Source organism: Silurus meridionalis, chromosome 1 (genome assembly GCF_014805685.1).
Source record: "Silurus meridionalis isolate SWU-2019-XX chromosome 1, ASM1480568v1, whole genome shotgun sequence".
Taxonomy (NCBI): domain Eukaryota; kingdom Metazoa; phylum Chordata; class Actinopteri; order Siluriformes; family Siluridae; genus Silurus; species Silurus meridionalis.
Window position 1 is genome coordinate 5,360,968 of NC_060884.1, and position 288,358 is coordinate 5,649,325.

Here is a 288,358-nt window from a genome sequence, read left to right on the forward strand (position 1 = left end):
TAAGAAATTATTTTCAAACTATTTTTTTACGTATTTATATCAACTGATGCATTCAAGGTTATTATAAGATATGTGGTAAAAGAGACATGTGATTGTTTTTAGTAAGAGTTTAATATAGGTGTGTGTTTTCAAAGAGAGGAACTTCTGGTCAAACAAATGTAAAATAAAATAAAAAATTAAATTATCTAATATAAGTTTTTCATGATCTTTATTTGGATGAATTTTACATGATAGAAAGCCATCAGAGGCCAGAGGTCTCCTGCAGAGACACACAGGCTTTGAAAGTTGGCGGTCTCTCCCTCGGGGAGTGTGAATGACCTGATTCTTGTTCATTGTAATTCCATATAGTCAGGCCCCGGTACTGCCGATTGCGCTGATGTTTGATTCATTGGCCTTTATTATTGTCGTGATTGCGTTCTCTGTGTGTCACTAGGCCCATTGTGAATGAGCGTGATTGGAAACGGGTGAAACCTAAAGAAGAATCGCATGACTGCAAATGTCACTAGGCCTATTGTGAATAGGTGTGATTGGAAAAGTGCAAAACCTAAAGAAGACCCACATGACTTTTTTTTCTGTGGGTTGGAATTTGTGAAATGCCTCTGAAGAAAAAAAAAACACATAAGTATTCCCCTTTTGTAGTTTTCTCAAAAAGTCATGATTTTGTGTAATTGACCTGTGCCATGTATGACATTATAAGCAGCACCTGATTTTTAGAGATGTTTGCATTTTATACATTGATTTGTCTAACTTATATCTGAGATTCCATGCACAAATGTATATAAGCGACGTCTCGCCTTTCTCAACAATGCATGACCTCTTTTTATCACCACGATGATAAATGACAATTATAACAATCATCTTGTCTATGCTTCTCTCCAGTACTTAATCTGCTTTCAGACCCCTGGACGTTTCGTTTCTTTGAGATGGACATGCCAGTTTCAATTAAAATGTCAATCAATTCAAATTTCCCAAGGAAAATTTGTGTTACTTGCACACGCCCAACTTCTTTCACATGCTTGTCAATCTCAGTAATACTAGAGGTGTGAATTGTGAGCTTTAACTGAGCAAATCTTTTTGGCATCCACACTTTTTCAGAAGGGTACATTAAATTGCAAGCAAGCGCATGCTCAAGCAAGCATATTCTGATGTAAATTGAATGGGTCTATGAATTGTATATGGCTAATATTTAATATGCATTTTGCATGAGATTGAATTGAAAAAATAAATGCCAGGGCCGCCTTACGTAAAAATATACTAGCCAGGCTTTTGTACCTATTCCATGAGAAGTTCTATCAGACTGTACGACTGTCAGACTGTTAAAATGAGATCATGAAAATATTTACCTGCTTTGACATCATCAGAAAGCATTTTCATCATCAGACAGCATGGAGGGGTAAATACAGACATATAAACTTGTGAATACCTGCCAAAAAATTGGCAGATGATTTTTCCAAAAGGAGCTACAGAAATCTGCATCATGCACATGAGCTTAAAAGTATAAGCTATTCCTTTTATGCTTGTCTTAACAAAATATGAAGCACCAAGTATTTCTACTTGAACATGCAAAGCATAGGGTGGTGCCTATGAAAACTATCCAGAACCTGATTTATTCCATCATATCATTACATAGAAATGGTAATTGTGTGTTATAAAATGACCAAAAGGCAAGTATTACCTTTTCAGAAGCCCATTACTAGCATATATTGAAAATGATATGGATTATGCAGGCACAGAGTAACCAAGGGTTTACTGGTTTTATATAGAAAGAATTATATGAGTTATAAGAAATGATGAAAGAAAGAAAACAGAATTATTTGAAAGAAAAATGCCCCATGAAACAGAAAAAGTCTGATTCCAATGGGCTGCATTTATTTTCCGATAGAAATTCATAACATAGGATGCATACATCAAAAATGTTCACAATGGCAAATACATATTGGTTGGTGCATAACTACAATATATCTGAAAACTTTCAGTTTAAGCATGCACCTAATTAAATGAATGAAAAAAAGAAGTCTACACTTTTGATTTTCTCTACTTTACTATATTAAACTAATGAGAAAAGACATCTAAAAGAGTCTTCAGTAAGTAATACATGGATTATATATTAATTTCAGTCTGCAGAGGTCATCACACAGCTCTCAGAAAGGATCAGACCAGTTCAGTCTATTTTTCAGAGGAGGAGGAGGGAGATAAATAGAAGTGACAGCAGTAAACTAATCGTGAGAAATATCGACAAGCTTCATGCATGCTACCAGATAATAAACTGCACCAAGCCTGGTTAAATGTTGAGTTTAATTTGATAGATTTTATCAAGAAAATCAGCAAATAGCTTCATACATACAGGAGTGTAGAAAAAATATATAGTTCATTGCTATTATGTTTTCTATCGCTCACTATCTAATAGTATAACGCATGCATAGATGAGAATATCACTGTAAATATATGAGTTCATTTCGAATGATATTTCATTTTAAGGCACGGATTTCAAATCCAAAGGAGTTAAGAACGTTCCAAAGTACCTATGTGTGAAGAATACTAAAAATAGTGACCTTCTGAACTGGAAGCATTTAAGATTAGCATTAAATGTGATTGGAAGACTTGCTGGGCAGGTGAGGCTGGATTGGCACTGCAGCTATAGAGAACTAGCCATTCTTTTTAATACTCCAAACTCCAGAAGAGAGAGAAAAAAGATAGCATTTGTGTTCACACCTGCCAGAACTGAAAGCACTCCAAAATTTCTGGCCAGACATTCAGAGGCCATGGCGAACTGCATATTAGCATTCTGTTCAGTGCCCAAAGCAGAGACACAGATCTAGTGTGTCTCAAAACAAGGCTAGCATAGAGGACTTGTACAAACATGTCCACAAATCTGCAGCTTGCTATATCGAGGTGGAAAAAAAATAGAAATAGAATGCACAATCACTTTATAGATAAGGTCAGTTCAGTTAATGTTATGTTCAGCATTAAGAATCTTATTGCTTTTAAAATAAAAAAAAAAGGTCTATGAGATGAAATGTTCCTGACAGCTTTAAAGCTACAGACGGTTTGTGTATGTACAGAAAAAACACAACACATATGAAAAGCATAAATCTATTCCATCAAGTCAATTGCTTGGCAGTAATATATAGATTTAGACCATGATGGTACAGTTTTTCCTTCGTTTTACAAAATTTCCTTAGGTAGAATCGCTGCACGTCAAGGATTTTTACCAACCACAGCTCACAAATTGCGTCCAACTCTTACTGACCTGTTGGGACGACCAGGTAACAATTTCAGCAAAGTCTGGGGTAAATAAATATGTGAAATGATTTAGCATTCCAAAATGTAATAAGAACTTTGACATGCTAATGCATTTTGGGTTGATTGGAGCAATGTTTATATTCCGAATTTGATTTGAAGCAATGTTGCCAGAGTAAAAAAAGGCATTAAACAGAGTATATCATTTTGTGACAGACAAGAATGAAACCAACATGCTATTACTATGCTAAAGAAGTTGTTTAATCTATAAATGTTTTTAAATACATATGCCTGTCTATAGTTAAATTAAATCTATAAATTTTTGTCTCCTACAGTGAACACAAACTGGAAAATTGCTTAGCAGCTCGTAGCCAATCAAATGCGATTAAACTAAAGGACATGTTCCTTTGACATTAAATACAATCATTGTAGCATGTTTACATGTTACATTTCATCTTACATCCATTCTATTATAATAACCATTCATTATTAAGCATCATACAATGGAACTGTCCTAAAATAATTCAGGGAGGTTTAAATCCCAAAGCCCATTGAACACAATATCAAAAAGAATACACCAGTATTATGAAAATCCAAATTAGCTGTGTTTCTATGAGCCCCATGATTCCATGCAGCGGTGGCAAAACAATGCAGATTTCTCATAGCCTGGCTTTATCCAATGTGCTCTGGTTCTGCATCCATGCAGGTCTCCCATGGGTTCTTAGGCATTTGGGGCATGGAGAGGACAAGGAGAACGATCCCACTGAGAAAGAGGAAGACGAAGGCCGTGCAGGCGCAGGCAAAAGACCAGGAGTAGTGGTACTCAATCCAGATGGTGTCCTCACTCTCAATCATCCTCTTTACGGACTGCCTCATCACTTCCACCGAAATGATAGCACATACGCCTGTGTGCAAAAGAGGGGGATAGTGATAAAGGAGAAAGAGGTAGGAAGTGAAATAATGGGCAATCTCTGACTGAACTTATGCAATAAATAAAAAATAAAAATGGTGCATTTCTTTTTTTCAAAATTAGAAACTGTGTTGAGTGTTGAAATGGACTTGGTACCATCAGGTAATATTATAATACTCAAGGCATTTTGTGTACATTGTGTAAATGTTGTAGTTGCCCAAAAAGACGTTTATTATATAATTTAAAAGTTAATAAAATTAATAATTCAATTGTCTCCCCTATTTGGGAAAAGCCTTGTGAGTAAAGTTCTCCCATGAAGCTAAGTGCCAAATCTGCACAAAACTTACACCATATGTGTTAATAATTTCAATATTATTTAAACATTTTAAGAAAATTCATTATGAAAAGATGTCCAGACACTTGTTGTCTTACCAGCAAATGCAAAGAACATTCCAGCAGGTTTGTGGAGATAGTCCTTGCCTTTCCTCAGAGATGCCAGAATGCACAGAGATCCCAGAATAATGAAGGCCAGACTGAAAACAGCAATCGCTGCTGCTGAGATGTTGTACTCTAAAATCAAGTAATTAAATTAAAATATGTTAAATGATTTATAATATAATTCATATACAGGTAATTGATTGCTATGAAGATACACCATATGCCATTATAATGAATAGAAATCTTCATATCCTGGTCAGTAGATCCTGAATTCTTGGATCCCGAAAACATTGAAAACAATGCAAGATTACACCCAACTTGGAATGGCAGGCAATATCAGAGCATCATAAACATCTATTCACACACTCATTCACACGTATAGGGTTAATCCACCTCCTGCTTATTTTCGTGTGGTGGTAGGAAACTAGAGAAACCTGCTTTGAAATGTGGAGAACGTGCTAAAGTCCACACAGACTGTAAACTGAGCTCAGGATCTGTGGGGCTGCAACACAACTCACTGTGAATCTGAGACCAAATATGACGGGAATTAAATTGTGCTAAAGTTACTGAAATAATTTTTAAATATAAAAAATTCATCATTGCAGAATTGATATCAGTTTTTGACTGTAATAAACAATGCACGAGTGCGACGTGTCTGGAACGCCACATGGAACGTCTGAACTCCTTTGTTTTCTTGTATCTTTTATGTTACCTTTATTTAAAAACACACAAAACACAAAAACAACTTTTATAAAGGGCATATATACAGTGTTACTAATGACTGCTAATAAATGAATTATAATATGAGTCTGTTTAAAAAGCAGTTATGAATCTTATAGTCAGGTGTCCACAAACCTTTTGCCATATAGTATAATTCAGTACACATTAGCCAAACAGGAACCTTAATACATGATCAGATAAAGCAATATTTATTCGAATATTGCAGATTAAGTCAAATCATACAGTAGGATGACTTTGTGGCTCATGTGCACTAAAAATGCTGGAAGCACAAACTCTGTCAGATGCTTATGGATCTGTAAAATCAAGAATTCAGATTGAGCATGACAGACACATCGCTTGCTTTAGAGCAATTTTTCCTCTTCAGACCACTGAGGCAGATCTTCAGCAGATTGTATGCGCTTAAGGCACGATCTACGGAATTATTACAGAATGGGGTTTTTTTTGTGCTAATTATTACAGCAGCATCTGCCACTTATGGATACTTAGACAAATCATTTCTCCAGACGACAAGCTTTGCTGTTGCTAATGAAATACCGACTGAAGTTCACACACTTTACTGAGATTGCTTTTAGTTCACCAAAATAATAACGTGCTGTCTTTATAGTGTAAGTGTTCATTTTTCAGCAGTGAAGGTCCTCTGAGCAGTGCAGTGCAGTGTAGGTTTTAGGGTGTATTTCCGGCTATATTACATGCACAGACGGAATATAACATGCACAGGCGCTGAGAGAATAATAAAATAATCAAGAAGACAGAATGCTATGCTAACTACCAGGCTCAGCCCCATCACCCAGAAAACCCACTGACGCCATTCGCTGAGGCATGAGAATTGTTCATTACACCCCCTGCCACGATCCCCTTAGGGACAGTGTTCGAGATTACAAATTACATCCTGCATTGCAATGTTCACGTGTCTTTTACATGAACAAAACTTTCTCTGCATGAATCTATACATTTAGAGTTGTATAATTTAATAACAGAGTTGAATTGAATGCATAAAGTAAGGATTTAAATACAGAAATGTTCAGAGGTTTTCTGACCTCAGACTTCATTCCAGACTTTAAGCAGTATTCAGATGCTATGTAAGAAATCCAGCGCTCTGTCAGAGTCATGTGATTCCAGTAATGAAGTAAATGTAATTCGTTACTGTACTTAAGTAGCTTTTTCCACGTATCTGTAATTTAATGAAGTATTTCCATTTGGGAAGACTTTTAGTTTAACTTCACTACATTAGTCATAAGTCAAAAATCTCACTTTTTTACTCAACGACATTTTTATTTACAGTATGAGTGGATTAAAACTGGTCAAACACACAGCAAGTCACCAATCAAAATAGAGCATGTGTTGTGTTTTGAACTTGATTTGATTGGCACTTGGTGGTTTCTAATTAGCACGAACATAACGTTCAGCATCAGTTTAACAGCAAGCAGAATATTTTGAGAAGAATAAATGATGGAAGAAACTCCCGACTCGAACTTGCCACAACACCTGTGGCCCCATTTGCACGATTTTATTAAAGTAGTTAAAAAAAAAAGGTTTTGGGCTAATGACCATTTTAATACATATCAATCAGTGTTTGGCTTATTAATAGCATTTTATTAATAGATTGGTGTGCTAAGAGTAACATTTGAGTCTTTTTTTTACATAAATTAGGTTGATTAAGCAAAGAGTCTTGTGACAAAAATGATAATAGATTTTAACCACTGTATCTCTACTTGAACTCAAGTACATGGTTAGTATTGCAGTTATTTAGTGCACATAATAATTTAATGTCTTGTAATAAAAAATAAAATAAAATACTAAAATACAAAATGATAGGACATGCTGGATCACGTGCTATATTGTAAGCTCCTAAATAATGTGTGGAAGATTTTATTAATTTCAACCAAAAAGTTGATTACAACTAGGAGTATTCATGCAGCATTACAGTTATTCCAATGCTTGCCATATATTCAATCAAATATTATAGTATTTGTCTATTTTTCTTACATTTAGTCTACTTTTTTAAACATAATAGGCTACATTTTATGTTTTCCTTTTCTTTTTTATTTATGTTTAAGAGTGGTCTAGATGCTTGTCAGATAATTAAAAAAATAGGAGCCCATATAATTGACTTAAACATGTGCAAAATCTCTCCCTGAATACTACAGCCTTCCCTGCTTTAATACCGATGTGAGATTTTTACATAGGTTGACACCTCTGAATGTGGTCCAAGCTGAAATGCTTCGAAAACCAAGTGCAATAAGAATGATCCTTGCTGGACCCGAGGATCTGAGATTTCCGCCAGTGAGAAAGGAGCAGTCTGAAAAACCGGCATGTCAAAGAACTGAGTTATCACTCCGAAGTGAGCCACTTGTTTCAAGAGTCTACTTGAGTCTGTTGTCAGTCGCAATTTAACACTAGCAACTGAATCTACACTTCAGGTATGAGGATGATTGCTTTGTTTGGAAATGTTTGACTTTATAGAATCATATTCTTTGGATCTTATCTTATCTGTATTGTTTTGACCAGAGGTGACAAAAGTACACACATCCTTTACTTAAGTAGAAGTACAGATCCTCATGTTTTTAAATACTCGGGTAAAAGTTGAAGTACTGATTATACTTTTTTACTCAAGTGAAAGTAAAGAAGTCTTGGCTCCGACATGTACTTAAGTAAAAAGTAGTTATTACTTCTACCTGTTTTATCTGTTAACTGGACCTCACATCATATAAGATAGATAGCTAGATAGATCTGATAGCCTAGTGGGTTAATGTCAGGGTCCCCACGAGGATGAGTTTGAGAGTTTGATTCCTGGTCGAGCTGGTTGCTGTGTTTGTAAATAAAATTTCTAGACCTTGTCCACTCTGAAAACATTTCAATTCTGTCCTTTCTGTGTTGGATTAATTTCTTGATTTCCTGGTCTTTAATGAAAGATAACTCCACAAAAAAAAAAAAAAAAAAAAAAAAAAAAGCACGCACTTCTGTGGTAGGTCAGTGGGTTAAGGCTTGTGCCTGAACATGGTCCTTAATATAGTCCACGCTGGTGATAAGGTTTCAAAGCCAGTCCTACATGCTTTCTTTCTTACTGCGCTGGCATGAAACAAAGAATGAACCCTCCAAAAAAGCACACATGCTTTTCAGCAGTGGTCGCTCAGTGGTTTAAGGCTTGTGCCTCATCTAAACATGCTTCCCAGTCTGATCTCTTCCATGGTTCAGTGGGTTAAGGCTGGTGCCTCGCTGAAGTCCTAGACTTCAGCGAGGCACACACTCATTACATTTCAGTCCTCGACACACACTCATTACTCATCTCAGCCCATTCCACCATAATTTATTTATTATTATTTATACTCTACCGTACTACTGTGTTTACATGCTGTTTTTTGCACCTTTGGCTCTATTATACTGTTTACATGCTGTCTTTTGCACCTCTTGACTGCTGCTGTTTTTTGCACTACATTGTGTCTGTTTATATTCAGTCCCGGGTATAGTTTTTACAGTTCTCCTCATACAGTACTGTATATTCAGAGTATACAGTAGGTTTACTAGTTGGTGCTATCTCAGGTTTTGTGTCTTGTCTTGTGTTCTCTTGTGTTTTCTGTCTGCACTGTCTGTCTGTAATGTTTTTTGTCTGCACTGTTTGCACTAGGTTGCACTCGATGCACTTTATGTAGCTTGTTGTTGTTTAGTGTAGCTCCAGGGTTCCGGAGGAACCTTGTCTCGTTTTTACTGTGTACTGTGTACCACTGTGTACAGTAGAAATGACAATAAAAGCCTCTTGACTTGACTTGACTTGATATTGAGGATCAGGGTTTGAAGCCTGCTTTCTGCCTGCTAGTTGCGATGTAGGTTATGTTCCTGTTTCCTAAATCTTTCTTTAGCTTTATATTCTTGTGTTGATGGTTTAAAGGTAGATAGACCTGATCTAAACAAATTTCCTGGCCTGTCTTCCCTGATGGTTCAGTGGGTTAAATCAGGTGTCTTGCTTTTGGTGGGGTTCAGGGTTCGAATCCTGGTTTCTGCCTGCCAGTCACGATCAGGATTCACTTCCTACATCTTTCTTTAGCGATATATTTTTGTTTTTAATGGGTTGAAAAGAAAGATAGACCTGCTCTAAACAAGCTTCCTAGCCTCCCCTCACCGATGGTTCAATGGGTCAACGTTGGTATCTTGCTGGTGGTGGGAATCATGGTTCAAATCCTGCTTTCTTCCCGCTAGTTACAATGTAGGTTCAACTTGTGCTACTCACATCTGTTTTCGCTTCCTACATCTTTCTTTAGCGTTAAGTTCTTGTGTTGATGGTTTGAAAAGAATGATAGACCTGCTCTAATCAAGCTTCCCATCCTGTTTTTTTCTGATGGCTTAGTGGGTTAAGGCTGGTACTTTGCTAATGTTTGTGGTCAGGGTTCAAACCTGGCTTTCTGTCTGCTAGTCATGAGGTAGGTTAAATTCCTGATTCCTACATCTTCATATTCTTGTTTTGATGGGTCAAAATGAAAGATAGACCTGCTCTAAACAAGCTTTCTAACTTGTCCTTCCTGATGGTTCAGTGGGTTAATGCTGGTGTCTCGCTAATGGTGTGAAGCAGGGTTCGAATCCAGCTTTGTCCCTGCTAGTCATGATACGGGTTTGCTTCCTATGTCTGTCTTTAGCATTATATTCTTGTGTTGATGGTTTGAAAGAAAAGATAGACCTGCTCTAAACAATGATCGCAGCCTGTCCTTCCCGATGGTTCAGTGGGTTAAGACTGGTTTTTCGCTGATGGTGGGGTTCAGGGTTCGAATCCTGCTTTCTGTGTTTCTGTCTGGTCTGAATTTCTTGCTTTGAAGCATGAAACGAAGGATAAACCCCCCAAAAAAAAGAAGGTTTGTTGTGGGACTTGATGGCTTTGTGATAAAAGCCTTGCCTCTGAGCTCAGAGGTTGCTGGTTCAAATCTGGCTTGTCCCCACACTGGGTAAGCTGTGTGGAAAGTAGTGTGTGGTGAGCAATGGAGTGGTTGACTGTGAGCAAAGGTTGTGAAGACCTGCTGCTTCACAGCCTCAGAAAAAGTAAGGGTGATAGGTTTTTGGCAGAATTTTTCCCTATATATGCAAAACTAAGTCGATACTTTTTTCGACGTTTTTTCTTCATAACCCCCTGTTTTCAGCTTCTCAGACACTGGGGGGGGCAGATGCCCGGATATTGCCCCCCTGCTTTAGGATACACCCTCCGAAACCACATCCAACCTTCCACGCAGCCATTTCTGACACCTTCCTCACTACAGTCACCGAAACCTTCCACACTGTTAACTTTGAGCCCTGGCCGGGGTTTGAACCGGCAACCTCTCAACACAGAGGTAAAGCTCTTCCAATTGAGCCACAGGATCTCCTGCAAGAACCTGATTTTTAGGACCTTTTTTGGTTCTTTTTTAAAAACTTTTTAAACAATTTAAAGGACAGCTAAGGGGTAGGAATTGAACCGGGTGAGTCAGATAGCAGAGGCCTCATTACTAACCACTACACTACCAGTAGAATGACAAACAAGGCTTTGCTTATTGGACTCTTGGTTTTTCTATAGTTAAGAGACCACTGTTTTCTCTTAGATCATGATGGTAGAGGGTCAAAACTTTTCCTTCCTGTTTATTCTCTCAGTTACTCGAAGTCTATGAGAAGTGACTCAGGTACAGGAACCACATCTCCAACACCTCACCACTGATATACCATGATTTACCAGCAACCAATTTTAATGACCTTTTATTGTTCTGCTTTTAAAAACTTCTTATAATGTTAAATATGAAACTAGAGGTAAGAATCGAACCAGGGAAGTCTTTAATCATAGATCGCTAATGGCATTACTTCAAAACTCAAAACTTAGTTAGACATGTAAATAAGCAGGAAAAGACAAAGACAAAGAGACACAGACACAGCTTTACAAAGAGTGAGAAACAAATGGAGAGACAGCAAGAGAGAGACATATACAGTGAGACAGAGACATTTACTAAAAGAGACACAGAGACAATTAGATAGAGAAAATAGAGAGACAAAGATAGCGAGATATAGCCACTTCCTGTTGGAAGTGTTTATCCTGAGCGAATGATCTCATTTACTAAATGAGCAGTAGTGAGTTAAGTGCTTGCTCAGGTGCCCAAAACTGGCAGCTTGGAGGTGTTAAACATGTATCATATTTACAGCATGTGATATATATGTAAGCATATGTACAGTGATTAAATATAAAGGCTATATCAGTGCAAAGATGTGTGGACATCATTTAGAGCCTTTGCTATGTTTCCACACGGACAGTTAATGAGGTGATACCGGAGAGACTGCACCTCTTCAAGTCAAGTCAGGAAGCTTATATATAGAAAATTATAGACATTTTACAGATTTGAATGATGTATTGTTTTTATCTGTACGATCAATAAAGACAGTAATTTAAGTTTGTGTCGCCATTATGAGGGAAAAACCCACAAAACGCCACCCAGAGGGTTAATGGTGTAAAACATGGCGGATTTGGTTTTTGATTTGAGACTTGGCGCAGAAATAAAACAAAAGTTTACTGATAAAAAATATTTTTATCTGGAGTTTATTTATTTATTTTATATCTAAGAAAGGACGTCGTGGATAAACGTATTTTTTGCTGAAGGTTTTAATTGCGCCTCTTTTTTATTTATTTATTTATGTATTTACATTTTCTATAAAAATGGTGAAACAGAAATGTGCGCTGAATTGATAGTGTTAATAAAATTTTGTGCCGTTTACAATAATTTTAATTTTGACAGCTAAATATACATATATATATATATATATATATATATATATATATATATATATATATATATATATATATATATATATATATATATTTATATATATATATATATATATATATATATATATATATATATATATATATATATACATACATACATACATACATACATACATACATACATATATATATATATATATATATATATATATATGTATGTATGTCTCTGGTTTTGACATAACAAAATATGTTAGCTAGACAATTAGCTATAATGACTCATAGATGGGCCACTGTAGATTGAGAACACACTCCCAAACCTTATATTATATAGTAAGCCTTCCAGTTCAATGGACATTCGAGTGGATTCGAATCTCCTCTCTCATACAGATATTCTTACCTCTTTGTGTTTTAACCTCGAATATCTCTGAGTCTTGTCCAGGAGTGAAGTGTCTGAAGTAGGAACAGTTGACCTCTGTGAGAAAAAAAATACAAAAGGACAGAAGTACGCTGTTACTGGAGAATTATTACGAAATGAAAATGCATAGACATACTGTATGATAGATATGATGTAATATGATGTAATAATTACATTTAAATTTTATATATATATATATATATATATATATATATATATATATATATATATATATATATATATATATATATATAAAATGTTGTTAAAAGTATGTATAGTAAAGTGCACCCAGAACTTTCTCTGCCACCTGACCCATATCACAATATCACTAAGACAACCATTTCAGTTTGCCATGTTTGCTTTCAGTCTAAGCGTTATGAATTGTCTAAATTAAATAAGCAACAAAACATCCAATAACACCATTTCCTGAAGCGTTTCATTCCTATTGCATTACACTGTGCGCTTACACAATTTGTATTTGTTAAAAAAAGAACATAACATCCATTTAAAGTTACATTTAATATTGGGAAACATCCACAAAACAAGTACCTATTATCAATTACACTATTATAGCTATAAAACACATTTAGAGCTTTACCTCCCTTAACTGAAGACTCCTTCTAAAAATGTGATAATGCCTCAACATGAAAAATGCATACTCATATCAACAATGGCACAGTACTCACACTGAATGCACTGCTGTCTGAGCACCTGTTCTAGAATATTAATCAACATCTACTGACTAATCAAATTCAGGAAATAATTATGCTGTGGTAGAAATAATATCAACTAATGATGTTTGATGCTATTTATATTTGAATGGATAGGATCACACCGATCAAACCAACACCTATGACTAAGTCTTCTATTTCATAGCTCTATTTTAGGACTCCGCACTCCTCTCAGCTGTAAAATCATGAACATTTTATCTCTTAACTCTTCAAGAAAGGAAATATGATCCAGTGCAAGACACTGAGGCTCTATGAACACCACCAGCACCATGACGCTTGGGGAACATTGAACACATAGCAATTTGTACTTGTCAATGCCTTTTAGAGCCCTACCCATACAGACAGTACTCAAGGCTGCTGACAAGTGTTAAACCCACTGCGGCTAAATATTTACCATCTGAAAATGTGATTACAATAGATGTGAGTGGCAAAGTAAGCCTGGCAATATTAGCAGAAAATATTAGCAAAGTAGGTCCTTTAGTGGAAGTAGGTGAGAGCTGCGCCAAGTACACAACAACTGATAAGTAATAATTATTAAAATTATAAAATAAATAAATGCAAAAGTCATATTATTGATTTTTAAAACAAATTCTAGACTACTCATCTTATTTTAATAGATTTTAACTTTAAGTTTATTTTTAATAGCAAATAATTCTGCCTAATTCTATGCATTTAGACAAAAACAAGACACTTTAAAGGTTGTTTAAAAAACATAAAAACAGGTTTACAGTATGCTTCTTTATCTACTTTTAGCATGTATTTAATAATCTCAGAATGAGAAATATTAGATTTGGTGTGTTATATTAGCCTCCGCTGTTCTGAGAAGATGTTCCACTAGACTTAGTGTGGATGTGAAGATTTGTACTCATTTAGCCAAAGTGTGTTAGTAAAGTCAGGTATTGATGTAGGGTGAGGAGGCCTGGAGTGCACTCAGCATTCAAGTTTATGCCAAATGTGTTCAATAAGGTTGATGTCAGAGCTCTATAGCAGGCTATTCAAGAACTTCCTCTCCCATGTAAACCAGATCTTCATGATGCTGGCTTTGTGCACAGGGACATTGTCATGCTGGAACATTTTACAGTCTCTTAGTTTAAGGTAGGAGAAAATATTTATTGCCACCGTGTCCAAAAACATCCTTTACAATTGTGTGCCTCCAATTTTGTGGTTAAGGATATTGCAGGAAAATCTGGGTGTCCCAATACTTTTGTCCCTAATGTGTATATTAAGCCAATTTTTAGTATGTGGTGCAAACCAACATTTCCAACTCTGCTAACCTTGTGTCAGTTAACACAAGTATGAAGCTAAATACACAACTCAAATACATTAGTGTACTTCTGTTGAATATCAAGTCATTTTTTTTTTCAAACCCAAACTGATTTAAGAGCTGAAGGATTGTACCAGGTAATTATTTTATTCCAGACAAATTAATCCATAGCAATAATCATTACTGACTTAATTACATTTTGAATTTTTTTTTACAAACCTGCAGTCAAATTGTCTGTGAACTGCGTTCTTTCATGGATGGTTAAACCAGTTGCAGTTTGCTGTGTAATCGATCTGAGTCCCACAGATTTTCAATGCAGCATGCTGGGTGTGGCAGCAGCTGCCAATGCTATTTTGAACCAAACATTGTAAATCCTGTGTTGTGATTTAATTAATGTTCTTCCCATGTTGTCTAGCACACAAATTACATTCATATTTCAAGCTTGTATTTCTATTTAAAGGAACATCTGGGTTTTCATGTCCCTCTTTTTATGGCTCAAGCCATTCTTGCAAATAAATTTTTATGTTGTGAGAAAATCCTATTCCATACAGTCTTTTGGATTTTCCACTGTTTTGTAGTATTTATCATAAAACATTCTGTTTTTACTTGTTTACCATTCCTGCAATAGATTGTTTTCCTTCCTCAAACACAGTACTGTTACCATCTGGGGAATAGACCTACAGGCAACAAACCGATAAACCCAACAAGGTCAAACTAAGTGCAGAAGTGAATAAGCTGCATGACAGAAAGTCTTGTTTTCCTTCCACACAGAGCACTAAGGTAATAAAATGGACAAAACAAATAATGCCCTGTTTATTGTACCAGGCAAGACAGAACTCTTTTGTAATTATGTAGTCAAATTAATTGACCAAAGTGTCACTGCAGCATGTATTTTAGCAGGTTATTTATTAGCCACCGGGTACTGCTGGTTATTTGTAGCACATGTGGGTGGTAAAATTTTAGGAGCACGTCTGGCTATACAAAGAAATGGCTAAATAAACCATAGCCCAGTTAATGCGTTAATGTTTTATGTGGTGTTGGTTTTAGTGGCCATCTTCAAGGCAGCAAACAATTTTTTTATACACTCACCAAGGCTAAAAATAAATAATAGAGTCTGACCCAAAGTTGGGTCTATATTCTGAGGTTTCAGTGGGCTTATTTTGATCTCAGATCAGGCTAAATCTTAAGCCAAGATATGCTAAAAGCGTTTGCACCAACACTGATATCACATTGGTTTTATACTGACTACACATTGGATCAACACTAAGCCTCCTTTGAGCCAGCACTGATCCTTTACTGGCTCAATACCGAATGGTTGAAAAAAGGAGAAAGCTCTAAGTTCCTAATTTGTGTTCCTTTAAAACTAGGTAAATGAGGCACTGACGAGTGCAATGAACCTTTCTGCAGTTCAGTTGAAGCAATAAACCTAGGTCCTTAACCGTCTTAACACCAGAAAGTATATATGAGAAGAACTTTAACTCCCAGACTGAAGTCCAGTAAGCCTTGTCATTTCTCAACATCGCCATTGAATTCTGTATTTTTATAATTTTTTTTTGTTTTTCACATCATCTGCTTATTTTGCAGTGTATTTTCATTTATTACTAAAGAGAGAGAAGAGATCCACCTGAGTTTCATGCCAAGGCCTAGGGTCTCTTGCTATCTTGCTACTTGAGGCCTGAACCAAGGATTCTTCTGTTTTGCTAGTTCCACCTTAACAAGGAAACAAGAAAGCCCATGTATGCCAAAAGAAAACAGGTACCACCCACCTGCGGGAGAGGAGTTTCTTATGTTGTCTGATTTCGGTGCATCAAACTAGGTTTTTCTTCCCATCTGAACTAGGTATAAAGGTGTTTTCTGATCCTTGCACATGACTTCATTTAACCACTGGTATGTTGGTTCTCTGATCCTCTTAACACTTTCATCGCCATTTTCATCGATCCAATGTTATACAGGTTTCTGTTTCTCTACATCTATGCATTTCTAAATGCCTTTGCTGACTAGTTTTTCCAAACTTCCAGGTACTTTTGCTGACTCACTGTAATTTCCTTGGTCAGCTACCCAGTATCATGGAACCGGTGTCTGTGGTGCCTGGTCAGTGTTCCGCTTATTTTTTTTGTTTGGTCATTGGTATCTTTCCTGCTACCTCTTCTGTGTTACTTACTCTATCTGATATTTAATTATCTGACAATTATTGTCTGATCGTACATTTTGTTCTGTTAAATTTTACTTTATCTTACCATGTTATATTCTACATTAAAACTGTCTAATTTGAAATTACCCCTGTAGTAAACTAGAATAGAATGATTTTTGGTTTGCCCTTTATAAAACTCTAAGCACCCACACTTCAGGCGTTTATACGTTACTGCTGGTATGTTCAGTTGTGGATGTCAGTCAGCATATGTCATATAAAACTAAAGCTCAAACTTCTGCTGCACCTCTTGCTAGACCTTTACATTAATTTTTATGACTTTGGCAGACACCCTTATCCAGTGTGTCTTGTAGAAATGCTTTGAAGTCTCCATCAATAAGTACATACTGACACTATTTCACTAGGTCTTATGCTAAGAATACCAGTCTGTTGGGGAGATACTGTGATATAGAAAGTAAAGCAACAAACTACACTTTTTTGTTTCATTTAAAGTGCTAATTGAAGTATTTTAAAATCAGGTAGGTATTTAGTCATTGTTTGAAGACCTCCAATGCTTCAGCTGTTCAGACATTTAGAGGAAGTTTATTTCATCACCCAGGTGCCAAAACAGAGAAGAGTCTTGATGCATGCATTCCTTGTACCCCTGCAGACAGCTGACTATTTACACAGTCTAAATTTGGGCTTTGGAATTGTACTGCTCTCATACCCTTGCTGTATGCATTCAAAAATTGCTTAGCACAACCTACCAGGAAGGTTAGAATCAGAACATATCCTGTCACACTTCAGATAGGTAATCATTTATTTGAAACACTTTTGCAATCCAAGTTATTCTGACTGATTGCAGGCCAATAATTTTTGTCATGTTCCATTAAAAGGTCATTAATTTATCAATTTGTTCATCAGCTTGTTTAAGTGTTGGGGTTCACTGCTTTGTTGACGTATTTTACCACATCATACACTACATCATATAACAAGTCAATTAAACAGTGTCTCACAATTCTACTGGTTTAAGAAACAAGAATCTTGAAAAGATTATTAGCTATCATTGGTTTGGAAACTTGTTGGAAATATTTGTTTAAAAAAAGCTAATTTTCCAATTCACTGTCTATGCTTAAGTACTTTATCGCCATTCTCACAACTAAACACCCTGGGGGGCACCAAGGGCCTTGCTCAAGGGCCCAAGATTGGCAACCTGGTGTGGCCAGGAATTGAACCACAAACCCAGGATCTAACGTCCAAAGCCTTTTTTAAACAATGAATGAATTTTGAACAAGCCATGTATGTATGGCATATTTTAGTAACAAAGTAAATAAGTTTTATGAATTTTTATGATTTATTCTATTAATCTAATTTATGAATTTATAAATTGTATGATTTAATCTCATTCCTATAATTCCTTAACAATATTCTAGCAAAAATGTAGTTCCAGGAAACAGTACTTTCTTATATGGCACTGCATGGAATGAATCCAGAAATGTTTACAAAAAAACACTAAGCCACACCCTCTAGACTTTTGGCATATACGTCACGCATACAGTTATGATTAAATTTTGTTCACTAGAGATGATATAAACAATATCATAATATTTTTTATTATTATTCATTTTGTCTATATTGAAAATGCTGATGTGGCTTTCAGATGGCACTATCATCTTTTCTTTATCTGTTCTGATCACCCAGATGAAAGTGTGATTAAGGTGTGCTGTGGGTCTAACCTGGCTGATTTAGTTTTTTAATATGAGGGACAAAACTTCATTCAGGGTCAAGGTGGAGCTTTAAGGGTGGAAGCTTTTTTAGGAAAATAAAGTGTCACTTTGGATGTGTATACAGGACACTGTAGATACACAAAGTTAAAACACTCATACACACAATTATTTACACTTAGAGGCATTTAGGTGTAGACAATCCAGTCTCATTGATGATTTTGGGAGAAAACCACAAGCCTAGAAAACCTATAGTACAGAAACACAAGAAGAACATACAGTGTGAACTGAGCCCATCAAGTCAGGACCTTTAAGGTGCCAACAATCCCTTCAAAGCACCAACATACACATATTGTATTGTAGGATGGAGGGGGGTTTAACTTAATTTACAGGCTTAATGAAAGACACATTTGTGTCCTGATTGGCTGGATGTTCTCATAAATGGGAGATTTCTGGGTGCTATTTCTTTTTCTTTCTGAGAATCTGAATATATTGACAGGTTGCACAATGTGACGAAAACTTCAGACAATTAGGATCCATTAACAGTTCCAGATTCTCATCACTAAAATAACATACGTTTGTTTCATGAAACAAATTTTGACACGTATTACATGAGAAGTGCTGCAGGGGTGTTCGAAATATTGGGATGATTTCCAAGACATGTTTCACATGGTTTATGATTATCACATTATTACAGCAATACATGTGTGACAGTGGCATGTTAGGGCACAAGGGATTGTTCTAGCCAGTGAACATATGGTGTTTAAGCCCTATAAGCCCATCTACAGGGCCACCCATGTTCCAATTATGTGTAATGATGCACCCACTGTGAAACAAACCCTAGAGTATTTTAAGTTGAATTGCTGAGATGACCGGGTGGCTAAACTTTCCAAACAAGTCTTGACATCGTCTTTTTTAAGTAGAAAAGTGTGCATGTTGGTAAAGGAATTTACATGCCTAGTCATAAGGGACACTGGGTTGAAAAGTTAGATTTGGATAATTTGGATAATTTAAACAGAATACTCAGCTGAACTCTGGTATTATGTAAAAATGGATACAAATTTACTGTATATATAGAGAAATTTTAATCTGTATATGGTTTTCTTTCATTTGCTTATATCTTTAAAGTAATGTTTGTTGTAAAGAATACTTTTTTGCTTTTAAGGTCGAAACTGAAAAGAGAGATTGAGTTACTTACAACAGGTGCCTTGGTAGACCTGTTGTCACCTCTAACAAACCCAGTTCAAGCCAGAAGAAACAGAAATAAAACTTTAATGAAATCTTAGCAAAAAAAAACAACAACTTTGTAATCTATAGCTAATAGTAAGATGCTAAGTAAGTTGACAGTAGTGTTTAGACCTGTTGTGATATAAAATAAACTTTAATAACTTCAAACTCTATAAAAGACACAAATTCAAAATGGTGTTATTTTTTTTTATCATTGTTAGCATGACTGAACACCCAGTTCCACTTCTTACTATACCAAAATTACTCTTGACAGTTTTTTTCAGACATGGTATCTTTTTTCTTGGCTCACCTTTCCTCTCTTTTACATCCTGTCTGTCTCTATTGTCTTCTAGCTTATCTTTTTTTTCCCTCTATTTGCTCTTTATGTGGCTGTTTCACTTGCATGTCTGGATTTGTGCCTGAGGTAATACAGGGTGAGAATGCAAACAGGCAAGGGAGCGTCTACATCATTTAACTTCTATGCCAGAAGCCACCATGAACCCTTGATGTTTTCTCAGTTAAAGAACATTTGTTGGTGAACCTGTAACCTATAAGACACAATGTAAAACAGTATTTTCACACAGTTGAAACTGTGTTCTTGCTTGTGTTTTCTTCTTTCTTATTAATGAAGATTCATTGTTTACATGCAATTTACATCCACCAGATCCAATTGATTAAAACCTGAAAAACATCCAAGATACTCCCAGACGTCTATAATTAATTGCTATTTATTGCTACTAGCAGGTTCTCAATAGAGACTCATTAAACCCTGTAAATTGACACCTGCTTTAAAACCTCTCATTTTGTATAGTGCTATTACAGATATAATCTCTTTCAACAAATGGAGCAATCTTGATTGATCACATCACATAAACTTTTATCTAATCCACAAAGCTGGATAATTGTAAAGCTCTGGTTATATGTATGATAAGAGAGTGTGCTGCCTGTCAGAAGCCTTTTAGCTCTTCATTCAGAGGGTTAAAAATAATAGTAAGGTATTTCTGCTAATGGAGGTCATTCAAGAAAGGGATAAATGTAAGGGTAAGGTCACCTGGCTTTGCTAGTGCATTAGTGGATATGCTACGGTTTGGAAACTCAAGCCACTTGCTAATTACTGTTTTACTTCGCACAAGCGAACGACTTAGCTCGAGCGGAATGTGGCTAAATGCTGAGAGTATTTGTCAAGCTAATGTGTCGTGTGCCAGTATCATGTATAGCTTGACAATGTCACATATGACATGCTAGTCTGTGACTGCATGGATTTTAGACCACCCAAAAAGGCTTATTTGGCTCTTTAGCACACATGAAAGGTTATGCCACAGCATTGCCAACATGTCTGCCGCTTCATCACGGATTAGATATCTCCGACCTGAATAACGCTAATAATGAATCACTGAATCAACAACATGCAGACTCGTAAGGGAGCAATAGGTTTAAACATGCTAGCAAATAACTATAAAACACGTGCCCAAAACATGTAGACAGGTCAAAACATGGAAACAGTACTGCTATAATGAGCAGCCTTGTCACTTTAGCACGAGCACGAAATACTTTTATGATTGCAAGCCACATTGCTGATGCATGTGCATATTAGCAAATCGCTTACTATAAATTTACAATTTACCCTGCTGTTTCGCTTTGTCTAGATTCATTTGAGTAATGGATTGTAGACTCTATTCCTCTATGTTACTAAAATCATTATTAAAGAAATAGTTATAAGAAAAGGCATTAATACAGTCCTTCACTTCATACTTTCTCTATATCAGGTCGTTCATTAATCTCACACATGTACTGTATACTTCACAATATGTGCTACATCTGGGTACAATTCTTTGTAGACACGTAGCTTTCTCTGCCAAACTAGCTTCACATTAAACTAACGTAGCTAGGACTAATGGAAGTCCATCACATCGAAAAATCCTTAGAGTAAATATTTGTCAGATGGGACCTAGCATTCTCTGTGATATTACATAGGCATGCTAATATACAGGAGATACGTTAATTGGTGCAAAGTTAGCCAAGCAAACAATAAACTCTTAACATGTCTTAGCTGATCCAGGGGGTCTAATAAATGCATTATATTTAACAAATCATTTAGCAAATTGCCAAACGATAGCAATGTTAATATTGATTTAGGTACAGGTAGTCCTGGAGATGGAGATGTGTTCTGATGACTCCATCGTAACTTAAAAACAACAAGTTGAGAGTCTTAAAGAATGGTTATCAGTATGCAGTAGTATAATTAAACTTTTTAATAAGTTAACAGATTATAGTACATAATTTAGCTAAACAGGGCAATGTACAGTGGCATACTGTATAAACTATACAGTATATATGTATGTGGTAGCGGGTGACAAGAGCCGGATCGTGAGTGGAGAGCGGTTCATACGCTGTTACAGTTGCTTGCCGCGCAAACTTGAATATTTGTACAATTTTGTCATCGCTATCGTCATTGTAAGATCTCGAAATCTTAAGTGGAACCATAATAAATGGTGAATGTAAAAAAATAGCAGACATATAACATGATTAACTCACACCAGCAAGACTTACCTCCTGGCAGACTGAGTGGTCCACATCCTTGATTAACAGTCTCTGGATCGTCGATGTAAATGACCTTCTTGCAGAGCCTCCACAATCCGAAGTGGGCTGCCTCACAGGTACTGTTGACCTTGTCTACCTGGTGGCTTAACACAGCCCAGTGATCGGTCACCACTGCTGTAAACATGCACACTATGCCTGTCAGGATGACCACATATGTGATCTTCACCTTTGTGCTCTTTTGCATGGCGCCTCAGGTTTTTCCTTGTTCTTCTGGCGAAAGAAGCACAACTGGGCGACCCAGAATCGGCCTTGTGTATGCTCTGGGGATGAGCGAGTGGATATAGTCAGCTCGGCCCTAGTGGTCTTTAGTTCGACAGACTTGATGCAGCACTGTGCGTGAGGACTGATTACGAGAGCCAAATGGCAGTGGCATTGATTTACACAGGGCCTGTGAAGCGGCCTGCAGCTGTTGAGATACATCAGGAAAGTTGATGACCGTGCCGGCTGTCTCATACGTGCAAGCTTTAGGGAGGGGGACAGGGAATGAACCAAGCTTCTATAAATGTGTGGTGAAACATGGAGTCAGCCAGTTGGCTTCTCACATTTCATAAGCGTGGGCAGGGGTGTGGTTGCCCATGCGAAATGAACAAACACACAAATACAAGTGGAAAATCCACCATACGCTATTACGCTATTTAGCTTTATTAATATATTTGTATCTAGATTTAATATCCATATAATCATCATCTTCACTGCATGATGTCTCATGAGTCAGAACAATTCCAGTACAATTCCTGTACAAGTTGGGGATTCCCTGCTTAAACCTGAATCATCTTATATGTTACCAGGGTTTAGTGTGTAATATTTCTTTCATGACTACCCATGGATGTGTTATTTATGTTGTCAAATACATGTGTGAATGTGTAAAATGTGTGAAAATTAGTCTTCAATCATCTCTAGATCGTTACCCTTATAAAAAATGCAATGAGTTATTAATAAACATGGCTTTAGACTGTATCTTGGCAAAGAATGTCTTGGGTAAATTACTAAGTTTCTAGAAATGGGAAAATTGGATTGAATTTGGCTCGAGACATATTAAAACCAGCAATGGTGTTTCTTTTGAAGCTTGTTGAAGCGTATATGCTCATTTCCTTATCAAATACCGATACCAGTGGCGTCACCATTTGATCCTGTCTCCACATGGATTGCTTCATAACTTTAAATTCAGGAATTTTAAATATAAATACTAAAATATCATGTTGGAATCCTGTAGTTTGTTTCTAGGTGACTAATTCTGTTTACATATGCATTACACTGACAAGTTTTTCATTAGTTTTCTTGCCATGTCTGACTATGGTATAGCAGACATATGGCCCAAAGTTTATGGTAAGTTGTAGCTGCATATGCAGATCGACAAGTGTAAGTAATTTTAATAATATGAAAATCGTTTTATAAAAAATAAAAGTGCTCCCTTTAAACTTTCACTTTAAAGTATTTGCCTCCAAATTTACTTAAGTATCCAAAGTGTTATGATTTATTATGGCTATAATGTTCCTATTATTGTTTTTGTCACAAAAGTCTTGCTTAATCAACTCTAGTTGAAAAAAACTAGTGATATAAATTAAAAATGTCATAGGCTGAAAGCCTTCTTTTAAACTACTAAAAAAAATCATGCAATAAGGCAATTGGTGTTGTGAGTCAGGAGATTCTTCCATCATTTATTACTCTCAAGATGCTATGCTTGTTGTTAAACAGATGCTGAATTGTAGTTAGATACCATGAAGCAGCAATCAAAATAGGTTCAAAACAGAGCGTGCGCTCCACCCTGATTGGTGGCTGGCAAATTTATAACCTTTGCTTTACAAAGCAGTTCGTTCTCACCAAGAAAACAAGTCACCCGTTCCAAAGGACACCCACCGCCCTGGTGGTCTTCCATATAACTCTAATGACTAATGTAATTATTTCAAAACTGTAATGTTGCACCATATAATTTTCTAAATCTCCAACATGCAGGGTTTCTAAACATCCTACTGTACCAATCCTGCCTGCAATACTGAGGCCAGAAAACAATCCTGCTAAAGGGCAAGATGACTGAAAACGTGCCCAGAAAGTTAATTTGAAATGTCACAAGGAGTTCTGTAAAGGAGTGTGCTGACTGTTCAGAATAAATGGGTATTAAACGGCCTTAGACTGTGTCTTGGAAAACATGACTTGGGTGATTGACTAAACTAATAGAGGAAACGGGTTAAAAAAATTGGAGAAAATGTGGGTCTAGACATATCAAAACCATCAACGCTGATCTCTCTAAAGTAGCTTTGGTACAAAAGTAAACTCAGTTGCAGCTTTACAATAATCCAGATTGCCAGGGTGGTTTCCTAGTTTCAAGCATATATGCTCATTTCCTTATCAAATACCAATACCAACGTTCTCCCAATTTGAACCTGTTTCCACATGTCACTCAGAATTCAGGAAGATGATTCACAAATACAAAAATATCTTCGAATTCTTTAGTTCCTTGCTAGATGCCTAATTCTGTTCACAACAACATTACACTGATGTAAACATGTAGCTCAAAGTTTATGGTGAGTAATAGCTGCATATTCAGATCGACACAGCGTAAAAAGTAATTTACTGAATTTATGAATGAAGGAATGAATTTAGTAATTCCATAAATAAAATGATGGAATAAAATCAGGTACTGATGTAGATGAGGTGAGGAGGCCTGGGGTGCAATCAGCGTTCTTATTTATCCCAAAGGTGTTAAGTAAGGTTGAGGTCAGGGCTCTATAGCAGGCCACCCAAGATCTTCAATTGCAATTATATTTTCATAGACCTGGCATTGAGTACAGGCTCACTGTCATGCTACAGTATCAGAGGTTTGGGTCTCCAAGTTCAAGTGAAGGGAATATTTAATGCTGCAGCATCCAGATACATCCTATACAATTGTGTGCCTCCAAATTTGTGGTAAGAGTTTGGTGAAGAACCAGGTATAGCTGGAAAAGTCAGTTGCCCAGGTGATTTTGTCCATTGCTGTATCTACATTTTTATTCCATGGGGCTAATGTGATTTCCGGCTGGCACCAGTTCAGACAGTTAACAGGTAAAATCTGTCAATATTTTTCCGTCCCTCAAATGTGACTAAAGGTGTATGCATTTTTTTTTACTGTGAGTAAAAACATCTTACATCTACCAGTTTAATATTTTACTTAATTGATCATGATTCATGTGTCATTATTCAAATTGATCTTAAACAGGCTTCATTCAAGCATCAGACTCAGATAAGTAGTTCGGATGAGGTACTGCATGCTGTGTAACAGGTGATAATACAGATTCAATTGAAACATTCATTATTTTCAGGCAAATCTATCTCATTCTGCTGGGAACCTGGTGATGAATCGATGGTCAGAGAGATTATAACATTAATATCTTTGTTTTTTTCTCCTTTTTTATTTACGTTGACTACAGTCAGGAAAAGCAGACAAAATTACACCATAATGCACATATCAAATCTTCCACAAAAAAATATTATGCACTGTAAATGTGTTATCAATTAACAGAAAGGAGCTGCACTAAATTACAACCATGACCGTGTCTTCTTTCTTTCTTTTTCTTAGTTTTTTTTTGTTTTTGCTGTTACACAGTTGTTAAAAAAGGTAGTTTAGTAGTTCCAGGAAGAGCTAACAAACTAGAAGGGTGTTGTCATTTGCTGGGTCTCTAGCGAAATGTAGGCTACTTTGGAATCATCTGAGAGGTGCTGTAGTGTTTATTAACTGTTGCCATGACAATAACTGGTGGGAATAGAAAGATATTTCCTCCGGTAATGCCATTACGATATGAGACAATTTCCCAGCATCCACAGAGAAAACAACAACTGTCCATGTTTTGATTGATCACAGCAATAACATTATAACAGATCGACTTCTTGGCAGTTATAACATCACGGCAGCGTCCTCGGTCTAAAAAGTTATCATCAGTAAGTTTTTTTCAGGGCAGACATCTTTGAGAAATGCTGCACTCGACTCAGCGTCGTGTTTTTCAGCACTGAAGTACATTAATTTGCCACCCTGTGGATGCTCTAATGCATTATGGGGTGCTGCTGAATGGACTCTGTGTTGTAAGGCAATCAGGCTTGCTTCATTAGTCAAATGCACCTTTTTTCTAGCATGGAGTGTCAAGACATATAAGCGACCAACGACACAGCAGGAGCAAATTAGCCACGTGTTCGACCATATGTCCCAACACAAAACGGCAGTTTAGAGACTACGACTCGTAGATTCATCAACAGTGCTTCGAGATCGGTCCAAGGAAAAGGATTACAGGTTATTTTTATAGGTTACAGCCAATTACTTTTAACTTCCCTGAGCAAAAACTCCACATAATTTACTTTGTGACTTTATTTTTAAGGTTGTTTTCAAATCGAACGGAATGTATAAGACAAAATCCCTTCACATCAGCAGAAGTGTCAAAAAATGTAAACATCAGAAGTAAACAAAATGGCAGTGGTTCAAAGTACAAAATGGCTTCTTTGACTGGCTAAAAAAATCTCCTAAACAAGGGCAAGGACCTGAATAAGCACCTTTCAAGCTTCCCTTTTTTATGCTGTCTCACCCAAAATTCACAAAAGATGTATTGTGTAAGAGTCAGGGCAAATGATGGCCATGTCTGGACAATCATTGCTGGACACGTCTGAGCTGTGTATGAGAAGGTGCAACAGGACAATTTGATGTTGATATGCATTTTCTTGCATATTGTTTGTTTGTTTGTTTGATTGTTTGAAAAAGTTAAGCTTGATCTGTTTAATGTATAATTGCTAAAGGAATAAGCCTTCATTGAGAGTACTCAATGTATACTGTATATATATATATATATATATATATATATATATATATATATATATATATATATATATATATATATATATATAAAACCCCACAATAGTAGGTGCATAGGTACTTTTGCTAAACTTTTAGTGTGATGGTCTGGATGTAACGTCCAAAAGTCAAAAGAAGAACAGCTAATATAAAGTTTTGCTTGCTCTTGACTACTCATTTTTTACCCATAGTGATCTGCCAGCTGTCATTTCCATAACTGTTTAATAAAACAGTGAAAAACGAATGTTTGTATTTCTTTTGTTTTCACATGTTGACATGAAAAGTAGTATCATAGCATATAAACACTTAGGAACCAAGGGTTAGATGATCATGACATCTTTGTATATTGTGAGAACAAGTGGCTGCATTAAGGACGCTTCACTGACACACACTCTAATCTCTAATGTCGCTGGGGTGGGTTGAAAATCTTTCACTGAGGTGTCCAGTGTGAATTGGCCTTGAGTGTCAAACATAACGACACAAGGATCACATAAAAATACAATAATTTCAATATTTCAATATTCATATAAAGTGCATTGAAATATTGCTACTTGGACTCCAGACTGTGCCTATGAATATACAGTATGAAACCCTGAGCCAAAATCTGACTCAGAAAATGCTACAAAGTTCTATTAGTTATCTCTAAATCACGTGTTAAAGAAACATTGCTCCCTCAAATCAATGCTTCAAACTCAGCCCATGTGATACTTCCCAATGCCACCATGATTATCAGCCATCTTTAACCAGAACTCATGTGCTGTTCAAACAGGCGTGGTCCTGCGGTTAACGCCGTCTTTTGCAGCTTTGGCGAAGCAGTTGTGAACTTGCAGAAAGTTAGGTGGATCTGGGTATGGCCCGGGTGCGCCTCCCGACCTCAGTGGATGCTCTCGACCTAGAGTGTACATGGAGATGTCACCTAGAGGAAGTGCTGATGCCACCATCTTCCGTCCGACTGGCGAGTTGTCGCGAGACGGCTCGGTGGAATGCGAGCTAGAGCGAGAGCGCCGCCTGCGCTGCCGGTAGCTTGGGATTCGCATGTATGGTGACGAAGACGAGGGGCCGCTTCTCAGAAAGTTGCGCCGTTTGACGTGGACCTCCTTGTTTCTCTCAATGTAGATGTTCACAGCGAGGACCCCGATGGCTTCGGAAACGATGAACGACAATGCGCCGGAGTAAAAGGACCAACCGTAGCAGTACTGATACTTCTTGTCTTCACCTTTCTTGTCGCTGGGGTCACCGGCGTTGCTCGAGATATACACGATGATTCCTATGATGTTGCTCAGACCTGGTTAAAAAAAAACACTACATATTTAATATATGGAATACTTTCAAAACTAAAAGTAATTGTACAAGTTAAAAAGCTGACTTTAGTGACGCTCAGGCTGTTGGTTGTACTTTTATGAACGCACCACAGAGTTCCTTAAAAGTTTTACCTGCAGCCACAAATAAGATGCCAGCGCTAAGGAGGATGTTGTTCCAGCCACTGTAAACCCGTCCTACAGCCACACACACTCCTCCCAGCAGCAACAGGATAGTGCTCAGGATGGGGAAAAGACTGGATGCTCGCACGATCCCTACCCATACAAATAATCACATCAGATTCTTCACAGCTGAGCTGATCCATTTCAACCCACTACCATATGTTTCAACAACATCTCATCCAAGATAATTTGATTTCCGATACACCGACCAGGCATAACTTTGACATTATAACATTATGACCAGTGAAGTGAATAACAATGAATATCTCTGCTTTATGGCAACTGTTAGTGAGTGGGATATATTAGACAGCAAGTGAACGTTTTGTCCTCAAAGTTGTTGTGTTAGAAACAGGAAAAATGGGCAAGGGTAAAGATTTGAGTGAGTCTGACGAGGGCCAAATTATGATGTCTAGACGACTGGGTCAGAGCATCTCCAAAACTGCAGCTCTTGTAGGCTGTTTATGGTCTGGAGTGGTCAGAATCAAAAGTGGTCCAAGGAAGGAACAGTGGTGACATAGGCACATTAATGCACTTGGGGAGCGAAGGCCGGTCCGTGTGGTCCAACAGACGAGGTCCTGTAGATCAAATTGCTTAAGAATTCAATTCTGTTAATGCTTTAAGGGTCAGAACTGTTTTGGTAGCAAAAGGGAACCAACACAATATTAGGCAGGCGGTCATTATGTTATGCCTGATGAATGGTCATAAGGTTATGCCTAAGCAGTGTATTTTATGGTGTAAGGGGCATGAACCTTCTAATTCATTACATTTAGTACCAACCATGGACAAGTGACATCAGGAGAAAAAAACATCTTTTTTTTTCTTGTTTGAAATTGCTCATTACTACAATGAGATTACAAATAAAATTGGATTGCTGTACATTCAAGAAAACAGTTTGGGTCAATAGGACAGTATTGTAAAGTAGAAACCAGTTCAGATATACACACAGGTCTATACTATGCAGAAATATGGGACATTTTGATTGTCCTTAAAACAACATTTGACGGAATAATGATCTATTTACAAATGTTCTCATTTACATGGATGTGCTGGAACATGCAAGGCTCACCTCCATGGTAAAACTGCCCAGAAGTTGGATGTACATAGTGTGTATAGAATCTCATAACTTGATTATTAAGAATCCTTTTAAGAATCCAAGCTTAACTGTGCCAATCAGGCAACACATTTATTATTAATATAACTGGGTAAGGTAATCACCCACTGTATTGACTATGTTAGTGGGAATTAATGCATTAGTTTATTTGTAATATTTAATTGGATTTGAATATAATTTTTTTTTTAAGTGGCTATTCAATGTTTTCAGACTTTTTTCAGAAACACAAATAATATCTGAAAACCCATTTACTATGTACTTACTTTATTCATAAATTCACAGCTGTTACAACTAATTCCTATACACACACACATTTTGCAGACTTTTGCATTTTTTTTTGTTTGTATTTAGATTTGAAATTTTTTGTCCTTTTTTTTTTACATTTTTTATTCTAAATCTTTAAATATGATGTACATACTATAAAAATATCCTACATTTATACTTAAATTCCTCTGCCAGGTTCCAACTTTTATACTTTGTACAGTATTGACTACAGTATTAAAATTACTTTCTAAAAGGTCACTGACAACTGAAAAATTGTGAGGTTCATTAACCTTCTCACTCTATACAATTATATGGCCCATTGGTTTTCATACAGTGTCACAAAATCTATATTGTGTCCAGTACTTCCCAAAAAAATGAATGACCAAAAATAACTCTGATGTGTCTTGAATTCAAAAATAGAAAAACACTGATTTTTATAAATTCCCTTAATCATGACCTGGTCAATCAAATTTTCTGTTTTTTTCATTCATGTCTGTTATGAAAAGAGGTTCATTCACTCCTTCATTGATGTGACTGTAAAAGGAAAATATACAATGGAGGGGAAGAAGGGCAGACTTACGCAGGATGTACTCAGAGCTGTCTGTGTCATAGTCATTATCCTCAGGGAAGTGATTGATCCGGTAACAGCTTCCTTTGTTGATTCCTGTGAGTCACATACAGCGGCAATCAGACGCAGTAACCGTGATTTGGCGATAATGTACGATAGTCACACTATCTGCCCTGTCACGCTTACCTTTTTCTGTACATTCATGGTTGCAATTAACTGGAATGTTCCAGCATGTATCACCTTGTAATGTGAAGCGTTTTATATGGGCGAGGGGGTAATTGTGCTGATTCTAGTAAGCATCCATTGAGTAGCAAGTCCTATTTGATGTGAGAAGTTAGTGTAGAATGGCCAGACAGATTTGAGCTGACATAAAGGCTACTGTACCTCAAATAATCACTCTTATAAACAGTGGTGAGTAGAAATATCTCAAAAAGCACAACATTCCAAAACCATGGATAGTCTAACACAGCAGAAGACCACGGCATTCTGGAAGGCTTTTCTGCTCAGCACGGTTGTAAAGTGTGGTTATATTCACTCTTTTTCTGTTCTAAGCAGTCAGAAGTGAACCTTTTTGGCTAAAAGTGACCTGTATATAAGGAAATGGAGAACAGATACATTTGCATTTATATAAATCTGATTCCTAACATAAATTTTTTCAAAAATTTGATATTTTGACCAATCACATTAAAGAAGCCACATTTCCTTACTGCATACTGCATTCAACTAACACTGCTTCCTTCCTGTAAAATTATAATAATGCCTAGCTAGCTGTGTTACACTAGGAACACTGGTTTTCTGGGAAGTCCTTAATGCAGCTGTCATGTTCTACTGATCTAAACCTGCTTAATATTTTAAAATCTTGCTTTAGCCTTTTTAGCCCTGATGTGTGCACTGTATAATGCATGTGAGTACATTTAAATTTTCAATTCACCTAGCTTTCTATTCGGTGCTTGCTGTTTCTATATGGTAGTGTACGCCATAAACGAAAGGCAGTACTCGGGTGAAAAGTGTTTTATTAAGGTTTCTGAGCCACAACAAACCTTCACAACAGTTCCAGAGTACCTTAGGTACCTTTGGTCTCTGTGGGTGGAGCCATGTTTATTTAATTCTTTTATGGTAAAAAAGGGAATAAAAAAACAAACAAATATAAGGCACTGCTGAGCTCTGAAATCGTTGTTGGATGCGTGACTGTAATTGGTCAGCACGGTGCTGACTACAAAGCATTCTTACTGTTTAATGTGCTAAATGAAATGAATATGAATATATTAATTTATAAATAATAAATATACCGCTCTCCGTGCAGCATGTAAATTCTCGCGAAAAATAAAAAGCAAGTGGCATCAGTGAGAAGCCTCTAGAGGCCATTGTTGTTGTAATGACAGTGGACAAGAAGCCGGTATGGATTTTTGCTAACAGCTAATAGTTTCAGCAATCAACCCAAAAGAGATTAATTTGTGGACCTACATTGTTCTGCTAATTAGGCTTTACGTTTAATCAAGTGTAGCCTGCTAAAGCAGGTGAGATGAAATACACAAAACCAAAATAAGTGCTGCCTATTTCTTTAGTTATTCGACAGAGATTGTTGTAGAAACGACTCAAAGTCATGGGTTTTGCTTCCAGAAGGTAATGGCTTTAATTATCAATCAACAAAAACCTGAGCTGGATCAAGTCAGGCTTTGCTGAAGATCAGGCATTCATGAGGTTGAATGAGATCCCTTACCACTCAGATTTTTCAGAGAGTTTCAGTATGACGATTATGGTCCTGGACTACATTTCTTATCAGCAAGTACACCCTCATACGCCATGTCACATGATCTCTGCACCTAAATCACGGTTTTCTTGCAAATAGCACATGTAAATACATGATATGGTTTGTGTTTGTAGCCACATGACCATTATATTTTTCAAGCATCCCATACTACATTTAGTCTCCATTCACTGTTATAATAACCTCCACTCTTCTGGGAAGATGTTCCACTAGATTTTGGAGTGTGCTTGTGGAGATTTGTGCTCATTCAGCCACAAGGGTTTTCATGTTAATCCCATTGGTGTTCAGTAGGGTTGAGGTCAGAGCTCTATAGCAGGACACTTAAGATCTTCCACTCCAATCCATGTAAACTACATCTTCATGGAGCTTGCTTTGTGCACAGGGGCACTGTCATGCTGTAACAGGTTTGAATCTTCTAGTTCAAGCGAAGGGAAAAATAATGCTACCACATCCAAAAACATCTTGTACAGTTGTGTGCTTTCAACTGCAGAACCACATGGCTGGAAAAGTCAGTCGTCCCAATACTTGTGTCCATATAGTGTAATTCTCATCATTGACAAAGTTTTCTCTTTTTTGTGAAGCTATAAGCAGTTAAAACATGAAAGCTCCTATACCTTTGCCCAATTCTGTCTCTCTCATATCATCAAGCGTTATTAAATCCTACTTTCAACCTGAAATCTCAGGTAAAGATTGGATCGGTTTCCCCGATAATATCCTGGACTGACGCATGGGTCCAAATCTCCACTGTTATTAAATAGAACACACGCACTCTCTTTTCCCATCTTTTAAAAACAGATAGCAACAATAATAATGAGTGTTTAAGGAATTCTGATGGCGCACTATATTAATATTAAGGGGATAAACTGGCCATGCGGATGCACCATTTACTCACATATCACAAAGCTGTGCTATTGCTAAAGCGCTGACAAACAAATTACAATTGTCAATGAACAAACCTCATTGTCTACGGTCATTTAATAATCTAATAAATGAAATAAAAGTGATTAGTGTGAGGTAGAAGAGTATTACACAAGTGTTCTGTGTGTGCAGAAGTAGAAAAAAAAAACTAACAATATTGTATGTTTATTTAATTCTTGAATTTTATTTACTGATTCATTATTAAGTAAGATTTTGGAAATGTTGAATTTAATGTTTCTTCATCTATCCAAATTGCACATGGCTACTTTTCTCCTCATAAAAAAGCTAGATTTCATATTGGCTCACAAAACAGCTCACTGCCTGCACGAGCTTGTTGTCAGTTTGTGTATCCGGCTCTTTCAGCAAGAATGCAATACAATATTTGAATAGGAAATGTGTGATTACATGGCATGCTGTTATAGGAAAACAATCAAGAAGGCGTTGTGATACCTTTTCCATGCAAAAATGATTATTGTATTATTATATTAATAGAAATAACAGTATGCCTTGAATGTCCTGATTGGTTTATCAGGCCAATCTAATGTATGATTTACCGTACACTCATTTAATTCTCCATTAACAGATGCATCATATATTTTTCTATCCACTTACACTTTTATTTACATTTTCAAAATTTGATCACTTAGCACGGAAGCCTTAAGAGGCTATAAGTTTTTGGACACATTTACATTTACATTTGCGGCATTTAGCAGACGTTCTTGTCCAGTGCGACTCAAATGTTATTTGAGTCTCTAGCAATGAATAAATCTAAACTGGAACGCTAGATTACAAACTTAATAAAAATCAGACTATAACTCTTGATTTTTACAAAGTAAATTTGGAAAGTGCTAATTTAAGTGTTTCAGGGAGAGAAAGGTCTTCAACCCTTGCTTAACAGAGAAGAGGCAATCTAATGGACACCTGAAGATTCAAGGGCGCTTTTTAAACATCATTTTACACATTTAGTCTCCTAAAGAGAGTTCCACTAGATCGAGTGTGTTTGTAGAGACGATGCTTGTTGTTATTGTGTTTATCAATAAATTTGGTCAATTAAATATTGTTTTTTTTAATAGAACAACTTTTGACCCAATGATGTCAATTATTTAGTACATATATACATATGTACACATACACTACAATATGATACAGTATAGTACAGTACAATATAGTCTGGTAAATTAAAGAATTGTATTTCACACTATAGTATATTAAAGTATAGTACAATATAGTATGGTGCACTACAGTATAGTATAGCGAGTGTGGAGTGACTTTCCCTCTAGGTCTGTCAGTGAACAAAGAAATGTGGAATGCAGTTTAATTTTTTATGAACAGAAACAAGCTGAATACATTGTTCCACTGTTACCATTATTTTGGAAACTGAAAGCACACACGTTAAGCATACAATGTATAATAAAAGTACAGTTGTCAAAAATGTCGTAGTTTAGTTCATTTTTGTTTACACCTTTTCTGTTTAATGTTTATTGTATCATATATTGTAATAAAAAAGGGGAGGGGATTAGAGAATGTAAATTCAGCTGTTTGCTGTTATTTTAGTGACTATTTTAATGAGCATTAGTATGTTTTTTCCTTGTGCACTGTAGACAAACATAATTGAGCATCAATATCAAAGTATCTGTAAAACTGTATTGTGACCATGCTTATTGTTTAAATATAAATAAAATGTAATTGAATTAAAACTAATTGTGTATGTGTGTAGTAACAGTAGTATTGTAAGGAAAAGTAGTACTGTAAAATAGTTTAATAAAATGAATTTATTTTATAAGTGCAGGCTTGGATCAATTGAAATTCATCTAGATAAATTATTAATTAAAACTCATGCATGTGTGAAACCGGGTTCATCTTTCCACTGGTTTACCATGGTGAACCACACGACTGCCAGATGCTAATAATTCATGCATGGAGTCTGAAGGAGAGATGCTAAAGTTTCTTTATCAGCGTTACGCACGTTTGAAAATACAAGCAATGAAGCAGCACGACCGGATGCCGCTAGGAAGTAGTGAGTCATTAGAGGGTCGTTAGCGTGAGCGCACCGTAATACTGTTGTGTCAATTACAACATACAACAATCAATTTTATAGCAACCACTGTCTGCACTCTAGGGGAGTTTCCATAGCAATTGGAAACCTGTGGTTGCTGGGCAACAGCATCAACTAGTAGAAAGCAGAAAGCCAAGGGGTGAGTGGGGGACTGTAGAATGTTTTGTGGATCCTTGAGGATCTCTTTTGATGTCTGAAAAAAAAATCAGTAATAATTAATACACTGCCCAAATAATAACAATAATTTATATATATAAAAAAAAGAAATGTAAAGAAATCAATTAAAAAACAAATCAAAGAAAGCAAAGGAACATTACAACAATAACATTTTAGAAGTTTGTATAGTATATTAGTGTGGACATTTTATTAGGTATACTGACCTTGGCCCTTATTATTATTATTAATAATATTAGCCCCTTTATGAATTACATCATCCATACAAGTGCACAGTTTAAACAATATTTAACATTTATTTTATAGACTGTAGTCCACTGAATTGTTGTTTTGTGCATGTTGTTCATCCCTCTACATAAGCAATTGAAAAGAACAGTTTTCAAAAAATACCAGGTATCTAAAAACCTCCAAATAATAATACTAATGTATACTGTAGACAATTATTTTAACAATCTATAACTCTACAGTTATATCTTTAATTTAAACATATTTCTCTATAAGCAACTAAAACGAAACGATTAACTAGCAACTACAATTTAATTCCAATCCAACTGAGAACATTTTGACAGCCTGTTTGACTTTAAAGTAAATTGATCAGGTTTATATATTTATTGTACTATTGCATGTGTATATCAAATAATCTGATCAAAGCTTGTCATTGAGGAACTCACACTTAGCTAGCAAGGTTTTAACCATGTTTATTTTACGTTTATCCTTATCCAACACAACCACTGCAGGATTATAGTAGGCAAGATTAAAAAGTTAATAACATTTTATTCACCTCTATTTAAATAGCACTTTGAACAATGGACATTTTGGAAAGCAGTTTTACAGAAGTAATAGATTGAGAAAACAATTTTTCAATTTATCCCTATAGGTTTATATCCAAGCAAGCAAGAGGTGACAAAAAAACTCCAGAGGAGGGAAACTTTGCGGGAAACATAATAAGTCTGGATAATTTGCGGATGATTCTAAATAAGTCCATTCTATAACTGTAATATATGGCCAAAATTCTGCAACACAATTTTTTTAGGTGAAATAAATGTACGGTTTCCTGAACATTGGCATTATAATAAGAATATTATACACAGAAATAACTATATAAATTATTTTCATTTGAAAAATGTGTACATACTGCATCTCCTGATGGGATTTTCCAGACCAACACACACACATCTGGTCAGTGGTGGTCCTATAGTAGTTCATTGGAGTTAAGAATGTTATCAAAATGTCCAGAGCACAGAGATGAACTGGAGTTATCGAAATGTATATTTACAAGAGACTTGGCCAATGACTAGAGAAGACAAAGCCATGTTTAAAAACAAACACAAGACATTAATATTTTGTTTCTGTCTGACATTTGGTCAACTACAAAAAAAAAAACTGTTATCACATGGCAGATGTGATATTTAAAGAAAAGTCACAGATAAAAATTGACTTTAGAAAAATGTTCTTCAGGATCTATTTAATAAAATTGTATTTGTAGTGCATTTTTAACAATGAACTTTACATAATGAAGCTTTACATAAATAGATTTCGCATTACGCCATAAATTAGCCACGTTGTGTTCATCCCTACTGAGCGAAGCAGTGGCATCAGTGACTCTCTGAGATGGTACACAGAACAAATCGTGAGAGGAACCAGACTCAAATGTAAACTTATCCTCATCTGGGTGACATCAAATGTCCATTATTATAGTTGTAACCTCAACATCATTGTTAAGGTTATCATCAGTTCACTGATAAGTGCTTGAAGGCAAAATTAACTCTGACTCTGGATAATCAATATCTAATTTCTTCTAATGAATTATTTTAGTTAGATACATGGCATGTGCTTAATAAGTGAACTTTTTAAGACTTAATAAGCTTAAGAGTTAAACTTAAGAGTTTGAGAGGTGCGTGTGCTTGGTCAGAAAGGTGTGCAGTATGTTCAAATGTATATTATTATTGCTAAGAAGAAATTAGCATATGAATAGATACATTAAAAGTACAATTGTTGATTCTTTTGCTAACCAGTAAAATGAAAAAAGCTGGAAAAATATGTACAACATGAATTTAAACAATGGTTTAAAATGTGACTGCAGGACCGAATTTTCCTGTTTGGAAAAAGCAGGTTTGTTTTTACTTGACCCTCCGGTTAGTCAGTTTATAGACCACTCCCTACAGACTTTCACTCCACCCACTGCCAACATGCTCATACTGCAATCTAGTGCTCATAAAAAAATAAAATAAATAAATAAAAATTAAAAAACAGTATCTACCATTAGTATAATTATGAGCTGGACTTTGTGTGTTTGTGTTGTGTATGGTGTGCACAGAAAACCAGAAACGTTCATTTTTTTCGTTCCTCGTCAATGAACAGTTTTTCCGGGTCACAGTGAAGCCACAGTCACCTGAGGAACACTTAATGTGACAGTGTAAGTGTAATGCCAGTCCATTACACAGCATCACACACTTATTTTATTGTAGGTTCATAGATACATATTAAATGTTCTTTTGGAAAATGCACAGAAATTTACTATCACATGACAGTCGGCAACAATTTTAGCTAGCATTTTTTTTTTTATGTTAACATCCAGAAGCATAACTTTTAATTTGCAATAAATCTACATACAAATGCAGTTCACCATTTTGAGAAGCTAAATATCAGCCATATCTATAATGATTGCCAGCTTTCTGACAGTTTAGGCACAACAAACCTTCAAAAACATGTGCTTATGCCTTGAAAGTGAATATCCTTGCTAAGTCCTAGCTAATTTTTTTTCTTGTTTCTGTTCTTCTGGTCTTGTTCTTCATTATGGATCAATGTACTGTAAGCTTATAAACCTGTTGTTTTATGCTGTCCAATATCACAAAAATAAATATGAAAATATATCAAATTGAATTGAATTCTCCGTGAACTATGTCGAATTGAGGAATCTGAGGCAGGTTAAAAATCTTCCCTGGATCTTATCAGCTTCCACCTGACAAATTTCACGAAATCTATATTTTTAGAATCTTTAAGCTAAAATAAACTTTTCGTTTTAAAAAATCACTTACAACTTCCTATTTTACTAACATGGAGAAGTACACAAAATACTTCAAAGTTATTGGTTATTTATTAAGATTTTGATTTGTTTAATAAAAAAAGGTGGGGGGATGCAGCGCTGATGGCTTACAGCTCCAGGATGCCATGTTTTGTACTTGAATTATAGTCTCTGAGGTCCCCTCTGAGGTCCCCACAAATATGCAGGAAAAAAGATAGTGTGTGTGCGTGCGTGCGTGCGTGTGTGTGTGTGTGTGTGCGTGTGTGTGTGAGTGACAGAGAAAGACAATGATGCCATGTGATAGTGACTGGTGTCCCATTCAGGTTGTATTCCCACCTTACACTCATCTACTCACCAGAAAGAAAGTGTTTGCTATATACTTTTGCAGGAGGTGTTTGGTGTGTTTGTATGTTTTTGAGATGGAGCAAATGGAAATTTCAGTCAGTTTTTCTATGTGGTATAGGGAAAAAAAGCTCTTTACCCATAGACACTATTAAATTCAAAGGGGAAATTTTTGGAATTTTGGAGTTTTCAACCAATCAGTGAATCAATCAGTCAACGACGAATTGCAAAATCCAAAATTACCTTCAATGCAGCAGATCCTCCAGAGTCCAGAGTGGGTCAGGTCTCCTTTGGTCTTTTTGGACTGCAGCAGGTTGTCCGCTTCGTCCGCGCTGCCGTTGGTGGCGTTGCACACGTAGGCGCGCGAGTAGAGCCAGTAGTCCGTGCTGATGGCCACCGTCATGAGGCTGAAGGCGGCGAACGCGCCCAGAGCCGTGAGAAGTGTCTGAACGCCGCGGTCACAGCGAGCCATGTCAGCGGACTCATGCTCATCCGGCACGCGCTGGCATCAGCAAGTCCTGGCGCGCGCGTCTGATTCCGCTCCTCCTTGAACGCCGCGGACGCAGAGCGCACGCACGTGCCGAGATCTCAGTCCTCAACCTGCTGCCAAGCTCTCGAAGCGCGCGCGACGGCTCTCGGCGCACGTGCACGGTCCTGTCCGTTCCGTGAAAGTACGGAAGCAAAACTTCTCACCACGGCAAACGACGCTCTCCTCTGCGCGCTCGCGCTCCCGTTTCCGAACACCCTTTTTGCTTTCGCGATCTGCGCGCGCGCTCGAGTGCCGACAAATCGCTTTGCTGATTCGATCCTTTCAGAGTGAGTCCTGCAACTTGACTTCAGGCAGGACGAGCAAGAGTTTTATTATCTGCTGCTCAGTCTCAAACCTTACTGTATGTCCACGAAAAGACTGGTCCTCCCACTGTCCATTTTACTGGGAACACCGGGGACACCTGGAAAGTCATGCACTTAGCAATGTGATCTTGAAACAAGACGATGCATACACTTATAAATGCATACAAGAAGTAATCTCAAGGATCCCCAGGGATTTCCCAATTCAACACTGAATTTATGAATGAATTAAAAAACAAGTAGACATCATGTGAGCATCAGTAACCCCTCTTTCATTAAAGAGGACAAAAGAGAACAGACAGGAATCTTAACCCGAAAATCATTTGTTACAATGATGATGAGCAGAAAAGAACTGAATGATAACACATTTTTTTAAACAATAATATATGCAATATAATATATGAATATATACATATATATCATACATTTAATATTTGGGATATGAGTCCCATGGGTTTATGCTTTACAATGTATACTATATTATACTATATTATAATACATTACTATACACTCCTGGACCAAAAACCTGTATAGGCTCAAAATGTCAAAAATGTACAGCTTTAATGGTCTTAAAATTAAATCAATGATTGTGAAATCAGACTAAACAAACTGATAAAGTAACTTATTATGGGATACGTTTTTCTATTTGATTTTCCCCCTATTCAGTGTTGATGTTTGGAGTTTGGGAGCGAACCCAGACATTTTACATCAAACATTTGAATCATAGTCATGTTAAAAAATTTTTGCCCAAGAAGACTGTATAAGTACATTTCCTTTCTTTTAGCTTTTAATCAAACAACTTGCTGTGGCAAAAGAAAACAACCCAATGGTGGCACAATTTGAGCTTCCAATCTTTTACCCAAGACTGCAGTCCATAAAACATTTATTTAATGCTAAAAAAACACAATTATTTTTAATTAGTCAGTCGTGGGACTGAACCACTTGACTATCTTGAATGTGTCCTGAGCATTTAGAATTTTAGATTATGTCTATAATCAAATATATCACTGAAGGTTCATGTGGAATTATAGATAATTGCATGAGTAGATTAATTGCATACCGATCAATTATGAGAGAAATGTCTCTCCGGCAAGATTAAAGATCTCAAAAAGTATATATTTTTTTACTTTTCTGAATTAGTTTTAGAGTCTACATCACTGTCTTCTGTGTTTTAACCAGTAAATCAAAATTCGAAATATTATTAATTTTCACTTAGGATTTAATGGATTTGAATATAAAAGTTTATTTCTGTATCCTAGAGCAGTACATTCGAGGAACTATACTTGCAAACATTATCTGACAATGTGAATTCAATAAATAAATTACAAACTTAAAAAAAACACAGAAAAAGAGTCAGATTGGCCAAAACATTTAACAACCCCCTTCTCTGCTACCACAGCAAGCTGCTCCAGCCCCACCTCTCTGCACTGCTATCAGCTCACAGCCTACCCACAACACACCTAACCTTTCCCCCATACCGTTTACCCCCAGCCCCCACTCCAACCACTACATACAGCCCCCTACAGAAGCCCAGGTGATAATGGTCTGAGCCTGAAGCTGGGGAAAGTGCCACAGCTGTGGAAGACATCCTGCAAGATACCTGTAGCAAAGACGTCGTGCCCAAATGACTTTGGGGACTACAGACCAGTAGCACTGACCCCACATCTGATAAAGATGTTGGAGAGTTTGGTGCTTGCTCATCTCCGACCTCTTAGTTTGCCACCAGCCTGGGATTGGAGTGGAAGACGCTGTCTCATGCTTTCACACCTGGAAAAGCCTGGGAGCACAGTGAGAGTCATGTTTTTTGACTTTTCTAGTACTCTTATCACCATCCAACCTGCGCTCCTGAGGGATAAGCTGGTGTACATGTGAGTGGACCATCATCTGTCTAGCTGGATACTGGATTACCTCACAGACCGACTACAGAGAACGGTTCTGGCCTCGTTCCTCTTCACCATCTACACTGCAGAATTCATGTTCAGCTCAGCAACCTGTCACCTGCAGAAGTTCTCTGATGACTTTGTCACTGTCGGCCAGATCATGGATGATGATGACAGGAAGTACAGAAGACTGATCCAGAACTTTGTGGACTGGTGCCAACAGAGATGCCTCCAGATAAATGTGGAGGTAAACAAAAGAACAGGTGGTGGATTTCCATTGGCACAAACGAACTTCACTCTCACCAGGGAAAGAACATTGTGAGAGTGGACTATTACAAATATCTGGGTGTTCATCTGAACAGCAAACTGGACTGGACAGATAATACTGAGGCAATTTACAAAAAAGGAAAGAGCAGATTCTGTCTAAGGAGACTACTTTTTTGGAGTGCAGAGCGAGCTACTGAAGACCTTTTTTGACTCTGTGGTGGTCTCTTCTACAGTATGTGCCATCTTCTATGGGGTGGTCTGCTGGTGCAGCAGCATCTCTACTGCAGACAGGAAGAGACCGGACAGGCTGATCAGGAAGGCCAGCTCAGTCCTGGGGATTCCCCTGGACACTGTACAGGAGGTGGGAGAAAGGAGGATGGTAGCTAAACTATCATCATTGTTGGGAAACGACTCACCCACTGTATAAATCTGTATAAATCTCTCTCTCTCTCTCTCTCTCTCTCTCTCTCTCTCTCTCTCTCTATCTATCTATCTATCTATCTATCTGAGCTGCTCCCAGGTAACAGGTCACCAAAATACACAACTGGGCAATAACAATAACAAAGTTTTTGTTCAATAACACTAATTTATATATATTTTTTGCAATATGTTTGAAAGCGTAACTACTTTTCTTTTTCTTTTGTATTTATACACTGTGATGTATAAACTTGTATTATGTCTCTACTTTTATATATTTGCACATTTCCCTCATGTAAGTCTTTTCACCTTATTGACTCTTTGGTGAGTCTCATATAAAGTGTCAAGAAACACACATTCTACTACTTGAGCCAAAGCCATGGGATGCTATCACACTTAAAAAGGCACAGAAATACAGATACCTTTAGAACAATTACTAGTTTTGCTATGGTTTAAGCTAATTTAGTGATTTATGATCGATTTCAACCCAAAGACATCCGTGGACCTCTTTTATGAAGCCAGCACAATGCCAGTACTTGATTTTTCTTACACCTTTGAGGCTGAATGACCACAAACCTCCACAAGCACACTCCAAAATCTAGTGAAACATATTCTTTAGTGTATTATAACTGCAAATGGTGATAACATGTGGAATAGGATGTCCAAAAAGCACATACCAATGTCATGCACAGGTGTCCCGAATTTTATTAATATAATCTATGTCATGAATCTAGACAGTCCCAAAATCATCTACCAGGGATATGCATGTGTATATATACAGTGTATATATAGGACCTAAGGTCAAGATGAAATAATGTGTATTCCTCACATAAGTTTTGAGTCAAAAGTAACTGTTTACATCGTCTCACCTTCACCTCGATGCTTAAACCGAAAACAGGAATTTCTGTGGCATTACTATTGCAATCTGAACCATAGCCTCTTCTCCTTTCCAGAGTTAAACGAGGATGAGGCGCTTAGTGTCTTCAGAATTCTAATGATCGTCTCCCTCCTGCTTCTTTGCCTAGCATTGCACCAGAGAGCAAGCTAGTTTGTAAAATACACAGAGGGATAAAAACCTACAAATTAGACCAGACTTAAATATTGTTGGTGTGTATAAGTGCAAATGTGTGAGGTTTTCTTTGAGCCTCATTGTTTACACAACCCCTAACAGGTCCCTTTTCTCGACTGGGAGAAAGTAATCAGAGCAGACAGAAAGAGACAGTGACTGCTGTGTCTGCTAACATTCTGAATCGTGTTCCTCGCACAGAGGCCCCCCAGTTCCTGCCACTCTAGATTTCTTCCATGTCCCCGAGGGAAAAAAGCGCCCACACCGCCAAATCAGCCGGGCTCACACAGCTGAGACGCGACGCTTCCTTTAGAAACTTCCACGCCGGTGACGTGCATCAGCCTCGTCTGCGATAATATCTGAGAAAATAATGGAAGCTTCAGGCCACGTGTGCTTCACCTCAATATGTACACTTATCTTTTATGGAACGGTGACTCAAATGATTACTGTCAACGCTCCACAGAGAGTCACATCGCATTAGACGGAAATGCTTGGCATGTCTCAGGTCTCCGCAGAAGACACGATGAGAGGAAGGAGGAGAAGATGGAAATGGAAAGCTATGAATATGAGGGTGTGTTGTTGCTTATTCATTGTTTGATTTCAGAAGTAATTAACATTGGATTGAAACATTTCATATCAGCTTGGATATGAACGGATTTATTGTTGATTTGCCACAACTTTTTGCTCCGCCCTGCTACATACTTATACTTTATACAGTATGGTAGTGTACGTTGCTCTGTTTTGCTAAATGATGTACTGTAATTTGTTCAATTATTAACAAATTACAGTATTATTACTTATGGTATTTTCAAGTTTAAATGGGGTCATCAGAACGCATCTCCATCGTAAGGTGGGCACAACCTTTTAATCTTTTATAAGCATTTGTTTCGAATACACCTTACATTTTTGCAGATTTTAAGTTCAAAACTCAACAAAACTGATGATTTGTTCAGCATTAAAACAAAAACATGCTCCTGAGGTACCAGTGACCACTGTTCCTGCTCCTCTCCTCTGCTCGGATCTGCAAGCTTTGTCTGCCTCTGGATGATGTTTTCTTCAATTGGAGGCCGCTGGCGATGGTTCCACACCAACGGCCTGGGGATTCATGAAATTACGAAGTAACACAGGAGCTTTAAGGATGGATTTGCCACACTGACTCAGGACTACAGTTTGCATTTGATCACCATCACTGCACACCTCAACATCGTTTAGCTGTAATAAATGGACATTCTGTGTCACCCAGATGAGGAAGGGTTCCCTCTTGAGTCTGGTTCCTCTGAAGGTTTCTTTTGCCACCGGGTTGGCTCGTTACAGAAAAGCTTAGACTTATAAAAAACAATTTAATTAATTCTTTCTTACCACATAATCTGTGTAAAGCTGCTTTGAGACAATGTCCATTGTTAAACGGACATTTCAGGTGTCCATTGTTGTGGACACCTGAACTTAAGACTTAAGAAACTCCACTCTTCTGGTAAGATTTTCCACTAGATTTTGGAGTGTGTTTGTGGAGATTTGTGCCCATTCAGCCAAAAGGGTGTCAATAAAGTCAGGCACTGAAGTAGGGTGAGGAGGTCTGGAGTGCAGTCTAAGTTTCAGCATTGCCTCTAACCTTGTGGTAACAGTTTGGAAAAGAACGTAGGAAGAGTAAAGTGTCCTAATACTTTTTTCCATATGGTGTATTTAATGTTAACTTGGTTATGCGCTTTAAGTGATTACAAATGCACTGCCAGATTACCTTCTATTGTTATAATTTCCAAGATCAATCATTATTGACTTGAAATTTGACGTTACAAAGCTCTGACAGCTCTGGAGAGTCCTTCTACACATTTTTAATAAGCATAAAAAAATATCAATAATGATATTTTATGACAATTTATATTTTTAAGTACAAATGATATCATAGTTTTATGATGACCTGCTGTTAAAGATCCATCTGACCAATCAGAATTGAGAATTTCGCATAGGCGTTGTATACACTTTATAAAATAAATATATAAACAGTTATAAATATATAAACACGTCTGTTTTCCTGTTTCAGCTAATTATCACGTGGAAATGTGAGGTGTGGAAACAGGAAGAACACAAAACCTGTGCAATTCATGTCAGTTCAAGTTTAGAAAAAAGTCAATGTCTCTTCATGCTTCTTTCTTCTACAATACAAAATGAAATATAACCTGCAGTAGTTCATGTACCAGAACACTAGAGGGACGCAGAGGATCATTTAAAGGCTCTACTTGTCTATATTAAGGGAAAAAAATTGGAGGACTCACCGAACTGCAAATTTGAAAGTTTCTCAACTCCAATACACTTGATCCTGCTCATTTGGGGAATTGTAATCAATTTTCTATTCATTTTTAATAAAACTAAACTATGGTTGTGTCGAGCCAGTAGTGACTTGTTGAGTTTGGTTGAGGTCAGAGCTCTAAAACATGCCAGCCATGATCTTCCAATACAACCCATTTAAACCATATTCTCATGTAGCTGGCTTTGTGCACAGTTATGTCATGCTGGTTCAATTGGAAGGACATTTTTTGATGCTACTACAATTAATGCTACTGCAACTTTATAGTAATAGTTTGGGAAAGAACCTCATTTGGCTTGAAAAGTCAGTCACAATACTTTTGGTAATAGAGTATAGTATAGTATCTTCTTTTTCTTTCAGCTTCTCCCATTAGGGGTCACCACAGCGGATCATCTGTCTCCATACCCCCCTGTCCTCTACATCTGCCTCTTTTACACAACTACCTGCATGTCATCCATCACCATATCCATAAACCTCCTCCTTGGTCTTCCTCTTTTTCTCCTTCCTAGTGGCTCCATCCCCAGCATTCTCCTACTGATATAACCCATGTCCTTCCTCTGCACATGTCCAAACCATCTCAATCTCGCCTCCCTCACCTTGTCTCCAAAATGTCCTACATGCGCTGTCCCTCTAATAAACTCATTTCTAAAGAGTATTGTATAGTATAATATAATAGAGTATAGTACAGTGTAATACAGTAAACTATAGTATAGTATAGTATAGTATAGCATTGTACAGTATAGTGTAATAGAGTATAATATAGAATAGTATAGTATAGTATAGTATAGTACAGTATAATAGAGTATATTATATTACCTGGTCCCGTAACAAAACTTCTAAAAAAATTGCAAGTAAGCCATTAAGCCCTTGCTTCCCAATGCGCCTCATGTTGCTGAAGGAATAAAAAAATATATATATATAGTACAGGGTTAGCCAAAAAGAATGAACTGATATCATGACACATTGCTTCAGTTCTCAAGCATAGTCATGGAATGAGTCAGTGACCATTTGAAAGAGGAGTTATCTAAGTTGATTGTGAGTATAATACTTGTTACTTGGCTAGAGTTTTGTATTTCTTTTCCTTAATAAAATGTTGCGTAATAAAATCGGTTCATTCTTTTTGATTAACCCTGTATAATATAGTATATTATGTTATAGTATAGTATTGTTTAGTATGGATAGTGATTTGTTAGAAAGTATTAGCTCCCTGTTACTTGGTAAACATGCCTGAAGTAATAACTACTCATATTTTGACAGAATAGTAGTTTTATTTCAGCTCTACTGTACAATAACACACAGAATGGAAACGTGTACAAACACACTACGCTGTACAGCAGGATCGTGTTCACTGCACTCCAGTGTCCAAGGCTAAAACGTGTAAAGCTCACATTTTCTACAGTACATGGCAAATGTATACAGTATCACATGTACAAACGTCTGTTTTTTTGCTATACACTGACTCAGTAGCTACAGATCTGAACATCCAAAAACAAATTGTTCCATATAAAATGCTCCATTTTATTTACACATTGAACTGAATTCATACAAAATAAATCTACTGGAAAAAAACCCAAATACAATATGACTAATGTGAGAATAAAACAATTAAATGGTGCATCATGTCCTTACTAACACATGCCACATGGATCATTCACAGCTTAAATATGACCACGTTTGGAGAAAAGGCCATGAATGTTTATGTGTGTATAGTCACCTAAAGTGTTTGTTAAGCTGGTAGTCAGGAGTCTGAACATCTAAATAAGTGTAGTATTTTTTTATCAATAGGCAGAATCTACTCCCTGGACCGATTTGAGTTTTTAAAGGCCCTACAGTTTCTTGCAGATGTTTCTGCTATGCAAAATGTAACACAAAGCTTAATAAAAGAAATTAATTAAGAAAAAAGAAAAAAAAGAAAAAGAAGAACACAATCTTACACATACCCCAAATTTTGCAACCACGAAATAAACACTTGCTTTTCAATGACTTAAAATCTATTTTTATACATAATGGTAATAACTATATTACCATCCATATCAGTTCCAGCTTCACAGTTCTGTCTTTAGATTTTAAAAAGCAGGGCTTAAGCGGATTCAAGGGAGATTCAAGTTTATCAATTCTTACGATTCAATGATTTGTTAGCATCATAATCCTTGTAGCTCCAGTAAGGGAATAATAACCTTTATCAAACATTTAGGAAGGGGACCATACTTTAAAACTATTCTTGTGTAACTCGTTAGCTACCAATCCTCACAAGTCAACCTATGAATTCCTGAAAATAAAAAGCATGAAGATTTTTGGTTGGACCACATTAACAGTCAGGTATCTGCAAAAAAGTACATGCTTAAATCAAAAAATAGTTAATATTCAAAATGTGTATAAACACATAAATCTGCAAATATAAACAACTTATAAAATCAACTGATTTGCACAGACGTGACAATTTCTAAAAAATAAAAAAAAAATGTCGAAAAATAGCAAAATAAGCAGGCAAGTTTTGAATCATTTACAGTGCACCCAGAAAGTATTCACAGCGCTTCACTTTTCCCACATTTTGGTATGTTACAGTATTATTTCAAAATGGTTTCAATTAATGATTTTTCCTCAAAATTCTCCAAACAATACCTCAAAATGATAGAGTGAAAGAGGTTTGTTTGAAATCTTTGCAAATTTATTAAAAAAAACAAAAAAAAATGAAAGAAATCACGTCTATAATTATGTACAGCTTTTGCTCAATACTTTGTTGAAGCTCCTTTGGCACCAATTACAGCTGTAAGTCTTATTGGGTTTGATGCTACAAGCTATACACCTATTTTTGGGCAGTTTCTCCTATTCTCCTTTGCAGAACCTCTCAAGCTCCATCAGTTAGGTTGGGGAGCATCAGTGTAGAGCCATTTTCAGATCTCTCCAGAGATGTTCAATCGGGTTCAAGTCTCTGGCTGGGCCACTCAAGGACATTCACAGAGTCGTCCTGTAGTCACTCCTTTGTTATCTTGGCTGTGTGCTCAGGGTCGTTGTCCTGTTGGAAGATGAACCATTTCCCAAGTCTGAGGTCCAGAGCACTCTGGAGCAGGTTTTCACCAAGGATGTGTCTGTATATTGCTGCATTCATCTCTCCTCAATCCTGACAAGTCATCCTTGTAGTTCACTCTAGGGATGGCATTGGCCAGGTAATGAGCAGTGCCTGGTTTCCTCCAAACATGATGCTTGGCATTCAGGCCAAAGAGTTCAATCTTTGTTTCAAGAGAATTTCTTTTTTTTTGACTCCAGGTGGGCCGTCATGTGCCTTTTACTGAGGAGTGGTTCCAGACTAGACACTGTACCATACAGACCTGATTGGTGGAGTGCTGCAGAGATGGTTGTTCTTCTAGAAGGTTCTCCTCTCTCTACAGAGAAGCGCTGGAGCTCTTTCAGAGTGACCATCGGGTTCTTAGTCACCTACCTGTCTAAGGCCCTTCTCCCCTGAGTTTTGTCCGGGGGGGCCCACACTAGGAAGAGTCCCAGTGTTTCCAAACCTTTCCCATTTACAGATGATGGAGGTCACTGTGCTCATTGGAACAGAATTCCCCAGATCTATGCCTCAATACACCTTTGGACTTGATGGCTTGGTTTGTGCTTTGACATGCACTGTTAACTGTGGGACCCGATATAGACAGGTGTGTGCCTTTCCATTAAATTTACCAAAGGGTGGACTCCAATCCAGTTGTAGAAACATCTCAAGGATAATCAGTAGAAACAGGATGCACCTAAGCTTAATTTTGAGTGTCATGGGAAAGGTTGTGAATACTAATCAAGTCAAGGTTATTTCTATAGCGCGTTGTCATTATGGGGTATTGTTTGTAGAATTTTGAGGAAAATAATGAATTTAATCCTTTTTTAAAATAAGGCTGTAACATGATGAAGTGCTGTGAATACTTTCCAAGTGCACTGTACGAAAACCGGTTGAATTCGCACTTTAGTAGAAACTATAGATTTCTTTATTTCTTTATTTACTTTTATATTTTCTGTCTCTCTACAATATATCCAATATATTCAAAATCTTATTCTGTGAATTAAATAAACATATTACGCACTTAATTCAAATAATCCCATAGAAACTGCAATAATCTGTACATTCGTCCTATAAATATCTGCAGATAAAGAATCTGCTCAGTCACTTTAACAATCCATCAGACAGGTAAAGTGCAAAAAAAAACAAAAAAACGTTTTAGCTTCAGGGAGTATGTGACAAATCATTACTGTGACTAATTCAGAAAAGTTTTACAATAAGACCTACAAAGCAAGAGGTAACCGAGTCAAGGCCATGCTGTAGATTTGTAGCTAATACATCACAATCCCTACTTTCTCTGTTCGAGTGATAGTAAAATTGTGATCCATTCAGATAACAAAGAGCTGAAGACTCTGTTTCCCGAAACAGACCCGCTCTCATCTGGTCCGAATACATGTTTAAATGTTCAGACATCAATGTTCTGATCTAACTGCACTCTTAAACCCACGCTGGACAACTCAGAAGCTTAGATAACTCATAACAGATGTTGTGTCTGGGATGTTTAGTATTTATTCACAGTTGCCCAGGTATCGTTTAAAAAGAAAATACATTTAATTCATTTATTTGGTATGTAGCTCTGTTGAAGCTTAATGCAGTATTTCTAAGACCTTTGAGTCAGAACATAAAAGAGAAGAAAAACTCTAGCCAGGCTCCAACAAGTCTTGAACAAATCAAAAGGTGATAATCATAAACTCTTTGTGTGTATCAATGCATTTAATTAGTGAACTAGAAGACCACACATTAAGTTATTTTATGTTATATGTAGCAACCATTTTTTTTCCAAGCAACCAAAACATGTGGTCTGGAAGGACAAATTATTTTGACTAGAATGGCACCAATAACGTTCTTACAGCAAGTCACGTTCTAGAGGTCTAGGGTCCCCCTAATTAATGACTCTTTAGGGCAGACTTACATGTCCTAGTTTGAGAAACACTCTCACAAAAGTAAGTACACCCCTCACATTTCAGCAACAATTTTAGTATACCTTTTCAAGGAACAGTAATATATGTCATTAATTGATTAGTGGAAGAGGAACCCAGCAACAACGTGTGCAGCTCTGTTGAATTCCATACCTAAGAGGAATAAGGAAGTGCTGAATAACAGTGGTGCTCACACAAAATGTTGACAGTTTAGACACAGTTTTGACATGTTCGCTTAGGGTGTACTCACTTTTGTTGCAATTACTGTATTTAGACAATAATGGCTGTATGTTGAGATATTTTTAGAGGACAGTAAATCTGTACTGCTAGACAAGCTGCACATTGACTACTCTAACCATGTTTCCTTTCTATAGTATTGTGGCCTGAGAAGATTTACTAAAATGGTTGCTAAAATGTAAGGGGTGTACTCATGTTTGTGAGACACTGTATATCCTAGCATTTCTCGCCATTCAGAATATAAGAACACTCGTTATTCCCTTTTCCATAATTCAAACAAACAGTATAGGTACCAGTTTGATATCAATTGTAGTAAGAAATTTTAAAACATAAGGCCCTCCAAAAAACTAAATGTCTCAGAAAAACGCAAAGGCTCTGTGAACAAATCTGCTAAAAGCTAGCATGACTAACAGCTATTCTGTAGGACTGAAACAAGAGGCTCACTGGAATAGATAATACCTCTTCTTCTTCTTAAAAAAAATTGAATACTCATTTCAACTGACTGTGTGAAGTCAACCTTTACTGTGTTTGTGTGTGTGTGTGTGTGTGTGTGTGTGTGTGTGTGTGTGTGTGTGTGTGAGAGAGAGCTTTCTTAGCAGGGGGAGGAGGAAATATGCTCAGGACACTTGAGCAAAGCGGGGTAGTTGGAGCTCATCTGAAGCGAGGCTTCGCTGGAGATGTCTGACGGACTGCGTCCTCGTGTCCAGGCGTCCGGGTGAAGGAACTGAGCAGAGTAATCAGAGCAATTACTGAGACGCGGCCCGTAGAAATTGGAGTGGGGCCGGTACATCTCTTCCGCCGTGTATCGTTTCATGAACAGGTAGACTGACATCACGCCCGCCGCCTGCAGGAACGTCATAGAAATATCAGAGGAAAGCCAGGTTTACCAAACACGAGGAGAATTGTATTGAAATGGAGAGCTGAGCTGGGTTACCTCAGTGAGCAGGAAGGAAATGGCAGCGAAGGCGAAAGACCATCCGTATTTGTAGCTGAAGTAGGCTTCGTTTGTCTTAGTTCGGTTTAGCATCTCATCGTTGATGTTGGAGATATATAACACCAGACCAACTACTAGAGAAAGACCTGGATCAAAGAAACACCACAATGATGGTTTGCTCTGTGACACTAGCCTTTTTCCACCAATCACAGCACAGCAAGTCATTACTTGTTAAACAGTTAACATCCTGTGGCGGAATTTTATTTTATTTTACTGAATGTTGTCCAGGAGAACCTAGTTACTTACCTAGTTACCTAGAAACTAGCATTATCTGATACACTGTATATTATTTTATAGGACAGTGGCTATTTGACAAATTGATAGCCGATTTGTTGATCCCACATCATGAAGTATGTAAACTTACCAATTTAAACTTTGGGATGATTAAATCACTAAAAACTAATCGAAAGATGTTGAATTGTGGGATGAAAAAAAAGGCACTGCTGAAAAAGTACAAAGAAAGGTTATATACACCAATCAGGCATAACATTATGACTGCCTGACTAATATTGTGTTGGTCCCCCTTTTGCTGCCCAAACAGTTCTGACCCATCGAACATTCACAGCATTAACTTCCTCAGCAATTTGAAATACAGGAGCTCGTCTGTTGGACCGGAAAACACGGGCCAGCTTTTCCTAACCACGCCTCGGCCTGCTTCTAACACATCAACTTCGAGGACAAAATGTCCACCTGCTGCCTAATAAATCCCACCCACTAACAGGTGACATGATAGAGATAATCAGTGTTATTCACTTCATAGTTATGTTATAATGTCATAATGTTATGCCTGATCGGTGTATGTATGAATACAGGTTTTGTTTCGGCTGTTCTGCTACCTGAGAGAATGAAGAAGATTCCGGAGACGAACGCTAGGATGGTGCGGTGGGGTCGGATATGACCGATGTTGCTCAGGACAAAGCCGATGAACATGAAAAACAGACTGACCAGTGGGAACGGCGTGGCCGAGCGGATCATCTCTGGACACACGCAGACACACAGAGGAGAAAACCTACATTACTATTAATGTTTGTCACACTGACTGGCTTGAAAAGGATTCAAAGGGTGACTGAGAAAGAATAATTGGTTAGTGTAATCTTGACAGGGAAAAACAGAGTCTTCTTGTGATTGGCACACATAAATGGGAAGAATGGGAGAGCATTAACATAGTTTAAATTCATTACATTTAAAGTGGAAATATATATTTTTTTTATACTTTCAGTGCATATACTTACTTGGGTAAATTTAAGTTATAAGAGGCAGTATAGTGTGTAGTTTTGTGCACTGGCAGAAAACATCTAAGCCTTCAGTGGTGTCCTGCCTGAGGCAATCCACCTCTCAATTCCATCATTATCATGCCACAGCTATAGAAACCATCAATATTATACAGAAATGCAGTATAACAGAGCGCTGCATCACAGACAGGTATCTCATGAATGAATGCTAAAGCATGAAACCCAATGCACAATTCAACAAGTCTCCTTTCACCACCTAAATACATAATCTCTAGCAGAAGCATTAATATTAACGACTAAAAAACCTCCATGCATTTCATGTATTTTTGCTGTGTATTATGTTTTTCCTGCGGTTTTGAAACGAGGGCAAATTGTGTGTTTTTGTGCTATTTTTACAGGAAAGGATACGCAAACGCACAGTATAAATGGTTCAAAAACGTTTAACAATTGATTTTCTTGTCTATCTTGAAAATGTTCTTTTAAGCATGTGTTAATTTCTTTGCCGTTGTTAGCCGTTGTGGAATGAAAACAGGGCTATTAAATCCACATAAATGTATTTAAGCTTACGCAGTTTGCTACAGATATGGCTTGTGAGCTTTGACTTGTGCGTTCTCTGAACAGCCAATCGAAGGGTAAATGCCGTTGTTATTTTACACCTGCTAGATAGCTTCAGTGCCATCAAATCTGATTGGTAAAAGCAACAGTCTTTAAGCTGCATGTACTGATTGTGAAGGCTGGCGGCAGATGCCTTTGATACTGGCAACATGTGATGTAATGGCTGAAATCTGATTGGACAGAAACTCCAACGTAAACAGACATTCCTTGTACAGCGCACCTGAGGAAAATGCTATGCAATAAAATGTGTCAGTGATTCTGATTCAGAGAAGGTCATGTTGGCCTTTGATATATGCAAATCATTTTCAAAACAACGAAGTGGAGTTGAAATTCAGGGACCATCGGGAACGCATGAAGCACTAGAGCTTTAAATCCTAACTGCTCAACTCAGGCACTATGGATAAAAGCATGATCGATGTAATTAATAAGCAAAAAGATATATTTAATGTAGATAAACCTGAGCCTGTATAAATAAGACATATGCACTTCTTCATTTATAAATGCACTGTTCAATCTGGCTATTCATGGGTGTCATGATGTACAGTGCAGTACATTGAAATCCCAGTGGAAAATGGTTCTTCATGGATAATGTAGATTACAATTCCTATCTGTGCATGCGAGGAAGTGCACGTAGGCTTAGTGTGTTAACATTTATTATTCTTCAGCATCAGCGCACGGGTATAAATAGCATTTCCCCTGTGGGCCATGTTACAAAGCTATACATATGTACAGCATGTAAACGGCATCCACACTTATAGCACTGCCTGCAGCTTGCTTGAAATAACTTCAGGTCCAACCTGGAGGCATAATTATCATTTGCTGTTATGCTGGATTTAATTATAGTAGGCTTTATTGTGTGGCGTTATCAGGGAAAGAAGAAAGGGCAGGACAACAACTCTGGGAGCAAAGCTATTTACTAGTTAATTGTCAGATTCGCTGACTTACGTTTTATATACATTATCCCACAAAAGTGAGTACACCCTTCAAATTTCAGCAACCATTTTATTCTATGTTCCCAATGGACAATACTATAGAAATGAAACTTGGATATATTTTATAGTAATCAATGTGCAGTTTGTATAGCAGTACAGATTTACTGTCCTCTAGAAAAAATTCAACATACAGCCATTATTTTCGAAATAACGTACAACAAAAGTAAGTACACCCTAATTGAACATGTCAAAACTGTGTCCAAAGTGTCAATACTGTTATTCAGCACTGCCGTAACCCGCCTGGGTATGGAATTCACCAGAGCTGCACAGGTTGTTGCTGGGATCCTCTTCCACTCCTCTATAATGACATTACGGAGCTGCTGAATTGTAGATCCCGGGTGTTTCTCCACCTTCCGCTTGAGGAAGCCCCACAGGTGCTCAATAGGGTTCAGGTCTGGATACATACTTGGTCACTCACACACTAATTACGATGTATGAGGGTGGTGCAGATGTGGCTGCAGTGAAAGGAGACTTGTTGAATCGTGTTCATTAGGTTTCTGCCTTTAGTTATGGCATTCATTCACGCTGCATGAGATACCCGTCTGTGATGCTCTGTTATACTGCATTTCTGTATAATATTAATGGTTTCTATTGTCGTGACATTTGTAGAACAGCATGTCTCGGACAAAAAGGCTAATATTAAGGATGATTTGAAAAATTAGCTAAAGGATTATATAGCCCAATATTTCTTATTCAGATAATTAACAGTTATTTACTGAGTACAGTAAATGTTTAGCATGTTGATTGATATGTTTGTGTGTTATGTTCATCCTGACTCACTGGGAACACTAAACAACCTCAGCAGGATAAAGCCAGTAGTGGCACTTACTCAGAACACTGACTGTGGACTCGGATGTCATCTGGACATTCATAGGCATGACATACTCGATGGTGAAGCAACGACCCTTCTCTTTTCCTAAAACACAGCATCAAAACAAGTTGCAACACATCAACAATATCTAAACCGGATTGCACTGTAAATCACAATGACTTCTATTATTTGGACATTTCATGTCCCTAGTAAACACTTAGGTTAGGACAATCTCTGAAAATGGAAGTATTAGAAGGCAGAAACGATGCTTCAGTATTATAGCTCATAGCTGCCGAAGATTAAAAAAAAGAAATAAATAGAAAGATAAAAAAAATGTAGGGGGCCTGGTGGAGAAATGAAATACAGCAATGATTTATAAATGGATTCCATGAACTAAAAAATAGATTCATAATGCTTTTGATTGCACCGCACCAGCAGGTGATCAGTTCTTAATCTAAATGATGTGTTGCTTGTTTTACACAGCCAGATGTTCTAAAGGTTAAGGTGGGTTGAGTGCATGTGCGTGTGTGACAAAGTGCAGTCATTACTACAGGTCTAAATGATTTCCTATTACAACAAACTAGACCACTGTGCACACAGGGTTTTCAATCGAAAAAAGCAGTAGACAAACTGCGTGACACTCATAAATATTTCTTCACCAGTCTTTGATTAAAAACACTTCACGCAGTTTAACTGACTTTAAAAATAAAAGGTGGTGCGAATAAAATGCAAAAGTTTGAGTAACAGTGATAATTAAGCTTCATTCAAATTGAGCATTTTTTCACCTTATCAGAGTCTTTTAAAGTATAACAGTTCACTCTCAAATGAACCATTATTTTGTATTCAGATTCACTTTTAACAGTTATTAATGGGAGACCATGAGGTACAATTCGTTTTTTTTATATTGCACACAAAGACATAATAAAGATGATATAATTAGGGAAAAATGAAGCACTAAATCTGTTTCATTAAAACATACTATTATCCTTGTGGTTTTATCACATTCCTTTGGGCACAAGCACAGAACAAGACAGGTGCTTGAGAGTTCTCTGTGTAGGGCTGTGTGGTATTTTAACTGAGAAGAAACTTCACTTGCTGGCCAGATACACAGCACGCCAAGATTAGGAATCACAGCTTTACTAAGTTGTCTTTAAATGTAGTGTTTAAAACCTGGAAACCTTTTAATATTGTACCAACAGACACTTGAGGGACTGAATGAACTGTAGAGGAACATACTGTTTCACAGCAGAGTTACAGAGATTGAAAATAAAGCAAAAGGAGAAGATTCAGAAGGATGTCACTGTTTTTTTTTGAAGATAAATTGTACAGTGTGCAGTTTAAACAGAAATGAAATGTGAAGGTGTTGTTATAGTCTGCGCATCATGTGATGTTTTGTCTTGCCATTATGATTTGTTATCTGATAACATTTAGGAGGTGACTGCCTATAGGCTGCATTGTTCACAAAATAAAAATCCTTCCAAAAAAAAAGCCAGCGAAGTGCACTGTGTGAGTTTCATTGAAACGATATATTGTAGATGGAAATGGTGCCAGACCCCGAACAAAGATTAGGTACAAAAACAATCTCACCTGCAAGAAAACAGACCCTCCAGAGGCCTGAGTGGAGAGACATGCGCATCTCAGTGCTCTGGTTGAGGGGCATAATGATTCCCTCCTCCAGGTAAAGCCAGTAGTCCGTGCTGACAGCGATTCCCAACAGGCCCAGACTGCACACAGCAAACACGCTGCTCAGCAGCATCAGAGCCTTCCTCCCACACACACTCATCACCTCGGCTCCAGCAGGGGGGCAGCACGTACAGGACCAGGGACCTGCGGCGGAGCATACATACAGAACATGTGAGTCATACTTTTAAAAGGCATCAAGTCAGGTTAAGTCAATCATCAAATACGTCTATATCACGATCATTGCTTTCATGAACAACAATATGTAAGACTTTTAATTCACGATTGAAAGGGTACAGTGTGGATGGAGAGGTTTTTTGCCTCATCCACAAAATGTTGCTCGAATTTGATTCAGAGAAACAAATTTAAAAGAGTGAAAAGTGTACATTGTGCACACGCATTAAGATTTCGAGACCTCTATTTAGTGCTACATTACCCAGTAAATTGAATCACCTGTGTAGCATATATATTCATTCCTGGGCACTTTACCAGCATTTACTTCTAAATATTGCCTTTATGTTTGTATAAAGGGTTAGGGGGTTCCCACACATCTGTGCTCATAAAACTCTGATGTGTTTGGCTTTAATGGTTTTCCATTCAGTTCAGTTAATCGAGGGTATCCTCTGCTGTCTCTGCGTGGGAATATAAACATTGTTTATGCAAAGTGAACCATGTGGACTTGCTGCTGATGGGTGATGCTTCGTTGCCGGTGCGGTTCAATGGCTTGCCTTGTCTGAGGGAGCTGTGCCGCAATAACCCCCTGACACAGAAAGCTTTTGTTTTTCGAGTCCATTTATAGACTGATAAATCCTGTAATGCGCACGTAAAAATAGGTATAAGATAGTAGTGGTGTAAAAGAGGTCACCATAAAAGGTTACAAAGAGCATTGTCAAACAGGTCACATCACATTATGTAATATTTTGTTTCTCTGAATTAAATTCTGGCCCTAACACCCCCTTTGGCGTGGGTCACAGAGAAACAACAAACACTTCTCTGGGGACTAAAACAACCAGAGCTTGTCTTGTTTTGTGTCCAAGGGTTGAGTCATGTAGTGATAACAGGAATCAAACCTGACATGACCCAATTCGAGCAATGGAACCAAGCATGTCACGCATTTTCGGTAGGCCTTCATGGGCATTTGAGCTCATTAACTGGGAAAAGAGAAAATATTGGCTATGTCCAATATTATTTTTTTAAATCATGCAAAAGCAGCACATATGTTTGGATATATACACCAATCAGGCATACATTTATGGTCACCGATCATGCATAAGATTATGAGCACCTGCCTAATATTGTGTTGGTCCCACTTTTGGTGCCAAAACAGTACTGATCTATAAGACATTAACAGCATTAACTTCTTCAGCAATTTGAGCTACAGGAGCTCGTCTGTTGGATCGGATCACATAGGCCATCCTCCTGATGTGCATCACCTTGGCTGCCCATGACCCTGTCGCCGGTTCACCATTGTTCCTTCCTTGGACCACTTTTGAGACCACTGCAGACCGGGAACACCCTGCAAGAGCTTCAGTTTTGGGGATGCTCTCAGTTCTAGACCCAGTCGTGTAGCCATTACAAATTGTCAAACTTGCTCAAATTCTTACGCTTGCCCATTTTTCCAGCATTCTATAAGACTTTTACTAGGCTTTGATCTGTGCCCATAATACATGGCCCTCTCTAAATATTTAGTTTTTTGGTCCATCTCAATTTGTACAGCATAAAACTCAATCAGACAAAACAGAAAAATATCGAACATGCTTATTTGGCTTCACCAAACAGTGCAGTAATTAAGAGAGCGGCTGTTGTACATGAACATGTCCATGTTAGATGATAAATGTAAGATACTATTTAAAATAATGACTGATAATCATCCATAGAAATACAAAAATGTCCACACACCCCTACCAAACTGGACTATTTAAAGACTTTCTACTGCAGGTGTCAGTCACCATTAAAAAAAAAGAACCCTTGGCAGAACAGGACATAATGAACAGCTCTAAGACTTTCAACACAATCTTTTCACAGAAGTTACATTTTGAAGAAATCTGTTAGTTAGATTTCACTGCTGTGACAGCTGACAAGAAGTCACACATAGGTCAAGTGTGCAAACTTCACTTTTGGACTCTGCAGCAGCGGAAAAACTTATTCTCTGGAGTACAGAATCACACTTCTTTGTCTGCCAGTCCAACAGATCATTCTGTATTTGGCAAATTACTAGAGTGCAACCTGCCTCAGTGTTTGATGGCAAAGTGTTGGAAAAGAGTGTTGGAAGAACAATGATCTGCGGCTGTTTTTATATAATTCATGTGAGGCTTGTGAATGCCGGTGATGATAAAACCTAACGATGCAGCATGCCTAGATGATACTTAGTGGTTGCAGTTACAACGTGCCAGTTTTTGCGTGCACAAGCCAAGTTCCTTAAAAAAATAATATAAGCTACATAACTTGGGCAGCACGAGGCTGCATGCACAGTCACACGAAGCACCGACTTTAATAAGTCAGTGTGCTGAAAGGCATAGTCCAGTGTGCATCGGGAGCTGTGCTAATCTGACCACGTGCATCACCATGTCTGCGATTTCATCATGGACAGCAAGTTAAACAGCAAAACTGAATGCTCTTTGGCATTCGGCACCTACGCTACTCGCCAGATTTGGCTCCTGCGGATTTTTCCCTTTCCCCGAAAATAAAGATTCGTCTCAAAGGTCTCCGTTTTAAACCATTGCTGAAAGTAATGTCTTAATTAAGACTTGCTCATTAGCTCCAAGGTAGGCAACAGAAGGTTGTGAGCTTTAGAGATTGTGAGTCATCTATTCCCTATACTCTTTATCGCAGGCTATGCTAATCAAATCAAAGCCTCATAACAGAGCATCTTTATAGTGAAACCATGGTGACCATTTGGGGCTGCATAAATCACTGACCAGGTGGGTGTTAGACCACTGAGAGGAAACGGGTTTTTATAGAGCACTGCTCCTTAGTTTACCTGCCAAATGTTGGAAGGTGTTTTTCTGTCTATAAAAAGGCTATAAACTAAATCGAAGTGACTTTTTAGTCAGTGCTCTCTATCTGTGGATATGGGATCTGGCTAGCCGATTGACTTCCTACTTCTCTGTGTGTTTATGTGCGAGTTTTCAGAGTTGGAAGAATGCCACAGCAGATGCAACCACTCATTGCCAAAGAATTTCATTTTAATAAATCGTGCCTATCCTGAATGAACTACACCAAAACCAATGTACTGCATTAAAGATAATGTGTCAAGTAAATATCTTCCCTATTGGTGTCTGCTGTAATCCAATGTTGACTAACAAAGTTTAGTTTTCTCATGCTCCTGCTACAGTAGCTGTCCACTGAGTTTTGCGTCATTTCGTGGGAGTTAAGTTTCTTCTGTTCATTGCAGTAGTTCATCTTGCTGCCATCTAAAGTGGGTGAAGCTTTCTATTTAAGGCAGTCTGTTTATCTCAAGCATTAAATAATGGCAACAAAACACCCAATTAATCTTAAGATAAAAAGAACTGAACGGACATGCGCATTTCCGAACTTTCTGCATGCTTTGAATGTGTATCTGCACAGCCGAAATCACAAAACATAGCATGGTTCTGAATAGCAAATCAGAGGCATTAGTACTGGCCAGTTCAATGCCCCTTAGGAGGCTGTATTTATATTCAGCATGCTGCTCTTTGTGTTTATGGTCTCATACTGTGGATCACAGTCTCAGTTTGATCTCCCATTCTCTCAGTTCCGGCTCTGTATCTCAGTGCATTAATGTTGCAAAGGCCTTTTTTGTGGAGGCTTTAGAATCCTATGCTATTCTCTCGCTGAATATCAATGCTAGCGGCTTATTATTGACAAATGAGATCCTCACTAAGTGGTTCCAGATGGTTTGTATTTATGTCCTTTAAATCCTACATAGAGGAAGTGGAATATCTGTTTCACTTGTGTTTTACTGTCTGGTTAAAATTTATTTAAAATAATGGTTTACGAAAGCTTTGCACTCCAGAAGCTGTGAAATATTTCATTTGCCTGCAGGTGATGTTTCTTCTATGAAATAGTATGTCTGGTCTCAGTAGACTACAGAGGCAGGTCTGATTCCTGCATGGTATTTAATTACAGAAATGTGGGCAAGAACTGGCCATATTATGATGAGGAGGCTTTTCTGCCTTGCTTGTCTCCTCTATGAGCTACACACAAGAAGTCATTTGATGCATGCAGTAAATTATAATCAGGGTGGATGATATGTTTCTATATGACAGGACATTAATGGTTTTGAAATGTTTTAAACAATTGACAGATATTTCAATTACTTATATGATGAAGAATAACAAAAATTTCAACTGAAGTTTAACAATCCATTGTATGACTTTTTAAGGGAGGTGGTAACTCAGTGGTTAAGGCTCTGTGTTACTGAGCAGAAAGTCTGGGTTCAAACCCTGGTCTTGGCAAACTGTTAATCTTGGAGCCCCTAAGAGGCCTTTAACCTCAGTGCTCTAGGAGTGCTGCATCATGGCAGACCATTGCTGGGATGTACAAAGAAAGAATTTCACTGTGCTGTAAAGTACATGTGAAAAGTATAAAACACCATTTTTAGAGCAGTGATGGTTTACTGGTTAAGGCTCTGGCTTACTAAACATAAGGTCAGGGGTTCAATCCACAGCACTGCAAAGCTGCCACTTGTTGGTCCCTTGAGCAAAGCACTTAAACCTCTCTACTTCAAAAACAATGTATGTCCTTGCATCTGACCTTGCACTGTGATATGTGAAATTGGGGAGGTGGTAGCTCAGTGGTTCAGGCTCTGGGTTACTGATTGGACAGTTGGTGGTTCAAGTCTCTGTGTTGCCAAGCTTCCACACTTGGGCACTGTACCATGGCTGATTTGTGCTTCCTTGAAGAATTTCACTGTGCTGTAATTTATATGCTCATGTTTGTAGACTGGTATGGGTTGATGAATATAGGTGTATCTGTAGCTCCAGAGGTTATATGTCAAAGAACCCTCATCATTCTAATATGAAAGGAATTTGCTCGACTGCTTAAAACCAAAAGAACAAAGAAAACTTGTAGCAAAAGAAAAACAAAAATATTTTGCTCATTGTTATATGTGTGACATCACAACTATCACTTTGTGGGGTTTGTAATTCAATGTGTTTCTGATGAAGAGAGAGAGAGAGAGAGAGAGAGAGAGAGAGAGAGAGAGAGAGAGAGAGAGAGAGAGAGAGCAGCTCATTTCCACACAGGGTGTGGGTTTTCCTCTCTGGCTCTGGGCCTGCGAAATGGGTCAGGACACTTTCAGGTCAATAAGACACACACACACACACACACACACACACACACACACACACACACACACACACACACACACACAGCTACACCAGCTTTAATTAAAAGCACCAAAACTTTAGCAGCTCTGCCCAATCCTCTTTAACCATGTAGATGATGGAAAGAATTCCAAATCTAGAGGAGATGGGAAAATGTTAAGGAAAAAGCCCCATGGATGCTAAACCTGGAGGTTTATAATGCAAAAACAGGATAAAGCTTACTGGACAAACAGCTCGGTCTGTTCATAACGTTGTAAATATGTGCCTGGTTATTTTTAGTTAACACCATGAAGCGCAAAACAGTTTAAGGCTTTGATAATAAGCTTGTTTTGCTCATTTCCTAGAGACAAACAGAGATGAGCTTTTGACCTATTTCCTGGGCCTTTAAATGTAAAGGCAAGCTCCATGCCAACAGCACTATTATTAGTTCTTCAATATGACCAGCGATGTGCGTTTGCATGGTATGTAATTGTATCTGAGGAGACAGAAATGTATTGATACTGGTTATAGAAATGGTTATTTAGACCTCGGCAGGTAATAGGTATCGATCCAATGCTGACTTCAGTTTACAGCAAACAATAACATTTCTAACTAAAAAAATAAGCTCAATATCACCCAGAGAGCTGCTGGACCCATAGAGATATTGAACCAGCAGGTTGATGATTGTCACCTTTGTGTGATAACACCGAGTTTACTTGTGTGTTTTGTTGGTCCTATTAGGGGAAAAAACATGAATCAGAGAGGATGAGAAACAGAGCTGACACTTAAAAAGGTTGTACACATGGTAGCATAATCTTGGAAACTGTTTATATACTTGGGCTAAAGAAAAGCTCGGAAATATCAAGACAGTTCTTGTTTTATTCTTATTAATGTATTTCCTTTGAGTGTTAGCAAAATTCTAAAAAAGGTCCACCAAGTGGTAGCCCAGTGGTTAAAGTGTTGGACTACTGATCAAAAGGTCGTAAAAAAAATTGGCAACCTTTGAGCTGAATTTTTATTTTTGGTAAGAGGGCAAAGTCCGCAGGAGCCAAATCTGGCAAGTCGGGTGGGTGTGGAAGAGAGATAATACTGTTTCTGGTGAGAAACTCTGTGTTCGGGGGGTTTGGTGACAGGGTGTTCTAACTTGCTGTCCATGATGAAATCGCAGATGTGGTAATGCACGTGGTCAGAATAGCACCAATCGCACAGCTCCCGATGTACATACGTTGATGTTTTTTGGCACACTGTCTTATGAAGGTTGGTGTTCCCTGTGGCTGTGCGTGCAGCTTTGTGCTGCCATCTGCTGGCATGTTACAAAACTAGTCTCAAACCTTTTTGATACCACCTCGAAGATATTTCCATGAATGCATTCAAAATAATCAGGTTAAGTTTATTTCTATTGCAGCTTTTTAAATCTTTAGAAATAAAGGGAATTATGTGTATTTATTCCTGGTGAGCAGCCTGGGTGACTGTGGCAAGGGAAAAACCTTAGATGTTATGAGGAAGAAACCTTGAGAGGAACCAGACTCAAAAGGCGAACATCCTCATTTGGATGATCTCAAGAGTGTGATTATAAGTCATAAAAAACAATACAAAACGCAGGTAAGTGAGAACTACAAAGAGCACCAGAGTGTGTGATTATGAGTAATGTCCTTACATAACTCCTGTCCTACAGCCTTATACAGTCAGTTGACATCCAATTTATAAAATAGCTCTACAACTGAGATCATCAGTCATTTATGGTAGTAAATAAAAAAGGCATATTTCAGACATAAAAACTCTGGTCAGATGAGACAAAAGTATTTTTTTTTAGGTTTAAACCCCAAGCAAAATGTCAGAAAAACATAAGGTAGTAATAGTTGGCTGTATAAGTCCATCTCTTATGATGAATCATCGAGGACCTTGTAGAAATCTTGCTTTTTTTTTTGAATGCACATAAACTTACACAAAGGTTCACTTTTTAGCACGACAACGACCCAAAGAATACAACCAAGATAATGCTGGCTTGGCTTTGTGACAATGTCCTTGAGTGGCTTGGCCAAAGCCCAGACTTAAAAGTCATAGAAAATTGGCAGGGAGAGTAAAAATTGGCAGTTCATGAACACTTCCCATTCAATCTGACAGAAGCAACAAGAGAAACTGCCCAAATCCAGGTGCACAAAGCTTGGCAAGACTTTGGCAAGCCTAATGAACACTTAGAACCGAAATTGCTTTAAAAGCGACTTTCATAAAGTAGTAATTAATTAATATGGAAATGTACTTTACAGCAAAGTAAACAAGTAATCTATAAGACAATAGTTTGCATGAACTGACCTACACAATCACATATGGGTACTGTACATATGTTTATGTGTGAACTTCTACAGTCACCCTCCTTTCTGTTGCATCTGCCAGTTCCACTGTTAACGTGCATCAGTGTGACTCCTCTGACTTACACACACTCGAACAAATATACAGAGTACATACCAAAATGGCAGGCTGCTTCAAACCATGACATGACTGTCATGAAGATTTATGCATGAACATCAGTCTAGCTCTTCACTTCACAAACATGCATCAGTCTTTTACCCACTATGAATATGAAAATATGTCCATGAAACATTTACTTGAAATAGAGCTACATCAGACTGAGTGTTATAAATAAATCGATATAACTTTGAAACCAATAGACACAGTTCAATAAAGCAATGAGGAAGACTCATACATTTCAGGTATAAGTTTCAACAGTAACCCTGATCACACTGTACAATGTCTTTAAACATTTATGAAACAATAAGTATACTTAATCTTTCTTTCTCTCTCTCTCTCTTTCCCTCTCTCTTTCTCTGTTGGGTTAAACCTGCTCCTGTGGTACAAGTGACCAGTTTTCCTGTTCCCTTCTAATTTTCGGACCTGCTGGATTCATCCCGGCGCCCTACCTCTGGACAGAATTCTCATCAATTGGAGTCCAGTCTGCAGCTGGGGATGGTTCCACATCAACAGCCTAAAGATCCATGAAGTTGTCAAGAACTTTGAGGACAGATTTGAAATGTAATTAATATTAAGTTCTGCATTACCTGCATTATTCTGCATTCTCTGCATTTACCTATCACTAAACAGCACACCTTAGCAATGATGGAACTGTAATGAATGGATATTCGGTCCCACTCAGATGAGGGTCGGGGTCCCTTTTGAGTCTGGTTCTTCTCAAGGTTTCTGCCTCATGTCGTCTTAAGGTATTTTGCCACTGGTTTGCTTATTAGAGATTAATTCAAATTATTAGGAACAAACCTATAGGCACTAAACTTACACTCTAACAGAATCGTATAACCTTTTTTATCTGAGTGAAGCTGCTTTTAAACAATGCCTATTGTTAAAAGCGCAATACAAATAAAAGTAAATTGAAATGAATAAGATCAGCGCCTGGAAAGCTCTAGAAAGTTGGAGAGCTCTGGCATCTGTATTTCTCTACCATTTTTGTAAATGATGATGATGATGAAAACTAGAATCTAGAAGAGCTTTAGTAAAGAATGGAACAAAAAATCCTTTGATAAGCAAGCAGGGGTGGTGGCAAATACCCAAAGTTCCATTAATTTTAATATTAGTAATTTCTCATAAACACCAATGCATGTTTTCACCGAGCTGAGCAGAGACTCCAAGTGCCATTGATGCTACTGTTTTTGATCAATACGACCAAATAATACATGGACACCCAAGTGATGATCATACAGTATATATGCTTTGATCTCTCGGTGGAAAAAGGCCACCATAGGACCCTGGGAGGGTTATTATTCTGACCACTGGAGTTCCTACAACATAATTGTGGCACAGCACATACTGATGTAATTACCCAGACCAGTTTACTTCATACAATAGGGTTGTTTCTTTCAGATTCTCTAATACTGACTTCTGTTCCAGACCTTGTTACAAATCACCACATTGCTAATAGCTCATGGGTGCTACGCTTTTTCTACTCGGTCTATGACATTTGAATCTCCAAAGCTGACAGACAGTGTAGCAAAAAGAAGAAACACTTCTTCACAAGAAAGCACTTTACAGGCACAGTATACATGTAAATGTACACAACCCTATCTTTCTGAAAGCAGATTTAAACATCGTCCTATACCCTATTTTTTCCCTACTCTTTTTCCATACCACGTACCATGCACTGTACAAACCGACTTTAACTTTGAGTATTTAAAAAATATGAATATAAGAAGGCTGGGAACAACGCAGTTTTAATTAACAAAGATTTGTAAATAGAATTAAGTCAGCATCCTTATTTGTCCATTCTTGTATTAGCCCTGCATTTAGTCTCTCATCCTGCATTCAGCTAATTGCACATATATGCCTGAGATGGGATAAACCTAAACAGTTTTGTTTGGCAACTGAAGGTTGCTGAATTTTATTTGTTTATCATCTCATTCAGTATATTTATAATTTCTGCTTAACTTTGCTGGACCAATGCCATGTCTGCACCAAGTCTAGGTCACTGTCCACGGTGCTGAAATGTAATCATAGGCATACCTTTGGCACTAAAGCCCTTTTGCAAAACATAATCAATAATAGTTTTTATGCTGCATTAGCATGCGTGTAGATAATGGCAGCCTGAGGGGCTTACATCTCCAATATAATCCTCCAAAAGATTGCTCAAAAGGTTTTTTTGGGACTGCTTAATCTTCACAAATGGAATATATATTTACACTGATCACATTTTATGTTTTATGTTCAAGTTCAACTTTTCCTTAATTGAAAACCTTGAATGAAGTAATATTTTATGACGTGTACATTTTCATATCATCTGTTAATTAGCACAAATACGTATAAGTCTGAATAAGGCTTTTCTTGGGATATTTAGACCTTTTTTATGCATTTATATTTTGCAACTTATTTCCAATATAATCTGCCTCACCATGATGCCATGGCAACAAGACCTTCATATCAATGTAAGCACAATGGCCAAACACACACACACACACACACACACACATATATATATATATATATATATATATATATATATATATATAAACAAATAATATATATAAAAGAAATAAACAGCAACTGGCTGCAACTAGATAAACAAGTGGAATAGCAGCCAGAATAAACAAAAGCTTATTTCTACCTGCCTGAACTAATCTTCATGAATGGACTAATATATTCTCTGTGAAATATTTTATTTTATTTAATTTGTCAATTAGCATAAATGCACAGAAGTCTGAATATGGATATATGCATTTCTGCAACATATTTCCTATTTAAACTGCCTCATAATGCCATAGCAAACAAGATCTTAATATCAATGTAAGCACAATGACAATCTCAGTTTCTATACTCTCTCTCTCTCTAGATAGATAGATAGATCTTTGTTCAAAAATACTTAAATTGAGTTTTATTGTGCAAAAAAGTGCAACTAGTTCAAGCTACTTAATATGTATAATTGCATGTGTAATTAAATCATAAATAGTGTTTATAGTAGATGCAAACGAAGTGAAAATCCTTTAGAGGCGAATTATCGCGTCAGCAAACCTGCCAATTAGGTATTAATGCGATACTTTTGCGTGCAGATGAGTATAAACATACAGAATCGCATACCTTCAGTACTGACAGTCGGAGCGTTTGAAATGCGCGTGTCGTCCCCTCCGCGTGCGCCTCTCACTTCGGTGTTCGCGTGCTGAAATCTAAATAGAAAACGGGAGCGCGCGGCGTCTTCTCCGAGGCGTGTGGACGGAAACTATGGCGAATTTGCGCAATTCGGGTTTTGTTCATATCATCATTGCTAATATTTGTCGAAGTTCTCAACGCGAAAAACCGTCGAAGTGAAACTGCGTGAAGTTCTACACACTGTGGCACGCACGAGGCAGGGAGCGGAGTGCACGCGCATCGCCTACACGGCTTTCCTGCCACTTTTTTTTCTTGCTCTCTCAGTGTCACGTGGTTTTAACACTTCTGCCAGTCAGGATAGTTCACATATGAAGGTGTGAGTAAATAAACTGATTGGAAAAGAAATTAGTTGTTAGATGGAAATTGGAATAATAATAATAATAATAATAATAATAATAATAATAATAATAATAATAATAATCAGTGGTAGTGCATTTCACATCTAGTCCTTCAATGGTGTCCTGCCTGAATCAATCCACCTTTTAATACCATCATTATTACAGAGTCTGTCATATTGATGGTCTGATCATAATGCGTTTCTGTTTCTGTCATAATGACACCACTGCGATAAACCAGTACAAAAGTGCAGTATAACAGAGCACTGCATCACATACATCACATGCAGTGAGAATGAATGAATTATTAAAGCAAGAAACCCAATGAACACAATTCAACAAATCTGCTTTCACTGCAGTCACATCTACACCACCAGCATACATCATCTCTAGCAGAAGCATCATATTAACCTTATAAAATGACATGAAATACAGTCCAACTTGAGGGATCTAAGACCATAGCAACCCCAGAAATTATGTTTTTTTCTGATTTGAAAATACCTGATTAGTGTTTTTTGTGTGTTCTGTCTTATTAGTGTATGGCTATAAATACATGATATTTATGAGAGTTAATAAAACATGACATTTTCATGCCGCTCTTTTTTTGTTGTTTAATAATAATAAAACTTTCCTATCCTGTAACACTTTTTTGCATTGTGCCTGTCAAAAACTGCCCAACCACAACACATAATACGTTTTCCACATTTGGGGTGGAACTGTTTTCCCTCACACCTGTCCAAACGTTTTAGTGGATGAAGCAGTTTCAAAGTGAGGTTCTGAGACCTTCAGGGTTTTGTGGAGCATTGCCAAACCACAATAACTTCACTACATCAACATGATGTCAGGTAGCATGGGGGAAAATTGTATGATTACAAAACTGAAATTTGAGAAAACATATTTCGATTTACATGTGGAGCCTAATATAGTTTAATCAGGTTCAGATTGATGTATGAAATGATCTATTAAACCCATAACACTTTTGGTTCGATTTTCTACGGCACACGTATTTCATTTGGTTTGAAATTTGAAAGTGTGATTGCGTTCACACCTGCCCAAACAAATCAGACTAAGACCAGATTGATACAAACAGACTACCGACAAGATATGTGTGTGTGTGTGTGTGTGTGTGTGTATATATATATATATATATATATATATATATATATATATATATATATATATATATATATACACACACACACACACACACACACACACACACACACACACACACATGGTATTGGTGATGATAGTATTAATAATGTTATGGGTGGGAAGTAAACAATAGAAAACACTATATCTGATAACAATTGAATAAACAAACAAACTAGTAGCATATTTTATGCCCCAGAGTGGCATCATGTATCCTGTCTAGTTGGTCCATTATTACCAGTTTATCATCAAAGAAAGTGTCCAATCATGACAATGGTTTGTCTGCAACATAAAATTTAACATGCAAAAAAAAAATCTTTCAACTTGATCTACAGCTGCTTCAGAAAAAATGGTAGTTTACAATATTATAAATAGATAAGTACTGAATAACTTCCTACTTGACCAATCTAGCAATATTAGACTTATTTGACAAATTTGACTGCAGACCTAAACAGTAATGGAAGTTGGTAATTGTTTTATGAAACAATCAAATGCTAATTGTTTTTATTCTCATTTGCATATTTAAATAAATGCCATATGCTGTATACCTTCATGGGACAGTAGATTACTGACACTTACCAAAGGCCTACTGGAAACTAAAAACAACAATATCTAAACAAACGGTTAAGGATTCCTTTAATGAGTGCCCTACAATAAATAATGTACTAAAGCAGCTCACCCAAAACAGTGAGGGGGCCATTATAGTCACACTTTTACTGTACAATTCCTCCTGGTACATAATAGCCTTTTGTTTTAATTAAATATTATTTGCTTTAAATTACAGATTAGACGTGAATGTTTATGTTTCACATTATTTCTATTAAATTTTTTGTGCTGACCTTTTTATACTTGACATGAAAGTTTGTATCACAAACAATAATTTCAATCACGGTTTACATAATTCACATGAAATGTAATTTCCAACACATTTCATGAATGATGTTTTGGATTGTCTGCAGTCCACTGGTCCACCTGAAGAGGTAGTAGCTTACTGTTGAAGGCATTGGATTTTGGGCGTGAAGGTTGTGAGTTCAAGCTGGAGTTCAGTGATGTTCCATAAATGGCCGATTAAAAGTACCTTTACTGATTTATATTACATTTAAAATATATTTACCCCAAAAAATCTTAAATGATTGTAAAACCTTTAAGCATACTCTCTGACGCTTGTCTTTTTGGATTCACACCTACTATCTATTTTAGTCATACAAACAGCGTACCAAACTGATGATGCAGCGTATTCACAAACAGCTAAACATGAATAAATGTATAAATCGTAGGCGGCAGGATATTTGTGTCCCCTGGCAATGCAGATTTCAATTTGGGCCATTAGAAAGCATCAGAATTATAGCCTTTCTGTCAGAAGATGAGGCCAGTGCTGTAGTGGATATCTATATTTAGAAGTCACTGCTGAGGCAGTAACATATTACCCATGATTTAATACCATATGCTGTGCTAGCAGTTTTTTTGCACATAAATAAATAAATATTAATAACAAAAAAAAGGTTTTCTCTTATATTTGCTCTTATAACACAAACTATGCTGTAGTAAAAGGAGGGGGTTTAAATATGATTGATCTACTTTAATATTTTTGGGTTTGTCTCCTCATACTCAGTATTTTTTCTAAAAAATTTGGAATTATTGACTTTTCAGGGTTGGCATTCCGACAAGAACTTTTCAGCAGTTTCTACATTATTTTGTAATCATTTTTTTCCAACACAACGACAGAAGTGAGTCTGACTGGCAACAATATTAATTCTCTGGGGTTTTTTTTTTCATCCCAGGAGAGGTGGTTGGTTGTGGCCACTTGCTCCTTGAGTTGACTAACCACCCAATTGAGCTTTAATTTTGTTAGTTACTCACGTCAAATTCGCTTCTTTCTTCAGATTGCAGGACTCCGTGAACTGTCTCAGTTGGAGCTTGGCGTCTTTTCTGTACCCTGAAATGACTGAAAATTTGACACTTTAAAACCTATAAGATTTAAAATTCAATATCAAAAATACACATTCTCACACAAATACAGTAATAAAGCTTATAAAAACCTGCAATTCTCAGAGATTGACTCTTTTTGTTCTCCCTTTCACAGGCACACCAAGGTGTATATAAAACTTTTAAGAGTTGTGAAATGAGTCGCTAAATATTTTATCAGTCTGCTGGAATTGTTTGAGAGTTGGCATTGAACATTTTGATCAAAAATCTGGCACAATGTCCAAAAGAATATACATAGCGTATGTGGTAGTTATTTTGTAATAAGTAATAAGCTGAAAGGTGGGTAATATACAGTTGTATGATCTACTCTATATTGTCCATTAATGCTGCGTCTGTACTTTTTTTTTTTTTACAAGACTTTCGGGCATTAGACAAAGACAGCATTTCCTTGCTGAAAGGGTATCTTCTAGATCTGACCTGCTTGCTAGTAAAAAAAGCTTTTAAAATAGAAATGCTGCTTATGTAGCTACCATGATGGATTAGATTCAATTTTTTCCCCAACATTAGCTTCACCTTAACCTATAAAATCGATTTTCAAAAGTTTTTTAAGGATAAGAACAATTTAAACCTGATAAGTCTTGAGAAAGTTGTGGTGTTACATGGTAGCACAACAGAATCCTTAAGTGGTCAATGTTAACATCATTAAATAAAAATTCTTTGAGTTAAATTAAAGTCATAGACTCTTAAAATTCCTTTAAATGGTTTAGAATTATAGTTACTCAAATGTCAAAAGCTCTTTGGACATCCACACCTATTCAATTTATCAGTATTTACTGCTTCTAAATTGGATTTACACTAGGATTAACACTGTTCATAATCTTCAGGATCTTGTTCAATATGGTTTGTCAAACCATTGATTTATGGGCAGTCAGACAACCTACAGATAATGATATACAAAATTAAATAAATAAATAATGATAGTACTGTGTGTACAGAAAAAATAAATTAGAATATGTTTTTACAGCAGCAGATGTACAGGTGAGGTGATTTATTTAAGGTTTAATTTATTTTATCTGTCACATCAGACAGACTACATTTTGCCAAAATATACATACATAATGGGTTGGGTGAAATGCCAATTATGATTTGACAATTAATACAATATACAGTATATAGATTTTCTCAGCAAACTGCCAGGAAAAACTATAGTGTTGGAAAAACTAGAAATTTTTCTTTAAATATTTTGTACAAAAATATCAATCAGAGATAGTAAGTTTTACCAAAGTACTGATCTCAGAAAAGTGGCCTAAAATTGTTTTTTGCTGTATCATAGCATTTTAATTTTGGGAATCATCAAGCTAGCAAAAATGTAGCTTCAAATTTTGGTTAGTAACATATATTTTATATATATATATATATATATATATATATATATATATATATATATATATATATATATATATATATATATATTATTATTATTATTATATAAAATATGCAAATGTGCTGGAGTACACTGCACTACAGCAGCAATAATAATAATTAAAAAAAAACAGACAATAGAAAAACAGAATAAATCAATGCACAAATCAATCATATTTAACCTGCTACAATACAGCAATTAAAGAAGGAGTGGTTTAGGGACTTGCTCAAAGGCCCAACAGTGCCAGTTTGGGTCTTGAACCCCCTACTTTCTGATCAGGAACCCAGAGCCTCATCCATCAAGCCACCAATTTCCAATTGATGTTACAGTAAATAATTTAGAGGCCCTTCACTGTTTAATAAATGAAGTAAAAGAATCCCACCTCATGCGGACATAGACAGAATGAATAGAAAGCAGATTCAAAATGGTGTTTTATTTCTCATACTTTATTTGCAGTATCATACATTAGGTACAAATATCAATGGTTATATCTGAAGGTATGGACTCGGGGAAAGAAAAGGAGGCAAACCAACAGACACCATTACAAATTTTTAATAAAGTGGATCAGGCATCAGTATATACAATCACAGAGAGGTGAGAGTGTTACGTGGCATTTGAACATGCCTTCATCAGAAAGTCAGAGATTAAACCTTAGGCCTTATATTCATCCTGATCATGGACGTGTTCATGCTGCTTTCTAAAAATATATAAACAGATGAAGACAAAAAAAAAAGAATAAAAAGGAGAATCTGGTGTGAGAGGATTTTAAACATAAGTTAAAAAAAAAAATCAGAATTAGTGTTTAACTGGGTTCTTCTCTTGAGCTGAAATCCTTTCAGAAGAAATAGTTTTCCATTCCCTGCTTTTGGATAGCTTTTATTTTAAAATCTATTTTTGTAGCAAAAGTTTTTTTTATCTCAATATTCCAAGAAAGTTAATATAAATTGTACTCTATTTAAATATTTTCTCTTATTTATAATATATTCTAAAGTATAAAGTTACTTTTTTATTAAGTAATACATTATAAGTGAGATATATAACACCATATTTCATGAGTTGCTCTTTTTTGCATTTTTTGGTGGATGGCAGAATTAGTTTTAAAATCAATTTTTTCATTAAAAGAAATGTTTAGTTGTAAACGAAAATTTTTTTCATAACTTACATATTTTTAAATTTGTCCTTTTGAGCATTGCTATTTTACATTCTTATTTTTGAAAAAAAATTATTGGGACACTTACTTTTAACATTTGACCATTTGAGCAAAATAGATTAAAACACCACTTCTCGCACTTCCTCCAGTTACATCGTCACAAAAAAATGAAAGAAAAAGAGCAGGTTGTCTGACTCATCCTGAAGTGCACTCGAGTTTGCCAGTTAAAAAGTGTTTCGAGAAGCTGTATCAGATTTAGAACAGAAGCTGAATTTCTTTTTGTATAATGTATGGCGGAGACGTAGTGCAGGGAGAACAGTGCATGCGGGAACAGGAGAATTAGTATTCAGTATAGGAAACCAAAAAGAAGACAAACATTTTTCCCCACACATGCATATACATACACACATGCAGGCATACACACACGTACACAATCAGAGGATGGGGGATGATCTGATCGCTAGGTAAGGCAAGATGGGATTTTTCATCACTTTAAAATAGCAGAACAAGCAAAGCAACAACATTGAAGAAATCAGAAAGCTCACGCCCACGCAGCCTGCACACTCCGCAATGCTATCGGCACTGTGGTGGAATAATTATCCCCTCTGACTCCAGAGGCTTGTTCACACAGAGGAATATGGCTGAATGTGTCTACCACACACAGTTTGTACATAAACACTTACACATGTGGTGGTGGAGACTACAAATCTTAGTGCAACATTGCTATCATCGGGCTCAGTTATCGGCTTGGCACTGCTGAGGGACGACGGCTGACGACCGATGGAGAAAACGAAATTCATATGGTGTACATGTGTAACACGTAGGGTGATAATAAGATATACGCATATTAATGGCAGGCATGTGCCAATATTTTAAATCATGATAAATGTTTAACAATGTATTACTGTCATCTGCAAGCACAATTTTTTTTTTTAACATTTCCTTTTTTCAAGCTAAAATCGAGAAATATGTTTCCTAAAAAGACGTTAAGCCAGACTTTGCTTCTTTCCCAACATGACAGTGAAACACACCTTTAAAGAAAAGTGCTATTTACCCTCTTCCACATACTTGAGCTCATACATGAACATGACTGGCAAGAGACTGACACGGAAAAAAGTATACCATCCCTCCCAAGATAATGCTGCTTTTTGAACCGTCAGAATTTGTTCTTCCAAAGATATGGCGAATTATTTTCTGCTGTGCCACCTGGACAATAAGACCAGCATGGTTTGTATTATGTTTAGGCAACGTGCAAGCGATTCCATAATTCTACTTTTCCAGGACTATATACTGGGGCAAGAGGCTTAAAGAGACATCATTAGCTGGAAAATTAGATTTATATAACTTTGAGGTAATTTTTTATTATCAAAATGTAAAGGCAATTAGAACAGTACAATTTGTGGCATTAGCCTAATACAGATAAAACCAAGCAAAACTAAGTTCATACATGAGCTTGGTGGCAGAGCACATCTTGTTTTTAATTGACAAAAAAAAACTTGTTAAGATTTTGGACAGAGACTACATTTCCTAGCAGCCACACCACTTCCATATCTCGATCACCTGATCATACACCCCTGAATTCAATTAACTGCTGATTTGCTATTTTATATTGTTTACATCATAGTATCCATAGTCCCCCATGGTTGTTGAGAGAGTCTTGTTCCATGATTCAGGTTGTTCTTTTTTATTTTGTCTCTGTGTTTTGTCTTTCTTGCATTTTCATTGAGATTTTATACTTAAAAAAATGATTCAAAATTATTTGCTTTTGCGCCTAAATTCCTCGTTATTACATAAACGGATGATAATAGATGCAGCACTTCCAGCCCACCCAGCTGAGGATGCTGAAGGTGAAGTAGTCGCTGCCTAGCTAAATTCCTTCTTTGTTAAAATCCAATTAATCGAAAAGCATTTTTAAAAAATCCCCAGCACTTTAAATGATAAAGCAAAACAATGTTAGTGTGAAAGTATAAAAACCCATCATAGTCATACCAATTTACAAGCTACACGAGGAAAATCATTCTTTTCGCAATCTTTCTTATTCTCTAATCATTGTGTGTAGCATCATATCATAATTACTGACAAACAAGTGCCAGGTAATGATTCTAAATAATATTTTTACTGTCATATGAAGCAGCTGTATTTCCAAACTTTTATCAAGTTGACATATTTCCCCAAAGATTGTGCTGAAATCAAGCCTATATTTGATTATTTATCAGATGATGAGAACAAAAAAATGTATGGGTGAAATGGGATTTCATTAGCAAACTGTCAGGGGATCTAAATTACGGAGGCAAAACGGTTAGAAATGTTACAAATTCCCTACGGCCTGGCAGTTTGAAGAATCCACACAATACAAATTAGGTATAAGACCAAAAGAAATTTAACATTTTCTTTTAAGACTTAACAGAAGATAAAAAACATCCTATTACATAAGCTATCATTTTTTATCCCGCCACATTAAGTCCATGCTGTGTGATCTGGAATGCTTTAATCATCATGCACCTTGTATATATACTGTATATATATACTGTATATATATATATATATATATATATATATATATATATATATATATATATATATATATATATATATATATTTATTTCCATGCAGGCTGGAAAAGTCACAGTAACCGCAGGACCACAGCAGCCAATCAGCTCACACTCTACAACCACATATACCACTCACAAACCATATAGCATTTTCCAGACATGTTTGGAAACATACGCAGGGTTTGTTTATTAAGCGTCTGTCATGCTACCTTTTGTTTTTTTTTAAGAAGTTGTGATGTAAACCTTAGTACATTAAAACTTCAATTACACAAATATGTAACTGTGTTTTTTTTTGTTTTCTTACATTATACATACACTACTGTTCAAAAGTCTGAAATCAAGTCTCCAAAACAGATCGTAATAAAATTTTTAATCTATAAAATAATCCTAAATCTTTTTTTAGAAAACTGAACAACATTATCTGTCTGAAATAACCAACAATAAACTAACTAACTAACTAATTTTTTTTGGAACGATTATTGTGAAATGTTTGTTAGTTTTTCCAGATACATAATGTTTTAAAGAGGTATTTCTATGTATATTTTAATGTATGTAATTTTGGACAGTGGCAATTGTCCCCGGTGTTTTGGGACTTCTGCTCTAAACAAACAATTCCATTTTATTAAATATATATTTAATTATACATAATATATTCAATAAATATGCCCCCTCAAAATTCTGTAATCAATATTAAACGAAGACATACTCAATAAAAACCTCTGGAAATAAATTTCTGGTGTCTGGTAAATGTAATATCTGTTAACTAAATTGTGTATAAAATAATAAGAATAAAGATATATATATATATATATATATATATATATATATATATATATATATATATATATATAAAGAATATAGAGAATAATGAACTCTTGGAAAAAACAAAAAAAGAACTTTTTTCTTATTATTTTGATGGCATCTCATACACATGTCCTTTGTAGCTTTTGTGTTAAAAAGTACATGCTACATAATTGGATCATAAGGACCACTTTTAAACAGTAAATAGCTTGTGGAAAAACAGCAATACACACAGCTTTCCATATAATTACAAAATATGCATGTTTAATGCTACCAATGTATCAATAGAAAAATGATATTTGAATTAAGTTTACTATCGATTTTTTTCTGATGTGTGTGATATTAAAATATCATGTCATGTAATTACAAACGTTTGAACAGTAGTGCAGTAGAGTAGTTTCTATACAGGTATATAAAAAGCTTTAATTAGCAAGTAAACATTTATAAGGGACATGAAAATCAGGACTAAAAAGGTTCCTAAAGCATTTAGTTTGTTTCCCTAAAGTTAACATCGGCTGATTGAAACTCGTGCAAGGACAGAAACTCGATTGTTCTAGGGAACGTCATAAAAACACATTCAGTTGTTGGTATAAAAATTTTCAAGTCGCTCATCACTCTCTCGTTTTGTCTCTCGAACTCTCGCATTTATTTCCATTTTTTAAAATAACCTAAAAGTATTTACAAAATTATTAATACACTTCTGTAAGATTTGATTAAATGATTGCTAGTAGGCCAAAAATGAAAAATGAAAAGAATTGAAAATCAAAGTAGAAAGATGATTTCAGCAAGAATATATATATATATATATATATATATATATATATATATATATATATATATATATATATATATATATATATTGCAAAAACATAATACTCTGTTGTTATTAAAATTTAGAAGCATGCAACACAGCACTTGTGAAGAAGGATATGCAAACACTTTAAACCGTCTTCATTTATCGGAAATTTCATTAAAAAAAAGCATGGTACGATCCACAAAACCCATAAGAATGACATATTTGGCAGTTTGTGTTATTGACAATAAGTTCTCTTTTTTTGAAAGAGAAAAAAAAAAGGAGGAATTTGTAAGGACGTCTTTGCATCTCCTTACAAATTCCTGATAATAATATGAATATCTCGATCTGGTTTCACAATTTGTGCACGATTTGTGAAGACTACAAAGATATTAAGCAGCGTCATGTTAGAAATACTAAAACAGAATAACGCTTTTGCTCATTTGAAACCAAAATTCGAAAAAAAATAAACTGATTTATAGATATGGTGATACTGAAAACAAACGATAAAATGTATCTATTAAACTGTCCACAGGAATACTAAAATACCATTCAGCCTGCCTGCCTGTCATTCAGTTCATAAGCTAATTCTCCATCTTGTCTGTGAGGTTTTCTCAGGTGCAGTACTACCTGGTTTAGCTTCTGTGTCAACAATTGGCTTTCATTTATTGGTACCATAAGTATAGGCTTAAATAATTGAAAACAAACCTATTGTATGTTTTCTATTAATGATCAGATATAATGTTCTAATTTTGGATGGTCGCACCACTTCCAAAATAAAGATCGATTAAGCGTCAATCAGAGTTCTTGGGTCAATCACACTTCGGAGCATATGCTAGTCAGCAAGACCAGTAAATAATATTTGTGCCAGTGGTGATAAGTATTAGGTCTGATAAAACCTGATCCAAAATTGGATAATTCCATAATCTAGCTCTAGAAACGAGGGTCAATCAGAACTCTTGAAGAAAAAAACAAATAGCGCAAGTGCTAGTCAACAAAACTGGTAACTGACATGTCAGTGGTGAAAAGAATTAGTCTAATAGAACCCTACAATATGCTTTGTATTTGGGGAAACCTGGTTTGGAGAACACTATAACCACTAGAAAGCACAAGTGTTACAGGGGTTCATTTCAAGTAATAAAAAAGCGTGAACCAACACAGCCTCATATCTCATTCCTTCATGATATTAAAGTGATAAGTTTATAGTAAAAACATCCGTACTCGACAGCAACAAGCCAAGTGCTTTTAGTAGGAACTCTTGGACTGGCCTACAACTAAAATGATGGACAGAATAATTAAAAAATCCTAGAAAAGAGAAAGTAATAGAGAATTGTTGGATTTGAAGTAACAATATTTTGGGAAAAAGACTAAGCATAAGTCATTTGGGCATTGTGTAGATGGAGTTACTCTTAAAGGGAGCCTCGATCCACATTCATACGCTGTTGGTGAGGGACGGGTGGATAAACTGCGGGTTGATGAAGGAGAAGCCGTCAAACTCGGACTGGTCAATGTTTGCGATGACGAGCTCATCTGGAGGAGTGAGCTGAGGCTGTGTGCGCGTGAAGAACTTGTCGAAGTTTTCAGCACCTTTCCCACACTGCGGAGAAAGAGCGAGAGAGAGAGAGAGAGAGAGAGAGAGAGAGAGAGATCACAGCTCTGTAAAAGTACATGCTCAAGATACATTTAATTCTACCATGCGATTCTACCACTGTTCTTAATCAATCATATTTAATTAAATTTAGATTATTATTATTTAATTGACATTTTGCATTTTATTATTATTATGCATTTTTCACTCCATCATGTCTGACACCATCCACGACTTCCACATTATCATACAATTTGCATTTCTGTGTACTTTATATACCGCATTTTTTAATGGAAACATTCATGCCAGTAAAGTAGTTTAAAACTGAAAATTAAGAGAGGAAGAGAAAGAATTAGTGAAATATAGTGAGAGAGAGAGAGAATGTGAGAGACGGGGGGCAGAAAGAGAAAGTATGAAATCTAATGAGAGAGACAGAGTGCAAAAGTAAGGGGAAAAGAAATACAGAGAAAGAGAGAGAAATCTATTGTCAGAGAGTGAACAAGAGTGAGGGGGAGAGAGAGAAAGAGAATGTATAGGGGAAAAAGAGATTGAGAAATAAATAATTCTATCAAGCAAGAGAGAGAAAGAGTGTAGAAAAGTGAGTTGGAAAGAAAGAGAGCTGGTAAGAGATAGCAAGATAAGAAGAGAAAAGAAAGCTAGCAAAAGAGAAAGAGGGAGAGAGAGAGAGAGAGAGAGAGAGAGAGAGAGAGAGAGAGAGTGTAGAAAAGTGAGTTGGAAGAGAGAGCTGGTATGAGATAGCAAGAGAAGGGGAGAAAAGAAAGCTAGCAAAAGAGAAAGAGGGAGAGAGAGAGAGAGAGAGAGAGAGCGAGAGAGAGAGAGCAAGAGAGAGAGCGAGAGAGAGAGAGAAATGAGGAGCAGGTGTGAGTTAAATAGACTAATATGTACTTTTAGACACAAATTAAAAAAGTTGAAAAAGAAATTGGAAAAATAATATGCACACACGTATATAAATTGATTAAAGATGTAGAATATTATCTAATAATTTTCTCAATTATTTGTCTCTTTCTCTCTCTTGTTTTAACAAACACTTGAGCGAGGAAGTACAGTAGCCATCTTGGCGTCATGGTAACCATCATTCACACAAAAGTACAACTAGTAGAAAACAATTAAGGTCAGACCAGATGCCATTCTGAACCTCCTCATATAATATAAAAATAAACATATAACGTTTTCAGCTTAAAGCTCTTCATCTTTAGCATCTCTCGTTTCTAAATTTAGATCAATAAGCGACAGAGCTACAAACACTGCCCCGTTCCCCTGATGGCTACAGTTTGCAAATGACATATTACATGCTTCATCTCTTTTCACCTGGAGTCTAATACATTAGCGTGAGCTACACGTCTGCCAGCAGAGGCTCAGGTGCGGTGAGCAACGTGCCAATCATTTGTGAAGCTCATGTCTGACACCATTCCACCGGACTCAACATATTCATGCAATTCGCGTTATTGCATACTGTACAGTTTATACTGTGGATTTGGGACCGCTCACAATTGCACGTACCTCATTAAAGATCGTGGCACAAATCAAGTTAGACTAACATGAAAGTGCATGGATCTTTTTTCTAGACGCCTTTTGCCTCAATTTTGCTCTTTCAGTTTGAGTGACACAGTGGGCGTTTTTGATAATTTTGATCTCTCCATAGACCTGTGTGTCCAAATTATCTATGTTTGAAAGACAACTAATAAATATACAGTAGGTCACAGGTTAAAAGTGACAGCTTTACCCAACCCATATTGAAGAACCCTTTTCTTCAGTAACAGACTCTTTCAGGTTAATCATACATTGAGGCCATGGAGGTAGAGTGTATTGACTATAGTTTTCATGCTTTTTAGCATGATCAATTCTTTTCTCCTGAGTCATTCCACTTTTTATATGAAATGCAATATTATGATTTCTTTTCCTGTGTAGATTTCTTTAGTTATACGAATGTCTGGTCACCATTTCATGTGAATCGCTGCATTGGAACTGTATTTTATATTATACAATAAATTGGTTATGTCTAATTAAATCCCCCAATGTAAATCCGCAAAGGCTTTTAATTGTTAATAACAATATTATAATAATTTGGGAGAAAAATATTTTCTGTAACCCATGGCCATATACATCGTAATACTATATTAGAAATAACATATTTCTTCTATTGTCTGAATAAAAATAAGTAGTTTTACAGAAGAAAAACACAAGCAAACAACACAAAATCACAACACAGCAGAGAATCCCAGGTGAAAATCTCTCTCTCTCTCTCTCTCTCTCTCCTGTCCTCTAAAGGAAAAGTTAGAATGGGAGTTGGTTAGGAAGGGTGAAAAGAAGAACAGACTGAATGCAAGACGCAAAAAAGACGACAATAACCGAGATGCCGTTTTCTTTGTCAAGCTGCCAGACTCTATAAGATGTAAAACTGGAGACGAGACAGAAATAGCCAACGCTTTCCTTTTCCTTCCTTCCTCCCTTTCTGCATCCATGACAACAGATGGGAATGGAAGTGCTTGGCAAAAAAAAAAAAAAAAGCCTTAGAGCTGAAGTTGTTTCTAAGAACTGGATGTGAAAATTATTCCAAATAATAAGGTTTGAACAACCTTATTAAGATGTGGAAGCTAAAGAAACTGACTTGAATCGGTCGCCTTGTGTTAGGCTCTTCAGAAATAAAAGTGAAAAATGAAAGAAGGACTAAGGTGTTAAAAGAATGGAAAGGCTAGGTTTTAATCTATATGTGAAAATTATTTTTTCAATCGTAAAATAAAAAAAAAAAAATGCAATCTTTATATATTCAACCTACAAAAGAAAACCAACACCAAAATTCCCATTTGAATATGTTTAGTTAATATCAGAGCTGAACAAACTAGGGCCTGTCATGCCATATACAAGACTCATCTCCATAGAATACTGACTTTATCAGAAGGTTGGCTGTAGCCCAAATCTGAAAAACCTTTACAAAATAAGGAGCAGCTTAATGGATTACATTAGAGGTTACTGCTATTACAGACACGTGACTGCATTGCTTACTGCCTGAGTAGTTGTATTGGGCATTGAAATCTGTTGTAGTATCTTCTTTCAGCTGCTCCCATTAGGGGTCGCCACAGCAGATCATCCGTCTACATACCACCCTGTCCTCTACATCTGCCTCTTTCACACCAACTACCTGCATGTCCTCCCTCACCACATCCATGAACCTCTTCTTGGCCTTCCTCTTTTCCTTCTACCTGGTGGCTCCATCCTCAGCATTCTCCTACCAATATAACTCATGTCCCTCCGGCCTCACCTTGTCACCAAAATGTCCTACATGCGCTGTCCCTCTAATAAACTCATTTCTAATCCTGTCCATCCTCGTCACTCCCAACGAAAACCTCAAAATCTTTAGCTCTGTTACCTCCAGCGCCATCTCCTGTCTTTTACTCAATGCCACTGTCTCTAAACCATACAACATCGCAGGTCTCACCACAGTCCTATAAACTTTCCCTTTCACTCTCGCAGATACTCTTCTATCACAAATCACTCTAATCACTCTTCTCCACCCACTCCACCCTGCCTGCACTCTTTTCTTCACAGGTTGTGCAACTGTATTAAACTAATATCTTATCATTCTCTACACACTGGGAACATATTATCCCCCACCTCAATAAACAAAACAACAAAAAAAAACCCCAAAAAACATTATTATTTCTGGAAAATTATAAAGAAGCAAAACCACCAAACAACACTAAATATGATGAAATGGTTTGGAGTGGAAGATCTTGAGTGGCTTGCTATAGAGCTCTAACCTCTGCCCTACTGAACACCTCTGGGATGAATTGGAATGTTGACTGCACTCTAGACCTCCTTATAATACATCAGCACTTGACCTTACTGATACTCTTGAGGGTGAACGAGCACAATTCTCCATAATCACACTTATTTAGTGGAACATATCTACAGAAGAGTGGAGGTTATTTTAACTGCAAATGTGGAATAAATGTGGAATGGGATGTTCAAAAAGCAAATATGACTCTTAAGGTCAGATGTCCACCATTTCTTTGTCTATATATTGTATGTAGCCTGATGACTAGCATAAAGCAAAGCTTTGACCTAATTTCAACCCAGCTTCCTCATTCTCATCCACATCTACAGGCATCCAGCTAACCACGTCAAGGACACTCGAAACTGATTTGTATGATAAATGACTTCATCTCCATTAAATAGTTATTCTTTGTAAGAGATTTCTTTGATAGTCTGGGAAAGCAAACAAAAAAATAAGAAATACATAACTGCTTTCCCCAAAAGTGAAGAAAAAAGAATCAGATTTATTAGGACATTAAAAACCAACCACTTTAGCTTCACAGAGAAGCGTCCATTAACGTGTACTGAAAGATGTCAATGGAAAATGACTCATCAGAAAGCCAATATAAGACGAAGACATACTGTTACCATGACCATGAACAGCTGAACAGAACTGAACTTTTACATGGGGACAATGACCAGATAAATATACAATATCATCAAAAATATGTGGACACCTGATCATAAGATTTATACAGTATGTGATTTTTGAACATCAGATTCCAAATTTATTGTTCACTCTTTCAGCTAAAAGTTTGGAGAAACAAACTGTCCAGATGCCAGGCGTGTGTAAAGCTGTTGCTCATGCTAAGGCAGGACTTTCAAATGAAAATCTAATAAAAGTTTGGACATTTGTATATTTGGTTAATCAAATAATCAAAAGGTACATGCATGTGCTTCCAAATGTACATATCATCAAAAAACACTAATTATCTCTTCATCATGGCATCTGTTAGTGGGTGGGATATATCAGGCAGCAAGTGAACATTTTGTTCTCAAAGTTGATGTGTTAAAAGCAGGAAAAATGGGCAAGCATTAGGATTTGAGCGAATTTGACAAATTGTTATGTCTAGACGTCTGGGTCAGAGCATCTTTCTAAACTGCAGCTCTTGTGGGCTGTTCCCAGTCTGCAGTGGTCAGTATCTATTAAAAATGCTCAAAGGGAGGAACAATGTTGTTATGTTGCAGCCTGATACTACATTGTTTAAAGGTGATTATTTTTCTCATTAATCTACACTCAGTACTCCATAATGACAAAGTGAAAACAGAATTCTAGGAAGGTCTGTATTTTTTTTTTTATAAAAAAACTGAAATTTCACATGCATATAAGTATTCAGACTTATGCATACTTATTTACTTAGTATGTACTTATTAATACTTAGTACTTAGTTAAAGCTCCTTCGGCAGCAAAATAAAACAAAAATTACTGAAGTTGGTGTGAATACTTTCTGAATGCACTGTATATGTGTGTGTGTGTTTGTGTGTGTGTTGTTTTCCTCACATCTTTCGACAACTTAATAATCAACCAATTTATATTTATTATAAAACCCAATAATATACATAAATTATTAATGCACTCTACCACCACTCCATCTGAGAGTCAAAAATAAAATGAGGTCGTATTGAGTTGAAATAGATTTGGGTTCTGGTCCAGCTCTCATTTCTTCAAGAAACACACACACGCACACAAACACACACACATGACTGAACCACAAAACTTTCCTGTGAGGAAGAAATCTGTTACCCAGCATTCACACTAAAAAGTGACAAGAGATCATTTCGATTCTATGCCAGTTTGCTTGGTTGAGCAGCAAATCAAACTGAAGTCTTTTTGTTTTTATGCAAACAATAAAGGATTCAAAATAATTACCGTCATAAATTTATTAGGAAAATTGTAACCATATTGTATCTTCTTTCAATTCAATAAATTCATTGTTACTTTATTATAAATTCTTAGGAATTTTATTCCTCTATTCCAAAAATTCACAAATAAAATAATAGTGTTTATATAATATGAACACTAATAAATATCATTTGTAATTTGATAATTTATATAACATATTTTGTTTCATTTTTAAGCTGAAAAAAAAAATATATTAGGCATTGAACTCTGTTATTACAATAAATGGGATTGTTTTTATATTTATATTGTACTATTTATATATATTTTATATTTATACTACCGTATTTTCCGGACTATAAGCCGCTACTTTTTTCCCCACGCTTTGAAACTTGCGGCTTAAACAACGAAGCGGGTTTTTCCTGGTTTCACAAACTTCAAGCCGAAAAACTGAACCCCATAATATTAGACCAATGAAATTGCAGAACGGGTTCAGGTGAACCAATGAAACTCTTTATATTAAATCAGATGCTCTCCCACTGAATCGGGCCGCACCACATCATAAATAAGGATGAGGTTCCTCTGACGTTTGACCTGCCGCTCACTCGGACTGTCTACAGGAAATGCTAATCATTCGTCACACTGAAAACAACCGGGCATGAAAAACCGCACTTCACCTGTGTTCTGAGCTGCACGGCATCAGGAGAAAAGATTCACTGATGGTGATTTTTAAACGCACGACGATGCCAAAAGAAAAACTCCCGAGAGAAATAGTTGTGAAAGGAAGGAGGAAGACAGTGAACAATGACTTTCTTGGTAGTCTACTGTTTAGATACAAGCCGTGTAACAGACACTGTCTTTCATTAAAGCCTGTGTAAAGTTCATTAGTTTCAATGTAGCCTGCGGCTTATAGACAGGTGCGGCTTATGTTCAAAATAAAAATCTTTGTCAAATTCAGTGGGTGGGGCTTATATTTGGGTGCGCCTAATAGTCCAGAAATTACGGTAATTGTAAGTTATATAGGTTACTGTTTTCAAGCAGAGTCATGTTTTCTATTTATTTATTTTAATCTTATAAAGTAATTCATAAGGATAACCATGACAATAATTTATAATATATGATCATTCATATATACATTATACAGTATATACTGTTATACTCCAGATTGCACTATATTTGTTGCACATACTGTAAATAATAGCCTCTTTATTTTGCATTCTCAATATAATTTTGCACATATGTGTATAACCTTTGAATAAACTCTGTATACAATATCTCTAGTTTGGTTTTTAATCCTTCATAGAAAACAGATTGGCAACTCTGCTTTGTATTTGTAATTTATTAAATATGTATTTCCCTTCATTTTTATCTGTTTTTCCTAATTCCTTTTGTATGTCAGACTATTCAATGAAAACAATTCTCCGCTTTTTGTATGGTGTGTTGTTATGTATGTAAATTTGTCACTGTATATTGCATGTAAAGCAGAGGTTCAGGTTGGTCATCGCCAAGCCTTTCTATAATACAGCAGACGTCTGAAAACAATGACGATAATATCTGTGTCATCACTCAGTGAGGAAAAAAAAAATGTGTGGTGAACTCCAGGCGATAGTTTTGCTGATGGTTCTGACTAAAGCGAGCTCTGTACTGTGTCTTTATGGGAAATCAGGTCACTAAGACCCATAATTTACACCTGACCCCATTTTGGCATGGCTGGCTTTTTTTCTTTGATTGCTGCATTTGTCACTAAGACAGATGCTTATGGGCCAACAATCTCTGACCACAGACCCATACAGACTGCTTCTAGGAGCACATACACATACACACACTTGACAAATTTCACGATGTTACCTTTATTAAATCATTTTGTCTTTGCAGAATTCAAAAAGAAGTGTGTGTTACAATGATATTTAAGCTGTAATTACTGTAATGTACAATAATGTGTGGGTTTGTTCTACTTACCACTTTGGGCTTGAATGGAGGCTGAACCTCTCTGTTCTCCAGTCGCTCCCAGTCGATGCGGCGGAAGAACGCATGCTCACGCACGTCCCGATCCCCCTCTGATCCACAGCCTAGACGCTTGGAAGGGTGCTTTGTCATTAGCTGAAATAAGGTACAGTTTATCAGAGACATGTTTTTTCTCATACACACACATAAATAGACAAATGTTTGTGGACACCTGACCAATATATTAGTACAGTATGTGCTTTTGAGCATTTCTTTCCACATCTGCTGTTATAATAACCTCCAGTCTTCTGCCAAGTTGTCCCACAAGATCTTAGAGTGTGCTTGTGGAAATTTGTGATCATTCAGCCACAAAGGTGTTGGTAAAGTCAAGTACTACTGTAGGGTGAGAAGGCCTGGGGGCAGTCAGCGTTCCAAGTTTAATAGGGTTAAATTAGAGCTCTATAGCAGGCCACTCAAGATATTCCACTCCAGCCCATGTAAACCATATCTTCACGAAGCTGGTTTTGTGCATTGTCATGCTGGAACAGGTTTGGTTCTCCTTTTTATGCTCCCACATTGAAAGACATCCCATACAAATTGGGGAAGAGCCACATATGGCTGGAAAAGTCAGGTGTCCCAATATGTTTGTCCATATATGTATACAGTAGGTACCTTATATGATCAAAGCAAATGGAAATGACTGGAGTAAAGATGGCACACATATCGCCAGAAATTCACCCTTTTCAGAGAAAGATGTTTACGGCTTATGATTTAACGGCTTTTTTTTCTTTATTTGTGTGGCTGTGACAGAGTAGCGTAATACAATGTGCCAGACTGATCAGCTTCTATTGCATGCACGCGCGCCGACTTTTCAGTGTGTAATTTCAGTACAGAATTCCCAGGAAAAAACAAAACAAACAGAAACAGAGCTCGTACCGCGATATGAAGCCATAAAACTACCGCCTAAAAATAAATTACTGTGCTTTTGCCTCTCAGAATATTGCAGTAAGGTTTCTAAGGGACGAAAGCTCTTAGAGGGGAGTGATTGCATCATCTGAGTAAACAAACAAGCACATACAGGGAGCGAGGACGTGTAACGTCCGATTTTTCATCATAAAGCAGCAGCACTTGCATTAGCGGAGTACAATTTCTACACAAAACCTCAGTGATTCAAGACACAGAAACGTATGTGAGGTTATACTGAGTAACCCTTACAAGTCACCTATAATTTGGTGTTAATACAATGGTCTGTCTGATTCTGATTGGCTGAAAGATGTGTTCAACCCATCGCTTGCACAGGTAGCTCAGGTCAGTTAAAGCAATATTCTAAATTCATGTGCTGCTGTAACCATAGTAACCTACAATTAGAGTTACATACAGCTATTGTAAAGGTTTCCTAACTACTGTACTGAGATATTTTACCTACACTATATGGACAAAAGTACTGGGACAACTGGTCTTTCCTGCCATATGTTGTTTTTCTATAAACTGACTACCAGGTAAAGGCAATGCCCCTGTGCACTAAATAAGTGCATGGTCTGGAGAGGGAGATCTTGAGTGGTCTGCTATAGAGCTCTATTCCAAACAATATTGAACACCTTTGGGATGAATTGGAACGCTGACTGCATGCCAGAACTCTTACATCAGTACCTGACTTTAACACTTGCATCCATCCATGGTTCTTTGCATCCATCATGTATGGAATTCATGTATTGCAAACCTAGCTGTGGAAAAATCTTTAGACATATAAGTGTTGTTAAGTTCTATAATTCGGATTTGTCTGATAAAGTAGTTACAGGTTTCCATTAATGCAACTGTTTAAATATTACAGTTTTTATAATAGCAATGAACATAGGGGTGTGTAAGGCAGATCTTGAACATAAACATTTAAAGAAAGTAAATAATGAATAATTGTTTTTATTTATAATAGATTATAGTTGTATTCGATTATCATAATTATATATATATATATATATATATATATATATATATATATATATATATATATATATATATATATCATAATGGCCTACTATTAAACAAACTGCCAACCAGCTGTAAGAGCAGTGTAACAGGCAAAAACATCTACCGCTCTCTATCTTCTGCAGTCTTTTCTTTTCTTCCTCCGTGTTCCTGACACTGCTGTTAAACCCAGCCTGATAGCTGAGATAATTCACAGTTATTTTCTCAGTCTGCATGGAGTCTCGTGTTTAAAAGCAGAGCTGAAAATGGAGTTCTCCAGCTGAGCGCACACAGACATACACAATGCCTTAATCAGGCATCATTCAGAGCACTGCATGCAGTAGAAGTCAATGTATATAAAGCCCCGCGGAGTCAAAGGGAGAACAGATAATAATAAAATGAGCACATGCATGATAATATATGATATATATGGCAAAAGTCACGTTTGGTGTCCTGATGATTTACGCAAAACAACCTAATTACTTAAAAACGTTTACACGAATATTGTGTCCTTATGCTCTATGTTAATGATAATTAAACACACATTTGCATCCATATTTGTTTGTGCCCATGATGATTAAAACATTAAAAAGTATTAATTTAAGGTACATTTAGAACAGATAAAAAGGTGCGATTAAGTTGCGATTAATCACGAGTTAACTCATGGCTATCATGGATTTATCACGATTTATAATATTTAATATAAACCTAAATTAACAATAAAAAGTGTTACTTTTTTTTTACTCTTTACTCTAGAATTTTTACTCTTTTCATTTTTCTTTTTAAAATTCGGTCACATGCCTCGTTTCATACTCCAGCCAGCACTTCCTTATTATACAAAAGCTACTAACTGAGGAGGGTGAAACAAAACAAATGAGGCAAAACAAATGAGGCAAACCTAAAACATTTTTATTTTTTTCAAACTACTGCTCATTTTGTATTATGATCTTGTGTAATACCAAAAAGAAAGAAGTGATCTACTCTCAGGCAGACCAGACAGAGTCCATTGGCTAGTGTCTGTGTTTTTAGTAAAAATTTTCCGAACATACTGTAGAATTTGTATTAATTGGAATAAGACGACATGAGTTTTTAAAAAATTGAGAAAAACATTCAAATGGATGATCGACATATAAAAACAACCTCATTTCAAAATGCAACATATTCTCCATCAGACCAACCATTAAATAAAAACTAGAATAATTAAATGTTTACCACTTAATTTTAGGGAGTATATTACTGAAAACACTGCTAATAAATGAAACGGATGACATTATAGAGTTATGGCTCGGCACTTAAAGATGACTACAAAGTTCAAATTCCAAGGACTGCGACTGTTGAGTTCTTTTAAAGCACTTAAACTGTGCTCTGATATGTGCTTGGACTGGATTCGGCCTCATTTGTAAGTCGATTTGAATAAAAGTGCCTGCCAAATTAATTGATAAAATGTCTCGCTTGCTCTTAAAACCCCTCCAAGCAAAAATAATGGAAGTGACTACCAGGCATGAGCTCAAGGTAATAATTTAACTGGACAAATTCAAATGTGCTGTTAGATCTGCATGTTAAATTCATAGTATGGCTCTGAAACAAATTCATATTAAATAAGTGCTATAAATGGGCAATTTATTTTTATTAGAGATGGGTGCTGGAACAGAACCCAAGGTTTAATTCTCAAATAAAAGGAACTCTGAGGATCAGTCAGCATGCTAATTTATCAAAGATGTTCAATAGGCTTGAGGTCAGAGCTTAATAGAAAGCCAAAGAATGGAACAAGATGATTTTTAAGTGAAAGAAAAATGTAATGCTAGCACATACAAAGACATCCTATACAATATGATTTTGTCCATGTAGTCTAGCTTTAGACATCCAAAGAATTTTCGAATGTTCCCTTCAAAGTATTTGGAGGACCTACATTATTTAACATAGAACTGAATTGAAAATGTATGTATAAATACAATGGTCTGGAAAAAAAATGCCTATTAGCAGAATCCTAGTGTTCATATGTGTTCCAAACCCATCCATCCGAGTCTCTGACAGACCCACATCCCTGTGAAACGCCTGCATGAACTGTGTTTTTGTGCTGAAGGGACACAGCAAGAACTCCATGTAAAAACACATCTGTTTTTTTTTGTAGTTGTTTTGAAAAATGCTCTTTGCAGAACAAAGACCAGCATGTACCATTTTGATACACACGACTCAACATCAGTATTAATCCATATCTGAGGCAAAATCGATGAGTTGAGTTCCCCCTGCACTTTCTCCAACGGCTTGCACGAGGCCGTGTTTTTTTTGGGTCAGGCTTCTGACAGCCAATATGTATCCATTATTGCAGCTGGACTCAGAAGAACCGTGCAGCATGAGCACACGCTCGGCATTAATGGCTCCAAATGAGCGAATACAGATGAACTTTATGACATCTTGGTAAGTAGGTAGTGACAGAATGCACAAGTTAAGAGAAAAACAAGAAGAGAGAGGAGGAATATCAAAAAAAGAGAAATCTGACTGTAGATTTACTAAACATTAAAAGGTAGTGTGATGTGGGCTGACATTAAGGTGAAGTTACTGTTACCACCCGATAGAGTATTATTTTCTAATAATGGCACGTCCTGACGCGATACATTTTTACCAAATACAGTACAGTGGAACCTCGGGTTACGAACGCCCCGGCATACGTATAATTCAGGTTACGAATCGCAGTTCATCAAAATTTTTGCCCCTGGTTACGAACAATATATCGGGATACGAACGTCGCTCACCAAAAAATCGCAGGCAAGTTGGTTGTTTTTGCTCTATCCACGCAGCTCGTCACATCAGTTAGCGTCCTGTGTCCCTAGCGAGAGCATCGTGTTACTTATCCGCTTGAACTTTTCCGGCGGCAGCGTAACAACTCGTTAGTTGATGCTCGTGGAATGATGAGATGGACAACATTAGCCGATGCATAACCACTTTACTTGTTTTATGAAGATAGATTAGCAGGGTTACAGTCTTTTCAGTACAATTCCCATAATGAATTTCACTCTGGACTTCAATACCAACTGATAGTAGCCTTAAAGAAACAGCTCTCATTTTCCTCTAATGCAACAATTGTCTCAGCGTTCGTGTTAATAACACTGTCTTTAATATTCTATAATATAATATATAATAATATATAATAATATAATATAATATAATATAATAAGATTCTCCTTCAAACAATAACTCTCCCTCCTCCCCTTCTCTGACGTCGTCTCCTGCAGCGAGTCTTCTCAAAGGAAAGTACCGGTAAAGATCTTTTCCTCTTTTGTATGTTTTTATGTGGTATGATTTTAATATAACATGTTAAAAGTAAATAATATTAGTGAATATTGGCTTTATTTTTATTTAAGTAATATTTTTGGTTGTCCAGAACGAATTACCGAAGTTTCTGTTCATTATTATGGGGAAATTTGTATCGGGATACGAACTTTTCAGGTTACGAATAAAGTACCGGAACGAATTAAAGTCGTAACCCGAGGTTCCACTGTATATTACATTTTTTCCTTCATTACATATGTGTACATATGTTTTACCCTTTATTTAGGTTAACAAATGTTTTTTTATTACATAAACTATCGCAGATATAAACAGTTATTCCCTCACTAATGTTTTCACACTTAAATTTGATAATAAAAAAATAATTATGAATTATAATTATGAATGATTATAATTAAGAATTAGGAACTGCAACGCAAAAGGCACTCTGTCCTAAAGACTTAACTGTGGTCGAAAACCTACAGCTTCACCTCTAACTTTGTAGAACAAAGTGCTGATACTGGAGGCAGCATTCCAAGGATGACCATGTCCTTATAGAAAGTCATATCAACTTACAGTACATACAACTTACATACATTGTTCCTTGTGACAACCAGCATGTTAATGTAAATGTATGATATTCCTTGCAGATGGAACTACTTCCAGAACTACAATCTATTCGACAACTTCTGAACAATCAGATTTGAGAATTCAACAATAATTTCATTTACTATTTATTTAATTTATTTTTAGAGTTCTTCTAAAGGAGAAAATCGATTGGTTGCGATGAAGGACGTAGAGAATTAAGGTGTTTCAAACACTCTAACCCCTAAACTAGAAGTCTTTCAGCTTGTCATACTAAAACAGCCACATCCTGAATGTTTACCTGACAAGTCAGGACTGACGCTCTCAGCACTAACTGCCGAGGTGCCAACATTTTTTTGAAGAAAAATCCTAGCAAGTATAGCGGGCATAGCGGGCATAGCAGGCCACGTGTCAGCACATGTAAGGATTTCATAGTAAAAAAAACCTTATTATTGACTGCAATCTATCAAAATGATTGGAATTATAAGCAACCAAATACAGAATTCACATAAAAATTATTTGTAGTGAAAGATACACTATATAAACAAAATGTTGTGGACACCTAGCCATAAGATTCATATTAGATTTTTTATACATCTCATTTCACATTTAGTGAAGTGTTCATTCAGCCACAAGAACATTAGTAAAGTCAGGTACTGATGTTGGGTGAGGAGGCCTGGGGTCCAGTCAGCGTTCCAATTCATCCCATAGAGTTGAGGTAAGAGCATTTATAGCATGCCACTTAAGAGCTTACATTCCAACCCATGTAAACCATATCTTCACACTTTGTGCCCAGGGACTTTGTCTTGATGGAAAAGGTTTAGTTTTCCTGGTTCATGTGAAAGTAAAATTGAATGCTACTGCATCCAAAGACATTGTATACAATTGTGTGCCTCCAACTTAGTGGTTACAGTTTGGGAAATAATCATACAGTATATGTCAAGCCTGCTGTCCCAATACATTTATCCGTATAGTCTATTTATTGTTGGTAAATCAAATAATAATTAGATTTATGCAAAGTAAAAAAAGGGCACATTTATAATTTTTCTACACATTCCACCCATTTAAATTTTCTCCACTCAGACCCAACCAGATTTATTTTTGTAAGACAGAGTTATCAAGGGATACCACTGAGTTGCACAGTATGATAATTAGGGATGGTGTGATTCTGAGAAGAGGCCAAGCTCAAACTGGCTAAAAAAAGCTTTTAATGATCTCCACAATAAATCATTTGTAAGAAAATGAGCAAGTGTAAAACAAACACACTCCAGAGACTCTCCTGTGCGACCATTTGCTTATTTACTTTTGCTACAGTGAGGCAAAAGCTACGGCAGGGAAATTTCTTTAAATAGTCACATTGTATGCAAAAGTAAAATCATGAGACGAATCTCTTCAAAGGACCTGAAGGATCTTACTCATTACTTGACTTTACTCCAAGCTTGACTCCATGCTCATAAAGGGAACCAGGATTGACAGAGTAGAAGAATTTCTTCCCAATGATTCTTTGGTAAAACCAGGAGCATATGTATTACATTAATCAGAAAATATCAAAAGTATAACTCGCCTTCTAGTTTTTTTTACTAATTTTACAGTCTGTGGCTCAGGAAATTTTCTCCAACTGTTCCATCACGCCCAAGTTCTAATAATTCATCGCTATATTTGGGTAATAAAGATCTACGTATATTGTATGTGTTTAGTTTTTGCTGGCTAGACAAAAAAAAAAAAGATCAATGCAGAAAATCTGATATATGCTGAGCTACCAGTTTTTTATATACACTATACAGTACATACAATCCATGGCTATTTTTTATCAAAATTGATTTCCGTGTACCGTGCATCAACGTGTAGGTACAGTATACACCGTAACTGCTAAATGCAGACCAATTGTAAGTAGTTCTCAACGTTTTCACAAAAAAAATTGAATAAAATGTAGTTTTCTAGTCTAAATTCCATATGAACATGTTTAAACACGTACTGAGGAATGAATAAAACAAAGTGCATGTGTGTTGTTGCACTCACCCCTTTGCAGATGGACACGGCTTCTTTGGACAAGGATTTAGGGTAGGACACGTTGTGCTCCATGATGGACTGGAAGAGCTCGTCCTCGTCTTCACCGTCGAAAGGTGGCTAAAAAAGGACAAAATGAAAAACTATTTACAAAAGGCAAATCAATGCAAAGCAATTTGCAGAATAGCTCAAATTTGTTTTGAGATAAAATGAAATAAAAGTACAAATTGCCGTTGCAAGAAAGGAACAAAACCCTCGTACAGTAAATGCATGAAAACTATGAACTTCAGGGATGTACTATTATATGCATTACATCACCCTATTTGTATCTATTTTCTGTAAAATAGCACCCCTATTCATGTTTTATTACCTTAAAAACAATAGATTTTAAATCATAACTCATATCACCTTATAAATATCCCATCAAAAGATTACCTACATGCAGCCTAGAAAACATTCCCCTGTCCTTTTCATGATACTATAATAAAATTCTTTGTGGTTGAAAAGAGCCATTAGCCGTGTGTGTAAAAGAAAAAAACAGAGCGAGAGAGAGCATTGATGTTTTAACAATGAAAGGTGATGTAGAGGTTATTAGGTAGAGCAGCATTCATTCTAAAAATATCCCAACTCACAGTCCATGTCACATATAGCTCTGTGTGTATGAAAGTAATCAATAAAAAGTATTGATTAAGTATACAGCATTGTATGGGCACCAAAAATAGTCAAATGGAAGTGAAAGACACACTAGATTGTGTTACCTATTTCTAAATATAGGGAATACGGTTCTCTTTGTTTCAGGTCAGCATTTAGGTTTGGGAACATGAACATCCAGGGTTAATTTAATATAACAATTTTTGCAGACATAACATCTTGATGCTGACTTTGATTTGCCTCAGTCAATTAGATTTTTTTTTTTTGAAAAGCCAGTCTTAGTAGTATCAATAAAAAAGAGAAGACAAAACAATATGGTAAAAACAGACACATACAAAAACAAACTGCTGAAGACGATCTCTACTCAATCTACAGATTTTGTAAAAAGTGAGGTAAACTAATTGCTGTGACTAAATGTATACTGCTAAAATGGCATAGATTCATGGTGTAAATGTATATCGCCTCCACCCAAAATACAAATATCCCTGTTTAACCTCACCTACACCCAAAATATCCCTGTTTAGCATCACCTACACCCAAAATATCCTGCCTTAACATCACTTTTACCCTAAATATCCATGTCCAACATCACCTATATTTAAAAGAGTTCTACCCAATATCATTTACACCCAAAATATCCCTGTCCAAAACCACCTACACCTTCAAATAACCATAGCCAAGATTACCTTCATCTACACCCGAAATAGCCCTTCTCAATGTCAATTACAATATATACGACCAATTTTTCATAAAAAAGAACGATAATGAAACCAAATAAAGCTGTGTATTCATCATAGATATCATAGATAATACCAGTGTTAATTATGAAAATCCTATGACAGTTAATTTACACTGACCAAGCATAACATTATGGCCACCTGCGTAATATTGTGTTGGTCCACCAAAACAGTTCGAGCATTAACAGCATTAACGTCCTCAGCAGTTTGAGCTACAGGAGCTCGTCTGTTGGATCGGACCATGGCCTCAGCTGCCCGTGACCCTGTATACCACTGTTCTTTCTTGGACTACTTTTGAAAGATACTGACCACTGCAGTCCCGGTACAGGCCACAAGAGCTGCAGTCTTTGGGATGCTCTGAACCAGTCTTCTAGGCAAAGTCTAGCCTGGTCTGCTCAAGTCCTTACATTTGCCCCTTTTTCCTGTTTCTCACACATAACTTTAAGGACAAAATGTTCACTTGCTGCCTAATATATCCCACTCACTAACAGGTGCCATTATAAAGAGATAATCAGTGTTTACGATTCATAATTTTTTAATGTCATACTGTTATACCTGATCTGTGCATAATTATTTATTCCTGAGGAAATGGTTCAGGTGTTATTCGGATACGTGAGGTACTTTGAAGCAATCACACATTAGGGTTGCATGTTTGATTTGAAAAATACAGTACAAGAATGTTCATGGTCAAAGATTTTATATAACTTTCAATTCATAAATGAATAAATGGCTGTTATAAAAATAAAACGTTCACCGAACACTCCTTCCAAATGATGAACATGTGGTGAGTGGTACTTTTGGAAGTTTTGTCTTACCTGTCCAGCCAGCATCTCGTATAGCAGTACACCGTATGCCCACCAATCCACAGAGCGCCCGTATGGCTGGTACGCAATGATCTGCACACACAAAATATACAGAAGTGTCAGAATCTCTATGTACTTATGGTTAAACATTTTTTTAACAAAATTAACTTCACCATCTGCTCAAGTAATGTATTTGGAGCATTACTTAAGCAGGCTCCAAATGAACTTGCACACTTACAATTATAAGTAAATGCATTCTGTAAAGGAAAGATCCCTTTAAAAGTGATTAAAGAATTCATAAACATATCAAACATGAAAGTACTGGATCAAAATAGACTACAGAGAGTGAACCGGAAAAACTACATCATCAGAAATGAAAACTCTCCTGGATATGCTTTTGTACAGAATAATGAGGACAATACTCTAGATAACAAGCTTTTTGAAGTATCTTGAAGGACCTGATACAGTGCTTCTGGAGAGAATGGCAGTTACATTTGATTTCGGATGTACAGGTTAAAAAAAAAACATTTTCCATTCTGATGAATAATTATTATTTTTTTCCTGGAATATGGATGTTTGGATGGACCACAATTATACTTATTTTGCACAATTATGTCGACTATATGGTAACATAAATGTAGTGTACCTTTAAAATATTTTAGGATATTTAACATGACCACATTAACTACAGATAAAAAATTATTTACCTATGCAGCAACCTATGTGATAAATCCACATCCACAATCACCTAAAATAGCCCTGCCCAACATCACCTACACCCCCCATCATAACCCATACCCAAAATAGCCCTGCCCATCAACACCTGCACTCCAAATAACCCTGCCCATCATCACCTACACCCAAAATAGCCCTGCCCAAACATCATCTACACCAAAGATGGCCCTGTCCACTATCATATACACTCAAAATACCCCTGCTCAACATCATCTACAATCAAAATAGCCCTGCCCACTATCATCTACACTTAATATACTCCTGTTCATCATCACCTTCACCCAAAACAACCCTGCCCATCATCACCTACACCCAAAATAGCCCTGCCCAACATCACCTACAGCTAAAATAGCCCTGCACACTATCATCTACACCAAAGATGACCCTGTCCACTATCATATACACGCAAAATAGCCCTGCCCAACATCATCTACAGCTAAAATAGCCTTGCCCACTATCATCTACACCAGAAACACCCCGTCCCAACATCACCTGCACTCAAAATAGCCCCACCCATCATCACCTATACCTTAAATATCAATATCCTTCATGACCTACAACCAAAACAGCTATCAACATATGCCTTTTGTATGGCTATGTGATCACTTATAAGATCAATTTTACATTCATTTTCTGACTACCACTTGCTTTACAAGGCAGACCTCAACATGTGGCACTAAAGGGCATTGGACTTAAATGTCACTACACAACTCCGGTAGATTAACATGAACTGGTTATCTAATATAGTCCAGAACAAAAACAAAACATGTTTAGATTGCCTGCCTATACTACCCACAGCTGGAATCAACTCACTAAAGATCAGATATGTTCCTAGACTTTGTTCCCAGAAAAGGAAAAAAATCTCTCTCTTTTTTGAAACCCTTGATCAAAACCGCAGGCTCTGCGCTACAATCCTGTATCTGTTGTGCTTTTTCTTTCTAATCATCGTGACCTCTTTTTATCACTATCTTTTATATATATTTACATTTTATTTTTATTTTTTGTCATCTCCCATATGTTTTATGTAAAAACACACCACAAACTCGCTTTATCATTAACGTCCGCTTTTGCTGCTTGCCATTTAAATGTTCTGGGCTTTCAGCCAGGGCACAACGAGTAGCTTTGTAAGCCTCTGAAAGAACAGAAAAAGTGAACTTTTTTTTTTTTAAAGCCAACGATGGCAATTATCCAAGCGGCCTTGGAAGACGCTCTTCTGTCACACCGGTTTAGACACTTTTTAGGCATGTCATGTTTTCGTGATAAACTGCTTCCTTTCTCCGAACCAAAACACCTGCATTTAAAACATCCTCGTGGTTTAACAAGATTAACACTGGAAATGAATGAGTTTGAGCAGAAAAACGGTGACGAAACTGCTAAAATGTACAAAATAAACACAATTTTTCTGAAATTCACAAAATATATTTCTAATTTTGCCAAGACATTTATTATCTTTTGTATAGTAAATAAGGAAGCTAGTACTCTCCTTAAAGTCTGTTTAGCTACTCTGTATTTTTAGACATAAAAGTAGCAGGTGACGATCTTTACTTGCTTCACATTGTTCTGGAAGAAAGTTGCATTTTTCAGTCAGATGTGAAAAAACGCTGGTGATGCAGTAAAATTCAAAAGAGATAATAATGGCACCCTGGCGACTTCCAGACAGTGGAACTCGAATAGGCTTGATTTTTCACGATTACCGTAATTTCCGGACTATAAAGCGCACCCATATATAATATAATATTTTACAAATATTTTTATTTTTAACATAAATAAGCCGCACCTGTCTATAAGCCTACACTAATGTACTTTACACAGGCTTTAACAAAAGACACGTTACACACGGTGTAACGGGTGAAATATGTTGCGTTTTCTTTAGGAGCATAGCGGTATTTTGGGAATAGCATGCCACTGCATTTTTTCCGGTATTACTGCGTGTGTGCAAGACCGAGGAATATGTCCTTATTATTTTCTGATGCTCATTTCAAGTTTCTTTGACTAACCCGTAACGCTGTTGCCAAGAAAAATTAAATTTTCCCGATGCCGTGCAGCTCAGAACACAGGTGAGGTTCGTTTTTTCATTTCCATTCGGAAATTTTATTGGTCTAATGTTATGGGGTTCAGTTTTTTGTCTTGAAGTTTGTGAAACCGGGAAAAACCGAGGAAAAATTCATAAATTTGCGGCTTCGTTGTTTAAGCTGCGGGGTAGGAAAAAAGTAGTGGCTTATAGTCCGAAAAATACGGTATTTTTGGGTTCCAGTGTCAAATTAAATTTATTTCTTTATTACTGGTGTATGCAACCATACAATAAAATCACAAATGAAGCTCTATGCAACATTGTGCTACAATTGACATCTTACTGTCCATGTATGGAATTAAACCTTTCTGATTAGAACATTAACTGTTTTTTTTTTCCTGGACTTACAGCTGTGTTATATGTTGTCTGCAATTAAATGTAATGGTGTGTGTGTGAAACAAAGCATTGAAGTACTGAATAGTCATAGGGGTGTATATTTCATAAAATGTCATATTCCTCTATTACTCCACCATACAATGTTCTAACAAAAGGTTTGGCTTATATATTCATCTTTAAATAATTTATTACAATAATGAATTAACTAATGATTTATTTTGTAAGTTCAGACATTGCTAATGCTCTATTAACCATTCATATAGCTTCTAAAGCACTATTCCTCTAACATCTGTCATTTCAGGGCTATTTTTCTAGTTTTGAGTTGTCTTTGAAAAAGAAAAGCCACAGTGCTCTGGACAAGATGGGTGAAAAAGCAAATAGACACTAATAGAGTGTATCTCAAGGACTCAAAAAAAGAAGATCGATGCTCTGCTCAGCCTCAGGTCTTGTCCATCTGTCAGCAACATGACAGCTCAAGGAATAAACATGCCGTGGAGATCCACATAGGACCCCATCTGTCAATATGTTGAATAAAAAACTTCTTATGAAGACGCTTTACACTTTGAACCCACATCAGCGTTTTGGTTTTTGTTTCAGAAGACAAGATATCGATCAGTAATGAATCATAACACGGCTGAAGGAGTCATGATCATGCAGCATGTACACGAATGGTACGTAGATTACCGAGCGTGTTAAATTGGTGCCCTAGTCGCTTGATCAGACATGATTCTATGTGACACGCAAAGACCTTCCTGTCAAGTCGCTGCTGGACATGTGTGCGTAGGTGATGCCGAACAGAAGAGAAAGAAAAACAGATGAAGAGTGGGTTTTAAACAAGAGATCCGAGTTGGCTTCAGAAAGAGCTGCATGAAGAAGACATGAATCTACATCTGTGGGAAAATTTCAAGAAAATATGTGTGTAGAAGCCGGCAAACAGAACAGAAAGGGAAACAGATAAAGGATGGGTTTTAATTGAGAGATCTGAGGTGAAATAGTTCATAAAGAAGACAGATCTACGTGGGTAAATTTGAAGAAAATGTTCTTGGAGTGTTTCGAGAAAAATAACATTGGTGTGAACCATGCTGTAGATTTGGTCCTGCTTGGTTTGACAAACCTAAACTTTCAATGTCTTATAATAAAACTGCTAAACTGATTTCTTCTAGCCTGGATTGTAGATTTACATCATGTAGAATTATAGTGACATTTTATGAATAGTTGAAACAAGTGTTTAAACTTCATTTGATTTCATGTCGACTGAAACTTTCGTCTTTGCTGACGAAAAAATGACATCATCAGCAGTGATTGAAAAGGCACACATGAAATACAATAACGCTGTCACATTGATAACGTTTCCCATCAACCACTGCACCTCCTCGTTTCATGTCACATGACTGCATCTGTTTCTTATTTATAACTAATTAGCACTTGTATATGAACTCACTTTGCACCACACTCTTTATATCACCTTTGTCAATCCATGCTTGTTGTCTTGAGCTCTTCTGCTTGCTTCATGCTCTATGTTCCAGGTTTTGGATATTGTTTCTTTGTCTCATTGTTTCGCATTGTTTGGTTATTTTTGTCATTTTGCATCGCAAAGAAACAAATCCTCATTTGCCCTTTCACATAATTACCTAACAAAAATGCAAGTTAAGCCTATGTACAAATGCTAATTAGCTGAGAATGTAAAATGGGAGGTGCAGTGGCTAATAAGCAATTTATAAGTTTTAAACTTAAGTCTTAAATTTGAAAAAAATTGTTATGAGTGAACGAAGTGGATAAATTTCATTATAACTGATTTTTTTAATACATCTTAAGAAATTGGAGCAGCTAAAAATATGTAAAATTATAATATAATAAATATATAGTATATTATTATAAAGTATATTTTATAATTATAAATTACATGTATGAACAAAAATAGCACTGAATATTTACAGACATAGCTTCAATCCAGATTCACTATATGGACAATAAGATTTAAATATGCTTTTTGAACATGCCGTTCGACATTTAGTCCCTATCTGATGTTATAATAATCTCCACTCTTCTGGGAAGATGTTCCACTCGATTTTGGAGTGTGATCATAAAGATTTGTCGCAAGGATGTTAGTAAAGTCAGGTTCCTCTATCACTCTATAGCAGGCCACTCAAGATCTTCCAGTCTAACCCATGTAAACTATAACTTCATGGGGCTTTCTTTATGTATAGGGGCATTGCCATGCTGGAGCAGGTTTAGGTCTTGCTGTAATGTAAAATGTAATGCTACAGCATTCAAGAATATACAATTGTGTGCCTCTAACTTTGTGTAACAGTTTGACAAAGAAGCGCACATGGCTGGAAAAGTCAGGTGTCCCAATACATTTGTGCATAGAGTGTATACTCAGTTTGGAAAAAATTACATTCTATACATTTAGAGAATGACCAGGAACCTAACGTAATCATGTATTATTATTATTTTTTTTTTTTATATATAAGAACCAATAAAGTACAGTTCAACTCACAATTTGTATACTCTCTTAATGAAATACATTTTCTACTTCAGGGGTGCTGGATAAACATGGAACATATGATTTACTCTGTATACAGGACACAAAACCAACCAGGAAAGGAATAAAGCTGTGTCTTCTGGAAAACAGGACTGAAAGTTGCTGAAACTGCATCTTCTCAAATCAATATCAAACCATGTGAGGAATAAACTTTTGACTTAAACATGCATCCTCAGGGAAATTTTAAATGCGGTTAGAGACGTGTGAGACGTGGACCTGAACATGCATGGAAGGTGTGTGTGTGTGTGTGTGTGTGTGTGTGTGTGTGTGTGTGTGTGTGTGTGTGTCTGTAAGAGAGAGAGAGAGAGACAGAGAGATAGTGTAGGTATAGAGGTACATAAAAAATACTTCATGTTTCCTTCTCCTTCCCTCACCCAGAATTCCATATGGCTCACATGGCTAGAAGGCAACACAAAGTGGCAAATTAAGTGTCTTTGTGGCCTGTTACACTACATCATGTGACAGTTCTGGATCATACAGCTCAGAATACAGTAGAATGGGGAGGCGTTAATGTAGGATTCTGTACATCATTGTGATGAAACACAACCACACCACATAGCAGGGTACAATGAAGCAACCCCCCACGCCCCCCTATTTAACAACGCAGGCCGGCTTATGTGCAGAATAAATAAACCTCTATCGAACTAAGACTGACAGTGAAAAAATACATGTAGCAAATCCAATAATCTTTGGTTCACTTGATGATGATTAACCTGAAACAATGCCAGATGCTTTGGTTTTCTGTTTGTATGTGTGTGTTCAGCTCAGACAATAGGTGGTGAGACAAAGTTTGAGAACGTTGGTGTCTTTATCTTGTGCGTCTGTCGGTGTAGATAAAGCTCATTCACTTCCTTCTTCACTCATTTACTCACTGGCTTCCTCACTTGTACATTCACATAATCACTCACCTGGGTGTATCCTTCACTTACTCAGTCCTCACTCATTTATTCACTTTTTCTGATCAGTGACTTACTTGAACACTCATTCATTCAATTGCAGTACCCTAAGATTCATTTACTCATTTTCACTGCAATGCTCTTATTCACTGACTCACTCATATTAGTGATTTACATCACCCACTCACTTATATCACTCATTCACATGCACTCACTCACCCACTCTTTTATTTTACTCATTCACTCACCCATACATTCACTTACAACTATCACCCATACATTCATTCCCTCGTCTACTCACTCAAACTCACTCGTTCACTGACATGACTCATTCATACACTCGCAGTGTATGCACATAATCACTCACTCACTCACTCACTCACTCACTCACTCACTCACCCAATCAGTCGTCTACCCACTTATCTGCTCACATACTTACTAATGCACTCTCTCATTCATTCACTCACACGTGCAGTGTATATCTTGTAATACACCATAGGCCAGTACAAAGTAGGAGGGGCATTGAAGGCTACATACCATCTTTCCATGTCTAAATTACATTTAATATTTGAAAATGTTGACAATAAATAGAAAACCTGGCGTATACTAAATCACAAATCAATCCTCTGCATTAGGATGTCGTTTCGATTATCCTGGAAAACATCTCTATTTACAACCATGTAAAATATGTCAATGCAATGATTTGAGACCCACAGTACTGAAGAATGTTCCTAGGTCCCTTACCTCTGGTGCGATGTAGTCGGGTGTTCCACAGAATGTGCGTGTTGATACCCCATCATATATGCTCTCCTTACACATGCCAAAGTCTGCAATCTTGATGTGTCCCTCAGCGTCCAGCATCACATTGTCCAGTTTCAGGTCTCTGAAAGAACAATCACATACAGAGTCATTTACACAGAGCAGTATCACAACTAGCTTATTTATGTTACAAGATGTAATGCAATGCAGCTTATCCGTAGTTTAAAAATTTTACTATTTGCTATGTTTATGTTGGTGAAAATGAATAAACGTGATTTGAAGTAAGTAATTAGCCATCATTATATGTTAAAAAAATCTATGAATATGACAAATGTTTCTCAGTAAACGTAATTCTGTCTCGAAATTACAAAGCAGAATTCAACCATGAAAATGCACTAATGTGACTGAACATCCTCTCAAAAACTATGTATGACTGTTTTATGTTAACTAACTGAAATATATGTAACTCAGTGTAACTCAATAGCAGAGATATGAAATATATGAGAAAAATTCCTCTAAAAAAAATCCACTGAGACTTTTTTTTTTAGCATGACTAACTATATCGCATTATCGCAGTGATTATTATGAAAATGTATGAACACTTCACAGAATTCCCAATAAGTCTTGTGAAACTGTCTCATTATGGTAAACATGCGAGCGTTAGAAATTATGAGTAGAAAAATTTTCAGAAACTCGCAAAATCTTCTCAGAAATTCTGACTTTATCTTGATAGTGAAATAGCTAGCATGAGAAAAAGTGAGTATGAATATTAATAAATAATTAATTTGAAAAAATCCTGTCAGAATGTAGTAATAATAAGAAAAATCCTGTCAGAATGGACCATAACAAAGAATTAGACACAATGAGCAGTGACAATTCTGGATATTTCTTAATAGATTTTGGTCAGAAATCTATTTAAATGGGGTCAAAAATCTCTTTATATAACTAGCAAACAATAACAGTCAAGAGTATGAAAATGTACAGTATAACTGTGTCAAATTCCTCACAGAAATCTGGTCAAACTGTTTCATGATAGCTAACTAGCAAAAAGATTTTTTCTATTAATCCGGTCATCCTGTCTCATAATAATCAACTAGCTAACAACAACAGTTGCCAATAAACATATATTTACTATAAAACATGTATTTTAATCTTAAATTCCTCTCAGAAATCTGGTCAGATTGTCTCTTTAATGCTAGCATGAACAAAAATTATTATTGACATGTATTAATATAAAGGCTTTGACTGAGTCTCTCAGTGCATCTGCTAGAAAATAAAACAAGAAGTAAAGAAATCATGCAGTAAAATAAGAAAAAGGTTTTTGAATGAGTGTATAGAGGACATCCAATGTGAATCTGCTAAAAGGCTTAATAAATCTCTCTCTTTTTATGGCTATTTAAAGACAGACGTGCATATTTTTGCTGAGGTACAGTATGTGTGTAACAGGGTGTGTATGTGTGCTCTATTTCTCTTGGTCTACTGAGCATATGGGAATTAAAAAAGAGCTGAAATGAGCAGAACAGCTGTAACAGGAGACACAGATCGCACACATAACACACATACATACAGAGTGTTCAGAATGATGGAGAATCACAGCTGGGAAAAAAGGCATTAAAGCTAAAGAGGCTTTACTGCCACAAGTATGGCACATGACATTTAAATTAGACAGAGAGTAAATGCGGGGACTGGTGGTTGCAGGTATTAAAATCATGTATATACAGGGAGCGCTGTGTGTTTTTACTGCCCAAAATCTGATACAGATAAGTTTTTTTCGCTCAGCTACAATAATGCAAGTGGGTGGAAATTCAAACATAAAAACACACAGTAGCAACACACGACTATGTGCATGCTTTGTCACCTGTATATTATTCCCTTCTTGTGCAAGAAGAACAGCCCGACAGCGATCTCTGCTGCGTAAAACCTGTAATCACACACACACACACACACACACACACACACACACACACACACACACAGCAATCAGCTTTTCTGCAAAGCATGACCTGAGGTAATCACGGCCAATCAGCAGGCTTCATGAGTTATGAATATGACATAAATACGTTATATAACGTATATATATATATATATATATATATATATATATATATATATATATATATATATATATATATACACACATTATTTCTCATTTGCTCTTATAAAGACCTCGACTCCTCTGGGAAGATGTTGCACTAGATTTTAGAGTGTGCTGGTGAAGATTTGTGCTCATTTCGTTAGTAAGGTCATGTAGAGTGACAACACCTGGAGTGTGTTTATCAGAAACTTGTTCAGTAGGGTTGAGTTTAGAGCTCTGTAGCAGGTCACTCAAGATCTTTTTCTCAAACCCATGTAGCCCATAACTTCTTGGGGCTTACTTTGGCCACAGGTGCATTGTCACGCTTGAACAGGTTTGGGTCTCCTAGTTCAAGTGAATCTCATGCTACCGGCCCCAAAGACAATATACAGTTGTGTGCTTCCAACTTTGAAAATCAATGAAATATTCCTGGAAAATTCAGATGTCCCAATAATTTTGTCCATATAGTGTTATTCAAAACGGGGATCAAGAAAATATTGGTGGTCAAGCGATTCGCATATTACATTGCAGTCCATGTTTAAAACAGGATCAAGAAGTCAAAAATGCACACAGCTTACACTGCCTGAGGCTCCTTAAATTTGCCCACTTGCTGAATGTGATACATGAGATCTCCACCATTGACGTACTCCATCACAAAATACAGACGGTCCTAAAATAGAAAAAAAGAAGAGGAAGTCATCTTGGCAGGCGTAGCAGGGACCAGCTGTTAATGGAAGAAGTACTAGCGTAGAAAGAGTGTGTTATGGAATGAATGTGTGCACCTGTGTGTGGTTACTAATTAAGTATAGTTAAAAGCCGCTTTAGCTGTTTTAATACTGCCATAACCCTACAATAAGAATAATCTTAACTGCCAAATTCAGAAACTTTAACTCTTCCCTTCTCCATCATGCTCAACACACCCATGTGATTATGGTGATCAGTATGAAATGAAATTCTAGACCATTATAGACCATTCTGGAGGAACGTATTTAATGTTGAATGAAGGCAAACCCAAATCATGCCTACACTGCGAGCTTATTTCATTTGCCGGCGATAATCAGGACGATTAAATGTGCTTTTCGAAAACAATTTGGCAGAGAAGAGGTTTGTTTTGGAGAGACCAGACATCATCATCCTTATCATCATGCTTTAATTTGAAGCAAAGCTGAAGGCTGCAGTGAGTGACAGATGGAGAGGCACAACACAAACGCCTACATCTAGACGTCCACAGATTCTCACTCTTCAGTAAAAAGATTAAATATTTAAAATGTCTTTGTCCAGATAGGAAATATGTGTAAAAACTAAAAATTGTGATTGTGTTAATAAACACTATTTACACCAATCAGGCATAACATTATGACCACCTGCCTAATATTGTGTAGGTCCCCCTTTTGCTGCCAAAACACTTCTGAGCCGTAGATTTAACAACATTAACTTCAGCAATTTGATCTACAGGAGCTCGTCTGTTGGATCGGACCACAGCCTTCTCTCTGCGTGAATCAATGAACCTCGGCCGCCCGTGACCCTGTCGCCGGTTCACCACTGTTTCTTTTTGGAGCGCTTTTGATAAATACTGAGCACTGCAGACTGGAAACATGCCCCAAGAGCTGCAGTTTTGAAGATGTTCTGACCCAGTCGTCTAGCCATCAGAATTTGGCACTTCAAAGTTTGCTCAAATGCTTACGCCGCCTATTTCTCCTGCTTCTAACACATTAACTTTGAGGAGAAAATGTTCACTTGCTGCCTAATATATCTCCCTCTCACTAACAGGTGCCATGATGAAGAGATAATCAGTGTTATACACTCACCAGTCATAATGTTATGCCTGGTGTATGGTGCAGTGGGCTCTGGGTCTGGCGTGACAGTTCTTATCCATGATTTCTTTTCAAAACTACACTTAGACCTTCACCACTGATGACTTGTCAGGTCTTACTAATAGATCCCAGGCAGGACTTTTACCCCTCAGATCTCGAACAGAATGCCTATTCAAGCTTTTACCCAAATATCCTGTGCATTCCTTACCTGCAATACACCAGATAATCAGATCTTTGGCCACAGATTACCGGCTCTCTGTTAAAACCTTACCACAGTCTGGAAGCAGGAGTGAAGCTGGGTAAGAAACGGGGGTTTGTCCTGTTGTGCCAACACCCTTTTCTCCACCATGGTGCACTCCACATCATCGTCCTGGATCACGACATCTTTCTTTAGAATCTTTATCGCATACAGTTCTTCTGTGTTCTTCATTTCTGCTAGCATCACCTGAAGCAAAAAAAACGCAATGTGGTGCTCAGAGTACATAGGGACTGTCACATTTGAAGACCAAAAGCAAAGACAAGACAAAAGTAATGAAATCTGGTTTATCTGATATCCACAGATCATAGAAAAACTCGAGCTTGTATTTAATGATTGCATCAAATTCTGGTGCTAATTACTTCAAAACTCTTTTTCCCAGAGGAACCTAAGATTTCTGCTGGCTGCGGAGAAGCAAATCTGTATATAGCTAGTTCATGCCCTTACTATGCTGACTAATTCTTTTCTGTTATAAACAAAATCTCTCCCCATACACTTGTTTATATTTAAAAAATAACTGTTTTTTTTGTAAAATTATACTGTAAATCAGCTCTTTTTTTGAGCATGCTTAAACTTTTGTTGTTTGTACCAACCTTCCCGAAGCTCCCCTTCCCCAACACGGCCAGAAAGTTAAAGTCGGTGAGCCTAACATGGTCCAAATTAGTGGAGGGCAAACTGGTCCTGTTGTCATCAATAGGGGTGGCAGCCTTCTTACCAGGACCAAACTTGGCTTTCTGCATGCAAAAATACAAAGAAAAATAAAGGTAGAGGAATGAGCTGAATCTACAAATCATCTTGATGCAAAATAGTCACCTCGAGTCATGCTTGATCTAGAAAAAGACTGGATTAGACAACTTGCAAATTCTGGCACACAGACTTAACCTGTGTTTGCAACATGCCCTTGCAGACATCCATAGACAGCTGGGATATTTGTAAAGGTACGGCAGATGATCAATAGTGGACGAAGAACACAAACCGTGTATTTGTGTTGAAATAAATGATGATAAAAAAATGATGTATTATGATACAAAATGAACTGAATGATATCAATGAGTCAAACACTAATTGATGTCTATTAAAATGATGATGTGCCCATAAAAAGTTATGCAAATGAGGCCACGGGTTTTTTGGCGAGTTCGAGTCAGGAGTTTCTTCCATCGTTTATTCCTCTCAAAATGTCCTGCTTGCTGTTGAACTGATGCTGAACTGTATGTTCTTGCTAAATACACACCACCAAGCGGCAATCGAAAGAAAACTCTTGACCCTGATTGGTGGCTTGCTGCGGTTACTTTTTTATCCACTTAATAAAAAGCTACAAATTATTTCGCAAAATGTAGTTGAGTAAAATGTACTTAAGTGCAGCGACGAATGACATTTACTTTGTTACTGTCCACCACCGCAGAAAATAAAAGAAGATTCATTAAATGGGAAGTGATGATGGAGCAGTTGAAGGACGAAAGACAAGCTGAATTAAAATGATTTTTAATCCCAATTCTTTCCATTCTAGATGAGTCTACCAAATTTAGCATGGTACAGTCTGCCATTTAATTCCTTTAAGATGTTTAAAGCTATCTATCTAGTTTTCATAATGTCATGTCAAGAGCAATTGAACATACTTGAAAGAAAGTCTTATGCAGATCTCTCTCTGACCAAGCAAACTCCAGAAGTCAAAATTGTAGTGTTCAGGTTGAAGTGGGACCTCAGAGTTAAAACGTTGAGCTTCTCATTGAAAGATTGTAAGTTCAAAACCCTGTGGCACTACTGAATCTATTTAACTGCACATTTGTATAAATATGATGATTGTTAAGGTGCTCTGAATAAGGGCATCTGCCAAATGCCCTAAACTTCATGTAAATCCAAGCACTTTTATTGGTCGTGTTTACATTTACATTAAAACCATAGGATGTTGGCTTAGGCTTTAACAAATGGAAAAGCCCACAACGAGCATGTTTGAAACACTTCAACTTAAGGGTTAATCTGAGCAAACACAAAGTTTTGGATGCAAAAACACTACTTGTTGAGGTGTACTTTAACACTGCTTGACAGGCAAAACACTTGCTTTCTGGGTTCACCCTTCATCCAGGAGGTTTTAAAGTGAAAGCTTGGACCACAAACATCTCCGCATCACCACCCAGCCTTACCATGAGACTCTCCTAGGATGGGACACACATGGGTCACTGATGGACTCCAGACCTTTGGAAAAGTTCAGGTGGATACATCTGTGGCCTGCTTAAGAATTCTACACAGCAACCTCCTATTCAACTGAATGTTATTTTACTGTCATTTCTATGACTTCACCTTTAGGTTATTGCAGATCTTTTAAGATAATTCATTGCCTAAATCTGAACTTTCCTCTGATTTCAAATGAGGGCAGGTTCGGAAAACCTTCCTCAATCCTTTCCTAAAGTCAGACTGTACACCCTACACCTCTGCTTGACGTATTGACTTTTTTATATTCCTAATACTGTCTCCTAACACACATTCACCAATAATTGTGTAATGCTGTATATTTCTACATGTCGTCACTGGAACACCTTAACGCCGCACCATAAGTCAGTCACCAGTGGATTCAGCGCTGTGAATGGTAGCAGGCAAAGAAACGAACCTGTCAGTTGAAAGCCGTTTACACACAATGCCATTAAATAGCGTATCGGTAAACACGGTCATCAAAGTGCCGTTGTGCTTCGAAGCCGCCTGTGTTTTAGCGCTGAGGAAAACATTGCCCGAGCAATCGCTGCTCTTTAACGTCGACATGCAGAACGATTTTATGGATTCGATGGCTGTGAAATATCTTTTTCAGAGCAATGCAAAGCTCCAGAGACCATGCAGAACTGCAAACAGCCACAAACAAAACACTATGACACGACAGCATGAAACCGTCGATCAGCTTGGAAATCGTCACACCGTTTTTGGACTTGTCTTAGCTTTAGCTCATTCCCAGTCACATATACGAAGCTTGAAAGCTTTTTGTTTAGTAAAGCATTTAAAGCAGAGCTTGTACTCTAAATGCTGTCATGATGCAGGTCAGGCTGACTTCCAACCCACGACCAAGCTCTCTCTCTCTCTCTTTTTCTCTCTCACCTTTTTGAGATCTCCTTTTGTTTTATCCTGCAATCACAGGACAGTGATAAGCAGATAAACCCACACACACATGCACAAATATATAAACTCACAATTTGTACTATTTGTACAAATAAAATGCATGAACTCCCAAGAAGCTTAAAAAATTTTGCTATTTGAATTTAATGTGTTGTACATTTGTGTAATATGTTGAAAATTTAGACCCAAAAGCTTTAGAAGGAAATAAGGACTAAAGCATAACATTTATTATAGAATGCTGTGCTTTTTAATCACTGTATAGTAACATTCAAAGTTCCTGCATTTATGGACCTTATGTTTTCGCACCATCTGCTCACAAATGCACTTTTAGATGTTACCATGCAACCGGATGATTGTACGGTCCTCTTTTATAGTGGAGAACATTAACAATGGAGACTCTCATACATTTTGATGAGACCTCCTGCTTATTGTTTAACGTAACTTATGTGCAAATCCCTGTGAAGAAGTTGTTAATATAAAAACTGACCAATTGCAATCAAGACATGAAGCCAAGTTTACAATTGAGCCTTTCCACATTGTTTAGCATCAAACAATGCAAATGCTGACATCTAGTGGACAATTGAATAATCTCTCACCATGGTAGCAAAATCTTTTCATCCACAAACTCTGTGTAGATCTCAAACTCTTTCTCATCATTTTACTTCAAAAAAGGCAGTTCACGATGGGATGGATGTAAAGCATGTGCTTTCCCACACATTATTTCTTTTTTATATTAGTTCTAGATTTCTAAAAGAGGTTCTACTTGAGTAAAGTAACCACCAGGGTGCGGAACAAAGGCTGTTCCTAGTGTCTGAGAAATGCTCATATCTTTTATTCAGTTAGAAATTTCAGTCCATAACTGAGCGAGGAAAACTGAAAGGAAGCGTTGAACGAGTTGTCCTTGGTAATTTGCATATTGCTTTGAAACTGAAACTGGCTCAATATTTCTCATTTACTAGATCCAGACAGTCAATTCAGATAATTAAGCAAGTTTCTGTTTTTTTTTTTTTTTGCACAGAAATCATTTTCTGCACTTCTCCCCCCCTGACCGTACTGAAATTGAACCAAGCCGTGACTTAAAAACGTACCGAACCGTGAATTTTGTGTACCGTTATACCACAAAATTCTCAATTTTATCTATCTATCAAAAGAAGGTAATGTACAAATGTGTGCTTGAAAAGAAAGTACAGGGACTGCTGTGTTGCCATGGAAACAGGCAGGCAAGAAAACACACACCCTTAAGGCCCATTCAGCCAACACTAAAACCTTGAAACATGTCGAAGTTAAAGACAGACTGGCTGCTCTTTCTGGGCTCCGATGCGGCAAAGCGATTAGCCAGTAGTCATTTTCCCAGTGTTGTGGTCAGATCCTGTACATTTAAGAGGCTCTTCGGGTGGTAGAATCTTTTTATGTAACACGTGAACCAAACGTTAAGTTCCTACAATCTTTTTTTAGTTGTAAGGGCATGTTGTTTTAAAAACCTCACAAATATTACTGAAAACCCAAGGCAATTCTTTGAGAAGCAGCATACTGCAATGTGTAATGAAGCATCATTGATATGTGTGTGTGTGTGTGCACCTAGAGAGCCATAGTGATGACATCCCCCCCCACAATCAGACCTGGCCATTAGAGTGCATAGTGGTGAAGCCCTTTATTGCGAGTTCTCCCATGTGGATAAACATTATGATGCTCAGTGCAGATGGGGTCTACTAATCTGCAGAAAGATGCTCCACACAGTACCTTAGCTTCGTTTCGGAGCCTGTTTGCATGCGCGCAATTAAACCCGACAAAAACGCAACACATTATTCCAAACACAAAAAACTGACATTATTTCCCACGGCACTTGCTGCTCTTCAGTAATCCTATAATAAGGTGCGTTTGTATGTGTGTATGCACCTAAAGGGGTATTGACTTAAATGTTTTATTCTTCTACCATTTAAGTGGCATTTTCCACCTCCAGAGCCTTCATCACATCTTCTCCACTGTGAAGGCACTCAAGAGAGCCGCTCAAACATGTAAGTGCCATAGAGGCATGCTGGAGATTTTTTCCCACCTTACTGACTCTAATTGTGTTGTGATAGAAGAGTATCTGCGAGAGTGAAAGGAAAGGTTTAAGGAGTGTGGTGAGACCTGCGATGTTGTCTGGTTTAGAGACAGTGGCATTGACTTAAAGACAGGAGGTGGAGCTGGAGGTAGCAGAGCTGAAGATGTTGAAATTTGACGACAATGGAAAGGATTAGAAATAAGTTTATTAGAGGGACAGCGCAGGTAGGACGTTTAAGAGACAGGGTAAAGGAGATGTGATTGAGATGGTTTGGACATGTGCAGAGGAGGGACATGGGGTATATTTCGGTAGGACAATGTTGAGGATGGAGCCGCCAGGAAGGAGGAAAAGAAGAAGACCAAGGAGGAGGTTTATGGATGTGGTGAGGGAGGACATGCAGGTAGTTGGTTTGAAAGAGGCAGATGTAGAGGACAGGGGGATATGAAGACGGATGATCCGTTGAAAAAAAAAAAAAAGAAAAAAAAAAAAAAAATGGAAATCCCTGAGAACAAACCTGGGGAAACGGTGAATTAAATATTCAGACGTATCAGGTCTTATTTGGACATTGCATGATTAGTATAAATCCAAAGTTTGTAAACTCCTGACTTTAACATTCGTACAGTATGTGCTTTACGCACTTCGCATTCCACATTTAGTTCTCATTTGCTGTTATAAAGACCTCCACTCTTCTGGGAAGATGTTCCACTAGATTTTAGTAGAGTGTTAGTAAAGTCATCTGACATATACGCTATAAGATTCATATGTGCTTTCTGAACATACAATTTCTCTTTCAGTCCCTAATTTCTAATAAAGACCTTCACTCTTATGGGAAGATGTTCCACTAGATTTTGGAGTGGGCTTGAAGAGATTTGTGTAAGTCAGGTAACGTGTATACTGTAAATGTAGGGTGAGGAGGCCTGGGGTGACGTCAGCATACCAATTCATTCCAAAGGTGTTCAATAGGGTTAAGGTCATAGCTCTGTAGCAGGCCACTCAAGATCTTGCTGGAACAGGTTCGAGTCTCCTAGTTTTTCCAAGTAAAAAATTGAATTCTTCCACATCCAAACACATCCGTGGGCATTCAAGTTTGTGCTAACAATTTGGGGAAGAAACTCATAACTGATAAAGTCAGGTGTCTCCATCATACCAACATAGTGTATCAATACGTGCTATAACAGACCTGGAGTTTACTTCATGTATTCTGAATAAAAGTATTCGGAGTATTGACTCATTTATAGCTCACGCTGTAAGACGAGAAAGCTATTATACCTAGAAATGGAATGACGCACATTGTGTTTGACACGGCGCTCGTCTAACTCTCAGCCCTCGCCGTTTCTAGATAATACCTGCATTTATCTTCATGTTTAATACGCCAACTTCTTCGCCAATGTTTACACCACGTTGATGAAATATTAAACGCATTGTCATCGTTCAACATCGCCGGGGAAATAAAACCACGCTTTTTCAATGACGACGTGTTACGCCGAGCTCGCGCGACTGATGGGCTTATTTAGCGTCGCCTTTACAGACCGTGAAAGATGATCATGGCTGCCGTCAAACGTCCTCAAGGAACTCAGACGGATAAATGACTCCTTTTTCCCCCTTCAAGTTCAGTGAGGAGTGACAAAAAAAAAGAGAAGAGCAGTTATATACAAATGGATGGAAAGTGAGGGAAGAATGCTCTGGATGCTCTATTATTATAACAGTATTTTGACACCTGACTTTCCCAGCCGTATGTTGTCCTTCCACATATGTGATAGAAGATTCCTTTTAACTAGAAAACCAAACCTGTTTCAGTGCAACAATGATACTGCACAAAAAGCCAGATCTATGAAAATACTTTACATGGGTTAGAATGGAAGATCTTGAGTAGCCTGCTATAGAGCTTGAACCCAAATGAACACCTTTGGGATAAATTGGAAGGCTGACTGCACTCCAGGTCTCCTCACCTCACCTACATCAGTACCTACATTTATTAATTTTATATATTCAAGCTAGTGCAATCAGATCTCACCTCAAACTTCTCCCTGAGCTCCACGTTCCCGTCATCTTCTTCTGAGATGGGCACGTTGTAATACTCGCCCTCTTCCTCATTCAACATTTTAAACCTAGTACACACACACACACACACACACACACACACACACACACACACACATAGCGACATCATAAATATTCTATATTACAACTGTTTCAGACTCTCAGCCACCTACACACTTAATCATAACTAATGAGGCTGAGATGCAAAATTATTAGGCTTGATTATAGGAAGGATCAGGGAGTGAAACACACACACACACACACACACACACACACACACACACACACACACACACACACACACACACAAAATCCTCACCAGCCACATGCTGGACACTTTATAAGCTCAGATACGCCAAAGGACATAGAACCCATGAAGTCATTCCTGGTGGTTCTGTCCCAATCCCAAACCTCCACTGAAAGCCTGCGGTCCTTATCTGTGGGTTTCAGTTTACTACAAACACACACACACACAAAAACAAATACACACACACCATTCACGTGTGTTACGTTAAATAATATGCACACAAAACATTTTTGATTGAGTCTTTAATACAGTAGAATAGATGCAAAGTCCATGTCTGCGGTCTTTGGGACATTACTAGTGTCATGAATATATTCATGCCCGATGTGACACGTTTTTACTACATTTATGTCTCGTTGGTGTGTTTTGTTTTTCACTTACAAGTTGAAGGACTCGTTCCAGGTGGGGTTGAGCGAGGAGCGGATAGTCCTGGTCTTCTGCTTGGTCTCGTTTTTCGGGTCGGGGATGAGCTTGAGCTTCACGTACGGGTCGGACAAGCCATTGGGGTCCATCGGGATAAGGTTCCTAGCCTCGCCCACTGCAAAAGGTCAACATGTGACAAAGTCTATGTCGCACCAGGAGACAAAGAACTAAACCGAACCCTACTTTAGTTTATCTATTCAACTCAAATCGAAGCCTTTCAAAGATGTTTTTTTTACATAGAATAAGTTGAGTAAAAGACAGGAGTTGGAGCTGGAGGTAGCAGAGCTGAAGATGTTGAGGTTTTCGTTGGGAGTGACGAGGATGGACAGGATTAGAAATGAGTTTATTAGAGGGACAGAGCATGTAGGACGTTTTCAAGACAAGGTGAGGGAGGCGAGATTGAGATGGTTTGGACATGTGCAGAAGAGGAACATAGGATATATCGGTAGTAGAATGCCGAGGATGGAGCCTTAGAGGACGGGGGTACGGAGACAGATAATCCGCTGTGGCGACCCCTAATGGTAGCAGCCGTAAGAAGAAGACTCGGACAAATATACTGAGATTAATTTCTGTAAAACATGCAGTATATGACTACGGATACATTCGAATCGATTCACATTGCCGGCTTTACCGTTTTGAAAGGATTGGATTCTAAAACTAATTTTAATGAATGAAAAGACTAAAATGAATAAAAAATGCAAAACAACATGCATCATTATTCCTGGACTTTGTGGCTTACTCATGTCCAGTTCCTCCAGCTCTAGTGTTTGCTTAGTTCAAGCCCTTAAAACTCTAGTTCTAGGTTTTCTCCAGCACTTGCAGCTTTTGTTATTAGTTATAAAAAGGCTTAGAACTGTGGTTCTTTGTTATACCTAATCCTTTCAGCCCAGCCTTTACTACACTGGTTCTTGGTTGTGTCCTGAATTTATATCTTTAGCTCTTGTTTAAACCAAAGCATTACAGCTCTAGTTCTTAGCAACACATAAGTTATGACTCTAGTTCTTAGATCAGTCTTTACAGCTTTACTCTTGGTGATAAATACTCTTCAGAGCAGAGGTTCTTAGCAGCAACCAGCATCTACAGCTCTTATATTTGAAACTGGCCAGCCTGTACAGCTCTATTTCTTGGTCACCTACTGTTAAACGCTTGATAAATTGGTTATGCCAATATTGTGCAATATTAAATCCAAATGACGTGAGCCAAAGCAGGTCAAACTAAGCCATTTACTATAAACTAGCACAAATGCATCAACTCTCAAAAAGTAGTCTCTCAACGAAAAACAACCTCCAAGATGTCAGAAGCTAATTTCTCCTTCTGCTTTAATTTCTGATTGTGAAGAACTGTAGGTTAGAAAACGCTGATACATTGCAGTCAGGAAAGCAAACTGTTCAAATATAATGGATAAACAGCTAATTAAATAAAATACAATTTCCTGGGCAGCTGTTCTAAATGTACATTTTGTTTGGTTAGTGCACACAAACTATTGCTAGCAGGATCACATGCTTGGTATACAAATACAAATAATGCACACAAGGCGGTTGCACACACGCCTACATTTTAGATGCAGAATGCTTAATGTCAGGTAACATCGTATTCTATAACACAGAACGCAAGAGGAAACACAGGCCTCATTTACAAGAACAAACCTGACTGGAAACACTACAAGTGCAAGAAGAGCATTAGGACCTGCTTACCAAACCAATGTACACCTCATGGCACCACGTTTTTTGTTACACAATTTGAAATTACAAAATGTCCATGTAGAATGTCCTAAAAGCTAAAAGACTGCCTTAGGAAATGTAACGCACTTTGCACAGTCGTCCGCCTGAACCCACACAAAGGTTACGTTTTGAATATTTAAAACTTCACACTGAAAATGGCTAAATGCAAAGCAGTGGTGCCCTGTTAGCCTTTGTTATGCCTGCGAAGCACAAACCAGGACATGTGGAATGCGAAATGCACACACATACTGTAAGTGGGAATAATGAGTGTGATGAGCGCAGTGATGACCCTGTGGTTAAGGCTTTGAGTTCAAATCCCACCACCACCGAGCTGCCATTAGGAGGTTTATGAGCGAGGCACTTAACATTGGAAAAGCTTCAGTCATATGAATGTGAATGTACAGGGCAAACAAGTACTACTACGCTGTAGCAGGGCTTGCGAACATGACCCGATCATCACGTGTCACTGCCTTAAATCACAACATTAGAACCAGAATTCATCAGAATTAGAACCAGAACACTTTATCGATCCACTAAAGAAATTGGTGGGTTTCTCACAGTAATATTAATGTAAATATATATATATATATATATATATATATATATATATATATATATATATATATATATATATATATATATATAGGTGAAATAAAATGTGTAGCAGCAGTAAAACATGGCGGAGAAGTCAGACTACTGTACAATGATACAGTAGGTAATGCATGACATTGTAGACGGATGTAGTGTAGCTTTGTTTCAGTTCTAGATTATGTACAGTCTTTCCAGTTCTTGAACATGTCCAGTCTTTTTTGTGCTTTTTGTTCTAACTTTTGTTTCTTTAAGTTGTAATCTTTAGAACTCTGAATCCTGGTTATTCTTTGTCTACAGATATTAGAATCCAGGTTAGTCTTAGTCTATAGGGCTCTAATTCTAAATTAGTCTCAGTCTGTAACTATCTAATTCCTGGTCAGTCTCTGTCTTTAATACTATATTTCCTGGTTGTTGTCTTTACGGCTCTCATTCCTGGATATTATCAGTATGTTTGGCTCTACTTTAGGGTTAGTCTCAGTCTATAGGCCTGGTTAGGCATTAGTTTTCTTAGGCTTTTGGTTAGTTTTAGTACTTAAGGCCCTACTTTTTGTTGCATCCCAGTCTGTAAGGATTTATCTCTTGGTTAAGTTCCTAAGTCTTTGTTATAGCCAGTATTTATGTTCTACCTCTTAGTCTCAGTTGTCATGACTCCTGCTATTACTATAATGTATAATGTTTAATACTCTAATTCCTTGATTATACCTTTAACCCCTTTACAGTAGGCATACTGTAATTGTTGGCTTAACGCATTAATTCATGGTGATTCTTAGTACTTACTGTGTGATGAACAATGGGTTACATAATCTTGAAACATTCTCGTAGTCCACCTTTAGATCCTTTCGAAAAATGCAACAAATAAACTAACAAGCAAAAATCACAAAACGACAGTATTATAAAATTGATTGTGTATTAAATGCACCGCTTGCAAAGATCAGCTCGTGTTGGCGGTTGTTAAATAGCACCTTTTTTCCTTTTACATCCATACATTGGATATGCACTATACACTGAGGTAAAATAAAGATGCACCATTATCTGGAAATTGAGCTGAAAGAAATCATTATGTACACTTGTACTGCAGAATTAACACACTGGATATGTGGAGCAATAGCAATTTAATGTAGCAGTTTATTGCAGTACTCAGAAGATGAAAAATTCTCCAACACTACAAAATAGTTTTACTCCTCATAGTAAACTAGTAACATGGGAATGAAGTGTGACATGACACCTGTCTTTACAAACCTATAAATGCAAACGCACAGTCACATCGACCAACCCATACTGTATTTAAATCACCATGCAAACGAAATGGTTTTGTCTCACGCTTTTGGCATTATTTGACCAACAGGAGGAGCTCCATCCCTCCATTTCGTTGCAAGAGCTTCATTCAGGACAAACACCACTCTCTTCCCAGCAGGTTTTTTTTTTTTTTGCATTCCCTCTATCTGAGCCAGTCCAGGCAGATCATAAATTCAAATTTGTGGACAAATGCAGCTATCAGATGATTCCTAGCAAGCATGATATTGGCTTTTTGACAAATGCACAAGTTATTCTTTCTTTTTTTTTTAAAACTGTGCAAATTACAATACTCCATCATGAGTGTTTATGTGTATACTAAAAAGTCAGGCTTAATTTTTTTTACATGGGCTGCTTTCTATCTACATCACCCTCTAACACACCCTCAAACTGTACACCAAACTTTAGCCTAAAATGTATTGTATAATAAAGTCAACCCTTAAACAGGGAAGAATATGCATTTCAAGTCCAACAAACAAACAGCTCAAAATGTAAAGAGAAAAGCCTATTGAATCTCCAGAGACCCATTTCTGAAATGTTTGTCATCCTACTCGTCTAAAAATGTCTTAGAAACTTGTCACTAAGCCAACTTTCTGAAAGTCATGTACCCATGCCATGGCCTGTGACCAAAAAGATCTCGATGTCTTGCCCGGAGGCTTAAAAGGGAACTCATAAACGTGCATTAAAATGTAAAAATGTTTAGTTTAAACAGAATCCGAGTGCTCATACGGTGCAGCGAAATGCAAATTTGAACAAACATACTTATAGATAAGCACTGTTCCTGGTAATGTGTGATGTGTGTCTACTTAACTAACAGCACGAAATACATCAGCATTATGAGGTGAGAAGAGCTGTACTCAGGGACTCGGAGCTGCACTCAGAAACTTCAAAGCATGACGACTCGATGACTTTTAAACCTCTCTGAATGCACCATAGATCAATTAACTTTGTTAAAAAAAAAAAAAAATGATATTAATAATAGGTTTTTTTAATAAAAATCTAATGCTCAGTGGTTTTGGGAAAACATTAATGAGTTTGAAGCAAAATAAAAATGTATATCTTGAAGATTATACACTAGAAACCAATATAATCTGAACAGTGGACAATAGGGGTATGAAGTCCATAGACACTATGTGCAACAGGATACATGAATTGCATTAATTCACGTTAATTTTATTATTATTATTATTTATAATTAAATTACAAATTTCTGACTATATACAAATCTTATAAGTGGGTGGAGGTGGGAGCTTCATCGTTAAAGCATTGGACTTTGAATCCAAAGGTTGTTCAAATCCCAGCCTCCCCAAGGTGCTACTCTTGGGCCCCTAAAGTTTTTTGAATAAGATAACTGTAAGTCGCTCTGAATAAGGATGTCTGTCAAAAGCCTTAAATGTAAATGTCATAAGTGGTATAACCAGGTGATTGGGCTCCATTCCATTGTTAGTTACAGCTGTAAGGGGACTAACTTTTGATTATCACTGAAAGGAAAAGATCCTATTTGGAAGATTAACAGATAGTGGTAGACGTGGGGTCTTTTTTGTCCTTACAGTAAATAAGGACATTTATTAATTGTTTAATTAAAAATGGACTACTAACACTATCCCAAAAGATGCTAGCAAACTTGACAAAATTATTAAAACACCATTTTTTTCCAGCCATATTTGGTTTGTTACCATAATTGAATAAAATGGTTTTGGATTAAATCTTCCCTTCACTTGAACCAGCAGATCCAAACCTGTTCCAGCATTAAAATGTCCCTGTGCACAAAATCGGCTCCATAAAGAAATGGCTTCTATGGGTTGGAGTGGAACATCTTGATTGACCTGATATATAAAGCTCGGACCTCAAACCTATCGAACACTTTTTGGATGAACTGGAACGTTGACTGCATCCCAGCCCTGCTCACCTCACCTACATCACTACCTGACTTTACTGACACCCTTGTGGCTGAATGACACAAATCTCAACAAGCACACTCGAAAAATCTAGTGGAACATCTTCCCAGAAGAGTGGAGGTTATTATAACAGCAAATGGGGACTAAATGTGGAATGGGATGCTCAAAAAGAATATATGAATCTTACAATCAGGTGACAAACTTTTGTGCATGTAGTGCGTATCATGACACTAAATATTTGTAAAGGAAAGATACAAATCCAGAAAGATACATACAGACAGACAGACAGACATACAGACAGATAGATAGATAAAATCAGCGAGAGAGTTGCTGAAGTACTACAAGCTGCAAAAATGCTGCCAACTCATGTAGTGTCAAAGCTGTTGAAAACGCTGCACACAAGAACGAACAACTGGAGCATTCAACAAGAAACCGAGACACGGCAGGAGTATCAGCACAAACTACAGCCTCTTGAATGAGCCTTTATTCTAATGTTTACTGTAAAACAAGGCACGCTTGTTGGCTGTCCGTAGGTGTGCTGTTTTGGTGTGTGTGTGTGTGTGTGTGTGTGTGTGTGTGTGTGTGTGTGTGTGTGTGTGTTTGCAAACGTGTGCAGCAGAACATGACCCCATGCCGCACTTTCACTCCTCTCTATAAACTCCTCACTAATACGCTCAAACCCTGTTAAGATTCTTGTTTTTTTTTCGTTCTTGCACTTTGGAGTGCGGTCATGTGGCCCACATTTGTGTAGCATGTTTTATGTTGTATCTCATATTAAACTCATTGTTTTGTAGCGAAGGACAATTTGTCATTCGTGGAGAGCGTTAAGTCATCGGGAGATGGGCGACAGATGCAAGCGAGGAAGCAAGAAAGAACATAAGTACCCATGAATGTGTGAAAAGCATGTATATGTGTGTTACTGCTTTAGCAGCTGGATAGATTCATGAAAGAAGTCTGGCACTTCAACATTTCACTTGAGAGGACAGAGTTCGGCAAATCTCCGCGAGATGCTTCGACCTCACTTGATCCCGCGGAGGAATGTCGAAAGCCATGTTCTTCAAAGGAAATGAAATTGGTGTAAAGAGCAGCCATTGGAAAGCTTGTGTGTGTGTTTGTGTGTGTGTGTGTGTGGTCTAAGAGACAGAGAGCGCAGGAGTTTCCCGAAAGCACCATCAACCAGCGGTGCAAGCTTCACTTTAGATACTCCAGGGTTATTGCTCTCTTAAGCTTTCGGGAAATATTTTGATCACATAACAGCATGAATCTGCTGCTCACTTTGAGCCTTCGAATGATATTGCTTGTGTATTGTACCTTTGCAAGTGACCAGAGCAAGAAAGGGAAGCAGATTCAGGCCAGTTGTGTGTGTGTGGTTCTCAAATTGTGGTTCTAAATGTAACAGGTTCACATACACTAGTAGAGTTATTGCAATTTTGTATATATGTGTGTGTGTGTGTGTGTGTGTGTGTGTGTGTGTGTGTGTGTGTATATACTTTAGATATTAAGAGTTTACTTACACTAGTACAGTACTTGTATTTTGTGTGTGTGTGTGTGTGTGTGTGTGTGTGTGTGTGTGTGTGTGTGCCTGTCTTTCTCTTAAATCGTAGCTCTAAATATTAATAGATTACTTAAACTAGAACAGTACTTGTATTGTGTGTGTGTGTGTGTGTGTGTGTGTGTGTGTGTGTGTTTCTTAAATCGTGGCTCTAAATATTAAATACAATAGTACAGTAATTGTAAGTTTGTGTGTGTATACAGTATGTGCTTTGAATATTAAGAGTTCACTTACACTAGTACAGTAATTGTAGTGTGTGTGTGTGTGTGTGTGTGTGTGTGTGTGTGTGTGTGTGTCTCTTAAATCTTAGCTCTAAATATTAAGAGATTACTTACACTAGAACGGTATTTGCATTGTGTGTGTGTGTGTGTGTGTGTGTGTGTGTGTGTGTGTGTGTGTGTGAGTGAGTGAGAGTGTATATACAGTATGTGCTTTAAAAGAGTTTACTTACACTAATACAGTACTTGTATTCTGTTAAAATACACCATATGGACCATCAGATGTAAAGCATATCTTCATGGAGCTGGCTTTGTGTACAGGGGTTTAGGTCTCCTAGTTCAAATGAAGAAAAAATTCAATAATACTGCATCCAAAGACTCCTTATACAATTGTGTGGCTCCAATTTTGTGCTAACAGTTTGGGGAGGGACAAAGTCAGGAGCCCCAATACTTTTCCCCATATACAGTCGTGTGACTGAGATCACATATTTTTCTTCATATGTTTGATTTGAGCATTTAATGAAAATCTTGACCCCTATCTGCAGGATGTTATTCATTGTCCTGCTGCAACGTGATTGGCTGCTTCTATAATTGCATGAATGTTCCTAATAAATTGGCCAGTAAAGTGTCTGACATTTTGCTAGTAAAAGAAATAGTGTATAGGCAATATACCCTGAGATCCCAGCAATAGTAAAAAAAAAACATGCTTTGTCAACAAGTACACTGATGACAGTATACACACACACACACACACACACACACACACACACACACACACACACAAAACCCTTTTCCAATAACTGCACACACATATCACCAGCTAGAACCACTTCAGCTACACACAACCTCACAGCCATCCTCTCTTATTTTATGCACGCACACACACACACACACACACACACACACACACACACACACACACACACAAACAAACAAACAAACACACACAGTTTGACTGGTCTATTCTTACATTCATCAGTTTGACATGTTGCTAATGGCATTTTGTCCCCCAGTCTGCAAATGTCAGTCACACTAAATCACACCACACAGCGGTTTGTGTGTGTGTGTGTGTGTGTGTGTGTGTGTGTGTCTCTGTGTCTGTCTCTTTGTGTGCGCTTGTATTGTGAAATAAACATTAAAAGGGTTTTGAAACAGCTATGATTTGCTATAGTGCAACATAGTAAACAAAACACATTCCTGAAATAACAGTGCACTGTGTTTTTGTGTGTGTGTGGTGTGTGGTATGTCCGTGTGTGTGTGCATGCGTGTGTGTTTTTGTCCCTCAAATATTGCAATAAGTCCAGATACACTGTGTGAATTGTGTGTAGTGCGCACACACACACACACACACACACACACACACACACACACACATATACAGTATGCATCACCAGAGGGAAAGACACTGATGGCCTTACACTGTTTACTCAACTCCAGTCCAATACTGTGTGTTTGTGTGTGTGTATATGTGTGTGTTTGTGTGTGTATATGTGTGTGTTTGTGTCTAATTCTGGCTTAAAATCTTACAATGAGCCCTGTTACACTGTGTGTGTATTATGTGTGTACACTCTTTGTATGTGTGTGTGTGTGTGTGTGTTAGCCCCAATGCCGGATGCCTATTGACATAATTTTATACATAAAATTGTTCTCCTTAGGGCACTACATGAAAACACACACACACACAAAAGTGGAGTAAACTGTGTAAGGTCAGCAGTGCCTTCTATGACCTTATAATTTCCCCTCTGGTGATATGTGAGTTTGTGTGTTTGTGTGTGTGTGTGTGTGTGTGTGTGTGTGTGTGTGTGTGTGTGTGTGTGTGTGTGTGTGTGTAATAGGGGAATGAGCAACAGTAGCTGCCAAAAGAACAAGACTGGTTTAGTAAAAATGTATAGAAAGAAAAAGTACAGAGCTGGATTCAATGCTGTTGATTCACGGTGACCTTGTAATACAGAATGTGAAGACAACACTCATCAAGATGTAAGCTGTACTCTACTGTATACTTGAGTCAGAATGTTGATCTTCAAACGTAAACGAGTTTCTGCAGACAAATTGCACGCAAACGTTTTCTTCTCCAGAGACTAGGCCGGTACTACGGCAGCATTGTATTTGCATGTAAAAAAATTACAAACAATTCAAGATTACTTGATAAAAGTCGCAGCAATATGAGAATAAAGTCGTAATATATTATAAATATAATATTTTTTGAAAAGAAAGTCGCTTGCTGTTGTTCAACTCCTTCAAAGTTTGATTTATTTGATCATCATCCTATTAGTCTCTTAAGAAACAGCATATCCACTTGGAATAGCATGCAGTTGTAACCACTGATATCCTCAGCGTCAACCACTGGTCACCATTTCCGACTGCACACAAGAGACATTTTCCTCAAAGTGTGTCTGAATATTTCTTCTGAATAAATTCTTAAATTAAGACAAAGAATTTGCTCATTGCTAAAACACCAAAATCGGATTTAACCAAAAGCTCCACAACTTGATTCTTGGAATATTTCGACTTTATTCTCATAATTTCAACTTTATCCTCAAAATAATTCCCGTGCTGCTACGAGATCTCGTAATCTTAGACTTTTGTTCTTTTTTTTTTTTACATGACACTTAAACGGTGTGGTACGAGCCACGGAAGATAAACCCGAAACAAAAAAAGCCTTCGTGACCGAGTTATTTCGTTCATCCATGAATGACACCTCGTGCTTTTTTACCTCTGTCTATTTATACTGAATGTTTGCGTGACGAGTGACTTCCTGTAATCGCTTACATTACGAACGGCTGCTCAATCATACATAAATTAAAAAATACATAAATAAAAAATTGTGTTTGTATAGGAAAATGTTAATACCTGCAACTCCTTCCAGAAAAAATATAAAGAAAAAGAAGAATTTTGTATAAAATAATGTCATAATTTTTGAGAATATTTCAGGAATTATTACCATTTCAAAATTCATTATATGGACAAAAGATTAACAACCAACCATAAGATTTGTGTCCCAATTTGCTGTTATAATAACCTCCGCTATTCTGGGGAGATGTTACACTAGATTTTGGAGTTTGTGTGGAGATTTTTGTGACATTTTATTCAGAAAAAGGGTTTTAGTAAAGTCAGGTACTGAGGTAAATGAGGTGAGGAGGCCTGGGGTGCAGTCAGAGCTCATGTTCATCCAATAGATGTTTAATAGGGTCAAGGTCAGTGCAGGACAATCAAGATCTTCCAATGCAAACCCTGTTAACCAAATAGTCATGGAGTAAGGCCTTTAACCCCATAACTACTCAGTTGTGATAATAAGATCAAATTATATAAATGTAAATGGTAACAGTTTGGGCAAAAAACACATATGGCTGAAAATGTCAGGTGTCCCAATAATTATGGCCAAATAGTGTATATTGTAAATTTTTTAGGGATGTCATAAAATATTGAAATATCGATTATTGGGCTTCCTTGAGACTTCCCAGGTATAAGAATACACTGCAGCAGTTAGTATTATATTTGGGAAGTAAGAATACAAATGAATAATCATCACCACAAAAAACAATTCACGATACCTGAAAAAAGCTTCGATCCTCTGGCTAGTAAATTTCATTTGTAACATTTTCAGGTATGTAACGTGAATGTGAGTGAAAATATTTTACAGACACTGTTTTCTGTGTTTAAAACAATTCTGCCCATATTTGAACGTATATTGTGTGTAATATGTGTCTAATTAGGAGGATCTACAGGTCATAGAGTCCTACCGATCGATTCAGCTTTAAACACAAACACACACACACACACACACACACACACACACACACACACACACACACACACACACACACATTACTCTGGAGGGTTTTTATCCCCGGATTTTCCTAAAGGCTTTAAGTTGGATCTCATTAGTATTTTATTTCTATTTGGGTTTTTTTTCTTCTGTTTTTGTTTTTTTCAGTGGTTTGTTGTGTCTGTGTGTATCTGAGAGACAACAACCATTGTACAAGGAGAAACTTTTTGTAGTTAAAAAACCCCAAATAATTCATTACTATTTAAGAACAATTTGTTATAATACTTTAAGTGAAAATCTTAAAATTATTTTTTCTATTACTGTTGCACAAATTACAACATTCTATCTCATGTTGCCTTACGATTGTCATAAGTTACCATGTGATTAATCGCAACCTAATCAAATATGGACGCTTTATACAAATGTATGTTTCTTATTAGTAAAACCAAACTCAACATAGAGCATGAAGACAAAATCATGTAAATGTTTTAAAGTAATTATGGTGTTTTGAATTACGTAAATCATCATTGCAGCAAACGGAACTTTTGCTATGTTTCCACACGGACGGTTTTAATTGACGGGTGTGTGCATCATGGGAGGATTTTGCTTGAATTGAGACTTAGCGAATCATCGGTGGAGTTTTATTTTATATATATATATATACATATATCTGAGTAAAGAATGGACAAAGTGAATATTTCCCTGCACAATGCCAATAAAGTTGAACCTTAATCTATAATCTAAATCTTCTATCTATTAATTACATGACACATTGTTGTGAACCAAGTTAGTTTCTTTCATCACTTATGTTATAGCAGCTGTAAACAGATGTGTGAGCTGCAGGTATAGGAGATGCGTTCTTTTTAATAGAAGTAATAAATGCTGTTATAGATAATTATGTTATAGATACGTTTTTTCTCAGCTCTGACCTGTAACATGTAGTTCTTCTCCTCTCACTTCAATCTTCAGGAAGATTCGCCCCCGCCGTTCCGTGTGGTCTGTCCCGCACAGGCTTGGCACATTGAGGACACACTGCTTATGGACGTTCATGTCGCATGCTGCACACACACACACACACACACACACACACACACACACACACACACACACACACACACACACACACACACAGTTAGGACTGCCTTAGTTTAGGTTTTCAATTGGAGTTCAGTTTCAAAAGGGAATAAACAGATATTGTACTCACTATCGCATTTCATGCCCTGGTGGATGAGGCCATACAGTAGCGAGCCGCAGTGATCACAAAACGTCGGGCTGCCATACGTGTGGATCTTAAATTTGTGCTTGCTTCTCGGATCCTGCAAAGACAAGGAGTTTGTTTGTATTTCTTTTCCGATAACAGTACAAACTGAAAAAGTGCTTTACTGCTTTTATACCAATAACAAACACTAGCAATTTTCGATCTATTTCAAGTTGCATTTAATGTCAAGGACGTCCAGAAAACAAGTTCTTGTTCTCACTTGATTCTCTTTAATGGTGTTTAAGACCAAAAATAATAAGTTGCAAAGAAACTAAAAAGTCCTCTATCTTTAAGATGTTTCCATATCCAAAAAACATTCTGACTGTTTCAAAGCACTGATACTGGAGACTCCTTCCAAAAGAAAAATCTGACTGCATTAACAATACCTACACAGGTACATCTTGCTCTGCTGTTATAGAATGGAAACATCAACATCTCTGGGTGGCAGAAATTGCAAGCAAAAGGTCACAAAGCCAATCAACAAGCATTTGTAAGGTTGTTTATGTGGAAGCGGGTTATGCTGTCCTCCGACACAGCTGGTATGTGTAAAACTGAAAAATGTCAAATGAAATAATGTCCAATAAAATGTTTGCTGTAACACTGAGTACAAAACGCTGAAACCCGTGACACCTTCCAAGGAAAGTAAAACTACAAAAAAAATAAAATTCTTTAAAATATATATATTTTTTTTATTAATGAAAAGAAGAAATTGTATATTTTAGGAATTAATACTATTGCAAAAAGTTTGTGGACATCCGACCTTTAGATTCATGTGTGTTTTTTGATGATCTCATTCCATTTTTGATCTCCATTTGCTGTTCGGAGAAGATGTTCAACAAGTCTGCTTGTAGAGATTTGGGCTTATTCAGGCCAGTAAGTAAAGTCAGATACTGATGTATTTGAGGTAAGAAGGCCTGGGGTACATCAATACAATCAATAAGCATCTCTGAGGGTGTGTATGTGGAAGAATGTTCTTTTTCCAGAGTGTGTTATACAGCAGCTCTGAAAATATGCCGCTGGCCTGGCATTTGTTTTTTTCAGAAAAAGTGGTGTTAGCCTTAATTCTCGACAAGAGTTAGCTAGAATTATTATAAAATACTAAATTACTGTTTTGTCTTTTAAATACGCAGCCAACAATAATTTTAATATCGAACCCTAAGGGTGTCCAATCTTAATCCAAAGGTGCAGGTGTGTGTGCATTTTTTCATTCCAACAAAGTCTTTTGAAATCCAAGACCAACTATATAAACTTATAAATATTACAATCAATCAAAATGATTCTAGGTGAAATTATACATTAAACATGATTATAATACATAAGGTAGACATAACTGGAATAAAATCCTGCACCCACAATTGCATCTTTGTAGTTGTCAGGTTAATGCCAAAGAACTACACTTCCCAGCAGCCAGTGCACAGAGTCACATGTTGGCTGTGGCACTTGAGTCACAATAATTAGTACTTGCACATAGTCTCACTGTTCACTGCACCATTTTTCTTTGTTGTTAAAGTTTGTCCTATGTTGATTTTTTTTTATTCAAATTCTTTTTTCAAGGTTATGATCTTTCTTTTTATAATTTGAACATTGGCACATAATTGAAAACAGATTATCTGCGCTATTCCCATTCATCTATTACTTGATAGTGGGTAAAACTGGACATGCCTGGAATTATACACTCGTGGCATAATAGGAAAGAAACACCTCTAAATAACAGAACAATGTCAAGAGCAATATGTCCTTCAATATGACTACATGGTATGTCAAAATTTAAATCAAATTGTCTCCAATGGTGCTTAAGGCAGCAAGTGCATCTGTGGGTAAGACACGGAGTCAGATAAATAATATTCATACATTCAAAGCAGAACGATTATAAAGGATTATTCCCGTTGTCTACACTCTCAAATCCATTTTTTTTGCCTTCAAGGGAATAAACATGGGTGAGGGAAAATGACAATCAGTTCTCTCAACTGTTGTTTGAACGCTGAGTCAGGAATGTGAGTAGGTGTGGCTATGTAATACACACACCGATCAGGCATAACATTATGACCACCTGTCTAATATTGTGTTGGTCCACCTTTTGCTGTCGAAACAGTCGTGACCCATCAAGTATTAACAGCGTTAACTTCCACAGCAGTTTGAGCTACAGGGGCTCGTCTGTTGGATCGGACCACACGGACCAGCCTTCGTTTCCCACGTGCATCAATGAGCCTCAGCCACCTGTGACCTGTCGCCGGTTCACCACTGGTCCTTCCTTGGACCACTTATTTGGATTCTGGACACTAGAGACCGGGAACATCCCACAAGAGCTGCAGTTTTGGAGATGCTCTGACCCAGTCGTCTAAACATCACAATTCATCAAACTTGAATCCTTGCACAATTTTCCTGCTTCTAACACATGAACTTTGGGGACAAAATGTTTGCTTGCTGCCTAAAATATACCGTTCACTTTTAAAATAGCCATAATGGAAAATATCACCCAGATCATCTCCCCCAAAGAAGGCACACTTGTCTTGATTGTGGGATGACGGCAATCCAAAGCCACTGAGGTCCTTCAACCGGCCTCTTAAACTGATTCAAACATCACTTTAGATAAAAAGTGTGCCAAAAAACAAAGACACCACACCACCATACCAGATTCTGACCAAGATGGTTGAACTCAGGAGTTTCTATTCTCTGATCGAGGGCATTTCAGATAGTTTACATAATGCCTCACACACATACAAGACCAATTTTACACAAATCAGCGTACAATGTATGGTGGCTTTCATGTTTGATTTTGATTTGTGTCCTTATTTCAGTTTCACATCACATCCTTGTTTCATCCCAAGATTTTGTTGTTTTCTGGCTGTTTTCTGTTTATATTCGAATTCGTCTGCCTTGGATATTAATAAAACATTCTTCTACTGCGATTGAATCCCGCTGTCATAGTGTTACCTTACATGCTGTATATACTCTACTATACTGTATGTCTGTGTGATTGAGTTTTCTACTATCATAAGCTGTAAAAAAGAATCTTGTTTTGTAAATCATTTGCCATTTTAAAAGTGTTTTATAGCCGCTTTATCACAGAAATTCATTCAATAGATAGAATGCCTAAAGAAAACAGGTTATTAGTGCAAAGCAGTTCGAATGTAATCCTGGTGCCATAGCAATTAACCTTTAACTTTGTATACGATCCATAATTAATGTTGCTGTACAAGTGTGTGTGAGTGTTTATGTGTGTGTGTGTGTGTGTGTGTGTGTGTGTGTGCATGTGTGTCTTCTGACCTGTTGTGAAATAAATGTCTGTTTCGATCTATTTTTGGTTACTTAAAAAATGTAAATAAAATAGTAAATGGTATTTATTTATTTACTTATTTGTTTGTTCATTCATATATTCGTTTGTTAATTTATTTTGTTAATCACCAGATATGGGCAAAAATCTGCTAATAGGATGTGACATGCTTATATTTTGAATTTAGTACTATATTCTACATGACTATAGCACTGAATGACCTGCTGATTTATTTTCAAAAGGGTCAGAACACACACACACACACACACACACACACACACACACACACACACACACACACACACAGTACACCCAGGCTGCTTGTATGACTTAGAACTAGGAACCAGAAAATGATCTATAGCTTGTTTTTATGATTTTAATGAACAACCACTATAAAGATGAAATACACTGACTGCAGAACAGCCTAAAGGAAAACAGCTTTTTGCACTGTAATCACAGAGACATTCGTGAAGCTGTTTATGCAAAAAGGACGTGTTGCTTCACCTTAGTGTCATATCGCATCCCGATAACTAATTGCTTTACACCATGTTGAACAATATCATTTTTCTAAATCGTGTCATATCAGGGCAGGGAATTCAGCGCCTGTGCCAGACGCGGCACCTCACCCCGGCGTGCTAGAGCCCTCCCTCAGGCTTCCTTCCCTAATAAGTACATCAATTATGTACGAATGTGATTTATATTTCATAGGCTCTTCTGAGGGGCTGCCAGTGACTTCTATAGCACGCAGGTGAAAGCAACCAGATTTTCTGCTCATGGTTATCATGACATGCTTTTTGCTGTGTGTGTTTATGTGTGGGGTTGTGTAAGGTTTTAAGTGTGAAACCCCCCCCAACACACACACACAGTGGTATCAGTCCGCGAGGAAAACACAACGTTGAGGGGGGAAACGTTGCTCCGTTGCGAGACAGTGAGTCATCACTTTCCTGAAGGAAGACAGGCCCTAATTAGCACTTTGCCATTTTTATCGCCGTCAAGACACAGAGACAGATTTTGCTTTCAGTACACGAAAACACACACACACACACACACACACATAGGGTCAGGAGGCATAACTGTAACTCACAAAGCGACATACAGTAAAGCTCTGCTGTGTGTGTGTGTGTGTGTGTGTGTGTGTGTGTGTGTGTGTGTGTGTGTTTGTGTGTGTTGAGACATTAAAAACAGTGAAAGATTCAGTGAAGGACATCAGTCAATTATGTAACATGCTGCTTATATTAATTTCCACATAAGGTGCATTAAATGCAACTCCCTTTTCCTGCCCATGTTCACAAAACAGTTACTACAGAGTTGTAGACACACAATTATATAGTATAGGATGTCACTGGATGCAGTGGTATTGAATCGTCCCTCCACATATCATCAACAATGATATGCTTTACATGGGTTGGATTGGAAGATCTTCATTGGCCTGCTATAGAGCTCCTATGATGAACTGGAACGCTGACTGCACCTACATCAATATCTGACTTTATTAATGCTCTTGTGTCAGAATGACCACAAATCTCCTCAAACACACTCCAAATTCTAGTTATTATCTAAGGTTATTATAACAGCAAATTGGGACTTAATTTAGTATGGAATGTGTAAAAAGCACACAAATTTTATGGTAAGGTGTCCACAAACTTTTGCTTATATAGTGTATTATGCAATAGTATTTATTTCTGTAATATATGTTTTTTTTTCCTTTTAATTATTCTCCAAAAAAAACCTAATTTTTTCAAAAATTCTTTGTTTTTGTGTCATTTTACTTTTCCTGATAGGTGTTGCAGGTTTCAGCATGCAATTATCACAGTGCTTTGTAAATTCTTAAAAAGTTGCACATTTCTAATTTTACCAAATCAGCTCCTAACGAATATCAGACTCATATTAGATGTTTATTTCAATTGTTGCGTTGTGGTCTTCCGTCTGCATTTTCTTTCCCATTGGTGTTTCTATCCCATGACTGCTTAAGTTTAAGTTTAACTGCTTTGGCAACCTTATAGGTGTGAACCAAACCAAACAAATATGTAACTACACTTCCTAATCGAAACAAGCCACTGATGATTTCACCTTTTGTTTTTTGTTTTTGTCTCTAAAATTTCAGGTACTTTCCTGGTATGAATATTGCTGTAACATTGAAATTGAAGTCATCAACTGAACTCATACAAGACTATAAATCTGTGCTGAAGCCAAACTCACGGTGCAACTTGTGTAACTTCCAGTTTACAAAGCAAAGGTTTCAACATTTAACTGTTTATTTGGTGGATACGTGTCAGATTATGTGTCGGACTTTGGTGTGTTTTTACAGCTGTAGCCACAGTGTGTGTTGTACATCTGAGACTTCTAACTGTCATGGTTTTACAGAGTAGAGGGATTTTTTTCTCTGTTGGTCATAGATGATGCATTTATCCAGGATCAGTATCCTAAAACCAAACATTTCCAGCAATTCTGGTTTGAAAAACATACATGGGGTATAGGAATATTTTCAGCTGTATAGTCAGGAACTGCTTGTTGCCAGTGGCAATTTCGAGGCGTCAGCTGGATAGTGGATTTCTGTATTTTTTGCACTAATAATAATACTAATACTACTACAAATAATAATAATAATAATAATAATAAAAAAAATATAAAACTGTGTTAGGTTGAAATTAACTGTTAAATGCTCTACTTGACATTTTTTTGCTTTCATTTATTCCAGAATTTATATATAAAAAGCTTTATAATTGAATAAATGGAATGTCATGGTAGAATGGATTGCGGATGTTAAATAGAATGGACTAGAATGCAATGTAAGTAGTAGCATAAGATTTTTCCTTCACTTTGACTAGGAGACCAAAACCTGTTTCAGCATGATTGAATCCAGCATCCATTGCAATGCCGCTGTGCACAAAGCAAGCCGCATAGAGATATGGTTTACATGTAAGATCTCAAGTAGCCTGCTGTAAAGCTCTGACCTCAACCCTACTGAATATCTACGGCATGAATTGAAATACCGACTGCACCTCAGTCGGCTCCTCACCCCGCATCAGAACCTGACTTTACTATTGCCCTTGCAGCTAAATAATTAAAATCTTCGTAAGAACACTCCAAAATCTAGAGGAACATCTTCCCAGAAGAGTGGAGGTTATTATAACAGTGAATGGGGAGTAAATGTGAAATTAGATGTTTAAAAAGCACAAAAATGATGGTTAGGTGTCCTCAAACTTTTGTCTGTATAGTGTATTTTGGTCGCCTTTGCTTGTGTGTGTACGTGTACGTACAGCGCTATGTAAATATGCAGTTTTGTTAACTACGTGGGCAAACAAAGTGAAACTTTAGCCACTTAGCCTCACCACAGGCCAAGTTTCCATTGCAAACTAGCTATGGTCACATGACTTTATTTACAATAGAGGAAACAATGGAAAAGTATTTCGTGTGCTGGTAAATGTTCCCAAACGTGGGTTTGTGGAAAATATTCGGGTCAAAATGGATTTAAAGTGAAGAGCTTTTATAAGCGTTACTGTTATTGAGATAAGGCTATTTTATTATTTAGCAAGTCTAATTCTGATCAAACATATTATACATTGTAGATTATTTCTAATATTATAAACATAATCTTTAATGGGTTGCTCACAAGTGATTTTATTTAGTTCTTTGTTTGTTTAGAAGCACTGTAGGTGATGTTTTGGGTATTTGAGTCTCAATTTTCTTTCACATTTCAAAGACTTCATTTACAAGCAGGGCTGCATATCACAAATTAAATGGTGTATTTTTTAGTAACTGAGTTGCATTCAAATTATTCAAATTCAGAGACATTATGTGCTATTTTCCAATTTATTTCAATTTACTTTCACTTCAACTCATTTCACGTCATTTTAATCCCATTCGCTTTAAATCACTTCAGTCCTGAGATGCTGCATTAATATGGTATTTAACAAAAGGAACAGAAACTTCTATGTCTATCCACCTCTTCTAAACCAATGATGCCCCAGGGGTACATAAAGTATGCTGGTAAATGTGTGTGAGCAATGCTGCTGATGTGAACGTTATTTCTAAACATACGGATAATCATGAATTTAAAAAACTGTAATATAGGCACAATCAAGGCTTGGGGTCAGAAAAAAATTTACAATGTCCAATTGTGTCTAATTAGATACAATATTTCAAGGCAATGTTTTAAATAATTAAAATGATTTAAATGATAAAATGTGTTAAATAAATACAATAGTTAATTAATAAATAATATAATTTAATATAATAAAATGAATACCTCAAACTTTACTAATTTTGAATTAGATTGATCAGTTACACCATGAAGTTATGGGAAAGAGTAGTGAAAGCCAGGGTGAGAGAAGAGGTGACCATCTGTGAGCAACAGTATGGTTTCATGCCGAGAAAGAGCACCACAGGCACATTGTTTGCTTTGAGAATGTTGATGGAGAAGTATAGAGAAGGTCAGAAAGAGTTGCATTGTGTGTTTGTGGATTTAGAGAAAGCGGAGGATAGGGTGCCGAGAGGGGAGTTGTGGTATTGTATGAGGAAGTCAGGTGTGTCGGAGAAGTATGTGAGGGTGGTGCAGGACATGTATGAGGACAGTGTGACAGCAGTGAAGTGTTCAGTAGGAACAACAGACTGGTTCAAGGTGGAGGTTAGACTGCATCAAGGATCGGCTCTGAGCCCTTTCCTGTTTGCAGTGGTGATGGTCAGGTTGACGGACAGGAGTCTCCATAGACTATGATGTTCGCAAATGAAATTGTGATTTGTGGTGAGAGTAGGGAGCAGGTTGAGAAGAGCCTGGAGAGGTTAGGGTACATGCTGGAGAGAAGGGGAATGTCAGTAAAGTCAGTAGGAGTAAGACAGAGTACATGTGTGTGAATGAGAGGGAGGGCAATGGAGTGGTGCGGTTGCAGGGAGAAGACGTGGAGAAGGTGGAGGAGTTCAGGTACCTGGGGTCAACAGTGCAAAGTAACGGAGAGTGTGTTAGAGAATTGAAGAAAAGAGTGCAGGCAGGGTGAAGTGGTTGGAGAAGAGTGATAGCAGGAGTGATTTGTTATAGAAGAGTATCTGCAAGAGTGAAAGGGAAAGTTTATAGGACTGTGGTGAGACCTGCGATGTTGTATGGTTTAGAGACAGTGGCACTGAGTAAAAGACAGGAGGTGGGGCTGGAGGTAGCAGAACTAAAGATCGTTGGGAGTGACGACAAAGACAGGATTAGAAATAAATTTATTAGAGGGACATCGCATGTAGGACATTTTGGAGACAAGGTGAGAGGTGAGATTGAGATGGTTTGGACATGTGCAGACGAGGGACATGGGGTATATCAGTAGAAGCATGCTGAAGATAGAGCCACCAGGAAGGAGGAAAAGAGGAAGAATAAGGAGGAGGTTTATGGATGTGGTGAGGGAAGACATGCAGATAGTTGGTTTGAAGAGGCAGATGTAGAGGACAGGGGGGTATGGAGACGGATGATCCACTGTGGTGATCCCATTAGGGGATTTTGTTACTCAATTTAATGAAACCATGAGATGCTAAATTAACATCTGTAAATCGTATTGCCTGTGAGGGCTTGATTTATAAGATGAATAATATTATGCCAATGTTTTTCAAATTTATTTAATATGCTTTCCTGTTTCCTGTCAATACTTTGATGTAGATTAAACTTGTTTGTTCATCTTGTCCTAAGGCTTTGCATATTCCTGCATCTGGCTGTCAGTCATCTAAGAGCATGAGCTTGTTCAGCTTTATACAGATGTCGAAATATTGCAAAGTCTCATTGAGATCTGAAGATTGGCTTCAGTTTTGCCTTCTGCTAATTCATCTAGCAAGGTTTGAGAATTTCAACATCCCTTTTTAATATCTTATATGTTTCTGGGAAGAGGCAATGGTGTGCATTAATGTATTAATAGCATGCTAAGCTTTAGTCTCCTCTGGGAGCTGCAGAGTGAGCCAACAGAGCTGCTAGTCGTTAATGCTTACAGTTATTCAGTGTTAATGCATTAGGTTTTCCTATAAGCACGATCTAATTGCTTTTATTGATTACTACTGACCTTGTGAACTGAAGCTTTGGGATTATTAGCAAAGTTACACCCAACAAAATAAAAGCCACACATGCTAACATCATTACATCGTCGTAGCCTAATGTGTTTTGCCTTTTTTCCCCACTTTAAAACTGTGTCTGGTTTAATTGCTTCGTATCCTTTCGAGTCTCAAAATGAACAGGCCTTAATTAGCTGTGTTTGTGTGTGTGTGTGTGTGTGTGTGTGTGTGTGTGTGTGTGTGGAGTCAGGGCCAGCTGTACTTAGTCACGGACACCCACACACAGCTGATGCTAAAGATTAAACTCATGCTCTTCATTAATTTCCTCATGCTACACTTTTGCTCTTCTCCTTCTTTCCACTTCACTTCACTTTAATTCAATGCATTTTACTTTAATTCTAATGAATTACATTAAGTTCACTGCAGTTCATTGTCTCTATTTTAGCATGGTACATTCAACATATTGCAAAAAGATCAACACAATTTTAAAGAATATTGTATAATCAAATGATCAGGAATAACTTTATGACCACCTGCCTAATATTGGGTTGGTCCCCCCTTTTGATGCCAAAACAGTCCTGTCCCATCGAGCATTAACACCATTACCTTCTAAAGTAATTGGAGCTGCATGAGCTCATCTGTTGGATCGGACCACACGGGCCAGCCTTTGTTTCCCACGTGCAATCAACCTTGGCCTCCCATGACCCTGTCACCAATTCACCACCTTCTTTGGACCACTTTTGATAGATTACTACTAACTACTGTAGACATCCGTTGAGAGCTGCAGTTTTGAAGATGCTCTGACCCAGTCGTCTAGCCATCACAATTTGGCCTTTGTCAAACTCGCTCAAATCCTCATATTTGCCATTTTTTCCTTAAACATATATTAAATACATTGCATTCGGTCTGCATCATCTACTCCTGTAAGAAAGTCGAGTTCAACCTGAGTTCAGATCAGACCCACTTAGTCTCATCTGATCCATTCCTATGCAAGTTCTGTTTTCTAAATACTCATTGCAATTCCAGATGTTCTTTTAAACAGCATTGAGAGAGCAATTTAGGCCGAAAGACTCTTTTAGAACAAACGGTCAACGGGATAAATTCACAGTAGGCCGCTGCGGAAAAATAAAAATTCACTCCAGGATCAATCTCGAACAAATGTGTTTACTGTAAAGAGTGCACGGTCAGGAGGGAAACGCCGTATTGGCGACCGAATGCTGACCTGAGAGAACGAGCCTTAGCTGCTGCGTGTCACTGTGGCCTTTGCATTCATTAAAGAACGTAAGTGGGTCTTAAACATGATGCACAGATCCAGGCAAGTTTAGTGCTTCAGGGAAAACTGCAAGAGAAACTTTCTCGGGATGATTCATGCTTGGGTGGATTTTTACTGCAAAAATCTCATCAGAGTGTGAAAATAGAAGTAATAGAAAAACAAAAATATATACACATGCTTTGGCAGGATTCAACACAAGCACTAAACTAATGTGAGTCAACATGGGCTTGGGAAATTATGGTGTGAAAAGCAATATTTCCAGCCATATGTCATTTTTATAGACCCTAACCATTGTGCGACTCAGCACAACAACCAAAACAACAACAACCACCACAACAGCAGTCAATGGCATATGTCTGTCTCTATACTAAGATGACTAAGCAGGGACTTAGACTAGCATGGACAAGGTGCTGATGTTACCTTAACCTCATCTACTAACTTGTAGAAAATGTTAATGTAATGTAAGTGGCTCTAGATGAGGGTGTATGCCAAAGTGCAAAATTTAAATGCAGAAAATATATATTGTAAAATGAATGATGTAATATTATATATATATATATATATATATATATATATATATATATATATATATATATATATATATATATATATATATATATATATATATATATATAAGGAACATCATATATGAGACTATAAGACTCAAATGTGCTTTTAAATATCGCATTTTATATTTACTTGTTTTCTCCCATTCCACATTAACAGGTGTCCCAATACTTTTGTCCACATCATGTCAACATTTTTACTACTCATCATTATTTTTTTTCTGTAATGAATAAAGTCATCTATCTATATATTTATTAATCTATCTGTCTGTCTTTTTGGATATCTAGCTAGCTAGCCAGCTAGCCAAATAGTTAGTAAGCTAGTTAACCAGCTAGCTGTAAAGATGATGACTTTGCATTTTGTTTACATTTGTTTTACATTTACATTTGACTCTTTTATCTAAAATTGACTTGAGTCAATTAAGTGACTCAGCGTAGAATAAATCCACAGCGTTAGTTGGTGTTGCTTGAGATTTTTATTGTCAGATTCCTAAAGAAAATGAAATTGACGTCACGTTTGCTATACACTTTTATTAATATTTCACAGGAGATGAAAGCAATGCACTAATTCTGGATGAGTTGATGGCAAACAACTGAGCAGAACTGAGCAGCTTAAAGCAAAGAGGGCAACGGCGGGTCCCTGGCAGCCAGCAGATCTGACCTTAAACTCACCCAGGTGTTAGCACCCGTAACTACTGAGCTCTCTGTGCTTCAACAGAAAGAAAGAAAGAAAGAAAGAAAGAAAGAAAGAAAGAAAGAAAGAAAGAAAGAAAGAAAGAAAGAAAGAAATGTTGCCACAGTAAATAATCAGTCACATGTTTTCAGATGTGTTTGTTCCGCAGTAGTTTAGTGGTTAAGGCAGTGGACTTTTTTTTTGGAAAGTCGTGAGATAAAAAATCCCAGCCTCACCAAGCTCCCACTCCTGGGTCCCTGAGCAAGGCCCTTATCCACTCTAGTGCTCAGTTGTAAAACAAATGGAAGACAAATGGAAGTTGCTCTGGATAAGGGCTTCTGCCAAATGCTGTAAATGTAAATCTTTAGTCCATTGTCGAGGCTCTGCTTTTACTAAGCCCTCTATTCCATCCTCAGCTCTCAGTATCCAAATATTTCATTATTCCTAAGCATCGGTGTAACCCTCTGGCTTAAATCCACGATTTCATTCAATAAAAAAAAAACGAGAGAGCAACACTAACAAAAACGACTCCAGCAGAGCTCAAGGCGTCTTTTCTGTGCAGAAACAGTAAAGTAATTACAGGAGAACAGACATAATGATCTGTATGAACGCTGTGATTCCGCCTCTGACTCGGTGCTGAGGAATACACCAGATCAAATATAGTGTAGGATTTCAATATATTATAAAAGTGGCAAAGGCAACTTTTGCAACTGCTAAGTATGTTGTACATCAGCTAGTTATCTCTTTCTCAACCTCTATTACACACACACACACACACACACACACACACACACACACACACACACACACACACACACACACAGGCTTGACAGGCACCACAGGTGGCCATGGCTGTCAGACAGAGAAAAGTGCATGTGTGTGTGTGTGTGTGTGACTAAAGATAGCACTATTTCAGCTACAGGCTATGATGACACATGCATTGAAAGTGTGGAAAAAACACATCCTGGCTTTCATCAAACAAATGATAAAAAATGATGAGCTGGACACACACACACACACACACACACACACACACACACACACAGCTGTGCCCGTTAGTTACACTGAAGAAGGCGTGGCCTATGTAATCTCTGTGCTTGTTAGTTACACTGAAGAAGGCGTGGCCTATGTAAACTCTGTGCCTGTTAGTTACACTAAAGAAGGCGTGGCCTATGTAAGCTCTGTGCCTGTTAGTGACACTAAAGAAGGCGTGGCCTATGTAAGATCTGTGCCTGTTATTTACACTGAAGAAGGCATGGCCTATGTAATCTTTGTGCCTGTTAGTTACACTGAAGAAGGCATGGCCTATGTAAGCTCTGTGCCTGCTAGTTACACTGAAGAAGGCGTGGCCTATGTAAGCTCTGTGCCTGTTAGTTACACTGAAGAAGGCATGGCCTATGTAAGCTCTGTGCCTGTTAGCTACACTAAAGAAGGCGTGGCCTATGTAAGCTCTGTGCCTGTTAGTTACACTGAAGAAGGCGTGGCCTATGTAAGCTCTGTGCCTGTTAATTACACTAAAGAAGGCGTGGCCTATGTAAGCTCTGTGCCTGTTAGTTACACTGAAGAAGGCGTGGCCTATGTAAGCTCTGTGCCTGTTAGTTACACTGAAGAAGGCGTGGCCTATGTAAGCTCTGTGCCTGTTAGTTACACTGAAGAAGGCGTGGCCTATGTAAGCTCTGTGCCTGTTAGTTACACTAAAGAAGGCGTGGCCTATGTAAGCTCTGTGCCTGTTAGTTACACTGAAGAAGGCGTGGCCTATGTAAGCTCTGTGCCTGTTAGTTACACTGAAGAAGGCGTGGCCTATGTAAGCTCTGTGCCTGCCAATTCCACTGAAAGAGGTCCCATAGGCCACGCATCCTTCAGTAGTTTACACTACCAATGAGTATGTATACACTGTACACACAGCTGATTGTAACTTTGTGTCATCCTCAACTACAAGAGAACGCGATTCCTATTACAGCACCTGTGGCACTTATACTATTAGCATTATGCTAACATCTAAAGGCCCAAGTGCCTGCTGATAGCCTTTGAAGCTTCTCAAGGCTATTTATTTTTGTTAACACAACAAACGCTGCTGTCTTTTATATCAGATCACACACACACACACACACACACACACAATCCCACATAAAACATCCTCTTGTCTGTGGCATAATACGGTTCACCTGGTCCAAAGGACGGCGTTAAAAGCAAAAGGAAATCCGTGATAACATGTGACGAGCAGGTGCACAACCCACAACGCTGCTCCCGTTTGTTCAACCACCTTCCATTTGCATATTCATAAACAAGGACAGCTTCACACATCATGCATTAGTCATTATCAGCTCTCTTTAATATTCATTGTTTCACACTCACTTTCCGGCCTTGACGAGATCGTCCACTCGCACAGGACAGCGCGACGGCGTTATATAATAAAGCGGCAGGCGGCAGTACGTGTCCGCCTTCGGATAAGGTTTCGAAAAGACACACTGGAGTACACAAGTGAACAATTGTACAACTTGAACAACAGAATTGGGAGAAATGGCGGCCCGCAATTTCCAAACATTTGAACCGAACACAAAGTTTGGAATGGCGAGAAAATCGGGAACGGAGAAGAGCTAGATAAAAATCTAACTTACAAATTGTTTTAATTGGGAGAAAACGCGAGCCTAGTGACAAAAGGTGGTCGCTTTGAGGTGAATGCATTGCACTTCCGATCAAAAGGTCCTAAGTTCAAATCACAGTCACACCAAACTGCCAATCCTGGGCCCCTGAGCAAGGCCCTTAACCCCAAAGCTGCTTAGTTGTATGAATGCGATAAATGTAAGTTGCTCTGGATGAGTGTCCACCAAATGCCATACAGTAAATGTAAAAAAAAAAGAAGAGAAATTTGCAAATGCTAAAGAAGTTTCCGGAACCAGACCAGAAACAAGTAGGTTGTATGAAACGGAGTGGGCTGAAGTGCTTAAATTTCCGGAGAATTCAAGTCATGCTAGTCACGATGCAATCAATTAGATGAGCACACACATTTTAATTTGGCATGAACACGATTAATGAATGCAGTTACCACTTTAACTCCCGTCCGGGATGAGTCAAGTACCACATCTTTCTAAAGCAGGATTTCTCAACCAGACCATGTTAACCATTTAATCAGTTTGACAGATCCTCCAGAAAGGATTTCTTTTATAACATGAATCCTTTGTTAATAATCCACTTCAGGTCCAAGAGTAATATTTAGGTTCTTTATTGGAGACACAGAGCCAATAAACGTTGACGTTCAAGTTGACGTTATTTATAGACGTGTTTGCTAGAGTTTGGATCAAACTCATTTATGTGATGTAAAGTGAGGCCAGGAGGATCCACGGGCATGAAAGAAACAACCTTTATTTCATATAAATATTAGGGCTGTCAAAATGAACGCGTTCACGCAATTTCGTTTTGATGCCACAAATTTGATCGACGTGCGATTAATGCAGCGCGCATTTCTGTTTGACCGTTTCATTACAAATAAAACGAAATAAATAGAAAAGAAGTGAAATCAAAACCTTCAACGCAACACACATTTATTCACAATGTCCTTTCTTTACTCAGATATTTACAAAAAATAACTTACTAACTTTTGTTGTACTGATGCGCCAAGTCAAGCACCAAAATCCACCATGATGCGCACATCCGGCAATTAAAAACGTCCGTGTGGAAACATAGCAAAAGTTTCGTTTGCCGTCCTGATGATTGACATAATTTTGAACACCATAATTACTTTAAAACATTTACAACAATATTTTATCTTCATGCTCTATGTTGAGTTTGGTTTCACTAATAACGAATCTTTTGAATGAAAGATTTCATAGGATGTCTTTGGAGGCAGTGGCATAAAATTTGAACTAGGAGACCCAATACAGTTCCAGCATGACGATACGCCTGTGCACAAAGCCGGCTCCATGAAGATATGGTTTACATGGGTTTAAGTGGAAGATCTCGAGTGGCCTGCTTTAGAGCGCTGACCTCAACGCTACTGAAAAAATTAGTAATGAATTAGAATGTTGCCTGCACCTCAGGCCTCCACATCAGTATATGACTGTCACTGAAGGAGCACAGATCTCCAAAAGCTTAATCCAAAATCCAGGTGAACATCTTTCCTGAAGTTTTTTTACAGCAATTGGAGACTGAAGTTTGTATGTTCATAAAGCATAGATGAATCTTATAATTAGGTGTCCCAACACTTATGTCAATATGATGTATATTTAGTAATGAGGTCATGTGACGTGTTTGACTTAAAACAAACAAGATGAACGGAAATGTCATAAAAGATAACGTTGATCAATAGAAAGATGGATGGATGGATGGATGGATGGATGGATGGATGGATGGATGGATGAATAGATAGAATTTCCAGATAAATTCTTTCAAGTGTTCAAGAAGTCAGAAACACAATCTTATGCCGAGTTTTAAGATGGTAGTCAGATCCTGGAGAAAAAAAAAAAAAAAAACTTGTTCCAGTAGAGCTTCACTTCTCCAGACACTATAATCAGAGATAAGTGACATAGTGATGGAGAAAGAAACGACTGAGAACTGAAAAAAGGGGGTGGAGGGGTAACATCAGGAGAGGCATGAATTAACTTTCGCCCTGATGTGGCTAGACAAGTGCAGCTCGCTGTTCCATGGCTGTTCAGAGCCGCACTGAAATTGGCCGGAAAATTGATCTCTAAAAATAACAGTGTTGAGAATATCAGGCTGTCCTGGAAGAAACGGATAATGACTCAAGCGTAAGGCAAATGCGACAACCCGTATACTCCTCACCCAGAGAGACTTCTACCAGTAGCGTCGCGCGTTACGTCATCTACGGCCAGCTGTCGATTGTACTCGCATACAAAAATGTTCTATAAACAAGAAAGAAACGCAGGGAATTAAGCCACCGCAGGCTATCATGCTAGCTGCCTAGCATGGTTTTGTACATTCTGGTTAAAGATGCATTCATTCTTTTCAGCTGACAAGCTTTCATAGGTTGTATTCATGTATTCACATATCCACTGATTAGTTAATCTACTGCTGTAACGGACTGAAGAGTTTCAATATTAACTCTTGCATTGAATTGAAATTGCTATGTGGCAAACAGACAATCGGACAGATAAACACACTTTGAAACTCCTTGGACCACTTTTTAAGGTACTTACTGCTGGATCACTGTACAAGACTTCCCATTCTGGACCACGCTCATAATGTCAAAATCGCTCAGATTATTACACACTTGCCCACTTTTCCTGCTTTCAAAACCTCAATTTTAAGAACTTCAAGAACTGATGCTGATATGCTGATTAATTTCCCCCACCCCTCGACTGCTGCCTCTCTGATGAGGTCTAATGAGAATCAATATTATTCATGTCACCTGTCAGGGGTTTACAATGTGAAAGTATAACCCCCAAAAAAAAAAAAGAACGGAGAGAATTGCACTTGGATTCAGATTGCAACTCAGGAGCATAGACAGGAATATTTGGACAGCTGTTACAAACATAACTGATTACTGATGATGATAATGTCCTGAAGCTATTCAGCAACTTCCTCTAAGCGAGACATTCATTGTGTAAACAAATTCCCACTTAGCTAGCAAGGGTTTAGACATATTCATGCAGACTGTCTGTTAAACTTTCATAGATGCTTTTTTGCCCATTATAATTGCAAAGAATATATTATTCAGACTGAGTATTAAACCTTAATACAGCTGTTTGGTGTTCTGATACAATGTTTTCTGCTCAACACAGTTGTAAAGAATTCATTTTTTTAATCCAGACTAATTGCAAACCTAATACAGATATGAGACAGCTCTGATATGCCTGGTTGAAAAGAATATTTCTTTTATATCAAACTGACTCAAAACCTTAATACAGATGTTCTTTTCTCTGATATGCTTTTCTGCTCAACAAAGTTGTAAAGAGTGGTTTATTATTATTATTTATTTTATTCAGACTGACTGTCAAACCTTAATACAGATGTTTAATGCTCTGATATGCTTTTCTGCCCACCACAGTTGTAAAGAGTGCTTTTCAAGTCCTTTCTTCTCATCCAGAACTGTATTTTTTTTTCCTTTTCATTCTTCATAAACCGTAGAGACAGTTAAGATTGTGTGGAAAATCTAGAGAAAGTGTAAAAAAAAAAAATCCACAATACTTGATGAGAACATGCCTTGAGACCAAGAATTTATAATAATAATTTAAAATTTGGAAAATGTTAACTTTTTTCTTTGGTACAATTATTTATATACACTGTCGAACTCAACCTTCCCAAACGGACCAAAAAGCATCAATTTCGCTCTAAAATGAACTAAATGGTATCGAAGTGGCCTAAAAGCCCAATTATTTTTACCAATGTGTTCAAAATAGCTGATCTCAGACTGGATTCAGCTCCGAAAGTCCAAAAAGGCGAATCTTTTTTTTTTTTTAAGCATTGTCTTTGTGATAAAATGAGTAAATGTACCAAAGAACACGTGCTCCTACTACATAAGACATTCAGGAAATAGAGCTAAATCTCAAATAGGGCTACAATACATGAAAAATGGTTTCTGTATAAAGTGTGGCCTGGGTGAAAAAAATGGCACACCTTTAAAAGTTGTCATGGCTAAGGTGAGCCACTAATGAGCTCTGTGGCAGCAAGGGCGCAGGTGTCTGTACGCTGCAACCTTCTCCTGCTAAACCCCCGACCATGCGCTGACATTTTCCCCGCAGAGCCCCTCTGCCTCGGCTCAGTAACACACACACCGACGCATCGCATCACTTCCTCCGGCTGGTCGCCCACGGCGATGAGGCTTCCACTGTCGAGCGATTCAGCCCATAGCATCTCTGCGCAGTAATGCCACTTCCTGATCGAAATGATCACAAGCCGAAGTAGCTGGTGGTAGTAGCGTCACATGTCAAAGTAGCAGTGTCAGAATAGAGTATCGGTAATAATTCAGGACACGATCATCAAAACTTCGTTCATTTCGGTGCATTATATATTTGTAATGAATTAATTCTCAAATAGGAAACTGTGGTATGAATAGATTAATAGAATCGATATATATATAGATTAGATTAGATATAGATATAAAAATGATCGATTTATAGATGAATAGATTTCTACAATAACATGGCTCTGGCAATAATTCCAGCTGTATTAAATAATTATAGTATAGTATATTGTTTTAGTAGTAGTGGTGCTATTATTACTATTAATATGATTAATGCACCTATTTGGATGCCATCAAATCTATGTAAAATTGTTTGGTTGATAATCATTTGCCTACATTTTTTATTTGTCTTTAGTCACATTAAAGGAAGGAGTCTCCAGTGTCAGTGCTTTTGAAGGAGAAAGAAAGCTGCATTCCACTTCGGAGCAGTAACAGTAAAGTCTATTACAACAGTATCTGTTTCCATATCACTCTGTCCTCTACATTTCCCTTTTTCAAACCAACCACCTGCATGTCTTTCCTCACCACATCCATAAACCTCCTCCTTGACCTTCCTCTTTTCCTCCTGCCTGGCAGCTTCATCCTCAGCATTCTTTTTACCCCTTGTGTACTACACACACCTTCCTCTTTATACCCTATGTCCCTTCTCTGCACATGACCGAACTATCTCAATCGAGCCCCTCTCATACAGGAATTTGTTTAGATTTGATTTAGAAAAATGCAGTATGATAAGATCTGTTGTTACTTAATAATCAGCTAGTAGATTTATTTCAAAGTCTTTAACTTCTAATTTTAGCCATTTTACGAATGATTTCCAAATGAGCATGCAGCTGAATTTAAAAAGAATCCTGTAATATGGGACCTAAAACAGGACCTTATAGGACATGGAACGTATATAATTTTGTTTTGCGAATCTTTTGCTGTATCGCGGGTATTTTGCGGTATATAGGTAGTATTGTTAAGAGTTATTTTTGTTATGTTTGCGGTAAATTAAGCATTTTCTAGCCTAAAAAATTGCGCATTCAAAAGAGCTGTATTGCTCTTCTTTGGTGTGCGGTACATTCATTTCATCTTCATCATCTTCTTCATCATTAGTACTGCACACTGAATTCATTATCATCTTCATCATTCAAGTTGTATCTTTACTGGTGAGTACCCATATAGATTTTTTTTATGTTAAAATTACGTAGGTTTAAGAATATTGAAAGTGTTTAAGAGAAGAGGAAAGGTTTATAAGAGTGTCTTTATAAAGCCTTAAAATATACAGGTATTCTGTATACTTTACCGTATACATATTAGGTTGCCATTTCGCGGATTTTTGCCTACGTTCCAGACCCCCCGTGAGGGATTACTGTATAAGGGTTGAGCTGTATCAAACTTAGATAGAAGATGTGGACTAAAAAGATTTCAATGTATTTTTTCCTCTCAACAAAGGTGGAAAGAGCAATAAAATAGAATACTTAAGTAACTAAAGTTACTTCAATAAAATTTTTCTTACGTGCACCTAAAGTTGCCGGTCTAAAACGTAGCTTATTTAAAATTTACTCTGAGAAAATGTCGTTTAAAAAGGATAAGGTGATATAAATATAAAGGAACACCTTTACAAATTAATGTGCAATGATAACAAAAAAAAACACCATTTGAGTCCAATGTGAGTTTTGCCTTTTTGCACCAAATCTGTTGTAATGTCATTTATTGTAATAAAAGAAATCGCAAATGCAGATTTAGAATTCAGACAGTAAGCGCACACATTGAACAACTTTTTCTTGTGAGTTTAGCGCGGTCGTTCTCCCGCCCATCAATCAATCAACGCAGTAGTTTCCGAAATTTTTTTCTCATTTCATCATTTTTACTTCAACAAGAAGAAGTTCACAAAAAAAACTACTCAATTACAGTAACGAGAGTAAATGTAATTCGTTACTTTCAACCTCTGCCCCCAGGTGACTCTGATGAGTTATTAGCACATTACATACATCCCTCTGTTTTCAACTAAAGGAGCAAGCATCAGTCATGAAACAATCTCCGAGAATAAATTGACTGAATAAAGCATAAATAATTTAAAACAGCTAACCATCCCTGAGTAATACAGGATTGAAGACCGAATGCAAAAATACTCAACAACTCTATTCAACAGGTTTAACAGTGACCTTCATCTCCTCACTTTTTTAACGATCTGAGCCGATCCTCAGACGCAGGAGACGAGACGCTTGCTAAGCTTGCCAATGTCTGTTTTTTTAAACCCCACACTTAATGCTGGATCAGACGGCATTAAGGAGTCGAGCAGATTTTCTTATTCTGAACATAATGGGGCCAATTAATGAGACTGTAAATATGGAGTTGTGAGCGAATACTGTCGGAAAGGAACATGATCTGCCATCTGAATGATGTTTTGGAAAGGCAAAGAACTTGGAGACGAGCCACGCTGAGACATAAGGACATGGTGGTTCAAACCACTATGAAATCTGACACGCAAACACACACAGACACACGCAAGCTAATTAAGAAGACATTTAAATAGTCTTCAACCGAGATAGCATTCTTTCACCCATAAATCCACATGCAAATTAGTGTTAGGTTTATGCCTCAGGGCTACGTTTCCCACTGCACCGTCACATTTCATACCAGGTCACTTTCAGGAGCACATTGCCTTGTAATTAGCACTTGTATAAAGACTCATCTCACACTCTCGCCTCTTGTTCGTCTTCGCATTGATGTTGTTGTCCTCGTTCCTCATACTCGGGTTATAAAAACAATAAACACATCTGCACTCGCATCTGCCGTCTGCTTCATTATGAGACAGTAAAATGCTCTGACTGCATTCCTGAGACACCAGACTGGAAGAGATTTTTCTGTTGTTTGGCTCAATGTATTTATGTATGAGGAAGGCCAAAGAGGAGGTTTATGGATGTGGTGAGGGAAAACATGCAGGTGGTTGGGGTGAAAGAGGCAGATGTAGAGGAGAGGGGGGTATGGGGACGGATGATCCGCTGTGGTGACCCCTAATGGGAGAAGCCAAAAGAGGAAGAAGAAGACTACCACCACCGTGCTTCTTTTACTAGGACAAAGCCATTAAGTTCAAACTTTAGACCAGACATGTACTTTCCTACAATTTTCAACATGGACCTGGCAGAGTGTGGGGTCTATGGATGCCGTGCGAACAGCTTCAACAGTTTGAGATCCAACTTTCTTTAGCATTTTCACAAGCCTCTTGTGTGCTTTTCTGACTAATCCCCTTTTTTATTCAGGCTTGGATTTTCTGGGGACAGCTAAGTCTTGGCAAAGTTGCAGTTGTGACCAAATTCCATCGATTTTAATTAAATGTAGTAATTTAAAAACGTATTATTATATGATTTGTTTGTTTTTTTAAACCTAACTATTGTTTTCACAGCATTTTTGATGATGCTGTCGGGACTCCCCTACACACTTCAATCTCTAATAAGTTCAAAGAGGGGTGAATAATAATCCAATGGAGACTGTACATAATCAATATTTATCTTGTGATAAAACTCGTGTCAAAATCATTTGTGGTTTCTTTTTTCTCCTTGAAGAATTAATGTTTTTTCCATTACTGCAACAAAGAACCGTCTCACAAATATGACCCTGTACCTGAACTCAGGTGTCATCCGGTGGGTTACCGATGCCGCAACAGGGTTTGTTATGTGAACCTCGCTCATCCGAGTAAATCCTACAACACTACCGAGTTAGAAAAAGCAATATAAAATTCAAGATCCTGTCAATAATGGAAATTGAACACCAAATCCAATAGTAGTGATAGTAGTGGTAGTAAGAGAGTATGAAAAAACGTTTCCAAGAAAAAACTTTGAGCTGCATATCTTTTGGTGGATATTAAAGCGCTTAAGGCAAAATAAGGGCGAGTCTGTGGGGAACATAAAGCAGCAATCCTCCAGGTAATAAAAACCCCTTTCATGAGCAAGTACAAATCATAGGAAAGAATAAGGCTGAAGGTGGAGCATCATGATTTAAAGCAATGGGAATCCAAAATAACAGGGTTTGGTTTAGGGATGATTCATTTTAATGTGGCACATCCTGGTTCTAAAATACAGAAGAAGAAAGAGGAAGAAAATGTGACCCACTGTAGTGATGAATAATTCATGAACGTGTCATTAATTTTGTACAAATCTCTTATACTTATACTGTATCTCAGGACGAACAAGTCGTCTCAGCAAATGATTTTTTTCATTTTGCACGTATAGCTAGCGGAAACGATTTGTTCCCTTCTTGAGTCATTCGCTTCTGTTTTCTATATGGAGCAAATTACCTGCACTGGAGAAGAGCCTTGGAAGGTAAACGATTCATTTCTGAGCGACAGAACTGTTGCAGTTTTCATGCTACATGCAAACGACGCTGAGCGAATCACTCGGTTAAGTAGCGAAACATTTCGGTGCTTTTTGATGGAATTTTGAGGGAGGAGATGGAGGAATCTGGCTACAGACAACTCAAAGGTTTGACTTCATTCAGCTCAAATTGAACGAAATGACCTGAATAAATATTCGTTGATTTTTCTGAACAAGATCCAAAGATCCGAGTCAGGAAAATGACTCGACTTTCCCATTAATAGAGTAAAGTAGAGACAAAGCAAAAATACAGAAAGACTGGAAGAGAGAATGAGAAGGCAGGCAAAGAGAGAGAAAGAGAGTGAGAAAGAGAGAAAGAAAGAAAGAGGGAAAGAGAGAGAGTTTATAGTAGGATAAATAGAAAGGTCAGACTGAGTCACACTGCAACAAGAAGACTCAAGTGATTCTGTCATCTCTCCTTGGAGCTCTGTGGCCATCCAAAGGCATGCATTTACAGAGATCAGAAGGTCACAATCGCTTTGGGATAAAAAAGATAAAAATCTGTATTGTGCCTGAGAGAAGAGAGGAATAGTTCCATGGCTCTTGCCATCTATAGTTTTATGGATAAACATTTAGGCTAATAAAAAAAATGTACGTGATGTATAAAAATTCGTGTAAACAAATACGAAATACCACAATGTGTACTTGGGTTCATAAAAACTGACAAAAGCTAACACAGGCCTATTAATGAAGGTTACTTGAAATAATGTGTGCTAATATTGATAAATGTTTTAACTCTGATTGAAATGCATGGCTAACATTGCTTAGCTATCTGTCAAAGACAATAAATGAAATAGTGAGTTTTGAAATAAAATAAAAATAATATCACTTTGGCTACGGCTAATAATCAATGGAGTTGGCTAACACTGCCTTATATGACTCAGACAAGAGAGTGTTTAAAAAAAAAAACAACAACAAGAAATGCTAATATGGCTATATGTGCTGAGAGGAGTTTTCTAGCACTGTCTGTGAGACTGAGACATGGAAAGCTAATTAGATTTTGTAACAAACTTAAGCTGTTTGATTAGAACATTAAGCTGAAATTAGCATTCAAGGGTGAAATTAAAGCAGAGCTAATCGGTAAAAAAACAAAACAAAATAAAAGCGGGAAATGAGCTAGCGCTATAAGCTGTTGAAAGCCTGTTGCTGAGACAGTGGATCTGGTCATTTAGATTCTGTTCTGTTCAGTCCATCCGTTTTACATAAAGAGCTGCTTGGGCCACTCATGATTTCTCCAGAGGCACCCAGGTTTACTTTAATACAATTCTGTCCGGCTGAGTGGCAAATGTGCAAACGGCTTATTGCAGCCCATCGACGACGGTTATGACACGCGCCTGGGGAAAATGCAGAGTGTGTAAAAGCACGTAGTGAATATGAAACTGTTAATTCCTCCACCAATCTGATGATGAGGATTAAAAATCAAAAATAAACAAATAAATAACAGAACAACAGCCAGGGTTTTACTCGCTGTACCTTCTAGTCAGTCAATTTTCATTTTAGAAAGAGAATATGAGAAATTTGTATTGTATTTTTTATATTGTATTTATTTATTTATTATTTTTTTCCGAACACTCCAGAGACAAACTACAGAAAAACAAGTCATTTTCCCATTTCTCCATTAATGCACAGAAAAAAAAAACGTAAGGAAATCTGAAACTTGCTTGGTTTTTATGTCTAATTGCAGAACTGAATGGTCAGAACAGTCTGTATAGGTAGTTTTTATTCGATTTTCATTATTAGTAGATATCGATACAATAAAAAAACGATGTAAAATAGCTCATACCTAATGAAAGAACATACTTATTAGGTAGCGCAACAACCTATACACAATAACAAGCCCTGCCCACTGCAGTTCCTGCAATTAGACATTAAAATTAAGTATTTTCCTGTTTTAATTTCCCTTCGTTTTTTTTGTGCATCCACAAAGAAACAGGGAAATAACTTGTTTTTCCATAGTATGGTTCTGGAGTATTAGAAAGAAAAAAAAACTAAAAACGAATGGTTCTTTCAAATTTTATTTCTAAAATGAAAATTAAATAACCAAGGACCGATTTTGATAAATACACACTACGTGAAAAAAAAATTAAAGAAAAACGGGTCACTCTGTAATTTTCCATTAGATTTATCTCTTAGAGGCAAGTGTAAAGTTATAAATGGTGCATGTTTGGTGCAGTCTCTACATTAGGTTACAAGCTGTAAGAGTTTCTGTTTGCTGGGATCAGCACCGACATCACCGACATCTTCCAGATCCGTCACGCAGCTCTGCAGGGAGGGTAATGGATTGATAATAGAATCAACAAGGCGTAGAGACCTTCGATTAGCAAACACGGTTGAGAGAGAGAGAAAGAGAGAGAGAGAGAGAGAGAGAGAGAGAGAGAGAGAGAGAGAGAGAGAGATTGATGGAGAAGAATCACAATAAATTCTGTTATAGTGTAATAGTGTAACCCTGGTACAAGGAAAATGATTGTTGTGGTTTGCTTATACACACATGAATACACACAACTTGCATTTAATTAACACATACATATTAGTTACAGTGTGAAACCAATGGACTGCCCCACCATGACGAGTAGATCATTTGAAGAAGATAATCAACATTGGGGTGATATGGTACCACCAGTACCACCTTACACTCATACTTTTCTTATAACTGCAAGTGTTTTATTCCCCTTTTTTTGTTGTTCCTACTTTTTTATCCATTTGTAGTTGAAGGTTGCATTAGAACTTGGGCCACAAGACCGTATTTTTTTACTTAGCACTCACCCATATTCAATCTTTGCATCACCCACCTCTCTTCCTTTCTCAATCAAAGTCATATAGTTACATAAACACAAAGCCCTCCAACCTGAAGACTCTAAGCTGGTGAGAGATTTACCTCTGAAATGGTGCAAACCTCTAGCACTGGTTTTTCCTTCCAAAAAGCACTCAACTTCATGATATCTATGAGAAGAGGTAAATCAGTTGCCATGTGCATGCTGATCAGGTTCTTACTATAGAAGCAAAAACATTAGAAGAAATGCATTGATGCAGATTGAACTGGTGTTTGTGCTGCTGTTGTGGTAGGACCTTCTTAATCAAAACCAATCAGCCTTAAGAATTTAACAGGGTGCTTTTTTAATTCAAGTTAGAACTCGATCGGCTCTGACTGGTTTCAAAATCTCACCATGTTTTGTTCCATGTAAATAAGTTATGTTAGTGTCTGTGTCATCTTTGATATGGTTCTCTCTCCACCATGTTCCTTTCTTTGCACTTTCCAATGGTTGCATCATCGAAACAGATTCTGCTATTGAGCTGCTTTTACAGGGAGTGCAGAATTATTAGGCAAGTTGTATTTTTGAGGATTAATTTTATTTGAGGATTTAATTTGAACAACAACCATGTTCTCAATGAACACAAAAAACTCATTAATATCAAAGCTGAATATTTTTGGAAGTAGTTTTTAGTTTTAGCTATTTTAGGGGGATATCTGTGTGTGCAGGTGACTATTACTGTGCATAATTATTAGGCAACTTAACAAAAAACAAATTCATACCCATTTCAATTATTTATTTTTACCAGTGAAACCAATATAACATCTCAACATTCACAAATATACATGTCTGACATTCAAAACCAAACAAAACAAATCAGTGACCAATATAGCCACCTTTCTTTGCAAGGACACTCAAAAGCCTGCCATCCATGGATTCTGTCAGTGTTTTGATCTGTTCACCATCAACATTGCATGCAGCAGCAACCACAGCCTCCCAGACACTGTTCAGAGAGGTGTACTGTTTTCCTCCTTGTAAATCGCACATTTGATGATGGACCACAGGTTCTCAATGGGGTTCAGATCAGGTGAACAAGGAGGCCATATCATTAGATTTTCTTCTTTATACCCTTTCTTGCCAGCCACGCTGTGGAGTACTTGGACGGTGTGATGGAGCATTGTCCTGCATGAAAATCATGTTTTTCTTGAAGGATGCAGACTTCTTCCTGTACCACTGCTTGAAGAAGGTGTCTTCCAGAAACTGGCAGTAGGACTGGGAGTTCAGCTTGACTCCATCCTCAACCCGAAAAGGCCCCACAAGCTCATCTTTGATGATACCAGCCCAAACCAGTACTCCACCTCCACCTTGCTGGCGCCTGAGTCGGACTGGAGCTCTCTGCCCTTTACCAATCCAGCCACGGGCCCATCCATCTGGCCCATCAAGACTCACTCTCATTTCATCAGTCCATAAAACCTTAGAAAAATCAGTCTTGAGATATTTCTTGGCCCAGTCTTGACGCTTTCAGCTTGTGTGTCTTGTTCAGTGGTGGTCGACTTTCTGCCTTTCTTACCTTGGCCATGTCTCTGAGTATTGCACACCTTGTGCTTTTGGGCACCCAGTGATGTTGCAGCTCTGAAATATGGCCAAACTGGTGGCAAGTGGCATCTTGGCAGCTGCACGCTTGACTTTTCTCAGTTCACGGGCAGTTATTTTGCGCCTTGGTTTTTCCACACGCTTCTTGCGACCCTGTCGACTATTTTGAATGAAACGCTTGATTGTTCGATGATCACGCTTCAGAAGCTTGGCTATTTTAAGACTGCTGCATCCCTCTGCAATATATCTCACTATTTTTGACTTTTCTGAGCCTGTCAAGTCCTTCTTTTGACCCATTTTGCCAAAGGAAAGGAAGTTGCCTAATAATTATGCACACCTGATATAGGGTGTTGATGTCATTAGACCACACCCCTTCTCATTACAGAGATGCACATCACCTAATATGCTTAATTGGTAGTAGGCTTTCCAGCCTATACAGCTTGGAGTAAGACAACATGCATAACGAGGATGATGTGGTCAAAATACTCATTTGCCTAATAATTCTGCACTCCCTGTATAACTGCAGGTGGACAAGGATAGACGTCTGGAAGAGGATAGTACACGGTGATGTGTTTCCCTTGAAGTCGCTGCTGTTCTAGTGACTGTGGCAGCACTGTGAGTTGTGTGGAGGTTTCAGTCTTGTCTTACAATGTTGAAGGGAATCCAGGGTACCAGTGTCTCTTTGGTGGAATATTTGACTTTGCGAGGGAAGTTTACTTTTTGGTTCTTTGTCCTACAGCAATACTAAAGATTGTGTTGGTGTGATATTGATTCACTGTGCAATGTTTAGATTCCAACACGATTCCTGATGCATTTAAAAAAGTTCAATTTACATTTATGGCATTGGGCAGATGTCCTTATTCAGTGCTTTGAGGTAAATACATTCGGACTCTGGTTTATTAGCACACAGAACATTTTGGAAACTGAAATACGCTGTAGGGAGTTTATAGTTAAACAAGCTATTTTTTTCTGGCTGTCTTGTTTGAGTGCCAGAACAGAGAAGTCTTAAGCTTGCCTTGAGTCTTGATGCATGTTTTCCATCACTGTTCACGTTTCAAACAGAAACAAAACGCTGTAGCTTGTGTCACACTGAGCCACAGTGTAGGTATTCAAAATTTGTATACAGCCACAAACTATCATTAGCTGATTCATTTTATACCACAGTCTGACCTAATACACGATTTTGATTGGCTACAAAGTGTGAGTTCAAACCGTCCAATGCAAACGTAGATCTGGTCAGTTCAGTCACTGCTTTGTGTTAATGTACTAAATTATGAAAAAGAGTAACTGTAGTAACAGTTGTCTTAAGGATATCACTGAGCTAAATGACTGATTTTGAATGTCATTTTATTCACATGGTGTATAAAGTGATTTGGATCGACTGGAGAAGAAAATGTTGCTGTTACTTCTTTTCAAAATCAGAATCTAGTTTGCTAGTTTCTAATATACACTCTGCAGCATTGTTAGCCTAGACCTGTGGTCAGAATTATATCCTAAAAATCGATATCTAACAATGAATTCCTTTTTTCGAGCAATGCCGTGCTACGTTTTATGCTAATTCCAAAATTTGGGAATTATTTCCTGAATTACTTTTCCTCTGAATAAAAAGCTGCTTGATTGATGGAGTTTGATCATTGCCATGACACAGTGAGTAAGACAGTTTGTCATTAGCTTTTGTGTGATTTATTTTTTTATCCCTGGAAAGACATGACTGTTCGGTGCGTCTTCTCCTGTTTGCATAGAGGTGCCAGTTTCTCGACAGGAACAGCAGGATGAGAATGTGTGAACGGTTAGCGGCGAAAACAGATAATGAGGCTGCTAACAGGGGAGCAATGTGAGAATATGTTCCGTCATAATGTTCTGCAGCTGGTGAGAAAACGGGACTCACAACAGCACTCGCTTTGTTTTACGTGTCAGGTGGCACACGGGACATCAGTACCACGGTGTCAGTCCAAACAAACTGCGCTACAGGCTTTTGTTTTGCCATGGAGGTGTGGCTGGAGGTTTCAGCTCTGATTGATTAAGTAGTGTGATTAAGATTACAATGAGTGGGTATCAGTAATCAATGGGCCTCCTAAAAAGGACAAGAGGACAAGAGTCCTGCAGAGAATTCTGACCTCAGCCCTAGTGAACACTTTTGAGCACAGACTGCACCACAGGAATCCTCAGCCTACACTGGTATCTGGTTTTGTATCTGACCACAGCCATGCCCAGATTATAGTGAAACACCTCCATAGAAAGAATGTCAAAAGGGAAAAGGGAAAATGCAAAAGGGAGAATGAATCTTGAACGGAACATTCAAAAAAGCATGAGTTTGATGGTCAGGTGTCCACAAACTTTTGACCATACAATGATAAGTATGATAAGTAAAAAAAAAAAAGGGTTTCAAAGTAAAAAAAACAAAACAAAAAAAAATGCCAGAAACAATTTATCGAGATTCTAAAATGTAATTTCAAGCCTGTCATTAATTTATTATAGTCATATTTGAGTTCAGACATGAAAATTCTGCCTCCTCATACCTCCTAAGTTTTGATTACAATACACGGCCATGGTGCCAACAACTGCCATGAGTCATAGTCCAATCTGTATTTTTTTTTTACAGTCTTTTGAGTAAATGGTTGGCACAGAAGACAAGAAGTCTTGGAAAGAATTCTAATGCCCTCACCTCTTAGAAAAAAAAAAGCTGTAAATCTGCTTCGAGACAATGTCTGTTGTGAAAAGCGCTATAGAAATAAACTGGACTTGACTTGACTGATGGTGTTTCAGGCTGCACAGAGCAGAGACCAGGGCTTGGAAAGTGTTTTCAAGTTTTTTGAATAGTTTAAAAAAGGTGAAATTATGAATTGCCAGCAGTATAAAGGATTCCTGCATCAACTTAATAAAATCATATGCAAATAAAATAAAGGATGTGCTGGATCATATCGGTAGGAGAATGCTGAGGAAGGAGGAAAAAAGGAAGGCCAAGGAGGAGGTTTATGGATGTGGTGAGGGAAGACATTGAGGTAGTAGAGGACAGGGGGGGTATGTAGAAGAAGAATGATCCACTGTGGCGACCCCTAATGATTGACTGCAGTGATGTAATGGTAAAGAATGTAACGTTATTGGTAATGTAAATCATTCAGTTATTTAATGTAATGGCAGAGGTGGAAAGAGTAATGAAATATTCTGTACTGGTATATAACAAAATTTAATTAAGTACCAGTTACCAGTCTAAAAATCTACCTAAAAAAAGTAAAAAAGTTAATTTAAAATTAACGAACGGTGGGGTTTGGGGATTCTAGTGTAGCTCAAAAAGGACGAGCAGATATAAATCTTAAACTAGTTGGTTTTGAATTGAACACCTTTACAAATGAGATTGTAATAACAAAAATTAAATCAATAAAATAAAACCAAAAAAAACCCCACACTAAAGTCTTAAAAAAAAAAAAAATCTCCTGATATAATTTAATTTATGTCAATGTAAGAAAACGCAAAAAAAAAGCTGCTTCTGCATCACTGGCGTCGTTTTTTTTCGTCTCCATTTTTCTTTCTTTTGAGTTTAGCGCGTTTGTTTTCCAGCCATCGATCAGTGCAGTAGTTACCGAGGCGAGAAGAATTTCTTTCCCTTTGCATTATTTAGATTATTCACTCGGTAATGAATATGATTTAAAACTGAGTTAAGTACAATTAAACAAAGCATAAATAAAATATAATTTTAAAAAACTTCTTCAAAAATTAGAAGTACACGAAAAACTACTCAATCACAGTAACGTGGGTAAATGTAATTCGTTACTTTCCACCTCTGTATAATATTGATGTAATTTATTGAGCAAATGGGCAAAAGTGAAACAAACGCACTCCTGAGACTCTCCTTTGCCACCATTTGCTCGGGAAATAGCAAAAAATAAATAAAAATAGGATGACCATTCAAATGTTGGATGTCTAATTCAAAAAGGTCTGTTTTCAGAAAACTCCTTATCATCTGAAAGCTCAGCAACATTGAATGAAACAACAAAGACACTTGATTTTCTGTCAGGTCTATGGAAAACTGACCTCCAGCAAGAGGACTATAACTCCCAAACACACATACCTGTTCTTAGTTACATATACACACACACAGACACACAGACACACACACACACACACACTCTTGCCACCTATTTAAAGGACATACATTTATTCCTAGAAGCACTATATCAGTAATATTTTGTGTAACTCTCTAACTATATCAAGACTACAACTGACGTATGATTTGCTGTTAAGACACTTAAAAACCTCATTGTTAAATACTACTGAAAAGTCCCAGTCTGGAAACCTGTACTCAAGCCATTTTCTATTTACACTACATGGACAAAAGTTTTGCATACCTGCCATAAGATTCTTATGTGAGGGCAATTCATTCCGAAGGTGTTCAGTAGGTGTCGGAAAGCCTTTCCCTTTGAATTACCATCCTTCACCACTAGGGGAAGATTCACAGTTCACCATTCATGATCTACACTGGTTCTCCTTTCCACTACATTCTCAGGGGTTTTCAGGGATGGAAGAACTGGCCACTCTGATTAAGCTCCTAGTGCGAACGGTGGGCCTTGACTTGACCTGTTTTGATCATCGGCCGTGTTTCTATGTGAGTCTAAGTATCGCCATTCATGACGATCAGTTAGGTCTTAGATTTCGCTATCCTGGTCCCTACGAAGACTTTGAAACTGCAAAATTCAGATCTTATCCATGAAAGAACTGTGGTCGAATCAAACCATAGGACAACTTGGCTGATCTCCAGAGTGAGTTCATTTTTGAGCACTTTTGATAGTTGTGCACCAATAAGTGCTGTAAGGAAGGTTGAGGTCAGAGCTCTATAACAGACCGCTCAATATCTTCCAATCGATGTAAACTCTATCTTCACAGAGCTGGCTTTTTGCGCTGATTATGCTGGAAAAATGTTTGGATCTCCTAGTTCATTTAAAAAGAAAACCTAATGCTACCACATCCAAATACATCCTATACTTTAGTGTGCCTCCAACTATGTAGTAGCAATTTGAGGAAAAATAAATCGCATATGGCTGGAAAGGCCAGGTGTCTCAATGCACCTTATAGTGTATATCTGAAGGAATGGCAACCTCTCTCTAAATACACCTAACATTCTACACATAAATACTGCCATATCTTTTCGAATTAAATTGCTCGATAAAAGCAAACCTCACAGCCCCAAACATCACCGTTGATATTTTAAACCCACCGTCAAAAGCCTGTTTAAAATATAAAAGCACTATATACTCGTTCAAGTTTTGAAGAGTGCTCTTTGTAGGCAAATGTCTACCTGTTTCGAATGGTACATACTGTATATTCTAGTACGAAAGGTGTCATTAAACACACAATCTTCAGTCTTGTTAAACTGCACCTCGGGAACCAGTTGAGTTATAGCCTGTGGTGAGTTTCTGGGCAGTTCAGCAGAACATTACTTAAAGGCAAACATTTATATTTACATAGATAAATAGCATTTAATTAAGGCATGACATGTGAGATGAGTCACTTCTTAAAACACAGATACTATACGTTACTTTACATTAAGTCAGCTAGAAAAAGCAAACAACAACGAATTACTATATATATATATATATATACACATACACACACACACACACACACACACATACACACACACACACACCATACACACACACACCACACACACACATACGCACATTACACACACACACACACACACACACACACACACACACACACACACACACACACACAGCTGAGGGGTTAAGAGGAGCCCAGGATTGGCAGCGCTGTTAAGGCTGAGGTTTCAAACACATGTTCTGACCTTCTATTATAAACTTCTATGAAACTTTACAAGATGTAGCTATGAACAAATAAACGTTTTTCATTATTTACATTTTGAATAATTCACAAAGTCTCAATAGTAACAAATCACTGTTTGTTTATACGTGGCAATAATTCCAGTTGATAGATTCCAGTGAAAAAACCTGGTCCGTAAGAAACTGACATATAAATGTAATGATAATCCAGTAAAAAAAAAAAGTACATTTTCATTCATTAATTAGTTAAAGATTGTAATCAATTGCGTATTTTGCAGTATAAGAGGAATAAAACACTTCGGAGCATGGTGTTATAGCAAAAGAATGCTAGTGAATTGATTATCGTCTTCTAAATCCCATTCTGTTGTGTTATATATTGATTATTAAGCAACTTCTTCATCTTCCCACACTTATCTCAAGTCTTACTCGTTTTTTCTTAGGCTCTCATGTATACATGTATATACACTATAGAGACAAAAGTATTGGGATGCCTGACTTTTCCAGCCATTTGTGGTTCTTTCTCAAACTGTGTCTCTTTATTCGAACTAGGAGACCCAAATCTGTTCCAGCATGACAGTGCACAATGCGAGCTCCATGAAGATATGGCTTGGATGTGTTGGATTGGATTTCGTTATAAAGCTAGTGAACACCTTTAGCAAATCTTCACAAGCAAATGGGGACTAAATGTATAATGGAATGTGTGACAAGCATATAGAATCTCATAGAAACACAATTGCTTCAAGATGAAGCTTAATAGACAGTCAGTTGTTTCTGCGTTGCAAGATGAGCTTGGTTTATAAGAGTAGATTATCGATTGGCTATCTTTAACATCGCCAATGAAACTCAATTCCTCCTCTGAAACACACTGGAGCACATTATAGCCAAGGACTGTACAGAGCAAGACTTTTTCTTATTGTTATGTCGATCTCTAGTAAAAACCGTTCCAAATGGCTGCTCCTCATTAAAACTATAAACATGAATAAAGGTGTTGAAGTCATCTGATATATTAACGGCTAGCTAGAATGTACAATGGGTTCAAATCAGAGCTTAATAACAGACCACTCTTCCAACCCATGTAAATCAAATCTTCATTTAGCTGGCTTTGAGTACAAGGGCGTTGTCATGCTGGCACAGGTTTGGGTCAAAATAGTGCCTCAAACCTTTTTTTCAACAGTTTGGGGGGAAACCACATATAGACCATACACTGTATTTTACAATAATAGCTAATAAGGAAGTACTATATGAACAAAAGTATTAGATCACCTGACCTTTCCAGCCATATGTGGTTCTTCTCCAAACTGTTACCACAAAGCTGGAGGCACTTAATTGAATCTGATGTTTTTGGATGCGGTATAATCAAATTTGGCATTCACTTGAACTTGGAAATCCAAACCTGTTCCAGCATGGCAATGTCCCAGTGCACACAGCCAGCTCCATGAAGATATGGTTGACATTCTTTGGAGAGGAAGATCTCAAGTGGCCTGCTATAGAGCTCTGATCTCATCCCTACTGAACACCTTTGGGATGAATTGGAATGCTGATTGCACCCCAGGCCTCTACACCTCAGAGACATCAGCACCTGCCTTTACTAACACCCTTGTGGCTGATAATCACAAATATCCACAAGAACACTCTGATATCTTGTGGAACCTCTTTCCAGAAACGTGGAGGGAATTCTAAGAGCAAACTGGTACTAAATGTGGAATGTGATGCTCAAAAAGCACAGGTGTCTACAAACTATTGGCAAATGTGTTCTAAATACTTTGGACACACACTTAAGAAGAACAAAACACAGAAATACAATAGAGTGTCTACATCTTTAGTGCTTGTCCCCCTAATAAGAGTGATTTGCTTAAATGAATTATGTCAATCATTTCCAATGTCAGAATATGCACAACAATGCTTAATAAACCATTTCCTTGCTTATAATTGCTGTGCATTTTCCATTTGGTTTTGGTTTGGTAGGCAGGTGCTGCAACCCGCTTGCACAACACACTCAATATTGCAAAATATCGTCACCCTGGTGGGAGGAGGTTACCGAGGTAGGCAGCATTTTTTTAAGCTGTGCATGTGTTTCTCAGATATGAGTTAAAAATTGAATATACTGTATACTGTAAGAAGGATGTCGGATTGATTTTTGGAATCTGATTAATAAAAAGGTGTCAATTAATACTCAATTAGAGCAGTTCTGAAAAGTGCTGACTCCACCAGAAATCCCAGGATTGTACTTTGCACTTAAGCTAAGTAGCAATTTACAAGGGACTTGTATCGTAGACACTCCACATATACATTACAATTGTTGACATGGTGTTTTTATTGTCTACCATATGTAACTCTCTGATGAAAAAGTCTCTCAAGTGGTGCAAGAAAAAAAATTTTCACTATCATTTGGAGATCACAAACACAAAGTATAATGATGTCAAAGAAGTCTATGATGGGTGACAAGAAACTCAAAACTAGAAAATTGGCTGTGTTTTTCTGTGTGGGTAGGTAAAGTTTCAACTTTCGAAATGATCATACCTCGGATTTACCTCTTAAGCTACAATAACGTGATGGTCTACACTTTCTGACCTGTCAATCATAGTAACACAAACCGATCATCAGAGGGTTGAGATCATGAGAGGGTTCCTGTTTTTTTTAGGACAAAAAGGGGAAACTGTTTATAACTGTCTGAGATCCTCCAGAACTGCTCAACTGGCACCACCTTCTTTAAAAATGAGAAGTAAGTATACTTCAAAGCTCTTCTCTGTTCTGGCCCCGAGGTGGTGGAAATAACTTACCCTAGATGTCCGTACAGCGGCGTCGCTGGCTATCTTCAAGCGACGGTTGAAGACCTTCCCTGTTCCTGAAACACTTTCCAAGTTTGCTTTGTAGAATTCATGAGTTATATTTATAGGAAGTTTGTAATGTAGCGTACCAGTGTAGATGTATTCATTGCTAGAGACTCAAAGCACTTTTGTACGTCACTCTGGACAATGGCGTCTGCTAAATGCCGCAAATGTAAATGTTATAACTGCTATAATGTAAGAGGTACAGTAACATTTGAGGTAACACAGCTTGTTAAATGAATCAAACATGTCAGATAGTGTAAGAGGAAAAAAATACTTTGGAACATGGATATAAAGAATAACGCATCACACCAGCCAGACATTAATTATTTTTTTATATCAGCATATCCCATTGTATTTTATTACTTACTTATTACTGATATATTTGCTAAATAGAAATGATCTACAGTACTTACTATAGACAATGCATTAACTATAATATGTATGAATATTTAATATATAGTTTGTTCAATACAAAATTTCATGCAGGCTATTAAAGCTGATAAAGATTGATGCTCATTTGTGTCAACGCTTACTGACAGTTTGATCATTTTACAAGCTCATGCAGCTGTCACTGCATGATGAAGTCCAACGCTACTGAGCAGTGCTTCATCAGGCTAGGAAAATGTCTTAGTAATATCCATGCATTGCCAGAAAAGCAGTGAGCTCAGTGAACAGTGGCTATAAGGGGATAATATAAAATGATTAATGACTGGGTGGAAGCAGTGAAACTCTAATTCAAACATTAAAAGACTAAACCCAAGGGGTTATAAATCAGAGTTTCAGACAGAATGGAGCCGTGGGCGACAAGCGCTAATAAAAGGAATATGGACCCTGTGTGTCAGCAGATTGAGGGGTTAAACTGTTGAGTCGCTAAATATAAAACTTTGAGTATGCAGTTCCTCAGGTTACACCTGACACGGGTAAGGATACTGAGTGCTGCTTAACGTTTAGAGAACTGGGGAACACCACATACACACCAATAGTCTGGGATGAGTTTCCTACTTTATGGGGGGAGGGGGGGTGTCTATATCAAGCATTACATCATTAAAGAGACAGAGAGAAAGCGAGAGAGAGGCCTTGAACCCTGTGATTAGGTTTTCATTGTTACACCACACTTAACCACTGCACTGAAATTAATATGGCACTGTAGATAGATAGATAGATAGATAGATAGATAGATAGATAGATAGATAGAGAGATAGAGAGATAGAGAGATAGATCTATCCAATATACTGAAATTAATCAATTAAATACAATAAAATAAATATCCAACCAGCCAACCAACCAGCCAATACACTGATCTATTAACCACTACAGCCACTCAGTAAATAAAATCAATTAACCAATTCAACAAGCGTACCAACCAATTATTTCAACCAGCCACCAACTACCAATCCAACCTACTCATGCACTGATTGATCAACAACCAATAATCAAAATTTATAATAGGTGCATATTCTGCAGAAACTAAACCACCACCCTCACCCCCACACACTTAAACACACTCTGAGATGTAATACAAAGAGTAACACCAAAAATATATACCGTTTCCTATTACAGAGTGAAGTGGTGATGTGATTGGAAGCATTGCTCTCTCATGTAGTTCAGACAGTACACACATGTATATATACATAAACACATATATACAACAGCATATATATTTATTTTTGTGTGCATCAGCACTTGTAAATATCTGTCGTATCCTGTAGTATTTGCACTCTCATGCATACCTTGAGCACTGAAGTCTGAATAGTCAACCTTTGCCCTTTCAAGCACAAGTCTAAATGCCTGAATATGTGTCCAAGCTAAATATTTACTTCCTATTTTGTCGATACAGCATAAGGTTTATCTGTGTAACTGTACGTATTAAATGACTCAGGATTTCACTGTGCTTCTGATCACCATCACTGTCCCCCAAAACATCGCTTATCTGCAATTAATAGACATTCGCTGCAACCCAGATGAGTCTTGAGTCTGGTTCCTCTCAAGATTTCTTCCTTATGCCATCTCGGAGAGTTTTTCCTTGCCACAGTCGCCACCGGCTCGCTCATCAAGAAAAAACTTACACTTATGAAAAACATCATTTTCATTTTTATCACCACATTATCTGTGTAAAGTTGCTTTGAGACAATTTTCATTGTTAAAAGCGCTATACAAATAAAAATGAATTGAAATAGCAAGTTACTTTATATGCACTATATAGACAAAAGTTTATATATTTTTGTCTATACTGTAAAATATGATATTTCCCCAAACATGTCTGTGGATGAGGTAGAATAAAATTTTCCCTTTACTTGAACTGAGTATAATAAAATAAACTCAGAATGATAATATAATCAATTGAACTTGGAAACCCAAACCTGTTCAGCATGGCAATGTCCCAGTGTACAATTCCAGTTTGTTGGAGCATGGGCATGGTTTGGAAAGGAAGATCTTGAGTGACCTGCTATAGAGCTCTGATCTCAACCCTACTGAAAACCTTTGGGATGAATTGGCCTCCTCACCTACATCAGTACCTAGCTTTACAAAGGCCTGTGTCTCTGAATGAGCACAAATCTCCACAATCACAATCCGAAATCGAGTGGAACATCTTCCTAGAAGAGTGGAGATAATTACAACAGCGAATAGCAAATAAACGTGTGGAGATATTTAAAAATACATTCAAATTTTATGGTCAGGCGTCAACAATGTAGTGTCCATGCATTGGTTATTCAGTCAACAATATACAGTCTATAGAAGAGTATATTGCCTATAGTAATGTGGCCTATAATGCCTGATGGTCGATATCCCTGGAGTACAAATTATTCCTAATGGACTACTTCCTACAGCCCAGCTACCATAAATCAGAGCTACATCAATACACGGCCTGATCCACCAATCAGATTATTATATTCCTTCGAATTTGTAATAAAACTATTGGGATAAAATTTTAGCATTGTAGCTTAGATTGAAATATGAAACTCTTTAAAACACATTTAAAATGAAGTGGTGGCAGTTGTGTTTTTTTTTGCCTTAAAAAGGCTAATCTTTCGAACATTGAAATATAAATTGAATGTGTTAAACCAAAATAAAAAATAATGAAATTCCCACTATTTTTGGAGTGTCATCACTCCAGCACTATTGTGATGTCATACATACTTCACAGTAGTGTTTAATAGCTCATATAAATAGTAGGCACTCTATGCTTTAAGGACTTAGGGATTTATTTTGGAAGTAGATATTTTTTACCTAGCATAGTAGTTTTATTGTGGAAATTCTATATACTGTATACAATACAGTATGTACAATACAAAAGCCTTAGTTGTGCTGTCTGTTTTATCCCTCTATAAACATTACAGTAGAAAGGTATGAATTGTTTGCTCAACAAAATGTGCTCACAACCCACCCCTTTAGAGTTTCCCAGCACAGCAATAACTAAACATGAACTCATGATACTCCACATACAGAAACCCAACACAGAACAATAAAATAATATTTGTTTTTTGTTATACGATACTGAGTGAAAGGTTTCAAAAAATGGATATGAAATCAACCGAATAGCCATGAATTTTTTTAATCACTTGATTAATTCATTGATTTTGAATCATCTACACCTGAGTATAAACCCAAAGTTGAACTCTGTTCTCAAAACAGATTTATTCTACGTTTTATTATTATTAGAATACTATGCATTAATGTGAAATAATAATACATTGTTTTTACCGGATTATTATTTTTATTGCAATTTTAGATGCCTGGTTGTTATAAAATTTACTAAATGTCAATTTATTTACCTAAATATTGCAAAGTTAAATGAAAATCTCGTTATTGTGATAGAATTTTTATATTTGCACAAATATATCCCGTGAAAAACTAAAAAAAAGTCCTCGTGAAAGCAAATGAAGCGATAAAACTTCAGATGTTTACATTTTAAATGCCTAGGTTAAAATATACACTATGTTGATCTATGAAAATGCTAAATTAGGTTTCGTGTGGCCTAATATTCCAAAAATTGTAACTTATTTCCGCTGTCTGAGATAAAGGAGAACCAAACACAGAGTAGGCAGGGATTCCTGGGCTTTTTCTCAATCTTAGCACCGCCCGCTGTCCATCCTTCATGTAAGGCATCAATTCATGTAGACACTGGAAAGTGTCCAATTGGTACAACTTTGTACTGCATATCATGCGCACAAGGGGCTGACATGCAAATAAAGAACTTTGATTGACTGAAGTTCCCAGTGCGTGTGGGAACTTTGAAACCCCACGGAATGAACGTTGTGTTTTGACAACAGCTCCCATCATTACATCATCCACTGCTTTCACCTCCTACAGCTTTCAAAAGTGCGGCTGACAACGGACTTTTATACAAAATGCCTTGTTTTTCTGGAACTTAGTGTACTACGCATCATTTTTAATGCATGTTTACTTCCTGTACGTAGCTCGTTTAGAACCACGTATGCGGTAACTCCTGCGCTGATATCGCCCAGATACTGCTGATAAAGGGGGAGTGGTGCATGTCAGTACGTGCGTGTACTCACATCTGTGTCGGGTCCTTTGTCCGCTCCGGGGCAGGAGAATGTGACGAACTCATGGCAGCGCTTGTGGACCACAAAACAGCACACTGGAAGCAGCACACACACACAAACACACAAAAACACAGTGAGTCACAATTAAGTCAGGTAGCAATTTAAAATACATTTCTAAAGACAGCTTCCGGAACCAAACAGGGAAACAAACTCTTAGTTTGACTCCTCAGCTTTCTTTTTCACCACCAACACCACAAACTTTGAACAATATGCTGATCCTGAGAGGAGTGTGTGATCCAAGACCTGCATGATTATTTTGTCCAGGGTTTGTATAAATGCACTAATTAGTAATTTTACTCAAACTGATTCAAGTCTGTAAAGGTTATGGCATATTCACTGTAGGAAATTGAAATCTCAAAATTTACCCAGCATACATTCTACCTCCTTGTCTTGATTGGTTTCATGTTGTTTACAAAACCTGGTGTCTCAACATTTACCTCAGAGCATAATTTGATTGGCAACTCTTGAATTACTAGAGCACATATTCTATTCGAACTTCAACTGCACAGTAAAGGTGCATTTGTAAATACGTTTTTGTCACTGAATTATACACTGTATACAATTATCATTATCATTATAATTGGGAAGTAGCCTTTAACCCTCTCTGCTCCAGGGGTGTTGAATCATGGATGACCCTCACCCTGACCCCAGCTTCCAAAACAGTTGGGATATGCAAAGAATGAATTGCACTGTGCTCTAATGTATATGTGACAAATAATAGCATCTTTCCTTCTTTCTAATTAGCAAATGAGTATAAACTCTCTAGTATAAACTACGTATTCTTGGCGCTATCATGCTAAACCGTCAAACCAAAGAACTGTCTGCTTTTTCCGTAACCAGAATCAGCCACATGGAGAAAACCATTTCGTTTTTCAGGTGCTTTTATCTCCCAAATTGCTGTCTGATAGGAAAAAGGATTGCCGTTAAATTTGAAAGTTTCTTTCTATTTATAACATTGTGTGTCACAGGGTCACGGCTGGTTCTCCAGTTGGATCCTTATTAGATATGTGGAATTTTTCATGTTCATCCTGTGCCTGTGAGTATGAAGGTAGGTAGATTGGTTGACTCAAAATGAGGTGTGTGTGTGAATGTGTGATGCCCTGAGAGAGTGCATTCTCATCTCCTCCAAAGTGTTCCCTAGATCAGTAATAAATTAGAACATTTTCAATAAACATGAATACAATTCCTACAGAACTGATTCGATGTCTTTAATGGAGTCTTTATATGCTTTTACCAGTGTTATGAACACAAAAAATGGCTTCAATATGACCACATGCTAAAAGAAAGTCAACTTCTGTTTACTATGTAGTGAATTTTTCATAAGATATCTGAAGATACAAAGTTGCTTGTGTTACTTAAAAAGTCACTGGACGAATAATTATTCATATGCTGCTACTAACTATGAACAAATCTAACGTTCAGTATATGAATCCAGCAGAGCATTTAAAAGTTAAAGGTGTTGTTAAAAAGTCTAAAGGCTCCTCGTGCTCTGAATTAAGCCTAATAACCTTCTGGACACCAACTGTGAGCAAGAATTTTTATTTTTATGCAGAATATTATTTCCGCAGTGAAAGATTTTCATATAACAGAAACAAATTGGATTATTTTCATATGCCGTATCCACACGTTGTAGGTCTGTGATGTTTTGTTTGTACCACAGTGATGTGGCATTGATTACAATGCTCAACATAAAAATAACATATTGTTCATTTTAATGGTTTAAAGTTAGATGTAGAACTTGTGGAACTTCCGAAAGACAAGCTGGTCCTAGTTCGCACACCAGCATCACAATTACACTCTCTTCTTTCTCACGGACAAATCAAAACTGCATAGCAACAGCAAATAGCAAGTAGCTGATTGGCCATTAGATGATGGAAAGCTTTTTGTGGTAATGATTTAGCTGAATTAACTCAATTCAATTTCATTTGTATAGCACTAAATAGTCAATTTGTATAGCACTTAACAATGGTCATTGTCCCAAAGCACATTTACACAATAAAGCAGATACATTTCAGCATCAAAAATTTGTCCCCCCTGTAAGATCCCTAATGAGCGAGCTAGTGGAGACATGCATGATGTGATTAGAAAAAACCTTGAGAAGCCTGAAAAATAAAATAAAACTGTTTAGTTCCTGTACTGAAGGCTAATTCATAATCTACAGGAATTATGCTAACTAGCATAGGACACAAAATTAATAAAATGAGCTTTATACATGTATAAAAAAAGAAGTACCTCACACATGGTAAATACAAGGTAATAAAGCAATTCTTAGCTATTTAATAATTGTAAAAATCTACATCTTAACAATTTTCATTACATCACACACCACTTACACCTCAGCAAAACTACTTTTAAGCACTTTTGCTTGCTTTCAAGGTAACAAGCTAAGAAGTTTAGTCACGTTATGTTATGCAGAATAGCTAGAACTGACTCGCATGGCTGTTAGTGATCCTTTATTCTGGCTATATGGTTTAAACAGTCCCAGTGACTTGTTATGACCTCCTCCAGATCTTCCTTGGTACACTTAATTAATGGCTCAGGTGACATTGAGCTGCCTTCATTTATTTTTTTTTATCAATGCTTATTAAGTTTACATTTTCCTCACAGCAGCTACGAGATAACAGGGACATCTCTGTCACTCATCCTTTATGGAATAATACAATACTTCATTTTCTTGAAGCGTACCACTTCAAAAGAGAAAAAGTGACAGACAAAGCTCATGGGGGATGAACATGTCTATGTGCTGAAAATGAAAGATTTCAAAAATAGCTCTTATTCAGTACGCAATTCCTTCTGGACTTCTTTTCACCCCTTTTTTCACACGCATGGAACATATAACATGAATGCATTCTTATGCCCTGGAACCTTAAAAAATATATTTTAAAAGGAAGTTTAGTTTGTTCGAAAGAAAAATGTAGGAAAAAGCAAAGCAGTACCTTTTTATTAACCTTACCTAATAACTAATGACTAACTTTGCACGTTAGAATTAAAAACTATGAAAAATTCCAAAATATATTATTATTAAATAATATACATTTTATATATATATATATATATATATATATATATATATATATATATATATATATATATATATATATATATATATATATATTATATAAACAGTACAGACCAAAAGTTTATATATATTATATATACAATACAGACCAAAAGTTTGGACACACCTTCTCATTCAAAGAATTTTCTTTATTTTCATGACTATGAAAATTGTAGAGTCACACTGAAGGCATCAAAACTATGAATTAACACATGTGGAATTATATACATAACAAAAAAGTGAACTGAAAATATGTCATATTGTAGGTTCTTCAAAGTAGGCATCAAGAGAATGCCAAGAGTGTGCAAAGCAGTAATCTAAGCAAAAGGTGGCTAATTTGAAGAACCTACAATATGACATATTTTCAGTTGTTTCACACTTTTTTGTTATGTATATAATTCCACATGTGTTAATTCATAGTTTTGATGCCTTCAGTGTGACTCTACAATTTTCATAGTCATGAAAATAAAGAAAACTCTTTGAATGAGAAGGTGTGTCCAAACTTTTGGTCTGTACTGTATATTGCAAACAACTAGTATTTGCAGTTCTAGTCAAAGCTAAATTGCCTTTGGCTGCACCCACCTACCCACCTACCTGTTAAGACCCCAATGTGTTATGTGTAATCATAATACAATTCTATTCTGTTCAGTATATTACATATTCTCTGTATACAATTGTGTATTACCTATTGCTAATCTGTTTCCTGTTACTTTAGATTTTAAGAAATCTATCTATCTATCTATCTATCTATCTATCTATCTATCTATCTATCTATCTATCTATCTATCTATCATAGGTATTTGGACAACGACATAATTATTATTAATTTTCAGGACAAGATTATGAAAATCTAAAGGCTGATTGACATTCTATGATGACAGAAAGGTTACAGTATCTTAAATAACTACTCGTTACAAATGTGCTGAGGTAAAAAGCATCTCAGAACCCACACCAATGAAGCCGATGAGCTTAAATGGGAGAGAAGCATACCGGGTTTCCACACCTGTCCACCAAAAACAGTAATCTGAGGTGACAGAGGGCATAGATTTATTGCAACTGGATGTCATGTATTTAATCACAAGTGTGTCACTGATGTATACAATAAGCGAGTTATACAGTAGGATAATTCATGATAATAAACTTGCTAGTTCTTGCATGCCTACTGTTACTGCATTCATACAAAACTATACACATTTATAACCCAAATTTTGACATTTAATCAAAATGTTCATGTACAAATCATTTTGCTGAGAAAAATCTTGCGTGTGAGTTAAACGTGTTTATTTAGTTACATTATACATTAACATTATTTGTTAGCTACTTTAGCCTCAGAGCTCCAGTACAAATGTGGCAAAGCAACCTTCAGAAAGAAAATACGTCTCGTCTGATTGACCTCATTTAGAGTAAAAGGGTTAATTATCATTTTTTTTCAAGAGCATTAACAACATGCTACTGAGCAACTGGACGTGTTCGGAGTTCAAACAAAAAACAGCTGCATTTTTAGCCGCCAGGAGCTTCAATTTGCTCTCTGCAGACACAACAGGCTACAATCAATCATGATAATCCAATGAGAAGCTGATCTCCATAAAAGAGAAAGAAAGAAAATGTCTTTTCCCTCCACCTGCAGGATGGAAGTATATGATTAGGCGCTATATATGAAAAGCAATAATGTACTTTTGAAATGCACGTGCTGCTATGAAAGCAGTAAATCTTAGAAAATCTCATCAAGTCATGCCCTCAACTGTCTGTCATATAGAGGTTTTTAATAGTTTCATTTTAAACCTTTATCTATTTTCTTTCCACAAAGAAGAAATCTGTGAAAAAGGAGAAGGGGAAGAGACATCTGCCGTTTTTTGAATCCAGTTGCTTTCTTTACTGAAACTAACATATGAGTAAACATACACACCTGAGCAAACACACTTGTATCCTGGTTAAGGCTGCAGAACAAGTTAAAGTTATTTAATTAAAATACACACACACTCACACACACACACACACACACACACACACACACACACACACACACAGTGCTGAACGATATCGGCTAAAACAACGACAGAGCGTTTAACCTTAAACACCCTTGCGGCCTTTTGAAAAAAAAATTATAATAGAATGCATAAATGAACAACATTAATAAAAAGACGAGAAGAGAAGAGAAGAGAAGAGAAGAGAAGAGAAGAGAAGAGAAGAGAAGAGAAGAGAAGAGAAGTCACCATTACTGCCAAATGTACAGCTACAGGGTTCGAACACACAAGCGCAGGCAAACACACTTACACAGTCTATGTGGCATTTCCAATCAAATGCAGAGTTTTGGGATTGGGGAGGGGGATTGCTGGGGGACTTGGAGGTGAGGCAACCCATTACCAAGAGAACACAGGACAGCTACAGATGACATAATCAAACAATTCAAGCATGGTGCATCATGAGAGTCTGGAGGTGCATCATAAAGTCTACCGCTGCGGTAGGCAGCATTTCTCAGCACCATCGACGCGTGCTTTTTGAAAAATGTTTCTAATATGTTTGAAGGGTGTTATCGCCCCTGGCTATATTTTTAAGTATGCAATTTATGGGGGTTTAGGTTTTTACATAAAACCTAATCTAATAAATCTGCAGTGTGCTCCTTCACATGTAAGAACCCTACCATTTCTACCAACCCTACCAACTTCAGCAACAGATGTCCATAGAAAACATGAGCTTGTTTTCCTCTTTCCTCTGCTTTTTTGTCAGTGTTATGAACACATTTTAGGGGAGATATTGTCTGAAACCATTTTAGAAAATAAAAGATTATAATATTTTTTCTAAGATAAAAAAAGTCATCTTTGGTCATTGCAACATGGACAATGTACAATAAGTTCTATTAAGAACACAAATGGAATCTGTGATTGGTCTTTGGAAACAAAAGAGATCCATGATTGGCCATTGGAAATAATAGTGATCCATGATTGGTCTTTGGAAACAATAGTGACCAATGACTGGCTATTTAGAACAATAGTGATCTGTGATTGTTGGAACAATGTCAGTAGTTAGAAACAATGTTAACAAGTGATTGGTTGTTGAAAAACAATAGTCATCAGTGATTGGTCATTGGAAACAATAGCGGTCTATAACTGGTTGAAAACAAAAGCGATTGGGATCATTAGTAAAAAGAAGGGGTTCACTGTTCGGGACGTACCTCGATTTTTAGGTCATGGTTCGGTTAAATTTCGGTACAGTTAGTAGTCCCAGTAACACTTTGCTAACTCTAGTTTATTTAGTATATCCCTGGCATTGTTTTGTATATTTTCAAGTTTAATAATAGCAATAAAAAAATGCACTCAAAGTGCAAGGCAGAGACTAAACAACTTGCGGTCTGCCACTTAATATGTTCCTCGAGGGAACTCAGAATTTAACTATGTTCCGCATGTGAAAATGATGAAAATGAGCCCTGTACTGGGAAATTTCGGTACAAATATGTGTACTGTTACATCCCTAAAAATAAGTGATTTTTGGGTTTTTTTTAAACAATGGTGAAACAGAAATAGTCAATGGGTGATTGGTATCTGGAAACACAAGCTCATGCAATTAAATCTCATTTAGGTTTTATAAACTGGAAATGTATCAACTGAACCTTTTATATAAACAAAACAAAACAAAAAAATCAACCAACTGCTAAAAGCTGGTAGATTTGTTATTTTTTATTTCCAAATTAGCAACACTGCTCCTTGTAAACTGTCATGGGATTCGCTCCATTCATAGCCTATACAGTTCCAGTGTACATTCTAAAAGGCCAGACTTCTCCAACTGGAAAATGTGGCACTTCTTTATGGCCAAGGCCTGACTATCATCTTGAAATATTTAAAGCTAGAAATATTTTTTGTGTGGAAAATTCCAGGGATTTAAGTGTCCATCCCTTAACTGTCTAACGCTCTGTGGTAAAAGTACCCAGCATTTTCTCAGTTGAAAGGCTAATGACTCATCAGGTCCACTTTCTTTTGGCAGAGACTGAGGTGCCACTTAACTCTTAAATGAACCTAAAGTATTAATCTACTGTAATATAGTAAGAAAAAAGTGAAAAGATTTAGTTTGTTTTGATATTTATAATAAAATCAGCACGCTATGCTAACTATCTGCTACAGCACCGACATAAACACATTATATTATTTACATCATCGTCGTGTTTATAATAATAAACCCCAGTAACCCTGCTGGAAAAAACAAAACAATAGAATCTATCATGAATGTGTGTAATATTTTCAATGGTTATAATAACAATTGTATTGGGGTTAATAGAAACTGTAATGCTTGGCATGGGTCTCTATAGGTTTTGTTTTCTACAGTATGTCATGTGTCATGTTTAATGTGTAATGTAGGACGAATTGAAAGTCTTTGGCAACATGTGTGGTAGATCACATGTTGGTATTTACTGGAGACCAATAGAGACCATCAGGACATCAATAGGCATCCAGATTCTGGACGGTTCTATCGATTTCTTTGGTTTTGATGTTTTGATGATGCATAAAGTGGATTTAAAGTGTAATAGCTGATGTTTTGAGAGGTTATTTGTAGTGGAAACCATTAAAATGTCTGTGATGGGTTTCACGAGAGCTTTTACCACAACTATAACAAGAGGTCATAGAATAGATCAAAGGCAATGAATAGCGACAACAACAAAATGGGAAAAACATTGCCAGAGGGCATAACATTAACACCTGAGGAAAATATAGACAACCAACATATTTAACTTTAAGAAAAGAAAAAAAAAGCTTGAATTACAAAAGAGAAGACAAAATGGCTGGGGGAGCAACAAAGAGTTTAAATAAGGAAGCTGGAAACAAGGACGCGGTTGGCACTAATTACAGAAGGCATCAGTAATTAATCTGACAAGGAAGATTAGGACAAAGGCCTAGTTTAAGTGTACAGAGAGAAAAGTTGAGCTATGTGGAAAAAAACCCCAAATCCCTGTGTACCATAGCAATAAAAAGGAACGTATTTGAAGTTATAAAAACGTGATTAATTAACACTGGGTTAGGGTTAGGGTTAGGGTTAGGGTGCCTTGTGAGTGAGTGATTGGTAAGATACAAATTAATTGAACAAAGATACAGACTAATTTATGAGCTAAACTTAATGAGCTGTGAAACTGTGCTGATAAAATGTATTTGCAGGGTTAGAGCTATGGTAATGAATATTTCTTCATCAGGGTTATTCATATTTTTAATGCGTTCTTGTTGTGTATGAATTCGAAAGGGAAGAGTTGAAACCAAGGATGCATCAACATTAATACTGATATTGAATTAGAATAAGAGGCCTTTATTTGTCACATCTACATTATAACACAATGAAATTCCTTTTCCCCCCACACATCCCAGATGATTAGAAACAGGGGTCAGGTATGATTCCCTGGAGCAAAAAGGGTTAAGGGTCTTGCTGAATGACCCTACAAAAGCAGCTTGGTAGTAAATATGCGTATGCATATATGCAATCTGGACTTGATCAATGCTAAAAAAAACCTGTATTAAAAAACTACAGCCTCCCCCATCAATACAAGCATCCTCATTAAAATCGTCTTAGCAGCACACAACAAATAGCCAAGCAGCAGTAACCTGTTAGCTAGGCGAGTCCTCAGACAGGGTGAATGAAAACAACAGTTCAGTATAGAATGCCTGGAAATGATGATAAGGATAAAAAACAATGCTTAAAATCAAAATGTACATTAGTTATAACTGAGCTTTGCCTGAGAGATATGAAACTTAGTGAGGTAGCTAGCTAACATTAGCTAACATTAGAAAGAGAAAGCAGAGGAGTTGAATTGTAATGAAGCTACTACTAAGTCATTTTAGAAGTTTAAGTAGACAGGTAGTGTAAGATTAAGAGTGTGATCGTATGAACACACCGGCTCTTGTGTGCTGTTTATGAACACTGTTTAAACCAGGAAAGCAAAACAAAACCAAATAGTACTCGATTCTTTATCGAAGTCGGTACCAATACGTTCCAAAATACTTACTCTATTTTATAAAACTAGATATCGGTGCATTTTGTTTAGAGAAACAATACTCTTGCTCTAGTTTTGAAAGCTCCTGGTGCAATTTTTTGCTTTGCTTCTTTACAACTTGACTAACTATAACTTTTCCATGGACGATACAAAACAATATGGATTACTGTATATAGATACTATGAATTTAGAAAAAACCTGTGGTGAAGTTTGCTTATGATAAAACTATTTAAACATGAGGAGGGTGGAGTATGGAGTACACTCCAGTTTGTTTGCTTTACTGTGTGCTGTTGGATTAGCATTGTTGGCATTAGCTTCACTTCACAGTCTGAGTTTTGTAGCTCAGTGTATCAGCATCAACGTGTCCAGTTTGCGTGTGAAATCGGAAGACGATTGTTGCACCGAGAGCAATGAAAGTGTTGATGCTTGCATACTTGCCGACTGGCGCGTGCTCGCGCACACACACACACACACACACACACACACACACACACACACACACACACACACATTTGTAGCTGAGATGTCACTTCTACCTACTCATGTTTCCTGGAGTTTGTCCAGTTTAATATGTTCTGACTAATCATCTCAGAATGTTTGCAACTGCAAAAAATAATTATTATTTTTATATATATATATATATATATATATATATATATATATATATATATATCTATTAAAGAATAATTAATAAGAAAACAACAGTGTTTTAAATGTATTTATTAATTTATTTAAAAATTATATCATTTATTTTGAGTTTTTAAAAACAAATGGTATTAATTATTTAATATAATTTTTTCTTTTTCTTTAATTTTTTATTACATTGAAAAAAAAAATTAATACCATTTGTATTAAAATTTAAATAAATTAATAAATACATTTAAAACACTGTTGTTTTCTTATTAATTATTCTTTTATATTATATATTTTCTATTATATGATAATACGTCTTTTCTGCTTTCTGGTAATCTATGGAATCATTTTTAACTAATTTACTTATATTAAAAATTCAATTATCTTGTATCTTGAATAATCTTGGTATCTTTGATTTGATATGATTTGATTTGATTTGATTTCCTTTTTTTTGCTGTGTGTATATACACACTATATTTCCAAAAGTATTGGGTCACCTGGTCATAAATACAGTATGTGATTTTTGAGCATTGCATTCCACATTTAGTCCCAATTTACTTTTATATTTCCCTCCACTCTTCTGGGAAAACGTGACACTAGATTTTGGAGTGTGTTAATGGATATTTGTGTTCATCAGCCACAAGGGTTTTTACAAAAGGCAGGTACTGATGTAGGTGAGGAGGCCTGGGGTGCAGTCAGTGTTCCAATTCATCCCAAAAGTGTTCAGTACGGATGAGATCAGAGCTCTATAGCAGGCCACTTGAGATCTTCCTCTCTAAAGCATGTAAACCATATCTTCAAGGAGCTCACTTTGTGCACAGGGGCATCACTATGCTGGAACAGGTTTGGGATTCCAAGTTCAAGTGAATGCAAAATTTTATTACAGCGCATCTAAAGACGTCCTGTACAACTGAGTGCCTCCAGTTTTGTGGTAACAGTTTTTTTTCCCACACCACATTTATTAATGCCTGATCTCTCCATTGTCTCTAGAAAAATCTGTTAAATGCATTTAAATAGACAACACCCATGTTAGGAAGGATGGAGCCTCCTGCAAGATCTGAGTCACAGTTACATAATCGTCTTTCCTCTCTTTATTACTCATCCCGGTGTTTATTATAACGAAAAACAAAGGCTAGGATTATTAGGAGACCCTTCTGTCCGTTCCTGCTTCACAGCGCAGTGTGAGTTCTCACCCAGAGTTAGACATATGACGTTGAGACCCCCCACATCAACGGCCTTTACAGAGGCATGCATGACTAATTCACTGATCTAGAATCTGTGTCGTCAAATTCCATGTTTATTGCAGGAATTTTAAAAAACACTCCTGGTGGTCACATGGAATACATACAATTCCTGGGACTGTCAGTGTTTGCTGATTTTATCACTGTGCACATAGACATACACATCAGGCATGTTTACAGAATAATATATGATCTCTTTCTATTGTTGTTGCAGGTACTGGAAAGTATGATCACTGTATATATTGGCTGTGCTTGTTCTTGGGACTTATGATAAGTCTTGCCTCTAATTTAAAAAATTAAAAAAAGAAAAAGCATCCTTTAATGCGCAGACAAAAGAAGGTTATTGAAGAAGATCTGAAATATCAAAAATATGACTGACACATCATTTGACGTTTAGTATAATGATAATTCTTAGGTCCTGTTCCTTGTTGATTCTTAAACTACTATTACTAACAAACTTTCTTTCGGCTTCTCCCATTAGGGGTCGCCACAGCGGATCATCTGTATTCATAATCCGCATGTTCGATTTGGCACATGTTTTTACGCTGGATGCCCTTCCTAAAGCAACCCCCCCCATTTACCCGGGCTTGGGACCGGCACTAAGAGTGCACTGGCTTGTGCAACCCTAATGGCTGGGGTTGGTTCCCTATTACTATATATGCAAAATTTTTTGCAAAATATGCACGATTGATATGTGCAATTTGAACATTACATTCGACATTTAGTGTCTATTTGCAGTTATAATAACCTCCACTCTTCCAGGGAGATGTTTGTGGAGGTTATTGCTCATTCAATCACAAGGGTTCCAATTCATCCGAGAAGTGTTCAATAGGGTTGAGGTCACAGCTGTATGGCAGGGCGCTTAAAATCTTCCACTATAACACTAATAAACCATATTTTCATTGAGCTGGCTTTGTACACAGGAGCATTGTTATGCTGGAACAACTTTAGATCTCTTGCTTTAAGTGAAGGACAAAACATTTATAGCTATAGCATCCGAAGGCATCCCATATGATTTGGTACCTCCGATTTTGAATCAGGTGCTCTGGACTGTCACTCCTACAGTCCGATTAGATGAAATAAATATCATGATTGCTAAGAACACAAAAAGAACCTGGAGCACAAGGTGTAACAATTTGACATGGAGAACGTAGAGAGCATAGAGGACTCGTGCCGTACGGCACGGAGTAAACAAGATCTATAAACCGCAGCGGAGTAAAGCAGGACGAACATGAGCTACAGAGAGGACTGATGATTTGCTTTCCTGAGAGGCTAACATAATTGCGGTGGGCGAGTGGGAACCTCGGGACACACTCGCGCAAGCTCGACCAGCAGGGCGAGATTGGTGGCCAATGCACATCTCTTTCCTCTGTCTGAGAAAGGATGTAATTAGATCTGCTATTTCTGGCAAAGAGAGAGAGAGAGAGAGAGAGAAAAGCATGGGTCTACAGCTGCTTGATAATCAACTAAAATCTAAAAGCCGCAGGCAAACGTAACCTGTGACCACTTTGTAATGAGGTTTATGTTGCTTTTCCGGCCACACAGCTATCTAAAGTTGAAAGTATCTTTCAGAATAAATTGGACAGGATAATAATGGGCAAATAATGCATATATAAAAACTTGCAAAAAAATCTTCTAACTAACCCTTACCATTAGTTCTTTCATTTATGTTGGTTGATACCCACAGAATTGAACGTCTTGAATTTTCAATGTGCTTGAACAGATGTTAATGAAACTTGCTCCTCATATTACAGACACACATTTATGCAGCACTCATATCCATCCGATATGCAAATTCAGCAGAATTTTTTTTAATCCTGGAGGCTTCAAATAACATTCATGTTTATAGATGAAATAATAATCTAATATTTAATTCATGATCAATTATTTCCCATTCACATTCCTGAGTTATTTTGCTGTTAGATCATTCTTTTCTCGTTTAAGTAATAAATAGAAAAAGAAATCAAAATTTGGAAAAACATTTTTTTATTTATTATTTGAATTTATTTGGAACTTGTTTGTTTATTCTAATTTATATCTATCTATAATTTGTGTGTGTGTGTCTCATTATTTTACTAAAAACTATTATTTCCTCTCTGTTGTTTTGCTAGCAGTGTGTTAGCAAACAACTAGCATGATACAAATCTGTGTCACAGAAATATACAAACCTTTGTGATATTTTATATATTTTTCCAAAAAAATTTATTTATTCATTTTGAAATAAATACATTACAATAAAAATAGGAAATGAATGTGAATCACTCTTTGTTGTTCAACATGGCCCTGATTTGCACTTTGACCCTTGCATGCTTCCCTGAATCTTGTATAGAGAGTTCCATCTGTTTGGCTTCCTGAATCCATTAGGAAGATCTCTTCCTGTGTGTGAGTGTGTGTGTGTGTTTGTGTTTGGGGAAAAAACCCAAACATTGTCAGCGTTTGCATTTTAAACCTTCGGGAAATTGCATTGCCAAAATGTCTCCAAGTAAAAGGCAAAGTCTTTTGGAACAAAAGCTAATTCTGTGATTTGAAGGTATGTGTTGAGAACATTACACTGCAGTAAGTATTTGTGTATGAACAACTTCATCTGCTATAAATATTCCACTTTGTATTATAGCCATATGCTGTCTAACACGTATGGTTCGTCTCAATTAGCTCAAAGGAGTCAGTGAGGTTTTTCTATTTCTTTTTTCCCCCCAACGTTTTTCCCCACACTATAACCTCTAAAAGTTCTACTGCTTTTTTCCATGACTACATCACATATACTCCATATTCTACATACACTATATTCTATTCTATCATACAGTGTATATTCTATTTTAAGCATTCAAATTTCTATTTTCAGCGTTTCAACATACATTTTGGTGTATTATATTTCATTATATAAATTGTATTTAATTCTATTCTATACTATTCTTGCAATTTTCCAATTCTTAATTTTTCCAATTTATATCACAGGTCAGTCTTTAAAAAGTATTATTTTTGCAGTCGACACATCATACAAACATAGAGGACACGTACTCCGACTCCTGACACACACCCACACCCTCGGGGTCCCTCATAATCTCTAAGCACAGTTGTTACTAACGTGACCCACTCTCTCACACGCAGTCATACACACCATTGACTGTACGTCCACACTTATCATGATTTATAAAATCGTCTTTTTCATCTAAAACACTGTCCACACTATCGTTTTCAGTCATTTCATAAAAATTGCTCTTTCCCGCTAAAATGTAACAAAAGAAAAAAAAAAAAAAGTCATCCTGCGTTATTTCCGGTTGCCATAAATTTACTTCACGACTCTTTGAAATGTTGCGGCGATTTCGAGGAAAGGCACCTCAAGAGTTTTTTTTAAATGGGCCACTGGCAAATATAGACTGTTTTAATGAGACGTGCCAAAACAAATCTGCTGAAACATTGGACCGCTTCAACGACAGCATCCCGCTGATGACATTGCTCACCCCCACAGTAAGGACGAGCTCACAAAACTCACAATAACAACAAAAGTTTAAAATTGTCATCCGCCATTTTGGCTGAATTAATCACGTGATTTAAAACGCACGTCGTTTCCGAAAGCCTCCTGTTTTCACAGTCCACCTTGTGCGGTGAAAATGGCGTTTTTCTAATGTATCCACTGTGAAGAGCGTTTTTCAAAAAGATACGTTTTCATTGACTAAAAACACCGTCTCATTGTGGACGGAAAACGGAGAGAAAAATGCGTTTTTAACCAAAAAAACGTATTAGTGTGGACATGTTTCTTGTTTACAAACTGATTCGTTCACTCGCTTGTGTTGAGAAATTCAGTGAGCCGTGTTGGGTGCCTCTTTGGGACATCCTAGACCACTCACTGTGCACTGAAATTCACACCAAAGTGTGATTGAACAAATTCCTTTGTGCTGAGTATAAGATTGAGAGTCTTGTAAATAGTGTGTCTGTGTGTATGAGAGAGTGTGTCTCAATGCTAATACCTTTCCTCAATTACTATAAGGAAAAGCTAGAACAGAAAAGTGTGTGTGTTCGGAGTTGGGAGTTGAAGTCAGTGTCCTTTATGGTTGTTTATGTGAATATTTACTTTTGAACTGGCTCCATATGATGAGAACCTGCAAATCGGGCACATACATTGGGGCAATGTGCTTCAAAGTACTTTCTTTTATTTAATCTCTCTGGATTTCTTTCCAACACCATACGTGTGAATGTAAATGGTAAGGACCCTGACCAAGACATTTACATTTAAATGTATGGCATTTAGCAGACGCACTTTCCAGAGCGACGTACAAAAGTGTTTTGAGTCTCGTTCAATGAATAAATCTACACTGGTACGCTACCAGTGACACTACAAGACCTAGAGCACATTGGGAGAATGATCTGTAGAATGGGAGAATGTTCTGGAAATTGTCATACTGGAAAACCTCAGAATTTTTTTGCTCACTCACCGTAAAAACCCATAAAAAAATAATTCCAATATTTCCATTTTATATAGTAGGTATTATTTTGTCATGGTGTTTCAAGTAATTTCAAGTATAGTTTTAAGAGTCTTATCATTAATCTCTTAAAACTATATATACATTAAATTACTATATATACATTAAAATACATTTTGAAAAGTAAACCTTTGAAAGCTACAGTACATTAAACAGTATTAAGCTACTTACATTTTAAGCTGAGAGGCTTCAGAAAATATGACAATATGTCACTGCCAGTAAGGGAATATAGTACACTGAGCATCAATGCCTTTAATTTTTTTTTTTTTTTTTTTAGAGTGCATTGGAAGGTTTTTTGTTATTAAAATTGCCTTTCATTTGTCTAATTCTTTCACCATTGCCCTGACTTCTGACTTAAGGAGCTTAATGAGAGACGCACAATTTTACTAATTTACAGAGTGGGAGGGGCCAACAGAGGTCAAAAAGTCAAAAATGTCTTTTGCCTATCCATCCCTTCAAAACAAAGACTGTGCTGGCCAGTACAGCCACCGTTACATCCCTGAAACCGCCTTGGACAGAATGTATCGCAACAGCAGCAGCCAAGATTTAGACACACACTGAGCAATTGTCCAAACTGGAACGAGTCCTCAGAGCTGACATTTCAGATCCTGTTATGTCTACAGACAAAGGGACTTATTAAAACTTTGTATAAGACCCCTGAGGATGGCCAACACCTCAGTTTAACCTCAATTACGAAACAATACACAAAATGGACAAAAGTACTGGGACTCCTGTCTTTTTCAGACGTTTACGGTTTTTCCACAAACTGCCCACAATTGTACTGGATGTCTTAGGATGCAGTAGATTTACATTTTCCCTTCATTTAAACTAGGAGACTCAAACCTGTTCCACCATGACGATGCCTCGGACTTACATAGATCCTACATGGAATGGAGTTAAACACCTTGAGTGGTCCGTTATAAAGCTCCACCTTAAAGAAAACCTTTGGGATGAACGCTGACTGCACCCCAGGCCCCCTCACCCTACACCAGTATCTAAATTCACTCATGCCTTATGGTTGAATGAGCACAAATCTAGTAGAACATCTTTCCAAAAGAGTGGAGGTTATTTGAACAGTAAATGGGGACTAAATATGGAATGGGATGTTGGGATACATATAGTGTTATACATACAGTGTATTAGTTAACATCAAAATAATAATGTATTATAACAAAAATAAATATGATACTTTAATTTTTCTTGCAGCCAAACTGTTGTCAGAGCTACTGTTATAAAAAAAATGTAATAAATAATCAATATCTCCTGACCAATCAGAATCAAGAGTTTAACAGCACTGTGGTAAAATGCTGATCATCACTCGTGAAGGTGACTGTCCAGCTGATATTGTGCCTCACTGTTAGCACGATGACAAATGTGACACACTCCCATACACACACACACACACACACACACACAAACAGCGACAGTGGTCCGTCCCATAGCAAACACTCCTGAGTCAGCATTTAGGTTATCTACTCCTGTCTCCTTTTCTAGGGTAACCACCCAAGTAATAGATAACCTACCAAACCACTGCTCACATACCATCCAATCTACTGTACATATCACAAAGTGTTTTCATAATGAGAGCAATTTCCTTTAAAAGGCATTACATTTGCACCATTTGGAAGACAAAGTATTTATAGTTATGAAAGCACATTTATCTAATTTGTCTTATATAATTGCCTTGTTCAGTGGCCCAGCAGTAGGTCTGATTAGTAGTTCAATGGCATAACTACTGAGTTACAACTGCCCCAACATAAATCAGGTGACTGAGCTACCACTGCCTCAACATAAATCAGGTGAAAAAGGTCAGTTTAAACCAGTTTAAACCAGCACCATTATGCTTAAACTATAGAGACTGTTGTTTCTGAAAAACAACAATTCTGACGGTCATAGTAACAGACATCACATTTTTATAGTAAGCATATAATTATTGGCTACAAAAGAAATTAAAGCCTCAAAAACATTTATATATAACATATAACATCTATGATATTAGAATTTCATTGTGATGCCAAACACCAGCCATGTAGAAACATATATTTGCAATTAAATTATAGCTAATTGCCTTATTAAATCTGTGTGCATGTCAGACAAAGAAATGCAAGTTGCATCTCTACAGATAAGAAAAAACTGATGCAATGCAATGCATCAAACCCATTGATGTTTAAAGCTATAGATTAGCCTAGATTCCCAAATCCCAATGATGACAAGACAAGCAATGAATCTAGGGGTAATGAGGGTCAAGCTTCTCCAGCTCATTGACTTCCTCCTCCAGTTTTTTCAGTAGACTAAGGCAATCAATAGTAAGGCGCTTCCTAAATAAACATTCGGTGCTAAGACGCTCCATCTCCACTGTGCCCCAACACAGAGCATTATCAGCCATCTTCATCATTCCCACCCTGGCCAAAGTCTAACGACACCATAAAAATAGTTCCTGATCAAATAGAAACCAAGAACAGATACTGTTAAACTGTGCAGTATAGCCTGAATAAACATGTAAAAAGAAACCAGTGTAGTTGGTAAAAATTAATTACGGGCACAAATTGGTGAGTCTAATGCCAGCTAGTTCAATCAACCCCCTTCCCAGGGATTCCATTTGATTTTATAACACTACGCTTATAACAGGAAAAAGATTGTTATTCTGCAAGCTCTATTCATCGTGACTGAAAACTCATCAGCATTGGACCCCAATGAAAAAAGTTCTCAGAGTTCAATTTCTCAGGGACATAAAAAAACTGTTAAAATAAAAAAACACCGCAGTGCCTCTCAGGTAGCGCCGTGTCTAAATGTCGGATAAAGGAACGCTGAAAAGGGCGAGAATGGGGGGGATATGTTAGGTTAAAAATGACCTTTGTAATTCAGGCGGGAAGATATCACCATCACAAGTAGAGGAGAAGAAAACGGCAGTGGCGGACAGGTCTACACAAAGAGCCGACGCGCCAAAGAGCAACCCCCTCCGGTGTCACCCGCATAAAGGTCCAGGTTTTTGTTCACCTGATAATCAAAGTACACGGATAATTGGAGAATTTGACAGCAGACACAATGTACTGCAGAAAAGAACGAGGAAAAAAATAGTGCAATGCCTTTGAAACTAAGAGTAAGTAAGTAAGTGAATAACACTTTTCCAAAGAGTACAGCATTAAGGACGTACCTGTGTATGGGGTGTTAGATACTCTGGAATGTGTACTGTATGCCTATAGACTTGGCTTTATAGAATGGGATGTAAGATTGGCGTATACACCAATGTAGATGAGACACTTATGTAGTCCACACTGGATTATAAAGAGATCACTTGGCATCAGGGCATCACATCTCTAGTTTATTAATAAGACCTCCAAACTCCATAAAGTGTTAGATTATACTGGCTCTTATGTAGCTAAGTCGAGATGTGACAGCGTTGTAGTAACAGAATTAATGACTTGTTAGTGTAATGTGGCTGGGATTTACTAAAACCACCCCAAACTTAATTATTTCCAGCAAGACATCACAAATTGTTTTAATCCTCTTACAGCACAACAACCTTCCACTGCAATTTTTGTAAAAAAAAGAATCTCATTTTGTAACCACTCATAATCACATAATATGTCAATCAAATAAGGTACGTAGTTACTGATACTGGTTACATTCATGTTACCAGATTAGCTACAGTATATGTAAGTAGAGAGACGACGTCTGCCAATCTATGAACGTGACCTTCAAATAATAAGAAACTGTTTGAAGGGTTAAAAACATGGGTTTGGGTTTTGTGCCATTTTTTTGGCATATGAGAAAACGAATATTATGATTACAATATTACTTGTACACTATTTAAATCCACAGGAGATACAAGGATACAAAAGACAACAATAAAATATAACAATTTTCCAAAACAACCCATTTTTAGCAGGCTTGCTTGGGTCAGGTAGTGCCATGACCCTTCTGACCTCAACTGCTTTACTCGCTTGATGGAACTGGTACTGTTTACTGGGTGATCCAAGCACGTAATGTCCCGAGCTGACCCAATAATGACATCATGAGAGCAGAACTGAGAGGTTTCCCATGGATTCGAATAGCCGCCAGGCCTGGACTGTAAATCCCCCCTCCACACTCCCAACCACCCCCAAGACCACTAGCAGCCAAAGCTAACAATTACTAAAAAACAATATTAAACTTATGATTTTAGCTGCATAATACTAACAAATATGAATTTGGTTTTTTGTATAACATCTCATTAATTAGCATATGGGTTTCATCAGCCAATTCAAACTATGAGTAAAATGATTCAGTGCAGAGTGAAGGCTACTACTGATGTTCTATACCAGCTGTTGTACACCGTCATATTGTTAACATTAAAACTTGGCTTTAGAAAAAAAGAACATGGTAAAAAATTGTAACAAAAAAAGGCAAATGGATGATAATTGTAACTGTATAAGTAAAGTGTATGTGTATGTCGTGGGTTAATTCAGACTTTTTTAATTCGAATGATTTTTAGGGCATCTAGCAAAAAAAATAAAAAATTTGAACAATAAAATCTAAACAAAAATGGGGGAAAATAATAGTTTTACCAAAAAACTGAATATACTTTTGGATAAAACACAATGCATGGTTGGAAAGTGGTAAGTTCCAGCTAAACCAAGCTGCCACTGCTGGGCCCTTGGGCAAGGCCCTTAACCCTAAACTGTTAAGCTGTATAAATGAGAAGATATTGCTCTAGATAAGGTTGTCAACCAAATAGCATAAATGTAAATGTATGTGATCACTAAACCAATCATAAAGACCACACTCCCAAATTGTTTCTTTCGGATGACAAGACCAACCGTCCATTTTTATCAAATCTGCACAAAGCATAAGCAACTGCTACAAGAAGCCAATGTACAATCTTTACATACTGAAAGTACATGCATATTCCTATTTGTTTTAACCTTATTTTGCTTGCCTTGAAATAGCTAAGGCCTGTAGTTTCCCTGTGTTTTCTGTATTGCCATATTGAAGGTTTACATCAATGGTTAATACTTCTAATCATGATGATAGGTGGGCTTTGATACTCCTAATAGAAAATCTTATATACATAAAGTATATAATATAGTGTGTGTGTGTTAGCTTTATATTTCTTATAACCAAACTAGAGTTTTTCAATTGTAAGTTTGTTTAAATTGTTTAAAAAAAAATATATATATATATATATATAAAATTTTGGTGTATCCAAAGCATCATTATTGCTCAAGCTCATATCCACGGTACTTACTGTTCCAGTTTGAAATGTGAGGTAAGCTAAATGTATTAACAACCAAGAAGAGCCACTCAATATGTTCCTTATGTATTAATGGAAATTATTTCAACACTTAATATTCTTAAATAACTTAGTCAGCAATAATAATGAATATTTGAAGGCAGCTCACGTGGACTATGCCAGTGGTTCGTAAGTGGACGAAACGAGCGGTAAGACTACACCTGTAGCTGATGAGACCTCTGTTTCACTCTGGTGATGGCAATAAAAAAGGAGAAAGACAACAGCCTCAGGGGGATAGAGATGCACCAAGCAGAGGAGAGCGGAAGGGTCTCCAGACGGTGACGGGGCGCCGGTGGATGCCAAGAGAAAGGCGTGTCAGTCGGCGAGTGTAATCGGGCGGGCGTCGAGAGGAAGGCATGCCGATCCGTGAGTGGGTTGCGGCGGATGATGAGGGAAAGATGCCTGAAACCGTGAGAGTGTGGGTGAGCCCCGGTGTGAATATTGAAGAGGAAAGTGCTGGGTTTAAAGAGAACCCAACAATCAGCTTGATGAACTATTGCCTGTCTGTCTTTCTTCCAGCCCATGACCAAGAAAACAAAACAAGCACACTGTAAACTGCGGAAATGATGAGTCCTATAAAGCTTTTAAAAAGTGCCAAAATTATTATTATTGCATGTACATGAAGTAGATCCCCAGGCATCAGGTCATGTCTACTAAAGCCTTGGTAATGAAACTTCCTTCAGTCCATGATCTACACTCTCACACTCCTGGGCCTGTCACTGAATTATCAACTCGGGATCGATTAAACTGGAAGCACCGCAAGGGTTCCATTCAGTCGCCTCACTGGCAGGCTCAACAATTCATTTCCAGGGTTCTCCATCAGGCCCGTAAAACCGTTCCATCAGCGAGATATACGCCGAGCACACCGCTGGCTCTCTGAACCACTTATCACTCATGTGACTCATGATTTAATCGCGATTAGCCGTAATGCCAAGCCGTGCCAATATTTAACCCCGTATTGGGAAAGCATTCTAACTGTGGAATGGATGAGATTCGTGCCGAAAGTGTCCGCTTCCTGGCGTATAGGCTGTATTAACTTATATAAAATATATCATTCGATTGGCTTTTTCCACTCCGTGTATTGCTGATCGCAAAAAACAGAACTAAAACTAAGCTATAACTGGTGTTGAGTTCACTGCATGGTTAGCAATGTGATCATTCATGATTTTCTACTTTATACTGTACCCCAAACGAAAAGCATTTGCATATTCACATTTGCAGAGGTAATCACACCAATCAGTTACACACGCTGCAGGTGGTGAGCTCCATGCCAAGGCTCTAAAAGTAGCACCAATAGCATGAAGGCTTGTTGGCTACAATCCAACAGTGTGCAGCTGAGCTCTTCATCCAGCAATGCTCTATCTAACAGTCTCTTCTGCAAACATGTATCCTAACAAGAGGCCTGGGAAAACTGGACATATACTCTTGCACAAACACCTATAAAAGGGTGTAGTTCTCTCTCTCTCTCTCTCTCTCTCTCTCAAGAGAGGAGAATTCCAAAGATTATAAAAGAGCATATTTATTTTTACTCCCATTTCGATTCCTGAGGTCAGGAGCATGGTGGGAGAATTGCCTGGTCAAAGCAAAGGTCTGTCCAATAAATACACCATGTCCCCCTGAGGGGTCTGGGGTAGGGGTTCCAAAAAGGAAAATGATGCAGCCAAATATAAAAAGCACATGTCCATGTGTTTAATACAAGTGGATATTTGCGTTCTAAAGGCATCCAGAATGTGGTTATATATGAGGTATTTCGACCAAAAGGATTTTACGGTCAACCATAAACCATGCTTTTAATGAATTGAGATTTTACACCTTAGAATTTTTTGAACAAAGCCAGCCCCATGAAGATATGCTTTGCCTGCTGTAGAACTCTGACCCCAACCCTATTAAACATCTTTGGGATTAAAAGGCACACTGCTGGCACCCCAGACATTAGTACCTGCCTTCACTAAGGCTATTGTAAATATCCGTATTATCCAAACAACTGTGGATGACATTCCTTTGCATGAAACCACAGCAATAAAAAAAGAGCAAAAGGAAAATGCATTTTCATTGAATTGACGACAAAAACATTTGCATTTCATGCCTCATTACACACGTTTGTTTGATGGACAGCTAACATCCCTCTGCCATTAGGAATATGTTGAATACTTATGACACATTTGAAGCATTTAGGAAATTTCCGCATTTTAAACACAGCGGTGCTTCTTCGTCATTATAAACAGCAGACGCCATGGCGAGTACAGCAAGATACATAAAAGAGCGTGTTTTTTTTTTTTACTTTTTATTTACGTTGGGATCTGGTAGTCAACAGATTAAACTGGGATTACCATAGGAAAGATGATGACGATGATTATTCAAAGCAAGATGAGCCTCTGTTTTATACCCTCTAATCTTAGTAATTACCCCCATGTCCTCCTCACACGTTTTTTAGGCAAATTCCACATTTGGCACGTGACAAACTAAAACTGCTATGAAAAAAAATCGATTTTACACTGTAATGAACATGACCTGATCTCTCAATGAGTGTGCTTTTAGGTAGGCGATGATGAGTGGGCTTTTTATTTATTTATTTTTTATTTTTTTTGCAATGGCGATGGGCCTTTAATTTTGTTACTCTTCGAAAAGTTGTATGTAAAAAAACGTGCAAAAAGTTTAGGGATCACTATAACCCTACTGCTTGTGTATTTTTCGCTAATAAATTATCAAGGAAATACATTTTTTGCTTTTAGTGACAAACAAAACTACATAAAAGGATTTTTTTTTTCCCTAAAAATAAAAAAATAAAAAACACCAAAAGACGCAATTTAACCACTGCTACGGTTCGGCTATCATGGACACTCTCTTTATTTATTTGGGGTAATCTTTTAATGTTTATCAGAGTCAGCACACAGAACACAGGCAGCCAACTTAACCAACCATAATTCATAATAAAAATACAAGAAAAGTGACAAGGGACCAAACCAGGAAGCACAAAGAGTTACAAAAATGAAAACAGGGAGACTTTATGAATAGAAAAAGACCCACGGCTGGAAATTGGTGACTTACCCTCCTTCCTTTTACATGATGGTATATACACTACAGAACACAGACAAAGGTTTATGGACAACCAGACTGTTGTTATATAAATATCTCATTCCACATTCAGTTTGCTGTTATAATAACCTCCACACTTCCGGGAAGATGTTCCACTAGATATTGGATTGTGCTTTTCTAAAGATTTGTGCTCATTCAGTCACTAGTGTATAAGTACAATCAGGTACTGATGTAGGTGAGGTGAGAAGGTGCGGTCAGCTTTCCAATTCATCCCAAAGCTGTTTAATAGGGTTGAGGTTAGAGCTGTATAGGAGGCTACTAATGATCTTCCACTCCAAACTCCACTCCAAAAATCTTTATAAAAGTAACTTTGGGTCTCCTGGTTCAAATGAGGGATAATTTTAATGGTAGGCTCCGTTTTTGTGGATCTAACAGTTTGTGGATGTACTACATCCGTTTGTATCACATACATAAGTGTGTTTGAAATTGGAATAATGTTAACATTAACATTACTTAAAGCTTTACATACTTGAGTCTCCTTATAAGAAATTGATATATAATCAACGTAAACATAATCAAAGATTGATTTTTTTTGGCTGTTTAATAAAATATGAGAATGTTCAACTTCATCCATAGTTTAGAACTTAATTCAAAGTTCTAAAAGGGAACCACAGACCAGAGAATAACAAGTGTTAGGCTACAATTGACCTATAAGTATCCATAATGTTTGGAAAGACTTGGCAACATTATTTGTATTTTCTTGCATGTTGATACTGTAGCTCATCTTTTCAATTTAAAAGCACTTTGATTACATTCAACTTTGTTCAGATTTGCAGCTAACGTGACCAAAAACCAGATTTCTTATGTAAATGCTCCTGCAAACAAATTTACAACTAAATATCTACTTTAAACAAAAGCCTCAGTGAACGAAATGCACTCAGTCCCACTATCTTAAATATGGTAAAGACTTAACTGGTCAATGGGACTGTATTTTTGTTTGGCTTGCTGTATATTTAGATAAGAAAGATAAGGCAACAGATATCAGATCAGAAACCGACACGTTTGTTTGATGGACAGCTAACTTCCCCCTGCCATTAGAAATATGTTGAAAACGTCATGATACGTTTGAAGCACAGCGGTGCTCCTTCATTATTATGAAGAGCTGGCGCCATGCTGAAAAGTCAGTACAGCTAGATTTACTCTGTTTGTATAGATAAAGAGCGTGTTTAATTTTTTTACGTTTTGTTTTACGGGGGTTTTTTACGTTTATGTTGAAACAGATATCCAAAAGATATCAAAAACTTTCCCCTGAAATATATTCACATTTATGGCATTTGCCAGATGCAAATGATCTTTTTTATGTGCAAGTTCAGGGTAAAGGACCTTTCTCAAGAGCCCAGGAGCACCAGCTTGATGGTCGGGATTTGTACTCATGACCTTCTGACCTCCTGGATGTCACAGTGTCATCTTTATGGCTTCTTTACTCTTTAACATCCCTCAAAGTGTCTCGTAATAGAAGCGAAGAACAGACGTGTAAGCAGATCAATTCAATTTGCGCAACTATAAAAAGAAACAAAAAACACTAAATAACAAACATGAAAAAAAAACATAATCAAAAAATGAAGCTTAAAAACATGAACCTCAACAATCATGAAGGGACAAAGACAAATGCTGGGTATGAAACCACCATCTCCTACATAGTGCACTACATCGAGTGTCAGCCATTCTGTAGTGGTGTCCGAATTCAACTTCATTGCCACAGCTTATACCCACAATGCACTCTGGTTTCCAGCATACACTTAACATACACTTACTAGTGGACTATTTTTTGATACTGCAACACAATATGGAGCGAAAGAAAATAAATAATGGTGGATGTAGCATTGAAGGCGGCAACTTTTATAGCCAAAATGAACAAGTCCATTTTATTAAAGTCAGCTTGAGGACACGGACAAGACATTTTCTATACACGATGTATGTGCGAATACTTGTTTATTTTCGTTGGTTGTTATGTTTTTTAAACAGATCAATCAAATAGTAGAGTATAGAATATTTTAGATTTTTTTATAAAAATAAAAAAATCGTACATTCGTTAAAAAGCTGAAAAGAATAGTGAACAGTGAGGCGATATAAAAGTGTCAATTATTAACAAACGTGAATTGGGTGCAACACGTGACTACAGGTAGGTGCATTGGTTTCTGCGAGACACACAGTTCTTTGCTTCAACAGACGTCTTTTACTGACCAAGTAAATGATAAAAATGTAGCAAAGCGGTGTTCGCTTTCCGACAACCGCTTACGCTGTGGAGCTTTCGCTCCTATTCAGGCCCCTGACGCACACACTACACTATTCAATCTCAGTTTCGTCAGTTCTTTTCAGTCTGAATCCAACTTTAGTTTAAGTGGACAGTTAGTAAGAAGAAAGGTATTGGGTCTATAGTGATTCAGCAAGAGTCGAGAGGAATGGTTATCGAATAACGCCTAATAGCACGAGTTAATCATGGCTTCGCTGTGGCATCTTCTACACCCACAGTCTGCAGAGTTTTCCATTCAAATGTGTGTGTGTGCGCGCACTCTCACACTGCACAGCTCTTTCAGTTGGTGCCCAGAAAACAACTACAATCACGCGAAACTGTATGACTCACTGCTAACGTCACGTTCAATGCCACAAGTCTATTCAGAGTGAATTCAAGCCCATAAAGACAGGCTGCTATAGAGAATTCCAAGCGTCGAAGGTCATCCTCGGCAATGTGTCTGCAACTTCGCCGGCTCTAAGCAGGCGGCTGCTGTCTTTTTGTCAGTGACTGTGTAGCCCGGGTCTTTGCATGCAAGTTTGAGGTTCAAATCCGTAATCATCCCACATTTAGTCCACATTTGCTGTTATAATAACTTTCTGGGAAGGTTTTCTGTGGAATTTTTGATAGATTTTGGAGTGTGTGCTTGTGGAGATTTCTGTTTATCAGGTACTGATGTACTGAAAGTCAGGTACTGATGTACTTCCAATTCATCGAAGGTGTTTAATAGGGTTGAGGTCAGAACTCTATAGCAGGCCCAATTAAGATCATCCACTCAATCCCATGTAAACTATATCTTCATGAAGTTGTCATGTTGGAACAGCTTTGGGTCTGCTAGTTCAAGTGAAGGGAAAACGCAATGCTACTACATCCAAAGACATCCTATACAATTGTCGGCCTCCAACTTTGTGGTAACAGTTTGGAGGATAACCACATATGGCTCGAAAAAGGTCGGGTGTCCCAATAATTTTGTCAATAAAGTGTGATATATGAAATATTAAAATCTTACCATGGGAAATGTTTTTTTCTAATCAGAGCGTATGCATACCAGACCAGCCAATAGTTTCCAAATCATCCTAAAGGTGTTCAGTAGGGTTGAGGTCAGATCTCTACAGCAGGATCTTCCTTTCTTAACCATGTAAAGCATGGAACAGGTTTGGGTTCAAGTGAACACAAGATTTTATTATCCAAAGACTATTAAATTATGCGCCTTTAGCTTTGTGGTAACAGTTTGGAAAAGAACCACATATGGCAGGAAAAGTGAGGTACTTTTGTCTCTATAGTGTATGTTTGGTCTTGCGGAGCCCAAAACGGAGGACGTCCCTTCTACAAAGGCATACTGCAGTGATTTAAAAACAACCTCTTTTTCTCCAGTATGTGCCCATTTTATTTCTTCCTCAGGAAGCGGAAGTGACTGCACCCATTACACCAGTGTAACTTAACATCGGATTTTCTTTCAGTCCGAGGTTCGTCCACAATACACACAGGCAGCTTGTCATGAAACCCCTGCAGCACAAAGCGCCTCTCGCTGACACTAATGACCAGCATATTATCACTTGACCTAATGTTATAATTGACACTGTGCATGAAAACGGTTACAAATTACCCGCAAGTGCAAAATCTCGCCCACTTACAAGGAAGCATGCGTGGGGGGGGTGGATTTCTGCTTCCATTTATCCGATTATTTCCGTTACCAGCCTTTCCACAAAGTGCTGCGGCGGCACGATTATGCACATGCACATTACACCCGGACCCACACTCCTACCGTCTTGGCTTTTAACGAGGAAAAAACTCTTCAGATCAGATAATAACAGCCTGAGAGCGACTCTGAACGATTATGGACGGCTTATGCGTTTGTTTAGAGGGCAGTACATTAGTGTTCTTGCTCACCGCAAGTGTAAAGTGCAAGGCTTGAAGTCATACTGAATGTCTACACGGTACTGCATTACTTGAAATATTACCACTGACTTTCTATTGAAAACTGTGGTAGAAATTCATGGCATATTGAATCTTTTATCCATGACACATCGTCACATGATGTTCACAAATGTTTGTAGAGAAACGGGAAACGTCTTCATACCGAGCTTACATTTTATTTATTATTCCTTATAAATGGAAGTCGATGAAAAGAAAATTGCAGTATCATTGCCCTATTCGTCTGTTTCAAGAAAGCATGGCCTGTCTGCTTATCGATCTGAATATAGGGGCTACAAGGGGCCATACGCTACTGTTCATTATATGCAAGTGCAATTCATTCCCATACAAATTTGTCATTTGTCAAGAGTAACCTAAAATCATTTTTGATATATATTTTTTTATATATTTGTATTTGCATTTTGTTGCAATATGGCAATTAAATGCACTGAATGGGTTTAGTTTTCACAGATATTCTTGTATGCAATTTCAGCAATAAAATGTTCCTTTTTTTAAAAAGGAAACAATTTACTTGTTTATTTCAAGAGACCAGTCATTTTCTCTTTAATAAAGAAAAAATACTTTTTATCCGATTACTCGATTAATCGTTGGAATAATCGGTAGAATACTCGATTACAAAAAAAAATCGAGAGCGACAGCCCTAGTGACGATATACAGTATAGCCACGATGAAAATCTTGTCTATGTACATTACGGAGCTCGATTACATTTTACTTGATTGCACTTTAAAGTGCTTGCGTGTTCCAATCTGTATATTTCTACCCTTGAATGCTAAATTGTATGTACCATCCTTATAAAGAAATGTGTACATGTCTTTGACATTTATCAGATGGGGTGCGACTGCCATTTACTTCAGGTTTAGAGTTTTAAGAAGAAGATGCTTTCCTTTTGTGTTCTTATAACAACATTCGTATTCAAAACCAATAGATTTTGTTGTCTTTTTAAAGTTCTATACACAATGTGAAACATCTATTGTACTATAATGTAGTGGAGGACTTCCTATTACATGCACAACATTCATAAATATTTAATCTGCCTCCTTCTTCGGGTGGGAAACAAATTTCCAATAAGTGGGACTGTTGAAACAATAATACTATTGCGTATACTGACACACAAAATATAATTCAAATAACAAGTTCGTGGGAATTTATGAACAATTTCTAGATGCTCTCCAAAGCTAAAGAGAGAGAGAAAGCTAAAGAGAGAAAAAAGATCCCAGGTGACAGCACACATAACATGCTCAAGAGACTGTAGCTCCAGTGCCTGGTCTCTGTCTCGAAATAATTGCTAAATTGGCAAGAGCAGGCCATCCTTATGATAATACTACAAAGTTAAGTGACAGACATAACTAATATCTGTGTGCCATGGAGTGGTCAGGATTCAGACAGAGGGAAAGCAATAAGGGGATAGAGATGAGAATAGGGGAAAGAGAAGGGAGAAGACAAAATGGAGACACAAAAGGACACTTAAAAAGGGCAGATGAGAAGAAATAGATGCAAACTGGTGTGGAACAGAGAAACATATAGACACAGAGTACACACAGGGATCAACACCTGACCTGTTTTATCTGCCAATCCATAGGACATTAAGTGTAATCTTATTAAACAGCCTAAGGGGATGTGAATGCAAGCAAACACACACATATATACACACACACAGATCCAGAGCAACTTACAGTAATCTAAAAGTAATCAATAGCGTTTACATTCAAATCCCCAGGGAACCTGCATGATTGCTCTTAAGTTCAGTTAATGGTGCTGTCATTAGAGACATGACAAACAAAATATGTATAATTAGCTTCGGGCAAATGTTTAACATGTTATTAAAAAATATTATGGCTAATGGAAGCTCCTTATTGGCAGTTATAGGCAAGAAATAGGTTTGGGTAAAGCATTATTATTATTATTATTATTATTATTATTATTATTATATAATGCATATTCGATCATGTTGCATGCATATGCATGAAGTCCTGCTGAACATTATGATTGTGTAAATTCTTGCACTTGTTAATTCCAAACACTTCGAGTTCTCGGTTCTCTGATCTTTTGGGCCTGTTAGAACTGTGAATGGAGGAAAAAAAAAATTCTGGTTGATTAAAATTAATTTTGAGGGTTTTTTTATAGTTTGTTTAACAAAAAACACAATATTCACGATTCGTTTGCGGTTCAGTACAATTTCGGTGCGGTTAGGGGGAAGAAATGCAAAACTTTAAATCATTCCTTCCATCCTTTATTCATTCACTCCCTCAATATGCGGAATTGTCAGGATCTTTTATACCGCTAAAGAATCCATAAGGCTAGCTGCTAGCCACTTCCTGGTTAGGGGATAATGCTAGCACTATAGATTTCTTAGCGTTTTCATGCATGTGCAAAAACAGTGACACTGTGCTAACTCCAGTTTCTTTTTTTTTATACCCCTGGCATTGTTACATATGTTTTTAAGTTAGTTACTAGGAGACCCAAACTTGTTCCAGAATGACAGTTCCAATGTGTGCAAAGCCAATAAATATATGGTTTGCTTGGGTTGGAGTGGAAGATCTTGAGTGGCCTCTCTAAGTTCAACTCTGAGCTCAATCCTCAGAGATGAATAAAAATCTTTGGGATGAATTAGAATTTTGACTGCAGCCCAGGCCTCCTCACCCTACATCAATACCAGACTTTACTAACACCCTTGTGACTTGTGTCTGAATGACCACAAAGCTCCAAAATCTAGTGGAACATCTTCCAAAATGTGTGGAGGTTATAACAACAGCAAATAGGGAACATTTGGAATGAGATGTTCAAAAAGCACATACCAAACTTATAGTCAGGTGTCCCCAAACTTAGAGTCCATAGAAAATATCTTGAATCAAAACTATGCATTTATACAAAAGGCTTACAAACTAGAAAAGAAGACCACCTAGCATGTAAAAGACAAACTACCCAGTTAGGACAAAGTAATTATGATTATATATTATGTAGGTTTAAGCAAACCTAACAGTTGCTTCAGTACTAAAAAAACCTAAATAAACAAATGATAAACTAGCAAACAACGAACCGTGTGCACAAACAATTCCTCTGATGATCCTCTTGTGGTAAATTTTGAATGCTATACGGAAAAAAAAGCCAGATATCCAACTTGCAAGATCGTATACTGTTATTCCTTTATGTTATGAACACCCCACATCTGATTATGTAATGTTTTGTCTATTACACTGCTTGAAATTCGGTCCTTTAACCACTAACAGCCTGTTAGTGGATATGGGCTATGCTAGGTCTGGGATTTGAAAGCAAAGTCATTAGCACACACCTTTAATGGTGAGCCAGCACTCAGTGGTATCACTTAAACAGCCATAAACACTGTTCAGAGCTTCCCTCAGGAGTAATGCGTTACAATAGGGGATAGACTGAGATATCGAAAGTCCCCCCCTTTACCTAGTCACTATAGTCTTGACTTTTCCGTGTTAGCGAACATAATAATCCTGTAAAAGAGAAAATGTTAATTCTGTTGCTTTTTTATGATCTATGGTTTCATGCTTTTGAATAAAAAGCTCTGATTGGCAGTAATGCATTGTTTCACTACCAGTAAACATGCCAGACGCAAACTGATCTATATAGCAAACAGCACTGTGAACAATATACTACACGTGTAATCTTTCCACTGTAGTTTGTTGGCAGAACTTCAATTCTATTAAACCTATACAATCATCACTTTCATGAAATAGATATTTCTACAGCTGCAATAATTGCAAGCTCATCAGAATAGCCAAAAATATTATACCAGTTTGTGTTTCAGGTTACCTTGTTTGTGTAATTCTTCCAATTTAGTATTTGTTTCCAATCCTGCTATTGGTGTGCTACCTTACTGTATTAACTTATTCTCTGTTAGTCCTCCATTCGATTAAATATGTACTATACCCTGTTGTATCAATGTAGTAACATGAAGTTGTGGAGTACATATAAGTCTAAGCCTTTTTTCATTTTTTATCACGGATATTTTCTTCCAAAGTAGCAGCATTTTCGCACTGATTAATTTTCATGGCCAAAAAAAACAGCTCCTTTACAGTAAAACCATGACTAATGACTCACAATACTGGCTCTGGGGGCAACATTGCAACTCTGCATTGTAATCGTTCTGGGTGGAGTTTCAGGTCTCATTCTCACACTAAATCTCCTGGCACATCTGACCTCTGTACACACACACACACACACACACAGGGATTTGGCACAGAGTGTGAGTCCTCTGTAGGCTTTGTGTGGTGGTCTTTATTATCATTCGAGAGCCCCCCATTAATGAAAAGATTAGAGTCCGTGTGAGAGCTTAGCACTTGCTTTTCTGGCCCGTTCTATCCGTCATGCCACATGCCTCGAATTAAACCTGAAACTGGCTCCTAGTTCTGCCCCCTAGACAACCATGAAGATTTGATTTTGTACTGTTGAGCAATGGATGTTAAAGCCAGGCTGGTTTGTAATGCTGATATTGCAAAAAAGCTCGAATATCACTCTTACAGTGCAGCCTGGATAAAGATAGCACTGAACTCACAGGTTCAACATAGCACTCACTGCTGATTTACACACCTCGGCCTTATGCAACTTCACACTAAATCTGCATATGCAGTGGTCAATATTGCAGCAGGTATAAAAGGTAGCCCCTGTGTGGCAGACTTATGCAAACAAATCGACTAAATTTAGGGCTCAATTATTTTAATTATTTTGAAATTTCACGTAAAAGTGTATGAAGCAGTGTCAGGTACTTCATTACATAAGTCGATACTTTTCCCCCTCAAAAAATTATAACATACATAAAGACCTTAGGATGACACAAACAGTTTCTATAACATGATATTATTATTATTATTATTATTATTATTATTATTATATGTTGTTACAGTAATCCCCGGTTTATCGTGGATTTAATTTTGCCACATAACTAATTAGTTTGCCTGATTTTTCCAGGGCTCTCGTGGATAGCAAGATAGACCGAAAAACTTATGTGAAATTGTTTTTATGGAGTTTTATGTTAAAATAATGAAATTTATGAATAAAATGTTTTTAATTATGTAATGAAGTAAAATGTTAATACAGTACTGTACCGTATACATAAAATAGCATTTTTGGGGTGGCGTCCGTTTATCGCAGGAAGTTTTGAAACGTAACCACGGGGGAATACTGTATTATTATACCTAACCTTTTTAACTTTTCAAAGTCAAATTTAAAAAAAAAAATTAAAATTTAACTCCACTTGTTATGTGGTTTTCCAAACAACAGACAATTTCAACTTCTACACATTCCCATTCATAAAGAGGATATGGAGAGAGTGATAATCAAGTATTATTACTACAGTCATGAGGTATAAATATCAGTTTAATATATCATAAAATACTGTACACAGATATTATACACACAATACACTGTATAAAAAAAGGTATTGGGAACTGTTACCACAAAGTTGGTTTGTTGTTTGTTGAACCCAAAGTTAAATGGGCCCAGTTCTACTCCATGAAGGTGTGGTTTACATGGTTTGGAGTAATAGATCTTGACTGGCCTGCTATAGAGCTTTGAATTCAACCCAACTGAACACATTTGGGATGAATTGGAACACTGACAGAAAGAGCAAAAAAAATCTTCACAAGAACAATCTAGTGAAAAATCTTTTCAGAAGACTGGGAATAGGAGGGATGCAAAAAAAATTAAATAAATAAAAATACAAAAAGCACATATAGTCAGATGACCACAGGGAGTTTTTTCTTGCCACAGTCGCCACTAGCCTTCTCATCAGGCATTAACAATTATAGGGAACTAACTTATATGCAATAAACGTACACATTCTTTTATATAAACTGATTACCTCTTTATCTGTGTAAAGCTGCTTTGAAATCCTGTTCACTGTAAAATGCGCTATACAATAAAATGTAATTGAATTGAAACCACAAATGTTTGTCAGAGAAAAAAGTCTGAAACAGACAGACAGAGAGAGAAAAAGAGAGAGAAAGAGAGAGTGAGGAGTGAGTGAGAGAGAGAGAGAGAGAGAGAGAGAGGGGATTTTACAGTATGTATCAGTGTTAATGGCTGAAATCCTAAACCGCACTTCCCTATTCCCTACATGTGTATCTGCAATGCTCAGCAGCCTGATCTAATGGAAGGATTCCCTGGATTAAGTGCAGATCCGAGGAACCTAAACTGCGATGAACCAACAGTCAGCAATCAGCAGTTCAGACGAAAACCGTGGCGTTGATGCAACTGTAATACAGCACTGTGGATTCTGTCTGTGCATGAATGACTAGCAGATGTACTGGACAAGTCCACTTATAGGTTTTAAAACAATAGAGACAATTTTCCACAGTCTTCTTTGCTCATATTTACAGTGCCAAGGGTACAGAGAACTGTAGCCAGAAGGTGGTCTTCTAAAATTATAAAACCAAATTTAGCATGTTTATGAGAATCTACAAGAGAATCTCATTTTGTGAACCTTGTTTCTTATTTTCTTTTATTTAGATAAATCACACAGAGTCTGTGTGCACACACTACCTATGAAGCAGGCTTGAGATCACATGCAACAATTGCCCTCATCCTAACATGCACACTCACAATTGCAAATTATTGTTGCCATCGCATAAGGTTTTGAAGAGGAAAATAAAAGGGCCTTCCAGATACATGTAACACTTGTGATTTACGGGGAGGAATAAAAACCAATAATCCGCTTTTGTGATGGACGTAGATTGTTAGTATTTAGTCTTAAACGTGATTAGCTGTCAGTTCGTATATAAAATGTAGCTAATTTTGTCTACCGTAAAGCAGCCAACACGTCGTTTTCCAAAAAAGGTCTATTTGGATACAATAGAACAAAGGCAAAATAAGAAACAGAAACAAGATCAGGCAACTAGGAAAATGAGATACAAAACATGGAAGAAAAACAGCTTGCTATCTGGCAGTGACCTGAACTAATAGCTTTGCAGCGAAACAGCGGAAACACAGATGTGTTTATACGCAAACGGAAAAAATTTCAATGGAAAAACTATTCGAACTCAATGACCAATGATAAGAAAGCAGTAGAGACATAAACACACATGGCTGAGTTCAAGAACGATAATGTTTGCATACTTGGCTAGCGTGAGGGATGCTAATCTCTGACAGATACCTATCGTATCATAATAACAACTGATTCACAAGTCTGATGTCCAGAACTACAGATGAGCTCTACTACTAGCAAGGCAGAACAATACATTTTGTATGTTTTAAATTAGAATTTTTCTTTTGCTGAATTATGAGTTTTGATTTTCCAACAAATTTGTTGTCAACTTGTAGATGAGTCCCGATGTTTCTAACATGATCGAGTACTTCTTAGATTTTTCATGGAAATCAGTAAATCTCTTATTGATAAGGTTTGATTTTCATTGTGAACTTAAATTCTGGTGTCCAATGCAACAGTCTGTGTTGTTTTAACAGTACAGCAATGAAAGAAACCCATGTGCCTGGTTACATATGTCAGGAAAGAGACATGTCAACAAAGTAAGTTGAGTTATAATATACATTAAAATAAAATTAAAAAAAGAACGACTAATGGCTAAAGCTCCAAGGTGGTTAAACTGCTGAATTAGCATAATTATCATGCACTTCGCTCATTGTTTTAAGACTTCTTTTCTCGTCCTCATCCTCACTTCTTCTAGTTATAATTTAGAGCAGAAATTATCAGAGCAAAATGTATTCGCTGTAATAATCGCAGTATAATGTCTGTGCTAATGCTCCAATCTGCCATCCTGTGTAAGTGTGCATGTGTGTATGTCTCTCTTTCCAGCTCTCTCTCGGTCTCTCTCTCTCCCCCTTTCCATTTCTCCTGTTAAGTACATCAAATAAACAGCATTCACTACCAGAGTTCTCACACAGCATGTGTGACAAAGTCCAGATACACAGTTTACATGCACATGAAAGCCCTATGAGATAGAGAGGAAGAGAGAATGAGGGAGCAAGAAAGAGAGAGAGAGAGAGAGAGAGAGAGAGAGAGAGAGAGAGAGAGAGAGAGAGAGAGAGAGAAACCGAGAGAAAGCGTGCGAGTTACAACAGAAGGGCCTGTCTTTCAGGTCAGAAAGGAAATTACAAGAAACATTATGCAACACACGGACCTTTGGGCCTTAATAATATCACTGAGCAAAGTCCATCTAACAGTCAACTATGAGAGAAGTGAGATCTCAGCAGTACAGGTTATGAGATCAAATCCCAGGACGGTCTGAGAAAGCGCACACACTGAACGAAAAGGTGCAACAGCAAATTTGCTCATTTACAATTATTATAGCATTATAACAGAGCTGTAATGAGTAAATGGCATAGACAATGGCTAGAGAAAATGTCCAAAATGGCGACATTTTCTCCAGGAAAGTTTCAATCTGTTGCTATTTTATTGTATTGTTGATTCTATTGTGCTTCAAACCTCCTGTTTATCAATTCAACTAAAGGTCTGCAGTCAGCTACCTGCAGTGCAAAAGCATCTGGAGTCCCAAACAATGTAATTCGGTCCAAATGCTTCTCACCAGGATTGAATGATTCGTTCTCATCCTAAACACTGTGGCCAGATTATCACGCTGTGAGCAACTCTGCATTGTAAATGGTGACTTGTGCTCGCAAATGAAAGAACTGTAACTGTAATAAGGCTCCCAGTTTCTTGGTTTTTCTATTGGATTTTAGGGTCTACAATTTCCTTGTAGATCCTTTGTGATGAAAATGTACATTTACATTAACGTTTGCGGCATTTAGCAGACGCCCTTGTCCAGAGCGACGTACCAAAATGCTTTGAGTCTCTAACAATGAATAAATCTACACTGGTACTCTAGATTACAAACTTAATATAAATATAACTCTTGAATTCTACAAAGCGAACTTGGAAAATGCTAATCTGTGATGTCTACAAGTCTATAAGGCTGCATCTAACTTATAGATTTGAACACAATTTTGATAATTATTTGAATTGCAAGTATATGATCATATTTTTTCATTCATTAATATGATCATATACTTGCAATTCAAATAATTATCAAAATTATGTTCGAATCTATAAAAGTTAGATGATGGCTAAAAGAGTTATTATAATTTTATATTTTAAACATTTCTTTTTTGCTTAGTATTAATTATATAATTTTAGTTGCCCTATTACAAATATTACAGTTGCCCTATTACATTACAATCTTCTAATCAAATAATAATAATAATTGCCCTTTAATAATTTTTTTTTATTTTGCTTTTTAAAAATACTAAGAAATAGGGTTGAGGTTTAGCATAGAATTAGCAAATACGCTAAACATGGAAAGCTAGAAAAATTCATATAATTATAATTAGTACATTAAAATGTAATGTATAACAATGGACAAAAAATATAAAAACATTTTCTAGTTTTAAAAAATATTAGGCAAAAATGTTATATATATATATATATATATATATATATATATATATATATATATATATATATATATATATATATATGGCAGTTTATATATAATGATTATTTTTTAAATGAGAAATACAAAAGAATTGTACTCTCGATTCTTCCCATTATCAGCAGGAAATGCATGTTGTGACTTCCTGTTGAACTTGAATGTGTTCATGTATCAGGATTAAATGGTCACGAAACTAAAATGTACTTTTATTTTATTTTTCTGATTCTTTATTGGCGGAACCAAGGAAAATAAATTCACACATTAACGCAAAAAAAGTGAAGTATTTTTATGAAGATATTTATGATTTTTTATGATGTAGTTGAGCTTTTATCCCCAAATACTGTAGTGGTGTGGTGTTTATCTGAAACCTGCACACAACTTGTTATGAAGGACACAAATTCTGCTTAATGGATGCCAGGAGGAGTCAGTTATTTTATTTATTTATGCTGTATAATTCTGCTAGGTCAGTAACTGCTGCTTCTTGACTCTGCACTGGTAACATCTGTCCCCAGGCAGTGTTAAAAGTGCAGATCCAGATGTGCTGCCACATGGACAGGGAGACTTCATGCTGTAAGCGGTTTTCCAGCACTGAAAGCAATCATATTCGACTCATAGCACTAATCTCTATCAGGGATATAATCTCATGGAGTAGTGGGCGGAATGATGGCTGATGCAGTGGTATAATTTTACGTAGAAAAATTTTAGTTGACACATAATAAATTCAGGTGATCAGAATAAGTAAAAAAAAAAAAAAAACAAACAACAAAAAACATTCATAAATACTGGGAATCTAATGAAGCTCTATGGTCGATCTGGAAGCTACATCTTTTAAGATCATTAGTCTAAATATGTGCTGAGTAAGATAATGGTCAGTGGTGTCATGTGTGCCAATGCAAGGCAGAGAAATGCAAAGCAACAAAGTTTTGTATTGTATTATTATAACAGCATATCCATCAGTGCTTCTTTCAATTATGCTACAGTTGCTATTTGCAACTTTTATCTAGTTACACTGTATAGACAAAAGGATTGGGATACCTGATTTTTCCGGGTCATATGTGGTTCTTCTCCTAACTGTTACCACCACACAATTGGATAGGATGCCTTCGGATGCTGTAGCATTACATTGGTCCTTCACTTGAACTAGTAGACCCAATGTGTTCAAGCATGACAATGCACCTGTGCACAAAGCCAGCTCCATGAACTTATCATTCACATTGGTTGGAGTGGAAGCTCTTGAGAGGCCTGCTGTAAACCTTTGGGATGAATTGAACGGTGACTGCATCATTACCTGCCATTACCAACACTCTAGTGGCTGAATGACCACAAATCTCCAGAAGCACACTTCAATCACTTCAACATCTATCCAGAAGCGTAGAGGTTATTATTATAGCAAATGGGAACCAAATATGGAACGGGATGTTCACAAAGCACATACGAATCTTATTGCAAGGTGTTTACGACCTTTTCGTCAATGTAGTGTCGATATCGCGTTGTTCGAAGTTAGTTCTTGTTATCGCTTCTGTTACAACAGCTACACTTGATCCTTCACTCGCGCTGACATTGCAGTGTCAGAAAGTTTAAAGCGCTAAAGCGTTTCTGATTTTTACAAAAACACTGGAGACTGCTTCCAAAAAAAACAAAAAAAATTCCTAAAATTATTCCTCGTAAAACTTCAGCATCAGCAATTGCAAACTTTCAAATGAAATTGATTTGTGGACCATCATACATACAATTACATGTATATATTGTTAATATAGCACCTGAAATGTTTATATCCATTTAGATATAGGGAAAGGCAAAGGATTAGACCTGGCACTCATGTAATTTCTATCCATGTTGGATCTTTTACTGTTTAAGAAAATGCGATGAACAGCAACATAGAAACGTGGGATAAATGTCACATACATTTTATAATTATTTAACGTGAACAATCCCAGAAATATCACTCAGTAGAGGGATTTATACTACTACGAATTATACAGCATTAGACATTTTTGCCCATGACACCAATTAGTAATTTCAATATGCAGAGAAAGAGAGAAAGCTAGAGAAAAGAGAGAGAGAGAGAGAGAGAGAGAGAGAGAGAGTGTAAAGACAGCCTTTGCGGGATTAATAATTCAGTCCTAGCACCAGGGCGCCATCCATGTGATACATTACCGTCTGAAAAAGCCAAATTTACTGCTGGATTTGTGTCTCATTAAAGAAATACTCCACAGCTTTTCAACCAAATCCACTACATCTGTCTTGTATGTATGATTAGAGCAGACGGGGAGTTTAAGACGTTTCCCTGTGCAGACAAAACAACTGCTGTTGAAAACCGACACCTAAGACGCAATTTCTTCAACAAACAGCAAGACGGTCATAACTACACAAACCCAAACTCCAAACAACGATGGCCTTCAAGTAAATCCAGTACACTTAGTTTGAAGTTTGTCACAAAAAAGATCTGGCTACAAGGGAATCCTCAAAAAAGTGTTGAAATGGGATACGTTTTCTGATTAGAGACTTTTTTCATTGGAGTTTTCAGTGTCAGAGCTTTGTAATAATCTGTAGGGAAAGCTGTAATTTTAAGTTTTTCAGCCAAGGGAAAGTCTTTCATTTTTTGTCTTATTAACTCTACAAGATAGACATACCAGAGGCTTGTGAAATCAAACCTGTTTATATTTGTTCAAACTAAAATGATAACAGGAACTAAACTGCATGATTGCACATTACACACAACTATAGAAACGAATGGAATTAGATAAGACCATTATGCATTCAGATGGACGGACAGACAGACAGACAGACAGACAGACAGACAGAAAACATTTATACACTCTAAACTAAATAAAGTTGAACATGAACACTGAATGAGTAGTTCTTTAGATTAAAAAAAAGGTTTTTCGAAATTGCTCTGGAAATAAAACAAATGAACAGTTTTGGGGCCGTAATTAGAAAAATTATCACAATTTTAAGTGGTCACATAAGAACACAACACACCAGCCCATAAATGGTCAAATATCTGCAAAGCTGTTATTGTCCCCAACATTCATATGTATTAATGTGATTTAAATAAGCATTTTTGTTGTTGTTGTTTTTTACATAAATTTAATTTAAACTTACTGTTGGAACTTTAGTGATCGTGATAAATTACAAAACTAAAAATCTTTTTTTCTCTGGACCCGTGAAATGCTTCCTAAGTGTGCCGCAATATTTGCTTAGTCAAAAAAAGACCAATTGGATTCCTAATAAAATTATAAAAATATGAAAATCTAGAAATTCAACATTCAAATAATATCATATAATAAATTCCTGCTAAATACGATGGTTTGGTCATAATCAATAGTATCTCGTTTCCTTTAAGATCTCAGAGCTGTCTGTGAGGATATACTGGTCTGCCGTTTCCAAATGAAAAGGTAAAAGAAAATAAACCCTGTGCCCTTTCTTCTGGTGCCACAGAGGACAACAAGCAGAGGAATATTTAAATACAAACTAGCTGATTAGAATGGTAAGCAGGATGCCGCTAAACTGACCAGCTCATCTGAATTCTGTAGAGGCCATCTTTGATGTTCCAGCATTGTGGTCTTTTCCCATTTTTAACAAACCCTCCACCTCACCTCATCCCTCACCTCTTTTTCACCCAGTATCCCATAGTGGCAAATATATTGCTCACACATAGCCATGAGTCATGAACCACTTCAAAAAGTTTACAAAAAAAAATCGTGAAATCTGGCAAATTTATGCAGTCATCTTCAACTCTCCAGCCACTGATCTAACGTCAAGATGTCAGGGTCGATCTGTGAAAAGATTCTCCTGAGGAACATAATACAACAGGATCCAGAAAAAAAAGTTAGGTTTCCCCTCATATTTTCAGATGTCACTGAAAAATATTAGCAAATTCAATTCAGATAGTTTCATATTGTTTAATATTCTTCCTCCCGTTTATGGTTTTGAGGCTGACGGTAGCCTCAACCTCAATTATTAGAAAAAAGTAAATTAGAAGGACAAAGTTGGAAAATTTAGAACGGAGATTATGTATGAGTGCTGTTCCTTTTCTGCCGTCTTATCTGCCTTATTCTCTGGTAGTTCCTTGCCTAAGCTTCCCAGTCTGCACTGAATCTTTAATGAACTTCCGTATTGATATATCAGGAGAAACAAACATCTCATTTATGTTTATATTGTTTTCTAGAGGTGCCATGTGCCTATGGACATGAGTTTCATGAAACCAAACCAAAATCGTCAACAAACAGACTTCCACCTGAGGGAACGTGCAATCTGACTGATACTGATATCTGAGAGTCAGAGTCAATGCTACTCTTATAGAAAATAAATCAGCTCAACAGCATATCAAATATAAGGTAAAAGAAAAACAAAAAAAAATGTTGAAAATAAATGAACAGCACATACAATTTATGTCAAACCACCACTGGAATAGATTTGTAGTTATTAAACACACACATGACTATTTATGTCATATTCAGTGGTTGTGGCTCTGGGTTGGGTGGCTCATAAGGTCAGGGGTTCAAGCCCTGAGCAAGGCACTTAACCCTATCTGCTCCAGAGAAGCCATACAATGGCCTGACCATGTGCTCTGATCTTTGCTTCCTGACAAGCTGGGATATGCAGAAACTGGGGTGGTGGGCCATTGCTTAAGGCTCTTTGCTAAGGGTTGCTGATCAGAAGGTTGGGGGTTCAAGCCCCGGTATCGCCAAGATGCCAGTACTGGGGCTTGCTACTCCTAACCCCAGCGCTCTGACCCCAGCTCCTAACATTGATGTACAAAGTTACTGTAACAAGTATAAAGCACCAATTAATCTATATATCGGAGCTGACTTGTTATATAAAAAGTCACTGAGTAACACATTTGGAAACAGATGTTTAGTTAAATGACTTCCTATTGAAACTGGTACCTTAAAAAGATGTGACTATTGAGACCTGAGGAAGTGTCCTAATGACTATGAATGTATTTTTGACTCTTGTGTGCAAAATGCTGTAAAGGCATAAAACTTTATATATACACACTAGACAGTTTAATCTATATATAAAAATGTAATAGTTCATGCTTTGTCTACATGTAATCTACATGTATATTCCAAAACAGCAGAAGCCTCAGGTAAAAAAATTAATGTAATGAACATTTTTTGTAAAGTCAGGATCCAAGAAGGACACACAGCATTCAACTTCTCTGCTAACCCTGATCCTGTCAATCAAATCTCTGTAAGTTGTGTAGCATCACATTACTGAGAGTCTCCATGCTGAAACAGTTTTCCACCATGTTAAAGACTTTAGCCCTGAGGACTTGTTTTAAAAATTATAGTTATATAAAATATTACTACAGTAGTTTTTTTGTTTATTTCGTTTTTTAATCTCTGTTTTATTTAAGTTTTTATTTCATTTTCAAAAAAGGTTTCAGCTCCAATATTTAGTTTCAGTTTCCAGCCTCTAAAATAACGCCTTGTTTTTTGAATGTGGATTTGACAGGGAAGGTCAAATGATTGCACAAGATTAGCTAATATTTAACAAGCTATAAAAATCACTCCCTGACAGATTTAGCTGTTGTGATATTTATTACAGATCGATATTACGATTCAACATGGAGTATGAAACATTTAAATCCATTAGCTTAATACTTCAAAAGCGTCTAAAACTCACCATACACATTTCAAAGATTTCGGTTTGTATAAATAAAAAATATAGACAAAAGTTTGTGGACACCTGACTATAAGATTCTGGAGACACTCTTCTGGTTAGATGTTCCACTAGATTTAAGAGTGTGCTTGTGGAGATTTGTGCTTTTTCTGCCACAGGGCTTTTAGTAAAGTCAGGTATTGATATAAGGTGAGGAGGCCTGGGGTGCAGTCACCATTCCAATTCATCCCAAATGTGTTCAGTAGGGTTGAGGTCAGAGCTCTATAGCAGGCCACACAAGATCATCTACTTCAATCCATGTAAAGCATATTATCAGAGAGGAATTGTAATTCTGGAGCAGATTTACATCTCCTAGTTCAAGTTAAGGGAAAATGTAATGCGACCACATGCAAAGACATCCCATACAAATGTGTGCCTCCAGCTTTGTGTTAACAGTTCAGGAAACACATGGTTGAAAAAGTCAGGTGTCCCAAAATGTTTGTCCATGCAGTATAAATGTCAGAAAAACTTTAGATTTTAGCCAGGTCAGCACACTTCAACAATTGAAATGTGAGGAAAAACATGGGTTTTATTCTCTAACAAACTGGTTAGTTTTGTACTGCACATGGACTTGCAGTTCAGTTTGCGTTTCTTTGGAAATCTAAATTTTTCTTTTCTTTCAGTTAACCTTGTTTGGTAACCATGACAACCTCTGAATCATTTGGTACTATTAACTTTAATAGAAAAAGAAACTCCCAAAGAAGTTTCAAGTGTAAACAGGAACCCTGTTTAACAGACGTTCCACAACCTTGAATGCAACTATAAATGTAGAAAAAGTACAACCGATTGTTCTTTATTGAAGGAACGTAATTGCTGCCAAATTGCTTATACAACATCGCAGGTCTCACCACAGTCCTATAAACTTTCCCTTTCTCTCTTGCAGATACTCTTCTTTCACAAATCACTTCTGCTATCACTATTCTCCACCCACTCCACCCTGCCTGCACTCTTTTCTTCACTTCTCTAACACACTCTTCATTACTTTGAACTGTTGACCCCAGGTACCTTAACTCCTCTGCCTTCTCCACCTCTTTTCTCTGCAACCGCACCACTCCACTGCCCTCCTCCATTCTCACACTCTGTCTTTCTCCTACCGACTTTCATTCCCCTTCTCTCCAGCATGCACCTCCACCTCTCCAGGCTCCTCTCAACCTGCTACCTACTCTCACCACAAATCACAATATCATCCGTAAACATCATAGTCCACAGAGACTCCTGTCTGACCTCGTCCGTCAACCTGTCCATCACCACTGGAAACAAGAAAGAAAAACATTTTCCTATAGTACACTATATACATATGGTAACGGTTGAGACCTAAGGATATTACCTTAGTATTGAATTTTATACACCGATCTGTTTATGATTGTTTTATTCAGATTATTATCAGCATTCATAATTGGGAACATAAATAGTATGACCCTGGTCTTAGAAAAAAATAAGTTGACCTTATATTGCTTGCCATATAGACTTCTACAAAAGAGTAGTCAGATTTCTGCCTACCATTCCTATGCAGCTTCCCTTCACTAGAAATGAGTGATATTAGGACATCACTGACACACTAACTAAAGTATTGCTTTCTTCTCACCGGGGATCCCACTTGTTACACTAATGTATGTTGTCACAGGATTAGAGAACAACACACACTCTCTCATACACACACACTCACACACACACACACAGTATAGTCACGCCCCAACAATGGTTGCCATAGACATGGACTCCTGACCTCTCATGAGATCTACAAATTTATTATATCTGCTTTCACTCCATACTAGACTTTTCAGTTTCACTCTAAAGACGAAAATGCTAACCTGCCAAGACTCCATTCACGACTGCAATCACACACTAAGCCCCCAGTAATTACAAAACATTCACCCTTTCTTTACGTTTTATGAAGTGGCAAGCCTTGTTCCTGGCTTCCCTGAGATCAACATTGGTTGCTGTGTTGCTGTGAGGCAAAATAACCTTTGATGTGTCCACCTTAAGTTGAAACTGTAATTCAAATTAGAGTCTTAGCTAATTCTAAAACAGAGAAGCAAACTCCAGAACTTTATCACTTCATCAACAAATCATTTAAAAAGTATTAAACTGATTATATCCAAACTAATTCACAAACTTTTCAGGTAATTCTAACATTCGTGACCCAATTCCCAAATCTCTGAGCTAATTCTGAAACATTGGAGTTAATTATAAAAGCTGTGGGCTAATTCTAAAATATATGAGGTAAATCTTAAATATATGAGCTAGTTATAAAACCTCTTGGCTAATGCTGAAATTTCTGTGCTGAATCTAAAATACATGCACTAATCATAAAAGCACTTAGGCTAATTCTGAAATATTTCAGCTAAATCAAAGATTTTTGAGCTAATTTTAAAAGCTTTGAGCTAATTCTCACACTAAAGGGCTAATTCGAAAATGTCTGAGAGAATTTCAAAACCCCCGAGGTCATTTGCAAACATCTGGAACCAATTCCTAAACCCCTGATCAAATTTGTGAACTTCCAACACTAGAACATCTGAGCTAATTCAAAATCAATTAGATCTAATTTTACCAGTTGTAATTTTAATTGCAGTCATGAAGTCGAGTTCATATATAATAATTCAAGACTGAGGACATCCGAGGAATTGTTTCAGATGTTACTCTGGCTCGAGGTGTTCTACACTAAAAGCCATAACACCACCACTAGCTAGCTAGCTGTTTATCCCCAGTCTTGCTAGCTCAGCTTTCACAGCTACCAGCCAGTGTTCTCGTGCTTTTAACATCTTGTCATTTCTCAAGAGCACATTTTGCCATGATTCGACAGGATACAACACTCCGATATGTCCGAAAGCTGTGTGATAATTTAGAAAGATTTATATACAAAATAAATTTTACATAAGATTTATAGTTGCAGCTAATGCTGTGGAACAACTATGAACCAAGTAAGTTACTGTTTCCACTTAAACAGCTTGAATCAGCCTACACTAAAAAGCTAAAATCAGCCGCTCCCTGACATTCTATAGACATTCAACATACAAATCCCTAATGATTGAGCTGTTACTATAGAAACAATCTGAATTATAGGCCTAGCAATGGTCATATTAATTCTTCCCAGTAAAATTTTTTTTAATTTTGTTCACCAAAGTGATTGTCAAGATTCATTAAATTATTTGTTTATTCAGTCACAATTTCTTTGAATATTACTACAGCTCCTGACCAAATCGATTTGAGATGTACTGAACGGTACTAAAATGTTTAATGGCTGTATCATGAATTCTGGTCGTTTCATTGAAATTCTATTGAAGCTCTGCGTTTGCAAGCAGCACGGCGAAACTATTACACCTTTGTAATGTGCTGAACTCAAATTGTTGTGGCCAGTGTCAACATTTTACACCACCTAATAAAAGGTTAAATATACACAAGATCGTTCCCCATTGTTGCATGTGTAAATAGTAACAATGAATGGCAATCTGTCAAACACAGGTGAGCACACACTCGCACGCTCGCTCACTCTCTTACTGACACACACCCAGAACAGATCACATTACACACTGAACAGTTTAAAAAACAGATAAATCGCTGTATTACACAGCAATGTGCTAGACTACTACGTTTGTCTTATGCTTCTTAATAGATGTTCCTGAGAAATAAAGCATCTGAAAAACAGCCACAAAGGTCCAACTGACTCAATAAAGCATCCTTTATCTTCAGAACCTGCTTCATCATGGAGAATCCAGGAATCCCAGAAACTCTGGGTACAACCTGAATGGGATGCGAGTCCATCATAAAACACCCTGGACACATACATTTCCACACTCATTTCCAATTCGGAGTAATTTAGAGTCTGTAGTCCACCTAGGCATGTTTTTCAAGAGGTTGGAGAAAACCAGAGAAGTTGTGACAGAGTGATGCAAAGATTCTCATTCAGCATGAAATTTCCTGAAATTCCAACAGTTTATAGCCAAACACTTTCCAGGAGCAAGCGATGACCTAGACAGTTCCAGACTCGCACATGTGGACTGATGTTTATGCATGTGTATTGTTGTGGCTGTCTGCTGGATTTGGGTTTGGGAAATGATCTGTCCATATTTCGGTCTTACCTTGGCACTGGAATCCCTGCTTTCCAAAGCCCCTGCATATGAGAGAGAGAGAGAGAGAGAGAGAGAGAGAGAGAGAGAGAGAGAGAGAGAAAGGGAAAGAAAAAGAAAAATAGTTAAATAGTGAAAAAGAAAGCAAAGCATTAGACAACTAGATCTTCCAAATCATTTAATGGGCTTTTAGTGATCAGTTCGCTTCCCTGCCACAAGCAATCTGAGTCGATTAAAAAGATGCTGCAGTACAAATGAACGATGTAAATATTTGATATCTGATACGCTTCACATATTTGATGTGCTACACTCTTTTCTTGATGCACCAGCAAGAGATCTTTCACTACTCTCACAGTACTCACACACACACACACACACCTGAAGCGTTATCTCCGCTCATCACACATCTTTTGGTAGATGATATGCCATTAATGTTAATATGGTGGAATGATTAATTCATCTCAATGTAGAGATTCAAGCCTGATAAAAATAACAGTGTGTAAAAAACAAAAGGACTGTGATGAACTGCAAAACTTTACATAACAAATTCCAATTACAGAGAACGTGAATGCAGCACTGTGGTCACATCACACACACGGAAAAAAAAGAGCAGGGGATGTTAACGTTTTTAGTGCTTTGAGTTTTCCTAGAAATCAGAGGTTATGGGAAATGGTCCAAAGGAAATTGTTAGGATTATGATGATGATGTTGATGATGATGATGATGATAATGGGGGTTATAATGATGTAAGGCTGAGTGTGTGGAACATTCGGAATGTGCAGTGTCCCTGGAAAGAGGTACATAGAAGACACAGAACCATCCTGATAATAAGCCAATTTCTCTAGATACCACAATGCATGCAACACTGAAAACAGCCGGAAAACACCCAGAACCAATGATATGCGCAATCTCGCCGGAATGGAATATTTTCAGGAGAATGATAATTCCCATAATGCACATCATACATGTACATAACATCTAAATGTTTTTGATGTTAAGCATGTACTTAACATCAAAACCCATAATGAATTAAATACTTAAAATGCCCGAAATAAATCCCGAACCCACAGAATGTCCTTCGTCACTGGAATGGAATACATGGAATAGTGGAAATGCCCAGAATACAAGGGACACATGGAATAAATAGTATGAAGGAAACATCTGGAGCACACAAACTGCCAGAACCACCCTGCCAATTTACACACAAGACATCATACTGCATGTGAGTCACAAAACATCCGGCGCACTATGGAACGTCCAGAACCCACACCCACAGAAACAATATCAGAGTGGTCTTGGAATGGGATATATGGAATACTGTAAATTCGGAACATACAGATGTGCTAAACTCCAACCACCACAATGCATGAAAATACCCGCAGAGAATGTTCAGAGTCACCGCATATGGAATATGCAAAACACCTAAAGGAAACATCTGGAGTACACAAAATCCCAGTGCCACCCTGACAATTTACACACAAAACACCACAATTCATGCAGCGCCAAAAATAACCAGACATTCAATACAACATCCAGAACCCACACCCACAGAATCCAAGGTGGTCCTGTCATGGAATATTCGGAATACTGAAAGTCCCAGGAACATCCTGAACATATGGAATATGTAAAAGTCTGGAGCACTTCAAATGCAATAAATGTGATTATGGAGCACTCAGGATAGAAAGCACAAAACACTTAGGACACTGAATGCACAATGTGCACAGGAATGGGATTGGAGGAATAATGAAAATTCCCAGCACTTACAGAACTTTGAAAAGACAATGCACTGTTTAGAGGTTTACAGGAAATCTCAAAGCAATCAAACGCATAAACAAAAACACACTTTGAAACCTGGATGATCAGAAATATAAACACAGGACACTTGGGAATGCATTTAATACAGGAATGAACACACAGTCATCCACCAACACACACACATCTAACATTGTTCCTGGTCATTTTCAAAAAAAGTTTGCTCCAAACAAAAACAAAAAGTGCATGCTTCCACCCTGAGATCTGTTTTCCAGGAGTTTTCCAGGAAGCACAGGAGAGAGAAGTCGTGCAGGGATTTGGTTTTACTGACCAGATGAAGTCGGTGCAGTGGCTGCAGAAAGTCGGCTGCTTGAAAAACCTCGCGGTAAATTTGTGGTTCTTCACTTCGTGGACGTTCTTCTGCCTCAACGCCCCTTTCCGGGCGAATCGGTTCGCCACGTCCGATGAGGACGAGTCGCTGACATCAGCCATGGCACCGTGGAAATCGCCAACAAAATAAAGTGGTGAGTTAAACGACACGATTCCTCGTGCAGCTGACAGAAAGTTGCGTGCGTGTACGAGTGTGTGTGTGTGTGTGTGTGTGTGAGTGCCTGCGTGCGCGCGTGTTTTCAAGGGTTTTATTTTTAATTTTTTTTTAACGCAACAGGCTTTCGCCGAGATTCCGGACTCTCGCGCGCGCCGTCGCTACTTCGTACAGCGGTGACAGCTCGCGCCCTATACCCTCCGCTTCCTTAGTGCTCGCGGTGACGTCACGTTGGGCCGCACTTCAATGGGAGGGTTGGCGAGCGCGCGCGCGGTCGGGCGCGCGTGCAGGGAGCGACATCCGGCGGCCGGAGAGCGGCGGCACAAAGGCGGGTGGGCACGAGGGAGCGCGCGGCAACTACTAAACTACTACTACTACTACTACTACTACTAAACTACTGTCAGAAAGTAATAATTACAATAATAATAATAATAATAATAATAACTGTGGAACATTGGGTTGATGTTCTGTTATGTTTAACAAACATTTGTATAAATAAGTATCCGTAGTGATGACGTATGCGTAAGTATTGGTGGTGGAATAGGAAAAGGCACATTTGAACATTATGGATGAACAAGGTTCTCAATAATAATAAATAATAATTATAAATCCACAAATAAGAAAAACTATACTATGACTGTCTCCCCCACTTCTACTACTACAACTGCAAATAAAATCATCATAATCATCATCATCATCATCATCATCATCATCATCACCACCAACCAGTGGTGGGCTGAACATTTCACCCCTAGGCCTTTAGTGGTGTCCTGCCTTATTCAATTCATTTTCTTAATACCATCATTATGACGCAACATCTATAGAAACCCTCAATATTATACAGAACACAATTCAACAAGTCTTTTTTTACTTCAGCCACATACTGCACACATCATCTTTAACAGAAGCATGAATATTAACTTCATAAATTTTTTTTGGTTTCCTGGGGATGTGAAATAAGGCAAAGTGTGTGTTTTTGTGCTAATTTTACTGGAAAGAAAACGCAAAAGAATAAATGGAACGTTCACGTTTAACAACGGCTTTTAAATTGTTTTGGCTGAAATTTCCTTACGATGTCCAGCTTTTCTTGAAAAGTCTGCCTTGTAAATGTCCTTGTAAGTATATCTGCAACCAAATATATTTCCCCTGCTCTGTTAGTCATTGTGGAATGAAATACACAACTATTAAATCCCCATGAATATATTTGAGTTTGTGCAGTTTGCTACGGATGCAGTTTGCGAGCTCTGTTTAGTGCGCTCTCTGACCATCCAATTAAAGGACGGAAAAATGGCGAGGTGTTTCTATACCTTCTAGTGGGCCTCGGATTAAGAAAGTCGCAATCCGATTGGTTAAAGAACAGCTTACATGATGTGAAACGAATAGAATAAATTCAGATTCCTGCTACTAAGACTATTACTACTACTAAAAATAAAAACATCATCATCATCATCATCAATATTATAATCACAACAATCATATGACTACTTCTATTACTGAAAAAAACATTATCACCATCGTAAAACACCATAATCACTAATAATAATAATAATGAGGATTATTAAAAAGGATAATAATTTTGATGAAAGAAAGAATAATAAAAACCCTGATTACATTATTTGTATTAATATTATCATTATTTTTTTTTTTTTTTATAATTACTACCATTTTTAGAATTTGTGATAAGGAGTTAAAGGATATACAGGTATTCAGCAAATCAGAAATTAGACCCTTGGATTGTTGACCCTATGAACAACAACAACAACAAAAAAAAAAAAAAACTATACTTACTGGCCAATTTATTAGGAACACATGCACACTTGGAACTGTTGTCTCCTGACAGAAATTTCCAAGTCAGCAGATTTGCATTGTCTTTCAGATCTCAGATTCAGTTTCTTGGCTGATAAATTAAAACTCAACTCTTTCATTGTTTCCTTTGCTGATGCACAGCTTCTTATCATGATACTCCAAGCTCTGTAGCTCAATGTGGGCATTACGTGGTTGAGATCATACACACAACAATTTTTCTCCAAATATAATGTGCAGAATTAATGCCATTGGTCTATTTTTGTTTCTTTACTCCAAATTATATTGTTTAAAAAATGTACTGGTTTGTCTAAATGCTATTGGGTGCATATTATTATTATTATTATTATTATTAATTAATGAATTTTAAAATTATTATTATTGTAAATGTAGTAGGCATAATGGTTCTTTCCAGCATCCTGCTTCTGGATAGGGTTCTCTTCAATTGAAGTCCACTCTGCACCGCTGAGGAGCCATGAAATTACAGAGCAACGAGTGAACTTTGAGGATGGATTTGGTCTGCAGTTAATGTTAACAGTCAGCCAATGGCACAGGACCACACGTTGCATTTAATCAGTTTTTTAATCACTCCAAAGCTCAACACCAATGAACTGTAATGAATGGACGTTTGGTGCCAAACAGATGAGGATGGTTCCCTTTTGAGTCTGCTTCCAATCAAGGTTTCTTGATCATGCCATCTCAGGAAGTTTTTCCTTACCACAGTTGAGTACCACGAATGATGTTCATAAACTTTAGTTCAGCATTCAACAAAATCAATCTCTCAGCTCCTGATTAAGAAGCTGAGCCTACAGGGCCTGAACACATCCCTCTGCAACTGGATCCTGGACTTCCTGACTGGGAGACCTCAGTCAGTCTGGATCAGGAACAGCATTGCCAGCACCACCACACTGAGCACTGGGGCCCCTCAGGGCTGTGTGCTCAGCCCACTACTGTTCACTCTGCTGACTTACAACTGTGTAGCAATGCACAGCTCGAATCACATCATCAAGTTCGCAGATGTCATGACTGTGGTGAGTCTCATCAGAAAGAACGACGAGTCAGCATACAGAGAGGATGAGAAACAGTTATCAGCCTGGTGTAGAGCCAACAACCGTTGACAAAACCAAAGAGATGGTTGTTGACTTCAGGAGAGCACCATTCAGAGCAACCATTGTCCACTGATCATCGATGGATCATCCGTGGATATCATCAAGAGCACCAGATCCTTTGGTCTATATCTGGCGGAAAACTTTCCCTAGTCACTCAACACCAGCTCCATCACCAAAAAAGCCCAGCAGCTCCTCTAATTTCTGAGAAGGCTGAGGAAAGCCCATCTCCCTCCCCCATTCTAAACATATTTCACAGAGGGACCATCGAGAGCATCCTGAGCAGCTGCATCCCTGCCTGGTTTGGGAACTGCACCGTCTCGGATCGCAAGACCCAACAGAGGATAGTGAGGACAGCTGAGGAGATCACCTGAGTCTCTCTCCCCTCTATCACGGACATTTACACCTCATGCTACATCCGCAAAGCCAACATAAATAGTGGCTATGGATGTTCTTGTTAAAAAAAAAAAAACAGGACGTTAGCTTCGGATTGCAAGTAAAATGGACAGTTCTGATATATTGGTTCAAGAGAACAATTGCCACACTCAAGTGTCCACGTAACCTCAGCAATGATGAAATTATTATAGATGAATATTTTGTGTCACCCAGATGAAGATGGGTTCCCTGTCAAGACTGGATCCTCTCGAGGTTTCTTGCCCATATATTTATAAGGAGCTTTTTCTTATTAATTTTGCCTCTGGTTCACTTATTAGGGCTAAACCTATTAAGTTATAGGGACAAATTTGTGAATTTTAAATTGATATTGTTTATTTATTCCTATACAGCTGGTTTGTGACAATGTCATTGTTTTAAAAAAGTGCTATACAAACGACATTTTATTTATTTGAAATAGTTGAATTAGACAACTGGAACTGAAAGAGTTTTGGAAACAGGAATTTGGAATAGGTGGTGTGTCAAAGTTAAATTTCTACACTAAACAAATCTCTTGTTCTGACCTTTGAGCTCAGGAGAGATTTGCCATTTGCAACTAGTGACCAGAACAGGCAAATAACAAATACCAGTTCAATATCGCCATTGAAAAAGAAAACATGAATACTAAACACCTGGGCCCTGCTTAATAATCTTTTTATAGTGATTTAAGCAATATTAAGTGCTCAGAACACTTTTGCTGATTCAGCAAAGTTGGAACTCAAACAAAAAGAAATGGGTTTTCCTGGTATGAGCAGTTTTAAACAGATATATAATTATAAGACTCAGAAGAGGAGGATGGGAGTGGACAAACGGTCAGAAGGTCAGAGATTTGTGAATGCAGGTAAATGACGATGACCCCATTTCCCATCAACTCCCCCAATTTGTTTAACAATAATCTTTGCAAAAAGGCCAGAATTGTGTCTGTAGTCAGTATCAGTGAACCAAAAACAGTAAAAAATCAGGATGAGGCCAGCTTTTCAGTGGTTGCTGCTGCTTATTTGTCAAGCCTGTTTGCTGAACCCTGCAACAACTGAAAATGGTAAAGTTACCGTCATTTTTTTTATACATTTCCAGAATGTTCCGTGTGGTGTTATCTATGAGGTAATAGGTTTTTGTTTTGTTTTATAGATTTGTTATACAGTTTTATCAACAAAGTAAAAAAAAGGAATCCAAATGTATAGTTAGCAGCTCTTGCGCCTGATAAATAATGTTACATTGGCTCTGAAATTAGCATTACAATCAGTTTTCAAGGAATCTTGAAGAAATACATTACAAATTGCAGAAATACAGATGTAGACTTTGAAAAAGATTTAATCCCTGAGATGAAACAAGGAAGGAACTTTAAGAGGAACCTGACTCAAAAGAGAACCCATTCCTTTCCTTCAGTCCTTGTCTACATATATACAGCAATTATTTACGAATATCTATGGATACAATATTAAGTTGTGACTTTGGCATTGGGTGGAAACAGGCATTTCTTAAAAAAAAATTATTGTTGTGTGTGTGTGTGTGTGAGAGAGAGAGAGAGAGAGAGAGAGAGAGAGAGAAATTAGAAATGCGTAGATACAACTTTTCTTTACTTGTTTTCAACATTCATATCTTCAGTGCAGAACTTAAAACATCACAATGTTTTGGCTTAAGAGGAAAATTTTTCTCTTTCTTCTTAATTATTCTATATTACTTATTTGATGTACTTTAAATATTACCTTAAATAACTACAATGATCATTTTTTCTTCGTTTCTGTTATTCATAATATACTTATTTGACGTATATATATAATATTATATATAATTCCCGCTTATCAGTTAGTTGTGTAAAGGCACACAAGAACTGTATATGATTATATATATATAGATATATAGATATAGATATAGATATATATGCTCCTTTGCACTCCCATAATACGCTCATAGTATATTTGTATATTTATATATTTTCATGATCTTTATTTATATATGTTGCTATTTGCACTTCTGGTTAGATGCTAATTGCATTTCATTTGCCCTGTTCTTGTTCTCTGCACAATGAAAATAAAGTTTAATCTAATCTAATTAAATTTAATTTTTTACATTTTTTGCCTCCCTACTCCCGCTAGTAATGATGATGTTTATACTTTTATTTAAATGATAACACGAATTTATTTATAATTGTCAAATTAGTACATAATTAATATAGTTATATGAAAAAGTTATAATTGCATGTCCTTTGCTATCTTTCCGATGAAACGGTCATGGTACTAACCTACTATTACAGGTTTGCACAAAACTAAACACTTAGAACTGGAATTAAGAAAACAGGTTCAAAAGCAGACTTTTTTGTTCTGCCTTCATGGTACATGGTCTTGCATCCATCAATGGTTAAACAAACCTCTATTCAAAATGTCTGATTGTCACATTTGCCTTCACTAGAGTAGACAAAATTAGAAACTAGTCTTCATCATTAGGATTCTAGCCTTTTATGGGCACAAATCTGAGTAATAGTAATAGGAGTTGGCAGTAATATAAGCATAGAGAGTTCTATGAGGTCATATTAACATTCTGAAAAGTAGCAAAATGTTCTAGGCCATTTATGTCATTTCCTGGGTTTGAGAGTCAATATGTCCAAGTGATCCTGCACTTTAATCCACATTGCATATATTTATTTTGCATTTTATGTGTTGTGTATGTTATGTACGTTTCAGTGTGCCCTCGGCCTCTTCCAGAGGACAACACAGAACTGATCGGAGGTCAGCTATTTTTCGAGCCAGGAACAGAGGTTACACTGTCTTGCAGCCAGGGCTACTCGCACTCCGGGGGGTCACGCAAAATAACCTGCAAAAAGAACGGAGAGTGGACCGAGCGCTTCCTTCAGTGCTCCCGTAAGATCTAAACACAAATTTGAGAATTGATCTTATTTTGAAATAAGTATCAAACTTTGCTGTAGCTCAATGGAAGCAGCCATTTTTTATACAATTTGCCATCATTTTTCACCAAAGACTTTACATAGTGTACATAGAGTAAATAGATAGATTTAGAAAGATTTGACAAATCTATCATAAGCATTTTTTTGTAAAACATTTAACAACTATGGCTATAACTATGAGTATTTAATACACTGCAGGTGTAATGTATTGCTGCTATCTGTATCTGTTTCTGTCAAACGCTTCAAGAAGCCATGCCTGGATTTAAACTCAAAGTAGGCACAGCCTAAGTCAAAAAGTCTGCATCACATGACCATGTAACACACTCAGAGGAGTGTGTTGTTGGTCCTCACTGTGATTGACAGTACTTTGCTGTGCTTCCTTAATTACACTATATGGACAAATGTTTGTGGACACCTGACCCTAAAATTCTAATGTGCTTTTTCTAATCCACAGTTAGTCCTCATAGTGTATAATCATAGGAATGCGGATGTTTTTGATAACAAGTTGTTTATAATGGGATATTTATCTCCTGTGTCAGCACTTTTTAACAGTCAGTGTCCAACATAAGAAAATCAAATTAGATTTGAAATAAATAAATTTAGGGAGAGAGAAGCTGGTGAAGAAACTCAAACTGTTTATAGCTACAGATTATAATTATAATTATAAATGGGTAAAAAAAAATGCAATAACTAATGTAGAAATTAAAAAATCTATGTAAATATTAATTTTACTTTGGAGTGGACTCAAAGGAATTGGAACATCACCACAACCTGTTTGATTATTTTTCTATCAACAATGACTTGAACCTTCCTTTAAATGATAAATATGATAAAAATGATAAAACCTATTTAAATGATAGATCGTTAAATATTTTAATATGACAGAAAGCACACATGTGAAACACACAATAATTAAAACCTTCGATCCCGCTCTTATGGTGTACATATATTCGGCCTGGATGTGTTTACTTTTCAAAACGTGTGTAAACACAGACAGTTTGTGTTTCTTCCATTGCCGACACACTCACAAAAGCCCAAGTGGTTTTCAGGTCAACAGTATAGAGCATGCTTTGATTTCCTACACGCAACAGCACTTTTATGTAAGCATTAATCAGTACAAAGGCATTAAATGAGTAACATGCATGCACCACACATGCACCACACATGCACACATTCCCATGATGTGAGTTTTATTATTCTGTAATGTTCCCATACAGCAAAGCGGTGTTCGGTTCCTGAATCGCCCCAGAACGGAAAAGCAGAGTTCGACAAGATCGTTTACAAAAGCGTCATTACATTTAACTGCAACAACGGGTGACTGCATTTCACTTTATCTATTGCTTCACATCATCCTGAAATGCTTGCATGTATTTATTTAGCTTTTCTTATCCATCATTTGGATTTCACTTCATGTAGAGTTTTGACATTGGACCTCTTTGAGTGTTTAAATGATTTAGCATGGAGAAGCTGGTGTTGGATGATGATCTGAGATGTTGAGCTATTTTATGAGTTGCTCAGCTCCTGGTTTCATAACCTCAAATGACTGTAGAAGACTGTAAAAAGAACATTACTCATAATTTTACATTCCAGTGTTCATGTTAGTTCTCACTCTCCAGTGTTTTGTATTGTTTTATAGATTTATAATCACACTCTTGATGTCAAATGAGTCTGGTTCCTCTGAAGGTTTCTTCCTCATAACATCTAAGGAAGTTGCACATCGCTTACCTTAACTCTTAAATTCTGTAAAGCTGCTTTGAGACAATGTCCGTTGTGAAAAGCACTATAGAAATAAACATGACTTGGCTACTAATGTATAGAAGTCTCAAAACTTAAGGGAAAAAAAACGAAAAATGAAACATGTCTTTGAAACAGGTACAGTGATAGAGATCTAGATGAGGTGAGAGTAAAGGTGTGCAATGATTTCTCAATAACGATAATCAGACGATATTTTGATATTCTGTATCGTGGTCAATTCACAGCAGTGAGAGAGATTCATCTTTTCCAATAAGTTTAAATAACTTATATGGGCACTTTTTATTTTTATAGAGCTTTTTTTTTTTCTTTTGGGTCAATTTCTTACATTTATCGTAAACCATATGTATCATACACCCCTGGGTGAGTGTGTTACAGGTACAGTGATAGAGAGACAGATGAAGTGAGAGTGTGTTTTACATGTACAGTGAAAGACACAGTACAAAGATTGATGAGGTGGGAGTATGTTACAGGTACAGTGATAGAGAGATAGATGAAGTGTGTGTTATATGTACAGTGATTGATAGAGCGATAGATAATGAGATAGATTAGGTGAGAGTGTGTTACAGGAACATTGATAGAGAGCTAGATGAAGTGAGAGCATAGTACAGGTACAGTAAAAGTGTGAACGGGAGAGAGGAGGGTCTTAAGCATGAATGTGTGGTTGAGTTTTTGCAGTTGGAGTTGTAAACATTTCCTTAATGTAAGTCTACAAGAGTCTTTTGGAGTTTTATCGTTTTTTTTTTTTTTTTTAAGATGTTTGGTGCAGATAGTTTCAAAGATGTAAAAGGTATAAAAGTCCAATTGATTTTATAGAAGTCAGTGGAGATTCATTTAATGTAAAGAAGCATTCCAATTAGTCTGGTACGCTAAGCCAGAACAGGCTAAAGCTAAGTGATAAATTTGGTACATTATATAATATTTAACAGTAAGTACAGAGTTCCTTGCAGAATGCAGAGTACAGTAAATAGTAGTATTCAGTATATGTGCATGTAGCAAAGCTTAAAACTGTAGGAGGAGTAGGATTTAGGTATTCTGGGGTCTATGAAGGTGAAGAAACACCAAGAACAGTTTGTTGAAAGCCAACATTTTAATATTTATTTTCCACAAGTTGGGGTTCGGGTGCGTCTGTATTACTGAAAGTTATTATTAATAATAAATAATATAAATCATTATTAAAATATTTTACATACAATCGATTCCATTATCTAGAAAAAGAACCGCCATCTTGACTTAGCTAACTTTTTTGAACAGAACAATATGCAACGATTTAGTCTTGTCAATATGTACATATCATCATTCTCTTTTTTATTTGTGTTTTTATTAAGATACAACCTGGTTGGAGCCAATTCCAGCACATGCTTACACACAGGCCAATGGAGTAAACCTACCCCACAGTGTGAACGTATGCCAACAGCCTAATCACCACCAGAACCAACTGAAACCTCTGATCACTGTCTAATCAGTGTTTTTTTTTCCACCCCCAGCTGTTTTGTGTGGTCTTCCAGATATTCCACCTAATGCCAAAATTGTGTACGACAAGCAGTTCAAGGGATATACAGTACCTTTCGGTTTTGGAGGAAAATACGAGTGTTTTCCTCCCATGGCTGCCATTGGTGAACAAAGAGCCATGTGCACTGAAGATGGCACGTGGACGGATCCACCGGAGTGCATATGTGAGTGTAAAACACTTCAAACTGCATGATGTTTAATAAAAGTATTTCTGATTAGACATCACACCACAGCACTGTGGAATTCTCAAATCTGTTGGTTTTCTATGACAGGTTTGCTGTCTTCTGAAAACAATAATTTCTTGGCTGACTGACAACATTTCAATTTATTTTTCACCAAACCTTCAATCACCCTTCAACCACTTTTTTCCCCCTTATGTTCAGTGGTAACATGTCCTGAGCCCAGCGGTATAGATAATGGCTTTCTGTCATTTGCGGAATCACGGAAGTATGGGTATAAAGAAAAAGTCAAATATGGCTGTACCCACCCCTACATCCTCGATGGACTTGCCGAAGTTGAATGTCAAGAAACTGGCTCATGGTCCAAAATTCCTACATGTAAAGGTACCTTCTAATTCACACACACCTCCTCCATTAACACTACACACTACGGGTATAATGCAGTGCTGATCCTGTATCTGGTACACACTCCAAATATCCATATCTGGATCAGGATTTAAACTTGAAGTAGGCAAAACCTAAGCCAAAGTATGTTTTAGGCATATGAAGTCATGCTGCGCCACATGACCGAATAACACACTCAGGGAAAAGCGTTGGCCAATGTGTGTGCCGGATAGAGTGTGTCCGCGAGCATGTGAATAAAGCAATGATCGATTAAATAAACCGATTTGTTCGGAACTGGTTCTGTCCTGAGTGGTTTTCCTTTCCCTAACCCATCAGCTCTCCCACATCCACATACTTTCTTTTATTTATTTTGTTGTTTTGTTCGCCTCCTGAAATACACTATATGGACAAAAATATGTGCTTTCTAAACATCCTATTCCACATTTAGTCATTTGTGTGCTCATTTAGCCACAAGGGTGTTAGTAAAGTCAGGTATGATGTAAGGTGAGAAGGCCTGAGGTGCAGTCAGCATTCCAATTAATCCTGTGTTCATTAGGATTAAGATCAGAGGTCTATAGCAGGCTACTCAAGATCATGGAAGATGTAAGACATATCTTCATAAAGCTTGTTTACAGAGACCTTTTCATGCTGGAACAGGTTTAGGATTCCGAGTTCAAGTGAATGGAAAATGTAATACTACAGCAAACATATACATGCTATACAGTTGTGTGTCTCCAGCTTTGTGGTAACTGTTTGCAGAAGAACCATATATTGTAGGAAAAGTTCATATCATGCAAAAACTAGCTGCGTAATGCAAACTAAAGACTTACCAACTTTTTGAGTTTTTGTGTCCAGTCTTAATGAACATTTCAATGCTGCCTTTCTGAATACATCATTCAAACGAACAGATATAACACAGGAAAATTACTTATTAAAAATATGCATAAAATAAAATAACACATTTTTTACCCTCTTTAGAGACTGGGATACTGATGGATAAAACAAACAAATAACAACATTCACAAAAGCTTGTTCATGTTATTTTCCCATTAATGTTGAGTAAAAACAAAATGTTTAAGATGCGAGAAGTGGAAGATTATTATGGAAGTATTTGTTTTTTCACCCTATTGCCATACAGGACAAACACTATGAAAGTACAAAAGGGTGCCAGGGTGCAAACCAGGATAGAAAGCGTGATTAACAAGGTTTCTAACAACATGCCATGGGCATGTGCCACTGACTCAATAAAAGTTTCAGGGTTTTTACTGATGAACAAAAACCATACAAGAGAAGAGGCAAAAAAATCCAAGGGGCAAATGGTAAATATCCAGAAAAATCTATTCAAAAGTAAAGCAAAGCATCTTAAAATGAAAACACAAAATCTGCCTTAAAAACAGGGAAAAATGTTCAAACACGGTATTCTCTAGGAAAAGGTAGAGCAAAGCAAAAAGGATGCAAAAACTTACAAACAGCTAGGCAGGAAACACTAGGAAAAAAATGGCATGAGGGGCAGACCAGATATTCAAAGACCAGAAGTAAAAAAACAGATAGGAGTGGAATTTAACAGCATTTTGGGGAAGGAGTTAATAAACTCATTGAGAACATCGCGTGAGCAAAAATGATAGAAAGACACAAAATGGCGAAAACACAATGAAGTGCTAATCAGCTGTAGTGTAATTCAGGTGCAGTGTCAGTGAGGTGAAGTGGCTGATGGGAATAATCCAGTATCCTCGGTCCATAAACCGGAGATAAATTACTAATAAATAAATTCACCTTAAAAAATATTGTAAAACTTTTCATAAATGAACATTCTCAAAATTCGATTCATAGCAATACTGTAAGTGTTGGATTCTTTTCCAGAATCCTAAACATTTCCTGGTAGAAAGAAAGACAGAATATTCTATACAGCATCTCGTTTAGAAGTTCTGCGAATCGCTAAGTCTATTTTTTTTTTGTTTCAGCCCTTCCAGTAAAAACCACGCCCACATCTGGTTTACATACAAATAGGAAAATAGATATGAATATTTTAAACCCCTAAACAAATCCAGATACAGAAACGGATAATTGAAAAAAGAAAAAAAAGATTATCCTAAATCATTTAAACCACATCGCATAACAAACAGCAAGTAAATCAGTCCAGTACTGACGTGCTTGACATCTATTGCAACACAAAGAAAAATACACACTAGTCAAATCTTTGATCCTGTGTTTATAGTGTCATTAGGCCTGTATTTGCTTCCATGCACATCTGTAAACACAGAATTCATTCGTTTTTCATTCTGGAACAAAATTTATTTTTCAGCCATTTATTTTATTTGATTTCTTTCAAAATCCGGTTTACAGAAGGCAATCAGAAATCCCTAGCTGTGCACCACATGCTCCATGGTGTGAGTTTCTGTATAATTACAGACATCAGATCAGTGTGTGGAAGCCTTTCAACCTTTGGACCCTATCTGATTTCTCGTTTAGGGGAATCCCACAATAAGTACTCTGTTCTCAAATATACACTACATGGCCAAAAGATTGTGGAGACTTGACCATATCTGTAGGTGCTTTTTGAACATCCCATGTATAGTGTTTATAATATTTTGCATAAAAAATTTTCCTTATAGTACAATTCAAATAAGAAAACTAACATTTCAGAATGACGTTGAGACAGAGAGGAAGACACGGATGTACACTGTGTTGCAGGAGGATTGATATCTGGATAAAAATAAACAAAAAAATATATAAAATTATGAATTAAATAAACATATTGAGTGAACCAGTTGGTCAAATAAAGAAATACATAAATTACCATAAATGTATATATATAAAAAAAAAATCCTTATCATCATTAACTGATTCTCTGAGGGATAAAAACAGGTGTATTCATAATTAAGCTTTGAAACTTGACCTTTTTTTTCTCTTACGCCCTCTGCCAGCTCCTTGCACGGTTGGCATTGAAAGGGGACGCATTGTATACAGAGGTTCAAAGATGTGGATTGCAGACTTCAAACCCAACCAGGTGACACACTCTGAGCAGGTCACTGTGTACTGTTTGGACCAGGAGAAAGACTGCGGTTACCCTGTAAACATGCGCTGTGACAACGGAGAAATGCCCATCCCTGCCTGCTACACGGGTGCGTAAAACGTTATAGAACCTGCCAAATGCACTTTACATTTCGAGGAGCACATTTATCCGAAAGCCACTTCCGAATCCGAGCCCAAAGCTTTAAAGGAAAGTCCGGCCTGAATGACTTTTCCATTCATTTTCATAAGTTGACTCCATTGTTTGACTTTGGTTAATAGATTTCATAAGTTAAACCTCACTTCCTGCCTACTTAAAAAGAGTGATGCAGCGGTGCTTTAGTCTGTTTGAGTACTGCATGCCATTTCTGGTATTAGCGCCACCCTGTTTATCATTATCACCCTGTTTATCATCTCATTACTTGCTAAATGATCTATGATCTTACTCAGGTACAACCACATCACTGTCTCTGCCTGCATCATGAAGAATTCCTCTGAATAATAATTTCTAGAATAAATACATGATCATGATCAAATGTTAATGGGTAACCAGTACACCCATACTATGCCCAGTTTAAGATTCGCTGCCTCTTTGTTGTATAATAATAATATAATAACCTTCACTCTAGATTTTAATATTATCCTTCATATATCCAGTCTAAACACTGAAAGAAAACAAAAACTGAGAACTAGCTACAGATTAGGGTGTTACCTTTTTACTTCCACCTGCAAGCATGTATGTTTAGCTCGAATGTCTACAGTATGATTGACAGTATGATTGACAGTATGATTGACAGTATGCCCCTTCTACCTATATAGCAAGAACACTTTAACAAACAAATTACACCGATCAGGCACACCATTAAGACCAGTGGACCACTAAATATCTCTCCATCATGGCACCTGTTTGTGTGTGGGATATTATTAGACAGCAGCTAAACATATTATCCTCAAAGTTGATGTGGTAAAAGCAGGACATATGTGCGAGCAGTAACTATTTGAGCAAGTTTAAAAAATTATGACGGCTAGACGACTGGGTCAGAGCGTCCCCAAAACTGCAGCTCTCGTGTGCTGTTCTAAATCTATCAACTAGAAAAGTGATCCGAAGGAAGAAACAGTGGTGAGCCATGTGAGGCCGAGACTCCCTGATGCAACAACGAGCTACTGTATAGAATAGCTTTTATTTGTCACATACCATTACAGCACAGTGAAATGCTCTCTGTGCATATCCCAGATTGCTCAGAAATTGGGGTCAGAGCGCAGGGTCAGCCACGGTAATGGCGCCCCCTGGAGCAGATAGGGTTAAGTAAAATGAACCCCTTCACTTATAATCAATAACCCAGAACCGTAACCACTGACCCACCATTAAATACTGTAGCTCGAAAAGCAAAAGGGGGACTAACACAATATCAGGCAGGTGGTCATAAAGTTATGCCTGATCGGTGTGTAGGACCATGTGAAGCTAGGAAGAATTTCAATGAGGGAAATGATAGCTCAGTAGTGAAATCAGTGAAAATCCGTTAGCAGTGCTGGAGTTTGAGCTTAGATAGGTGTAGATAATTCTGGATAAGAGCATCTGCCATTAATGGTCAAATATTTATTTTGCCAACTGTATAAATACAGAAGACTCCTGTATGAAGGCTTGATGTTTCCCATGTGTATGAATTTGGACAAACTCTAACTGGTGTTTTCTGTTCTGTTTTTTTTTTTAGAACCTGATGCCTACAGTATTAGACCAGGAACATTTCCTTCAGAGATCAAGCAATGCTCATGATCATGGAAGGAACAGTGAAGGAAGTCTTCTTGAAGAAAGCCTCCAGGCTTTGAGAAATGCTCTTCTACAGGTTGCAATGCTCGTTTTCACATGTAGAGATGTGTGAAAAGAAAACGCCTTACAAATAAAGAGTTTGTGTTTTAATGACTCCATGTTGTCATATGGAATATTTTAAATATAATTCTGGTTTGTAACATTTATCTAAACACAGTTGCCTTTTGGACTTTCATTGAAATAAAAATGATACCAGTTCAGTAGGTTTATTTAAAAAAATATTTTAGCACACTGGTGAATAAGAAGAATAAAACACAATCACATTATAAAGAAATGATCACCTTCATGTCTTAGATTTGGATCAGATTGAATTGGATTGGACTTGAAATGAAGAAAATTAAATTGTTCAAAATTAAAGCCTACAAATATATAAACCTGTTCCCATGTTATAGGGTGTTTTACTGGTACCTTATATAAAATTAATAAGTTAAAGGCAGATTTTGCATCTTTAACTTTATATCCATAAACTTTATAGTTATTTAGCCGTTTGTAGTGGTGTTTATGATGCTGTATATACACACACACATCCACATATTCAAACCCTTAATTGTTTTCATTTCCTTTATTAGAATATTCTCCAAAAAGTAAATGACAGACTTTTCTTTGTAAAAAATAAAAAAATTAAAAAATAGAGGACTGATTAGAAGAAAAAAAGACTAAAGAGAAGAGAACAAATGAAAACCAAAGAGAAGAGAATATATATATATATATATATATATATATATATATATATATATATATATATATATATATATATATTTTTTTTTTTTTTAAAGAGAGAAATAATTAGAATTAGAATTAGAATACATAAGTATAAAAAGAAGACATAAGAAGAATAAGAATAAATTTAATTAAAATAATTAAAATTAAATATATAAAATTAAAATAAAATAAGAGTACATTTTGTGCTTATTAAGAAATTTGTTCATATTTATTCATTACAGTTTGTAATTGAAAAGGAGATTTGAATTGCATTACTATCATAAACACGTTCCAAAGTAATCGTCAGTTTACAATGTTGCCACAAGATGGCGCCAGTGGTTTTACCAAACAATAATATCAACCCTCAGAAATGGCGCCGCTTAGTGGAAGTTTCTGTAAATCTTTTAAAAACGCAATGTTTCTCTGCCTTGGAAAAATATATTTGTAGCGAATAAGATTTAATAATTAAAATGTAACGCCTGAAAATGTTTCTGGAAGGTTCTTATGTTTATATAAACTATTCAATCATTAATTCTTCTTTCATTAAAAACATTTTTTATTTATTTTGTAGTCCCAAAGTGCACAGACTACATATTAAAATGTATAGTTTCTTGTTTCCAGAATTTTAGGTTCGAGTTCACCCTAAACCTCTGATCCTAAACCCACTACAGCTTCACTCCGAAAACCTTCTTACAGCTGCTGTGAAAAAATACTTTTTCCTTTAAATTTTTCCTTTTTTGTGCATTTGTTTCACACTTAAATGATTCAGATCTTCAAGTACATTTTTTATATTACACAAAAATAACTCGAGTAAATATTAAATGCAGTTTTAAAGGGTTTATTAAGGGATTTTTTAAACGAAATGATCAGTTTAAAAACTGCACTTTGTATTTACTTTTGGAATTTTTGCTTAATGATCTGAAATATTTAGTGTGACAAATGTGCAAAAAAATAAAAAATAAAAATCAGGAAGGGACAAATAATTTTTCACAGCACTGTACTTTCGTTCAACTGGAAGAACTGTCACATGTTAATTAATTACGTCAATTTGTAATTTTGTTTACATTCTATGAGCCAATTAATTTAATTCATTTTCATTTGACATTTTTTATTGCATTAATATCTTTTATTTAATATATAGGGTTTTTTTTGTCAGTTTTTGTCTTGTTGCACTCTAATAGATAAAATTGTGTGTTGTTGCAAATGCAATGTGGTTATGCATTAAAGCATACTTTTAATTTATTTTATTTTAATTTTGCTTTTTTAAACCTAAAAGCTCTCCATTGAAATAAAGGTGATACAGCAAGCAAATTTCTATTCATTAAATTATTTTTGTTGAAGAAGTCTATAGAGCCCAGAGTAATTTTGATCCACGTCAATGATCTTTTTCGAATGTATAAATGTGTAATGGTTTAAAAAAAAAAAGAATTTCTACATATAATTTCTACCACAGCATTACGTCACTCCTCCCACCTGGAGGACACGGCAATTTGCTTCCTTTATTAAATTGTCATTAAAGATGCTGCCCCATACAAAGGCCTTCTAGACATTCTGGATTCTGCCGATGTTGTAGCAAGAGCCTCAGAGAGAAGCACATATGGTTGTAATGGATGTCTCGGGTTTCCAAAAATGTTAGGCCGGACTGTGTGTTTCATTTTGTATCTGAACAAATGTGTCAGAAGAGAGGAGAAGAGAAGAGAAGAGAAGAGAAGAGAAGAGAAGAGAAGAGAAGAGAAGAGAAGAGAAGAGAAGAGAAGGTGCCATGGCCAGGTGCCCACTAACGTGATCTTGCATTTAATTTTCAATTCCAAGCTAACATGACAATAGTAAAAAAACATTATTTCGCCTTCTCCCATTAGGGGGCGCCAAAGCGGATCCTCCGCATGTTTGATTTGGCGCAGGTTTTTACACTGGATGCCCTTCCTAACGCAACCCTCCCCATTTATGCGGGCTTGGGACCGGCACTGAGAGTGGCTGGGGTTGGTTCCCTGACCGGGGATCGAACCCGGGCCACAGCGGTGAGAGCGCCGCATCCTAACCACTAGACCACCAGGGACCCCTTAACATGACAATAGTAAAGTAGCTAAATAATGTAGATGAAATCATAGATGAGATGCAGTATGTTTTTGGGGTTATGTCGGAGCCAAGGTCTACAGTCAGTGGCACAGATGTGAGTCTGGCAATGGTGATCTGCTGGAGTATCAGTTTTTTACACCCAGTGTTGTTTAAAGACAAACTACAGTTGTATTTGATGCAGCAACACTGAACATTGCTGTAATGGTACAACACAAAATGCTGAAATAAATACATTCCTATCGGTTTTCATCTCATCCAAACGAGCGTTTAAAGAAATACAGGAAGACCCACGGCCAAAAAAAAAGAAACAAGGAAGTCCCTAATAACAAGCTGTTAGTATAGAGCAAGATCCATTCCTGTGAGTTGGTACATGTCCTTGAGCTCATTTGACTGGATGAACATGAGAGAAAGACTGAAATAGTAGTATAGGATTAAATGTTTTATATATATTTTTATACACATTTTTAAAAAAAGATCAACTTGATTAGGTAGCTTTATAAAAATGTTGCATATAAAAAGTTGAAAATAATTAGCTTTTTCTCATTTGTTTATCTCGTTTAAGCCCAGGTCACATGATTTTTCCGAACTGTATGTTTCCCAATACAACGTCTTTTGCACCGACACACTGATAAACCACGGGCCTGCTGCTCCTCAGCTTTGGCATTCTTCAGGTGTTTCCAGCGGCATGCTTTGAAATGGACGAAACTCCTCTGAGGGTAGGAATGTGTTTGGACTTCCTAAAGCACAAACACAGAAGTTTGCTAGTTGTCTAATTTGTCCAATGTGTCTAATGTGTGTGGCAGGATGATGCAGTGCAGTTGAGGAGATGAATTTATCAGACAGAAGAAGCATTTCTTTTGGTGTGGTGCTATTTTTAAGAGTATCCAGCAAGGAGGCTGGGAGAAGGCAAATATTTGGCGCACTCTTTCTCTATCTGTCCCTATCTGGCTGAGGGTCAGTCCTGGGTACACAGCTGGCATCCTTCTGAGCAGTGTTTATAATCAAACAAGTTTCCAGAATTGCAGAGGCACCTGGGAAAATAGCAACATCCTCAGAGCAAAAGGCTTTGAAGTCCACCGGAATCATCTGCTCTCGCCTGAAACGGCTCAACAAACAACATCTCAGCCATGCAATGTTTCCTCAACCATCCCAATACATGCACCATTAGGTGCACTTGGACACACACTATTAGATACACTTACCTTGTAGCTATATTCGGTGGCCAGTTTGATGAGGTATGATGTACCATATAAGTAAACTATATGTGTGTGTGTGTGTGTGTGTGTGTGTGTGTGTGTGTGTGTGTGTGTGTGTGTGTGTGTGTGTGTACTGTACATGTTTTAATGGCAGAGCAGGTATCACTGAAGCTCAAAGCTGCAGGGTCCTAGTTTTGATCCTCATGCCCCTGGTTCTTGTTAGAGTTTCTTACATTCATGGAGATTCTGATGTTCATATGGATGACTTATTCTAAATATCAAAAATCCCATAAGGTTAATTGGTGTCAAAATTGTAGATGCTTCAGTTGAGTAAAATTCATTTTTTAACTACAAAGCACTTTTTACAACAGACAGATCCCCAAATCAGCATATGGCAACGAAAAACTCCATGAAAAGACTCCAAAAAGACTTGTGGAAAAAACCTTGAGAGGAGCCCAGAGAACCCTGAAAAAAAAAATTAATTAATTATTATTTAAGTAAAAATTGTCAACAGATCAGCATCAGGTGTGATGGTGGAGGCAATGAGGTGTGGCTGAACTGCCCTAGGTTTCACACAGACATTATGCTGTAAAGCTTTAACTAAATGTGTGGGGTTGAAGAGTAATTTAGAATTTGGATGGTCAAACCATGAGACTGGATTGATAACATGCATCATTATTGTCAATAGAACATGGAGTGCAGGGGGGCAGTCAATGTTGAAACAGCTATACTTACAGCAAAGTTACTTTCAAATTGTGAAACCAGACATGGATGACTTGTGTTATAGAAAACTGGTGTAATTATGGACCAAAAGGTCATAGTGCGAAGATTTCACTTGCCATGTCATATCTGGATGAACATGCAGTGATCATGGGTGATTATTACTTGTGTTTCATTCATGAACTGTGAATCGAATCACTCTGAGCCAAGTTCCTCAATTGTGGTGCTTGTGGTTCTTTGGCAGCCGTGAAGGAGTGTAATTGGATAAAGCTATTATAAAATATGGCCAATAATGAACAATATTGGGGGTTGAGTCAGAATGAGAGCAGTACTGAGTCTGTATGAACTGGGATGCGGGGTTTAGAATCTATAACGAATAATACCTAAAGAATCTAACTTGTGAGCAATATGGACAAAGCGAGACTTGATGATCATGAAAGATTATATGAAAGTGCAAGCCATTCATTCAGTTTGGATGTGAGTTTTACTGCTTCAATAAGAAAAGAAAGGGGCGGAGCCATGATATTGGCACTTTAAAGACATTTTGCATGAAATACTGTATAATCCCAATGAATATAAATATATAATGAGTGATCATAACCTCACACAAAAGTCGTGCTTTTCTGTTTATTTTTTTTTATCTCAGCATTTAACAAAATATAAATAAGAAAAGATAATGGATATATCTTTATTTAAAAAAAAAAAAATACTTATTGAAAAACACTTATATTACTTGTTAAACAGTATTTTTGTCATGTCTTGGTACATTTATAAACCGGGATCTAGGAATTATTGTTTACAAACTTAATGAATGGACTCTCAAAAAATGATTTATTAATTTTCTACTGGACACGCATGAGCAAAGACGATAGATAGATAGATAGATAGATAGATAGATAGATAGATAGATAGATAGATAGATAGATAGATAGATAGATAGATAGATAGATAGATAGATAGATAGATGTAGTGCAGATGTATGTAAGGCACAATATGTGTAGAGAAAAAGGAGTATAAAAAAATACAATATGTAATATAAACATTGTATGTATAATTATACAGTGTTTATACAGTGATCTAATGGTGTAGTGTAGAGTTGATGTACACTGGGTAATGTCTCCTGCTGTTAAATTTTCGAAAGCCCACAATCTTTAATCTTCGTGGCATTGAGGTTCAGGTTGTTTGTGGTACACCATGCTGTCATGCTTCGGATCTCTTCCGTGTAGGCCGATTTGTGGTTGTTGCTGATCAGGCTGACCATGATGGTGTCATCTGCCAGTGGGCTCAGAACACAGCCCTGTGGAATGCCAGTGTTCAGAATGAGGGTTGAGGATACCTGTTTGCCCAACCTAACAAATTGAGATCTGTTGGTGAGAAAGTCCAGAATTCATCTGGAAGTGGAAGTCCAGATAACCAAGTCAATGAACAGCATTGTGATGTAGATGTTGTTTTTATCCAGGTGAGTAAGGGCTGAATGAAGAGTCGTGGAAACTGCATTCTCTGTCGACCTGTTCAGGCGATAGGCAAACTGGTGTGGGTCCAGTGTTTATAGACAATGTTTATACAATGATCTAACGGTGAAAGCATCGCAAATCACCGTAGGTAATGTATAGGAAACAGAATTGAGTAGTTTACCTCTCAACTCTTATAGAACAAGTTGTTCATATTTTTATCACATGACTTCCATATTCGCTATGCAGTTACATGTACATATATAAATTATTGGAACTATACTCAAAGTATGTGTATATAGACATGTTGGGGAATCTGCTTATTGAAAATGTAACATTTAATCTAATTTCTTAACAAAGGAACGAAAAAAACTAAATGACAGAAAAACAATTAATCCATTTTGATGAACAAGATTCAAACAACCAAGTCATAAAAATGATCCAATTTTCCCATCACGATCCTTTATTCTGTTCCCTGCATACATAAATTGTCAAGAATTTTAATAGTACAGTACTGGAGCACTAGTACCAGCAACCTTAAATAAGATATCGAAGACACATAAAAAACAATTATATAATTATTTCATATGATATAGTAAGAGAAAGTGAGTGATTTAAATACATATTTAAGAAGCTTCATATGCAAGTAAAAAATATCTTTTTATGCTAATATATTCTCCGTCTTATAGGGCCAGCTTGGGTCACATGGCTAATAATTCAAACTTACCCAGAGTGATTTGCCTATTTTTGGGTAAAAAAGTTGTAACTGTGCACCTGATGACACTCATGTTGCTGATAATTATACACAGCACAAAAAAGTGACAGTGAGAAAACTGAATTATATACATTTGCACGTCGCTCTGGAAAAGGGCGTCTGCTAAATGCCGCAAATGTAAATGCAAATGTAATTTTGAGCCACTGGTATCTGATGAGTGTGAAAAACTTCCTAAAAAAAAGGCAAGCTTGTCTATGCAATACAGACATTTATACATTGGCTAAAATTAAACATATTATATAAGATTAGCTGTCTGGAATATTCACCTATGCATTCGTTCTCTGGTCTGTCTCTCAGTTCGTGTTTGGTAGCAGTAAATGTGTACATCTGGATGAAAGGAAACAACAGCAGAGCTCCTCTTCTAAAAGCTGCCGATTTACATGCTGTTTGTAATTCTAAAATCCATTTTAAATTGACATCAGCTACAAATTCATTATTTATTACGCTTCACGCTCAACGTCACTCTCGATTGCTTTCGCTTTCCGAGATCGTTCATGCGTGTGCAAAAGTGTTAAGGTATTGGGTAGCTTTGATGTAGCGCCACCTCTCAGCTGCAGGTCCTGAACATACACACAGCACAAAACCATAGAGCGTCAACACACACTCCAGTCCTGAAGCTATACTGCATAGGTTTTCAATCTGTCATAAACTCTGAATATAGACCACAGGCATTACTTATTCAAAACTGATACCTTAGGCCCTGAGCAAAAAGGTCAAATCTTCTCAAGAATTCTCCCTTATATTGTCTCAGTGAGTTTTTTTCTTTGCCACAGTCAAGTCTGGCTCGCTCATTAAGGATACATCTCTAGGGATTTAATCTATTACTTTTTTGTAATGCTGTTTTTTGACAATGTGAAGATACAACACAGGTCCTAAATACACACCTGAACACATTTCAAACAAGTATGACACATAGAACTGGCCTTAACACGCTAAAAACCCAGTTAAAATTCAAAACACACTGTATATATTGATTACATACAATAGACATACAAAAGCCCCTTAATGAGACATCGAAGGCGTACACAAACTATGTAAATAGAGGCATGCTAAACAGAGATCTGGGCATCCGAAATGAAGACATCAATGTTTTAAAGCCTTTTCCCCCATTTTTCATTGCACTTTCGCAACCCTTCTAACTTTTCAACTTCTAGCTCGAGATCAATTGAGCTCTTTTACGCATAGTTTTGGCTTAATCTAGTCAAAACCCAGCTTTTACAATAACAAGAGGAAGCCAAGGTCTGAACTCGGAGATCCTCACTCGGAGGCCCATCTTCCGCCGACTCCCTGGTGCAGCACGGACTCTTTGAACACTTCAACAGACATCTTAAAATGTATCTTTAAAAAGGATGGATTCCCCCTTTTCTCTACCTAACGCTCTCACATTCTAACATATGAATCAGTGCACCAAATGATGCAACACATACCCCCAGGCCTCCAGATACTCAGATACCATCACATACATACACACATACATACACACACATACACACCACACTCCTTTTTTCTTATGTCTTACTACTTTTTTATTAAAACCATCGATCTAACACACACCACGCTCCTGACATTTGTTCCGGTGAGGATTTAGTGTGTTAATGCAAGGATCAATATGGAGTAAGATCATGCCTCTTCTCTTTTCTTACTTCTTTATTCGTGCCTTCTTTTTTTTTTTTTCTCTGGGTTTTAGATATTGGAAAAAGAACAGAACAGTTTTACAGGACAGGTGCTCCCCATTTTCAATGCAGACAGAAGAGGAAAAGACAGACAGGGGTAAGACATATGGGAACATCACTCTGTCTATAGCATCCCACATGTCTCCCTTGGGTTCAGGGGCCTCTTTTTTTTTTAACACTCCAGCAGCGTGAAAACGGAAACACCTGACGCAAGGCGTCCATTCTCATGGTTGGAAATGCTGTAAAAATTCTATAGGTTCTATTTATAGTACTGTATATAGACAAAGATTTGTGGATACTTAACTGACACCTATATACGTTTGATTGTTCGAACTGTTGCAACAAATATGAAAACACTTAATTTTATATATTTATTAGTAATTTTTTAGTGATCATTTCTGAAGACAAGTAACACCAAATGTCAGGTTAAGTAATGATATAGATAGCAGCTCATCAATTCATCTGAAACCATTGTGCACTTCTAAGTTCACTACATGAAACAGGTTTTTTTTTTTTTGTGCGTTTGCCTTTTCTTGGGTCCAAATTTTTCAAACTGAAAATATTTTTTAATTTGTTTATTCCCTATTCAATGAATTTGAAATTCATGTCAAATCAGTTTTATTTTCACAGCACTTTTAATAATGAACATTGTCCCAAAGCAGCTATACAGAGATAAAGCTTGTAATTGTTATTGTTAGAATTAATAATTATTTGTTAGAATTAATTAATTAATATGTTAGTGTCTAAGTTTAGCCCATTAGTTTATCGCTAAGGAGCGAGCCGATGGTGACAATAGAAAGAAAAAACTGTTTGAGATTGTATGAAGAAGAAACAGATGAGAACAGATTTAAAATGGAATCCGTCCTCATCTTGGTCGTGCCTAATGTAAATTTATTAGGGTTTTATCATTGCTGAGGTGTACTGTTCAGTGCTAGCCATTTAAATGCTGAACTGTTTATGCAAATGGTAGTCCTAAGGCATTGTAGCCCACTGCTTAGTCCAAATCTATTCTTATAATCTACATAAATCTTAGATTTTTATTATTTGTATAGTATCGATTGTAATTTAAGATTTGAACTGGGCCCTGGGATTTTTATGTCCTGAAAAACCATCTAGCTGGCATCAACAGCACTAACATTACATGAAATTTCTCTGCCTGTTATTAGTTTTATAAATGATAAACTTTTATTATAAAGTACAGAAGCCATGTTAGCGAGCTGCCAATTGTATCTTGTGATGATTTTTTTTTTTTTGACTTAAAAAAATAATTACATTTTCAGGAGGCTTATATTTGTAACTTACATTAGCGAACTGGTTCATACAGACTGGGTTTAAATGTTTCAAATCTAGAATCTCTCAGGGGTTACCTCATGTTAACTTAGTGTCTATCTATCCTTGTGAAGAACTTATTATAAGTTATAAATCCTCCTAAAAATCTTTGAGGTTCTCTAATGGCAACCATCTGTCCATTTTTACTTGTGAAGGTTTTTTTTTTTTATATTACAAGCTAAAAATCCTATCAGAGGTTACTTCAAGTTAGCTAAATGTGTATCTATAAAATAGAAGTTAATAGTCTTTTTATTAAACCTCTGAAATGTTCATTCATGTCAGTGAGCTGGCAAACAAAAATGCATCCCCATTCAGACCTGCTTTTTATTAATAAATATGGACTCAATGACCTGCCCACATTTCCATATGTGCTCTGAGACACACAAACAAACCTCATGTCCAAGTGCAATACACCAACATGCAATTCTGCTTATAATAAATAGCTCAAAGCAATAAGAAATGTCTACATGTGATTACACAATTGTTTGCATATTGGTGTAGTGGAAACAGGTCAGTTTCTAAAAAACAAAAATAAAACGAATGAAAGAAGGGGGTTCTGGAAAGGGAGTAGTTGCTCAGGGAAAAAAAAAGAAAGGGGGAGCTGGAAATGGGTTAGCTGTGCAGCCCTGAGCCCTTACATACGTAACTGTACTTGGAAGGGATTCTGCCTGTGTCACATAAACGAATGAGAATGCTGAAAGGCAAATTCATTCCAAGCAGACTACATATGATAAATGCCAAAATGACATACACAGACGTAAGGAAATAGATGGTGGTTTAAAGACGAATCTGTGAATTCCATATGGTCACAAACCACATGTCGAGCATATGCTATGTAAATTTGCATGTTCACTACGTAGACAAAACTACTGAGACACCTGAATTTTCCAGTAATATGTCGTTCTTGCCCAACTGTTACCACAAAATTGGAGTCACACAATTGTATAGAATGTTTTTAAATGCAGTAACATTCAATTTTCCTTTCATACTTCCCCTCACAAAACTCGTCCAGTATGACAAGGACTCAAAGTGCACAAAGCCGGCTCCATGAAGATATGGGAATTGAAGTTTTTGAGTGGCCTCCTTTAAAGATCTAACCTCAATCCTATAAAACACCTTTTGATTCGATTTGGAATGCTGACTAGCCCCCAGGACTCCTCCTCCTGCATCAGTAATTCACTCTACTAACGCCCTTGTGGCTAAATGAGCACATCTCCACAGCCACACTCCAAAATCTTGTGGAACATAGTAGAACAAAGTAGTGGAAAACCTGAAATATACCATACATACTTGAAGTAAAAGTTGTCAGATTCTATTAAGTGTTATCAGTTTAAAATATTTATTATGGCAATAAGAAATTTGACCCAGCCTAATGTGCAAAGGCTACAACATCTTCAATGAATCGGATACAATTAAAGTAGATTTCAACTTGAATTGAACTGAAATGCTATCAGAAGTCAATGCTCCTTTTTTTCAGTTCCCATGTGTTTCCCATTCAACTAAACTGGCTTTATCTCCAGGCGCATTTTATTCATATTACATCTGATTGCTAAGACTAAATGAAAAATGATGGGAAAATGAAAACCGATGCACACAGAGCTGCTCTTTTCACCAAAAAAAAAAAATCTTAATTTTAAGTGTTTGGCCGCACACTACTTGCGTTTCTGTCCTTCAAAGTGATCCACTTATCAATCACGTCATTCAATCACTAATAGTTCAAACGCATTGTTAATGATGAGAGCATTGTGTAACATGACTTCAACTGAATGACTCATACACATGAAGTGAGTGTGTGTGTGTGTGCTGGTTACAGGTGCTACTGTTCTAAGTCTACTGCTAACCAACATCTGGAGGTCATATCCGCCCACCAGACATCCTGAGCTTAGACGTTCTTATGATTAACAGTGTGCGGTGATAAAGTACATGCGCACATGTGGGGATTTATACACCTCACGATCCGCTGGAAAGATTATACTGTACATACGTAAACGTACATACATCATGCAGGGAAGAAAAGGGGGAAGAATGACTGGGTTTTGTTTAGACGTTGTCAGAATGGATTTCCTGATTGAAAAGATACTATTGTGATTTCTATATTCTTTCGGTAAAGATCCTGTTTTATGCTCAGTTAGTTTTATATATGCAAGAATATGATCAATTTATAGTTACATTGAATTTTGAATAGCTTTGTCCTCAAGCCTTTTCCCTGTGTAAAAATTTTACTACATTTTTTTACCAGTTTTGCCACTGTGTTAGTAAGACTGACACAAAAATTGCTTAAATAATATGCATACGTTGTATAGAAACAAAAATATTCATCATACTTATTTTTTTATTTTTAATGCCTTTCTATCACTATACAACTGCAATAGAATGTTGGTTAATTTTGATATTAATAAAACGATTATTGTAACCAATAGCGATGCCACAACTTCGTAATGACAGCGTTATGTATGCATTCTCTGACTCTAAATCACATCCTAGAAATCTGACATAACAGAAATACACAGAGCTGTAAACAGTCGTCGCGCCGTAACGCAAATCAGCCCAGAAAGTCATAACACAAACATGTGTCAAACCCAAATCGATGTTGGTTAACTTCAGCCTTAAAATGGACCCAAGTAGATTTCATTTTACAGCTGATGCTTATTAGAAAAAGAGCTTTGTGAATGTTTACGCAGATTGATGTCAGATTTCATGACGGGCTTTCCAGGTGTCACATCTTGTGATATATGATCAGATATTGAGAAATATTACTGCATGTACTGTATTCCACATGTGCTGTACTATTCCAAAACAGAACCATGTACATGGATGATTTCTATATCGTGATCAGTTTGCATTGGTTTTCTGAGATGAGCGCTCACTGTTCTCATGCCATCTTTCCAGCTCAATCCTTTTGCCATAATTCATTTTCTCTTTTTAATCCTTCTGCTTTCATTACTCTCTCTTTCTGCCTCTTGCTAGCCTTTTCTTTATCCATTGTGTATGTGTGTGTGTGTGTGCACGTGTGCTCATGTGAGATACTCTGTTTAGGATTATAGCTTTATGACGTAAAGCGAAGCCCTGCTGTGAGAATCTGAGTGTGTCTACTCGCTATTAAACTCCTTAATCAGGCGTTTCTGTCTGCTAACAGGTCCCTTATGAGCACACGTCAGCTAGCAAGGTGAATCCTGATGACTCCATTCACTGACAATTATTTCTATCACTGTGGTTGTGTAACTTTTTCTCTTCACAATAACCTTCACAATTATCCTAGCTTGCTAGCTATCTACGTTGTTTCTCTAAGCCTTTTTAACTCATCACACAAATTTGTAATCTTTATAAAGCTTGACAATCTTTGACCAAGCTAGTCAGCCTGCTAAAATGAGGTAACCTCTGAGTAATAAAATTCAACAAAAATGCAATCAAAGGTATCCAGCTGACTTAGATGAGGATTTTTTAATTAGGAAAGAATAATATGAATAATTAATTAACTTAAAATAATTTTAAAAGCATTTTTACAAGTAATGCTAGCTACAAATTTGGGGAGTGGTAGCTCCAGCGGTTAAGGCGCTGGGTTACTGATCGGAAGGTCGGGGGTTCAAGCCCCGGTATCGCCAAGCTGCCACTCTTGGGCCCTTGAGCAAGGCCCTTAACCCTCTATGCTCCAGGGGCGCCGTATCATGGCTGACCCTGCGCTCTGACCCCTGCTTCTAAGCAAGCTGGGATATGCGAAGAACAAAAATTTCACTGTGCTGTAATGTATATGTGACAAATAAACGCTATTCTATTCTATTCTACAAACTTACATGAGGAGACCTGACAGGATTTCATTTAAACTCATAAAGCACAAGGTAACAATGTAATCTGAAAGGTTTCTCTGAACATTATTTTAAATATTATAATAAAAGTATCTTTACTGGCAAAGTTAGTTATCTAGCTAACATGAGGCATCTAGCTAATGATAGTCAGCTAGTTAAAATGAGGCAATCAGAAAGGATTTCTTAACGGACTTTAAATTTATTTAAAAAAGCATAATCTTCACTGTGAAGCTAGTCAGCTACATAATGTAAATTAATAGGATTTCTGAAGGGATTGTGAAAGCTAGTTAACATAAGGCAATCTCAGGGTTATGTCTGGGAAGATTTTTAGCTTTTCATAATCTTTACTGACAATGCAAATTATCTAGCTAGCACAAGATACTTGTTATGGCTTACACAGTAATTTGCAAAAATATCTATTTTGATATGGAACAGTAGGACAGAAACAAAAAAAATGATACTGCCTTTACTGGCTCACTTTCATTTAAGTGTAAAACTCCTTAGGTCACAGTCTGTCCTTGTCTCTTTTGTGAATATGGCTCACTGAGGACATACGACTGTTTTTTTTTCCTTTCTGCTCTTTTTCATGCTATACACCTTGAACTACTTTTTCCCTTAAATGTTGAGATCCAATAAAAATACCCAGCAGCCATGTTCTAATAATCATGTACACCATATCTAATGTAACGACCATGTAAGTGAATCAGTCTTTGTTAAGCAATTCCAGTCAAATTGTCCCAGAGTGGGTAAAGAGATTGAGTTAGAATAAAGACCTGCCTGGAGCTAGAAGATCTCCATCATGACAGCTCTTTCTTTCTTTCTTTCTTTCTTTCTTTCTTTCTTTCTTTCTTTCTTTCTTTCTTTTTTTCTCTATATATATCTTCAATTACTCTTTTCTCGGCATTCTCTCATTATGGGGATCTTGTCAAAATGTACATTTATTGCTGATTAACAAACAGTGATTTATAAAGAGTGCAGACTTGAAATGTAGGGATCAGAATCTCTCTATGGCGTCGACATACAGCGTTTGAATTGTTCTTGATCTGAGTCAATATGTATTGAGTAACAATATTACACTGAAGATTGTACAGTATGATTCATAATTTGATTACGATTGGTCAGAAGATGGCTCCGGCTGCTTTGTTGCTAATTGTTAATTCTGTAGTAATAATGAACACAAGGATTTGTATCCAAGGAGGGTACATATATTGTAAGGCGAATAATAAACAAATCATTGCTTTTTTTGTTGTAGACCACGGAAAATTGTTCATATATCAACTTAAAGCTTTTTTGTGTCAGCAATTTTAGTCACAAACTGGACTGGACAGATAATACAGAAGTAATTTAGAAGAAAGGACAGAGCAGACGCTTTCTGCTGAGGAGACTAAGGTCTTTTGGAGTGCAAGTAACTGACTTAAGGAGCTTTTGACTCTTAGCATCTCTACTGCAGACAGGAAGAGATTGGACAAGTTGACCAGGAAGCCAACTTAATCCTGGGGATGCCCCTCGACACAGTACTCATCTCATCTCATCTCATCTCACCTCATCTCATTTTATCTCATCTCAACTCAACTCAACTCAACTCTCTTCTTATTTTATCTTATCTTACAATTGTAGCAATTTGTAATTTTTTTTTTAAATGTTGTAAATATACCTTTACTCCACATCACACCATTCTGTCTCTGATTTTTTCTTTCGATAAAAGATCCTAATCCTGATACTGACCATCATGCTTGCATTTGTCTACTAGCTATTTTAAACGAATTGTTTGTTTAAATGAAATGTTTCTATAAAACTTTGTTCTGTTATAGCTATTTTAAAAAGAGAAGCCACAATGTGCAAGCATTCAATAAGTGATATACACACAAGTATATGCCACTCCATAATTCATTCTAATAATAATAATAATATCTGTTAATGATCTTGTTTTTTTTTTTTTTATCCAAATGCCAAAATTTACACCTGTGGAGGAGGGAAATCCCTCTATTGTTAAGAATGCTTTTCCCGAGTACGCAAATGGCCGTTGAAAAAGTGAAGGACACAGTTTTATTTTTATTCATGTTGTTCTATTGAAATATAGGCATGAGGTCATTTAGTGAGAGAGAGATTGAGAGAGAGAAAGAGAGAAGGTGAGAAGTGTTACTCAATATCATCAAAGCACCTCTGCTTTCCAAATTTGCCAATTGGCAACCTGACACTTCCTTTTTAGGGTGTGTGTGTGTGTGTGTGTGTGTGTGTGTGTGTGTGTGTGTGTGTGTATTTGTGTGAGTATGTGTGCGCGTACGTTGATGGTAAGTAAGAGGTTAGAGTGACAAAGTGGTGACAGTCTTCTTCCTCTAAACGATGGTCTGCCAACTGTCAGCAACACACACACACACACACACACACACACACACACACACACACACACACACACACACACACACACACACACACACAGAAAGACACTACTCACTCATTTACCATTCCTTCTTTTATCTATTCCAAACAACATACTCAGGCTTCAAAGCATATCAGTAAAAGCCTTCTTCCTCTTTTTCCTCTCCTCTATACACAAATCTGCAGACCCGCTTGGCGCCATTGTCCTGCTCTAGCCCGCTTTCCCAGTGGACTGGTCTACCTCACAACCTCCTTACATAGAAAGAGACAGAGAAACAGAGAGAGAGAGAGAGAGAGAGAGAGAGAGAGATCAACACTAGCCTTGGCACTCATATCCGCTCTTTGATGCTATTGTTAGTTTTGGCCTAAAGTGACAATGATGACATTACAAGGTTCTTATAACTGCATTACTGCCCTTTTTCACACCGTTTTCTATAGTAACTGCAGTGGGAATGAATTTATGCAACTGGATGTTTATAGCTGCAACAATGTAAGTGATAGCATTAACTATGTTTTGGTGGATGCTACACAGTGATGGACGAAGTACACAAACCATGTACTTAAGTTAAAGTAAAGATACAGTAGGTAAAATATGACTCGAGTAAAAGTGCTCTATTTAAACTTTTACTTGAGTAAAGCTACAAAAGTATTTGCCCTTCATTGTATTTGAGTATTCAACGTTCCCATTATAATTTTTGTCACAAGTCTCTTTGCTTAATCAACTGAGTTTATGTTAAAGGACTCTAATGCTACTCTTATCACAACAGTATATTCATTGAATGATATTAATTAGTCAATCACAGATTGATATCTATTAAAGTTTTCATGAGCCTAAAACTACTTTTTTTAAAAAGCACACAAATAAGGCCACTGGTGTTGGAGTCAGGAGTTTCTACCATCATTTATTGCTCTCAAAATGTGCTTCTTGCTGTTCAACTGATGCTGAACTGTATGTTCATGCTAAGTAGATACCACCAAGTGGCAATCAAAGCAATCAAAACAGAGCGTGCACTCGACCCTGGTTGGCGTCTTACTCCGTGTTTGACCGGTTTTTATCTGCTCATAAATAAAAAGAAATAACTGATTTTACAAAATGTAGTTGAATAAAAAGTAAGATAGTAGACTTTGAAATGTAGTGAAGTTAAAATCTTCCAAAGTACAGATACGCAAAAAAGCTACATAGGTACAGTAATGAATTACATTTACTTCCTTTGTTCCACCACTAATGCTAGACAGAATTAAACCAAAATAAATGTTAAAAAAAGTGTGCATTATTGGCAATTTTAAGTCTTATCAAAAATTTTAACACTTCTGGTCTTGGTGTGATTGGAAATAATATCTGCTCTCAGATTGCAGATTGTAGCAGTGATTCTCACTCTACATCATGCCAGGTCATTTTTAACAGCATATTGCATAGTTTTATTCCTTACCTTCTCAAGTCACATACTCTATATAAACAAACGTTTGTGGACACCTGACCAGAACATTTGTATTTGCTTTTTGAGCATCCCATTTCAAATTTAATCCCTATTTGCTGTTATAATATTCTCCAAGGCTTCACTAGATTTTGGAGTGGGGTTGTGGAGATTTTGCTCATTCAGCCACAAGGGCATTAGTAAAATCAGATACTGATGTATGCCAATTTATCCCAAAGGTGTTCAATAGGGTTAAAGTCAGAGCTCTATAGCAGAACACTCAAGATGTTTCACTCCAACCTGTGTACACCACATGCTCATGGAACTGGCTTTGTGCACATCAGCATTGTCATGCTGGGACAGGCTTGGCTCTCCTTTTTGAAGTAAGAGAAAAATGTAATGTTAGCACATTTAAGGACATCCTATACAATTGTGTGTCTCCGACTTTGTAGTTTGAACCCTATGTCTCAGTTTAAACAAACTCTCATTCCGACTCAACACCAAGTTTCATTCTATAGGAAACATGTTCTTTCAGTAGCTCTAACCAATGACAGTGTCATTTATAGCCATCAGTCATGTTTTTACATCGACATAAAATAAAAAAAGTCAATACATGGAAGAAAGGAAGAAAAATTTGTTCACTTAGAAGATTTGCCAGGGAACACTGATTTGTTCATGATTGAAATATATGCAAATATATGCTGTATACTGTATATTGTATACATGAACATTTTTGGATTACACAGATTTAGAAATATATGTGAGGTACTTGTATATATATATATATATATATATATATATATATATATATATATATATATATATATATATATATATGCCACATATATTTAAAATATTAGGTACTCTATATAAACAAACGTTTGTGGACACCTGACCAGAACATTTGTATTTGCTTTTTGAGCATCCCATTTCAAATTTAATCCCTATTTGCTGTTATAATATTCTCCAAGGCTTCACTAGATTTTGGAGTGGGGTTGTGGAGATTTTGCTCATTCAGCCACAAGGGCATTAGTAAAATCAGATACTGATGTATGCCAATTTATCCCAAAGGTGTTCAATAGGGTTAAAGTCAGAGCTCTATAGCAGAACACTCAAGATGTTTCACTCCAACCTGTGTACACCACATGCTCATGGAACTGGCTTTGTGCACATCAGCATTGTCATGCTGGGACAGGCTTGGCTCTCCTTTTTGAAGTAAGAGAAAAATGTAATGTTAGCACATTTAAGGACATCCTATACAATTGTGTGTCTCCGACTTTGTAGTTTGGGGAAGAACCAAATATGGTTTTAAAAGTCAGATGTCACAATACTTTTGTCCATACAGTGTAGATCTACAAAACCTTAGCCAGGAAACATACAAATGTCCTCTCTCAGCCCACATGTGTGGTGTCTGAGGTTTCTGTTTTAAGCTTTGCTGGACCTACATGGTTATGTAGCTATGAAGAAAGGAGAGCTTACAGGCTCAAGTTTATTATCATGCAAACTGTAGGCTCAAATTATCACATGCTCGCCTCAGACCACAACGAGTTGCTCAGTAATGTCTCTTATGTGGTTTGTGACTTTAATTAAAAAAAATAGACAAAAAGATGTTGCCTGGCTAAAACACTCACAATTCACATTTTGAAACTAGAAGCGATGTCTTTCTTAAGACATGCTGCGGATTGGTTACGCATTTAGTTTTATCTTTTCTTTCTCTCTCAAATGTTCTCTCCCTCTCTCTAACACACAATATCTTTTGATTCTGGCTACAAAAATTATTATTAAGGTTTGTTTAATAATTTGTTTATTTTAGAAAAAAAAAATGTGTATAACATTTAATGCTACAATAATTGAACAAATTCTGAATCATTACACACATTCATGTAGAGTGGATTTTGCTGTGAACACAACAAGCGCACATAAGATCTGAATGAACCGCATGAATAAATCCTGAACCCTATGTCTCAGTTTAAACAAACTCTCATTCCGACTCAACACCAAGTTTCATTCTATAGGAAACATGTTCTTTCAGTAGCTCTAACCAATGACAGTGTCATTTATAGCCATCAGTCATGTTTTTACATCGACATAAAATAAAAAAAGTCAATACATGGAAGAAAGGAAGAAAAATTTGTTCACTTAGAAGATTTGCCAGGGAACACTGATTTGTTCATGATTGAAATATATGCAAATATATGCTGTATACTGTATATTGTATACATGAACATTTTTGGATTACACAGATTTAGAAATATATGTGAGGTACTTGTATATATATATATATATATATATATATATATATATATATATATATATATATATATATATATATATATATGCCACATATATTTAAAATATTAGGTTTATATATTTCATAATTTCTCTATTAAATAAATGGTTTCATTTTCAAACATTTATAGTTGCTTCAGGAGACTAATATAACAAACAGCAGGACACAATGCAGTATTTAAATTGTGCCAACAGGTAACACGAATCAACAAGGAACCAAATGTAACATTAAATATAATGTAACAAAATTGTTACATTGAAACATTAAACATTACTTTAAAATTTTCAAAGTAACATTGTAAAATCTTTGCATGGTGCAGTTATCAATGTGCACTTTCTCCTGATCTGCATCTTTAAACACTGCATTTGAGCACTAGCAGTCAATCAATTCTACATTAACATCGATGTGACATTCGTTTCACATAGTATCTAATTCCATAACTCAACATCAGGTATCTCATATATTATGTTGTATTTTAATGTATCATGACTGGTGTTACACAATATATTAAAGTATATGTATTTTACATATGCATAGAAACATTAGATCATAAGTTAAAAACATGTATTCTACATGTTTGTACATGTACTTTATTATATATGTCTCAAGTAACCAATATAACTACAACTATTTTCATATATGTTCACATATATTAAGTACAATTTTATATATATGTTTATATATAGCCATAAAAGAGATTTCTGTATGGGCCTCTTCATGAATCTTATCTTCTCTATTAAAAAAAATCCTTTTGGCTCCTTTTGTGTTTAAAATATTCCTTTAGAAAACATTTCTTTATGGAAACCATGTTTCATGCAATCCTGTCATAATGGAGACACCTACAAAAAACAAGATATATGCATGCCCACACACATACACACACACACACACACACAAACACTACCATTCTCAGTGTTTGTGACTGCACTGTACTCTGTACACTGCTCAAAATGACTTAATTAGCATTCCTCTGTGTGTGTGTGTGTGTGTGTGTGTGTGTGTGTGTGTGTGTGTGTAAATAGTTCACACAGGCCAGATGTCGTTTGAAGTTCACACATCACTACTTTGTAGCTGACAACAAATAGCACACTTTTAATCCACGCTGGACATTTGATGTTTTCAGATGTGATGCTTCTCCATTTTTTTTTTTTTTTTGCTGCTTTCACCATAGCCAGAGGGAAAAAGACAAACTTTTCTCTTTCCATCTCTCTCTAATCCCACAGGACATCAAACTCCACAAGGGTCAGTCTCACTGATGCTGATTCTAAAGCTCTCTACAAAGGGCACTACATAGATAGAGGCCAAACAGGAAGCAATTTGGCTTCTAATTTTGTTTGATATGCCTAAAACAGGAGCTGAAACAAGATGTGGCCTGATGCAGAGATCCAAAAACTCTAATAAAAAGATACAGAGAAGACTTTCATCTGAGTGTAATGAGTGTACCTATATATAGTACAATTACTTATCAGACCGTTACAAGTTTGAATCCCAGGGCTGGAAAATACACTATATTGCCAAAAGTTTGTGGACACCTGGTCATTCAGACAAAGTGGTGTTAGTAAAGTCAGGTACTGATGTAGGTGAAGTGAGGAGGCCTGGAGTGTAGTCAGTGTTGCAATTCATCCCAATGGTGTTCAATAGGCTTACGGTCAGTGCTCTATAGCAGGGGATCTTCCACTTCAACCAATGCAAAGCATATCTTCATGGAGCTGGCTTTGTGTACAGGGGCATTGTCATTCTGGAACAGGTTTGGGTCTCCCAGTTCAATTGAATGGAAAATGTCATGCTACAACATCCAGAGACACTGTATACAATTCTGTACCTTTAGCTTTGTAATAACAGTTTGGGAAAGAACCACATATGGCTGAGAAAGTCCCAATACCTTTGTCCATATAATGTACATATGGGACCCCATTTAAAAATGTTTGACCCTGCTTTATATTTGGTGTTGTAAACTCTGCCTCCTCCATTATTTTTTAATAACTTTTATGTGTTATTGTTTGCACACTGCATTCATTAAAGTATGCAACGCAAAAATGTGCAAGAGGAACGATAGGGGGTTAGAAAGGTGTTATGAGGTCAAAGGTCATTGGTCAGGACCTTTCCTGCAATGATATGGTGAGGATGATGCTGGATTTCTGTAATCTTCTGATCTGACAGCACTGTTTCTTCTGGGAATGGTTTGAGTGGGGAGAAGTGAAAAGATAATGCAAGATAACACTTGGAGAAAGGTACCACTGCAAAATTTCCAAGATTTTGCAATACTAGGAGATAAGGAGAGAAAGAGAGAAAAGAAAAGAAAGAGAGAGAGAGAGAGAGAGAGAGAGAGAGAGAGAGAGAGAGAGAGAGAGAGAACATTAAAAGGCCTATGACTTCCAGGTGGTGAGCCATCACATCCTACACAGATGGTGCTGCAGATTAGCAGAATGAGAAACAGAATGCGGACGTGGAAGGTCAAAAAGCAGATAAATCAGCACAAACCTCTTCTGAAGCATGGAGGCCAAGTCCTCCAGAACAAACAAAAATTTCCAGACCTAGATAAGAGAAATTTTAAACATGAAGTTTACGCAAGTCTCTTTCAGATGATGCTAAAATCAACTGTTGCTATGCTGCTGAAAAAAACGAGACCACCTTGGATTTGGAAAGCATGCTGCTATTCTGATAGAGGCCTCTTTGCCTGTCAGTTCCAATGAAGGTGGTTTGACCTCTATGTGTTCAGTTTGAAAATGGTGTGGCCTCAGTGTCAATCTCAGTGAAGGAAGCATGGCATTTGTGGCATCTTGCAATGAAGTAAGTGTTGCTGCATAGCTGTCAGGCTCAGTAAAAAAAGACATGGCCGCTATTAGCTCCAGAAAATTGGGTGTGGTCCATGTGCTTCTTAGTCCAAGTAAAGAAATATTTGGCCTCTGTTAATATTAATAAATTAAGTTAATTAAAATAAGTGCCAGCACCAGGAAGGAGATCTATCTAATTAGATTGTAAGTCTTAATTAAATAGGTTTGTCCCCGGGCAGTCCTATTGAAAGAGGTGTCACATCACTGCCTCTTAGTCCCAGTGAGAGAGGAGTGGCTCTTGTCAGTCAAAGTGAAAGAGGTGTGGCCTCTGTGCCTCTCATTACTAGTAAAAAAAAGGTGTGGCCTCTGTCAGTCTCAAGGAATGAAGAATTTCCTCTGTCAGGTTTAGTAAAAAAAGAGAGTGGCAGTTCAATCCCAGTGAAGCCTGTGCCAGTAAATGTGGTGTGGCCTCTGTCAATCCCAGTGAAAAGGTCTGGCCTTTGCCTGTCCAGTAAAAGTGGTGTGGCCTCAGTTAGTCATGGTAAAAGAGGTGTGGTCTCTGTTAACCCCAGTGAAAAAGGTCTGGCCTTTGCCTGTCTCAGTAAAAGAGGCGTGGCCTCGGTCAATCTCAGTGAAAAAAGGTGTGGCCTCTGTTTGTCCCATTGAAAGAGCTGTGATCTCTGTCAATCCCAGTGAAAAAGGTATGGCCTCTTTCTGTCTGGATGATAGAGATGTGGCCTCTGTCAATAACAGTATAAAAGGTGTGGCCTCTGCCTGTCTCAGTGAAGGAGTTGTGGCCTCTGTCAGTCCCACTAAAAAGGTGTGGCCTCTGTTATTCACCTTTTCCTTGTATTTCTAAATGTATTTTTATATGTAATGTAGATGTATATGCAATGTAGATCATTTCCCATGTCTGAAGATGTGCACAGTATAATCTTGGCTGGAGAGATAAATGTGCTTATATCATACTATTTTAAAGCCTTTCATTGCTACGACACAACTACAGAATCCAGATTGATCAGTAACATAATCTTATGCTTTGTATACTCTTAGAGGCATGTTCTCATGTCCTGCTGGGTTTTCTACAGATTCCACAGGTCACCTCATATGCTTCTTGTAAAAACATGCAGGTAGCTGGAGTTATATGAATATGCTTGATGCCCTGCGATGGCCTGGAGTCCCATCTAATATGTTTTCCCTCACACCCAGGGTTCCCAGTATAGGCGTTGAATCCAATGTGGCTCTGACCAAGAGTAAGCTGTTGATGAATAAATAAGATAGGGAACAAAAACATTTAAGACAGATGACTTTCTGTATAATAATTAAAATAGAATTTCTTTTTTGCTAGTTTTTGCTTTCGTAAAATAGAATTAAAACATGTTTGGGCCTGTTGTTATTTAAATAGCCAAAGTCTTAGTCTTGTTCAGGTTGATGGTAGTGGTGTTCAAAATGTAGATTATTTGTTTATTGGCTTAATAAAGGGGGTGCACAGTATTTTCCTCCGAATGATCTTTAGGGTAATCCCATAGAAGATAGCTCCATGAAGATGTGTTTTACATGGGTTGGAGTGGAAGATCCTGAGTGGAGATCCCCACTATGTTCATAAGCATAAACAAATCTTCTGGTCAGGTCTCCACAAACTGTTTTCCATGTAATGCATTTCCAACCACAAAGGTCCTTTCATGTAAACATTTGTGGTGGGGAATTATTGTTCACTGTTTGTGTCCATGTTCTTCCTGTATCCTTGGGGGTTTCCTCCACTCGAAACGTGTAGAACAGAAGTTGTCTAAACCTAATCTAAAATAATAAGCAACAATCAATAAGTCTAAACATTGGTGTTCTTCACATTAGATCACCTTTCTGTGAAATGTTTTCATCCTCCCCATTTCCTTTTTATGAACCAAGGCCTTTCTTTTGTGCATATCACTGAAAAAGGCTACCAGCTGTTTTTTTTTTTTTTTTGCCCGGTGCCTCCTGAGGAGCATCTGAAACCATTTAAATCAAACCCAGTCACAGTTTCCACGAGACATTATAGGCATTCCAGCAGCTCCATGCTCCATGCTGGCCTGCCGAGCTCTGTGGGGGGGAAAAGGAGAGGATGAAGACGATGAAGAGGACTAGGAGAGCACAAATATTCAGCCCTTTCGAGCTCCCTACCGATGCTTTCAATGAGCAGAGATGCTGGGAGAGCCTTCAGGGTCCAGCCCTTCCCTGTGCGCCGATAAGACGATGCCCTTTTTTAGTCTCTTTGTATACCTTCTGGCTAAAAAGAGGAACAGAGAGGCCAAGGGAGGGAGGAAAAGGAGAAAAGGAGAGAAAAGATGAATCAGAAGGCACGGCACGGGCTGGCGCACCCCTACGGTGAGGCGTTCACTCAAAAGTCAGCGTGAAAACAATGTGAAGAAAAAGTGGGAGGAGAAAAAAAAAACGTGAAGAGAAAGAGAACAGCATGAGACGCTGGCTGCATGACAGCCATGGATTAACGTTTGTAAACGACGTGAAGGAGGGCGTTTAGAAGCTCCACAGCACATGTTCAAATATGAACTCATAAATCCTACATCCTACATTATATCGCGTATTTCTTCCTCTTAAAACGTCTTTTAAAGGAGTGTGATTTAGCACACGCTCACCTGGGACACGCCACCCTGTGGTGCTGAACTCTAACGCTAATCTAACCCACCTGACGCAAATATTCAGATGCTCCTGAAGACACTCATTAGCCAGATCGTGTTTGTTAGGCTTCGGCTGGATGCAGTCTCCATAGGGCACTAGGAGTCCAGCGGTAGGGTCAGACATGACTCTTTAAAATACCTCTGTGCGGGGTCAGGCTATTAAATCTCTAGGCAGCTAACTATGCTAAGAATGAAGCCTTCAAACTAAGCACACTGGTGCTGACTAGCAATTATTCTGTAAAGGTCTCTACAGATAAGTGTTAATAGTATGGCAACAGTAGCCTCCTATGGGCATCAGAAGAGGGCAAATAGCATTACACTCTAAAAACAGCCTTTCATAACAACTTAGTTGCTCTGATGTCCCAACAGACACCTCTAGTACTCCTCAATTACACCTGAACAAGGTTTTTCCTGACACTGGAAAAACCGCATTGCCCGAAATTACACTACTGAACTCCAACATGGGTATTTGTGCCATTCATTTCCACTGACACTCAGGACACTCAATATCAGTTAGTAAAACGTCATCGCCAACGTGGCCTGTCATTAAAAGACATTGCCCTCCACACAGTGCCTTCTGGTCAGCGTCTCCTGGCGCCGAGTCTTCTGGCGCAGGATGCACATGTGGTGCTATTGACAGTGATTAAGAACAGGACGGGTCAAAAAGTCACACTGCGGGCGCGCTGCAACAACTGCTGGACACTGGCTCTTGGTTTCTGGGGCCAAGTTTAGGCAAACACACGACGCAGACTACAGCCCTTCATACAGGAAGGGAGGTCCGTCCCTGGTGGTCTGCTGTCAGATCATCTTTCACTGGACAAAAAGCACAAGAAGGGACGAGAGATCCACGCATGCTGCTGGAGACCGTGTTAACCAACCCTCTCTACACACACACACACACACACACACACACACACACACACACACACGTGTCAAATTAATCTATAAGTCTATAGATTTTAAGTGTATCGTTTTTATAGAAACGCTGATTCAAATTTTTAAATGTTAATACCTCTGTATAAGCAAATTAAAAAAAATACATAAATCTTTCCTTAGTTTATTAAAGCATCATGCAAAAAAAATTATAAAATGTTAAAACTTAATGCACATACTGCTCTAGTCTGTGTACCATACGTACATAAAATAAGAAGAAATACAAAATGCTTTCAGAAATAATTATGTTAATAAAGTATTAAGTAATTTAACAGAAGAGGAATCCAAATAAAAAATCCAAATCCAAATATTTGGCTTTCAGTTCTTACTTTTGCACACTTGCACAGGGATTTTATAGGATCAGTGTCTTTTTATTTTTTTTAATAATCTATATAAATGCAGGTGCTACAGATCATCAAATTCATATGTAGGTTGAAACAGTAATGAAGTCCATGTTCTGAACTGATAAAAAAATAAAGTTACAAATATTTGGCTGTAGCAAAAAGCAGGTTGCCAAAGGGCTGGAGAACAATACAATAATGACTATCTGCAGGCAACAGTGAAGCATGGTGGAGGTTTCCTGCAAGTTTGGGGCTGCATTTCTGCAAATGGAATTTTGGTCAGGATTATTGGTGTCCTCAATACTGAGAAATACATCATGCAATACCATCATGGAGGCGTCTGACAGTGACACAAAACATGCAACCAATATCATTAAGAGCTATCTTCAGTGTAGAGAAAAACAAGGAGTCCTGGAAGTAACTCTCAATGCCATCGGGTCTGTCTGGGATTAAATGAAGAGAGAGGATTTGAGGCAGGCTGTATCCACCTATATCTCTGGTTAGTTCTTCAAGATGTTTGAAACAACCTACTTGCCAAGTTCCTCCAAAAACTGTAACTAATAAACCATTAAACTTTTATTTTTGGTAACATTCCTACTTAAAATATTTAATCTATATATACAGTTCTGTTTTTTTTTAATTATCAAGTGAAGTGCACTTTTTGTTATTTCAGTCAAACTATTATTATTACACATATGTATAAACTATGTAATTATGAACTAAAAAACTTTCCCTAGCTGAAGGTAATTACAATGAGTTAAAGTACCGTTCTGTCATCATTTGAGAGCAGCATAGAATGGAAAAAGGTGCAGTATTTACAAATAAGATTTCACAGGTTTGAGGTCACCAATAGAAATTGTAGGAAGATGCAGGCATTCTTTGAATAATACAAACATTTTAACACACATAAAAACCTTTGCTCTCTAAGGGGTTCCACATAGAACCATACAGAGTACTTTTTGGCGAAGAACCCCTTTTTAAGGAGTGAATAGGGAATTATGTATCTCCCCCTTCGTGCACCTAGATCCTCCAGCACTTCAATCATTCCTACAATGACTCTTGCATTTTCTTTTCTTTTTTCCCCTCTTTTTTAAACAATTGTTTACATGTACAAAGCCTCGAACCCAGCAGAACATGTGCACAATCCCCTTGTTTTCATTGCAGGACTGCTGGATTATGTAGGAGACTTTAATCATTTTTTTTTTTTGTGTTGAAACGAATGATCCAGGCCTCAGGATGATTGAGACGTGGATAAAACAGCTTTCCCCTTTCGTCTCTGTGGATAATAAACAGCCACAGTGATCTACCAATCACTTCATTACATCCAGGTTTGGGTGCCCCACTCACTCTCTCTTTCTCGCTCTCTCTTTTTCTCGCTCTGTCTGTCTGTCTGTCTGTCTGTCTGTCTCTCTCTCTCTCTCTCTCTCTCTCTCTCTCTCTCTCTCTCTCTCTCTCTCTCTATATATATATATATATATATATATATATATATATATTTTTTTTTTTTCCTCTGTCTTTTCTCTTTCTCTCTGATGTTTCTTGAGGTTCATTCCATCCTTGCCATGCTGATTTATTCATGCTTTCCTTTGTCAACCCCTTTCCACAGTTTCGGACCCGCAAGATATAGGGTTTTTTATATATATATAGTTGTTGTTTGCTGCTCTCATCTTGAGAATTGTGATTGTTATTTCCCAAATGAATGCATGTGTTCATTTACATACAGCACAGCAAGAAGCTACAAAGCTGCCAGAGGCTGCCAGGGCCTCCTTGTTCTCATTGCCCCTCTCTCTCTCTCTCGCTCTCTCTCTCTCTCTCTCCCTGTTTCTCTCTGTCTCTCTTGCTTTTTCTCTTGGGACAGAGATTGAAAAAAATTTTTTATTTTAGGTTCTAAGTCGATGAATATTTTTCAGACTTGCAATCTCTCCCTCTTTCACTCTCTCTCTATCTCTATCTTTCTCTCTTTCTATCTCTCTCTCTCTCTCTTTTTCTCTCTCTGTCTTTCTCTCTCCATGATTCATTGATCTGCCTTTGGTTTAGTTCTCATGCCGTTTGGGTGAGTTCATCCTGCATGAGTCTTTCTTCATCCTGCGCAACAGAAGGAACAAATTCTACACGTGATCGCGTTCGTTCTCCATATGTTCCCGCTCTCGCTACGCATCTCCTACACACCCAGTTCACATGCCATGATCAGTCCTACACTGTGTACGCACTGTGATAATAGAACACAATGGTATCACAGTTTCCCTGCTCTCGGTCTAGGATTGAAACGATACAGCAAAGTACAAACTGACACAAAATACACAAAACCTACTCACATAGTATTTAAAATAAAGCCTAAGAAACCAGTATGCTTAGAAAAAATAAATAACATTATCCTAACTTTGAATTTTTAACAAATTATCATAACAGGAAGTTCAAAGGTAATGTTAACAGGTGCACCGGGATACAATACTAAGTAAAGGATACAAAACTAGAACATTAGTAATAACGGGTCATGAAATAGACAAATGTATTGGGACACCTGACTGTTCTTCCCCAAACAGTTACCACGAATTTGTATTTGATGTCATAGTAGAACTATAAGACCCAAACCAGCAAGAGAATGCCCCTGTGCAAAAAGTCAGCTACATGACTATATAGTGTACATGGGTTGAGAAGAAGATCTTCAGTGGCCTGCTATAGAGCTTTGACCTCAACCATATTGAACACCTTTGGGACGATATGGAATGCTGACTTCTCCCCAGGCCACCTTATGCTACATCAGTACATGATTTTACTGATACCACTGTGGATGAATGAACACAAATCTCCACAAGCACACTCTAAAATCTCTTCCCAGAGGAGTGAAGGTTATTATAACAGCAAATGGGTCTAAATGTGGAATGGGATGTACGAAAAGCACATCGTATCAGATCTAATGTCCACAAACTATATGTTTTGCTACAAAATGACTTACACCATTCACATTACATTAACAAACTGCACGTTTTTATATCTCTTGGTGCGATAATGATATCTCCTTCACATGAAACCACCCCAGCACATCCACCCTTCTGTTCAACTCTTTTCTGCTCTCACAAGAAGCACTTTCGTCATTCTTATGCTCCTTTTCAAACATTCTTTTTTACTGCATCAGAGCCTCAAACAGGCTTTGTGTCCATCTCAGCCCTGGGGGGAGTTGCATCATGAGGCAGATTAATAATTACAGAGGACATATGCAATCTTTGAGTCTTTGATGGGGGACATTAGAAAGAGACCAATAAAAATACTAGTCTAGAGAAAAAATGAAACAAACATTCACTGTCAATAAGGAAATGTCCTTATTAATAATAGTCAATCAGACAGACAGACAGACAGACAGACAGACAGACAGACAGACAGACAGACAGACAGACAGACAGACTTATAATCTCCAAACCACAGTCTTTCCAGACTCCAGTTCAGAGCTAAATTTCATAGATTTTTTTACCCTGTAACCTAAGAACTATTATCTACAACATATTATATAAACCAGTGTTGTAGCTCTGCAGTGTAGATAAACCATCTAATTTGATTTGACAGAAGAGCTTTTACACAAGCACAGGGTTAAATTGAGACCATTGTTTAAATGTGTGTATATGTTAAATGCTCGATAAACTGCGTCCAACGTGTTAGACCAACTGTGACGCTTGCAGAGATCTGTGTATGCGTAACATTTTGTATAAATTACATCATGTAAAATTTTATCCCGACTAATCCAGATATAAAAAGCATGTGTCTGTGTCATCTGTGACACTAAGGCCACTCAGATCTAGTTGGATACACTAAAAAAAAGACAAAAAATTTATAATAATAATAATTATTATTATTATTTTACAAAGGTCAGTATCATGCAACAGAGTTAAAGATAAAAAAAAAAAAGAATTGTAAGATATACTTTGAATTACTTGTATAACTGTAGCATAGTCTACTGTTTCACTACTGCTACACATTTTGTACAATATACTTCAAAAATTGGAAATGCTTTAATTGTACAGCATCTTAACTTAATATATAACTTGAAAATATTGCAAGTTGAGGTAGTATACTGTAATTTGTAAAACATGTAACAAATTACAGTGGATCATTTAGCAAAAAAAAATAAATGTACAGTACCGTAATGTAAAAACGTTACAGTATACGGTATATGTACGTGGCAGCGGGCGTGTTGACGAGCACCTATGCGTGTGCATAGACGAGGACTGGTTTGTGAGTGAAGGGCGGAGCTGGATGCGCTCTATTTCATTGTCTGGCAACGCCGATAAAAAGATGAGAGAAAAAAGCTAAAATTGGGCTTAGAATTAGGCAAGAGGCAGGCATTTAACATGGTGTCAGGGTCCCAATGTATCGTACCGCATATATTCTGCTACGGTGGCCTACACACAAAAATGGCAATATTTTTACATTTTTGTTGTTTTACTATAATCATCGTAAGATAAAAAATTCTTAAGCTGAACCATTGTGATTTTGGGACATCAATAAAGTATTCTGATTCTGAAATACATGAATTTAAACCACGTAAATGCTCACTGAGTGCTATGCAACTGGGAAAGTGCACACATTCTGCTTAAATATGGTGTGGGTGTCACTGGGATCAGGTGTGTGTAATTAGAACTCTGGAGATTGAGCATGCTGGTGGACTGTTGTGCTCTGGATTGTAGTCCGACTGCGCCGTGTTATGAAAAGGGAAGATTCTCCAGGGTTTGAAGGACAGTCAGGCTTGGGCTAATAATACGATCAACTACAACACGTCTATTTGAGGCAAACAAAAAGTCAAACATTTTTATTTATTCATAATTATATAACAAGATGCAAGCAGGATGACTTTGTTCAACACTATCAAGTGCTGTTTCCCTGATAATCATGTGAGACTACACAAATCGATCATGCCTTCACTAATTAATTTCTCTCAGTATGGAATTTGACCTTGCTGTTACACCTACACATAAACATGAGGTTAAAGCCAAAGTGAAGACATCTCACAAGTCAGCCGTGTCAGAACTCGGATTCCTGCACTCCCCCATCTCCGTTTCAGAATCCTCAACACATTTATGCCATAAAAAAAGGATTTTTTTTTTCTAAATGTTCTTGGCATTATGACAGGCTAGCCACATTTTTTTGCAAATATGCAAGCGTTCGTGCTCTCCTGAAGAAATTAGGGAGGAACCGCATGGCTGAGCCGTCATCTTTAATTAATAATGTCAAGAATCCTGGCGTTTGAAGGCCGAGTCAAAAGCGCAGTTCGTTTCAATCGATTTGCCCTTTCGCAGATTGACACGCGAGGCTCTTCAAGACATACCATAGCGATGCCATGTGAAGACTCCCGACACCGCCGCTGCGTTTCACAACAAGCACCGGCAGAGACGGCACGCCATTTCTTGAGGCTCAGATCGAGACCTTTGTCCAGTGTCCAGCATGTTTCGAGAGCATAATAGGACGCGGTCAGCGATTCCTGGCACTGCCATTTTACGGATGCTGACTCACAGAAGACAGCAAATTACAGTAAGTGACTGTACGTGAAGACCACATCAAAGCGTTCCACAGAACCATTACACACACACCCACACTGCCTGTCATTACTCAATTATTCCATAGGGCTTCCTCCAATCTCAATAAGTCACGCTGACGATGATGACGAGGTTTCCTGTTTATTAGAGCATTAAGGAGACTGCATGCTTAAAAAAAAAAGGAAGAATGTCAGTTCTAGAACTTCCTACACACAAATTGCATAGCACCCCCCTCCTACACACACACACACTGCCCTGAGGCCTGCCATGCTGCTAATGATATCATGAAATGGATTGCTCCTTATTATTTCTTGGGCTTTCGTTGGCCCTTGACATGCTGACAGAGCGAAGAACAGCGAAAAAGTTTTCTGCGGGTTCGAAGGTGAATGTGTCGATTGAACCAGCAGGTGTAAACAGTGCACTGTTCTATGTCAGTGACAGCTGGATGACCCCATGTTCAACACTATGAGCATTGTTGCTGGCTCGCAGCTCGTTGTGCAGAAATTGAATCAACTTGTGTGCCATAATTTGTGTCACAGAAATTCTTCCATCGTTGTACTTAGGTCAAGTGAGGACACCTCTGAGAAGTCAACACAGTCCATACTATTGTTTTTTAGGAACCACTGGAGAAAGTGGAGGGTTCAATTTCGCTTGTGAAGTGTACATCACCAAGCAATATTACCAGGTGCAGAAATCGCGTCATTAAAATTGCCAACCACACGTGTGGACTGTCTTAAATTGTGAGACGCAACGTCTTTTAATAAGAAAGTGGAAGTTTAGTGCTTAAGGTATTAGACTTTAAATCAGAAAGTCGTGATTTTAAATCCCAGACACACAATGCTGTCATTCCTGTGCCCTTTAACATCATGTCTACTTATTTGTATGAATGAGATAAATTTATGTCGCTCTGGATAAGGGCGTGTGCCAAATGCCATAAATATAAATGTACAGTGGAACCCGGTTATGTCGATGTCCTAGGGGGTCGCCAAAAAGCATCGAGGTAACCGATGATCGAGATAAACGAAAATCAAAATGGCGGCAATATATTAACGTGCTTGAAATTTCTTTATGTACATGATGTGTGTTAATAAATGAGAATGTGCATGCACGTGTTTTTGAAGGTTTTTTTTACACAACAGCGTTTCCGCGATTTGTTTGATGAAGGCATGCTATAAAAATACATACAGTACATGTTTATCTGTCAGGAATCCACCTGCCACGCCACCTTCGGCGCCCCCTTCAGCGTGTCAGGTGCTTTTCTCGGCCGCTTTCTCTGAAGCTCCCGCGGCTTCAATCGCGCACATATGGTGCTCGTTTATCATCATCACCAGCTCCTATTTACACTTCCACACTCTCACTGTCCGTTATTGTTGGTATATGTTGGTTCACGGCGGTCGTTGTTATCGCGCATGCGTATCCCGGTATTCCCACCCCCCCCAGTACAGTATACAATACAACACCTGTAGCAGCTGTGAGGCTTGATTTTTCCGCCACTCCCGCGAGTTCTTCTGCGGCTGCACCGAGATAACCGACGTTAAATGGCAAATTTTTCCCCCCTTGTGCTCAAGATATTAGGGTTCGGCGACATAAACCGATAAAAAATGCTTAGAAAAAGCGAGAATTTGGCGGTTCCACTTCAAAAACGTTGACTTAATAGGGTTGTCGAGGTAACCGAGGGCGAGATAAGAGGGTTCCACTGTATTTGAAATTTCGACAGAGAGGTTGCAGCTCATTGGTTAAGGCATTGCTCTCTGGATTGGATGTTACAAGTTAAAATCCCAGCACCACTAAACTGCCACTGATGCGCCCTTAATCAAGGCACTTAACTTTTAGCTGCTCAGCTGTCAAATGCTCTGGATAAGGATGTCTGTTAAATGTCATAATTGTAAAAGTAATAAAAGATCATAAGTTGTGGTGCAGTGGATAATGTTGGAGTCTTGCAGGTCCAGGGTCCATGTATAATCCTGAGCTCCTACTACTACTGTCTATACATACTGAGCTACCACTTTCTTAGGTTTTACAACCTATCCAGAGTTCCACAATTTCTCCATCTGTCTTGGATGACTTACATTAGGTTGATGTTGACTTGCATTTCACTGATCACAATTCTAAATTATAATAAAATTTCCTGATACTTTAAAACGCATTTTTCAAAATGTGTTCCTATAAACTATATTTCAGTGAACCACAGGTATTCAAGTAAAATTTGAAGGTTCCAATTTACATACAATATATAAACAAAAGGTAGCGGACACCTGACCTAAAGATTCACATGTGCTTTGTGAACATCCTATTCCACATTTAGTCCACATTTGCTGTTATATTAAACTCCACTCTTCCAGGAACATGTTCCACTAGATATTAGAGCGTGCTTATGGAGATTTGTGGTCATGCAGCCACCAGGGGTTTAGTAAAGTCAGATACTGGATACTGGAAAACTTTTACCGCTGTACCATTAAGAGCATCCTTACCACTTGCATCTCAGTGTGGGACAGCAACTGCACTGCTTTGGAACGTTAAACCCTTCAGAAGGTGGTGAAATGTGCCCAACGAATCATCGGCACTCAGCTTCCCACCTTGGAAAACATTTACAGTAAACGCTGTCTGCAAAGGGCGAGGGGCATCATCAAAGACACCTCTCACCCCAACCATGGACTATTCACCCATATCCCATCAGGCAGACGCTACAGGTGCCTCAGAGAGTCCGACTAAAGAATAGCTTTTTTAATGTGGCTGTTACTGCACTGAATAGCTAATTCAAAACTGCATTGTTACTTTCTGTGTATTTTGCACTTATTTTGCTTATCCACTACACATATTTTTTCACAATATCCATAACTCACATTTGAAGTACTGTACATTCCATCCATATTTATACTGTTTATACTGTATCATATATACATTCATACTTGTACATAACTACGTAATGTCATTTGAGTGTATTATCTTCTGACATGTCTGTCTGCATAATCGTTGGACAGTATATTTTATATATATATATATATATATATATATATATATATATATATATATATATATATATATATATATATATATATATATATATATATATATATATATATATATATATATATTATTACCTACTGCACTTTCTATACATTAATCACCCTCGTCCCTGTATATATGGACCTCATACATCTACTGTTATCTATTGTAAATAGGCTACTTATGCACTTCTGGATAGATGCCAACTGCATTTTATTGGCTCTGTACATGTACCTTGCACAATGACAATAGTTGACTCTAATCTAAATTAATCTAATACTGATGTGGGGTTAAGAAACCTGGGATGCAGTCAGCATTCACAATTTATCCCAAAATTGTTCAATCGTGTTCAGAGCTCTATATCTTCATGATATATTGTGTAGAGCATTGTCATACTGAAACAGTTTTGGGTCTCCTAGTTCAAATGAAGGGAGCATTTAATGCTAGCACATCTAAAGACATCCTATACAATTGTCTGCCTCCAACACATACAGTGAGGCTGCATAAGTCAGGTGTCCTATTATTTTGTCTATAAAATTATTTTCTTGTAACGAATAACAAATCATTTGCAAACAACATTTTCACAAAGCTTTAGACTATATTTCATGCCAGTTGTTGGCATGGATTAGCAATTTTGATATGGGAAAATAAAAGTTGTGGTAGTAAATCTTTAACTCACAGGAATATTTATTAGCTAACGATACAATACACAACAAGGTCATTAGGAGATCAGTGGTATAAACCCAAGCCTAAAAAACAAGCAAACAAACAAATAAAAAAACAACAACACTTGGCACAAGGTTCAAATAAAAAATGATTGGCACGACTTCACAATGAATATCAGTTTGAGTTTGTTTATATTCTATGTAAAAGGGAAATCACTTTTCAGTGAAAGTGGACTTCGTCAAAATGCAATGCCCCGAGCTTTCTTGGTCTCTGACTTTGTATTAATTACCATTGCGAAATTAAAACTACATTTTAGGTTGCTGATGATTTGCAGCAAGTTGAACAAAAAGCACAAGAAAACACGCCAGTATGATCAAAGTGGTGGTTTAAATGTCGGCCAGAAATCGGCTGTTGATCATCCGTCATCTAAGTGTCTGATATTGTAAAAGCATTGATCTCATTAATAGCATATGGCAGACACCTTTATTCAGAGTGGCTTACGTTTATCTTATTCCTACAACTGCGCAGCTATGTGGTTAAGGGCCTTGCTCAGGGGCCCAGGAGTAGCAGCTTGTTGGGTTTGGGAATTGAACTCATAACCTCTCAATCCAAAGACCAATGCCTTAACCAAGATATACACATACATATATTTACAGTACATTATTCATGCATAGCAACAACCCCAAACTTTTACTGTACTGTATGTACTGATTGATGATGGTGATTTGCTAAAATGACAGTCATCAGATTAAAATGCTTAAGACCAGTGACATGTTTACATCCATAGCCAAACTGGACGCTATCATTATTCATTTATTCCTGGAAAACCCTGATAGCAGGGTCCACTGACCGAAATAAAGAATGATGCATGCTTGAATAATTATCACAGCTGCTCCTCACTTCCACCCAGCTCGCTGGCTAAATTGTGAGCCAAACAAGATTGGAGAGTGAAGGACAAAGATTGAATAAACACAGCACATTCCAGGAATCAAACTCTCAAAACCAGTTGAGGGCCACTAGAAAAAAAAGGTCACACAGCCCTCATGGTGGACAATTTTTTTCTTACTTTTTTAAATTATTTGTCATGGAGGAAATTTGCATTGTATTCTTCTTGTTGTTGTTGCTGTATACACAAGATGAAACTGACAAGCACGGGAAATTCTGACAGTAAGCACACACCCAGAGAGCGGAGGAAGGACGAATTCTTCTGCCATACAACATTTGAAGCTTATTTGTTCCATCTGGAGGCAAATTGTTTTCAGATGCGCTAAGCTGCCAAACTGAATTGCAAACATCCACTCATATTTTTCCCCCTGCGTTATTGCAAAAGCATCCTGTTTTCTTTTTTTTTTTAGCATACAATCTACCATTCGAGCGAATCTTCGTGTTTCATCTTGACCTTCTTAAGACGGTCCTCACTAAACCAGGTTGCAATCTAACAAAGAAATAGAAGGTTTAAGGATGAAATTGGTCGGACCATATGGGTCAGTGTAATACCAGAAAATCTGCCATAATGGAGGGGGGTTTTTTTGCTAATTGAGACATGATGTAGATAGGATGAGATAAAATATGCTTAGTGGTTATCATGTGCAGCAAGGAGATGAAGGCATGCATTCCACTCACAGACCTGGAGGATGACTCCACCCTGAAGTTCAGTGTTGTTTCCTGATACAATTCATTAATTGTATAAGGAATTGATTACGCTAGGAATGCAATGAGCTCACTTTTTTATGCTATGCTGATTTTAGCATTTTGGGCTCATGCAAATCCAGCACTTAAATTCATCTTCCTCTACCATACTGAATGGTTAAGATGGACTTCTTTTGGACTTCTGATCAAAAGGTTGTTCAAATCCCAGCACAACTAAAGATGCCACTGCTGTGCCCCTAAACAAGCCCTCAAGGGCTCAGTTGTAATAATATAATTGTCATATATGTATAAAATATTGAGCATAAGATCAGTACATCTCTAAACTAAGCTAATAATATATATATATATATATTTTTTAAATCATACATTCAGTGTCTGATTTGTCCGGCTTGTTCTTTTGCTGAGTGCGAGTGTGAGTGTGAATGTGTGTGTCTTCTCACATTAGCATTCCTCACGTTAACATTTCTCATAGGATTTGGTTCTGATTTAGTGCTGATTGCAGTCTGAATTGCAATTAGTCTTTGTGCTTTAGACAGCACAATTCTGACTGAATGTCAGCTGACGTGTTCAAATTCCTATTAAAATATGCCCAAATATGAACACGTACACACCATTTCGCTTTGAAATACCTTTATACATTAATAAATATAGTGGTAGCTAGGATATTTGGAGAGTGGGCTATTCATTTTTAAATAATATTCAACTTAAATACATAATTTACCTCAGCAATATCTACACAGACTGGGCTATAATTATTAACTTTTTAGTAAAAAATCTTCATGTAAATGGTTTTGTACGGTGAAATTGACTTACTTTTAGTTTTAGTTCAAGTTTTCTTTGTCCCCATGTGAATATGTTAATAAATGCCAATCAGCCCTGAATTATAAATCATGATCAAGGCATGGCTACTTTACATTTAGTCACACCTCCAAACCTCTTTTTTTTTTAATTTGGTCAAAAATATGCTGGGGTTATTTTTATATGCAAACTTGTCTAAATTCCTAAAAGATATTTCATTAAAAAGCCCAATTTCCATTAATCTGGGATATGGGAAACGAAGGGAAAGTGTACGTGCCGGCATTGTGCCATATTTATCAATCTTATTGTGTGTAAATATTCACGTAAACCAAACCAGCCAAAAATGCAGATTTTTTAATTCATACTCATATGTGTACTGTATGTTAAAAATAGCAATCACGTCGAGATTTCTAGCAATTTCTTTGTGATTTTTGCAAAACTCCATAAAAGGCTAATTTTTAAAGCTTTGAAATGGTAGGTCAGAAAAAATTTACTTTTGTCTTTTTACTCTTTCTATAAATAGTATATGCTAGTATATAACAACAGCCCTAATATATATACGGAGCTGAATTACAGAAAAAACTGAATTAGTTTGAAAAAGACAATCATCCAAATATCTCAACTGTAGCCAGGAAATCATGAAAACTGAGCACATCACACAGACCTCAAGTTTTTTTTCTTATTAAAAGTAAGGCATCTTGCTGTCAGCCAGAATAAATTTACACACACTCAGGAGCACAAGTAGAATATGAGCGCTCTTCTAAAACTTCCACAATTTCCATGCATACGAAATTTCTTGTTTAAATGCTCTGACTATAATTTACACAAAAGTCTGTTCATATCCATGTTAATAAATGATGTCTATTGTACATATGATGTATAGCAATAGGTGATGATAAAAGGTTGTCTTGCGGATAATCAGAAATGCATGCCTCACTACAGTGAAAGGCTCCCATGCCAAGACTTTGAAAATTAGAAAAGAATGTATCTACATTTGCCAACATTTTTTAAGGCATTTTAAGATCTTTTTTGTGGCTATTGAGAATTACAATATTCAAATTGGAAATTTTTGCTAAGACCTGGCAACCTTGTGCATGTAACTTAGGAGCTCACAAGCGTTTGGCTGTTGTGATAGATTTTCTGCTAGAGTTCCCAGTAACAAACACAATCGCCCTCATTCCAGAATTGCCATGTTTGCCAAGAACACTTAATATTCATCAGTAACTCACTTGCTGACATGTAACTTCGCAACATGTTTGTCAGCAAGTGTAGTCGTAGTTCCAAATTTAACCATCTCCCAAAAGGCTTTCCTTTTTTATCCCCATTACAACATGCTTGGCATGCGGAAGACTGAATGAGATAACATTAGTTGCGCAAAACCCCCTAGATGTCTTAATCGATTCCCGATAGGTTACACCATTGTGTCATCATCTGTAAACCTCGGTCACATTTTGAACCACAATGGAGCATCTGACTGTCTGACGCAGGTTACATTCATGCCATCCCACTTAGGCTGTGTAACATCAGGAAGTGAGTGTGTGTCAGAACTATGTCAGTGTCCTTTGAAGTCTTACTTTGCATCACCCTGGAGCCAAATGCTGAATTTTTGCAGTAAAACTCTAAATGCCCTAGTATACCGAAAAGCCTTAAGTTGAGTTAAGTTGGAGTGGGGAACTGTAAAGGGGCCAAAAATATGGCACTAGAAATAATTGCTGTAATATATAATACATATGATATACTGTCCAATAATGATCCATTAGCATTATAACAGTGTATAATATAAAATGAAGGACAGAAGTGGTTTAAACTCAGGTCAGTACTGATCCAATAGTCATATCCTGCACTATTATTCACTCAACCAAAAATCTTGTCAAATATAATGTTTTTATTAAATAGCTGAGCAACAGGTACAATTACCACTTCACAGCACAGGGTTTGAGCTCAGGAGCATTTGCTTTGGAGCATTTCTCTAATCATCCTTAATATTTGCAAACCATTAAGTGCATTTCTCGAAACAATCAGTACAAATAGCACCACACAATGGTGTTGTAAAAGCCTGTACTTTTCTCAAAATCCTTAGTCTATCTCCCAAAAGTAAGAATTTACACATTACTGTATGAGGGATATTGAATGCAAGAGACTTAGGACTTTTACTGTTCTGTAGTGTTCTTTCAGTTTCTTGGTTGTTCATCTATTTTCAGAAATTGCCAATTGAAGGTTCACGAGATTCACCTTTGACCCGTTTTAGAGAACTAGTTGATCGCTGGTTGATCCGATGCCGTTCACTCGCTTTCATTAGTGAAATTCAAGTTTCATTTGCACGATTCCTCAATTCAAGACACATTCACAAAAAACAAAAACAAAATGTTTAATAGAAATGTAAGATTATGACAAATTATGACAACTGGTTAAACCATTTTGAATTCATTGACAATGACTGATGCAGAAATGTTTTTGGGGTTAAGACTATAGAGGTGAAACTAGTATAATATAGTTTAAACATGACTTAAACAACTAAAAATGACAATTGTACACAGTCAATGAAATAAATGTACCGAAGCATTTGCAATTTGTTCAAAGCAACGAGAAATTGCTTTCATGATGTGCAAAGTGACTACATGATGTGGAGGTTGAACAAGTAACTTTGAGAATTTAAATTCTGATCTAAAAAAAACGCACCAAAGCAACTGAGAAAAAACGCAATGTTGCATACATCAAGCAAATGTCTGTACCATGTTTATCCACATGGAGTTTCAAGTACCTTACTCTTTTGGTTCTGTATCTTCAGTGTCCTTACTTCATCCAAATCCTTGCCACTAGGTGGATTGCTAACTAAGTGTAAAACTTTCTTTCGGCTTCTCCCACAGCGGATTGTCCGTATTCATGATCCACATGTTCTATTTGGCACATGTTTTTATGCTGGACGCCCTTCCTAACGCAACCCTCCCCATTTATCCAGGCTTGGGACCAGCCCTAAGAGTGCACTGGCTTGTGCAACCCTAAAGGATGTGGTTGGTTCCCTGACCAGGGATCGAACCCGGGCCACAGAGGTGAGAGCGCCGCATTGTAACCACTAGACCACCACGGAACCTTGATTGCTAACTAAGTGTAAATGTGCGAATTGTGCTCTGTGGTGTCCCCAATCATGATGTAGTCCTACCTTGAGTGCAACATTCTCAATCTCAGCAACTATGATTACAATAATTTGAGATTTATTTAATATTGTTTACAGACAAACATACAGAAAAATACCACTTTTTAAAATTCACAATTGAACTTTCCATAAATGTTCCAATGAGTTTATCGATAAACTTAGTCACATGTTTTTGTTTCAGTAAAAAAATAAACACTATGTAAAGCCAAGGAGAAAATTTATTTTTATTTTTTTGTCACAAATTTTTGACCAGGGCCTCTACCATGAAACCCTGGGGGACTTACAGACTTCAGCATGGTTTCTCTTCACATTTATCACCCAGTATCATTGATGCCCTGTGGACACCCTGCAGTCTCGCCGCTCTCTACAGCGCCAGGTAGGGTGCCAGGGAAGGACAATGCCCAAGGATTAGCATTAAAAGGCCAGGGACTGGGCCCAGAATCCCAAGACACTTTGAGGCCTAGAGAGGGGGTGGCACAGAGGGCTGCAGGCGGCTGGGGTTAGAGCGTCAGGAGTGCAGGGGAAACGGAGTATGGAAACGTCTGACTCTAACACCCAACATGGGGCCAGCTCGGTACACAGCGGGAGTCTCTGTGTAGAAGCGTACATCTGTTCACAACGGGAGAACACGCCTGACACAGAGATAATTCTTTCCCTTTCTTCTTCAGACTCCTCCTTTTCATTCCCCATTCCTCACTTTTTTCCTCCTGTCTCAGTCATTGTTTTGTCCTAAACCGAGTTGAGTCAGAACCGAGAAATGGGTACACAGAACCTTTCGGCAGCCTTGTTCATCTAAGTTTCAATCGTGTTCAGATGAACTGACATGGACAATAGTTTGATCAGATCGGTAAGAGTCTGTCCCAAACGGCTAATCTTTGTTTTTAACCAGAGCCAATTTAGCCAACACATCTAGCCACGTGCAATCACGATTATGCATGCAGTCTTTCAGGAGGAATAGGATTACTGTAAAAAAATATATAAAAATTAGCCTCCATTCTTCTCTCCATTTGTACAAAGCATAACTATCACGATATGTGTCATTGTAAGCCGATTTTCCATCCTGTGATGCGATGAATTGGAGCGAATAAGCTGGACGCAGCAGATGGCTAACAGCCCAGTGCAGTTGCTAAGGTTGCCTCAATGCTACGTGCAGCGTGTTCAGGTTAGCATCGAACAAGTCATATGAAATTAGCTATCAGTCGTGAAAAAGTGTAATCTGTAAGACTTGAAGACTAGTCGGCCGTTAATTATGCGCCTGCATTTGATGGCAGGCATATTGGCAAGTTGTCATGACAACAGGGATGTTCTGCTGATGAAGACTTGCTGTCGGCTGTCCAATCGGATGGTGGCAGCTTAAACTGCAGCGTGAGCGCAAGTGTTGGGGGGGACATGCGTTTTCCAGATACACACAATGCCAAGGACGACGCCCTGGTCCAAGACCACCTACGGATCATCATCGGCTGCAGGAGAGGACTGGCTAAAGGACTGACACGATCCATTTCGGAATGAGAACAAGGCGGAGGAAGAAACGAGACGGGGCCAGGTAGGGGGTCGCCTTAATGTTGACTGGTCTGAATGTCATCGATTATCTTTGCTATCTTTGAAGCCCGCCATTGTGGGTTATCGCTAATTAACACAGCACAAAGATGCAGAAATTTACCAACAAGGTTATCGTTTGCTCTAGCAGGTGGTTATCAAGGCAAATATGTGTGAAGGATGTCAAACATAATAAGCAAAATAGCAAATCTGGTAATACTTGTGTCAAGCTAATACTAACACTAAACATGCTAATATGCAACGCTACCAAAAAGAATGGCCTTTCATTTCTACGGTGATTTCTGCATTTTTTTTTTCTTTTCCTTCCCTGTGGAATTGGATTAGAATATGCCAGGGGTGAAAAGCCTTTAGACGACTGTGGCCACTATTTAGCGATGGATGCATTGGGAAGGTAAACCTCTGCCTTTTCCATCTAGCACTGCAGGTCTCTGTATATGCTTACCCTCTCCAACAGAGATCCTTTTGGACAGAATCACAGAAAATATCTTATAAGGGCCCTCATATAAGACGATTAACATCTTCATTCATTCCCCATTGAATCTTTTACATCCCCTCCTTCTTCCCACTCTTTTCTTCAAGCTTCGCCATCATGGGGTCTCGGTGGGGAGCCAGTGAGAAAACTGAGCCCCCAGTGGTGAATATCTTTGACTCTTCAAACATGGGCTCAAATGCAGACTGTCAGCATGCAAAACACACCTTTTATTGAATCTTAGTCAGACATCAAGCAGATTATACATTGGATACTGGCCTTGTTTTGAAAACCGTTTTGCTTTGGAGATAAGAACGGTCTTATATATAATCACATGAATAAGAATAGCATACTATGAAAAATATATAGGTTTCACAGAAATTTCTATAAAGAAATACAGTAATTAGGTAAGTAGGTTTGCAGTTAAGATAATGGAAAAGTGCCACACTACATCAAGGCTAGTATGTTTTAGTTGCGTCTAAATCCTACATTTTCAATTGCTGTGTCTAGGACAGCATACTAAACAACAAGGACTATTATTGTATGTCCATGCAGATGACATTATCCGTCAACATTTTTTCTAGCCTAGTCATTGCAACATTAATTGCTGCTAGCAATAATCTCATGCTCATGCAATTGCACCTTGATTCGATGAGACACTTGTATAGTTCTCAGACTAATTAAATGCTCTTATGTAGTTGTTTGCTCACTTCATTACAAATAACTTTGCATGTATGCAAAATACATGGGAACTTCTTGTACCATATAAATTCTGCTACTTGGTGTAATATGACTAGGCTATCAAGTAGTGTTGGACATTTGTCTGGGTATTATTTAATTAACTTGTATAAGTAAGTTAATAAGCTAAGTATCACACTGATATCAATACTGATACTTAGATAGGTAGAATTTTTCCAATGCTAGCACTAATGCATCCCTATTTTTGTGACTGAATATAACAACTTGTGGCCTTGTCCATTTTAGAGGCCTGCTCTCTGTCCTGAAACCAGAACCTATATCTGTATTTGAAGGTCAAACCTATAAGCAAAGTCATGGGACAAACAATTTTCAAACCGTTCAGAATTTAGTCTAGGTATGTCAACAATGGAATTGCACACCTCGCACAAAACACTGTGTCGGCTATTTCCTAAGTCCGCTGATCCAATTCCTCAGTATTATCTCTTGTCTGGTACTGCTATCACATTAGCCAGCACAGATTAAGATAGTGTGACCATTCAGAGAGTTGTGATTGAGACAGAATTAGACAATCAGGCCAGAGCTATTGCTATTATAGGACTGTGATTGCTAGACTATTGACTTGCTGAAGGGGCTGTCCTGGAGCAAGCAGTGAATGTCAGCTCTGCATGTCTAGATTAGAAGGATGCAATATGTGTGAGAGAACACTAATATAGGATTTAGTATTTTGGAAAATATGTAAATATTTTACCTTTAACAGCAGTCCTATAAAAAAAAAAGTGAAGTAAATGTTTGCCATCCAAGTGAACGATTACTGTACGATTTTCTTCCCGGGCATATTTTCTCAGTGACGATAATGGTAAAAGATGCTTTATTGCTTCAGGTTGACCACCATGACAAATGTGACCTCTGCCACTCCCCAGTGGGACTTTCTTCAGTTATTTACAGTCTCCTCTTGACCACACACACGCACAAACTCCCGGAGATGCTCAGTGATCTATTTAAACCTCTCACCATGTCTGGGATTCCCCATCCGCACCATAAAATGCATCAGATATAAAGCAAACCTTTTAGTAGGAAAACAACCTCATCATGGTCTCCACAATTTCAACTGCTAAGGATGACCAACGTTGTTCTGAATTTTGACTGATTAGGGTAACCAATCAAGTAGAGCAATTGTACTTTTTCTGTCAAATTTGTAACCCCCAGTCTTGCTGCTGACCCTGTAAAACATGTGATGTGTCAAGCCTCTTCTGTCTATTTCATATTCTGCCTTCCAGTGCCTTTCAATTAATTTCTTGTCTCACGGAGTGAAATAGAAGTTGCAACATTGCTTTTCATGGCAGATGTTGTCCTTCACATCACCCACCTCACTCTAGGCAATGCATTTTTTTTGTCTTTGTTTCACCTCTGTGGATTGCATGCAGGCAATGCAGCTAGTGAGGTGCTCTTCATCTGCCCCTGGGATTGTACAGAGTCTTTGTATAATTGATATTTTGCATAAACCTATTTATCCTGGGAGGTCTTGTCAGAACAAGATGTAGGCTCAGAGCCTGGGTGGTTTGGGGGGTAAAAAGGGTGGACATATCGAAGAACACAAAACTCGACATCCTTACATGAATGCCTGACAGGTGGACAGGTTCATTCCTTTGTTTCATAGTCTTTTATTGCTTCACCCACCCTGTGGCACTCCATCTAATCATCCTGTCTTCCTCTGAGTCCAGTCAAGGACTGGTATTTCTGCCTGCCAAAAGAGACCAGGGCCCAGAGCAGGATTCTTTGATTAGCCGCATTTACCAGAACCATCCTTCGAATTAGCAGACATGATTTCACAAATACAAATATATACAAACCCATAATTATTGAAAAATCAATTCCTGTTTGTAACAGGAGTAATCATAATAAAAGCAGTTTTCCTCATTGCTTGATGTTACTAACAAGGGTACGTAAATTTCACCTTTAATATGCACGGTATGTATTGCCCAGAAAGGTGCATGGATCCTTAATTAGCTTAAAACTGTTTTACACTGAATAAATGGAATGTTTGGTCCAATTAAAATACAGCCACAGTCTAACGGTACAAATGATGCATCTTTGATGGCCTGAATCTAACAAGAAGAAAAATACCCTCAGTGGCATCAAGAAAGCCGAATGATATCCAAAGACTCACTTAATTTTCTACCAAGGTCGTTTTCTCAGAAAAGGATAATAACTTTTCAGGGTCGTCCCCTACACTGGACTTAATATTCACTAGATGTGTTTTGGTATTTATTAGCTAACTAGCTTAATTACACTATGTTAGTTACCATTTGTAGCTTTGTTACCATCAATCTCAATCGAATTGCATACTATCATCAGTAAAAAACAAGCCTCTTGACTCCTGAAGCTGTGAAGTACATTCTCAGGCTGCATGTAACGAGTATGCACAAGATTAATGAATATTTTATTCCAATTAGGAATAAAGTTTCTGCTCAGACAAGCAAGCATTATACTGAACATTATATGTATGTATGTATATCCCAAGAGATATATAGAGATAGTACTATGAAGCATGAAGAGGTTTAAATCCATTTAATGGAAACTCTAGATATAATAAATAAACTAAGAAAATATCTTAGAAATATGTAACCATTAATAAATAATACTAGCTCTGGTTGTAACTATCATATGAATCCCTGCAAATGTAATGTAATGGAACAATACAGATTTCATCTCCATTTCATTGTAGCCATATAATGTGTACACACAACACAGTCGCATCACACAACTTAACATACTGTAATGAACGTGATTGGGGTTTCATGCATTATCCGTGAATAGAGTAGGGCAGTGGGTATGTGTGTGGAACCGTGTGTGGGCTAGTGGGCTGTATGCAACCACTTAGCTTACAACTAAATGTGGTGTGTGTGGTGCTATAAATGTGCAAATATGTGCTGTGCCCAGTGGGGATGTCTCCTTTCTCACCCACTTAGATTTGTGCTTGCATCTGAATTCAGTATATTGATTTGCACAATTTCAACATTGATTTATCAGTCATTAATGCACCTTAGCTCTTAATAAAACCCATTCTGAACATACTGATTATCATAAACATCCTATCACACTGACTGTGGAACATCTGCATGTTAGTGCATTCCTGAGAGACCTCATAGCGCCAGTGTCTTTGATGTAAACCCACACACCAGTCATTTTTGACAATAACCCGAACGTTTTCTTTGTCAGGTCCGCTTTCACCTGCATATTACTGTCAGAGTTAATACCCCGCCTGTCCGTCATGTGTGCTTAAGGCAGATTGAGCCATCCTCAGCTGTCACTCCCTCAGCAATATCACAATCATTCGTGCAACTCTGCCTAAATGTCAGCACTCATCGTTTTTGACACACAATGCATGTACACAGTCAAATCATCAGGGCTGGGTTGGTGTCAGAGTTTAAAGGCCTGATACACATTCAAGCTAGTGTTTGTGTCAATCCAGTTCTTTGTTCAGTTCAACACACTTCTGTTGGAATAATCTAGATTAAATGATTTATAACCTTTACTAGCTGATGTCACCCCCGAAGACAATAGCTTTCCTTTTGCATCTGGTTTCATAAGGTTTCATAAGAGTTACTTTAGGTATACAAAAACTGGAGGCTCAGCATAATCTTTTACTTACCACTATCATCTAGCCCCCATGCCACCATGGAATGATAGTGAAAATAACCTTCTGACTTTTAAACCTATATGTGGGCCCTTCCTAAACTCTTGCTACAAAGGAGGAGGAACACAATCATAATAAAATGTATGGCTTTCTATGCTGGAGCGTTAAAATTTTCTGTCATTGGAACTAAGTAATCCCAAACCTGTTTCAGCATGATAATAAATCAAGCTCCATAAGGACATCGTTTGCCAAGATTGGAGTAGAAGAACTTGAGTGTCTGTGGGCTTGTACAGAGCTCTGACCTTAACCTCAGTGAATACCATTAGGATAAAGTGGAATGCCTTGTCATCAGCGCCTAATGCTCTTGTAGTTGAATAGACAGAAATTCCCTCAGTCATGCTCAGAAATTGAGGTGGAAAGCCTTTTCAGAAGATTGGAAGTAATTATAACAGCAAAGGTGGGACTACAGGTGAACTGTGGGTATATTGGCAGAGAGGTCTACAAACCTTTATATAGTGTATATTTTTGGAGCAAATCTGGCACACAAAACCCTTATGGTAATGGCAATATTGTCCACAATGTACCCCCTATACATTGTCTTTAATGCATTGTCTTCAGGAATATTTGCATATTATAATTACATCATTAGAGAAAGGCAATACAGGTAGTCCCCGAGTTACGATGGGTCGACTTACGATTTTTCGATCTTATGATGCCGATAACAATATAACAAAATGTTAAAAATCTAAAAATGTTCACGTGGCAGGCAAACGTAGCAGCATAAATGCGGTACAATCGGTTGGGACACTGCCAGGATGTACGCATCTCCTGCCTTGTGAGATGTCTTACTCTCCCCAGTGGTCAACAGAGCGTGTATTTTTTCTGTTTTTGGTGTTTCTAAGCTTAATGTTAGCTCTGGTCTTTCTCCTGTTATCTGTGTCATTGGAAACTGAAAAGGAGTGCAACCCGGCTCCTTTGTCCACTCACGAACAGGCGCTCGTCCACGCACCCTCTGACACATACACGTTATATACACTATGGTACTGTAAATGGCTTTGTTCTGCTAAATTATGTACTGTAATTTGTTACATTATTAGCAAAAAAAACAGTATACTACCTCTGCTACTGATCACGATTCTTTAAGACTCCTGGGTAGGCTAGGCCATGTCTTGTCTTTTTAAGTTATGATGGGGTCATCAGTATATAAAGTTTCCATTGGATGTATTGTGCATGTCAGGCCTCATTATAATGATTACAATCAAACTAGTTCTAGTTCATTTATCTCTTGATATAGACAAATATTGTATCATGCTGCCAAAGAAGTAGATAAGGCTGTGGGTTACTGATCAGAAGGTTGAGGAATTAGAATCACCAAGATGCCACTTGAGCAAGGCCCTTAACCCTCTGTGTTTCAGGGGTTGTTGTATCATGGCAGACCTAAGCTCCTACCATTGCTGGAATATGCAAAGAAAGAATTTCACTGTGCTGTAACGTACATGTGACATGTGCATCTTTACCATCCCAGAATTTTACCCTAAGACTAAATGCAGGTCCATGTATCCATCCACTCCCAATCCATGTGTCAATAAAGCAGGTGAGATCATCTGTAGTATATATATTTCTCCTGAAGTCTTTCACTCTGCACAAGCTGGAGACCATTATGAACCATGATGAACCATGACAGAAAAAAGCTGAAAAGAAGCTTGTCAATGTGGGACGGCAACAAACAGGATCTTAGCATCATAATGACCATGGCTCGGTTGTGCTGTCCACACAGAATACTGTCAAACTTTTATACCCTCACCCACCCCCCAAAACCCCCCATAAACATTTGCTTCAAATCACATCCAATTTCTCAGTAATACTATGCAGACTCGCTGATGTGGTTTAGGCCACAGTGTGACTTACTGTAATCTAGAAAAAAATTACAAAGCTTTTCTGTGTAGACATCTAGGACAACTGGAATCAATTTATTTTTTTTTTTTTTTTGCTTAATGCCATTGGGTATCGTTCAATGCAATCTGTGAAGGTGGAAAAGCACTATAATACACTATATGATAGATAGATGTTAGAAAAATATGAGCTATAAAAGTGTACAATATATTGGATATGAACATTGTAGTTACAATGGTTCCAGGACAATGTAGAGTGTATATAGATTTTGTATACAGCTATATAAGCTTGGATATGCTATGAATGTGTAATTATATACAGTCTTATTATAATTATATACAAAATCAATAACGCATCAATGAGATATCAGTGACCTATAGGTGCTGTGAAGAGTTCAGTATGGTGAGGGAGGTTGGGAAGAAAGTCTGGCCATGCTGGTTCAAGTCAATAAGTTCTTATAAATCCTTCTAGATGGAAGAAGGTTAAACATTTATGGCATTACTGAGCAGCATTTGGGTCAGGGGCCCAGGAGTAGCATCTTGGTATGGCTGGGATTTGAACTCACAATCTTCAGACACAAAACCCAATGCCTTTACCACTAAGCTACCACCTCCCCTCTGCGTAACAGTTTATGCCTGGGATGTTGGCTGTCCCTGATGATGCTGCATGCTCTCAAAAGACATCTACTGTGGTCAAGGTGCTCAGTGGACTACCTCTGTGCATATGTAATTTTAAGCATAAAGATGGGCATGCATTTGCAAAACATATTTATGTGAGGCAGAATTCATTATTAGTAAAGACAAATTAAAACCTAAAGGCAAATTAACAAACAAATACCATTTATTTAACAGAGATTAATGTGTTTTCATTTCAAGGGTTTCATCTGCGAGGCATAAAATGACTTAAAATACACCCAAATGACAAATTAATAGAAAAAACATTGTAATTTTTACGTTTTGACGTTTTTCTGGCACGGTTCAGGGTTCGTTTGTCCTCTTTAAAGGGACGCGTCACTGCAAATCAATACAAAGCCATTCTGACAGATTAGCCTGGTTCGAAACATTTCTATCCAAATGGCCCCCCACTCCCCATCCAAAGGACACAAAGGCTCGCTTAACAATTCGATGAGTATAAAATAACGTAAATCATATTCTACCGTCTTCACAGACACTAAATCTTAATCCAGTGAAGAAGATTTGGGATGCAGACCTTTTTACCACTATTACTAAAGTTACTAATTGAGGGAATTGTTTTAAGAAGAATGGAGTTGAGTAGTCTTCTAGCAGATTCTTATAGAGAGACTTATTGAATTGATGCCAAAGTAAAGTGAAAAGTATTTTTAATAAAACTTTTTTGAAATTGTCATAAGTATGTTAAGGACATACTGCAAACAAGTGTTGATGATGTGTTTAAATATATATAATAGGGAGATAGAGGCAAAAAAATGATAGCCAAGTAGTACATAATCCATTGTTTATGCCTAATCCCTTATTTCTTCTTAATTACAGAAACCCAAAATAAAGCCTGGTACTAAACTAATGCTTACCTTACCTTATGCTTTCTATCATGATCTTCTTGTGGGTTTTATCATACTGCGTGCACTGGAGGGAGGGGGATAGTATAGCTACATTTTCCCCACAGCTGTAAAAGGAATGAATCGTTGTGAAATCCAAGCCGAGACATTAAAGAACCGAAGCCCTAACAAACAGAGTCTTGATACCAGATGGGACTGGATGATGAAAAGAGCCTAATCCTGGCCCAGGCTCGCCTTCCATCAGCACAGGCACTACAAAGCAGCTCATGCTGAGCTCTCGCAAGCGAATACTCTTTTTTTTTTTTTTTTTTTTTTTTTTTTATACCTCGCCAAATAGAGCATCACACCAAAACCACCCCCCCTTCCCTTTCTTTCTCTCCTTCTCTTTATCTCCTTCTCTCTCATACATACAGACTTTACACTGTATACATCTATCTCTCTCTCTCTCTCTCTCTCTCTCTCTCTCTCTCTCTCTCTCTCTCTCATATATTTATATGAGAAAGGGAAAGAGATGTGTGTATATATATATATATATATATATATATATATATATATATATATATATATATATATATACACACACACACACATTAATCAAACATTTATCTTTCTCACTCTCATCTTCCATTCTTTTTTCTCTCTGTCTGGACTTTGGATTTGCAAATGTGGCATTAGCAGATATTGCGGTCATGCTTTCATCCGTAGGGACTTCTGATTGCTCTACACTTCTTGCATTGAAAATGAGAACACTACGCCTGGCTAAACAGGCCCTCCTCTCTGATTTGTATTCAGTATACATAGAAATGTTAGACATATGAGTGACTTTTATTTCTCGACTCTCCAGTTCTCCCACCCTCCTCCATTTATTCGTAGGCAGAGGCCTTCTCTCTTTCTGCTTCCATGCTTCTCCTATGATGCATAAATCCCGCTAATTACATTCAGCACTGAATTCAAGTAGTGAAACAAAACATGAAATCTCATTCGGTGGGTTTTAGACATTTTTATTTATTTAGGGGCATGTGTTGTTCCACTTCAGTACTGCACAAGTGAAGAAGAACGCTGTGTGTATACGTCATAATCATGTCGATCTTGTTAACACAAGGCAGTGGTACACAGTGTTTTCATTCTAACACTGGTGTTTCCTGCAGTTAAATTAGAGGTTCTCTGATAGTAATGAGGAAACTGGAGCCAGGCATGTAGCATAAAATCACGAGGATCTAGAGGGATACGGGTTCAACAACTTGTAAAACAACTGAAGAACCAAAAAATGTTTAGTAGTCTTTTTATAGAAACAAGGTGGCTATAATAGTGGCCCCAATGATATGATTTCTTTTTATGTGATAATTTTTTATGTATTGATTTATGCCCAAGAATATTTTGTCATTATGTCAAAATTCGATTGTTATTGAGCATAGTATTTCTATTTTATTATTATCATCTAACAAAAATAACTGTATAATTGCTATTTGATCTCTGTATAGTCACCTGATATTCCATGGACATTTTTACCTAATTTCTCTGCACAATGCAACTCTATATTTTGCTGACCTTCCATCTGTCCTTAGCTAACCTCTCTTCACTACTTTATACCTGCACTTATTATATTATATTTGGCTATTACAATTTTTTTCAGTTGCTTTGGGTCATTTCTTGAATCATCCTTAATATTTGTGCATTTCTCAAAAAAATGTGTACAATCAATCAATTTTGCTTTTCCTGTTCTGGAGCTGGGAAAGGAGGAGGGCAGATTGCCTGCAAAATGACAGGTGGTGAGGGAGCCTCAGCTATAGCTTTCGTAACTCTGGGCGGGGGTGAACTAGGATTCCCCCTGCCTGCAAGAGGAAATCCCTCCTGGTAGGAAGGAGGGCCCTCGAGGAGGGACAGCAGGTCCTTTAACCACGGTCTGCCCGGCCAGTGAGGTGCCACCAGGAGGAGACGTACTCCTTCCTGGCAGATTCTCTCCAGAACGCCCGGGAACAGCGCCAGTGGGGCTGGACGAGAGAGAGAGAACCAGAGGGGACAGTGCGAGGTCCCCAAATCGCAAACAGATCCACCTGGGCTCTGTAATATCTCTGCCATATCTGCTCCACCACCTCAGTTTGGAGCCTCCATTCCCCAGGCCTCAGCCCCTGCCTCAAAAGGAGCTATAATCACAGCCATCATCTCCAGGCAGTTTATGTGCCATGAAAGATGTAGCTCGTTCCACCAACCTTGGGTGAAGCGGGCACTCATGACCGCTCCCCACCCCGTGAGAGATGCGTCTGTCGTTAGCGTTACGTGACAACAAGGCGCTCCCAGGATGGGGCCTTGAGACAGGAACGTGTGTTCTCTCCATATATCTAAGGTTCAAAGAGCCCACCTCGGAACCTTGATAGTATGGCCTGGGGGCAGCTCACTGCCGCCATGAGACCTAGCAGCCTCTGGAACTGCTTAACAGTGAGTGGTTGGCCTTCTCATACTCTCCCAACTGCTGTGAGAATGGCTGCGATCCAGGCGGGAGACAATCGTGCCTGCAACACGGTCGAGTCCCACACTATGCCCAAGAAGGTGGTTCTTTGCAATGGAGAAAACACACTCTTCCCTGCATTCAGTCTTAACCCTAGCTCCTTCATGCAAGCCAGAACAACATCTTGATGCCAGACCACCTGAAGCTCTGATCGAGCTAAGAGAGTGAGTAACTGAGAGTGCTAGCCCGAAGGGGGAGGACCCGTATTGGTAAGCTTCGCCCCTGAAAGCAAACCTCAGGAGCCTTCTGTGCACAGGAAGGATGGCTATGTGGAAATAGGCGTCCCTTAGATCTATCGTGTCCTCTGACTTGATCTGAGACATGACCTCTTTCGTTGTCCTTCGTAAAAATGAAGTACTGGCTGTATTAGCCTGACTCTCTGACTGAGGGAGGAACCAATTTTTTTCTCAGGAGGGTGCGTACTTCTTGCTCCAGGACCAGAGCCTGCTTGGGTCCCACCAGGGTCCCAACCCGTTGAACCAGGGAGGAGAGGACCCAAATTGAATCCAGTAGCCCCTCTCTATTGTATGCAGGACCCACCGAGATACGTCTGGCAGCTCTTCCCAAGCTGCCAGGAAATCTCTCAGGGGAACCAGCCTCTAGAGGCTGGCCTCTGACCCTCCCAGACCGGCTGGAGCAATGCCCTGCAGCTGTTGGAGCCTCCGGAAAGGCTGCAGGTCTCCTCCATCTGGCCAAGCTATCTTTAGCTTAGCAGCGGCCCCAGTCACTACCCTTTAGGAACTCCTCTAACAGCACAGGCTGTGAGAAGTCCATGGGCTCGCTAGCATCCGAAAATACTCTTTCCGCGGAGGAAGAAATACAGAGCTCCGTGTTACACGCGCCGGAAGAAGGAACCGCCGCAGCGAGTGCTTTCCACGGGGAACGGAAGCTCGGCCTAGCAGGAGAGGCTGGAGAGGA

At 37.3% G+C, this 288,358-nt stretch overlaps 5 protein-coding genes and 1 non-coding gene across 6 annotated transcripts; 1 reads left to right on the forward strand and 5 right to left on the reverse strand.

The window, feature by feature from the left end:
• Positions 1-3,065: 3,065 nt before the first annotated feature.
• Positions 3,066-22,468, reverse strand: cacng1a (calcium channel, voltage-dependent, gamma subunit 1a). The gene is made up of 4 exons (XM_046854419.1): positions 22,093-22,468; positions 12,451-12,525; positions 4,583-4,720; positions 3,066-4,145 (listed from the first exon to the last, which is right to left on the reverse strand). The coding sequence occupies exons 1-4, from the start codon at positions 22,325-22,327 to the stop codon at positions 3,913-3,915; spliced, it is 681 nt and encodes a 226-aa protein (XP_046710375.1). The 5' UTR covers positions 22,328-22,468; the 3' UTR covers positions 3,066-3,912.
• A 4,547-nt stretch (positions 22,469-27,015) lies between these two features.
• Positions 27,016-39,564, reverse strand: cacng4a (calcium channel, voltage-dependent, gamma subunit 4a). Its single transcript, XM_046850958.1, has 4 exons — positions 38,904-39,564; positions 30,390-30,473; positions 28,387-28,527; positions 27,016-28,238 (listed from the first exon to the last, which is right to left on the reverse strand). The coding sequence occupies exons 1-4, from the start codon at positions 39,130-39,132 to the stop codon at positions 27,715-27,717; spliced, it is 978 nt and encodes a 325-aa protein (XP_046706914.1). The 5' UTR covers positions 39,133-39,564; the 3' UTR covers positions 27,016-27,714.
• A 7,125-nt stretch (positions 39,565-46,689) lies between these two features.
• cacng5a (calcium channel, voltage-dependent, gamma subunit 5a) lies at positions 46,690-68,138 on the reverse strand. Its single transcript, XM_046860407.1, has 6 exons — positions 67,827-68,138; positions 56,875-57,114; positions 55,306-55,392; positions 52,474-52,614; positions 51,578-51,723; positions 46,690-51,487 (listed from the first exon to the last, which is right to left on the reverse strand). The coding sequence occupies exons 2-6, from the start codon at positions 57,068-57,070 to the stop codon at positions 51,236-51,238; spliced, it is 822 nt and encodes a 273-aa protein (XP_046716363.1). The 5' UTR covers positions 57,071-57,114; positions 67,827-68,138; the 3' UTR covers positions 46,690-51,235.
• A 10,046-nt stretch (positions 68,139-78,184) lies between these two features.
• prkcaa (protein kinase C, alpha, a) lies at positions 78,185-218,890 on the reverse strand. Its single transcript, XM_046859732.1, has 17 exons — positions 218,698-218,890; positions 216,628-216,659; positions 169,506-169,588; positions 128,885-128,996; positions 128,610-128,738; positions 116,600-116,756; positions 116,234-116,368; positions 115,889-115,982; positions 109,325-109,465; positions 108,747-108,920; positions 107,240-107,331; positions 106,446-106,508; positions 104,573-104,711; positions 97,258-97,338; positions 95,067-95,174; positions 87,249-87,389; positions 78,185-79,624 (listed from the first exon to the last, which is right to left on the reverse strand). The coding sequence occupies exons 1-17, from the start codon at positions 218,856-218,858 to the stop codon at positions 79,460-79,462; spliced, it is 2,007 nt and encodes a 668-aa protein (XP_046715688.1). The 5' UTR covers positions 218,859-218,890; the 3' UTR covers positions 78,185-79,459.
• Positions 218,891-223,074: 4,184 nt separating this feature from the next.
• Positions 223,075-233,910, forward strand: LOC124392593 (beta-2-glycoprotein 1-like). Its single transcript, XM_046859742.1, has 8 exons — positions 223,075-223,290; positions 224,933-225,109; positions 226,371-226,467; positions 228,234-228,310; positions 228,393-228,581; positions 228,801-228,980; positions 231,905-232,102; positions 233,702-233,910. Exons 1-8 carry the CDS (start codon positions 223,215-223,217, stop codon positions 233,761-233,763), a joined length of 1,056 nt encoding a protein of 351 aa, XP_046715698.1. The 5' UTR covers positions 223,075-223,214; the 3' UTR covers positions 233,764-233,910.
• Positions 233,911-236,503: 2,593 nt separating this feature from the next.
• trnae-cuc lies at positions 236,504-236,575 on the reverse strand. Its single transcript has one exon. It is a non-coding gene; the product is annotated as a tRNA-Glu (tRNA).
• Positions 236,576-288,358: the final 51,783 nt, after the last annotated feature.

What these genes read in the sequence shown, in the direction of transcription:
- cacng1a (XM_046854419.1), bottom strand. Translation starts at nt 22,327, where the DNA reads ATGCAAAAGAGCACAAAGGTGAAGATCACATATGTGGTCATCCTGACA. An exon ending in CGAGGTTAAAACACAAAGAG is followed by an intron (nt 4,721 to 12,450) that starts GTAAGAATATCT and finishes ACTTGATTTTAG; the next exon opens with AGTACAACATCTCAGCAGCA. An exon ending in AATGTTCTTTGCATTTGCTG is followed by an intron (nt 4,146 to 4,582) that starts GTAAGACAACAA and finishes TTTTGCACACAG; the next exon opens with GCGTATGTGCTATCATTTCG.
- cacng4a (XM_046850958.1), bottom strand. Translation starts at nt 39,132, where the DNA reads ATGGCTCGCTGTGACCGCGGCGTTCAGACACTTCTCACGGCTCTGGGC. An exon ending in GAGGATCTGCTGCATTGAAG is followed by an intron (nt 30,474 to 38,903) that starts GTAATTTTGGAT and finishes TGTGACTCACAG; the next exon opens with GAATCAACAAAGGAAGCTGT. An exon ending in CAGCTCTGAGTACATCCTGC is followed by an intron (nt 28,528 to 30,389) that starts GTAAGTCTGCCC and finishes TTGTATGGGTAG; the next exon opens with GGATCGTGCGAGCATCCAGT.
- cacng5a (XM_046860407.1), bottom strand. Translation starts at nt 57,070, where the DNA reads ATGAGTGTGTGTGGGAGGAAGGCTCTGATGCTGCTGAGCAGCGTGTTT. An exon ending in GAGGGTCTGTTTTCTTGCAG is followed by an intron (nt 55,393 to 56,874) that starts GTGAGATTGTTT and finishes GCTGTGTTTTAG; the next exon opens with GAAAAGAGAAGGGTCGTTGC. An exon ending in TTTCCTTCCTGCTCACTGAG is followed by an intron (nt 51,488 to 51,577) that starts GTAACCCAGCTC and finishes ACGTTCCTGCAG; the next exon opens with GCGGCGGGCGTGATGTCAGT.
- prkcaa (XM_046859732.1), bottom strand. Translation starts at nt 218,858, where the DNA reads ATGGCTGATGTCAGCGACTCGTCCTCATCGGACGTGGCGAACCGATTC. An exon ending in CACTGCACCGACTTCATCTG is followed by an intron (nt 216,660 to 218,697) that starts GTCAGTAAAACC and finishes TCTCATATGCAG; the next exon opens with GGGCTTTGGAAAGCAGGGAT. An exon ending in ACAAAGGACCCGACACAGAT is followed by an intron (nt 128,997 to 169,505) that starts GTGAGTACACGC and finishes TTGTCTTTGCAG; the next exon opens with GATCCGAGAAGCAAGCACAA.
- LOC124392593 (XM_046859742.1), top strand. Translation starts at nt 223,215, where the DNA reads ATGAGGCCAGCTTTTCAGTGGTTGCTGCTGCTTATTTGTCAAGCCTGT. An exon ending in CCCTGCAACAACTGAAAATG is followed by an intron (nt 223,291 to 224,932) that starts GTAAAGTTACCG and finishes TGTACGTTTCAG; the next exon opens with TGTGCCCTCGGCCTCTTCCA. An exon ending in CAAAATTCCTACATGTAAAG is followed by an intron (nt 228,981 to 231,904) that starts GTACCTTCTAAT and finishes GCCCTCTGCCAG; the next exon opens with CTCCTTGCACGGTTGGCATT.